General features: G+C 32.0%; 8 protein-coding genes, 2 long non-coding RNA genes and 1 other non-coding gene across 11 annotated transcripts; 6 read left to right on the top strand and 5 right to left on the bottom strand.

The window, feature by feature from the left end:
• Positions 1 to 29,692: 29,692 nt before the first annotated feature.
• LOC132750546 (uncharacterized) lies at positions 29,693 to 32,392 on the bottom strand. Its single transcript, XM_060740540.1, has 3 exons — positions 32,040 to 32,392; positions 30,541 to 30,678; positions 29,693 to 30,002 (listed from the first exon to the last, which is right to left on the bottom strand). Exons 1-3 carry the CDS (start codon positions 32,357 to 32,359, stop codon positions 29,834 to 29,836), a joined length of 627 nt encoding a protein of 208 aa, XP_060596523.1. The 5' UTR covers positions 32,360 to 32,392; the 3' UTR covers positions 29,693 to 29,833.
• A 36,964-nt stretch (positions 32,393 to 69,356) lies between these two features.
• LOC132750543 (uncharacterized) lies at positions 69,357 to 78,451 on the bottom strand. The gene is made up of 3 exons (XR_009628565.1): positions 78,033 to 78,451; positions 72,402 to 72,552; positions 69,357 to 70,234 (listed from the first exon to the last, which is right to left on the bottom strand). It is a non-coding gene; the product is annotated as an uncharacterized LOC132750543 (long non-coding RNA).
• A 56-nt stretch (positions 78,452 to 78,507) lies between these two features.
• Positions 78,508 to 92,006, top strand: LOC132750542 (uncharacterized). Its single transcript, XR_009628564.1, has 4 exons — positions 78,508 to 78,716; positions 82,489 to 82,586; positions 83,901 to 83,950; positions 89,330 to 92,006. It is a non-coding gene; the product is annotated as an uncharacterized LOC132750542 (long non-coding RNA).
• A 15,236-nt stretch (positions 92,007 to 107,242) lies between these two features.
• Positions 107,243 to 113,635, bottom strand: LOC132750540 (surfeit locus protein 4-like). The gene is made up of 4 exons (XM_060740536.1): positions 113,480 to 113,635; positions 110,377 to 110,640; positions 108,614 to 108,657; positions 107,243 to 107,706 (listed from the first exon to the last, which is right to left on the bottom strand). Exons 1-4 carry the CDS (start codon positions 113,528 to 113,530, stop codon positions 107,253 to 107,255), a joined length of 813 nt encoding a protein of 270 aa, XP_060596519.1. The 5' UTR covers positions 113,531 to 113,635; the 3' UTR covers positions 107,243 to 107,252.
• A 3,256-nt stretch (positions 113,636 to 116,891) lies between these two features.
• LOC132750539 (epidermal growth factor-like protein 7) lies at positions 116,892 to 183,541 on the top strand. Its single transcript, XM_060740535.1, has 10 exons — positions 116,892 to 117,447; positions 145,162 to 145,287; positions 173,995 to 174,113; positions 175,367 to 175,462; positions 176,115 to 176,237; positions 176,988 to 177,076; positions 177,712 to 177,807; positions 178,497 to 178,592; positions 181,495 to 181,777; positions 182,021 to 183,541. The coding sequence occupies exons 1-10, from the start codon at positions 117,215 to 117,217 to the stop codon at positions 182,047 to 182,049; spliced, it is 1,290 nt and encodes a 429-aa protein (XP_060596518.1). The 5' UTR covers positions 116,892 to 117,214; the 3' UTR covers positions 182,050 to 183,541.
• Positions 183,542 to 191,293: 7,752 nt separating this feature from the next.
• Positions 191,294 to 201,321, top strand: LOC132750538 (transcriptional adapter 1-like). Its single transcript, XM_060740534.1, has 10 exons — positions 191,294 to 191,399; positions 192,791 to 192,827; positions 193,556 to 193,610; positions 193,889 to 193,954; positions 194,900 to 195,000; positions 196,133 to 196,202; positions 197,211 to 197,341; positions 197,922 to 198,070; positions 199,041 to 199,197; positions 200,159 to 201,321. The coding sequence occupies exons 1-10, from the start codon at positions 191,329 to 191,331 to the stop codon at positions 200,318 to 200,320; spliced, it is 999 nt and encodes a 332-aa protein (XP_060596517.1). The 5' UTR covers positions 191,294 to 191,328; the 3' UTR covers positions 200,321 to 201,321.
• A 1,496-nt stretch (positions 201,322 to 202,817) lies between these two features.
• LOC132750537 (WD repeat-containing protein 5-like) lies at positions 202,818 to 218,954 on the bottom strand. Its single transcript, XM_060740533.1, has 12 exons — positions 218,758 to 218,954; positions 217,253 to 217,467; positions 216,725 to 216,821; positions 215,959 to 216,032; positions 214,837 to 214,926; positions 212,471 to 212,560; positions 209,455 to 209,594; positions 208,663 to 208,785; positions 206,729 to 206,762; positions 205,995 to 206,069; positions 205,562 to 205,649; positions 202,818 to 204,851 (listed from the first exon to the last, which is right to left on the bottom strand). The coding sequence occupies exons 2-12, from the start codon at positions 217,400 to 217,402 to the stop codon at positions 204,751 to 204,753; spliced, it is 1,062 nt and encodes a 353-aa protein (XP_060596516.1). The 5' UTR covers positions 217,403 to 217,467; positions 218,758 to 218,954; the 3' UTR covers positions 202,818 to 204,750.
• Positions 218,955 to 222,713: 3,759 nt separating this feature from the next.
• Positions 222,714 to 258,509, top strand: LOC132750544 (bromodomain-containing protein 3-like). The gene is made up of 22 exons (XM_060740538.1): positions 222,714 to 223,109; positions 227,168 to 227,266; positions 227,573 to 227,726; positions 228,213 to 228,374; positions 228,579 to 228,809; positions 229,291 to 229,593; positions 230,499 to 230,831; positions 231,098 to 231,175; positions 231,549 to 231,848; positions 233,970 to 234,381; positions 238,056 to 238,223; positions 238,622 to 238,747; positions 241,376 to 241,507; positions 247,450 to 247,487; positions 248,199 to 248,451; positions 249,080 to 249,163; positions 249,855 to 250,205; positions 250,807 to 250,931; positions 251,197 to 251,334; positions 251,661 to 251,752; positions 252,210 to 252,357; positions 253,310 to 258,509. The coding sequence occupies exons 2-22, from the start codon at positions 227,262 to 227,264 to the stop codon at positions 253,373 to 253,375; spliced, it is 3,699 nt and encodes a 1,232-aa protein (XP_060596521.1). The 5' UTR covers positions 222,714 to 223,109; positions 227,168 to 227,261; the 3' UTR covers positions 253,376 to 258,509.
• Positions 237,713 to 237,785, top strand: LOC132750547 (small nucleolar RNA U54). The gene has a single exon (XR_009628566.1). It is a non-coding gene; the product is annotated as a small nucleolar RNA U54 (small nucleolar RNA).
• Positions 258,510 to 260,546: 2,037 nt separating the features above from the next.
• On the bottom strand, positions 260,547 to 264,375 carry LOC132750545 (uncharacterized). Its single transcript, XM_060740539.1, has 4 exons — positions 264,250 to 264,375; positions 263,502 to 263,671; positions 262,344 to 262,436; positions 260,547 to 261,389 (listed from the first exon to the last, which is right to left on the bottom strand). The coding sequence occupies exons 1-4, from the start codon at positions 264,254 to 264,256 to the stop codon at positions 260,733 to 260,735; spliced, it is 927 nt and encodes a 308-aa protein (XP_060596522.1). The 5' UTR covers positions 264,257 to 264,375; the 3' UTR covers positions 260,547 to 260,732.
• A 7,653-nt stretch (positions 264,376 to 272,028) lies between these two features.
• LOC132750536 (uncharacterized) lies at positions 272,029 to 282,655 on the top strand. The gene is made up of 12 exons (XM_060740532.1): positions 272,029 to 272,317; positions 272,751 to 272,827; positions 273,340 to 273,422; positions 274,353 to 274,462; positions 274,828 to 274,938; positions 275,241 to 275,414; positions 276,255 to 276,382; positions 278,456 to 278,579; positions 278,874 to 278,899; positions 279,262 to 279,270; positions 279,897 to 280,143; positions 281,787 to 282,655. Exons 1-12 carry the CDS (start codon positions 272,272 to 272,274, stop codon positions 282,335 to 282,337), a joined length of 1,686 nt encoding a protein of 561 aa, XP_060596515.1. The 5' UTR covers positions 272,029 to 272,271; the 3' UTR covers positions 282,338 to 282,655.
• Positions 282,656 to 288,358: the final 5,703 nt, after the last annotated feature.

Below are 288,358 nucleotides of genomic sequence, written 5' to 3'. Positions count from 1 at the left end.
GTAAATGAAATATAATTTGAAGTCGACGGCCTTATCCCGACTCTGCCACTTTTATGTACCTCTATCAGGCTCACTAGAGAAGATATTGTAATTGTCTGACCTTAATTTATACTCTATAACTTTCAATATTATTTTCTTTTTCAGAAACATGAAAACTGCTATACAGAATGTCTGAAATAAGAAAAAAACGACTTTTAATTTAATATAGACAAAATAATCGTAAATTCAAAAAAGAAGCATTCGAATGACGCCATGATGATGATTTGATTTGAATGCTTTATGTTAGAGACGAGAAGGGTCTTTAAACATTGCATATTTTTCAAAATCTATAATTTGGATTTTCGTATCCCCGATTGCAACCGAAAACATTTGAACAACTAATTGGTAGAAAGTCATGTAAATTTCATCACATTTAGTCAAGTAGTTACTGAGCGGATGAGATTGAACACACATGTGTACGACAAACGGACGAATAGCCATCTGGCCAATTAGCTCACAGAGATTTAAAAGTCTATAATATGTAACATTCATACATTTTACATAGTATATATAGAAAATATCGAAGTCTAAACTGTAACCGAAATCTGAGTATAAACTAACAAAATCGGATAAAATCCGCTAGGTCTATGCTGTAACCCTGTACAAATTACCTCGCTCAATACTGTAACATTGTTTATTTTTTCAAACGCATTTAACGAACAGGAAAATAGGTTCAACTGGTCATTTACTTTTATAAACGTTTCCTAACATAAAGGACTAACGTTTTGCAGATTTACTTTTTCTAGGCATGCAAAAATAATGTCGAAATTGGAGAAAAATGCGTTGGTCTCTCGATTCAAATTTTTAAACTGTCAAATCTGCATATTTATGAGACAATATAACGATAAATCTGCGGTGGAGAGTCTGAAGAAATATATGAGTAGATACCGGATTCTGTTCCTTACAAGCAAAGCACAAAACATCTTTTAGAAACTAAACTACTTGTAGTATAGACCGGAAAAAAATCACCTTCCTGTCCTCCCAACAAATAATCCTCCATCTTTAAAATTCTATACTGTAACCGAAAAACGCGATAATGTAACACGTTTCCTACGGTGTAAATAGAAATATAATAGACAAGCTCTTTTAACTAACGTGATATTTTAGAAAGGTTGTGACAATTACTGTTTCAGTAGTTCATCTGATGTTACCATTTGATTATATATTCCCATCTTACATACCACCCATTTGTTCAACGCTTTTCCACGCTAATGTTGTTAATACATGTGTAAAACAATTAAGATTAACTATTTTATACTTTCAAAGCAAGTTGATGTTTCACAATTTGTAAATGTGATCGTCTTTTACTACGTTCATAACTACTGATATTTACATGGATAGTACACTAAAAGGCAATCAAATGCTTGGGATTACCATTAACATTGTTAAGTCCATAGCAAATGGCTAAAAGACATGATTAACATAATATAATAGCATGAATATATTTTCCCCGTTTTCATGAACACATATTTTTAAATTCTGGCAGTCTATGTCCAAAAATGATAATATATGGTTTGTGAACATTTAAATGTCGATAAACTACTTATTTAAGAGATTTGCTTTCCTGTATTTAATGTTAAACTGACGATAAATGTTGTTTATGTCTGTGAATGGATGTGTACAACTGCAATTTTGAACTGTTTATAAATCAATTCATCTTAGCAAACAGTCGTGTTATATAACCATTATGTCCAATGAATAGATAAATGGGTTCTTAGTGTATGACAGAAACGATGCACATTGTCATTATCATTATACTTTGGAAAAGAAGTATATTATTATTATTATTATTATTATTATTGTTTTTATTATTATTATTATTATTATTACAGAATCTGTAATAAGGTACTAAAATTAAAAAAGATTATAAAATTAAAAAAAATGAAAATTTATGACATTTCTAAGGCATAATATGTCTTTAAACATGTAAATATTCATCACTAATGATAACATGAATGTAAAGGAGAAATTGAAATGTCAGTCCGTGTTTCAAATGCATGATTATATGATAAAATGTACATGGACACATGATTATGTGATTAAATGTACATGGACACACGATAATATGATTAAATGTACATGAACACATGATTATATGATTAAATGTACATGGACACATTATTATATGATTAAATGTACATGGACACATGATTATATGATCAAATATACATGGACACATGATAATATGATTAAATGTACATGGACACATGATTATTTGATTAAATGTACATGGACACATGGTTATATGATTAAATGTACATGGACACATGATAATATGATTTAATGTACATGGACACATGATTATATTATTTAATGTACATGGACACATGATAATAATCGGATTTAACTTAACTTTGATGAAATAATTATGAATTTATATATTTGAACAAAGCTTAACAATCATTTCACAATATCGAGATTATATAATTTGCTGAAATTGGATTTCAATACTGTTTGTTCTGAAACGCGGAAGTAAACGAAAAAGTGTAAACGTTCCATAACATTAACAAAAAAAACGGGAAATTTGTACTTAAAATTGTATAGGTACATTAAAGTATTAAAGTTAGACGAAATACAATGGAATAGCTTTAATTTGTTCATTTAGATAAATGAAGTTCAATATCTTCAAAACATGTTCATATTCATTGCAACTAATTCAGTTCAAGTAATATACAAGACAGGCAGGTTGTTAACACTTACCATTTCAAACAAAATCGTAAACTTATACATTCTTTATTCTTAACAAAACATTCACTTTTTATTTAAGAATATAAAATTCCAAATTATGTCTTGACTGAATACCAAACAGTACAGACGATGAGCAAACGGCACCTCAGTGTAAAAAGTGATTTGAATCTAAATGGCTGTTGTAGGCTAATTTTGTTGTCAAATAATGTTCTCATAACTTTTCAAATTAAAGCAGGGCTTTCTGCAAAAATTATCAAATATTTTTCCGGCTTCGGGCAATTGTCAATATCGATAGATGCTACATTAGGAAAGTTCTCTTAAACAATAGAGTGCATCATATAATGAATATAATTGAGCAGAATTAATTCAATTATCTTTTAATATTCCTAAAAGCTGATCATTAACTTTCAACTTGTATGTTTGTAGTTAAATCTAACAAATCTAATTTGAGAATGTCTTTTTTTTCTTTAAAAGTAACATATCAAGCATGCTCCATTAAAGTGAACTATTTTTGTCGGGATGAGATGCAGATTTCTGGTAATATATGACTTTAAAGTATTTCTAAAGTTCAGAATTACAAACATATAATCTAGGTCAGATTAAAGTGAAATTATGCTCATTTTTTCATTCATTTGTCAAATTGACATGGTGATTGACCAATACATGATATTTGAAAATGTTTAGGGTAAAAATAATTCTACATAAATATATCAAAGGACTGCCCTATTGTTTTTATAAATTGAAAGTTACAGATACATTCCGATGGATAATAACACACATTTGACAGGGCCTAGTGAGTTATTTATCGTTCATTTAAAGTAAATTATAAAATTTAAAGGAATTATGAGAAAACATTAACTTATTTTGACTTTCACCTCTTCACTCTATATCTACCCATGGATAGGCATAATTCCACTTTAAAGCTACATTATTAATCAAACCATTATGTATGAAACGTCCCAAAAGTATTTAAACAACAAATAATAAAGCATAGATTTTGCTCAGTAAATGATACTGTTTGAAATAAGGCCTTTCTCATTCTGTTTCCTGCTTTTATCAATCATATAATTATGCTATTAACTATTCTGTTTGAAAAGGCAATCAGTGGAACATATTTAAATATTTGTTTTTAATGCAGAGCAAATCGGTTAATGATTTTAGAGATAAGCACAGAATTTCAAATTACTTTTTATAATATGAACTGTCAGGGATAAATGGATACAGATTTTTTTTTTGCATCATTATATGTCAAAAACAGATAAAACATTATAATATGTCAATTGCAATATTGCAGGTAAAATCAATTTGTAACTTAACTTTTATTTGTATGATAACGGGTCACCCTGTTGAAGGTTAGATATGGAATAATTTTGTATGTATTTATGAAATAATTGTTAATACTTAAGGTATGAAATAAATGTGAACAGCAGGTAACTAAGTTTTATCTGAGTTTAATTTAAACATAAGTATGAATATTTTTTTTCAAATTTCTTTAGTTAGTCATGCCCGTATGTGTGTTTTCGTTATTACAATCTCTCTGAATATATATTACAGGAAAAATTAATGTTCTCTTATATAACAAAAGTAATTGTCTCTCATGACAAACAAAGAATATACATTGTTTCCCCGTTTAAGCACTTGTTAAGTTAAATATATGTTCTGTTCTATGATATCGGATAAGCAAAACGTGAAATAAGCACATCACAGGTGTTTAGCTTATTTAGTCAGTTTTATGTAACAATATAATTAAACATCATTACAGACAGGAAATAATATGATGTCAATACTTCCTGTATTCCAGCTATTCTCTTCTAGATAAGAAATAAATCATTACGAGTGTAATAATTATGATATGAAAACTGCCAGATTGCCTACTTAATTGAATTATTCATAAAGAAATAAATAACAACAACAGAGCTTTACAAACTGGGACACATAATGTCGTTTTTATGGTTAAAGAACGACAATAAACAAATTAAGATTAAATTGAATTCAAGATTGAAGGAAACATTTTCGAGAGAAAGATCTATTTGTAAGAAATGTTAACCACTTTTAGCATGGTTTATTGCTGTGTGTTTCTAATTAATCTCCTAGTCGACGATTGTTTTCATTCAATTCCGTGGGATATTATATCATGCGCATAATAATAGGAAAAAACAAATGTAAAACAAAATGATAACAATTGTATTGAACTAACAAGAACAGCTTTCCTTTTGTTTGGAAGAAACAAATGTAATGTTTTGTAATTTGCGTAGTTGAAATTAAATTTGGTACTTTTGACCTTCTCGTAATTAATCTAGTTAAATCAATCGTTTTAGAAAGACGCTCGAAACAATTTTAACAAGTGTCAACAAAGACCAGATAGCTATGTTCTGTAAAATTGATAACATTGATTACATCTTTCTAGAAGAAATCGGAGTAAAAGGATGTTTTGTGACAGAAAGAAGAATACATTTAAAACTGAATATCTAATCTAACTTCATTCAAGCAGGGGCAAATTTTTAGTACGGTCGACAATGCCTATTGTTCAGATACTATTTTTAGCTAAATACGAGACTATTTTTGAGTATTCATAATAAAAAATCTGCAGATCGACACATAATTCGTAGAGTAAAAGTGTTAAAATAAACATATCACACCAACAAGCGAATTGAACCAAGTTTATTTGTATAATAGTGCTCTTAAAAAAAAATAAACTTAATAATGTTGAACAATTTTAGCCATTTCTATAAAGCAAGAAAAATGATTGCAAATAGGAGATAATTATACGTTACAATCTCGGTTATTGGTTAAACTCAGACGATAAATACGCAATACCAACATATGCATAATTCAAAACCATATTTTTTTTCAGCCAAATAATGTCTTATAAAAAAAAAACATGATTACTTAACATTATCGCTGTAAATGATTTTTAGTGCTAATCAAGACATTTTGTTACAATTTTGTTATTGCACAGGAAATATTGCGTTTATCTGATATCGTAAACAGTTTCTCAGTTACAGTTATAAGTTTTATTTGGAATTGATATGTATTGAGACGTAATTATGATTTAATGAGAATATGCCTGTCTAGAAATTTGGGTTAATTATGTTTGTTAAGACTAGTTATGATTACGCATTTTAATGGTCAGAGCAACTACAATTTAATCGACATATTACAAAATAATTTTACAAATATGCCTGACTGTAAGTACTTTAATAAAATATGATTATTATAATGTGGGAAGTAATAAGATAATATATCCACGTTTTTTTGGTCAATTACTAGTACTTGTAAAATCAATATTTTAGCGAATAGGTCATAAGTACAAAAGTAACCTTTTTAAAAGAAAAAAATATATAACAAAAAGACAAATATCCTCTAGAATTATGTTGTAGTAGCTTTCTGAGGCTATGTATTTTTCTACGAGCAACGTTATAGAAATCTAAAATCGGAACCAACGTCCAAAATAGTCCGACACTTCCATGTATGTTACCGTATAACATAATACGGAAATTTCTATCCGTTGAAGTGTATTTACGCTTCAAGATTTGCGTGTATTTTAGGAAGAAAATTTATAGGTAAATGATGATGAATTATGAATTGTATTCAGATCTCATTGACGAAAGTGAGGATTGAAGCTATTCAAATGATGACGATTCAATGTATATAGCATGGAGCAGATTGAATTTCATGTTTTAGTATTTGTATAGACAATTTATATTCTCTATTGAGAAAAAATGTGATCAATCATGTTTGACATCTTAGTTCTAAAGAATAGAGAAAATAAGAATCCCTAAAAAAGTTCGAAACGGCAATATTGAAAATGTTCATTATATGTTCAGTTTATTGTATGTGTAAGGAAGCATTTTGTAGAATACGCCTTACCAGTTTCTGTATTAAGTTTAAACAATAATGTGTTATACTGCAAGTCCACTGATATTTCTGTTAACGTCCTTCGTGCGTATGCCGTACCTTTTCCTTCAGTAAAGTTCTCATAAAAAAAATCGTTCGATATCATCTTAAATATGAAACGGGAAATTCAAACTAAAGATTCACATCAAAACTACTTGTCAGCAAAGAAATGTTGATTTCAAACAATTTGGTGGGGAGTTTTAGTGCAAATACAAGCTTATGTAATATTCTTTCTTTTTCTACATAGTGGTTCAAGATACTTTCTTTCATCGACACAATATTGTAAATTATAATATTATCGCATTGCCTCACTAATCATAAAAACATGACCTGTAATTTTCATCCGAAGAAACTTTTTTTAATCTACTTGATTTTGAACTTTAAATTACAGAGAAGGCCGTGTAAAAGCAAGGATTTCTTTCAGAAATTAACCACGGTAATGTTTTGTTATTTGTTATCAAAATAATCCCATTTACAAACTATTATTATTGACACTGGAATAAAAGCAGAATTTCATATTGTTCTATTTATCTTGGCAAGCCTTATACCGACGAAGCAGATCTATTATTTAACATCAACGCCATAAACAATATTGTAGACAAATAATAAAAGGCATTGTTTCTTGTTTAGAACTGTTTTAGAATCTTTAATGGAATTTATGTTGAATTTATTGTTGCTGAAGATATTTTATTTCAATTACCATGCTGAAAGCGTCATGTCCAACAGCTTGTAAACTTTATTTTGATTTATTTTCCTGGGAACAGAAGATCTTTGCTAGCCGAGATATCCCATAAAGACATAAAAGAACGTGTGATAAATGGCTTCTATTAGAAATCAGACTTATTCATACATACGGGAATGTGTTTTGGGAATGTCGCCTGTCAGGTGTTTTAAAATATTTAGATGTGGAAAGGAGATCTTTACTATGAATATGTGTCAGTTATTTTAATAACCAAATTGTGTACAGTTACTTGAAAGAAAGAACAATTTTAAATGCATACAATATTGAAGGAAATTCCATAATTGTACACAACTTTTATCATATGATACGTCACACAGTCGTTTGTAAACCAATTAATTATCAGTGAATTTCGTCTGATGTATAATGCAAAACAAAAATGATGCAACATTCCGTTTCAACGAGGAAACAACTGATATATAATCTCGGGTACCGAGGGAAAATAAATCGTTGTATTCAAGCATTGCTTTCAGGTGGCTATTATTGGAGTTGCATTGTTGGAAATTTCAAATTCCCCACTGGACCCAATGATAACAAACAGTTTTGTTATTTTTCACCATCCATTTGTTCTTACTTTATAATTGTCCATGGTATTTATGAAATAAATAAAAATTTTACTCAAAATTTGGCGCTTCATTTCATATTTCAGACTACTGAGTACTTTATCATTCAATTTATAACTCTAACAAATGGGTCTTTATGCTGCATTAAGTGTACATTAGAATGTTAAATGCAATGGGAAAACATGACAGAACATATTTTTCATTGTTACAAATATTACAATTTCTTTAAAACAATTTTTCGAATCTCCCGTTTATCAAATGTTAACATGTGTCAATGACTAGGTATTGATTCTTATTTTACAACGCCGCACCTAAGATTATATTGAGATTCCATAAACCTGATACCCAAGTAATAAAAGGTGTGTGCCCTAAACAAGAACTAAACAAAAATGAAATTTTGAAAGGTGGGACAGAGGAAATGACGCCTTATGTTTTCTTAAGACGGTGCTAAGGGGCCTGGATGGTATATTTCACTTTCACTTGCTATTACCGTTTATGGACAGGATCAATGTAACATAGATTGCAATATTTGTTATCAATTCTATTTTTTATTAACTTATAAATAAACTTTGTCCTGCCCTGTTTTTGGTTGGGGGTCTTTCTGGGCTCCTTACTGCTGGTTCTTGTTGCTGGGTCGTGTAGGGGTTGCGTTCATTGAACGCTGCCTTTCCTTGTTTATATTGTTCATCATGTTTTAAGATAAATACACGAATGCCGATGTTTTATCAAGCCTTTGATTTCGTTATCAAAACCATTCTGTATTCCACTCTTATAAAAGTCATATTTGCTGAATTTAAACGTTCAAAATAAATCTAAAACGTGAGTAAATTTTAAGCAACAAACAAGCTATGAAGCACACCAATATACTTATAATATTAAATTAATTGGCGAACGATATATCTCTGTATATTTCTGTCTTGGTAAATATATATATAGTTTTCTCTTTGTTTTGCTTTTCATTTAAACCTATTTAAAAAGTTTAATCTCATCAGACATTATTGGATATCAACAATTCAAACAATTCAAAATAATGATGTTAATACCTTTGTGAAATGTAGCACAATGTTTGAAAAATTTTTCCGTGCATCTTTTAGCATTTTTTGCATTTTTGAAAATTTATTTTAATCTAAAAAAATTTTGTCAATAAAAAAGTTTATACTAAAAATCATTTGGTTTAATGGGATAAATTTAAAAAATTATAAATTTATATTACTTTAAAAATATAAAAATTTGAAAAACATTCACTGGGAAAATGTGAAAGTTGTTTTTTTTCCCATTTTTTTGGTTTTAATTGGTTTGGAAATTGGTATCATAAAAAACCCCCCTTTTCGAAAACAGTTATAAAAACCAAAACAAAACATGTTTGGGGATTTTAAAGGTTTTTGAGCTTTTTTAAGGGTTTTATTATGATGTATTTTTATCCAAAGGTGAAAAAGTTTTTCCAATAAAAATACAATGTTAACGGTTTGGGATTAGGCTCTTTTTTTTAAAGCTATATCATGATACAGGCACCGGCTTATTAGCAATCTCAGTTTTAAGGTGTCTAGAAATGACCTGATATATTTTGATTATTGTTGTTAATTCCTTGTTAACTTTTTCAGCCCTTCAAAATGTATCACTTACAGCAGTTCCTTAGATACAAATATGCGGAATGTTATTGACTCAGAGGTTGTGGTTGTTTCGGCTTAATCAAAGCTGGTCATGTAAATGAGAATAAAACACCTTTTTCTTGAAAATTTATACATGTATATTTATTTTGAACGCCGTAAACAGCAACATATTTAATTTTGAAAAAAAAAAACACACGCGCACGCACATACACACAAAAAACAACAACAATATAAACAAACATAAACACACACACATACAATAAAAAGCCTATGCATATTTAACAATATTAACATTGTTTAACAATATAATCATTTGGTAAACATTTAATTTCACATGTTTGATCTTTTACAATTCCTATTCTTCTGATATAATTCATGTTTCAAATCTTCATTGATTTATGTTATCAATGCTGTCAATGTCTGCTTAAAACAGGACAAACAGGATTATGAAATAATTATTGTCGGTAATGTGTTTCTTAACATTTATAAAAAGAAGAACATGTATTGTTTATCAAGTTAAATAGACTGGTTAAAATATTCTCAGTTTTTACGTTATTAAGAAAACAAACAGTATCATGTATGAAAACTCTAAGATTTATCAAAATTAATGCCTGAGAAAAACAACGAAGAAAATTGTTAAAAGTGGACTTAAATATTCCCTAAAGGATAGGAACATTGCACGGCTCCATCAAAAAGCAAACGAGCAAGATTGCAATCGTTAACAATCTCAAGCAAAAATGCAGTATAATGACTTCTGATGCATTTTGATGTACGGGATGTTAGGTTGAAATGGCGTCAAATGCAAATATCGCTTGACTGTTTACAAGTAGGAATCATTTTGATCAACTTTGTATTTATATCGTGCCTCATATACATGAAAGCACTGCTGATGCCAAACATTGCTCTTTAAGAACAAGATTCCACACATATATCTAACCATTCATAGTTGGGAATTCAGCTCAGTAAATCTGTTTTGAATAGTTATTTATTGAGATATAAGGAATGAGTTAGTAATCTTAGAGACTTCGATAATTATGAATACCAATCATGAGGAATATAAAGATAATAATCTTCTGTCTCTACGTATAAAACATAGTGGAGAAAGATACAAGGGATTAATAGTAATGGTGAATGCTTCTCTAGCCTATTTGAACTCTATTTATGGTTTGCTATAGATCATTCACAATGTTCTTGTCGCTAATGTGGCAGGAACGCTTCATCTAATGAAGTTGTTTGTATTTCTTAATTGCATACAGAAGAGCGACCGGCAAATCAGAGAAAATCATTTGTTTTCAAATTTTTGAAAACATTGACGACACAATCTCAGTTTGCTTAGACTGATTTGAGGCTACTCACTTCAATAATCTTACAATTGATATATTTTTCTAAGCACACAATAAATTCTTTCATATAATACTGAAATATTTTCAGATAATTTACTATACATACATTTACGAGTACATTCAAAATGCACTTAGTTATTTCAAAATAGGACTATACATATTAATTTTGTTTAAACGTTTTTCCAATTTTGAAAAGGAAAGAATCACAGTCGTACTGTTGTCAATGGAAATTGTTTAAATAAAAAAAAATCATTAGCTTTTTAAGTTTGCTTGCTAAAATGACATACGTTTGAAAACCGATATTTTGCATTTTTATACCATTTCGGAATATTTTAAACAATTCATATAAAAATGAATCATTTGTTAAAGAATCATAGTCATCACTTAGCATTCGCACATTACCGAAATTGGAAAACAAATTGAAATGGCTTTTATAATAAACTTAATGCATGGTCAAAACTGTCTTTAAAAAGCTTAAATTAGCTTACGGTTACTTGCAGGAGACCTTATAAGTGCATCATTTGATTTCATGCGCGATAAGTACTTGCCCTTTCAAAATTTCAAAAAAAAACAACATTTTTTACAGGATAAACAGGATAACATTTGTGTCGTAAACATCGGGATGAGAAACAGAAGGATAAATCGGCGCCCATATACCTAAATCAAGCAGATAACTAGCATTAAATTGTCCGAAAACGTGTTTATACTTCGTGAATTTTGGCCAATTAGATATTAGCAAGCTTATCTTGACATATATTGCTAGCATACATATCATGAATCAGTAATCGGCTTGAAGGATTTATGCAGTTGGAGCAAACGTTAAGGCATTGGCTTTGCCCAACTAACAACAAAATATTACCGAATTTCATTCTAAGAATGTATCGTTAAAGACATACTATGCATATCCTTGAGTAAAATATTTTAATCACAGACATTTATTGAAATCTTTGAAATTCTTACTGAATATATTTAATTTGAATAAAAAAATGAACGAACTATGTATGAGAAGCTGCGTTCCCTATTTCAGGTCAAGTTAAGTCTTTTCTTAAAAAAACTGCCAGTGTTTTTAATGACACTTTATATACATATTATGACCACCTATTGTGTGCAGAATTTTGAACATAACATACCTACTTTGTGTGAAATCAAAACATGATTATTTTATATTTACAAAGAGACTGTGTCGTAATTATGAATATTTTTCAAAAATTTAGAATTAGTAATTCTTTAAACTCAAGAGAAATTTTTACCCGGGAAACCGTTTCCCCGGGTGACATTATGCCATGTTTAAATTGTAATGTGCGCTGAATCGATTTTAATTTCGTAATTTAAAAAAGAGTGATTTTAAAAAATGATTTACTTTCACTTGATTTGGAAAAATAGTTTTAAAAGGGGAAAAAAAAATTGCCCTTTCATAAAATTTTTCAAAAACTTCCTTTTTCAAAAAATTTACCCCTTTTCAGGTTAAAATTTTAATAAAAATTTTAAAAAAGTCCTTGTGCCATTTTTTGTAAAAGAACTCCCAAAGTAATTTTAAAAACTTTTAAGGGGAAATTTTGAACACTTTTCCCTTTTTTGAAAAAAACCCGTTACCCCACTTAATTTTTGAATGGGGATGAGACAAATTTTAAATTTAAAATAAGGATTTTTCGATTTGGTTACAAAAAACTTTCCTTTTGTTTTGTTTTTTAAATTTTTCCATTAAATATGCACATTTTCGAAAATTTTTCCCATGAAAAAAGTCAAAAATTTTTTTTATTTATATATTTAAAAACATTAATTTTCCACATATATAAAATATAATGGGAAAAATTAATTTGTTATCAAAAATGTTTTTGGGAAAAAAGGGCACAGCAAAAAATACTGTAAATTTTAAACCCTCCCAAAAGTGTTTAGTGACATCCCAAATTTTGGTTTTAAAATCAAAAGAATGATTTAGGAAACATGAAAAATTGTATTTAAAATTTGAATGGGTACAGAAAAAAAATAAAATTTAAAATTAGACAGCTCTTTTTATATTTTTTTAACAAAAAAAATATTTGCTGCCCGCTCTATGACTTAAAATTCCCTGCCCAAATTTAATCCAGACAGAGCATGTTTGTTGAAGATATATATAACCTCATCAGAAAAGGTCTTGAATAGGATTTAGATATTATTTTTTCCATGTTGATATATGGCGTATAAAGTTATCAACTTTTGAAGCCAACAGAAGGCGATATAATTGATATGCCACTCAAATACAACAATACGTATTGTCTTGAAAGACACTATTCTGTAAGAATAATTGTTACAGCACTTGTTGATAATACTAAGAAACAAAGATTCTTAAATATTCCTATAGATATCTAAAGTTATAGTATTGCACTAGGGTTACGTGCATTTTAACAAGATGCGCACGATTCTATTTCTAGCATTCAACTATATTGCCTAACCTGTGAGGTAGTTAGAACTTTTGATTTGTATATGGCACGGATATCAGGACCGTAAAGAGAAACTTCAAAATTCTGGAAACAAGTGATCCCTCGGAAGCATTAATCACAACAAAATTACAAGAGAATTGCAGACTCGGTTTGATTGAGTCTGTACATGAGGTATAATGAATATGTGCAACATCCCTCACGCCCCCTAGCACCGGCTTGAGCGGTACTCAATTCTCAACACTTAATAGTGCTGGCATCAATGATCCCGAAGGACCAGAAAATATAACAACACTGAAGTGAAGTACGGGGCAACCTTTTACAGCTGACACACGGCACTTGACACCTGCTGTTGTGAAGTATAAAATTCTGGAAACAAGTGATCCCTCGGAAGCATCAATCACAACAAAATTTCAAGAGTATTGCAGACTCAGTTTGATTGAGTCTGTACATGCCCGATCAAGATTTAAAAAAGCCATGCTCGTTATGTTTAGTTATATTGAATTTGGTTTTCAGTTGAACATAAACCTTTCCTGTTTTCTGTATTTTAGTAAAGCAGTGACATTTTCGTCTTGTTGGAACGTTGTTAAACGATCAGGTCAAATCGCTCAAATAGTTAATACTTGAATTGCTTGTTTTTTCTAGTACACATAAGATGATATTGTACCGTTTGCGTGAATAAGGATGATAAATCAAATATATACCCAAATAAAAACTTTATATATCTATCAATTAAGACTTTAATTTATTAAGACTTTAAAACATTTTTAGTGTCTAACATATTTTGCCTAAGACTTTTGTATTCATTTTTTATACCATATCATTTTACACTTGTGCTATTTCAAAAACAATATAATTATGGATTTTGTATGGTAACGGGTATTGACGGGTATGCACTTAAAAATAATCGAAGCAATCTATATTCCCAACAATGAGCTACGTATAAAGTAATGCTAACATTTGTCTCACATATGCGCTTAATGTTCTTTTACGAATCACTATAACTTGTTCGACGAGAATACTGCAAGGTGCCTATAATTGCACTAACACCTTTAGCTTTGATAAAAAAAATCAATTTCTATTTCCTTTTTTTTTAATTATTTTTTTCTTATTTGCTAAAGACATTTACAATGCTGTTTTATTACATGATAAATAACAAAACAACTATTTTAATTGGTGCAGAGCTCAAGACATTTATACCTAGATAAACAGCAACATTCTAGTAAGTAAGCGTATTTCATACCATTTAAATTGAATTTGTAATCATTAAAAAAAACTCTCGATGTTTCAGTCTAAGTATTTATCTTTGTTATACGAGTCTGGTTAAATCACAAACAAACTTTAAAAGCATTATATAACAGTACGCAACATTAAAAGATCCTCAATTTCGGCGGCAGTTTCCAGTCTTCAGAGATTTGCAGAAATGCATTATTATTATGTAATTCTGACGCATCGTTTAAATATTTCTACTGTGCCAAATAAATGTTTAGCAATACACGTTTTAAGACAAAAATGAACATATGTATAACATATGCCAAATATAAAATAAGTTTTGTTGTTTTTGAATAATCTTTATGATTATCTATAGGAAATATTATCTTTAAGTGATATTGCTTTGTTTTTAAAAAGAAGGCGAGAGTATTCAGTAATAAGTAAACAACAACAACAATTTAAAGCAGCAAATGCAATCAATTAAGTCTCTTGTGGTCGTTAAATAGTCATATAAATAAATACATTGATAAAATTTGAAACATATTAAACTATTTACAAATTAATTATCACCAGTAATGATGAAACACAGTATGTCAGAAATTGTAATTCAAGGACTAATTCTCCTTCGATAATTTTTTTTTTAGAAAATAGGTGATTTCTCAAAGCAGCAACAACAACAACAAAACTACAAATCCATTTAACTGAGTCTGTAAACGAGTTAATATTTGCAAAATAGTTAAATATAAATCCGAACGAAAAATGTTATGTTTGAAGTTTATCGTCTGGAATTAAGCACGTTTTTGTCTCTGTTTTCACGCTGTTTTATCAAAATTAAAACACAAAAAATGGAAAGTTAATAAATCAGAATGATAATATCTTTGGAATCTGTGAAGTGCTTTCGGTGTCATATTGATTTTCTATAACATACAATTTTGTTGTGTATCATATAAAGTTAATTATATATTTTAAATGGCACATATTCTGATTAAAACAGTTCCATGTGCTTTTACTTATCTTGTTTAATTAGAATACTGCAATGTTCCTATATATGAACTGACACAATTAGCTTATAATAAACAAAAAGTAATATCAATTTCTCTTTCCTTTGCTTCTTTATATTTGAGGTCAAAGGTGCTGTTATAATATGTGATAGTTGAGAATACAAATTTTATTGTTAACATTTGCCTACACATTAAAACATTGCCGCAGTCTAGTATGTAAGTGTATTTTACAATATTTCAGATGAATTTATTGGCGTCCGCGCCGAAGCGCGGCGCCCCTTTATGGAATGAAATCAAATTTTGTGAAAGGGCGACAGCAACTTCTCGAGCCTTTTAGTCGGTCATAATAAAAGCCGATCATTCCGATCGGTATGAGGGTGCTTGATTATTATTAATTAAAAATGAAATGTCGCGATATGTACAATGAATAGCGAACTGGAGGATTTCGCAATGCAAACATTTTCAAATGTAATAACCTTTTATTGTCTCTTCGGTTTTTTTATTTATCATTTTGAAGTACACAGTGGGTTATCATGGTATGTTAAAATAGAATGATGAGTTGATGACCTAAATATTCCGAAAATCTATTTATAGAGGGATGTACTCCTATCGGTAATTCCGGTCTCTCCCGGTTTATTTTGACCGGGATACTAGTGACCACACGTTTATTGTCCGGTCTCTCCCGGTTTTGGAGTAGATGTTTGATATCGTTACAGAACAGAACAAATATTTTACAGATAAATAAGCTTTTTTCCAAAATGAATGTTTGTCACTTAGTTTGGTTACAATAATTAATAAACATAGAACAACTCTCAAATTTATTGATTATTATTATACATAAACATACAATTCGAAACAAAACCCAACAAGAACAACAATAGCATGTTTCATTTTATCTATATGAGATAAAAACAATAAATATGTACAATTATTGTGAAAAAGGTACATTTTTATGGTTTTAATATGACACTATCAACTTTGAAACATTTTATTTAATTGTTATTCGTGTTTAGTAAAGATGCCGAGGAATTATTCAAAGTTACAAATTAGATTTTTTTAAATTATTTAATTGATTGATAATTTAAAAAATGATAAAGAAAAATACAAATGTACATGTACATGGTTTAAGAATAAACAATATTATATATTGAAAGATTAACCATAATTTACTGACTATTTCCAGTTAAGTTTTGACTTATAATCGTCGGTCAATATGACAATTGAATTCTTAAAATTTATTTTACAATTTTAATAAAAAAAGAGTAGTAAACGTAAAAAACTCAGTATTAAAATAGCACATAAAAACACAAAAAAGAGAGGAAAACAATATTCATAAAATCTGTATTTTTGTATTATTGTATTATTAAAATAGATATTACAATTATTGTATAATAAACAATAATGCTCAACATGACATGGTAATATAACCAGTGTCATATTTTTACTAAGTGTGAACAGATACCTTAAGAGGGGGTCTTCGCTAATAGCGATTACATAATAAGGGACAATTCCACAAGTGTGGTGTTGATCATGCGTTACACATATGGATTATAAATGATTGTATACATGTATATCCGTTGCTATTAATAATCACGATCATAAAGAAATAACAAATAATATTCTAATCTCTAGCATGCCAATCAAAGTTCATAATGAACAATGTCTTCCGTCCGTTCATTCTGGTAAAAACCAATTAACCATTGAAAAGTTTATAAGAATATCTTGACATCATATGTCTACTAGTTCATCTTCACTTTCTGCATTTCTTGCTTGGACGCCCTTTGATGCTTTGCATCAATGCTTTTCTTGTAATCATTCAAACGATCCTCGGTGGTTCAATCTGATTGCTTATTTATACCATGCGAGTCAGTGTCTGGTTTGTATTATAAACAAAATTTATAAGCAGTACATGTATGTAACAGCACGCAGCCACGCAGCATTAATAGTCACTTTTGGCGGCAGTTTCAAGTCTTCGGAGATTTGTAGCAGTCCATCTTCATCATGTTATCCTAAATCATAGTAAAAATATTTCTACATTTGATGAATAATGACAAATTTAAATTCATATGTAAATGACAAACTCTGTACGAGTAGTAACAATGTTCACAGTCATTCACTGACTTTAAGATAACACCGTAATTAGATAATTCAATATTTGAATCTCTTTTCATTTAAGTTGTATCGAATGACGATCATTATGTATTTACAGTCAATATCATGATTGACATACTAGAATTGTTTTAGTACCTAAAGAATCATTCAAACTTTCTAAGACGAGAGATAATTTTGTTAAAAGCCAACAATGATATAAACAAAAATGTAAACTTACTTCGTGAAATAATTATGTTTAAAGCGCTAAGCCCATTGTGTTTGAAATTGCTTTAACTTGGTTTTCACTGCTAAAACATTACGTTTAAAGAAAGCACAAATAAAACATCTCATTTGATAAAATTTATGCTAAATCCTTTGAAACGTCTATCAAAACATGTAAAAAGATCGTGAAAGCTATATGTCAGTTAAGCTGCAACCCTATTCTTGCAAGCAAATGCTAATTAGGGCGCTTTTGTAAGTAGAAAATATGAGTTGTCAATAAGATTAAAGATAGTAAAATGAACATGCATTATTAATTTACTTTGAGAACGTTTGGAACAAAATCATGTTTTTACTTTTTCTCAAGTGATGTTTTCACAAAGATTATAAAAATTGTTCGATATCAACTTAAATTTCAAATTGAAGGTTAACATTAAACTACTCCACATGGAATTGTTTATTTCAAATAATATGATTTGGATATTTTGTGCAAAGATCTGCTTATGTAAATGATTTGCATCTTTCTGTTACGTAGTGGAACTAAACATTTTTTTATTAACAGATGATTGTAAAATATAATATTATCCCATTGATACACTAAGCATAAAAGTTGCATGTAATTTTCCTTCGGAAAAACTTCTTTGATTTACATAATTAGATATAATCTATTTGATTTTGAACGTAAAATAACAGAGTAAGTCGTTTAAAAAAACGTTATCTATTATAAAAATAACCACATTGACAAATTATGATTATTGACACTGAAATAAAAGCAGAATTTCATATTGTTCTATTTATTTTGGCAAGGCTTATACCAACGAAGCAGATCTATTAGTGAACATAACGCCATAAACAACATAGTAGACAACTAATAAAAGGCATTGTTTCTTTTTTAGAAATGGTCTAGAATTTTTAATGGAATTAACGTTGAATTTGTTGTTGCTGAAGCTATTCAATTTCAATTACCATGATGAAAGCGTCATGTCTGACAGTTTGTAAATTTTAGTTTGATTTATTTTGCTGAGAACAGAAGAATCACTGCAAGTCGGAATTCCCATAAAGACATAATGTTACGTGTGATAAATGACATCTATTAGAAAACAGACTTATTTGTACATACGGGAATGTGTTTTGGGAATGTCGCCCCAAAAAAATAAATATTCAGATGTGAAAAGGGTTCTTTACTAGGTATATATGTCAGATACTTTAATAATCAAATTGTGTACAAAGAAAGTACAATTTGAAATAATAGAAATATTACACAATTTTTATTATATTAACAAATTTAACAAACAGTTTTGTTATTTTTCACCATCCATTTATCCATACTTTATAATTGTTCATGGTGATAGTATTTATTATAATGATAATAATAATTCGACTCAAAATTTGACGCTGCACTTCATATTTCAGAGTGCTGAGAACTTTATCTTTCAATTTATAACTCTAACAAATGGGTATTTTATGTTGCATTAAGTGTACATAAGAATGTTAAATGCAATGGAAAACATGACAGAACAATTTTATTATCATTATTATCATTATTTATTTACTTATTTATCTATTTCTTTAAAATAGTATTTCGAATCTCCCGTTAATCAAATGTCAACACGTGTCAATGACAAGATATTGATTCTGATTTTATAACGCCACACAGAGATTCAATAAAACTAAAACCCAAGTAACAGAAAGCGTGATCCCTAACCGAGAGCACTTTATGCGGGACTCAACAAAATGACATTTTAAAAGGGGAATCTGTGGTTATGAGTCCTTGTTTTTTGTTTGAGGCGGTGCTGGGGGGCATGGACGGTATCTTTTACTTGCTATTATCGTTAATAAACAGGACAAATGTAACATAGATTGCAATATTTGTTATTAATTTTATTTTTGTATTGACTTATTACCTAAACTTTGCCCTGTTCTGTTTTTGTGTTGTGTCCTCCTATGCTCCTCGCCGCTGGTTCTTGTTTTTTGGTCGTGTGGGGGTGACGTTCATTGAACGCCGCCTTTCCTTATTGATATTGTTTATCATATTTAAAGATAAATACACGACTGTCGATTTGAAAACAAATCTTTGATTTTGTTATGGAAAGCATGCTGTATACCACTCTTATAAAAGTCACGCATACTAAATTTAAACATTCAAATTAAATCTAAAACTTGTGATTAAATTTAAAGCAACAAACAGGCTATGAAGCACACATATTTTTATAATATTACATTAATTGTTGAACAGTATATCTCTGTATATTTCTTTCATTGTAAATATATACATTGAAATATATAAAAACATCAAATTGTTTGCTTCCTCATTGCATGCACTGCAGCTGTAAAGATTCAATCAAAATTTAAGGAAGTTATTGTTTGTTTTGATTGTATTGATTTTCTTTGCTTTACTATTCATGTGAACTTATTAAAATAGTTTAATCTCATAAGACATTATTGGATATCAACAATTTAAAATAATGACATTGAAAACCATTGATATTTAGATCGTTTTAATGTAGCACAATTATTGCAATGTTCCGTGCATCAATTGAATAATTACATGTTGATAAATATATTAATCTAAATAAATAGCAATAAACAATAATACTATATATACATGATGTACGTCTTAATGGGATGACTAACACAATTATCACTTTATATTACTTTATAATAATATCTAATTGAACAACATTCACTAGGATGTCTGAATGTTGATTAAATTGAATTTTCAGTTTTATTGTATTTATGTTGTTAATTTGTATCATGAAATATCCGCCTTCAAATCAGTTGTAATACAAAAAGAACATGTGTTTCGACTTTAAAAGTCTTCGAGCATTTTAAATGGTGTATTGGTATGCAACATTGTCAAGTGTTCCAATAAAATAATATCAGTGTTAACGCTTAATTTGGCTCATTTTAATAAAGCTATATCATGATACAGGTATAACACCAGTACAATGTAATTAGCAATCTCAGTTTTTAGGCTTCTACAAATAACCGAATATATTTTGGTCTTCGTTATAAATTTCTTGTTTACAAACAAATCTTTAACTTTTTCAGCCTTTCAAAATGTATTATTTACAGTAGTTCTTTTGATACGAATATGCGGAATTTAATGGATTCAGAGGTTGGCTTAATCAAAGATCGTCCAGTAAATGAGAATAAAACGCCTTTCTCTTGAAAATAAAATTATTATTTCATCAAAACACTTTTAATGATTGCCAATACAAAATATGTGCGGAAAAAGACCTGTCACAGCTATTTATATATTTATTTTAAGCGTCGTTAACAGCAACATTTTTAATTTTGAAAAAAAAAAACAAAAACAAACAAACAAACAAAACAATCATAACAAGAGCCTATGCATATTTTAAATTTATAAACATTGTTTAACAATATAAACATTTGGTAAACATCTTTTTTCATACATATTGTTTGGTCGTTGACAACTCCTATTCTTGTGAAATAAGTCATGCTTCAAATCTTCATTGATTTATGTTATCAATGCTGTCAATGTTTGCTTAAAACACGACAAACAGGATTATGAGATAATTATTGTCAATAGTGTGTTTCTTAACATTTATAAAGGAAAGAACAGAAATTATCTGATATTGTTTATTAAGTTAAATAGACTGGTTAAAATATTCTAAGTTTTAACATAATTGAGAAAACAACTGTATCATGTATAAAAACTCCTTAGATTTATCAAAATAATGCTTGAGGAAGCAGATAAGAAAATTATGAAAAGTGGGACTAAATATTCCCTTAGGAGAAGAATATTGCGCGGCTCCATCAAGAAGCACGATGCAAGATTAACAGTCTCTAGGAAAATGCAGTATGATGACTTCTGATGCAAATGATGTACGGATGTAAGGTTGGAATGGCAAATGCAATATTCGCTTGACTTTTTATTACAAGTTGGAGTATATTTTGATCGATTTGTTTTTCTCGTGCCTCATTTACATGAAAATTCTGGAAACAAGTGATCCCTCGGAAGCATTAATCACAACAAAATATCATAAGAATTGCAGACTCGGTTTGATTGAGGCTGTACATGAGGGATAATGAACAAGTGCAACATCCCTCACGCCCCCTAGCACCGGCTTGAACGGTACTCAATTCTCAACACTTTATAGTGTTTGCATCAATGATCCCGAAGGACCAGAAAATATAACAACACTGAAGTGAAGTACGGGGCAACTTTTTACAGCTGCCACACGGCACTTGACACCTGCTGTTGTGAAGTACAAAATTCTGGAAACAAGTGATCCCTCGGAAGCATTAATCACAACAAAATATCATAAGAATTGTAGACTCGGTTTGATTGAGTTTGTACATGAGGGATAATGAATAAGTACTCTGCTGATGCCAACAATTGCTCTTTTAAGAAAAAGAGTCCACGCATATATCTAACCATAATATTGGGCAATATAGCTCGATAAATCTGTTTTGAATACTTATTTATTGAGATACGGGGAATGAGTAAGTAATCCTAGAGACTTCGATAATCATGAAGACCAATCATGAGGAATATAAAGATAATAATCTTCTGTTTCTACGTATACAGATGCGTGGAATTAAGAGCATTAATAATATATATACTATAAATATAGTTACATTAAAATGCACTCAATTATTTCAAAATAGGACTATACATATTAATTGTATATAAAAGATTTTACCAAATTTGATAAAAAAAGATTCTCAGTCGTAATGTTGTCAATGGAAATTGTTTAATCGCAAAGTTTACAATAAGAAACAATCATTAGCTTTTTAAGTTTGCTTGCAAAAACGTTTGAAAACCGATCATTTTTTATACCAGTTAGGATTATTTTAAACAATATATTTCGGAAAAGAATCATTTGTTAAAGAATCATATTCATCACTTAGCACATTTGAACATATCTAATAAGCGATATTGGAAAAAAATGAAATGGCTTCTATAATAAACTTAATGTATGGTCAAAACTGTCCTTATAAAACTTTACGGTTACTTGCAGGAGACCTTATTAGTGGATCATTTGATTCCATTAAGTACTTGCCCTTTCAAAACTTCAGTTAAACAAGATAACATTTGTGCCGTTAACAACGTAATGAGAACCAGCGTCCATATATCTAAATCACCCAGATAACTAGCATGAAATTGTCCGAAAACGTGTTAATACTTCGTTAATTTTTGCAAATTATATATAAGCAAGATTATCTTGACAGATATATTGCGAGCATACATATCATGAATAAGCAATCGGCTTTGAGTATTGGAACAAACTTTACCGCATTGCCTTGCCAAACTAACAACACAATATTACAAAATTTCATTATAAGAATTAATTGTTAAAGATATACTATACTCATCCTTGAGTAAAACATTTCAATCACAGCCATTTATTGAAATCTATGAAATTCTTACTGAACATGTCTAATTTGATAACAAAAATGAATAAACTATGTATAAGAAACACAGGTCACGTAAAATTGGTCTTTTCTTAAAAAAAACCATCATTTCTAATGACACTATATATTCATTTTATGACCACCTGTAGTGTGCAGAACTTTGAACATAACATATCTACTTTATGTGAAGTCAAAACATGATTATTTTATATTTACAAAGAGAACGTGTAGCAATTATTAATATTGTCATATATCAGAAATTGAGAATAGTATATCTTTCATCATTACCTAGAAATTATACGGACTGTCACACGTGCAAACTTTAAGGTGACGTAATGCTCATGTTTAAATTGTCAAGTTGAGCTGATTCGATTATACGTATATTTCAAATGAGTGATTGTTATAAAGATGATGACCTACACTTGATGTTGAAAATAGTTAAGGATGAAAACGAATTTGCTTGAAATATACACAGACTGTCCCGTTCGATTCGAAAATTTACCGTTACAGGTAAATTACGATGATGATTTAAGAAAGTTCCTTGTGCCACTTTCGTACAGAACATCCGAAGTAATTTAAAAACTTTAAAAAATTATGATAACTTTAAACGTATTTTGACTATAACCTGTTCACTCACTATATACCCTTGAATGGGCATAATGACACTTTAACTTTAGTTAAAAAAGTTAGTGATATCGATTGGTTATAAATAGACTACATATTTTCGTTTCTTTCTTTTTAATTTACGAAATAACGTCAAACGTGTATGAGTGACATATCAATTAGGTTGAACTCAATAACGAATAGCAAAGGAAACATATTTGAAGATATTGAATGAATTCGAATTCTACAGAACAGAATTATTGACATTAGACTGCTATCTTACATTATTGTTAACAAATCAATATGTGCTGCCAGCTCTATGTATTTATTCCATGTAATTACATCCAGAAACAGCATGCTTGTTGAAGATACATATAACCTCATCACAAAAGGTCTTGAATAAGAAGTAGATATTATTATTTCCATGTTGATATATCATCAGGAAAGATATTTCCAGTCTGATTTATGGCGTATAAAGTAATCAACTTTTTGAAGCCAACAGAAGACGATATAATTGATACGCCACTCAAATATAACAATACATATTGTCTTGAAAGACAGTCTTCTGTAAGAATAATTTGATAATACTAAGAAACGAAGATTCTTAAATATTCTTATAGATATCTTAAGTTATAGTGTTGTTCTAGGGTTACGTGCATTTTAACAACATGCGCATGATTCTATTTCTAGCAATCAACTCTACTGCTTAACCTGTGAAGTAGTAAGAATTTCTAATTTGAACATGGCACGGATATCAGGACCGTGAAGTGAAACTTTAAGTCATGCATATAAGCTCGTTATGTTTAGTAATATTAAATTTGATTTTCAATTGAACATACACCTTTGCTGTTTGCTGTATTTTAGTATAGCAGTGCCAATTTCCTCTTGTTGGAAATCTTGTTGTAAAACGATCAGGTCAAATCGCTCAAATCTTTAATACTTGAATTCCTTGTTTTTCTAATACATATAAGATTGTATTGTACCGTTTGCGTGAATAAGGATGATACAATCAAATATATACCCAAAGCAAAACTTTATATATCTATCAATTTAGACTTTAAAACATTTTAAGCATCTAGCATATTTTGCCTAAGATGTTTTCATTTTTTTATACCATATCATTACACACGTGTGCTATTTAAAAACAATATTAAATTATGGATTTTGTATGTTAAAGGGTATTGACGGGTATGCACTTAACAATAATCGGAGCAATCTATATTCCCAACAATGAGCTACGTTACGTACGTATAAAGTAATGCTAACATTTGTCTCACATATGGGCTTAATGTTCTTTTACGTTTTACTTTAACTTGTTTTTACGAGAATACTGCAAGGTGCCTATAATTGAACTGACACCTTTACCTTTGATAAAAAATCAATTTCTATTTCCTTTTTTTTGTATTTTTTTTTTATTTATTTTTTTTTTTTGCTAAAGACATACACAATGCTGTTTTTACTACATGATAAATAACAAAATAACTATTTTTATTGGTGCAGAGCTCAAGACATTTATACCTTGATAAACAGCAACATTCTAGTAAGTAAGCGTATTTCATACCATTCAAATGAATTAGTAATCATTCAGAAAAAAATCCTCGATATTTCAGTCTAAGTGTTTATTTTTGTTATGCGAGTCTGGTTAATATCACAAACAAACTTTAAAAGCATTATATAACATTAAAAGATCATCAATTTCCGCGGCAGCTTCAAGTCTTCAGAGATTGGTAGAAATGCATTATTATGTAATTCTGATGCATCGTTTAAATATTTCTAATGTGCCCAAAACATGTTTAGCAATATACGTTGAACATACATAATTATATATCTTTCATATGCAAAACACAAAATAAGTTGTGTTGTTTAAAGTTGTATTAATTTTATGATTATCTATAGGAAATATTATCTTTAAGTGATATTGCTTTGTTTTTAAAAAGAAGGCGAGAGTATTCAGCAATATGTTAAAAAAAACAACAACAATTTAAGCAGCAAATGCAATCAATTAAGTCTCTTGTGATCGTTAAATAGTCATATAATACATTGATAAAATTTGAAACTATTTTCAAACTAATTATCACCAGTAATGATGAAACACAGTATGTCAGTAATTGTAATTCAAGGACTTATTCTCCTTCAATAACAATAATTTTGAAAATAGGTGATTTCTCGAGGCAGCAACAACAACAACAAAATTACCAATCCATTTATTAATAACTGAGTCTGTACACGAGTTTATATTTGCGAAATAGTTAAATATAAATCTGAACGAAAAGGGTTATGTTTGAAGTTTATCGTTTGGAATTAAGCACGTTTTTTGTCTCCGTTTAAACGCTGTTTTATCAAAATTAAAACACAAAAAAATGGAAAGTTAATTGATCAGAATGATAATATCTTTGGAATCTGTGAAGTGCTTTCGGTTCCATATTGAGTTTCTATAACATACAATTTGTGTTGTGTATCATATACAGTGGATTATATTTTAAATGCCACAATTCTTTTTATAAAAACAGTTGCATGTTCTTTTACTTATTTTGTTTTATTATAATACTGCAAGGTTCCTTTATATGAACTGACACAATTAGCTAATAATAAACAAAAAGTATTATCATTTTTTCCCCTTTGCTTCTAGTTAGTAATTTACCCTCTAACCCAAAACGTTCGTTATACCAAAAATTGTAACGAAACTGTCGTAAAATAACGAATACCTCGGAGTACACGTTAGCCCTTCGTTGAAGGAAAAACAACGGGTGAAGCTCTTTCAAGAAACTTTTTATAAGTATATATTATTTCTTATAGCGTATTTTCTTTCTATTTTCTTGATAATAAGTTTTTGATGTGATGTTACAATCTGTATATGTCTTAATGTGTAAAGTTATTATTATTTAATAATTTATTCATTTATTTATTTATTTATTTATCGATTATTATTGTTATTATTATTATTACTGCATTCATTTTCAAAATAATACGTTAAGGTGACATTATGCCCATCCAATGGTATGTAGTGAGAATAAAGATGCGGATGAAGATCAAAATAAGTTTTCATTCTGTCATAATTCCTTTTAATTTTATAATTTAGTTCACATAAACAATAAATAACCCACAGATCCAAACGAAATTTCTGTAAATATACATTAGAATTTACCTTTAACGCTAAGTTTAACAATAATGATAAATGGCACATACCGTACTCATTAAACTTGAGTGAGCATTTCTTTCGTAAATAATTTTTAGAATAATTCCAAATATCTTTATACAAATGATGTTGTTTTTTCATTCCACAGACAATGGCTAACATGCTGCTAGAGCATTTAGATACTTGACATACTTTGGACTCTCAAATATTTGAATGCTTCTAAGGAGGTTGATGTCATTTCCTCATATTTCCTTATTTCTCTAAACAAGCTAACACTATTTGTATTGCATGTTTAACTACGCATAACATTCCTTCGTGTATGGAATCAAATATATATATAATATTACATTAAAGTTTCAAGTTTTTAATACTTAAAATACTTATACCTTATACTAGTTCTATGTACAAAGTGAAATTAAGGAATTCAGCATAGACACATTCATGTACAATGAAAGAGCGTAACACAGTATATGGAGTATATTAATAAAACCATAATATACGTTTCATATGGTTTAAATAAATGGTTTACCTCTTTTTTCATGAAAAGTAAAGATAATTAATCGAAACTTGCTTTGTTTCCCAATGTAATTTTCAAATTTTCACTAGTGTGTAACAAAGGTTATGTAAAGAACGTTTTACAGAAAAAGCAGTTCATTCATTAACATAAAAAAATTACGTTACTATTTAGCGGCTATATTTTTGAAAGAGTTCTTCGCAAGCATCGATTAAGATAGATATTAGCGAAGTTTTAAACTTTTTTATACCCACCCTGGATGAACAAGTTTTGTCACGTGACCACAAATGCAAACGCCGATTTGTGATTTTGGAATACACGGACCCGATTTCAGGTAATCATTTGCAGATATCTTTTTTTTTCACTGCGAGCACAAAAATAAGACACAGACCGTAGGACCCGGCGTAAATTAAGCATTTATTTTATGTGAGTAGTCATTACTAGACTTTAGTAGTTTTTTAGAACACTTCGACACAAATATTTTTTTCGCAAAGCAAACGCCGATGGGTTTTACCTTTTACAATCATTGTTTTCACTGGAAATACATGTTCAGGTAAGATAATAGAGGATATGTGTTTGTAAATTCCATTCCCGTCCCTAACTCATTTATAATTCCATTAGCAAAGTTATATTTGACATAAACCCATGTTTTTCCCTGCATTGTCTAATTTGCAAACGTCGTTTGAACATGTAAAATATGCAAACGCCAGTTGAACATATTAAATATAAAATTATATATAACCGGTGGTTATTTAATTCAAGTTGCAAATATTTCAGTTTTCCCAAATAAAATGATGTTGTGTTTTCGTTTTTAGACCATGACCTTTATTTGCGAGACTTGTGGCAAAGAGCTGAAAAGCAAATGGGGACATGCACTCCATCAAATACGACATGCAGGCCTCGGGAGCTATTACTGCTGCGGGAAACCATTTCGAAATAAAGATGCTGTTACCAGGCATAGGTATTATATTGAATTTAAAATATTTACTTAGCTTTGAGTGTTTTGAAGACCCTTATTATGTGGGTACATACTTATGTTTACAGTTAATCAACTTTGGTTGATCAATTAGATATTTAATAAGATAATGCCTACTAATATTTTTATGTCAATATGTATTTACATAACTATCGTTTATTTACCCGCGGTGGCGCCATTATTTCTGATAATACTGAGCAATTATCCATACCCTGAGAGAAGCATCCGTGTTTATGCTTAATCGCAATACATAAAATAACATTTTAAACGGAATGGCGCAATAAATTTTCTCAGTAACATTGACCCCTTATGTCATTTACTTTAAATCCTTTAAATATATTATTGTTTCATTCATATTTGTATAATTGTATTGTAGATGTACCGTGCACGGCGACCGAAGAATGTTCAAGTGCGATAAATGTAACACGAGGTTTTCCAACGAAAGACGACCTTCGCAAACACCAGAAGCGTGAAATGACCGAAAAGAGATTCAAATGTGACATCTGCGCGTGTGAAGCTTCGTGAGAAGATCGACTTAAAGGCACACTTGGATACTCATACCGGGGAAAAGCGTTTGTTTTGCGACACCTGTGGGTGGCAGTATAGACACAGGAGCAGTTTATCTAAGCATAAATCGGCAAAACATTAAATGGCCAAGTGAAAACTACTAACATTATGATTCTAAAGATGCAGTATAGATTTCTATTTTTGGTTTTCGTTAAACATTTACTTTAAAGAACATTGTTTTATTACTTTTTATCTGTTTGGTAAATGTTAATTCTATCACCGGGATTTCAACTGATATTCAATACGAAAGACGTTACTTAAGCAGGCAACACACATTTACGGAACTAATTTTCTATTCATTTAGAATGTTAATCACATTTGAGCAATTCCAAATTTCTTATATGGGCTAAACATTGCCATGTTCTTTGTCAATATTTGTGTTCAAGATCAAAAAACGATATACATGTATATGTGTTGCTATGCAAAGCCTTAAACATCATAATTAATAACATTATCTCATTTGATTTGCAGAGCTCCAGATAAGTGCTCAGTTAAAGAGTATTTCACTGCAATCTTAACGAAATCGATTAAAAATTATAATTATATAGTATTTTAAAAATACTAGTAAAAGGCTTAAAAACCATAAGATGTAGATCCGGAGCTTTGTGTGTGTTTCGCTGTTGAAATTTTAATGTTGTCGTTCAATGATTATATTTTAAAAGATTTTTAATTATTTGTGATTTTTCATAATTGTCTGTGATTATACTTGTTGATCTCACTTTTGTTAATCCCAATTATTGTGCAATTATTTACATTAAAGACCAATAAAAATCAAAAATAAAGCGTTCTCTCATATAACTTTCATAACGTTTATAAATCATACAAGACACTCTTTATTCACCAATGCCCATTCTAGAAGTTAACAACATTTTGCTATCATTTCGACGTGCACGTTCGTATCTAACACCGAGCGTTCCTTTCTGGGTTGCATTGCGATTGGTTGAAACAGTCTCTAGCTTGCGTTTGGAGGTCCTAACCTGTCGTTTATCGAACTCGTGATTCCTGAAACGAATCAAACTATTAACAAAGATTCGTAATACAAGTCATTGTGGTTATATTTTCTTAGTAGGCAATATAATATTTATTTCACTCAATGTATTGTGCAGAATTAATTTATGATATTTACCGTTTAATTAAAAAAGAAATATATATAACTAATGCATTATCAAAACTTAATAATCGATCGGCTGCGCCAATCTTGACCATTAAATTTATTATTGCATCGATTTCGACTTTTAACTACACTCTCTTTTTTAAATCGTCATTTAATAAAATCAATACATAGAAATAATATGCATTTATGTTATTATTATTTTATCGATAAAGACCAGACACAACCATAGCTCGACATATGGTTGTGGAGCCTTAAAAACGCAGCTTTTGTTAATTATATTCTGCAACATTTTCGTTTTCCATTATATATAAATTATATTGTTTTTTTCTCATAGGATAATGTGCGAGCATTATCGTATTTTAAATCGTTGAAAAGGTGGTTTATCATAATTATTTTAGTGCTATACGGAAATATTTGACAACTCACTTAAGTGTAATTTTCGAGACTTGAACCATCGGAAGGCATGCACTGCATACATCGTTTTCGAACGAAGAATCGCTTGTGGTGACCTCTGACCCGGACAGTTCATAAACATGTGATTGACCTGTTCTGTACACAAATTTCCTGGAATGGAAAATATTAAAGAATTGAAAATACGCATAATTTAAAACAGTTGTTATTTAACCTTTGTGTATGTTTAAGCTTGTACATGTAATGCACTTTAGAATTCACTGGTATTTAAATATCCTGTATGTTGTAATTGAGGCTGTATAACACACTTAAGTGAATATACAAATACAAATACAAGACATTTATATAGCGCAAAAATGTATTAAATATTCGATTGCGCTGTACATTATTAAGACTATATACACATAATTATGCTTGATCAAGACACTCCCAAACCCAATCTCGATGGCACAGCCAATCTACAACTCTAGTTGAAAAACAGTCCAAACAAGTATGTTTTAAGTTTGGCCTTAAACTGATTTTCAGTGGTAATGTCCTTCAGATAGTCTGGCAATGAATTCCACCATTTAGGTCCCACAATAGCCAAGGATCTATCAGCAAGTTTTGAATTTGTTGCTGGTATATCAAACCGAATGTGGCTAGATGATAAGGATCTCAGTCTTTTCCTGTACTGACTCTGGCATTTAGTGAACAATTTACGAAGATAAAATGGAGCGGTGCCATTTGCAACACGAAACACAGTCACAATAACTTTGTACATGATTCTTGCTCGAATTGGAAGCCAGTGGAGTGATTTAAGAATTTCAGCACTGGATTGATAGTAAGCAGCTCCAGTGACAATTCTAGCAGCATAATTCTGCACACGTTGTAATTTATCAAGTTGATAGGCTGGAATATCAGCGAATAATCCATTGCAGAAGTCTAAATGTGAATGAATCAAACCGTGAACAAGGATTTCTGCAGATTTCTGAGTGAGATGTTTTCTGATTGCTTTCAAATTTCTTAACTGCATGTGTGCAATCTGACACTTCTTTTGGATATGGATGTCAAAACTTAAAGTGCTGGTCATCTGTACTCCAAATCATATATATGTATATAGTTATGCTTATAAAACAATTTTCAAACGCCAAAGAATATGTAAAATATGTACTGCAAATATTTGAACATATAATACTAGTATGTAATCATTAAAATGTATTCATTCATTTTTATTGAAAAAATTGACTTGGACTTTAAAGACATTTTATTTATTTCCTCCCTTTATTTACATAAAATGTTAAATTCGGTAATATCTATATAAAAATGCTTTTTGGAACTTACAAAATTGATGAATCTTAATTTGAGCGTCATATTTATGATATAAAACCATAAAGAAATTGTGTTACAGGATCTTTAACTCGCAGAGGTTAAAATTTATGTTTGATCGCGATGAACTTTACGCTGAACTTTACATTGTTCTGAAAATAGTGCTACAAGAATTGCAATATATGAAGAACTAAGAACCAAACCCTTACTTATTAGGATCATGTCGAACGTGAAGCTGCTCCGATGCAGCCCCGATAAATCGACCAAATTCGGCTGCCGTCACTGTTCCACAACCAGTTTTGTCATGTAAAACCAGTTCGGAGAAAAACGTTTCACCAACAAGACTACTAAATGCCCTGACATTATACGTTCCACCATGGTACAGTGAATACAATAAGGTCTTAGCATCTATATGCGCAATCAGAGCTTCCCAGAGTTGTAAAGGCCAACCGGCTACGTACTTTGTAGGTGGGGGGAACTTGTTGAACTTAACATGTGACAGAAGACGTTGTCTAAGATTTTCCCTCATTGTAAATCGTTCATGGGCAGAGAACCCTGAACAATCCTCAGCCTCCCACCTCAATCTTACATCTTTACATAAATTGGCTGCATCTGTATATCCGAGTTTGTACATTTCTTCTTCAACATCTTCTGAAAAGTGAGTAGCAGCCATAGCAGAAGACATTGGATCGGTTATTTCTTCAACCATAATGGGGGTTAGCAAGGTATTTCCGGTTTTAGCTACAGCTTTCCAAGCCTCATTTGTAATGCCATCAAGACCACCTTTACAACATTTTCTTCTGGTTCGAGTTAGTAAAGGTGTCGCATCAATGCATTTGACTTCCAACTGACTTCTATTAGTGCTATTTTCTGGGTGATAGAACCATTCCCTACTTACATCTATCCCTTCTATGTAACAATTTTGTGATACCCGCGTTTGTAGTTTCCAATCCTCATATTTTTCTGACCATATGATTTCCGCTAGCGCACAGTTTAATACTTGCTTAGACATATTTGAAACAACTTTTGCGGAAAGCTCACGTAAAGACTAAACACTTAACATCTTTTTAATTGTCACTTTGTGTGTTTCCTGTTCACGTGTATGGCCTAAATATGTTGACAAAATATCAATTTTTGCTTGCTTTGTCGCACTTCCATTTATGCGTATAGACAATGTCCTCTTGAAATAACGTGCAATCACCCTTACCTCGACATCGCGCAATGACTTCAGTTGCTTTTGCGACGAAAATTTCTCATGAAGGTCATTTATAACTTGATTGTCCCATTGACCCTTCTTGTTGCTAGCTTTATCGGTTTTAAGTAGAGCTAACAAACAGCCTAAATCTTCGTCTGTTACTTTTATTTGTGAAATTTCTTGTTCTTTCTGAGTGTTAGAAGCTGAATTACTATTCAATTCTAATTCTTTTGATTTTTGTTTCAGAGAATTATTTGAGGTATTTGTTACTGTTTTTTCTATATCACCTGTTTTACCGTTATCAACAGTTATTTTTGGCTTTTTGTGATTTTCCTTTGGGATTGAATGCTTTATTCGTGGGACTTCTTTGATGTAATTGGTCACGTGTATAACAGTTCTATCAGTTTGCTTTCTAAGCTTCCAAATTGGAGTTTTATTCATTTTTAATAGTCGTGATAATATCAATTGCTTCTTGGTTTGTTCAACCTCTTTCCATACATCTTTTTGAAGTTGCAATATTGTTAGTGGGTGGTTATTGACTGTTCTTGTGACAATGTTATGCCACTGTCCATCGAACGATTCACATGGAACGTGTATTCCTGCATTATGACATCTGTTATGTACCTCTTCAGCGATCTTTCTCATTCTATCGTTGTCCAAACTATATCCCTTAGTAAACCAAGCGACCGCTCCATTTAGCGACACAGTTTTATCCCAAGTCCTGTTAAGGTCCGAACAAATAAATACAACAGATTCACTTGCCTTTTCGCGGTTTAACTCGTATCTGTTTTGATGAATGTCTATCACGGAATGAATTGTATTCACTAAATTTTCAACTGTTTTAGCCTCATCATTTTGTATTTCATGGGATTTACTTGATTTGGCAGACGGAAAGAGTCCAATAAAAGGAACGTTATTACAGTACGCTTTAATCTCCTCTCTCATAGATTTTACATTGTCCGTGCAATTCTTTGGTACGACAATTCTATCAGTATCAAATAGGTGTTTTGCCATTTGCATTGCCTCGGTAAACATAGGAGTGTTTCTGTTCAATTCAAATACCGATGTGAAAGATTCGGTCCAAGACAAGTACAATAATTTATCTACATTAAGAGCTTCCATTTCTGCCAAGCACTGCAAAGCATATCTTGAAGGGAATTCAAAGTGTACTCCGCGAACCGGACACTTTATTTCAATGGCGATTTCTGTTGATGTCATCAAACGATCTTTTCTTAAACTTCCATCTGGGGAAACTACAAGAAAGGGTTTTAACATTTCGTTGTAAAAAACCACACAACCTTCCTCACAAAATACATGGTTTGGATACAGAACTGGTAATATTTTCCCTACAAGTGTCGCAACTGCATTCACTTCATTGTCAGTACCATGTTTTATGGCTTGAACAACGAAATCCGATTTAATCCTTTCGGGTACACCACAGAACTTAGTTTCAAAGTAATCCTTTTGGTTCTTCAAACTTTCAAGACCTAGACCTTTGTTAAGGCTACTTCCGGTTATCTTAGCTGTCGATCGTATTTCAAACCATTCATCCGATCTTTGTTTAATTAGGCGAGGGTGTGAGACATCTGCGCCCTCTACGTTCATGAGCTTTTCGATAGGGTTGAAGCGATCATTTGATTCGAGGTCAACGTTCACATCGTCAATATTGCGGCAATTATTCACTTTACCTAAACATATGCACAGTTCTCGAATGACTTTTTCTGATTTCTGAATAAACTGATTGATGTCGTACACGTACGCCATCATAGCACTTATGGCGTAACTAAATCGACTATTTCTCCAATTTGATTCGCCACCCCGTTCAATCAGTTTTTCTTTTGCATACTCCTTTTTCTTCTTGGTCTCTTCCAATTCGCGTTTTCCTAATGAGACAGTCTTAAGTGTACCTACGTGTCGAATTTGTCCTTTCATGTCTTCAGGTAAGTCTACCAAAGGGGTATGGCTATCAAAATGACTCTGAACCTGGCTTATGAATTAATTCAATTCATAAGTTGATTTCTGAAGTTGTGATTTCTTCTCCATTAGGGTTAGACCTTTTTCAAATCCAATGAGATCAACGTCTCCATAATGCTCAGTAAGACCCTGTTTCAGTTTTTTCCCATCGAATGTGAGACAAGACGACACGTGTCCAAGATTTTTGCTCAATGTTGTAATGACATCATCGTAAATACCAGGATTTCGCTGGCTTTCACAATCATAAGGATCGAACGTAGTTAATACTTTTCTGTCTGGAACGGCGAAATTTATTCTTGCTGCTGATGGAGAAAATTTACTATTTGACATTGTGTTATGTGAGTTTTCATATTTGTTTTTAAACCCGGCCATGAAATTCACAAATCTCCCACCAAATATGCGCCATCCCATCTTCCAAAAAAGTTTGGTGTCTTCGCAATAACGCATTCCTTTGGTACTATCTTTATCGAACCATCGCACAACATCGCACCATAGAAGCAACACTATGTTATTTACAGGGAATTTGTCACAGTTAATTTGTAGTTTTTCAACTACAGGTTCAACTAACTTTTTTAACTCACTTACAATTATATTCATCTCATTGTCCGCACTATTTTTATGTTCTTTAGACCCCGTGACATTTTCAAACAATTTATGTTCGCTTTGCAAAATTGTATCCGGTGAACCTTCGTTTGGAACACTTTCGTTAAACGTCTTATCATTTTCATCAATATTGTTCCCTTGATTGTCAAGTTGTGAATTGATTTCTTGAAACCAATCAATTTCAGGTTCATCATCACCTTCAAAAAGAACTCTTTGAGGAAGGCGTTTGGCAATATAAAGTAGAGACCTCAATGATGGCTGCAGTGGTGAAAGTTTACGTTTCGTTCTATTTGAATTTGGTGTTGGCTTTGGCGTGAGTTTTCGTCCGAGGCGTTTACTTTTATATAAAGGTGAACGGTATGTTTGTTCGAACGGTGATTGTCTTGGTAAAAATTTACGCTTTTTCAGTGATGATGACTTGGGGGAAAAATCTTCGCCGGTGTGAAAATGTCCAACTTGATAAAATTTATGTTTGCGTTTTGGGCGATGCAACGCAAGTTTTGACTTCCTCTTCGCCATCTGAAATAAGAAACAAACTAAATTTAATTAAGCAAACACAATATAGTCCAGCGTTCAAAAAGACATCAACGGGCGCTTGCATATATTTCAAATGACCAACCGACGTTTGCATATTTCTCATGATCAAACGACGTTTGCAAAATCGACACTAAGTGGAAAAACATGTGTTTATATCGAATATAACCTTGCCAATGGAATTATTAATAAGTTATGGACGAGAATTGCTTGTAAAAAGATATATCTTCTATTATTTTCCCTCTACATGGGTTTTCAGTGAACAAAAAAGATTACAAAAGATAAAAGCTATCGGCGTTTGCCTTGCAAAAAGAAAATTTGTGTCGAAGTGTTCTAAAAAACAACTAAAGTCTAGTAATGACTACTCACATAAAATAAAAGCTTAATTTACGCCGGGTCCTACGGTCTATGTCTTATTTTTGTGCTCGCAGTGGAAAAAAAGATATCTGCAAATGATTACCTGAGATCGGGTCCGTGTATGCCAAAATCACAAATCGGCGTTTGCATTTATGGTCACGTGACAAAATTTGTTCATCCAGGGTGATACCTTATTCTTAAAAAAGATATTTCACATTTATTTAAAAGTTGACACTTTGCCTTTAAAAGAAAATATAATTAACAATTTCTCTTAAATTGTGTATAAATCTTATTTTATGTACATTTCATCACAAAGAAATATCAAATCATATATTTATATTATTTATTTAGCAGATAAGAGATTATTTTACTTTTTTCTATCATTGTATATTTATCTCGAAAAGTATCCAAGTGTTATTGTTTTTTATTTACTTTGCACTTTAGGATTTACTCTTAAATAGTGTACTCCTCTTTTTCATCACACACATATAACCTGTCAAGACCAAAATATTCTGCATCTTAAAGATGAGGCAATGAACTTATATCTAGTCTCTCTATTTGTATTTTGTTGCAAATCCAAAATGTTCCGTTGTTTCCTGTCTATATATTTTGCTAGAAACGTTGTATAATGTTAAACTTTATTGTATTGTATTGTATTGTATTGTATTGATAAATTTAATTAATCAATACATCTGTATTAAAGAACATACAAATTCCATTAAACATGTTTATGTATATTGCAGATATTTTCTGATGATATATCTGTGATATAAACATGTATATTCAATTACGTTTAAAACAGTTTATCATCAACATTATAATATCAATTTGTTTTTATTTGAAATAACGTTCTAGTATAATTACCCGTCCTCGTACTACAAATGACGTCATTTAAATGTAACGTGACATTGTCTTCAAAGTTTATTTTAATTCATTGAAAATTTGTATTTAAATTGTATTGTTTATGCATTTCTATCAATGTATTATCACACTTAGTATAATGATGTACTATGTACATATCAAAATAAAAAAATGTTCTGTTCTGTTCTATTCTGTACTATATACATACATGCATACAAACAAACAAACATACAAACAAACAAAAAGATTTATAAAGAGTGTCAACTGTTTCTTTGAAGCAGTTGTGCGTTCACAGATATATGGTTGTACAATTTATAAACAAATATTTGTACGTGCAATGTAATCTATGCAGGAAAAGCTAATAACAGGTGGAGCCAAAATGCTGTGTATACCCTTAACGATTACACAACGATTCCGTTAATGAATTTTACTAACGACTGATTAGCGATATGGTAACGATGCTTTCTGGTTATGCAACAAAACCAATCGTAAAAATAACTAACGTATTCGTTACGCGATCGCTAACGCTTCGTTAGCGTGATTTTAACGAAAGCTTCTTCTTCTTCTTCCAGTATAAGAGCCGGGATCCAAAAGGAACGTAATGAGGCTCTGCGAAACTATGTACATGGTGAGATGGAACACTCTTCCGCTCAGCGATAAAAGTTGTAAAAACTGATAAAAACTTTATTTACAGAGACGTTGTGAAGTGAATTTAGACGGAGGCCGGCAGGCGCGCGCGGAAAGCATCCAATGTTTCCGCGGCGGTGACTGTTGATGCCAGGCCATTCCAATCAACAATTGTCCTGGGGAAGAAGGTATTTGTATACATCCTGCCAGTGGTGCGTTCTTAGTAGAAACGTATACGTGTTCTACTGTCACTGGTGTTCTTCTTGGATTGGTTACTCAGTGGTAGGCACTTGTCCTTGGGGATGTCTACTAGGTCATGTTGAATGCGGTAGAGCATGCCTAACATTGCTTCCTTCCTTCTCTGTTGGAGGGTATTCCAATCCAGGCTCCTCAGCATTTCTGTCATACATCCAGGTGTTCTGGATTTATAGTCATTTTGACAAACCTGGCTGCCCTTTTCTGGATTTGCTCAAGTGAATCTATGTGTGTCTGAAGATGAGGATCCCAAACCGTTGCTGCATATTCAAGACCTGGGCGTAGAAAAGTGCAGTAACTTGCTGCTTTCAGTTGTGGTGTACAATCCTTCAAGTTTCTCCTCACAAATCCCAGTGTTCTGTTTCCTTTGGCAGCTACATTCTGTATGTGCTTGTCCCATGAGAGGTTGTTAGAGACAGTTACACCAAGGTATTTGCTGTGGTCCACTGATTGCAGGACTTGGCCATGAAGTATATACTGGTGTTGGTGATCTATCTTTCTGTTTGATGATATGTGTAATACATAGCTTCTGGTTACTCACCCCTGGTTTGTATTATAAACAAAATTTAAAATCAATACATGTATGTAACAGCACGCAGTCACGCAGCATTAAAAGATCGTCAATTTTGGCGGAAGTTTCAAGTCTTCGGAGATTTGTAGGAATCCATCTTCATCATGTTATCCTAAATTATAGTAAAAATTTTCTACATTTGATGAATAATGACAAATTTTAATTCATAAGTAAATGACAAACTCTGTTAGAGTAGTAACAATGTTCACAATCATTCACTGACTATAAGATTACACTGTAATTAGATAATTCAATATTGGAATCTCTTGTCATTGAATTAAGTTGTATCGAATGACGATCATTATGTTTTTACATTCAATAACATGATTGAAATACTAAAATTGTTTAATACCTTAAGAATCATTCAAACTTTCTAAGACGAGAGAAATTTTTATTAAAAGCCAACACTGATATAAACTAAAATGTATACTTACTTCGTGAAATAATTATGTTTAAATCGCGAAGCCCATTGTGTTTTAAATTGCTTTAACTTGGTTTTCACTGCTAAACGGTAACACTTAAAGAAAGCACAAATAAAAAATCTCATTTGATAAAATTTATGCAAAATCCTTTGAAACGTCTATCAAAACTTGTAAAACGATCGTGAAAGTTATATGTCAGTTATGCTGCAATCCTATTCTTGCAAGCAAATGCTTATAAGCTTTTATAAGTAGAAAATATGATTTGTCAATAAGATTAAAGCTAGTAAAAAGAAAATGCATTATTAATTTATTTTGAGAACGTTTGGAACAAAATCATGTTTTAACTTCTTCTCAAGTGATGTTTTCACAAAGATATTAAAATCGTTCGATATCAACTAAAATTTCAAATTGAAGATTAAAATCAAACTGCTCCACAAGGAATTGTTTATTTCAAACAATATGATTTGGAAATTTTGTGCAAAGACCTGCTTATGTAAATGATTTGTTTCTTTCTGTTACATAGTGGAGCAAAACATTTTTTATTATTAACAGATGATTGTAAAATATAATATTATCCCATTGCTACACTAATCATAAAAATTGCATGTAATTTTCCTCCGGAGAAACTTCTTTGATTTACATAATCAGATATAACCTATTTGATTATTAACTTAAAATAACAGATTAAGTCGTGTAAAAAAACGTTATCTATTAGAGATTGAGAACGGTAATGTTGTTTTATATTTGTAATAAAAATAACACCATTGACAAACTTGGATTATTGACACTGAAATAAAAGCAGAATTTCACATTGTTCTATTTATTTTGGCAAACCTTATTCCGACGAAGCAGATCTGTCAGTAAACATAACGCCATAAACAACATTGCAGACAAATAATAAATGATTTTTTTCTCCTTTAGAAATGCTCTAGAATTTTCAATTGAATTAACTTTGAAATTGTTTTTACTGAAACTTTTCAATTTCAATTACCATGCTATAAGCGTCATGGCTGACAGTTTGTAAACTTTATTTTGATTTATTTTACTCAGAACAGAATTATATTTGCAAGCCGGGATATCCAATAAAGACATAAAATAACGTGTGATAAATGCATCTATTATAAAAAACAGACCTATTCATACATAGGGAATGTGTTTTGGGAATTTCGCCTGTAAAGCGCCTCAACTCAAGCTGTCAGGATTTAAAAATATTCAGATGTGAAAAGGAGACATTTATTGTGTCAGTTATTTCATTAATCAACTTGGGCACAGTCACTTGAAAGAAGGCACAATTTGATATAGTAGACGATTAACGTATTACATCCAACATTATAGAATAACTTTACAATTGTACACAATGATTATAATATGTTACGTCACACAGTAGTTTGTTAACCAATGAATGTTATGCAACAAAGTGAACCATTTATTTCAACAAGCAAACAAGTGATTTATTACCTAAGGTACCGAGGGAAAAAAACTTTGTATAATTCAAGCATCGATATATAATCTGCCATGCACTTGCATGTTATTGGCATTGCAATGTTGGTAATTTCATACTCCCTACTGGATACAAAGTTAACAAATAGTATTGACATCTTCACCATCAATTAATTCTTTACTTTATAATTGTCCATGGTGATAGTATTTATTGAATTGATGTTAATAATTCAACTCAAATTTTGACGCTGCACTTCATATTTCATACTATTATTATTATTTATTTCAAATATTAATTCGCATCTACCGTAAACAAATGTTAACACGTGTCAATGATCTTATTTTACAACGTCAAACATAAGATTATATTGAGATTCCATCGATCGGATGCCTAAGTAATAGAAAGCATGTGTCATAAACGAGAAAACAATGGACAGAACTAAACAAAATGAAATTTTGAAAGAGGAGGGTAGAGGTTCAGAAGATATGAAGCCTTAATGTTTGCTTAAGACGGTGCTTGTGGGCGTGGAATGAATCTTTTTGCTGGATCGTGTGGGGGTTGCGTTCATTGAACGCCGCCTTTCCTTATTGATATTGTTTATCATTTTTAAAGATAGATACACGAATGTCGATTTGAATACAAGTCTTTGATTTTGTTATCGAAAGCATTCTGTATACCACTCTGACTTATAAAAGTCGTTCATGCTAAATTTAAACATTCAAATTAAATCTAAAACTTGTGATTAAATTTAAAGCAACAAACAGGCTATGAAGCACACATATTTTTTTTATAATATTACATTAATTGGTGAACAGTATATCTCTGTATATTTCTTTCATTGTAAATATATACATTGAAATATATAAAAACATCAAATTGTTTGCTTCCTCATTGCATGCACTTCAGCTGTTAAGATTCAATCACAATTTAAGGAAGTTATTGTTTGTTTTGATTGTATTGGTTTCTTTTGCTTTACTATTCATGTGAACTTATTAAAATAGTTTAATCTCATAAGACATTATTGGATATCAACAATTTAAAATAATGACATTGAAAACCATTGGTATTTAGATCGTTTTAATGGAGCACAATTATTGCAATGTTCCGTGCATCAATCGAATTATTACATGTTGATAAATATATTAATCAAAATAAATTGTCAATAAATAATAATACTGATATCATGTAGGTCTGAATGGGATGACTAACACAATTATAACTTTATAATATCTAATTGAACAACATTAATTAGAAAATCTGAATGTTTATTAAATTGAATTTTCAGTTTTATTGTATTCATGTTGTTAATTTGTATCTTGAAATATCCGCCTTCAAAATAGTTATAATACGAAAAATACATGTGTTGCGACTTTAAAAGTCTTCGAGCATTTTAAATGGTGTATTAGTATGCCAAATTGTTAAGCGTTCCAATAAAAGAATATCAATGTTAACGCTTAATTTGGCTCATTATAATAAAGCTTTATCATGAAACAGGTATAACACCAGCCAATTAGTAATCTCAGTTTTTAGGCGTCTACAAATAACCGAATATATTTTTGTCTTTGTTATAAATTCCTTGTTTACAAACTTTTTTCGGCCTTTCAAAATGTATTTTTTACAGTAGTTCTTTAGATGCGAATATACGGAATTTCATTGACTCAGATGTTGGCTTAATCAAAGTTTGTCCTGTAAATGACAATAAAACGCCTATTTCTTGAAAATTATTATTTTATCAATACAATTTTAATGATTGTCAATGCAAAATATGTGCGGAAAAAGACCTGTCACCATGGTCACGGCTATTTATATTTTTATTTTGAACGCCGTTACAGCAACATTTTAAATTTTGAAGAAAAAAACAACAACAACTAAAACAAACAAACAAACAAAACAAACATTCATTAAATAACAAGAGCCTATGCATATTTTAAATTTATAAACATTGTTAAACAATACAAAAATTTGGTAAACATCTATTTTCATACATACTGTTTGGTCGTTGACAACTCCTATTCTTGTGAAATAAGTCATGTTTCAAATATTCATTGATTTATGTTATCAATGCTGTCAATGTTTGCTTAAAACAGGACAAACAGGATTATGTAATAATTATTGTCAATAATGTGTTTCTTAACATTTATAAAAGCAAGAACAGAAATTATCTGATATTGTTTATTAAGTTAAATAGACTGGTTAAAATATTCTCAGTTTTTACATAATTGAGAAAACAACAGTATCATGTATAAAAACTCCTTAGTTTTATCAAAATAATGCTTGAGGAAGCAGAGAAGAAAATTATGAAAAGTGGGACTAAATATTCCCTTAGGATAAGAACATTGCGCGGCTCCATCAAGAAGCACGATGCAAGATTTACAGTCTCTAGGAAAATGCAGTATGATGACTTCTGATGCATATGATGTACGGATGTAAGGTTGGAATGGCAAATGCAATATTCGCTTGACTGTTTACAAGTTGGTGTCATTTTGATCGATTTGTATTTCTCGTGCCTCATATACATGCAGGCTCTGCTGACACCAAACATTGCTCTTTAAGAACAAGATTCCACGCATATATCTAACCATCATATTTGGCAATTCAGCTCAGTAAATCTGTTTGAATAGTTATTTATTGAGATATGGGGAATGAGTAAGTAATCCTAGAGACTTCGACCAATCATGAGGAATAAAAAGATAATAATCTTCTGTCTCTACGTATAATATACATAGTGGAGCTAGAAACAAGGGATTAATAGTAATGTTGAATGCTTCTCTAGCCTATTTGAACTGTATTTATGGTTTGCTATAGATCATTCACAATGTTTTTGTCGCTAATGTAGCAAGAACGCTTCGTCCTAATGAAGTTGTTGTATTTCTAAATGCATACAGAAAAGGACCGGCAATTCAGAGAAAATTATTATTTTCAAATTTTTGAAGACATTGACGACACAATCTCAGATTGCTTAGACTGATTTGAGGCTACTAACTTCAATAATCCTTCAATTGATATATTTTTCTAAGCACACAATAAATTCTTTCATATAATACTGAAATATTTTCAGATAATATACTAGTCTATATATACATTTACGAATACATTCAAAATGCACTTATGTAGTTATTTCAAAATAGGACTATACATAATAATTTTGTATAAACGTTTTTCCAATTTTGAAAAGAAAAGAATCACAGTCCTACTGTTGTCAATGGAAATTGTTTAAATAAAAAAATTCATTATCATTTTAAGTTTGCTTGCTAAAATGTCATACGTTTGAAAACCGATTTTTTTTTGCATTTTTATACCATTTAGGATTATTTTAAATAATACATATATAAAAATAAATCATTTGTTAAAAAATCATACTCATCACTTAGCATTCGCATATAACCGATGTTGGAAAACAATTTGAAATGGCTTTTATAATGAACTTAATGCATGGTATAAAGCTTCACGGTTACTTGTAGGAGACCTTATAGGTGCATTATTTGATTCCATGCGCGATAAGTACTTGCCCTTTCAAAACTTCCAAAAAAACAAACATTTTTTACAGGATAACATGTGTGTCGTAAACAACGGTATGAGAACCAGAAGGATTAATCCGGCGTCCATATACCTAAATCAAGCAGATAACTAGCATAGAATTGTCCATGTCCAAAAACGTGTCTATACTTCGTGAATTTTGGCCAATTAGATATTAGGAAGATTAACATAATTATATTGCTAGCATACATATCATGAATCAGTAATCGGCTTGAAGGATTTATGCAGTTGGAACAAACGTTAAGGCATTGGCTTTGCCCAACTAACAACACAATATTACAGAATTTCATTCTAAGAATGTATCGTTAAAGACATACTATGCATATCCTTGAGTAAAATATTTTAATCACAGACATTTATTGAAATCTATGAAAGTCTAAATGAATATGTCTAATTCGATAAACAAAAATGAATAAACTATGTATGGGAAGCTGCGTTCCCTATCACAGGTCAGTAAAGTTAGTCTTTTCTTACAAAAACACCATTTTTAATGACACTATATATTTATATTATGACCAGCTATTGTGTGCAGAATTTTGAACATAACATACCTACTTTGTGTGAAGTCAAAACATAATTAGTTTATATTTACAAAGAGACTGTGTAGCAATTATTAATATTGTTGAAAATTGAAAATAGTATATCTTTAAACATGACCTAGAACCTATACGGACCGTCATAGGTGACATAATGCATGTTTAAATTGTCAAGTTGAGCTGGTTCGATTATACGTATATTTAATAATAATAATAATAATAATAATAATAATAATAAACACTTTATTTCATGAAGGTAACATATTAAGAAATACATATCTTATTTACAATATGGCCTTCAATTAAACAAGATAATGAAATTCACAAATATGTACACACATATCAAAAACATAACCAACAACCATTCAAATTGACAGACACATGCATACATCAGATTCGTTTAAATTGCATATTAAGTAAATATTTTTTCATATTTCTTTTAAAAGCATATAGAGACGAAGACTCTTTAATATATAAAGGTAAATTATTCCATACTTGCATTGCATTATTTCTAAAAGTTCTTTTAACATATTTTGTATTAGATCTTACATGTATTATGTTTCTATTTGTAGTTGATCTAAGTGTATACGTTTCATTTTTCGAGAACACTATGATATCTGAAATGTAGGAAGGAGTCAATCCTTGTATAGATTTAAATACTAGTAATGCTGTATGAAACGTGCATCTATTTTCAAAAGTTAACCAGTTTTATTTAAGGAAAAGCTGTAACGAAGGCGTTTTAACTGGTTTACACAATATTATGCTGCGCGTTTCTGCAAGTTATTAACTTTTTTTTCAAATTCAGTTTTATTACAAGTACTCCATATAATACAACAATAATCAAAGCAAGGTAAAATATAAGCATTGTAAAACATTTCTTTCATTTCAGCGGATAAAATGTGCGATATACGCTTTAAGAGAGCAATTTTTTTTTGTAATTTATTACAGACGCGTGCTTTATTTGAACATTCCATTTTAAGTTTTCATCTAAGTAAATACCTAATAATTTCGTTTGACTTAGGCATGTACCTTCTATATTTATATCTAAAGAAGGTTTTGATTTTAATTTATTTTCTGACCCTATTACCATACAAAAGGTCTTTTTCGGATTTATTGCCATGTTGTTTAATTTACACCATTTGCTTATATTATCAACATCACATTGCAGAGTTCTCTGAATCACTTCAGTTTTTTTTATTTGATGCATGCATAGTAGTATCATCAGCATACATGTCTATGTTAGAGTGTGTTGTACTAAATGGCATATCATTAACGTAGAAAATGAAAAGTAAAAGGCCTAATTTAGACCCTTGAGGGACCCCTGATTCCACTATTCCACTATTTGAATGACTATTTCCATATTTGATAAACTGTGTTCTATTTTCAAGATATGATTTGAAGAGTTTAATTGAGGTGTTTGAAAATTTGTACAATTTTAACTTATGCAACAATATGTTGTGATCTACCAAATCAAATGCATTCTTTAGGTCTAAAAATACTGTGCCTATCTAACAACCCTCATCTAGAGCATTTAGGAAGGATTCTATGAGTCGTATTAGAGCTGTTTGACAAGAATGTTTTTTTTTTTCTGAAACCCGACTGACTTTCATGAATGATATTAGTTTCGTATATTTAACTGTGTAATTGTGATGCAATATGCTTTTCAAAATTTTTTGATATGGTTGGCAAAATTGAAATAAGTCTTTAATTATTTGGATCTTCTTTTGGTCCATTTTTGTAAATTGGAAGTACATATGCTTCTTTAAGTTTAACAAGAAAAATGCCATTTTTAATGGAATTATTTATTTAAGAAGCTATAGCTATGCCTAAATAGTCACCACAGGCTTAAAGAATACGCGGCCCAATTCCATCATTTCCTGTTGACTTGTTTACATTCAGTTTATCAATAAGTAGTTTTACTTGGAATGTGCTGATTTCATCAATAATAAAAGTATGCCCTTGAAGTTTTTTGTTCAGTTGTTCTTCAAGTGATTTGAAAGTTTCTGTTTTGAATTTGGATTTGTTTAGGAAAGCAGAAATATTGATAAAATGATCATTGATTGCATTTAAGATATTATTTTCCCCAGTTATCATATTACCATCTATTGTTATGGAATTAGGCAATCTGATTTCTTATCCTTGACGGCATTATTGAAGTAATTTCTTTTGTGTTGTTTAATTAAATTATTTGTTTTATTCCGCCACAGTTTATATGAATCCCACTGATTAGATTTTTAATAATTATCTCTTTTCAAGCGTGCATTTTTAATTTCTTCATCGTACCAATGTGGCTGTGTGTCCCTTTTTATACGTTTAATTTTAAATGGTGCATGCTTCACTAGAATATTATTTATCATGTTATAAAACAATTATATTGCTTCATTTGGATCATTAAATGTCTCTATACAATCAAAATTAGAATCAATTAGTTCACTTTGAAACGATTTTGTATCAAATTTAGCAAAACTCCTATATTTTATAGTTTTGTGATTACCTGCATGTGTGCTAGTATTTCCTCTAGTGAAACATATTAAATAATGGTCACTGACACAAATTTGTGATACGAAATTTTCATTAATTTTATCAAGATTATTTGTGTAAATGTGATCAATTATTGATGAACTGTTTTTTTTTTGCCACTCTTGTAGGTTTATTAATGATTTGCCTAATATCGTATTTCAGTAAAAATGATGCCAATTTATTGTTTAAAAACCCTTCTTCTGAACTATATTGTATATTAAAATCACCTAGAATGTGCGTTTCTAAATTCATCTGATCAGCCATTTCAAGATGTTTTTCATACAGGTCATCCCAAACCTGCTTTGAATCAGGGGGTCTATATACAAAGTTTAAGAGAAATTGTTTACATTTCACAAAAATAATTTCTATCCATATCGATTCAATTTCGGCTGTTTCTAAATCATATCTTCGTTTATAAGGGACGCTGTCTTTTACATAAACAAGTATACCCCCTCCTTTTTTACCAACTCTGTCTTTTCTCTCAAAAACGTAGCTTGATATTTCAATGTCTTTATCAGATACATTCATAGTTAAAAACGTTTCACATAATCCAAATACATGCGCTTTAAATTCGTTTAGAATTATTCGAATTTCATCGGATTTTGGGAGTAAATGCTGTACATTTAAATTCATGACATGAAAACCCTTTTGTTTAAATTTGACTCTTTCGTTATCAACATACGAATTATCACAATGATTATTTTCACTTAACATTATATTAGAAATTCCATCAGAGTTTCTTGAGTTGTCATTAATGCTAGATAGTTTGTTTAAATAATTACAGCTGCTTAACTTACTATAAATAGTAGATCCTAAATTATTTAATCTTTTACATGTATATGCAAAAATATATCTTAGTTCAGAGGATAATTGCTCCGAATTACGATTGTTTACAAATTTGTAATAATCATAAGTACTTTTTGAATTTACCGAAACTGAATCGGAATTGCTCTGTTCGATAACAAATTTGTTACATATATTACTATAATAAATATCATTATCAATAGTATTTGGTGATTGAACTGATAGGCAATCGCATTTACATTGCTCTAAATTGAATTTGCTACAAAGATTTATAAATAGGCTATCTGTATCAAATTGATTAATTAACACGTGCCTGTCTGCTTTTTCCTACCATTCACGGTATCTACAGTCAACAGTTTTATGATTGTTCCTACCACATATTTTGCACAGAGATCCAAAGATTTTAGGTTCTGTTCGGAATTGCCAATATCCGTTTTTCTGTTGTTCTTGACGATTTGTGTTCTGTGTATCTGTATGATATCTGCCAGTCATTGCTTGATTCGTCTTTACAATAGCCAGCGATTTGTTAATACACCTTACCAACGCACTAGACCCTCTGAATTCCATCACGTTGATACATGTGTTTCACTACATTTCCATCTCCATACACAAATGAACTATATGAATTTATCAGTGTTGCACCTGTTTCATAACAAATTTTTCTAATGGCAATGTTCATCGGAGTTACATCGACGTCTATTCTAGGGCATATTGTACATAAATATACATTAATGCCGTGTTGATATAAGTAGTTGACGGTTAATTCTATATTACTTACAGTTGTTGGTGTGCTTGAAGCAACGTTATTTCCGCCTACATAAATGATTACATTTTTGCAACCAGATATATTCCAGTTACACGACTTATGTGATATATCTCTCACAACAGCTCCTCTTATGCAGCATGTCTCTGTAAAAGTGCGAAGCCCGCGTTCATTTATTTCCTTTATAATTGAATCGCCTATTATCAGCGTTTCCGGGATTGATCTTGAAACTGTTTTTTCTGGTGCTGTACTGTCTGATATGTGTATAAAAGATCTACGTTGTCGTTTTACCATCTCTGTATTATTCGTGACACTTTTAGTGTGACTACCCGCAATATTATTTTGAGCATATCGAATAGTTTTCTGTATTGTTTCTTCCATCGTATGTTTTTCATCATGTTTCGGTAATTTTTCGCTAATGTGGATATTTTGATTTATATCATCCTTAGAGACATTCATTTCCTGCGAAACCAAAAAACTGCACACCTTCATCTTAAGAATATCTGTTACAGATTGTTATTTTTGAAGATATAATAATCTACCGATTTCACTTGTGTTTCGATGGATTTTGCCGCTTCATTGATCACATCAACTTGCTTTATTATTGAATTGGATTCAAGAGATATCTTTTTCTTCACACTTATGATTTCATCTCTAATGTGCACGAATTGTTCCTTTGAAAAATCAATGTGTTGTGATACTTCCTGACGTAATTCATTTACACTACTTTGTAATGCAAGTACAATGTCTTCAAAACCACTAACTCAGAATGTTGATGTCTTTCACTTAAATTTTCATTGTCCTCAGTGATTTCATCTTCATTAGTACTAGTATCATCTTGTGTATCAAGTTCATTGTCACTAACGTCCCTTCCGAAATTATATTTAAATTTGTACCTGTTTCGGGCGCTTTGTCATTATGACAATTGTCTTCAGAATTTAAATTGTTTAATATCCATTGTTTGATATTTTCATTTACTTCTGAGAGGGATAAATCGTTTGATAAAAGACCGGCTTCAATATAATCCAACATTTTCGGCAGATCAGTTTCAAGAAAGTACCTTGTTTGTTTTCCGTTAACAAGGCATGTGCACTTTGAATGATACATATTAAATGTATAAAGATGCGTCTTACCGTTTGCTACTTTATATCTTGTTTCTAACAATCTATCTTTCTTGTCATACACGGGAATTATCTTCCGGTTATTTTGTGGAGAACTCTACGCATAAAAATGTTCTGCAGCCGCCTTCAAAAATTCATAAATTCCAGTATTGAGCGTTATTTTTACTCCTCCACCCGTCTGTTCAATGTTCATCTGAACACGTTCTGTCGCTTGCAATTTCTTTCTCATGGCTGTTTTCCCATTCAAGATGTAGGGTTTTTATTCCGCTGTTTGATCACGCACATTACCATGATTTCTAATAATGATCGTTTCAATCGCTAAATGTTCATCATCCATTATTGTAAAATTTTGTCTCATAACATTCATCAAAATTAATGAAAAATACATGAAAATGATCGTCTTTTAATTTCTCACATTTCTATTCTTTTTTCTTTTGAATTTAACGTTTTTCATACTTTAAATAAATTATTTTTCTTTTTTTACGTCGCAGATTTAAAGTTGTTTACGTCCAATCGGACGTGACGTCATTTTGTGTGAATGTATTTCAAGTTAGTGATTTTTGTAAAAATGATTGACCTACACTTGATGTTGAAAATAGTTATGGTTGAAAACAAATCTGCTTGAAATATACACAGACTGTCCCATTCGATTCAAAAATTAACCGTTACAGGTAAATTACGATGATGATTTAAGAAAGTATCTTGTGCCATTTTCGTACAGAACATCCGAAGTAATTTAAAAACTTTAAGGAATTATGAAAAATTTAAACTTATGTTGACTATAACCTGTTCACTCTCTATATACCCTTGAATGGGCATAATGACACTTTAACTTTAAAGTAAGTGATACCGATTGGTAATAAATATACTGCCTATTTTCTTTTCTTTTTAATTTACGTGAAACGTGTATGAGTGACACATCAATTAGATTGAACTCAATTACGAATGATGAAGGAAACATATTTGATGATATTGTATGAATTCGAATGCTACAGAAAAGAATAATTGACATTAGACAGCTCTTTCATATTATTGTTAACAAATCAATACATTGTATGTGCTGCCAGCTCTATGTACTTTATTCCATGCAATTACATCCAGAAAGAACATGCTTGTTGGAGATAGATATAACCTCATCAGAAAATGTCTTGAATAGGATTTAGATATTATTATTTCCATGTTGATATATCATCAGGAAAGCTATTTCCAGTCTGATTTATGGCGTATAAAGTAATCAACTTTTTGAAGCCATCAGAAGGCGATATAATTGAAATGCCACTCAAATATAACAAAACTTATTGTCTTGAAAGACACTCTTCTGTAAGAATAATTGTTACAGCACTTGTTGATAATACTAAGAAACGAAGATTCTTAAATATTCTTATAGACATCTTAAGTTATAGTGTTGCAATAGGGTTATGTGCATTTAAACGAGATGCGCATGATTCTATTTCTAGCAATAGAAATGTATATGGCACGGATATCCGGACATCAGGACCGTGAAGAGAAACTTTAAGACTGATCAAGATTAGAAAAAGGCCATGCCTATAAGCTCGATATGTTTAGTTATATTAAATTTGGTTTTCAATTGAACATAAACCTTTGCTGTTTGCTGTATTTCAGTATAGCAGTGACATTTTCGACTTGTTGGAACGTAGTTAAACGATCAGGTCAAATCGCTCAAATCGTTAATACTTGAATTGCGTGTTTTTCTAGTAGAGATAAGATGGTATTGTACCATTTGCACGAATAAGGATGATACAATCAAATGTGTAACCAAAGCAAAACTTTATATATCTATCAATTAAGACTTTAAAACATTTTAAGTATCTACCATAATTTACCTTAGAATTTTTTTTTCATTTTTTTTTATACCATATAGTTATACACTTGTGCTATTTAAAACAAACAATATTAAATTATGGATTTTGTATGGTAACGGGTATTGAAGGGTACGCACTTAACAATAATCGAAGCAATCTATATTCCCAACGATGAGCTACGTATGTAGTAATGCTAACATTAATTTTGTCTCACATATGGGCTTAATGTTCTTTTACGTATCACTTTAATTTTGTTTTTACGAGAATACTGCAAGGTGCCTATTATTGAACTAACACCTTTAGCTTTGATAAAAAAACATCAATTTCTATTTCCTTTATTTTTGTACTTTTATTTATTCATTTTTTTATTCTATTTGCTAAGGACATTTACAATGCTGTTTTATTACATGATAAATAACAAAACAACAATTTGTATTGGTGCAGAGATCAAGGCATATACCTTTATGAACAGCAACATTCTAGTAAGAAAGCGTATTTCATATGAATTTGTAATCATTCACAAAAATCCTCGATGTTTCAGTCTTAGTATTTATCTTTGTTATGCGAGTCTGGTTAATATCACAAACAAACTTTAAAAGCATTATATAACAGTACACAACATTAATAGATCATCAATTTCCGCGGCAGCTTCAAGTCTTCAGAGATTTGTAGAAATGCATTATTTATGTAATTCTGACGCATCGTTTAAATATTTCTATCCTGCCGAAAATATGTTTAGCAATGCACGTTTTAAGACAAAAAATGAACATATATCTTTCATATGCCAAATACAAAATAAGTTTTGTTGTTTTTGTATTAATTTAATGATTATCTATAGGAAATATTATCCCTTTAAGTGATATTTTTTTTGTTTTAAAAAAGAAGGCGAGGGTATTCAGCAATAAGTAAAAAACAACAACAATTTAATGCAGCGAATGCAATTAATTTAGTGTATTGTGACCGTTTAATAGTCATATAATACATTGATAAAATTTGAAACATCAAAACTTCTTTTGCAGTTTTGAAAACATTAAATTTACAAATCAATAATGATCAGTAATGATTAAACGCAGTATTTGATAATTCTAGGACATACTTTCTTCTATTATAAAAATTAGCCGTGTCACGACAAAACCAACATAATGGGTTTGCGACCAGCATGGATCAAGACCAGCCTGCGCATCCGCGCAATCTGATCAGGATCCATGCTGTTCGCTTACCAACTCTATAACAAGTAGAGAAACTGATAGCGAGCAGCATGGACCCTGATCAGACTGCGCGGATGCGCAGGCTGGTCTGGATCCATGCTGGTCGCAAACCCATTATGTTGGTTTTGTGATGACGCGGCTCAAATCTGGAATATAGGGTTACCCCTCGGAAGCAGCAACAACAACAAAAATACAGGAAAAGTTGAAGATTCCATTCAGTTGAGTCTGTACATGAGCTAAAATTTACGAAATAGCTTAAATTAAATCAGAACGAAAAATGGTAAGTTTAAAGACAAATCGTCTGGAATTAAGCATGTTTTGGCTGTTTTCATGCTGCTTTATCATAGTTACAACAAAACCACGTTTTACAAAATGAAGAGTTAATTAATCAGATGATAAAATCTTTGGAATCTTCAAAGTGCTTTCAGTCTCATATTGATTTCCTATGACATACAATTTGTGCTGTAGTATATATAAAGTTGATAATGTTTTATAATTCAAATATTTTTCGTACATACACACTGTAATGTTGTTTTTTTTCTTCTTCATCCCTTAATCGTCTTTTATGAGAATACTGCAATGTTCCTATATTTGAACTAAACTTTTGCATAATCATAATAAACAAAATTTATTGTCGATTTCTCTTTCCTTTGCTTCTTCATGTTTAATAAAGGATATTAACAATGCTGTAAAAATGTGTAATAGTTGAAATTACACTATTTTATTGTTTGTGAAACTTTGACGTGCCCTATACACTTACACATTATAGATTGTCACAATGTAGAAAGGAAGTGTATTTTACAATATAATTTCATATGAATTTATACTCATTCAAAAGATAATCGGTGGTTCAATGTAAAACATTTTTAGCATCTAGCATATTTTGCCTAAGATGTTTTCATTTTGTGATACCATATCATTATACACGTGCGCTATTAAAAAAAAATTAAATTATGGATTTTGTAGAGTAACGGGTATTGCGGTTATGCACTTAACAATAATCGAAGCAATCTATATTCCCAACGATGAGCTGCTAAAATTTGTCTCACATATGGGCTTAATGTTCTTTTACGTATCACTTTAACTTATTTTTACGAGAATACTGCAAGGTGCCTATAATTGAACTGACACCTTTAGATTTGATAAAAAATCAGTTTCTATTTCCTTGTTTTGTATATTTATTTATCGAGTCGAGTCTGTACATGAGCTAAAATTTACGAATCAGCTGAATTTAAATCAGAACGAAAAATGGTAAGTTTAAAGACAAATCGTCTGGAATTAAGCATGGTTTGGCTTTTTTCATGCTGCTCTATCATAGTTACAAAAAAAAACACGTTTAAAGAAATGAAGAGATAATTAATCAGATGATAAAATCTTTGGAATCTTCAAAGTGCTTTCGGTCTCATATTGATTTCCTATGACATACCATTTGTGCTGTGGTATATATAAAGTTGATAATGTTTTATAATTCAAATATTTTTCGCACATACACACTGTAATGTTTTTTTTTCTTCTCCATTAATCGTGTTTTATGAGGATACTGCAATGTTCCTATATTTGAACTAAACTTTTGCATATAATAAACAACTTTATTGTCGATTTCTCTTTCCTTTGCTTCTTTATGTTTAATAAAGGATATTAACAATGCTGTAAAAATGTGTAATAGTTGAAATTACACTATTTTATTGTTTGTGAAACTTTGACGTGCCCTATACACTTACACATTATAAATTGTCACAATGTAGAAAGGAAGTGTATTTTACAATATAATTTCATATGAATTTATCTTCATTCAAAAGATCATCGGTGGTTCAATCTAATTGCTTATTCATACTATGCAAGTAAATGTCTGGTTTACATCACAGGCAATATGTAAGAGCACGCCGCGTTCATAGCGGCAGTTTCAAGTCTTCGGAGATTGATATGAATCCATCTATATCATCCTGAAGCATCGTAAAAATATTTCTACATTTGATGAATAATGACAAATTATAATTTATATATGACAAATTCTTAAAGAGTAGTAACTATATTTCATTCACTGACTATAGGATAACACTGTAATTAGATAATTCAATACTGGAATTGCTTGTCATTGAAAGTGCAATAGAAAGTAGATAATCGTGTGTTTACATTCAAAAACATGATTAAAAATACTAGAAATGATTTAGTACATAACGAATCATTCAAACTTATTGAGGAGTATTGCGATGAAGAGTAAAACTCTTTTAAAACCAAACAATAATTACAACAGAAATGTATACTTACTTCTTGATATAGTTATGTTCAGATAGCAGGAACCACTGTGTTTGAAATTGCTTAAAATAAGTTTGCTTTTGAATGTCAGTTTATGCTGAAAGATGACATTTAGAGGAAGCACAAATAAAACATTTCATTTGACAAAATATGTGTTAAATCCTTTGAAACGTTACTTTTTAAAAGCATGTAAAACGATCGTGAAAGCTGTATTAGTTCTGTTGAAATCTTGTTCTTGCAAGCGAACGGTAATTGAGGCACCGTAGTAGATAATACGATTTTGTCAATTGGATTAAAGCTGAATAATTTAACATTTACTTTTAAATGAAATCGCGTATTTATTCAATAGTAATACACAAATAGTATAAAATACAAAATATAGAAATATATGCATAATGTATTAAATTATAAATGAGCCGCGTCATGACAAAAGCAACATAATGGGTTTGCGACCAGCATGGATCCAGACCAGCTTGCGCCTCCGCGCAGTCTGATCAGGATCCATGCAGGATCAATACAAACCCTATAACAAGAAGAGAAACTGATAGCGAACAGCATGGATCCTGATCAGACTGCGCGGAGGCGCAGGCTGGTCTGGATCCATGCTGGTCGCAAACCCACTATGTTGGTTTTGTCATGACGCGGCTCAAATGTACAATATGATATTCATGTGTATTATATAGCAGTGACATTCTATGTCACCACTGTAAACAACACAAATGTATTGTTTGTAAATTTTATAAAATATTTCATTAAAATTATATAGCTTTATACCCTTTAATTGTCTGCAAATAATACGAATAACATTAATTCAGAATGAATTCTGAACAGTTGCTGACTTATATGGATTATTTTGGTCGTCCGTGGCCGAATGGTTAAGGTCGTTGACTTCAAACCACTTGCCCCTCACCGCTGTGGGTTCGAATCCCGACAGGGACTTTGAATTCTTTCATGTGATGAAGCTATCCAGCTAGCTTACGGAACTTCGATGGTTCTACTCAGGTTCCCGTTCGTGCCTGAAATAATGCACGGAAGGGCACCTGAGGTCTTCCTCCACCAGTAAAGCTGGAACGTCACCATATGACCTATAATGTGTCGGTGTGACGTAACACCTAATTAAACAAACAAACAAACATGGATTAATTAGCAACCTGAAATAAACAATGTGTCTTTTAGTGATGTTACGTTTTAAATATGTTCCCTTTTATGTTATTGTACGAATTATTAATCACAAAGTCTTCTACATGCCGTGAGAATATATAATGATTGTCGCTAGAAACAATTAACCCGGTTATATATTCTGAAAGTAATGAAATATATATTTAGACTCACATTCCCAGAGAAACCTCATGCAACAATTATAGGCTCTAATTGACCAGGCAAGCTTTATACATAACGCTATTTTGCTGTCTTGGCTAAGACAGATAGTTACAAAAGACATCATAAACATGCCTGTTGTTTAGAATCAAATGAAAACTAGCATAAAGAGAAAGTAATCGATTATAAGTAGCAAAAAACAACAACACCTTTAACTTGCAATTTTGAAAGTACATCTTTCTTTGCGTGTCGTCGGAACTTGTGTTGGTAACCATTTCCATTTGGTGTAAAGTATGCAAGTTCTACCAGACAATATATGAATTCAAGATGAAAATATATAACAAGATTTGTGTATGTTTTGCATTTCAGGGACTAATTAGAATCTATTCCGCCCTTAACTTGTTTAAGCCATACACATTTACATTTAAAGACAACAAATTGAACATGTTTTTCTTACATATGCAAAATAAAATATAAAATAGATTTCATTGTTTCTTCATTTTTGATTATCTATGGGAAATACTATCTTTGAATGATAAAAACATTTGAAAAAGGTGTCTGATTATTCAGCAATAAACAATAAATTATCATTTAAAATCAGAAAACTCAATTGATGTAGTCTCTTGCGACCGTTAAATATTCATAATACATCAAAGCTTCGTTAGTAGTTTTAAAATACACAATATTTACAAATAAATTGCCATTAGTAATAATTAAACGCAGGATTTGATTAAGGACATTTTCTGATTTGAATATAAGCCAATATTATATGAATAGGTTGAATCTAAATTTGAATGGAAAGGATCATAAATGAGCCGCGTCACGACAAAACCAACATAATGGGTTTGCGACCAGCATGGATCCAGACCAGCCTGCGCATCAGCGCAGTCTGATCAGTATCCATGCTGTTCGCTTACAAACCGTATAACAAGTAGAGAAACGGATAGCGAGCAGCATGGATCCTGATCAGACTGCGCGGAGGCGCAGGCTGGTCTCGATCCATGCTAGTCGCAAACCTATTATGTTGGTTTTATCATGACGCGGCGCATTTATATTCATATGTTCAGTGTTAAATGCACGTTAATGAATGGCAAAAGTGTTTTCCGTCTTATTTGATTTCCTATGATTTACAAGTTTTGCTGTGAATCAAATAAGACATCAATTAAGAATGAGGATTAAAATTGCTGAATACCACAAAGAAAAGTGCAGAACACAAATTATTAAAGGGAGTGCTGATTACATGGTGAAGAGTTAATAGGAAATGAAATGTTTATGATATGAAATTGAATTATTTGCTTTAAAGACATTTATTCTTAAGGAACAAAACTTTTTCAAATAATTAAAAAAATTGTGCCATGACAATATTGATGTCTTCCACTGTAAATATGCCCTGATCCTGTTTTGAGATTAAATAAACAATCTGTAGATTAAGATTTTTTCAACTTATTTTTATAGAGATATTGGCTTGTTTCTCTCTGTTTGTTGAACATTACCTTTAAGCTAAACTATTTCAAAACACGATATATTTGCATGCATCATGTATATACATGTATATGTCTTAAAGTTTTGCATTCAATTTCAAATTTTCTATTTGAATTTGTTTATACATTTTAATAATCTTTAGTATCAAGATTATTTGTGATTATTCTCTTAAGGCATTTATATCATATTTGAATGTTGTGTATAACATCAAACCTGTTTTGTTCGAATTCCTTAACCCTACTCAATTTTATTATAATAGGGTAATACAAATTTATATGAATGTCAAAAAGTGTCCTCATTATCAGTTTTATTCCTAGATTTTGCTATATTCTTTCCTATCTTCTTATCTTTCGTATCTTCTTAGTCACTTCATTTGATATCTCAAACATGTTGACATAAATATTTAAATCAGCTAACGTTTTATAGATTTACAATATTTTCGATATTTCCCTCTTATTTAATTTAAAACAATTCATCAAAATCAATATCGTGTAATTTTATTTATTTCATTAAAACTCCTTTCATGCAAATACGTATGTGGTGAGCAATCCAGCAATGCAATTTACTGCATCTAAAACGTTTAATTTGCTATCCAATAATCTTTTGAAAATATGCTCATATATTATTATTGAGGGAATAGAAATGGCAAGCGTTATGTTCAGAAAATAAGAAAATCATCTTATTACTATACCAATAAAGCAATATTATTCTACGGAAATTGAACGAGACAATGTTTAAGACATGCTTATATGGTTCAGACAGTTCACAACAATGTATCGTTTTTCCTACTGTCAAAATATAGCGCCTTGGTATAAATTACATCAACCAGTTGTCTTTAGTATGTTCATACATGTATGATAAGCACGTGCAACTTAAATGAAACAAATTGACATGCCATGCTACTGATAATGATATTTAATTCTCTATCAGTAAATGACGAGGTAGCTGGTACTTAAAGTTTCAATAAGATCAGATGATTGCTAATTATAGAACAAAACATTCATTGGTTTATATTTGATATTTCGATTACAAATACTTAATCACATTTTCGGACAAACGCGTGCATTGTCATGCATACTCCAGGACGCCTGGTGATATCAGCTGTCCGAAATTTACTACTGTCCCTAGAGTGACAGTGTGATAATGAAACCTTAGCATGTGTCATTGTTAATAACATGTATGGTGTACGAACGGCACGTGAAAGCATGTCTTGGGAGAAAAAACTCGGAAATAGTTCATTTCTATCGGATATCAAAATATTTACATTATTCCATTATTTTATTCATTTGTATGTATTGTAATGATAAGTTAAAAATCAGAATAAAATGCAAAAGTTAATATCATTGTTAAATCCATGTCAAACTTCAATGTCTTCGTTTCATAAATGATAATTGCTATTGACAAATTAAAGCTTAATTCTAACAATATTACAAATTAAACGTTAACATAAAGCATATTCCTTGAATGCTTATAAAACAATAAAAGTTACGTATACATAATTATATCATGAAATTAAATTTATCGTTGTTAGTCATGCGCAAATGCTTTTAAAACAATTCAAAAGTTCAAACGAGGGGGGGGGGTGTAATTCTCAAATCGTAGCGTATTTGACAGATTATCTGGAATTTATTTCACAGGCACAATCGATTATTATTCTACAAAATTAGCGACACCAGGAGGCTACCAGCAAATATTTTGAGCGAATCAATGGACAGCGTCCAGCAACTGTCCGGCCATATCAAAAGTGTCGGATATATTTACTAATGGTGCTAAGATATTAGTCCGTTGGGAGAGAGGATAATGATAATCAAAGTGACATGTCTTGAAGATAATTATTTTTAGACGGCAAGTGTGGTCATGCGCGGTAACCAATAATGAAATAAAAGAACCCCACAAAAGGGGTCGTTTTGAAAAAAAATGGTGTAATTGTTGGCACGTATACATTTTTCAGGCCATCTTTTTCCTTATTGAAAGCGAATTTTAGAAGCTATTAATTTGAATAGCTTGACACTGCTCTTTGTTAAATATTTGTAAACTGGAAAAACATGTAATACTATAAGATTTTTTTTACTCAATTGATGCGTGTATTTACTGTTGCAATTTTGGTTAGTGCAAAAACAATTAACAAACAAACAAACAAAAACACAAATGAAACAACAAAAGAACAACTGTTACAATTATATGTTGAGTCCATAAGCATTTCGATATGTTAACAAAGTTACTCTTGATTCCAGCGTAATTGAAAACAGGACAGCCATTTTCAATAGTTTAGAACATACATTTTAAGAAACAGTGTTAATTAAATAGAATATTGTAGTTAAAACGGATTTTGTAATCAATGATATCACATGCTATCTTTGTCTGGCCTGTAGCTTTATGTACACACCTTGTCTTGTTATTTCTTCTCCTAAATATTTAGGAAGGCGATAATCTTAGAGTATAGTAAATATACGACCAGCAGCACATACCTTTTAAAGACGTAATGTAAAAGATTTATACTACAATTTTAAGCATTAATTTCTCAATCCATCTCATTCAGAACACAATATTTGTTAGAATATTTACTGATGTCTAAGGGAATTTTACCTTCTTTGGAACAGAATGTCAATGATTATCTGAAAACTAAAGATATCGCGATACTTTTGTAATGAAATTATTTGTTTATATGATTGCATAACATATAGTACTTTTGAATAAGTTCTTTTCAATATGACGACGGAAGAAGCTTAACTCTCTGTGTTCCTCAGCTGTATGTCTTGTTTGTTGTTTCATACTATCATGGTGACACATGTGCGTCCCTTCTTGTTGTATTTTTTCTCGCGAAGGTATCTCCCCTTTGCCCCTAGTGTTGTTTTATTTTGTTTTTTAAGTTTTAATTTATTTAGCCTTTTCATATTTCACACATTTTTACCTATAAAAAAGAATTAACAATATTAAGGTTGAAACTGTCAACATCGGGAAAAAAGGAAGCATTACACAAATTATTTAAAAAGCATTTGAACGCTTGAAAATACACTTGGTTATAACTACTTATTTTGTTTTTAGAACAGAAATGAAATGTGCATGGATTGGGAAATGCATGTTTAAAAGTGTGTTTTATTTTTGAATTTATATTTTATGTTATTGTTTTGGACAAGATTGCAGGTTAAAGTTTATTTTATTTAAAACGCATTTGAACGTTTGAAAATACACTTGGTCATAACTACTTATTTTGTTTTTAGAACAGAAATGAAATGTGCATGGTTTGGGAAATGTATGTTATAAAGTGTGTTTTATTTTTGAATTTATATTTCAGGTTATTGTTTTGGACAAGATTACAGGTTAAAGTTATTATAAACATTGAATTGTATGTCGTTTTATCATCCAGTCACATAATACCCTTGTTTACAATAAAGTAAAGCGAACTGAACTGTTGCATGGGTGTTGCAATAGCGATTAATGAAATAATTATTATAATTATACTTTTTCTTCTTCTTTTTTAATATTCAATCAGTACATCTATTCTCAAAAAGTGGGTGTTATGCCGCGTTATATCCTGAACTGTTTCAAACAGTTTATCGCAGAAACCGTAAATTTTTGAATTATACAATCGTAGCAATTCATTTGTTACAAATGTATCAACTGTTCCATGATTTACATATATTTTGCGTTAAAATAATTCAAATTTTATAAATTAAAATAAATGCGCTTGGACATTACACAAAATTAAAACTATCAATGAAATCCCGTTACTGAAATAGAAGTGTAAATCGATAATTAAACATGTCACTCCTCTATACACCGATCGCCTTCAATTTAACATAAAAGTACTCAAGATCAAAAGTACTTATACGGTTTCCACCGCAAAAAGTATTGTATGTAAAGTTTTGTTCGCTTCTCTATTTTGTATTTTGATATTCTTCGTGAAACAGTATCGTATCTTATTTAGAAACATGATTAAGGTTTTTCTATTTAAAATAAGTAACCGACATAGACAAAATCTCCTCTAGATATGAATGTTTAAATATGAGCAATGTTCTCTAAAGTTTAGAAGATTATATTAGATAAGCTTAATAAATCACTTCACATGTTATATTATAAGCTAAAATGTACGTTCTTCTTCACTGTGTGCTTCAAAATGGTATTAAAGATACATAACTTTTTTAAGAATCTGTTGAATCATCGAGATTTCTTTTTTGTTTTGGTTTATTTCTTGTTGTTTTTGTTTTGAAGCCCAACAGGTAACTTCGTTTATTGTCCCCGTCATTGTCAAAATAGGGTCGGGGATCCATCCGCTATTTCACCATATAAGTTTTCTAACAAACAATATATAAATACAAAATATCAAGGACAACATAATTATGTAAATTATAATAATTCATGGGCAATTATGAAATGCTACATATTAATGAACCAATATTAATAGATATAATAAATATAATCAAGTACACATAAGTATTGTTTATTACTTATATATGATAAAATATATTTATTAATATAAATTCACATTGATTGAAAAAACAACAACAAAAATCAACAACATTGTTCGTACAGAGGCCTGTATATATGTTTCTCAAATTTAAGGTTGTTTGATTATATTTTAAAAATCATTTATGTTGCTATAATTTCAATATCGGTATTCTGATATAAAATATAAGGTTACTCATCATCAAGGGATAATTTTTTTAAATAGATTTTGCCACAATTTATTATTATAGCATAAAATCGGCTATTTTCCCCTCTTTTGCCCATGTTATAACGGGGCCAAAACCATGCGTTAACATAGTCACGCGCTCTTGTTATAGCCCGGTTTTACCTATGCGCAATACATACAGGGCCCAGTAAACAAACAAAAAATGACGATTTGGCCTGTTTGCCAGAGTCATGCGCTCTTGTTATATTGGAATTATTAATTCGAGGGCCTCAGTCGCATAACGGCAAGCAGCATTCAAGTAATTATGCCGGCAATACGGCGTATAGACATCGCCGCTTATCTTGGTTGTCGCCCTTTCTTAGAAACGGACAGTTGTCAATGTAAACAAATAGAATCTGTCATTCAGTTTAATCCCCCGATTAACTTACAAAAATGGAAAGCACAAAATGAATATAAGAAAACGTTGTTTTATTGACGTTTATATTGATAAATGTTCTGTATGTTTCTTTGAGAGAATAATGTTTTATGTCTGATTTTTTTTTAAACTTGCGTGCTTAAAAAAAACCGATTCTGAATTTGAATCTGATGTCACTGATCTTTTTCCTACCGCCAATCTGTAATCATTCTAGGAATTCTGAGGCGTCTGTTTTGTCTTGGGTAGAGTAATGTTATGTTTTTCTTAAGTTAATATATCTCCAAAGTTAAAACTTTGTTAAATCAATTAAAATTCGAAATTTCGTTCGGTTCTCAAGTTGTTGGCCCCGGAAAAAATAAAACGCATACGTAAAACATGTAGAGTTGGATAAATACCGTTCAAGCACAAGGATTTAATGTTTGTGTGTTTTATATATAATATACATCATGAATCTGTTTTAAAATTTTATGCTATAATAGCGTCAACGCACGTTTATTTCGTGTTATAAAGTCTGCAGAGTCCCTCGGAACTGTTGGAGCCCTCGCCCTACCGGGCTCGGGCACCAACCGTTCCTCGGGACTCTGCAGACGTTATAACACGGAAATACGTGCGTTAACCCTATAAAAGAAATTATATTTCCATTTATAAAAGCTATATATTTTTGATTTTTTAATTTTCCTTTAAGTATATTAAAAACATATCTTTGTCTAAGTAAGTTTGAAAATTTTCTCTAAATTTTGTTTTATAAAGATAGTGTTTTGCTAATAAAATGTTACAAAATTCAAAATAGATATTTTTCTATAATACGAGAACAGTTTGCTTTTCATATCTGAAATATCAAATTCGACAAAACACTTATCTTTAAGCCAGTCTTTCAATTCTAAAAGAAAAGAATTGGTATACGGACATTGATAGAATGAATGTTCAATTGTTTCTCTATCAATGTTACAACATGAACATAAATCATTATCTCTAATATCTATTCGATATAAAACAAATTGTAACAATATGTGTTTTATTAATCTTATACTGAAAATCTTTCAACTTCATTTCTTTCACAGTATTTAAGCTTGTACAATAATTTAAAAACTCCTTCTGTGATATAGGTCCTACAGAATTTACCCATTTGTTAGGAACAACTAAATTGTCAGCGTCAATCAGGATATCATAAAATAATCTGCAACTCTTACTATTTTGTATAACACATTTAAGATAGGGATTTAATGAAATATTTCATCTCTACTGTTACTGATAATCAGAAGTTTAGAATAGTTTCTTGTCTATCAATTGTTTCGGACACATTCCGGCGTTTTTGTGATCATTTGAGACCTATAAGTCAATATTATCTAGATGAACATTATAACCGCTGATGGAATATATGTCTCTCACACACATTAACTAATGGTGATGAAATGCCACAGACATTTGACAAGAACAAATAACACTAGATATGAGCCGTGTCACGACAAAACCAACATAATGGGTTTGCGACCAGCATGGATCCAGACCAACCTGCGCATCCGCGCAGTCTGATCAGGATCCATGCTGGTCGCAAACCTGCGCAGTCTGATCAGGATCCATGCTGGTCGCAAACCCATTATGTTGGTTTTGTCATGGCGTGGCTCATATATAAAAGGGAAGAAAATTGTTTGAGTTAAAAAATATGTTAATTAGTTGAATATTTGTCTCGCATTACACTAAACCTTTTGAAACTTATATACATGCAAGAAAATATTAATACCTTGCATGACTTCTGAAACTTTAATTTTAAGTGTAGTTCTGGAAACGTGGCGGATCTTCAATACTGACCATGCCAAAACATCAAAGTAAGTTAAGGCTATTTCTTATTACAATATATTTAGCATACAAAATTCATAACAGTCACCTAAATTGAACTTAATATTATGTGGAAGAAAAATATCTTATGTCCCTATTTTTATCAATTATTTTGCTGACGGGTTTTTTGTCGAGTAACAGTTTTTTACAAGGGATGATAATTTTATTGTAACCTACAAATCTATATGTGTTATTCATTTCATAACACAACCATCCACCCCCTTCCTCCGACAAATACGATATTGATTTAGAATCTACAACAAAATCTAACTATAAACATAACTGGACCAAGAGTAGGTCAACAAAGATGTAAGTGTACTTGATAATTTGTTTTTCAAGTGCACTTTTGAGCAAAATGTTGATATCTGCCAGTCATAATGTTTCGTTTAGAAATCAAAACACAAAATTTTATTAATATATTTATACGGTTATAATCTGTAAAATCTGACCCTGGCAAGAATATATTTTTGACAATGTGCAACTACGATATCATGCATCTGAAGAGTGTTGTAGAGTACGACATATCTCATGTTTCACTGATTAAAAACGTTAAATAATCCTTCGTTTCATACTTTAATCGACGTCCGTTTGTTTTGTTTTGACTTAGCATTAATTTCCGATTAAAAATGGATAACTTTACGACTGTTTAACAAAACGACAAATGAGACGCTAAAAGCACTCTATGCTGCAAACAGTTAAATTCTTTGACTGTCATTGTCACTTTGACCCGCATGGAAGATTGGGAAACCGAATGTGCTTGCCTCATTAAATAAAGTCTTTACATACTAACCAACTTACTTACTCACTCTGGTAATGACACTTAATAGTAAACTTAAAAAAACAATAGGCTGAATCGAGCACAAATGGTCACCATTTTATTCCTTAGAGAGAAAAAACAACGCGTGACTATTGAAACTGTTAAAAAGTAATGTTACCTATGTAACAGTACAAAATTCTTAGTCACGTAGCAAACAAAACAGTAAGAATAACTCCCATTGGCATATGGGAAATTAACATAACAAAAAAGTGAGGAGTAATAAAATAATTACATGTAAATAAATACGTGTAGTTTTATGGTTTTGCAAAAACAAAATCTTTTATCAAAAGTCGAGATTGTTTTTATATGAATTATCTATTTCAGCAATAGCAATGCCACAAAACTAATAAATAAATAAATTCAACACACAGTCATTTGCTGGTCGAAAACATAACCAAAGTCAAAATTTAGTTGGTTAGTTATAGAATATGAGCAAAAACATTTAATTTAAAGCGATATCATTTATTTCTATTTGATCTCTTTTGTTCTAGAAAGATACATTGATCAAGATTGCAAATGACGAATGTTTTGAAAACAGTTCCCTTGTTAAAAACTGACAACCATTAGCAATCTGTCATGCTCACTTTAAATTTGATAATTCCTTTAAAACCCTTGGAACTCCATCCATTTTAAAAAGGGATTATCCACAGATTCCCAATTAAAAATGCCATTTTCAGCTATTTTAGTGGATATTTCAAGATGTATTTTAAGGGAAAAACAACAAAAAGTACAACTGAAAAATATATTTAACACAAAATTTATTTCATTTTGTTATAAAAATACAGCATATTATTACAAATAAATCATGATTTGTTCCGCCAGCAGAACATTTAGCAGTTCTTTCTGCGAGATAGCAAGAATCCAAAAATGCTAAAATGTTCTGCCGGCGGAACATTAAATAAAACATATATTAAGTTATTTTACAAAATAGTTCAGTCTTAAATTGTTCCGCCAGCAGAACATAAGTATGAAAACATGTATCAAAACATACTAGGTTATAACCATAAGTGATTCTGTTCTGCCGGCGGAACATTTATTAATTACAACATATCACAATTCTGAACAACCTTTGGAAGATTTTGTAACAAATGCATTTCTTAAAGTAAAAATCAAATAAAAGAACTCATTGGAATTGTTCCGCCAGCAGAACAGAAATATGATTCGAGTTCATATGAATGCAAAAATAAGATAGAATCATAAAAATTCCTAATCAAAATATAATTCTAAAAGAAAATCATTTAACAAAATTGATTTCAAATTGTTCTGCCGGCGGAACAAAAGTATGATAACATCAATTTAAACATAGGATATAACCATAAGTGATTCTGTTCTGCCGGCGGAACATTTATTTACTACAAGATACAATTTTTAACACCTTTGCAAAATTTTGTCAAAAATATATTTCTTAAAGTAAAATCAAATAATGTAACTCATTTGAAATTGTTCCGCCAGCAGAACAGAAATATGATTCACTCTAACGCAAAGAAAAAATAAATTCATAAATAATCCTGTTCCGCCGGCAGAACATTTACATATTACAAAATATCAAAAATCTTAACAACCTTTTAAGGTTTAATCAAAAATATAATTCAGAAAGAATATCATTTAATAAAAATTGATTTGAAATTGTTCTGCTGGCGGAACATAAGTTTGATAACATCAATTTAAACATAGGATATAATCATAAGTGATTCTGTTCTGCCGGCGGAACATTTATTTATTACAAGAAAAATCTTAACAACCTTTTTAGGTTTAATCAAAAATATAATTCAGAAAGAATATCATTTAATAAAATTGATTTGAAATTGTTCTGCCGGCGGAACATAAGTTTGATAACATCAATTTAAACATAGGATATAACCATAAATGATTCCGTTCTGCCGGCGGAACATTTATTTATTACAAGAAAATTCTTAACAACCTTTATAGGTTTAATCAAAAATATAATTCAGAAAGAATATCATTTAATAAAATTGATTCGAAATTGTTCTGCCGGCGGAACATAAGTATGATAACATCAATTTAAACATAGGATATAACCATAAGTGATTCTGTTCTGCCGGCGGAACATTTATTTATTACAAGAAAAATCTTAACAACCTTTTTAGGTTTATTCAGAAAGAATATCATTTAATAAAATTGATTTGAAATTGTTCTGCCGGCGGAACATAAATATGATAACATCAATTTAAACATAGAATATAACCATAAGTGATTCTGTTCTGCCGGCGGAACATTTATTTACTACAAAAAATATTCTTAAACTTTTTAGGTTTAATCAAAAATATAATTCAGAACGAATATCATTTAATAAAAGTGATTTGAAATTGTTCTGCCGGCGGAACATAAGTTTGATAACATCAATAATATTTAAACATAGGATATAACCATAAGTGATTCTGTTCTGCCGGCGGAACATTTATTTATAATTTTATTACAAGAAAAATCTTAACAACCTTTTTAGGTTTATTCAAAAATATAAATCAGAAAGAATATCATTTAATAAAAATTAATTTGGAATTGTTTTGCCGGCGGAACATAAGTATGATAACATCAATTTAAACATAGGATATAACCATAAGTGATTCTGTTCTGCCGGCGGAACATTTATTTATTACAAGAAAAATCTTAAACCTTTTTAGGTTTAATCAAAAATATAAATCAGAAAGAATATCATTTAATAAAATTAATTTGAAATTGTTCTGCCGGCGGAACATAAGTTTGATAACATCAATTTAAACATAGGATATAACCATAAGTGATTCTTTTCTGCAAGAACCAGCAGCTAAAATACCATACTAAATTTTAAGATAAAATTTGTTAAAATATTACATAAAGGAAACAACTTCAGAAGGAAGTCTCAACTAACAACTAACATCTATATATTTACTCACAAAAAAAAAGAAATTTAGTTTGTTAAATTAATACAGAATCCAACTAATTTTCTCCTAAGTAACTACAATCAACTTAAAGGGTCACTCCACTGAGGTTTTTTGACATGATTGGACTGGAAATAATTTTTCCAGTAAAATGTACCAATTGATGTAGGTTTAGACCACTAATCTTTGTGCAAAATTTCCGATCATTCGCGCACTTAGTTTTTCCAGAATAATAACAAAACAAATGTATTCAAATTGTAAAAAATGACCAAAATGAAAAGCGTTTAAACCCTTTTCACTCAATTCGGCCTAAGGAAAGCATAATAATACGATTTTCAATTTATTTCAAAGTATATTTCTTAACTATCTTTGCATATATTTCTGTTTAAAGTGTCCTAGCTCAATTATGTAAGAAATTCAAATGTTATGTTTTTAGGCTTTTAAACCTCAGTCAGGAGTCCCTTTTTAAGACTGCGAAGCTTTAAGTTTCAACTACATTTTTGCAACACAATCATTCTAGGTGAATATGAACACTTTAACCATGCCGTAAAATTGGTCATTGATGATAGATATGATCTGTGGTTAACCAACATTTGAAACATTTTATATGGACAATAACTTGGCATTTTGCCAAGAAAACTCTTTTATATGTCTAGTTATAGTAACATATGTCACATTCTGTTTCCTCTTTTTTAGTACATCAGTATAATCATTTATTATTGAAATTAAATCCTCTGAACAACCTTGCAAGATCTTATCAAGCAATTTTTTCTCTTTAATTAACAACATATAATTCATTTGATATTTTTTTCTCCAAAATACCACTGCATCTTCATTTCCAGATAATAAATAACTCACTGTTTGTTTCCGTTTTTCTATTCTTGAAATATCAACAATCTAAAATCTGCCAAAAAGAGAATCCGCTTTAAATCAGGGCAGGTGTCGCTTACTTTTTCCCAAGTCTGCCTTTGTGAAAACAATATTCAAATAACTTTTTACAAATTTGTAGTGCTAAGTCAGGTTTACTTGTTGAGCTCTGTACATGTTTATAATGTATAATTTTTTGTAAAAAGCACCATTTTCTCCAGCCAATCATTTAAACACTATTTGTCTGAGTCCAGATTTGTTATTGCAATAGTTTGGTAGGTCTTTTTTACAGCAATGTAAGATTAATTTAAGCCCTAACCCAAGCAAAACACCTGGGAGATATGCATGTGGCATGTTCATTTTTAGTCCTTCCATTAGTTCTTTCTTTGTATAAAATGTACACATTTTCTTAAAAAGAACTATTTTCTCTATTAAATAGTTTTAACAACATTTGTGTGTTTCTGTTGCAGATTTGTTTTTGTATTACTATTATTGTTGTAGGTCTTCCCTACATACGCTAAATATAAGGCCCAAAGCCCTAACCCAAGCAAAATGTCCGGTAGAGAAGCCTCAAATGATAAATTTTGTTCATCCATTCTTTTTAGTTGGCCATTGCATCTATCATTTGTGCATCCTTCAATAACTTTTAAAGATCTGGCCTTGTCTCACAATCCAACAAGTGAAGTTTTTTGTTTAAGGAGGTATCTTATCTTCATGCTTATGCCCGACTGGTAAAAATGATAGGTAGATCTGAAAAAAAAAAAAAACACAAATGTTATGAATTAGGTTATCTATCACACTGGCCATAGCTTTCACATAGCTGTGGGTCCATCGGACAAGGAAAAGTAACAAAGGGCAATAATTCTGTAATTAGTGAAGATGGAGTTAAGGTTCTTATGCACTACACTTCCTCTCAATGTGCTTGACAATTATATGAAGTTATATTGAATTCCAACCATAAGTCTTCAAGTTACGGTCCGGACAAAAGAAAGCAATGGAAAAGTAACAAAGGGCAATAACTGTAATAACTTTAGGTAGAGTTATGGTTTTTGTGCACTGCACTTCCCCTTATTGTGCTTGACCATTGTATGAAGTTGTTTTGAATTCCAGCTTGTAGTTTTCAAGTTATGCCCCGGACAAGGAAAAGTAACAAAGGGCAATAACTCTGTTATTAGTGAAGATGGAGTTATGGTTTTTGTGCACTGCGCTTCCCCTTATTGTGCTTGACCATTGTATGAAGTTGTTTTGAATTCCAACCAGTAGTTTTCAAGTTATACTCCGGACAAGAAAAAGTAACAAAGGGCAATAACTCTGAAATTAGTAAAGATGAAGTTATGGTTTTGTGCACTGCACTTCCCCTTATTGTGCTTGACCATTGTATGAAGTTGTTTTGAATTCCAACCAATAGTTTTCAAGTTATGCTCTCGACAAGGAAAAGTAACAAAGGGCAATAACTCTGTAAATAGTGAAGATGGAGTTATGATTTTTGTGCACTGCACTTCCTCTGAATGTTCTTGACCATTGTATAAAGTTGTATTGAATTCCAACCATTAGTCTTCAAGTTATGCTCTGGACAAGGAAAGTGCAATAATTCCAAAATTAGGCATAACAGAGTTACTGTTCTATGCACTGCACTTCTAATCAATGTGATCTATCAACCTACAAAGTTTCTTGATGATATCTCTTATGATTTCCAAGTTATGTCCCGGACAACTTCAAAAAGTAAAAATAAACAAAGGGCAATAATTCTAGAATTAGACAAGGCATAGTTATAATTCTTGTGCACTGCACATCTACCCATTGAGATATATCTACCTACAAAGTTTCATGTTGATATCTCTTATAGTTTTACAGCTATGTCCTGGACAAGATTTTTCTAAAAGGGGAGATAATTCAAAAATGAGGCTTATCAGAGTTATGGTTCTTTTGCACTGCACCTCTACTCAATAAGATCTATCTACCTACAATGTTTCATCTTGATATCTCTTATAGTTTTAGAGTTATGTTCCGGATTCAAAGAGTTAAAATTAACAAAGGTTTTAGGACAAAAAGTTATGCTCTTTATGCAATGCACATCTACCCATTGGACAAGTTGACAACGGAGATAATTTTCAAAAACCGGGCAATATTAGAGTTATGATTTTGACACTGGACAAAAGACGAACAAACGAACGGATGTCCATTCTAACAGGAGAGTAATAATGTGGCTACTCTATTGTTCTCTCTATTGTTCTTTTTAGCCACACAAAAGAAAATAGCCACATAAAAGCATTACGGAATGAATGACATCAAAGAGAAAGAACAGTTACCTATTGTCCCTCTAGCCACATAATTACTCTCCTGTGAGTGCGGACAGACGGACGGACAGACGGACAAGGCGCCAACTATATGCTCCCCCGAAATTTTTCGGGGAGCATAATAATTGATATTGTTTATAACATCAAATAAACATGTTTCTCAGATGTCAAAGTAAGAAAAGGGTTGTACTCAATTGAAAAGTGCGATACGTCAAGTTAAACCCTCAAAATATAAATAAATGGTATCGGGCCCACCACACTGCTTTTTATTTGAATCCACCGCCGTCTGCGTTGAAATCATTTTTGCCATTTCTTTTATAAACAGGCAAAATAGTTTCCGTAAATTTCCAAAATATATGGTTATTTTGTGAAAGTATCATTCATACGATGTGATGCCGTTGTATTATGGGGTCGTTTTGCACACATTTGTACATGTTATAACCAAAATTAGGCAAAAGTGGCGTCCCCACGTCAAACTGTACAGAAGTGTTTGCATAAACGGCAATGTATTGCACCGTGTGCGTGTTATAAGTTGAAAGAGTACACATGTGGGCTCCAGTCGCACTAAGTGTTTCCAGTAGAACACTAAAACATAGAACAAAATTCAGTCCTATACTTACTGACAACAGCAAACGGCCATATTTTATCCACAGCTTCTGCGACGAATACTCCACCACGGCTGAGATGGACTAACCGCTTCTGCAAACACTATGGTCAGTGTGTCTCATAATCATCTCTTCTTATATTTAATTTTGCAGCATTATAAACACGCTGGAAAAAAAAATTTAGTACATACATAATACTCCTAGAAAACGTAACTGTGTTAAACAAAATATAATTCTGACAAATATCATATTTAACATTAGATTCATCGAGAGTTATTACAATTAAGGCAAATTTCAAAGGACTAGGTCATTTTTAAATAATTCAAAATGCTCGTTTTGTCCAAGTACATGTATGAACAAAATCTGTACAAAAAAAAATATGAAAATTAAAGCAAATTTCAATAACTTAACCTTGACAGTCAAGGACAAATTATGATGGTCAAGGTCAAATAAAAATCATGGAAAATATGTGTTTTGTCATAAGATTTTTTTTCCCGGTATAAATCAAATCCTTGAATAAATAAGAGTGATGACAATCTAAGATAAGGTCAATATTTTAACCTTGACATTCATGGTCAAATAAAGATCAAGGTTAAATCTTAAATACTCAACATGTCGGTTTTGTTATGAGAGTTCTTTTGCCCGAGTATAAATCAAATCCATGAATTAATAAAAAAGTTATGTGCCTGCTGCACAGTACTTTCTTATTTTTCAAAAGTACATGTAATGCAGGCTTTTTTCTTTTCAAAAAATATATTGAATTCGCAATTACATTTTTGTGTATTTACAAGAACTTAAAATAAAGCAAATTTGCCCAAAAGTTTTTTTTATGATAGCATTACCCAAAATATAATGTTTCTGGTGCTTGTTGATAGTCTTACTATGAAAATATTACAATAATTGCTATTAAAAATTAATATGTTTTACTTTATGAGGAAAAAATACAATAATGTAAAAGTTGTAGGAAACACAAGTCCCTGTAACAATTATTCCATCAAACTATTTAAGATGCTCACTAAATCTCACATAAACTGTAACTGGAAAGAGAATTTAAAGCTAAGACCAGAGCATTTTTTGTCAAATTTGTGGAGGGGCCTGGGCCTGTTCATTTTGTGAAAAAAAGCGAGATATGTCATTAAATTGTGAAAAAAAATGACATATTTCCTGGCATTTGGCAACATTTTGAAACTGGAAACAGTTGACTGTGTAAAATCTGCTTCAAGTCGGTACTTTAACCCGGTGAACATGCGCAAAAATCATTAAACTTGATTAAAACTATTTCTGTGTTATTGCAATTGGCATAAATCAATTTAATTTTACCGGAAGGTGCAATTTTGAATTGTGAAGGGGCCTTATAATAGCCCCTGTTATAGAAGGAAAAAAGCCCTGAAGATACCAAAGTTACAATGAAAAATGAAGAAATAAGAGAAATTAAGGATTAAAATCATGTATTTATATAAAAAAAATATAACTTATGAACACCAATTCCTTAATTTTGAAAAAAAAACTGTATTTTTCTAATATGAATCAGAAAACAAAATTATTTATTTTGAAATAAAATTAATATGTTAGTTTTTAACATCAAGAGGACCTTTAAGTTTATTAGGATAATATTTATGCTTATAGGAATTTTGAACAAATATAATCTTCTGTTATTCTGTGTTTTCAAAATAAGGGTACAAAAGGTGACGGATGTTACAGAAATAACCAATGATTCTTTTTACAATAATACTAAACTTATCTTGTTCGGGATACGGACAAAAGCCCCCCCCCCCCCCGGACGAAAGCCCCCCCATCTAAAAATGACAAGGTGGACAACAGCCCCCCTATGAAATTTTCACATAGGACAAAAGCCCCCCCATAAAAAAGTAAAGGTAGGACAAAAGCCCCCCCCCCATAGTCAATCAAATTTACATATAGTGTATTAAAGTTGTGTTTTTTATGTGTTTGGACATCACATGTAGGTGACATAGTGCTTAGGATATTAATTTGATCCCTTTACAAAAGTGATTAAACATCACTACTCTTCTGACACTTGTTGTGTATATGAAAAGCTATGAATTCGGTATCGCATGCATACATTATTTAATTTTTTATCATAAACTTTGCTATCACTTCAATATATACATTATAAATAAACATTAAAACAAATTCTTTTCATTTTTATTTAAAAGTTTGTGTGAAATTTGATGAATTTGAGCACTTGTGCAGTGAAAAAAGATGGGGGGGGGGGGGCTTTTGTCCTACCTGTATTTTTGATGGGGGGGGGGGGCTTTTGTCCTATGTGAAAATTTCATGGGGGGGGAAAGCCCCCCTTGTCATTTTTAGACGGGGGGCTTTCGTCCGGGGGGCTTTTGTCCTACACTCATCTTGTTCTTATGATGCATGAAAGAGAAGAAGTATGCTTATGTTTAAATGCTGAATTCTGCTTAAGCCGGGGCATGGACGTTATCTTGCACTTTCCAGTACCGTCCATGAACAGGCACAAAGACAAACCGAGCCTGCAACATTTTCAATTTTGCTGTTTTTGACTTTCTTTAGGGGTTCTTATTTTCTCAATTTGCAACTGTTTAGGAATGTTTCATAACATTAAATACTGATAAAAATATAAGAACTAGAAGAAACAAATACAAAATCCAAAACAGGATAATTATAAAAGAGTTTCATAGGTTAGAGAACTTGAAAGTATCTTTTTAATTAAAATTAGTCAATTGTTAAAAGATACTAGGTAAACTAATCATCTATCCAAGCCCCTCATAAAACAATGGGATATGGATCCATTAAACTATATACACACAGATGGGGCTGGCACTTTATTGGAAGTTAATGAGCTGTTTATTGGGAGCTGTATATTGGGAAGTGTAATATATTACAGAACAGTAGAGGTGCCAATAAAGGGTGTTATACATATATACTTCATTAAAAAATTGAGAAGGACTACCATATCAGTGTTACAGAACGCCTGTAGATCAATTAAGTCACAGGATTTATTGAACTTAAATTTTATTGGCTAAAGATGTAGTCAATTTAAAAAAAGAAGCAAAAAATTTAATTCAACACCCTGAATCAAGTTGTTGTTCTTTTCAAAATTCTTACCATTTGACCCATTTAAACATTATTAATAAAGTGGATGAAAAGGATATGGTTAGGATTCCTGTACTGAAAAAGTTGGAATAATTGTGACAATTTGTCTGTAAATGTTTTTGAATCTATAAGTTTTATTGAATGACAAATGAATTCACAGTTAAGCAGTTCATTTTCACTGAAATATTTACACAGAGAACTATTTAAAGTTAGAAATAATGAGCTTATGACACAGTGAATCATAATGAATCTTTGGATTATGTTGCTGACATTCCACATAAATAAACTTAAAATTTCATCAAATCAATAGAAATTAATTTCAATAATTAAAAATCTTGAATTTTTCATGTAAATTTTTAATTGTTAATAATTAATGTGCATTAAGTAATGAGAAATTCAAGCTTGCATATGTTTCAATCTGAAAAATTCTCATTTACTTCACACTGTATCATATCATTTGCAAAGATAAATCTTATCCTATAACTATAGTATTTTGAAAATGATTTCATGCATAGAAAGGTACCGCTGGTATGACATTCTATCTTTAACACAGTGTAAATGCATTATCTAGGAACAACCATTCTTTTAGCAATTTTGTTCTTATTTTATTCCAAACATTTCTAAGTTCCTTCAAATGTAAGATAACTGGAAGAAAACTAAACATTTTAATGTTCATTCAAATGTAAAATAACGGGAAGAAAACTAAGCCAATACAACTTTTCATTGTGAAACACGAAAAGTAAGAAACTCCTTCGGCTGCAGTCTCACTTACATCCTGGCAGTGCCCGGAAGACGTCCGGGCTGATCCAGGAACGACCGGGGTACAATTTGGAACAACCAGAGTACATCCGTAACTCTGCCAGCAACGTCCGGAATGATCTGGGTACATCAGGCATTCGAGTCCGGATGGAAAAAAAAAATTTAATATCAATGGCAGGGTGTCCGTTTGACCCTTGAAATGACTCTTTGACCCTTCAAATTTCAAGAAGGCCTGATTTGACCCTCAGGATTTTAACTGGAGGGTCAAATTTTGTTTTAATCATAGGGATTTGTCCTTGCAGTCAGTAAAACTTAGTCAAAATGACCCTCAGGATTTCATGGCTAGTGAACACCCTGAATGGGGTGGTCCGGTAGAGCCCTGGTGAATGCCTGCAGAGCCCCAGAGGATAACGATAGATCTATGATTGATCCAAGCAGAGCCCTGGCAATTTTAGCCCGGTTCAATTCAAAAGAAACACAACAAATTGCGAGGATTATAGCACTTGTTTGTATTAAAACCCTTCCCCATTTCCCTTCTGTCCAATCTTGCATATTTAGGACTATTCGAAAATCATCATGAATTACTATTCTGGAACAATAGATATTATATTAAATGAAAATTATATATCAACGTAATCATTTTCACGTGCTTTCAATCCACCGGGGTTCTACCGGGATTGTCATGGGCTCTGTCTGGATTGACCCGGGCTCAGTGCCTAGGTCAACTGGGGCTCTCCCAGCATCATCAGGGAAAGCACCGGCATAAACCGTAGTGTCACCTAGGCTCTGTCTGAACGCATCTTGGGTGGTTAGTTGGAAATTACCGTAGTGCTGCCGGGGTAAGTGTGACCACAACAATAATTTTACCCCCGATCATCCCAGTAACTTACTGGGGTGGTCCTTGGCTCTGCCTGGTGTAAGTGATACCGCAGCTTTAATTGTCGGGTATATTTATACATTTTTCTTATTCTTTGTCCAATTATTTTACATTTATAGTACTGTACAAAGCATATTTATTTACTCTTAGAAATTTTGATATTTTAAAACAAAAAAAACAGGCAAGCATAAACTATGAACTTTGAACGTCTAGTGTAACATCCGTCCCCCCCCCCAATTATCTAACATTCGTCCCCCTGATACAGTTCAGTTCTGTATTATATGACAATAAACATACATTTATAAGAAAGCCCTATAAATTTTACTGTTTTACAAGAAATGTGTTTGCATATTTGATTTAAGTATAATGATTTGATGTACCTATCCTTGTTTTTTTCTCTTCGTTTCTAACATGTTTGAAAATTTCATTTTTGCAAGGGAAAATACTGAAAATTAGAAAGCAAATATTTTTATATCTAAGATGAATTTTCCAAAATTTTCTTTTTGTAACATTTATCAGAATACATATTTTTTTATTTTTTTTTTAAAGAGAAATAATAATTTCCTTATAATAAACTTTAAGATATGCAGACTTTAAGCATAACTTTGAAACATCAATCCCCTACCCCAAAGATCAATGTAATATTTTGAAAATAAAAGTATCCAAAGTTATCCTTTCTTTAAAAAAATAATGTTACAGGCACCTTCCCTAAGGTACATTAAAAAGCAAATATCGTCTTGTTTAACTTGATTATTTGACTTAGATGCTAATATATTTGGCCCATTTATTTACTCATGTGCAGCAGGCATAGACTGCCATTTTATTGCTGAGAAATTCACAAATTTGACCTTTAGTTTCAAATTCAAATTAAGGTCAAATCACATGTACAATAACAACTAGAGTTAAAAGCAAAAAGAAACACTTACCAACAAACTGCCCGCCACATAGATCTACTGCATAAAGGACATCATGCACGAGAATAAACTTCACTAAATGTCTACTAGTATATAAAACAAGCAGATATTTTGAAAATTTGTTGAAAATTAACTGCTGTATGATTGGGTCTCCAAACCGCTTTCATCTCATACAGGCACTAATTACTTGGCACCCGCTAAGAGTTCAAAGCGTTTATGCGGCGACGGACGAATCGACACGATAATTTAGGGGTAGTCACCATACACGGCAAACTCATCAGTAAATTCCCGCCATTTATATCATAATTGAACATTTAAGTATTAAAATAAAAAATTCAAATGTATTCATTCATAAAAATACACTAGATGTTCCTAAAATTGTAATCAAACTGTACAATGATTTAAAAGTTGTAGAGCTAACACCCCAATAAAAACGTAAACATTGAATCGTCCAGTAATCTAGGTCATCGTCTGCTAATGTACTGATCACACTCGCCTCGGATGTGATACGCACACAATAACAGTATGTATAGGTCATATTTTATTTTAAAAATTTTAAAATTAAAACGTGAAGATGATGTGGCGTTTGAAAGAAGATATTGATTCGGATACTTTGTACAATAACGATGAGGAAATCGGCGCTAGTAGGCCCTACAGGTCTGTGTCCGCCCTGAAGAAGATCTTCATTTTTTGAAGGTAAGTGGCTGGTATGTAACTGTCTCTTCATTACATAATATCACGGGAAATTAACATTTAATTGCAATTACTGAAAAGTCTTAAACTACTGAAAAGTCTATCTTTCTATAAAATTCTCATTTTTTTGGCTTCGTTCATGCCTATTTTAGCCTCAAATCAGTATGAAAAAAAATAGTTTTATATAGAAAAGGTTTAGCTTTAAATAAAAACTTTAAGGAATTTGGCAAAGATGAAATATAATGAAAATTAATCTTTAAAGAAAATTATTTCAAACACTAATTTGTATTAAAAAGTATACTTTAATGATTATAATCATACAGATTATTTAGACTGTGCATACAGCAGGAGTGAATTTATTGATCATTAATGGAATGCACACAAAAGAGACAAAAGTTACAGTGATTTTTTCCAGGATTTTAGGAACACGACACATGGTGAAAAAAAGCATGACTGAAATTTTAAAGTGATTAAAATAAATGGATGCAAACAATTTCTGTCTATGGTGGCATCTTCAATTATTTAAGCACTATCATTACAGTGAAGATCGAAGCCCTTATTTGCAAAGATTCAATACTTTAATTTTGTAACTTTCAATTGGGAATTTTTTATGTGGATTGGGAAAATAATATACTATTTTCAATTGGGAATATGACCCAATAACGGCTATAAAATAAGCCAAAAAAATCCCTGCTTGAGTTAACAAGCTGCATTGTATTTATTTTATTTGTATTTGTTGTGAAATGATTTTATAACAGTGGGTGGTCAGTCAGGAAAACTTTATAATCAGTTCCAGATAAGGGCAACTGGTCAAGATACTATTGATTGATTATACTCTAAATCACTCATTTTATTCAATGACATAATCCCAACTTTTCTAGGAAACACATTTAGACCTGTGACAGTATGCTCATTTTTTAATGTCGAAGTTGAGCTGAATTAGCGATATTCAATGTTACAATCTCTAAATGATCAATTAATGAAACATGGATTGACCAATAATTTATAATGACAAACAAAATGATTAGGGTGAAATTAAAATTGCTTAACATAAAAAAGACTGCCCAACTTTTATGTGACATCCGTGCTGTTCTACAGAAATTAGAAACTTCGAGTTTGACGGGAGCAATAGCGACCGTAGAATGTTTCTAATTTCTGTAGAACAGCTACGGATGAATACTAACATATTTAGTGTCAACCTCATTAATGATTATGATCATGATGATTATATCAAAATGATCAATTGAAAACATTGGGACAAAATGTAAAGTTATTATGACTTTTTCCACGTTACAGCACTCGACATTAACATTTATAAGGATTAGCATAATATCACTTTAAATGTAATTTTAAGGCATAACAATAATAATGTCCTGTACTTACTAAGGTATTCTGGTGGAACACTATTTCTTTAATAATTAAATGCCCACGCTGTTATAATAACTACCACATTTTTTCATTCATTCTGACTATTCTGCAGTCTGTACGGAATTGCTTATTCAAGAGTTATAAATTACATTCAATAAGTTTTTTCCAAAGCGATGAGATTTGCAACAATAATGTTACACATGTATATAATGATCCCGGTAACACAGTCATGTGCATACCAAATTAGACACCAAATAAAAATTGTAAATTTTCAAATTTTTCTGGTACACACAGTATATTATCTGCATCTTCTACAGTAGGTATAATACTTACTGGAACACAACATGCAGTTACAGTTCCATTTGCAGTGTTCCCTATATCTACAAATTAACTGCTACAATAAAATTCAAAATAACCTGTTCAGGTAAAAGCTTTTTGACATAGTTCAAGTATCTTTTTAAAGACACTTATGTTTAGGATAAGTATTTAGTTACGCAGCGGGCAAGTCAACTATAACAGTAAAACAGTTATCAAATTGTGATTTTCCATCTTAAGGCATGCAGGCTTGCGATATAAATTAAAATATTGACAAATTAATCACCTGTCAGCGTAACATACTAGGTATGGTTGCCAGTTAATGTTCTAGTTAAATATCAATGCAAGACTGGTCCGAATTGTACTCTTTTTTTTTTTCTCGCGAAAAATAGTTTCTGTAAATAAACATGTTATTTTTTTCTTCACCTAAAGAAATATTTAGTGTTGTGTTAATTTCAAAAGACTATTAAAGGGACTCCACTGAGGTTTTTTTGACATGACGGAACTGGAAATATTTTTTTGAGATTATTACTCCATTTGATGCAGATCTATACTAATTACTTACATGTGCAAAATTTCAGATTCTTAGCTTGCTCCATTTTTCCAGAATAATTATTATAATAGTGAAAAATGACCCAAAATTGAAAAGCGTTTAAACGCTTTACACATAAATCAGACTGAGAATGTCACAAACATATCATTTTTAATGTATTTCTTTAAAAATTTTGGTTATATTTTATAAATATTGATGTTTTAAGTGCTCATGTATATGACTGTGAAAAAATTAAAATTCGAAGAATATGAGAGCTATTGTAGTCGCCCCGGCGTCCGCGTCTATGTTGGTTAAAGTTTTTTGTAAATTCAAATATCTCAATTATTGCTTAAGATATTCAGTTGAAACTTACAATACTTATTTATAGTAACAATGTACATCAGATTGACAAGTTGGATAACTCTGCCTACAATATTGACAAAATTATGCCCCTTTTTAACTTAGAAGTTTTGGTTAAAGTTTTTTGTAAAGTCAAATATCTCAATTATTGCTTGAGATATTCAATTGAAACTTACAATACTTATTTATAGTAACAATGTTCATCAGATTGACAAGTTGGATTACTCTGTCTACAATATTTACAGAATTCTGACCCTTTTTAACTAAGAAATTTTGGTTAAAGTTTTTTGTAAAGTCAAATATCTCAATTATTGCTTGAGATATTCATTTGAAACTTACAATACTTATTTATAGTAACAATGTACATCAGATTGACAAGTTAGATAACTCTGTCTATAATATTTACAGAATTATGCCCCTTTATAACTTAGAAATTTTGGCTAAAGTTTTTTTGTAAAGTCAAATATCTCAATTATTGCTTGAGATATTCATTTGAAATTTACAATCCTTTTTTATAGTAACCATGTACATCAGTTTGCAAAATTGCATAACTCTGCCTGCAATATTTACAGAATTATTTGCCCCTTTGAAACTTAGAAATTTTGGTTAAAGGTTAAAGGTCTTCAAAGATATTTACTTGAAACTTTACACATGTGCTTAGGGTCATAATTGGAGAGTCATAATTGTATGTCACTGACCAAGTTCCATAACTCTACTCGCATTTAGGCTGATTCATCTTCCCTTTTCTACTTAGTCTCTTGGTTAATGTTTACATGCAAGTTTTACATATCTCAATAACTATTAAAGATATTTATTTAAAACTTCACATATATGCATTTAGAATCATAATTGTAGGTCACTGACCAAGATCCATAATTCTATCTTGCATTTAGGCTGATTTTTCTCCCCATTTTCAACGTCAATTTTATGTATTCATAGGTAATTAGCATTATTATACTTAATAAAACACCCTTGTGACAACTTTTTGAATAGTCGAGCCAATACTGTCCTCCGACAGTTCTTGTTTATCTTGTACTATATTTTCTTCTACAGAACCTGTTATACCTATTCAGACAAAGATTGTAAACTTTTGTGTACACAAAAAATGCAACGTCATTCTCACATTCTCATAGCAGCACAGTACTTAAATTATGGTCATGTTTTTTTTTTTCATGAATGAATAATTTTATATTTTTGCAGGTGAAGCTACAATATTTGTCTTGAACTTGACTTTACTAGCTGGGCTTATAAAGACAAGATATCCAGAAGTGATTTCATAGAGAAATGGAAATCAATAAGTAAGTTTTTTTTATCCAAGTCTTTAAATTTTATTTTGGTAAACAATAATGTAACCTTTCTGAATTATTGGAATACATGTACATTATTGTTTTGAAATTAGAACAGTTCATTAAAAATTAATTATACTTTTCCTTTTAATCTTCATTTTTAGCTCTACTTTAAAAAAAAAAAAAGGTAAGTAGAGGTATAGTAACAGTCATGTCGGGTTGCCATTGTCGTTCGCAAATTTACTTGATCATAAATTTTTAAGTTCTTGGTGCATTAATTAAATGTCTTAATACCTGGCCACAATAACCCTTGGGACAAGACCTTCAAGTATACCAGACTTACCTTGACCTTCAATCATAAGTGCACAGTTTAAGATGTAAAATTGAATTTCAATATCAGCTGGCCTAGATCAATTTCTTGGCCTTTGATGTACAGCTATGAAATTTGGACCACAAGCACAGTTTTAGATGTAAAATATCAGCCATCCTTTTTTTTTACATAGTTGCCTACTTTCTTGTCCTTTAATGTACAGCTATGAAATTTGGACCATGTGCACAGTTTAAGATGTAAAATTGAACTTTGTTATCAGCTGACCTATATTTTGACCTAGTCATCTATCTTCTTGTCCTTTGATGACTACAGCTAAGAGATTTGGACCCTGTCAGTGTGCACAGTTTCAGATATATTATTGAATTTCAGTTTTTGTCAAATATCAGATTTCCTAGATTTTGAACTATTGGCATACTTTGGCTTTTTTTTTACTTTTTTCTAAAATTTCTGTTTTAACATTTCTTTAAAACTTTAAATTTTAATTTGTTTGCATTTGGACAAAACAACACATGTTACCAAACATACATGTTCAATGATTTAGATATGATCTTTAGATGACATTGACAGTTGTTTAATTTATATTAAGGGGCAATAAAACATGAAAGCCATTTTTGTTCCCTAAAATGGTGACAGAATATTTGTCTTTTTTTCTCAAAAACTATCAAAAGTTAATCTGACAAACATTAAATATTTCTTGACTAACAAGGAAAGGTTAGTCTGCCAAGCACTTTTCTAGAATTAGGCCTGCTTAGAACTCCTGTGTTGCTTCTAACTATCTAGAACTTGTGAAAAGTGGAGCTTGGTCTCTGACAGAATTTGATTAAATAAACATCTAAACTAATTAATTCAGTATATCTGAAACCACTCTAGGTATTAAGTTGGTAAGGTACAAGAAAGGCGTATCTATACGTCGGGAGATAATGTACAAAAAAGGCATAGCTGTCTGTGAGTCGGTTAAGTTGAATAACTTTAAAATATATTCTTTTTGTTTGCAGTACCTAGAAGCATGTGAAGTGGAGATGAAGTGATGCTGAGAACTTTCAAGGTATATTTTGCTATTTTTGAGTAAACCTTTGACATAAAGTGTAACTCCCTGCATTTTAGAATTCCTTTTTTGCTCGACTATATGAAGTATATGGAGAGCTGTCCTACTCACCCCGGCGTCTGTGTCAAGATTTCAGATTAAAGTTTTGGTGCAGTAAAATATTTTGGACTAACTTTTTATTGTGCCCCCACCATAGGTGGGTGGGGGCATTTAGATTTACCCTTGTCCGTCTATCCGCACTCACAGGACAGTAATTATGTGGCTAGAGGGACAATAGGTAACTGTTCTTTCTCTTTGATGTCATTCATTCCGTAATGCTTTTATGTGGCTATTTTCTTTTGTGTGGCTAAAAAGAGCAATAGAGAGAACAATAAAGTAGCCACATTATTACTCTCCTGTTAGAACGTCCATCCATCCGTCCATTCTCTTTTTGTGTCACACTTAACTCAAAAAGTAATTGATCTAGAGTCATGAAACCTTACAGGAATGTTGATCAGCATGTGAAGTTGTGCACCTGGGTATTTTCATGTGAATATATTATTCAGTATCTTCAGAGTTATGTCCCTTGACTTAGTAAAAATTTGCAAGTTTCAACAGTTACTTGTGTCGCAAGTAACTCAAATAATATTTTACCTAGAGGCATGAAACCTTACTGGAATGTTTATTAGCATGTGTAGTTGTTCACCTGGGTATTTTTGTGTGGATATATTTAGTATTTTTAGAGTTATTGCCCTTGACTTAGTAAAAATATCCAATTTTCAACTTGTGTCGCACATTGCTAAAAAGTATTTGACCTAGAGTCATGAAATCTTACAAGAATGTTGATCAGCATGTGTAGTTGTGCACCTGGGTATTTTTGTGTGGATATTTTTAGTAATTTTATTGTTATTGCCCTTGACTTAGTAACAATTTACACTATTCAATTTGTGTTGCACGTAAATCAAAATTTATTTGACCTGTAGGCCTGAAAGTTTACAAGAATGGTTTTTTTTTTGTGGATTTATTCAGTATTTGTAGTATTTGCCCTTTACTTAATAAAAGATTTTTAGTTTTCAACTTGGGCACATGTAGCCCAAAAAAAAATTTGACCTAGAGACATAAGATTGACAAATCGGTGGAGTGTGCGGGCACCCGTGTCCTATGGACATATTTCTAGTTTCTTCAGGTATCAACTTCAAACTTCAAATATATGTTCCTTATCATCAACCACATGTCATGTGACAAGGTTCATAACTCTAGCACCAATATTTTCAGATTTATCTCCCCTTGAACTTAAAAAACTATTATGTTTTACTACAACTTTTTCATTTCTTAAGGTATCAACTTCAAACTTCAAGTATATGTTCCTTATCAGTAAAGTATTTTTGACTGTTACTTCTTTATTTCATAAGTGATCAACTTCATACTTCAAATGCATGTTCCTTATCATCAACCACAGCTTATGTGACAAGGTTCATAACTCTAGCACCAATATTGCAAGAATTATCTCCCCATTAACTTAGTTTTTTTTCTTGAAAAATGTTATTTTTTACCATAACTTCTTTAGTTTTATAGATATCTACCTCAAACTTCAAAAACATATTCCTTATCATCAACCAAATCTTATGTGACAAGGTTATAACTCTTAAAGCAATATTTTCAGATTTATCTCCCTTTGAACTTAGAATTTCTTTTAAGAAATATCATAACTTCTTGACTTTTTAGCTCACCTGTCACGACATCTTATAAATCACTGAGCCAATTTCGCCCAAACTTCACAGGAATGTTCCTTTGGTGGTCACCTTTAAAAATTCTTCAAAGAACTAAATTCCATGCAGAACTCTGGTTGCAATGGCAACCAAAAGATTTAAATTTCTTCTTCTGAAAAACCCAAAGAGGTAGACCTTAGATATTTGGCACGATTCATCTTCTAGTGCGTGTCTACCAAGTTTGTTCAAATAAAAGCCCTGGGATCAAATTTGGCCCCACCCCAGGGGGTCATTGATTTTCCCTATATGTGTATAGTTAAAAGTTAAAAAATCTTCTATAAAAAAAAAACCGAAAGAGCTAAACCTTATATGTTTAGCATGAAACATCTTCTAATGGGTGTCTACCAAGTTAGTTCAAATAAGAGGCCTTGGATTTAAATTGGCCCGCCCTGGGGGTCATTAATTTTCCTTATATATGTATAGCAAAAGCTTAAAAAATCTTCTTTTAAAAAAAATGAAGAGGTAGAGCTAGGGTATTAAGAATGAACCATCTTCTAGTGAGTGTCTACCAAGTTTGTTCAAATAAAAGCCCTCAGGGGTAAAAATTTTGCCAGCCCCAGGGGTTCATTGTTTTTCCCTACATGTGTATAGTAAAAACTTCTTTAATAAACCCAAGGAGCTAGAGCTAAGATATTGTAATATTGTAATGGGTGTCTACCAAGTTTGTTGAAATAAGGGCTCTGGGGTTACGGGTCATTGATTTTCCTAATATGTGTAAAAAATCTTATAAAAACCCCAAAGAGCTAGAGTTTAGATACTAAGCATGAAATATCTTCTAGTGAGTGTCTATACCAATTTTGTTCAAATAAAAGCCGTGTGGTACAAAATTATCCCTGCCCCGATGGGGGGGGGGTCATTGTTTTTCCCTATATGGGTATATTAAAAATTTAAAATTTCTTCTTTTAATAAACTCAAAGGGCTAGGGCTTAGATATTTAGCATGAAACATCTTCTAATGGGTGTCTTATTGTAACCAAGTTTGTTCAAATAAAATCCCTTGGGTTAAAATTTGCCTGGCCCGTGAGGCCTATATACAGGTGAGCGATTTCAGGGCTATCATTGCCCTCTTGTTAAGGTATCTTCTTCAAACTTCAAATATGTTTTTCTTATCACACATGTTGTGGCAAGGTCAATAACTCTAGTGTGACTATTTCAAGAATTATTTCCCCTTGAACTTGGAATTTATGTAAACAAATATAACTGCTTGTCATAAGAAGAAATAATTTTATATTATAATTGATTTTCCTATCATAGTTTTGTCTTCCTTACTGCATCCAGTATTTAATTAGTCGAGCTTCTCTGTCTCCTGTGACAGATCTTGTTGTTGTACATATTCAGTGTCAATTTTACCAATCTATTACTATAGCATAATAATATACATGTATAATTACTTATCATTATATAATAAAGATGTACATGTACCTGCACTGTTTGAAAATTGCATCTATTTTGACATCAAGCATACTTGACTCCTAGCATACTTGACTCCTGGCATCAGTGTTTGCTCAAAATTTCCTATATTTTTGTGTGAAAGGGTCGTAACTGAAACTTTATCAATAATCTTTTTTTGCATACAAATAGAATTACCTTACCAATCAAAGATAAATCAATAACTGAATGAATTTTAGCCCAATTCCAAAATCAAATTAGAACTTCGTAGGATGATAGATCTTATTAAGAAAAATTGCAGTGCACAAGAACCAGTACTTTGCCTTTCTTTTATTTTGAGTTAGTGCACTTTGTTAATTTTCATTTGTTAAATACTTAATTTTTGTCCAGGCCATTTCTCATATATAACAAAAGCTATGGACTTGAAACTTCAGAGGATGATAAATCTCATTAAGAAAAATTGTATTGCACAAGAACCAGTACACTGCACCTCTTTTATTTTCAGTTATTGCCCTTTGTTAACAATAATACTTAAGTTTTTACAGGCCATTTCTCATAAATATAAAAACATAAAAAAATAAAGCTATTGACTTGAAACTTCATAGGATGATAGATCTCATTAAGAAGAAGTGCAGTGCAAAAGCACCGGTACTTACCACTTTATAATTTTTCAGTTAATGCCCTTAGTTAATTTTCATTCTTTGTTTTTGTCTAAACCATTTCACAGACACTTGGGGTGTGGAGCTCAAAACGCCTTTAAAATCCAAATAAAAAGCATATTTGTCAATCCCAGCACATGAACTGATCATATATATATCAATAAGTCGTTATTATTATAGTCGTTGAAATATAAATTTTTTTTCAAAACGGCTTATATTAAATTTCTTTGATATATATGATCAGTACATGTGCTGGGATTGACAAATATGTTTTTTATTTGGATGTTAAAGGTGTTTTGAGCTCCACACCCCAAGTGTCTGTGGACCATTTCTCATATATAATAAAAGGTATGGACTTGAAACTTCTGTGGACCATTTCTCATATATAATAAAAGGTATGGACTTGAAACTTCTGAGGATGATAGCTCTCATTAAGAAGAAGTGCAGTGCACAAAAACCTGTACTCATCACTTCCTATTGTTTAGTAATTGCCCTTTGTCAATTTTCATACTTTATTTTTGTCCTGGCCATTTCTCCTAATTAAGCTGTAAAAGTTATGGACTTGAAACTTCATAGGATGATAGATCTTATAGTAAAGAAGTAAAGTGCAAAAAAAAACCGGTACTCTGCACTTCTTATTTTTTCAGTTATTGAGTTATTGCCCTTTATTGATTTTCAGGTTATTTCTCCTAAACTGTAAAAGCTTTGGACATGAAAATTTTGTAATTTCAAGGCCTTGAACTTAATTGCATCTTCACATTGAGTAGTTTAAGGGCCTTTAACTTAGAATGAAAAATAATCATGTATGCAAACAAAATTGGAACTATTACATGTATTAGAATGAAAATTAATGGTTTGTGTAAACAAATTTGGAACTAGATATTAATATTATTATCAACATTACAATTTTGTCTGCATGCGTGAGCATCCATGGGGTGATGACACATTTCTAGTTTTATCTTTTTAAAATGCAATTTCAGAAATAGTATAATCAATTATCACTCTTATCTTTAAAAGTGACCTATATACCATGTACTTGTTTCATTGGAATAAGTCAGTACTTACCTATGCATTTATATTATTAGTTATAAAGATTTTTTTGACAAGTTATATGGCCCTATATAAATGGTTATATTGCAAACAACAGTTTATATATGGCCATATAACCAGTGTCTGAAATATTTATAACAAATTTATGATACAGCAAGCATCTTTTTCAAGAGTAAAAAGATTTCGTCATAAATTTACAGCAGCCGTGTATATAAAATTGTATATATGTCACAATTGTCCAATGAAAAGCAATGTTACAACGTTCAGTATTATAAGTATATTTATTAACCAATGTCAGCAGGTTGGGGAAGAGTGTTTTAAGAGACTGTCTTATGTGACCATTTTTCTTGATTCCCAGAGTCGATCACTTTAAACAGTCTTGACTGTACTGAGTAACAAACCTTTAGCACAAAGGCATCAATTTGCACTTACTCTTAAGAGTGTTAATATTGAATTTGATATTTATAACATACTTTGTCAAAGAAGCAATTATTATGTACATATCGTATATTTACTCACTGACTTACTTTGCAGGAAACTTCTCAGTGAAATACGATGATGGCACACAAGAGTACCTTCTTCATGTTCTTCATGGGATAAAGCACAGGATCATTATAATCAGGAGTTACTCACAGGATCATTATAATCAGGAGTTACTCACAGGATCATTATAATCAGGAGTTACTCACAGGATCATTATAATCAGGAGTTACTAGTACTCAGTCAACATAGACTCAATTTTAGAAAAGAATTTAATGGATATTAATGTTAGCTTAAAAATATTTGACCTAGAGTCTTTAGTTTGTGTTGGGGCCCCCATGTCCTTTGGATACTTTTCTAGTTACAATTTATTTAGACATTAGTGTAAATACAACAAAATTAATTATTTAATGCTGTTCATGTTTGAACTATGTTTTAATCTTACCTACATGTATAAAAATCAAACATTTTTAGCTCGATTATTTGATAAGAATAAGTATAGCTATTGTAGTCACCCGAGTGGCGGCGTAACCTCCTATGTTAAAGTTTTTGTAATACCACAAATATTTTCAAAGTCCGTTATTAAGATTTTTCTTGTTATAAATAAATGTTCCGCCGGCAGAACAGAATCACTTATGATTATCTCCTATGTTTAAATTGATGTTATCATATTTATGATCCGTCAGCAGAACAATTTCAAATCAATTTTATTAAATGATATTCTTTCTGAATTATATTTTTAATTAAACCTAAAAAGGTTGTTAAGAATTTTCTTGTTATAAATAAATGTTCCGCCGGCAGAACAGAATCACTTATGGTTATATCCTATGTTTAAATTGATGTTATCAAACTTATGTTCCGCCGGCAGAACAATTTCAAATCAATTTTATTAAATGATATTCTTTCTGAATTATATTTTTGATTAAACCTAAAAAGGTTATTAAGATTTTTCTTGTTATAAATAAATGTTCCGCCGGCAGAACAGAATCACTTATGGTTATTTCCTATGTTTAAATTGATGTTATCAAACTTATGTTCCGCCGGCAGAACAATTTCAAATCAATTTTATTAAATGATATTCTTTCTGAATTATATTTTTGATTAAACCTAAAAAGGTTATTAAGATTTTTCTTGTTATAAATAAATGTTCCGCCGGCAGAACAGAATCACTTATGCTTATATCCTATGTTTAAATTGATGTTATCATATTTATGTTCCGCCAGCAGAACAATTTCAAATCAATTTTATTAAATGATATTCTTTCTGAATTATATTTTTAATTAAACCTAAAAAGGTTGTTAAGAATTTTCTTGTTATAAATAAATGTTCCGCCGGCAGAACAGAATCACTTATGGTTATATCCTATGTTTAAATTGATGTTATCAAACTTATGTTCCGCCGGCAGAACAATTTCAAATCAATTTTATTAAATGATATTCTTTCTGAATTATATTTTTGATTAAACCTAAAAAGGTTATTAAGATTTTTCTTGTTATAAATAAATGTTCCGCCGGCAGAACAGAATCACTTATGGTTATATCCTATGTTTAAATTGATGTTATCAAACTTATGTTCCGCCGGCAGAACAATTTCAAATCAATTTTATTAAATGATATTCTTTCTGAATTATATTTTTGATTAAACCTAAAAAGGTTATTAAGATTTTTCTTGTTAGAAATAAATGTTCCGCCCGCAGAACAGAATCACTTATGGTTATATCCTATGTTTAAATTGATGTTATCAAACTTATGTTCCGCCCGCAGAACAATTTCAAATCAATTTTTATTAAATGATATTCTTTCTGAATTATATTTTTGTTTAAACCTAAAAAGGTTGTTAAGAATTTTAATATATTGTAATAAGTAAATGTTCTGCCGGCGGAACAGGATTTTTTATGAATTTATAAATTTTTCCTTTGCGTTAGAGTGAATCATATTTCTGTTCTGCTGGCGGAACAATTTCAAATGATTACATTATTTGATTTTAATTTAAGAAATATATTTTTGACAAAATTTTGCAAAGGTGTTAAAAATTGTATCTTGTAGTAAATAAATGTTCCGCCGGCAGAACAGAATCACCTACGGTTTTATCCTATAGATGTTTAAATTGATGTTATCATACTTTTGTTCCGCCGGCAGAACAATTTCAAATCAATTTTATTAAATGATATTCTTTCTGAGTAAAAGTTATATTTTTGATTAAACCTTTAAAGGTTGTTAAGAATTTTGATATGTTGTTATAAGTAAATGTTCCGGAGGCGGAACAGGAATTTTTATGATTCTATCTTATTTTTGCATTCATATGGACTGGAATCATATATCTGTTCTGCTGGCGGAACAATTCCAATGAGTTCTTTTATTTGATTTTTACTTTAAGAAATGCATTTGTTACAAAATCTTGCAAAGGTTGTTCAGAATTGTGATATGTTGTAATTAATAAATGTTCCGCCGGCAGAACAGAATCACTTATGGTTATAACCTAGTATGTTTTGATACATGTTTTCATACTTATGTTCCGCTGGCGGAACAATTTAAGACTGAACTATTTTGTAAAATAACTTCATATATGTTTTATTTAATGTTCCGCCGGCAGAACATTTTAGCATTTTTGGATTCTTGCTATCTCGCAGAAAGAACTGCTAAATGTTCTGCTGGCGGAACAAATCATGATTTATTTGTGATAATATGCTGTATTTTTATAACAAAATGAAATAAATTTTGTGTTAAATATATTTTCAGATGTACTTTTTGTTGTTTTTCCCTTAAAATACATCTTAAAATATCCACTAAAATAGCTGAAAATGGCATTTTTAATTGGGAATCTGTGGATAATCCCTTTTTAAAATGGATGGAGTTATATAAAGATAACCATTTAACATAATCTACCATGAAATATGATGATGAAGATTTATCTTTAATGAAAAAAATATTATATTTGATATGCAATTTATATTTTTGCACCTGTGAAACTGAGACAGTGTATAACAAGATCATGAAAAGATTTCTTGGACAGAAAAATTTCCTGAGAGGAAAATATTTATCTAGGTTTTTTGTGTGTGTGTTTCAAACTATTATTTTTTCGGCGCATTAACAAATTTAATTGTTTATTTTACCTTCACTCCGTTCTGCCATAGGGTGTCAAGTGCTATTTTGCAGCTGTAAAAGTTGCCCCGTACTTCACTTCAGTGTTGTTATATTTTTCTGGTCCTTCGGGATCAGTGATGCCAGGACTTTTAAGTGTTGATCATTGAGTACCGCTCAAGCCGGTGCTAAGGGCGTGAGGGATGTTGCACTTATTCATTATCCATCATGTACATACTCAATCAAACCGAGTCTGCAATTTTCATGTAATTTTGTTGTGATTAATGCTTCCTAGGGTTCCACATTGTTTCCAGATTTTTGTAAACGTTTCAATGGCTAAAGTGTTTTGTTAAATAAGTCTGTCTTTTTAAAGCAAATCAATGAAAAATGATACTAATATTCTAAAATGTTCATATAACAATCTTTGCATAATCGTTTACTCTATTTACCAATTTTACACTGAAACTGTGCGGGGAAGTTCAAAATGGACAAAATTCAAGAATTTTTTAAAACAGGTTTTATGATAAATATGGATCAAGTTTATTTATTTGAGTCTTATCTTTTAAGCACGTGGTGAATTATTTAATAAAGATATAAGATGTAGTTTGTGTATTTAATATTTTATACTTCACGCCAATACTATCTTAAAGACGTGAGCTTAATGAGGTTGGCAGATATGTCTTAATAACCAGTGAGCTACATATAACCTTATTTAGTGATTTAGTGATAAATAGAAGTGATATAACACAGTACAATCAAACATGTAAAAATGGTTAGAGCCATGAAATAAATAAATGCATTGTATATATCTTGTTTTACTTTTGTTTGTTTTTTTTTGTTTATTGTTGTTTTTGTTTTGTTTTGTTTTGTTTTTTTTTTGTTGTTTTTCCGTCATCACTGAAGTAATTGTTTCTATATAAAGTGATTGGCGACGTTTTTGTCAAGCTGTTGAATAAATGTATAACATAGGTGATGGTTTTGACGGTCATCAAAAAGTGTTTCTTTCTTTTTGTCTTCTTTAATACGTTATTTGTTTTTTTTTCTGTACAATTTATACTCATAGTATCTGAATTATGTGATACGTTTATATGTTGTTGCTGAAAAAGATAAATGTGCGTTTTAACACGTACACTTTTATTAATTAATGTCCCAAGTGTCTCAGCTTGTCTATGACTTTTCATGAAAGATAAAGCTGCTATCAAAACACATTGAATGTCTCGCAACATGAAATCTATATACAAAAATGTAATATGTTTTATTCACAAAACTATTTTTGAGGCTTAATGGGCTTTAAACTATTTTTATAGTAATGCTATATAGTTTAACTTATGACGCTGTGTGTTAACTGTTTATTTTGTTTGATTCCCAGAAGAAATTATTTCTTCAACAGAATTCAACTTTCTTCTTCATTCGCAGTCGTTTTTTATCAATGTTGTACCAAACATTATAATGCATTGTTACACCTGTGTTATACCAGCTGGAGTATTTGATAAGCTTTCCCTGGCTGGATTATAACATTTCTGTGCCATTTGCGTAATTTGATATAGGAAATGTATACCTTTAGCACAATTTTTCGTGGAACTGGTTTAAATTTTTTGCCGTCTTTTTACGCTAAATGACTTCAAGTCATTAAACTGATTGCATAAATCATCATTTTAGCTAAAAGTACATCTACTGTACTTTAAATTTCACATCCTATACTTACGCGATAAGATAAACACCAATCATTTTAATCTTAGAATCGGTTTGTGTTTGGCAAGATAATGAAGATAAATGATGAATAAGATAAATATTGACGCAAATTTGTCATCATTCATAAAAATGATTTATACTTTTCACTTAAATTCATTCAAAAATAAATACGAGGCATCGTCCTGTCATAATACTATCAACAATTACATTCAAAAGAAGCCGCATTCAAAACGACATTTTTATAGAAAATAGTTATACGCGATTCACATTTAATTTTCTTTTGTAAATATACTAGATTCAATTTATTATTAATTGCTGTTGTATGTAAAATAAGTATTTTTGATATTTGTAAATAAATTTCTGAAATAACGTTCATTTGATTTAAAAGTTAAATGTCCTTTAACGTATATGTTAGGTTGTCTTTTTTATCCAGCGAAGAATTTGAGGTTGGATTTAAATGAGGTATTTTCGTTCTGATCAGGTGAATGAATATCGAAAGTATGCAAAAAATTAAATAAAAATCTATTCTGAATGTAACAGTTAAGTTTAGTATATTTTGTATGTAATTAATGCAAAAGATACCGAGTTGCGATAGAATAGTATATATACTTGAAATAAATTGTCAATAAGTAAATTTGATTCCTTGAGAAGAAATTTCATCTGCATAAGCACGTTCCAAAACGAGGTGTGGTCCATTTGCCTGCAACACCTGTACGTTGATACAAGTGCCGAAACTTCCTATTTGATATTTGTGACAAATTACCGATCAAAGTGAATATTTTGATGGTGTTTGTTCGTTCGTTCATTCGTTTGTTTGTTTGTTTTCTATTTTAGCTTCACTTTTTAACAAATGAATATTATGCTCTGTGTTATGGAAGATGTCATTTGCAGTAAAAGCTTCCTGTAACAGTGGTACGTGATGTTGTAAGAGAGATGTCTTGTGGTAAATCATTACAGTTTACTTAGTGCTGATAAATTACCATTGAACTTGTCAAACGTATCATTTCTCTTATCAAAACATACTTGTACCATTTGATATCAAATATTAACCCTCCTACTTATATCCCCTATAGATATTTGCTGACATTGACATATCTCAGAGAAATATTCAGGTAAATGTTCAGCAACGGCAGGGGTATCATCACATGTGCAATTCATCAGACGGATTGTTGAGGTCAAATATCTAAGATTGTTCAGTTGATATTTTAACAACATTATTTATTGGAAGGAAGAAATAAAGATGTCTTTAATGATTTCAGGTGAAACATTGACACACATTCACAGTATGTAAAGTGCGAGGAGGGCTAAAAAGAGATTTTAAAAAATCCGAATACGATCTTGTTATAATATGACTTCAGAACATTGGATGCAACAATGAAAAACAGGGGAGTATGTTTCTGTACTTGATATTAATTTTTTGCGTGTGGTCCTTTTACTAATCTGAAATTTACAGCTGGAATATTAATGATATATACTTTCAGAATAATTTGTTTAGAGTAAAAATAAACGTACGTGATCCTTTTATTTACACAATGTAACATATATGTTAGATTTTATAAGTTACGCAAGTCTTTTTCAAAACATTTCTATCAGTAACATAAACACTATTTGACTTTTATGTAATATTATACATAATCAATTGCTTTTCTTTTGTTTAATACAGAAAATGCAATTCCATCTTATCTACAGATCAAGAGAATCTTAAATCAAGACTATAAAAATTGTGTACTCACAAGAGGTATTTGTAACTTATAAATGCACACATGAATTATCTGGGGATAAAAATGAAGAAAAAATGGTTATGCATTAAACCGATGGATTAATGCTAACATAGACTAGGTTCTGGCAATCCGATATTAAAGTACATCTTTCATTTCAAGGTAAGTGCTGGTGAAAAATATTCGAAAACTAATTCTAAATTTACTCTGTTGGAGATGGAAAATATTATGTACACATGAATGTTTACTGTACATTTAAATGGTTAGAATATGCTTAAATTTTTCTTGAATTTATATTAAAGGGGCATTATGTCAATTAAATTATAATTGGCGATTGTACACTCAGGTACATTTTGTCACAACTCTTTTCAATTTAGTACTTTTTTGCATAAATAATCACTAATAAAATTATTTTTTATACATACGAACATGTAGTGAACTATATGTTTATTTATGTTTAAGTTATAACAAATTTTATGTTTTGCAATTGGGTCTGTTCTATTTTGTTAATTAACCAATTTATTTTCCGTTTATTTAGTTTTTGCTAATTTTCGATAACAAGAGCTGAGCATTCTGCAATAATTCAGATAGTTGTAACTGCAATCTATGCTTTTGTAATTATCAATTATTATCAATCACCATGATTATAGTAGACAATCGTTAGAAATATAGCAAATTCAGCTCAACTTGGCAGCGAAAATGAGAAAAATATCACCAAACAAAGCCACCTTATCAAACTACTAATTATATTTTCCTTATTTATAATGCATTGACTTCGCATATAAAAGTTTTTGAAAGCCTTCATGTAATGTTCTATTAACTTTATAAGAATAAAGTAAAAAGAAGCTGTTTTGGGTCATTTATGTGCACACAATTTTCCAAGAATGTCCTTTGTAGTACGTACTTTTTGCAAAATAAATACAATAACATCGTTTATGCTTCAGCCGTACGGATAAAAAATTCATGTAGAAAAACACTGGCTTTGCTTATTTTTCGAATCAAATTGTTCCTTCGTGATACTACCAAGTTTTCGTATCTTATTTTCTAATTTGTTTGTTTGTTTCTATTTCTTTCCATCCTATTCATGTGTAATTAGTACAAAACGAAGTTTTCAGTTTCCTTCCATTTTAATTTTTTCAGTATATAAGTAACGAATTTGCGGGGGGGGGATTCCGATATAGTTACACGAAAATTTATTTGGCAAACGTTCTGGAAAGAAATGTCTATCAATTATGGAAACTGCTACAAATAGTTTTTCTTACTTTTCATAAAGAAAATACACCACGATTCTCCGAACGGTCCTTGATTATTTTGAAATAAGAAGAAAAAATACTTATATCTTTTTTTTCGATTTAATGCTTTTTAACCTGTATCGGAACAACTATATAAACTGGAATTATTTGGATCGAGTCGAATGATGACTTTTTCTTTAGAACCTTTGAGCTTGTATTGTGCCTTTTGTTCTGAGACAACATCGTTTCAAAGAAACAGTGTTATATACCATTTAGATGTCAAAGAAGAAATTGCCACTTTATCTTGTTTAAATAATTCATTTTAATATGCATTATTCATAGATTATTTTTCTCCATTAAAGGTATAGCCTTAAAAGTAATGTGGACAGAATACAGAAAAATTTTCAACTTATCTTCAAAATGTGTATTTGTCAGAATCGTTATTGAGCCATTTAAGACTTGGTTTTTAAACATAAATACGAAAATGAATTTGAAATAAAGTACATTTTAAACGCAGATTTTTTTTCTCTGGACAAGAGAGATGTTGAACTTTTATGAATAGACTCATTAAAACAGAGTCTGCAATGTTCACCTTTTCTTATCGTGATTTGGTTGTCCTCGAAGGATCACCACATTTCCATATTTTGTTTGTTTGTTTTACATGTAATATACAAATGACTGATCAACCTTAACTTTGTAACAAAATGTGTTTTGTTCTCTGCTATGTACGGCTCAAGATCTTTTGATAAAGTGCCTGTCTGAGCACGCCTGCTATTTTGTTCAGAAAAATGTAGTATGTTTTTTCTCTTTCTGTTGACATATATTTTGACGTTTATTGTTAATGATTGTCTGTTTTAACACTGAAACTGTGCTTGTCTGTAGATATATGACAAGACCTCCCGTCGGAAATATTACATTTCCAGAATAAATGTCAATCTAAGATAAACTGGCAGCAATCGTTTTCTCTTTTTTATTCTTTTTTTTTTTTTTTTTTTTTTTTTTCGTGCTTTTTTTTCGTGCTTTTTTTCGTGCTTTTTTTCCAGTTATCTGTTGGGGTTTTTTTGTTGTTGTAGTTGTTTGTGTGTGTTCTTGCGTGCGCGTGTGTGTGTGTATGTGTGGTGTTGTTTTTTTTCTATTCGCAAGTTACTTTTGTTGATTGTACTCAAAATTCAGTTCATACGTAGATATTCTTTCCTAGTCTTTATGTACAGCTTATCATTACACTTAATATCTCCTCTAAAAATGCATTTTGTTATTTTGTTTTTAAAGATTAAAGAGTTGCATATGTTCAAACCCCGTCAGGAGCAGGCCGTTGTTTCCCTGAATATGAAACTTTTCATCCGTGGCTCAGTATAACTAGTTCCAGGATCGGATTAGAGAATTTGTATATAAGCTTATAGCTTCAAACAATCGAACTAAAATAAATTATGTATAAACTAAACTAATACTTATTTCATTTGAATTACAGTTGCTTTCAAAGTCTTATATCATTAGATGTTATTAACTTTTACAAGTTGTCTTAAACGTTTAGTTTATACTAATTTATTTTAGGTCGATTGTGTTGGAAGCTATAAGCTTATTGAAACATTCTTTAATCTGTTCCTGGAACCAACCAGTTCTAAGCAATGAATGCTAAGTATCTTGCTCACGGAAACAAAGGCTTATCCCTGACAGGAATTGAACATATGCGGCTCTTCAAATATTTTAGTAGGGGTATTGTTACGTACATTTAGAATAGGACAAAATACCTACGTAACTGAATTTTGAGTATAATCAGAGGCCTTTAACGTTTACTTGTTCTTTGAATTCACTTGAAAAGCTGTATATAGTATCTAGTAGCAACTGATTTAGATTAAGGGTTATATGATTAAAATGTAATCGTATAGAACATAAAATATTAGTAGCGTCTACATTTGTGTGCTGTTCAATCTCTAAGGCATTTTTGTTTATGATGTCTGCTTTGTAATTTTGTATGATAAAGTCAAGATATCAATTCTTCTCAAACGATGCCAATTCTGAATTTAAGTTATGATAAAGGTCATGTTGTTAAGAAACGCAAAAGTCTTAACATAGAGGTCATTTTTTCTGGCAACACTTACAATACTAAATATCTTAATTTGACTTGTTTATCCTTCAATCTGGACAAAATATTTTATCATTCTTTGGGAACATTTCAAAATATTTACTGACCGAATAAAGAACTGTGCAGACGATAATCAGACAGCAAAGATGTGTCGGCTGATCTTGGTCTGCATTGGTCGCATTGGTATAATAGTTATGTTGACGCAAGCAGGTTAAGGGTTAAACTATTTCCTTTTTTGTTGGGGAGTTTTTTAAATTTAAAGATCCTGGTATGATTTAAATTTTGAGGTTTGTTTCCACCTTAAATGAAAATTTTTTTATTTATATTTTTATAAAACATTTTAAATGAAAAAGTAAAATTGTATTTTAAAAAAATTTAAAATTTATATGTTTTTTAAAAATTATTTTATTATTTTTTTTTTTTAAAAAATTTTGCTTATTTTATAAAAATTTTTTTCATTAAAAATTTTTATTTTATAAATTTAAACCCAATTTTTAAAATAATCCCTTTTGGACTTAGAGAAAATTGATAAATCTTAATTTGAGCATCATATCTATGATATAAAACCATAAAAAATGTGTTACAGGATCTTTAAAGTCACAAGGCTTAGGCCGCCCCTGCTTATCTCGCAGGGTAGCTGGACATTGTGGACGGACTGCGTTAAGTTAACATTGCAATCCCTTTCTGATCTTTCATGTGCATATTTTATTGGCTTGAATAGCTATGTATGTAGTTATTTGACAAATAAAATAAATTGTTATACTTTAATTCAAACTCTCATAACACTACACGTTTGTAAAATTGATTTTCATTGAACAATCGAGATTTTTGTATTATCTATATACACAGCTGCTGCAATTTTATAATTACTTTACATTTTCATCATAGGAAACTTTTGTGCAGTATCATAAATATATCATAAAAACAATATAAACTTTGACAATCAATTGGCCGTGTATAAACGGTCATGACGTCATTTCCGGCATCATTTATTTCCAAGAGAGAAAAAATACCTCACTTTTAAAACTGTTTACCTTTGGAGGTCTTATCATATACCCGCATATACTTAACAATAGTAGCTATGTTAAAATAGACAGACGATATAAATAAACGTCAGCAACATGAATGTGAAAAGAGTGAATGAAAATAGTAAGATTTGCATTTAATTGAAATATCAGGCATGCTCAGACAGGCACAATTTGAAAAGGTCTATTGTTCTGTGTAAAAAACAGTACATTACTGCAACAAAGCTACTGGGGGTCGCATCAATCTAAATATATCATGAAGACGTGCATCAAATGTTTATTCTGGTTATTATTACAACAGTTGTGAGAATTATTGTTTAAAAATAGTTATGCCCGATTTATGCCCTATGTGCAAACCGTAAATGATATGTGTGTTTTTATATTTTTATTTATTTTATTTTTTCATTCCAAATTTTTTACATGTTTTGTGTCATTTTCTGGCATATTGAAATTGAACTTGTCCTCTTTAAATACATTGTACCGACTGTTAAGTACAAATGTAATTCATTTCCCATTCAATAACAAAGGATACTAGTATTTTGATTACAATTATATGGAAACGCGCAAATGACTCGAAAGCAGAATAACAAAATTACATGTATAAGATTTAATGCGAACCCAAAAGAAGGGATTGCTAAAAAAACGGCGAAGGCTTTTTCGTATACATTTCACAAGACCAATTTTACAAGACACATTTTAGAATTAAGAAATACAAAGATATTAATCTTTAAACTTTTGCTACCAATCTCCTATATAAAAAATACATATTTTTCCTTCATTGGTTTCAACTATAACTGTGATTTTCACAACATTTTCTGAATTTAAGGTAAATCTTTTCAAGCGGTCTGTAATTCAACCACATCCTAAATATTTCAAAATTTTTGCTTAGAATTAAAAATACATTTCTTTGATGATATGAGGAAAGAGGAATGGACCAGAAAGTTATTTAAAGAATATCGTTTTTATATATTCGTTTTTCCCGCTCTTTTTTCATGTCTTCGAAACCGAGATAACGTAAGATACACCCAACCATTCCATCGATTAACAACAATGCTTTTGTGTTTTTTGTTTGTTTTTTTGGAAAGTCATGGGTTTTCTTGACTGGTTTCATAGATAAGATTTTTCCCATCTTTTTCCCACTTTGATGTATGTTTTTGCAACACTTTATTTTATAAAGTTTTGTACCAATCTAAGTATTTCCTCTTCAAATCCAAGTTTTTGTCTTCCAAAAACTTTTATTATGTTATAAAAAATAACATGAAATGAATAAATGAGTTATTTTATTTTAAAAAATATTTTTTTTTATCTTTTTGCATGGGTTGTTTTGCAATGGTTGTTTTTTTTAACCTGTATTTCATTTTTTCCATATTTTCATATGACTTAACAAATCGAATTTTCTTCAAAGAGAGAGAATTTATTTAGGGAGGAGCGGAACAAATTCTTTCAAAAACTAGAAATGCGTCCATAGGGCATTCTGGCATCGGCATTCCAATGTTTTGTTGAGACTATGAATAAACAGCGCGGCGAATGACAGCGTGGCATGGACATGCCAGCGTGGTATGGACGGACAAGGGTAAATCTATATCCCAAAACCCTTAGAAACGGGTACGGGGTGGGTGGAGGCATAAAATCCGTAGTAACATCACAAAAGTATTTATATCTTTATTTACTGTATGCAAATTCACTGGTTTTTACAATAACAAAGTCGTTCATGCAATGATTGGACAAATGAAGATCAAATATTAATCAAGGGAAAACAAAAATATAGCATATTTAATAGCATATTAAAGACACAATACAGATTCAAGCCATAAGTTTATACAACAACTGTCCAAACCGTTCGCTTTTACAAACTAGTAAATATAAGAAGCAATGTATTTAGAACATAACATCTGTATTATAGCTATAAATAATGATCTAAGACAAATACAACGTACCTTTTTTAGGGATTAGAAATGATTGTAACAATGGAAATATGATGGTACTCTAAAATGGTTAAAGAGTAAGTCTTTGCAAATAATTAGTAATTACCAATACTGACAGGAGTGTGTTATCCTATTAATAAAAATCTTCTCTACTTGGATATACAAAAAGTGAAATCTCACCAAAAATAAACATATATTCTCTTTCTCTTTTAATACCTCACTGACAGAAAATAATCAATTTATGGCTTGACTTGTCTTCCAAGGCCAGGCTTAAAACATCTTTGTTTCCCCTCCAGCTACCCAGGCTAATTAAGGTGATGTAGGTTGAATCTTTCTAATCAAAACTGTTTTTAATAAACATATTTATTCATACAAATTTTTTATAGATTTAATAAAAAAATGTAAATAATTATCATAAAGTGAAAGCTTTATTCAAGACACATACCATTTTGTAAACTTACAATACAAAACACATGATAAATAGAAATATGCCATTGTCATTGACAGACTGCCTCAATGTATTAAGGGGGAAAAAACATTTGGAAGGGTAGCATATGATTTTAGAAGAGGAGAAACAATTTTTAGGCCCAAATATAGGACAACAGAAATAAGCAAAAATCAATACATATACAAAATTTCATATCTTGTAAAAAGAATCACTTAGAATCATTTAAAACAATATCTAATATTTTTGCAAACACAACATTGCTCAACCAAAAAGAAAATGAACCAACCCAATCAGCAAAGGTTACCAACAACAAAATTACACAATAACAAATGTCTAGGATAACAGATACTTGCTCATTTGCGTTTTATCCACAAATAAACATTGACCCTATACGGACATGGGGTAAAACAGTGTCCTCTGTAATGAAAAGCCAGTCCTAAATATTACCTTCTCTTCAGCAAGTCCTAAATATTACCTTTTTTATCTAAAGAAAGTCCTAAATATAACTTTCTCTACTGGAAGTCCATTTTATCTACAGCAAGTCCTAAATATTACGGTTTTATTGCAATCAACCTAATAAAGTCTAGCTGCACTTTGTGTAACAATATCCTTGCCTAAGTCAAAAGCATAGATAAAGGCTAGACTGCCCATATCTGACTGTACACTACCGTCTGCTTAATCTAGCAATGTTGGTTTCCAATTCAAAACATAACTTGTCAAGTAATTAAATTAGCATGGATTAATATATAAACAATTTTGTTGAGGGTTTTACATTACATTGACACAGTATAGGTCATATCCTGACGTTCCAGCTTTACTGGTGGAGGAAGACCTCAGGTGCCCTTCTGTGCATTATTTCAGGCATGAACGGGCACCTGAGTAGAACCACCGACATTCCTTAAGCTAGCTGGATAGCTTCCTCACATGAAAGAATCCAAAGATCCTGTCGGGATTCGAATCCACAGCAGTGAGGGGCAAGTGGTTTGAAGTCAACGACCTTAACCACTCGGCCACGGAGGCCCCTATAAATGACTGATGTTTCAAAATGTTATGAATATATTAAATATAACTGTTGCTTTTCTGATGTTATGTGAAAACTTCAAGCTTTGACTAACATTATCATTATTCATTCTATCCTTTAATTAAGTAAAACATGTTATGAAATTAGAATGAAAACCAGGCCTGGAGGTTATAAAACATTTTTTGCCCTCCATCACAGATTTTGGGATTTTCATTGGACAGTGCTCATTTTGTGCTAAATTCTGACCAATCAAAACCTGAGATCTAAGTTCAAACTGTGAAAATTTCTTTATAACCCCAGACAAAGGTTTCCATGAAGGCAATAACATTTACTCATAGAAATAAGAAAATTTCTTATATACATTCCATGAACACAAAAAATTACTAAACAAAATTTTTTTTAGGTACATAAGTAACTGATAAACAAAATCATGTCCAGCAAATGAATACGAATAACTGATTTGGTACAAATTTATTATTTAATACTTCTATACAATACAGTCAAGATGAACACTTGTTTTTTGTGTAGCTAAAAACATCACAAAAATTATTTTCAATGAAGTCTCAGACTTCGAATTTATATCAATAGGACAATAATACTCAAAAACAAAACACCTCATCATAACTTATCATATCTCATAGCATATCATATCTCATAGCATATATTCCAACATTGGTGAAATTAACTGTAAAATGATACTCAATTAGAATCACTGACAATTGATGAAAACATTGCATTAACCTTTTTAAAGATGAAAGACAAAAAATAAGGTCTTTCTTTCTTCTTTTCTATTCCTGAAAATTGGTACGGTACCCGGTAATTTGTACAGTATTTATTTAAGCTTTAAGAAAAAAATTGACGGTGAAGAAAGCGTGTGGCTTATGTGAACCACTGTCAAGTTTACTTCAGGGAAAACACCAGTACTGGTGTCATATGATGAAACAGGTGTTGTGATACCACTAGGACTCAAACCCACAGTCCATGGTTGAGAGGTAGACACCTTTACCATAAGTCACAGCCCTGTACTTTGTATATATCAATTCTTTTTTAATTTAAATGACTTGCTTAATGTAAGCAAAGCAACTTAAAAACACCACAAAATATTTCGGAAAACATAAAGAAAATCACTATACAAATTTTCTCCAGAAGTTCATTTCTTTCCCCCAATTATTTATGTGTTATAAAAGATCAAGCTTCAAAATTGGTTTCCTTTACATCTTTAAATACAACAATGCTTTGTGCTTCATAATGAAAAACTCATTTTCCTTGATTCAAACAGACAACCATTTATACATGAACCATTTGTAAACATACCAAATAGGTAATTTTGATGTTATCATTTTACAGTAAACTTCTTAAAATATTCACCTGCATACTTATCATTTATAATTTCTGAATTTTTTTATTTGTCTTTCTACCACACATAAATATCCTAAAGCTGCATGCCTCCATGGATTTTATGAAAAGTAAAATTGCTCCAGATACAAATAGTAATGACATGTTACGAGTGATCTAAGGACTGATTCAGCTATATTTATCACCATATTTCTACTGCATGACTAATTAAGTAAGGGATATTATGGCATATTTTGTCCTCATTTTGGTGATTTATGTGTGTTTTAAAGTGCTGTTTACAAAATGTAAAATTACTTTCTTTGTTCACTTCACAACATTTTACATTTACATACATTTTCAACATATCCATGAAAGAAGGCACGAATCTGGAGGCATGCTGCTTTAAAACAAGTAACATCTCAATATCATTCAACAGAAGAAAATTTCTCCATCTAACAAATAACAGAAGCTACAAGTAATAGATTCTGATTCACAGATAGATATAAAATCGAGAAAATATAAACAAGAACATTTGTGGAATAAGAGTAATCCCAAACCGACAAAAGATAGATTAACAAAACACCTACAAATGAAACACTACATTAAAACAGTAGCACAAACACTCTTACAGAAATAATTTAGAATGAAGTTCAGGAGGTTACAAGTAAGGGTAATAGTCATGGTGATACAATTTAGCAAGAAGGTCAAGGGGACATAACTTAGCTTCAGAAAATATCTTTACATGTTAACCCAGGGCCTGCCTATTCTATTCCTGCGATCAGTGGAGACCAAGGTCAGTCAAATCTTTGCCGTCAGATCATGGTCTGCACTGTTCACTATACAGTCAGTACATCAGGCTTCGCGAAAGTTGCCGGACCGTCGGACATGTCCGGCAAAAATCAGGCCGGTCTGATATTTTTTTTCGGAGTTCCGGACCTTATGTCCGGTACGAATACCGGGGTATATCCAAGACCGATCAAGACCAAGTTTTCTCCCTTGAATAAAAAAATGTAAAACGAGTTTTGATTCGCCGTTTCATTATAAGTGTCCGATACATACGACTGTCAATAACCAAAATGTTGGTGTTACTACATTATTACGCTGGCGCTACGCCCGGCAAAAATCGTAAACTATCCAATGAAGAAAAAAAAGCGAAACAAAAGGAATACGAGTCCAGGCGCCCGCAAAGAAAATTTGTGGGTAAATGGAAAAATGGCCGCTTTGATCATGAATGTTTTGATTTCCAAACAGAGTCCATCCACAGGTGCTTGGAACAAACTTTTTAAAGTTTTATATGGGCTATATACTATATATCTTTATATACATATATAGACTGGTTATGTAAAATATTTACCTGTCCTATTACATTCACTGATTCAGTGGAGACAAGGTCAGTAAATCCTCCGTCAGACAATGGTCACATGTTCACTATTGCAGTCAGTACAGAATTTGAAATTTTCTACGTAATGGGTCAGCGACAAAACATACATAATGGTTTCGCGAACCTGGTACATAGATTCATGAAATCCTGCGCATACCGGTAAATCAGGACCAGCGTTCACATCAGAATTTCACTAACTGTAATAGGTTTAGTTTAGCGACAGCATGGATATACCTGATCTCAAATGGCATTGCTCAATACTGTAGGTGACATAGTCCATGTTATTAAATATTAATAGATGGCAAGGGAAATGAACAAAGGTCTGTCAAAATGTTGGACAAGCATTTATAATTTGCGTTAAATAAATTTGACATATTAAATATTACAGAAATAATTTCAACATATCACTGTATATCATCATATATATATATATAAATATATAATTATATGTAAATTTTATATATCGCTGTTGTGACTAGTTTTAATAAATCAAAAATAAATGGCACCAAACGTGAAATTGAAAAAGGATAGCACTGATAGCAAATTATATGATTTGAAATCTCATCACTATTTCAAAATGAACTATTTCTTACGTAAAAATTACATTCATATAAAGCAATTTCAATATAAATAGCATGTAAAATCTGCTCAATTCCGGTATCACTTAAATCCAATAATCAAAAAAAAAAACAATTCCTTTCATAAAAACATGTTTTCCTGGTACAGTACTTAAAATTTTTATTAGAAAACTGGTCAAATTCTAAAATTCCTAATAAAATTTACCAATATCGTTTGGTGCCAATGCCCTACAACATATTTCAAAATTGTGACCCCACCTGTTCTAGTTTTTAAATACAGCCTTAGGTTATCATTTCTTAACCAAATACATCAATACAACATCTATAAGTCTTCAAGCTCACTCATGCATGCATGCCACTAAAATACCATACTTTACAAACAAAATAATGTCAATTTATTTGGCTAAAACAATATCTTTCTTAACAATGTTATATTTTTCCTAAAGGGAGATAATTCTTCTACCATTTCTTCTTATGTTCATCCATGCTTACTCCCCCTGGTCCAAATGCAACTACTAGTAAAAGACCTCCTACTACAGAGAGGGTCTGAAAGAAGTCATATTTTAGGAAATCTCTCATTGGCTTGTATGAGGGGATATTCCAAAACGCGTTAAAGTACAGGTTCAGACACGTAAGCCAGACAACTAGAACAAGGGCAGATAACTTTGTCTTGTAACCTATGGCGATGAGAATGATTAATGCTGTGCCGACCAAGTTCTGCACGATTTGTAGAAAGTCCATTTCAAAACGAAGAAGTGTGAGGAACATGAGGACCAGCAATATACGACCACTGAGCTGCATGTACTGTTTAGGGTTGTTTTCTCCGAGGGATGGTAGTCCGGCAAATAGACTGCGGCCTTCAGCCTTGTTTTCTGCTAGTAATAACAACACTCCTCCCGCCAAAGCAAGATTTCTAACAGAGAAGATAGAAAATAAGGGTTACATTAGGCAAATTTATATTTTTGCAAGCAGTCATGAATATTTTCTTTCTCATGCTCTCTCATATAACTTTCTTTATCAGTCATTTTGGTAAATACAATATCAGTTCTTCAAAATGTTTTTTCTTTAAATTCCAGCAGGCACATATATTTGGTAGGGAAACATTGTTCGTTTTTATTGGATTTTAGGTCAAACCAACATTGTAAAGGGTTAAGGTCATATGGCTACATATTTGAAGGATATGCCACTGATATGACACCAGTTTTGAAAGCATAGAGTACCGTTTTAAAAAAAAAAATGAGATGTCAATGAGCAAAAAAGCTTTACTTCTCTTTTAACCTTTCCCAATACATAATGAGTCTGAGACAAGAAGACTAGAAAATGCTGGAAATTTTTAACCTTAATTTTATTCACAACCTAAAAACAGGGGAAAACAATTCAGTGAAAATCATTCCTAGAGTTATGGGTCTTGGTGAGTGACATAAAATTCAAACCAAAAAGGTGTGTGTGAAATTCATAGGATATAACTTTAACAACAAAATATGAAATTGCACGAAAACTATAAAAGAGTTTTAGGCAAATGTCATCAATAGTATAGCCCTACTATTCTTAAGGAGTCAAACTAAGAGAATGTCAGGCATCAAAAACTATTTTCAGTGTCACTCGTCCTGTAGGAAGTGTAGCTTCTAAATCCAATGTGCAGGTAACATTTTTCTACTTGTCCTGCATCAAGTTCTCTTAAATCATACTCGTAAATACGAGGGGACGAGTGGAATATCCTATCTCTGAATGTCATATTTACAATGCCTCACATCTTCCATCAGTATTTGTTTATTCTTAAGATTTGAAAAAAATTAATTATTTTCAAGATGAAAACTTACCTCATCAAGAATTTCAAATCCCACAATATGCTGTATGCAATGGTCTGTAAGAAATCAGAAAAGTAATTAATAAATTATCAAAGTAGTACTGTACTACATGTAAATAATGACTTAATCTTATACTCTCAAACTTTGTACAAAGTATATATAATTACATCTAAATAGTATTTTAAGCCCCTTTGATCAAACATAAAGATATATATCATGAAAAAACAAGAGCTGTCAATAGGGCAGTGTGCTCAAACTACTCTCAGTGCTTGCTTGTACAAAAGAGCCAGGACATTGTAGAATTTTTCATGTTCAAGAAGGCCCACCCTGGGACCATAATTCTGTCAAAATCAATCTTAGAGTTATGGGCCTTGAAAAATTGAACTCCTATTAAACAAATGCGTAAAGTTTCAACACACTCCCTTCCTTCAGTAGTATAAGAGATACTAACTTCACACAAAACCTTAACCAAAGTGTGACGGCAACACCTGGGAGAGTACAATAGCTCTCCTTATTCTTCTTAATCTAATCCGTACTGAAAATTACAAAGTAAAAAATATCCCAGACTCGAACTGACTTAAATAACATATATGTATAGCCACGCAAATGTTCAATACAAAAATTCATATGATACCGTATAAGTACTTATTTCTGCGGGCTTAATATTCTGCGATTTTTGTTAAAACAAGGGGTTTTAAATTTCTGCGTATCTTATTTCTGCGGCGTCATCATTCTCGCATAGATGTTTTTATTTCTGCGTTTTAATTTAGATAATTAAACATAACTAACCGATACAAACAGACAACATTTCAAGATTTGTTGATGTAACATGTATATTACTTCCGGTAAACATGCAGACGACTTATATTGTGTTTCATCGTAATCATCATGTAATGGTATATTAACGTTTATAAACAAAAATCAACAACGTGAAATGACAATAATTAATTGTAATACTGCATGTGTATAAAATATGAAGTGTGAAAAATAAACAACGGTAAAATCGCACATAGACACAAGATATTGTGCAAATACAAAAGGTTATGTTTATTGCACCTGTCAAACTATAACAGTTTTATTTTACAAAAAAAGAAGCAAGCATATGGTGAGCGAAAATCATACAAACATGATATTTTTTTTAAACAAAAAGAACAAGTTAAGTAACTGTTTTCTATTTTATTCATGACGGATACATAAAGAAAAATTCCCATCTACAAAAGCCAATAACAGTACATGGTAATGTAAGTATACAATACCGGTAGTTGACATATTCCGAGATAGACATAGGGAAAGGCTTAATTTTCTGCGGTTTTTAAATCTGCGGTGTCGTTATGAATCGCAGAAATAGCAGAAATAAAATTCCTGCAGAAAAAAGTACTTATACGATATTTTATAATGTCATAAAATCATTTGATTCTATATAATTTTGCTGTTAGAAGGGTTCATTATCTGTGCTACAGGAAAGTGATTACCTTCTCACATGGCAAAAAGAACTTGCTTAAATTTGGTTGTGGAGAAATCTAATAAAAAAACTTTTAAAATCATTCCTAGAACTAACCAGTACTATTCAATGCATATTAAGTCTCTACCTTTAATAGCTTGCCTCTGACAAAAGCTTAAACACTGTCTACCTAGAACCCTTAGATTTTATGTCTGACATATCAACCAATTTGCAATGCTGCTGCTAATAATTTCAACCAATCCAATTAAGTATACCATTTAGAGTGTTATACCTTGTAAAAAATATAAACTGGTAAATGTTTTGTAGGAAATACCTGTAAAGCTATGATAAAGAATAGGATTCCACATCCAATGGGAACTTTTTGCCGACTCAAAATCATCATGCATCCACCAAGCTGACCTATAAGATTGATTATAACAAACAATGTTCCGAGGAAGTACCCGCATCCCCACGATATATTCATATAATCTCGCTGTTCGCCCCACTGCGTCCACATTCGAATGCCATCCTCTAAGAAAGTACTGATCAGGCAAAATCTTGCAACATGTGGTAAAACGTGTTTAGAATGCCGTAAAACCTAAAAAATATTTGTAAATATTTGCATGATGTGTAAACATTATTTCAAAATATAGTATCTTGAAAGCTAAAATACTATTCTAAATGATACATTTAAAAAAGTTCAATGATATATATTAATTATTAATTAAAACAAAATTGCTTCAGAAGCCAATATAAACTCAAAGGTAAAAAATAGTTCATAAGTTACTGACAGTGCTGAAATCAAATAAATGAACATTTTGTTATTAAAGGGGGCATAGTCATAGCACATTCAATCATGTACATGATGTACAAAAAAATATATATAACAAAATATATATATTACTGAAATGTAGTTATTTGAACTGATCTTCTATACAATTTTATTTTCTAGACTGAACTGATCAGGTGTGTGAAGTGAAAACATGGTTGTGACCAGGATTGTCATTAAAAGTCCAGATGGTCCTATTTTATATATGAGGAAGTCAAAGGCATTATTAATCCTGTTTAACAGATACATGTATTTTTCTTTATATACTATCTCTAAATCAAATGCTATCAAATAATCTCTAGAAATATACCGAATATAATGCTTATTATACCCAAACCGTATATTTTTCAATCGAAATGAATGAAAAACAGTTAATATAAAGTTGGACGAATTATCATTAAAATGGGGTGAATCTTCACTTTTTAAAGTGAGGCGACTCATAATCATTATGGGGTAAATCATCAGTGGGGCGAACCAGTATAATACAGTACACCTTTTGATCTGATTTGTGGATTGCACTACATGTCAAATGACATATGTGGCCTTTTAAGATAAACTACATAGAAGGTGTTTGCTGACCAGTGAGCTATTCAGTTTCAAAAAAAATCTGGAAAATGTTAAAGGGACATTTCTTTATTTACAATTTGACAGGTTAAGAGTTTCGTATTACATGTATCAAGATGAAATGAAGTTGGGAGAAGTTTATTCGTATTTATTTGGAAAGTACTGTAATGTTCAGCAAATGTTCCGAAACAAACACTTATATTTCTTCAAATTTATATTTAATAATAATCTTTACATTTTCACAGTTAACTTCTTGTATAACACATTTCTGCACCTGCTTTGTTTAATTTACAATTTCATTTGCACTCTTCAAAACGTGACTCTGTTATTGTCAGGGAAAAATATGAGTGTGCAAAACCACATACTGTGTAGACCAGGTACACCAACTCTAATAGACCTGCATCAGTTTATATTATTGTGATCTGTTGCACTTCAATTAGTGTTGCATAGTTAGTTTTTGATTGTATGTGGAAAGTTCAAGGCAAGGGTTGTAGCGCTCTTAAAAAATGTGTATAATGTGTAAATTAAATTGAATTTTGATATTTTCAGCAATTAGTTTTGTCACAATTTCAAATGCAATTAGTTTTGTTTGGTTTTTTTTCAAATTTTCATTGTTTTTTGGGGTTTTTTCTACCGGAGGGTCATAATTATTAAATGGGGGTATTTCATGTATTATATAAACCATAGGCAATAAGAGACTAAGTTTTCCATGTCTGAAGTAACTTTTCTTTTAAAGTGTTATGTTTAATCCAGTATCATGTATGTTTCATGTTTTTTTTAATGCAAACGATAACATTCGCTATAAACTCTGATGCCTTTCCACATGCTATTTCCTCATTGATTTCTCCTTCCTTTTCCAAAATTTAGCATAAAAAGAAATATGCTGTTGTATTCGGACAACATTTTCCATTTTTAACAGATTTTGAAACGACTGAAATTGAAAATCAAAATGTTTTGAACAGCATCTGAAAATTATTTAATTTGTTTCCTGGTTTAACTCATTTCATTATAACGACAAACTGTTGCTAATCTGGAGCTCTGAAAAATATGTTTCAAGAACTCCATTCTAAGATTCGAAATTGAGGTGTATCTGCGCTTGATACCCAAGCTCGAGATGGTCCAGAGGAGAGCTGCAAGATATGTGACGAACCGTTACCACAACACAAGCAGCGTATCCTCAATGATCCAACACTTGGAGTGGGAGACATTAGAGTCACGACGGACCAAAGCCCAGCTGACCATGATGTTCAAGATCACCAATGACCTTGTGGACATACCAGTCAGCGATTATCTCACCCCTGCCCCGAAGCGCACTAGAAGTGACCACTCCAAGAAGTTCCATCTACCATCAACATCTACATCATACTACAAGAACTCCTTCTTCCCTCGTACAGCCACGATATGGAACAGCTTACCTGCCTCCGTTGCAGAGGCCCCTGACTTGGTATCCTTCAAGCAGGGGCTATCAGCCCTCACATTCTAATTGGCCTTAGGGGCCCAGCTACAAGTACCCACTAGTGATATCCAAGGCTGTGCCGGCAGCGGCCACCGTAACCGGAGAGGTTTGGGTTGAAGAGGCGAAATATAGCTGGCCATACTTTTTGTCTATATCTCTATCTTTGTACTATCCAACCTCTTCTTACTTTCTATCATTTCTTGTATATTTCTTTTTCTTGACCTAGCACCATCCGTCGCGTCATAATCAAGTGTGATTGCGCCGACGTACAATGTAGATGTAGATGATTGACAATAAGTTGTTTTATTAACATATGTTCTCAAAATAGATAAAGCATTTCAACAGTGTTTGAGGTATGTAAATCATAGATTATATTGATGCACTATACAACATTAGGTGAACCAAATACACTAACCATTCATTATCATGCCACACTGATTAGTTACGCATTACATCAATAGTGTTGAAAACTTAAAGACATGTAAGAGAAAAAGTGAAATGAAAATTACACGAGAGTACACAGGTTTTGTAAAGATTCAGGGAATGTATGCTCATTTTTTTGTCAATCAGCGTCCAAATAACGTATACCTGGTCTGCTACATCCTCTGCTTTATCCATAAGCTCATTCTGCTTAGCCATTATGGCTATTTTCTCTTTAATATCACCCGGCTGATAGCCACGTACAAAATTTTTACCCGGAACCGGAAATTTATGTGGCCTAAGAATGACTGGTTTTCATTTTCGGCGTTTTTTATGAACCTAAATAAAAGGAAGTGCTTGAAAGAGAAAAATACCGCAAAGTTAGAATGGTTGATTAAATTACTTAACCTCAAGTAAAGTACCCATAATTGTATGTTATATGGTGAACTTGGAGTTACTCCGATATCTTTGCAAATAAAAAGTAAAATTATTATCTACTGGTGTAAGCTTTTGAATGGTGCAGATAATAAGATTTGTAATATTTTATAGAAGACTGCGTATACTCTGTATGTATATATGTTAGATACAGTTATTTTATTCCATAATAACACACACTTTCGGTCCTTCTATATTCAATAGGGGAAATGCGGGCCGTGTTAGAATAAATCGTATTAATATTTATAGGCGATTCACATATCAGCATTCTGTCTTATCATGATTATATCTAAGAAACTTGAAATTCGATCAATTGGTCTAAAATATTAACAACAATATCCATAAATACAGTATTTCCGTTTTTTGTATTATATTATACTGGTTGAAGAGATAAACTCGAGCCATAGATAACCTCGATATTTAGTTAAAATTGATTGTATTCAGTAAACCTAATTGTTTTAATCTTTTTTTCCAACGGTCAACCACATGATAATCTAATATAATATAATAGAGGACCTTAACTTTTTGTTAAAAAGTTCTTTCAGTCAAACTTCTGTGGGGTATTTAGTATTGTCCTATAGGTCATCAGCTTGGTTATTACTTTAGAAAAATGTGTAAAATATCAAGAAAATATATAAAGCATAATATAAAATGTAGTAACAAATTAATGATCGTTTCTAATTTTCAGCTATTTTTATACTCACAACTTGAAGTGTTGATTTTGGCATCGTGTAAGAGCATCAGGTTTTGGGTACCTCATTCAAGCTTCATAAGAGTGCCGGTTTCTATCGCCATATTTTGTAGTGTTGCGTGAAGTCTTTTAAGCAAAGTTATAAATATACTGTACATTCAGTTACTTAAGAAACTCTGAAAAAGTGTAAAAGTTATTTTTCCAACCAGAATCAATAAATGCAGTTTTGGTCATGATATTGTTAAGGTAGTCTTACTGTAATGCTTTCCGCCAAAAAATTCTAACACTGGCCAATATCGTAATAAATCGGTCATTACATACAGTAAGACTACCTTAATTAATTAATATTATTGGTTATTGAAAAGAATTTAAGTTCCTGACTACACACGTACATATGCATTTACTTGGGTTTCTATTATCTATTTAAAATAGTGTTTCTTAGGGCAGCAAGTCAATCGGCTTCAAGTCAAGCATGATCGATCAAGTCGGTCCTAAAATCAATTAAACCAGCCGATTACAAACGATGCAAAATAGCTGAAAAAGTTCACAATTTTTTATCAAATGCATGTGCATAAGCGTATAGACTGGTCAACTTATAAGGCAAAACATATGTTTTGGTCTGAAATCAAAAATAGTGCAGAAAAAAAGATTAAATGATTCTACGTAACATTGCCAATTATATCAATATAGAATAAACAATTACTACCATCTTCTAATGCTAGCAGATCTTTTGCTTATAATTGTATGTTTTAGTGAGTATTTATTTCTCTTTCATTCTTGCTTTGACAATCCCTAGTCCATTGATGGCGATTTAGCTGGGTTTTCCTTATCAGTAGGGATAACTCTTACGAAAATGTACATCTGTATAATCTAAACTGCGTTACCTTTCTTTGATCTCTTTAATCAGGGGTGTGACTAAAAAAAATTAGAAACAACATTAAAATACATTTTCCTAATTAGCAGATTAATTTTGCTTATAATTTGTATGTTTTATGAAGTATTTAACTCTTTCATTCTTTTTGACATCCCTAATCCATTGATCGATCTAGGGGTTTTCGCGAAAAACGTTTGGGATAACTTTTTGAAATGTACATCTGCAATTCTAAACTTGCTCCATCCTGTCTTTATCCCCTTTTTAAACAGTTGATCACGCATACAGAAAAGTTCATATTTTCGTATTGTAAAATGAAAGAAAATCTAATAAAGTGATTATGCATTTCTGACACTATTTACTGATATATTCTCTTATAAACATTTTCATATCACATCCAGTATTGTATAAATATTTCAATTTTATAGTTTACTATACTATTTAAAGGCTTAATTTGTTAAGACACAAGTTATGGCCAAAGAAAAAAAACTCTGTCTTTTCCTTAATTTTGGCTTTTTAATGACCCCCCCGCCCCCCGCCCCCGAGATTTCAAAACATTCACGAATGTGTATCAGTTAACAAAATTAACTTCATCTTAAGAAGGCATCTTAATAATGAAACAACGCCTGCAACAGGTGACACTCATAATCAGTCGAAATTATAGGCAATTTTGTTACTATATGTGTAACAAGTGTATTAAAAGACATTAATTAATACACGTCTTAGTCGTGCTAGAAGGTGATAATCGGCCCTGAAATGAATAATGCCCTCGGGCTGAAGCCCTCGGGGCCATTATTCATTTTGCGGGCTTATTATCACATTCCGGCCCTACTCTGTCGTGTATTAATCTCTTATTATACTATAGTACCTTTTTTATAGAGAAGTGTTTATAAAATAATCTTCATTTCCACACGTTATGTTTAAAAACCCAAACTTCATAATAATGCTTACACAGTCAGTGCAAAATTCATTTGATCACATACCTGTGCCGATTTCGCGACTCCGTAAAAAACGGTATTGCACGCCTGTGTATATATTTTGACATGACGTTATTTGCGCCATACAAACAACATTAATACGCGCTAAATTTTAGCGATACACTATTAGAGGCGCGTTAATGAAAAACGTAAATATCTTTCACGGTAACGTAAACAGTTATAATTTTGGGTATGTGATAAATTGAATATTATATTCGTGTAGATATAGATCTAATACTAAATTTATTGAACTCGTTGAATATAACAATATTTCACTCGTTCAATAGATTAAGTATTGAACCCACACTTATTCAATACCCTCTATAAGTCCTATAAGATTTAGACTGACATATACAACTTGTAACTGCACTTAGGTGACGACATCAGATTACTAACAAAGTGAATTGTTGTAAAACAAAGGTACATAGACGCTTGAACGTCAGCATTGAAAACTAATTCTCAGTTTACAATGATGATTTAAATTATTGTTTTATTTACTCTTAAATACAGGAAATAGTATGTTTGTTAATGTAAGTAATATAGTTATCATTAAACGTTTATAGAAAACACTTGAAATAGAAAGGAAAGAGAAAAAACAACAGCAACCAAACATTCAACACTGTAAAAGTACAAAAATAATGCTACCATTGTATAGGACGCTTATAAATACATTCGTTTTTAATAATCAACAGTAGCCACACTTGTAAAGACTGTACATGCGATCGTTCTAGAAGCGTTTTGGCTCATATGATGCTCAATAAACTCACTAAGTATAACTCGCGACGCAAGTGTCTTCAAATAATTCACATGTACGCACTATAGTATCATATTATATGAGGTGGATTACAGTTAATAAATATAAACTTGTAAAATACTTGAAACGTTTTATTTTGACTGGATAATTATATATTTTTTATCTTTATGCTAACATGTATTTTTTATTAGAAATTCTTGCACTGGCATTAGTTTTCGTCGCAGGAAGCGAAACACGATTGAAAAATGATAACGAAAATGGAAGAATTTTAAAAATTGTGACCACCGGAAGTGACCGTAACTTAAAAAACGTAACCACCGGAAATGGCCATGATCGTAGAATTGAAAACACCGAAAGTGACCAATATATACATTCAGTTCTTGGAACGAAAATAATCGTTAGACCAGGGTAAGAAAAAAACATTTTTTTCCACCTGAAGTCATTTTATATCATTGTAAAAATTCGTTGTTATATTTTCTTCTTTGACTTTTTATAATGTAATTGTTTTATTTTTCAAATTATATGAAGAAACGTTTTTAAAGGCACCAAATTTGTCGAAGCTGCTGTATAAATTAAATTTAAGTAAATTGAATATGTTGACAAGTGCCCATTTCGGTTAGTTGAGGATTAAGGATTTAATGGCCGGCTGGTGGGGACTCGGACTTGGTGCCGTTAAGAAGTACGTTAAACCGAAAAAACTTAAATCTAATGACATTTCCAAATGCTTTATATTGTATTTAATGTCTTATGAATTCTACCATGGACAATAAGTTGCAAAATTGGTTTTTATCATTGGCAGAGAATAGAATACCTTTATCCTTAACCTTGCCATGGACCAATAAACTATGATATTGTAAATTCAAATGGTTTTAAGCTCTGAGTCAAATGGAATGAAACTATAAGTATCACTAAAAGTGCAAAAAAACATATTATATAATATCAATTATGCCAGCATAAAAAAACAGCTATTTAACATCAGTGATAACGAGTTTTGAGTGGTACTTCACATGTTTCAAGTGACAAAATAAAGGACTCAGTATTAGAGGCAATCACTGCGTGCGCAAATATTAGTAAAAAAGCCATTAACGACCGTTAAATGACAGATAACCAAATTTACATTTAAGTAGAATCTGTCAATATTTTCACTTTTTTATCTCAAGTTTATTAGATGTTATATTTATAGCAATAAAAAAACAACAACATGCAGGGACTCTGTGGGTAGTCTCGACACTTTCTCAAATGTGAAAATCAAGGTTTCATATCAGACATAAAACAGTCAGTTGTGGGAGGAAAGTTAATTTTCCGGCGCGGTTTGACCTTTCTTGTGAAATAAATGAACTACCGGAAAGCTTTGTGATTCGTTAACTCAAAATATCGAAAAGTGCTACTAAACACGAAAATGTATACGATTTAGATTAATGAGCATTCAGTATTGGTTATTTGATTTTTAATTATTATGAATGTGTATATCAAAGAGAAAAACAAAGTTATGTACATTTACTATAATTAAATGTATTTTGTCGTATGTTCATATATGTCACATGACATAATAAAGTGTTTTGCTCTGGCTTTGATCTGTTGTACATGATACTAGACGATACACTGCAGAAATATTTCTGTGGCTCAGCGAATGAATAAACTAATAACTTTACATCTACTGAAAATAATCTAACATTTTATCTTTCCAAAAATATTTTTTACCTCTTTTAATAAAAAGGATTTATGCACACAGCTGGATTTTGAAAATAATTAATTTATGCAACTAATTTTTATTAAATTTGATACGGAAAACACTTGATATAAGATCTTTTATTTTCTTCTTAAGTGCCAATAATGCTATGAAAATTGGAAACTGAAATTGGACTTCCATCGCTATCACAGTAATGTCTCGTAACAATCTCTCGTGCAGCTTACAATCTCACGTGCTGAACTTGTATATATTAATCATATTATGGAGGGAATTTATCATGGCTGATTGATGGAGATACGTGAGGTTATGTTGGACTGATAAGCCACCGCTCAAATATACATTTTCATGGCAATGAGTGATTTATGAAAAACGCCGCACTAAAATGTAATTTAATGTTTAGTTAGATAAAATATTATACAACTTGATATCATAGAATTTGAATATTTTTCATTATGGATGTGATTTTTTAAATGGTAATATATAGAGGTGAATATCCGCCAAAAGTATATGTATCGTGATGACATGTTTATATCTGAATGTTATTAATCAATGTATGTTGATTGCATTCTTATTTATACATATTAGATTTGTCCTCCTTCCGTATATTGATTTACATACAAGAATGCAAAATTTCAAATGCATGTATAATGTAAGGAATAGTAATGAAGATTTTTAATGCAGAAAATGTATCATTGCTTTTGATTTAAGTCATGTGCAAAATGACAAACTATTGTGTTGCAGTACTAATAAATATTCAATACATGCTTTATAATAGTGTCAAATTATTACTCGTTTATTTTTTTTTATGAAATATACAAAGTGAACACTGTTTGTATATTTTGTTAATATAATATGTTTTGTGTGGTGATTAAAATCCAACGCTTACGAATGTTGTTATCTAAAAAAAAAGAGACAGGTGAAAATATTACAGGTTTATCTTGGAAAATGGCAAATGTTTTCTAGTAATCATAATATATTCATTTGCATTTTATGTCAAAACACATAAAATATTCATGTTTGCTTGCTGTGTCCATTTGTTTAACTGAAGAACGATAACTCTAGCCTTATTGACGAATAACAACTGATCCCAAAAGAATATTCTTATAAAAAGATACAGGGGCGGGGGGGGGGATCCCGGGATCCAGGAAGGTATTTGAGATACTTGGGATAAGTAGCAAAGACACATCGTAGATTATGCCGTATGCAATGACCGGTATATTTATTAAATCTTAAGATTGAAATATATTTAGAGCTATTTATTATCAAAGTTAAAATAAGATGCTTAAATCACAATACCTATCAAGGAGCTATGCCTAAACAGAAAAAGAAATGCACAGTTTAGCTTAAGTTTATGTTCATGAACTTAATTATTTATTTTTCTTTAGAAAAGATCGTAAGTTATAATTAATAAAAAAAAAAACACTTTTGACATTTATGAGAGGTAGCCATTAAAGTGGCATTATGCTCATATAATTCAAAGTCAAGCTGTTCTGAATTGACTTTATATTTCAAAAAATTGACTGTTAAAATGGCGTTTGACCAAGAGTTGATATTGGAAAACGTTCAGGATAGAATTATAAATCTGCCTAAAATATAAAAAGACTGCCCCACTCTTTTTATAAACTGAGCGTTAGAGGTAAATTCTAATACATATTTAAAGAATTTTATTTGGATCTGTGCATTATTCATTGTTTATGGGAAGTAAATTATTAAATTAAAGGGAATTATGGTAAAATTAAAACTTATTTTGATATTCACCTGTTCACTCACTTTATACCCTTGGATATAATGTCACTTTAAGCTTCGAGTTATTAACTTCATGAGTTCGTTCTTATTAGTTATCTAAAGTTATATTTGTATGTTTTTCTCCGTTTAATTTGTTAGTTTGATTCCATTAAACTTCTTGTGTGTCTTTAGTTTTTATTGTCTGTTGTCTGCTTACGTGATTTGTTTTTGTATGTTACGTTAAACAGTGTGGCCATACCACGTGACATTGACGTCATTTTCGGCATCATTTCCAAGACAAATATTGCTCGATTTGGACAAGAAAATAGTCAAAAATATTTTATTTTTGTACCAATTTCTTTAGGATATGCACCAGTCTACGGGGAAAAATATAAGCTTTCCACAGAATATTGGATAATCGTCAGTTTATAAGCCATTTTATCAAACACTTTGCATAACCTTGAAAGTTGCTTGTATTACAGCGGGCTTCAGTTGCAAGCTATTTCGTTTTCTGGCGTTATCTGGTCTACGCCATGAATAAAAAGTCAGGTTTACATCAACCAGGAGTACGGAAGGCAAAACTCTACCTAAATATGTTCATATTTTTATTATGAATGATATAAATCTTACATTTTTCTTCAATTGTCAATTCTGGCACCAGTTCCAAGTCGAAAAAAAGGACTACAGTTTAAAGCAGATTTTAGAATCCGTTGCAAATGCGAAGCAACATGCCTACCTTTCTCTTTCTACAATTTAGGTTATCATTGTTGATCTTTCACAGAGAGATTGTGAAAAAACTGATTGTTCCTTAAAGCAATAACACTTATACTTGTATCGCAATAGTGCACGTCAAATCACTTAGATTTAGTCCTGTCGGAAAATAATATTTTGGTTTCGTTTTGAAGATGTTTTAAGTATTGCTCATCTTATCCTATGTAGTAAAATGTGTTTTATTCTATTTCACAATGGCGAAATTGATAAGAAATATATGTGCTCTCATTAAGAGAAAGAGTTAAAATAAAAAAACACGTTTGTATGCTATGGAAAGGGTTACACTTTAACGCGAGTGTTGTAAAGCTAAAGGTATTTTTTCACTTTATTTTTGTCAAGAGTTACTGACAAACACTGACACTATTGAATGTGACAAATAGGTTTTTCTGTCCTCAAAAGAGAGACTTTTAAAGGTTTATATTTTTTCTGGAATTGTCGTATAATAAATTTCTATAGAGTTTGATAAACGAAATCACAATTTGAACTTGGAACTTTGCCGTGTAAATCTGATAGTATTGTTACTTAGTTGCATTACTTATGATTCTCTATTTATCAAAAATACCCAAAATAGCCATGAATAAGAACGAGAATGGACGCCATGTGGAGTAAACAAAGTAGAAAATAGTAAACAGATAATTGATTTTACAAACCAATAGCCATCGATCACAGTCAAATTTCTTGAAAACAAAACATTCAAAAAGACGGAAATAACAATGATTATCAATAATTATATAAATATTTACATTAACATCTGTAATAGCAACATCGGCAAGATCTAAGACTAGGGTCCATATGACACTGATGCGTCCATTGAATAATTGATAGCTAACAATTGCGATTACATTTGAAGAGTATATTCAAATTTTATCCTTCAACTGTCAAATGACTTACTGCTTTATTTACATATCAGATAATTCACTTATTTAGTATATGCGTCATGTTTATCTTGTGTTAGATTTTAATGTGTGGTCCGTTTTTAAATCGTAAAATGCTACAAAAAGCCAGTTGAGGACATCTGCAGGTCATGCCGCGTGTAATAATCCATGCATTTACAGCCAATGACCACATCGATAAGAAATAGTCCCAAATAGCCCTATCGTTTTTATTCAGTTGAAAGAGACATTATTGTTAAAAAGGTTCTACTCGATTTAAATGTTTTCAAACCATAAATATTCCGTTCCCTTCCTCTCTTTACAATGTATATTGGTGAGCTCTCTGATAAAGCTGAGTTGACTGATATAATTAACTAAATTTGTCAGATATGCAGTTTATCAACAGAAATAAATGCAATTATAAAATAGATAGTATTTAATAGTGTTCTTAAGTTAACGAAGTTATATCCAGTTCACGAAAAACGTTTACCGTGGGTATGAAAACAGGATGTAAAAATATTTTTTATCAACGAGTGCCACTGTGTTAAAAAGCTGAATCTATCATACTAAAACATTGCTACAGGTTCTTTATATATACATGTATATGGTTATACGTATAACTAGCTCTTTTTTTTTGCTTTAAAATTGCAGTGTTGAGGCGTAACCCTTTTTCACAGTGATCCTGAATGTGCACGTTCATTGGACAGGCTAGCTAAGTCAATCAACATTTTCAATTTTGCCGTTTTGGGCGATATTTAGGGTTTCTGTTTTCTATTTTCCACGTTTAATATTGCTACATGACACAAATAGATTTTTCATAATCATTACCGTGAAAGAACAATGATTAAAGAGCAAATCAATTTCTTTACAAATACAGACAACAATTTTACGACTTTTAAAATCACTTATAGCGCAGCGAGTAAAAATCATTTAAATATTCATTTGTGTTTATGTAAATCGTATAGTAAATAAAATGTTTTTCATGGTTAACATAATTATAGAAAGAGAACGGTAGTCATGTTGCTTCGCATTTGCAACGGATTCTAAAATCTGCTTTAAACTGTAGTCCTTTTTTCGACTTGGAACTGGTGCCAGAATTGACAATTGAAGAAAAATATGAGATTTATGTCATTCATAATAAAAATATGAACATATTAAGGTAGAGTTTTGCCTTCCGTACTCCCGGTTGATGTAAACCTGACTTTTTATTCATGGCGTAGACCAGATAACGCCAGAAAACGAAATAGCTTGCAACTGAAGCCCGCTCTGATACAAGCAACTTTCAAGGTTATGCAAAGTGTTTGATAAAACGTCTTATAAACGGACAAATATCCAATATTCTGTGGAAAGCTTATATTTTTCCCCGTAGACTGGTGCATATCCCAAAGAAATTGGTACAGGAATAAAATATTTATGACTATTTTCTTGCAATATCGAGCAATATTTGTCTTGGAAATGATGCCGAAAATGACGTCAATGTCACGTGGTATGGCCACACTGTTAAATGTCTTGTCATGTACTGTGTTATGTTTTGTAGATCGGTGCTCGTTTCCTATTCCGTTTAAGTGTTCTTTTGTCTGGGTCGTTGATGTTCTTTTCTCTTATTCCATATTAAGGCACATTTGTCTGTTCGGTTTCGTGTCTTGTCGCCTGTTTTCCATTCAGTGTATTGTGGAATGCTCCGCTCCGTTAAGTATTTGTTGGTATCTGCCGTATGTATTTTGTTATTTGTTGTCGTCTGTACCGTTGTGTCTCTTTTCTTCTTTTCCGTTAGATGCTTTTGAATTGAATTACGCCAGTTTAGTCTGTATATGTTGGTCTCGGTTTTCGTCAGACTCGTAGTCATTTCATTCTTTTAGTGGAGTAGCGGGGGATCGAACTCACGACTCCTTGATTGGTAGGCAGACAGTGTTACCACTGCACCATAGCGCCCGCTCTGAATAATAACTGTTTTTGAAAGTCCTATATACATAATTACTTCAATGGCTAACAAAAATGTATTGCAATTAAATTTTAACACCTTTACTTAGGTAGCCAACCTGACTTTCTACATATGTCAAAGAGAATATAACTCGATTTAAGTAATATTAAGTAGATAACTGTGCTGTTACTTTAAGATACCATGAACATGTAGTGGAGGGTACCCGGAATCTTTAGGTATATCAGATGGTGTGATAATCTTCCCGTAGAAATTTCCTTAAACCGAGACTGAATTCCGAAATTTTCAAGAACCGCTATGATATCGCAAGCACACATACCAATCGCCCGATTTCAGATGTTTAAAGCAAATACACGGGCTATTTTCCATAAAGAAACGTTTTACGTTCCATGAGAAACTTGTCTTTGAATTCAATTTGATGATAAAAGAAAATGATATGATTGTTATAACTGCAATATAGATCAAAGCGCTTTAAGCACTGAATGCGACGGCTTGACTTAGGCTATTATAATGCAAATTAACAAATAAAAAATGCGACATGTCATTGCGCCTTATTTAATTAGTTTCTTGTACATCTCTGCAGAATTAACCTTTTCATTCACAAATTTTCATTTTAACTTCAAATTTTGTTTAACATGAATGTTTACATTGTGCAACTTTATGATCCAACACTTTCCATTCCCTAAATTTAAATACTGTGCTCGTGGACATGCTGCTAGCTTTAAAAAATGGCGCATGCCACTAATTATTATTATCTTTTACTCTGTTCAATTAACTTCTAGAGTGATTTAGCATTTGTTTATGATATGAAGATGCTTTTACACATTTTAAAGTTACGCAATAAACATTAAAATAAAAAAACAGTAAAAATATCAGTTTTATATTTTACTGATATATTTCTACAAACCACCTAAAAGCATGTAATAAATTGATTTATTTCAATCTCATGATATGTAACTTATAAACTTCCGGCGAGCGTTTGCACCACTATCACTATTGCTCTTAATCAAGCCTCTTTTGCATTTCCTGCGTCCATGTATCCCGTTTAGCCTCGTTTTCATTTTCAGAGCCCAAAACAAATCCAAGATGAATCACTATTGTACTATCAGTACGAGACGTTACAAAACTTCTGTCAATTCGTTAAAATAATCGTGGTGTGAAATTTATAGGTCATTATACGTACATCGTTTACTCTTAGTACAAAATAATTTCATATGTTATAAGACCATTATCCTGACTTGTAATAGACTATGGTTCTTTTCCTTTTCCTGTCATCAAGTTTATAGCAATGCTTTCACAGAGGAGATTTCTTACATATATAACAGATCGTGTCTATTTTGAAAGCGTTTCCTCGTCGTGAGCTAAGACAAAGACAATAACTGAGCAAGTAAGACACTTTGACACTATGGTTTTTTTACTCCTTAGGTTCTTTAGATGACTTTTCATGCCCCTGCCTATCCGACCCCTAATGGATAAGACATTTCAATTACTGGTTTAATTACATTCAAGGAGATGAACTTTTTAATTGTAAGATTAAAATAATAATGATAATAATAATAATAACATACTTTAATAATAGCATACATTATATGCATTTGAAAGATTGAATAACTAAAACGATCAGAGATTTTTATGAGTCATTGAAATGGGAAAAGTGCCATACAATACCAAATTAAGATAACTTTGTATATAAAATGTATTATGTGAACGAAATGCAGCATGATTAATTATTTTGCGGTTTTGAGCCATGGTTTATCGGTATATAAAACATAAAACCGTCAATGGTTTCTTTATATGAATTAACTTTCTGTCTAATATCAGTGATTAAATAAAACAATGAAAACTTTAATATTATGTTAAGCAGCCACTTTGTCATTAGTTTTTGCCATTTTTGCTTTTAGATTTCTAAAACTATTGACTCTTTGTTTGTTTACGACTTGTCATGATTCAATTGAATCTCGAAAATGTTATCTTTTTAGCAGCTGCTTGTAATAAATGGTAGATTTATTATCTGTAGAACATTTTATGTAGTAAATCATAGAGAATGTTTATGCAATTTTCAAGATTTTATGACTACTTGTCATCATTTGTCTGCACAACATGGCGGTTTTTGTATGACAGGAATATTATTGATATTAATTTGTATTGCATCATGTCAAGTTAGTATATTCTAATAAACTATGTAATACATGTAATAAGATCAATGCATTAACCACTTTATTGTCCCGACCAGCGATTTTTTTTATCATTCTCTTATAGTTTGCCTCTAAAATCTTCATTTATTAGTACTAGCCTTTCATATGTAACTAGATATCTTAAAAAAATTATGAGGGGACGGGGCGGAAGGGTTGATGATGTATCTTTACTCTTACATGAGCAGCGTGACTAGTCATTTATAGTTATTTTTTCTGTTTTATATACATATGTCATATATGAAAACTTCTATATTTATAGATGATGTTGTCATTTTTATATTGGAATAACAATTTAAACTACGTCATTTATAAAAACGCAAATAACTCTTGCTTACAGTTAAAAAAAACAACATTTATTAAACTCTTGAAAGATAACATTTAAATACTTCAATTCACTTATGTATCCGAATATTGGCGTATCCGATATATCTACATGTAATTCATTGGAATATTTGAATTTACTTGTATTCACAGCGTTTTCGTACATCTTAGTCCTTGATGATTATTTTAGATTGTATTAAACATTACCATATCATGTTGAATACCTTCCATCAAAGATTATTTTCCCTTTTTTTTTTTTTTTTTTTTTTGAATCATGATATATTATTGTGCAAATGTGTTGCGTTATGTATCAAGATAATTGGCTCAGTTTGTGTTTATGGATATTTACATATTATACATGCAAATCTATTCCATTTTTACGCATAATTATAAAGATATCAATAATGTTGTCAAATAAATCTTGAATAGTGAGATAACACTTGTTATAGATACATTGTATGTAATATATTTCCTATCAAAATCTTCATTCTTTTTATCGGATCTTTTTTTTAAACATATAACCCGATTAAGTATCTGATAACAGGTGATTTTACTCGCTGAAATAATTATAAACATCTCAAAAGAAAACTTCATTTTATAATAAAAGAGTGAACTTTCGTAAGTTTTTTTTCCTGAAGATATTACACATTTTATAAATACGTATTTCAATGGTATAATAATGTTGGAATTCTTATAGAAAATTTATATACTGAACTGAAAGTTTAACTTTAAAACTTGAAAACTGCTCCGAGCTTGTAAAGAATCTATTAGAATCTGAATTGAAAATAGACAATGCCAAAAGCATCACATTCGACCGTGCTCATCGATTAGGTCCAAAAAGTGGTGGGAAAGTTCGTCCCATAGTGGTGAAATTTCACGACTATAACTCACGAGAAATGGTACGCCTTAAGTCCTTACAAACTGACATTAAACAATCAATAAAAAACAATGGACATGGAGTGGGAATTTAATCGCCCCAAGAATATCGTGACACACGTTAAGCCTACAAACCATTGATAGACGATGCAGAACAACACAACCAGACCACGCGCATATCCGGGAATAAACTTTTCATTAACAAGAAATTAGTGAAGTGTTTTGTTGATGGCAAGATATGTGAACCACCGCACAAACGTGATTAGGATTGTCACGAGAATTCGGACATAAGATTATTAACATGGAACATTAATGGTTTATGTAGAAAACTTTCAGATACAGACTTTTTAGAAATTATTCATCAATATGATATAGTTCTTTTGTCCGAAACATGGGTTTCTAAGCAAACATATTTAAACTTAGATTTAAGTGGATATTGTAGTGAACACCTATATGGCAATAAGACTATTAACACGAAGAAAGGTCGAAACAGCGGTGGTCTATCACTATACTATTGACAAAATCTTAGTAAACATATAGAAATTATTGAAAGAATACAAAATGGAATGTTATGGCTTAAACTATCTAAATGTTTATTTGATTTTAAGGAAGATGTATACATTTGTCTTGCTTATATACCACCAATTACCTCAAAGCTTGTTAATACAGATAATTTTGATTTTTTTTAAGAAATAGAGACAGGGTTTGAAAAATACTCATCAATGGGGAAATGTTTCTTATTAGGGGACTTAAACAGTAGAATTTCAAACAAAGTTGATTATCTCGATTTCGACAGATATATTGATAATGATGACCAGTTGTCATCTGTTTTCATTCCGCCACGTGTATCAAAAGATCACGTGCTCGATACTTTCGGTAAACGGCTCATAGAATTATGCCAGTCTACATCGTATATAATAGGCAATGGCCGTCTAGGTAAAGATCAAGGCGTAGGAGAGTTTACATTTCATTCTCTAAATGGGTCTAGTGTAGTAGATTATTTTTTATTAAAACCAAACGATATTTGTCATGTAAAACACTTTGAAATACTAAGCCCTAACGAATTTTCTGATCACTCGGGAATATCTATAAGTTTCAATAAAAAAACGTTACAAACTACATTAAATAATAATAACGACAAACAACAGAATATTCGTATTGCTTGGGATAACTCAAAGATTGATGAACTTAATTATAATTTATCATTAAAGAGTAATGAAATACAAAATCTGACAGATATGATTAACACAACAAATAATATAAATGATATAACAGAACGCTTCATAAACATTCTAAAAGAGTCGGCATCTTGTATGCTAAAATGTTCAATAAATAAAAAGCCGACCAAACATTTTAAAAATAACAAACAACCTTGGTTTAATTCGGAGTGTTATGATGCAAGATCTATGTTCAAAAGAAAAAGAAATATATTCTTACGTAACAAACACTGTGCTAATTCACGACAAGAATATATTCAGGCCAAAACAGCATATAATAAAGCCAAACGTTTCAATAAAACGAAATATAAAAACGATGAAAAACAAAGGCTGGCAAAACTAAGTAAAGCTAACCCAAAAGAATTCTGGAGAAAAATAAAAAATCAATATACAAAAAATAAAGGAACTGCCGAAAATCTTGATATTCAGGACATACATGAACATTTTATATTTATTGCTTTTTGCCGATGATGCTTTCATTTTTGCAGAAACACCACATGCATTACAATCAATACTTAATGACTAACAATTATACTGCGGTCTGTGGGATTTAAGAGTAAATACATCTAAAACAAAAATAGTTATTTTCGAAAAAGGACGAAAAATAACGCATTCTTTCATTTTTAATAACGTAGTGTTAGAAATCGTGGATTCGTTCAAATACTTAGGAATAACTCTATTTAAAAACGGCAACTGGAATAGAACACAAAAACACAGCAAAACACTCTCTATATGCACTTCATAATTTATTTATTATTTATAACCAATTAAATCTCAATACAAAAGAAAAATGTAACTTATTCGATAGTCTTGTAGGATCTTGTAGGATCAATTTTTAATTATGGCTCAGAAATATTTGGATACCATAGTGCAAACGATATAGAAGTGATTCATAATAAATTCATGCGAAAAATATTACACGTTCGTAAAAGTACAAATCTTCTTGCATTATATGATGAACTAGGAAGGTATCCTATGATGATACAGCGTAAAATAAATTTAATTAGATTTTGGATACGAATAGTAAAATCAGATGATAATAAATTACTTAAAATGACATACAATATGCTTAGAGATGATTTTAATGATGGTCATAACTATAATGGTCTTAATTGGGTCGGACATGTTCAACAAATTTCCGATGAAATAGGTATGTCAAACATTTGGCTTTCCCAAAATGCTGACATCGCATCTTTACAAACTATTAAACAAAGAATAATTGATATATATAAACAATCATGGGATGCTGAAATTAGAACTTCAAATAGATTACAGTCATATAGCTGGTATAAGAAAGAATTAAAGGTAGAACGATGTTTAGATGTAATACCTAATAGTAAATTTAAAATAGCACTGACAAGATTCCGACTATCATCTCATGATTTAATGATTGAAAAAGGTACACATTTAAATATTCCCAAAAATGAAAGAATATGTTCAAATTGTAATATGAATGTTATAGAAAACGAGTACCACTTTCTTTTAGTATGCCCAAAATATACTAACTTAAGAAAAACCTACTTCAATCCATATTTTGCCATTGGCCTACTAAGCAAAAATTTATCTCACTTATGAATTTAGACTCTGTTAAAAGTATTTTGAATGTCAGCAAATTTATATACAAAGCTTTCCATTTGCAATAATTCTTCTTTATTCCTAAACGAATTTCATTATCATAACCTGATGTTCACTGCTTTGTTTTCTTTTTATCTTTTGTAAGTATTTTAAGTTAATGTAAACACAATGAAATGGATCTCCATATTTGAATTGTTTTACAAAAATGTATTCAATAAACATAAATGTTGCTCGTAACAAGAAAAAAAATATTCTTTGTAATATGTTTTACTATAGAAATAACACAACAGATAAATGGTAATAATGATGAAAAATATTGTTAAAAAATACTTTACAATTAATTATGTTCACTCTGTTAAAAAATAATAATTTAATATTAATTTGTATAAATCATTTGTATATAATTCTCTGTTAACCATGTACTTGCCCTTATATGTTAGTATTATATATTGAAATGGCTATAAATGTTGTAACATTTAATGCTGAATAAATATTATGTTATGTTATGTTTAGAAGATGTTTTAAAATTGAGTTTATTATCACGCTCTTTTAGGCCATATCGATGTTTATACACTTCCCGCGACATTTCGTACGATTTCGGCAGACAATTTTGCGGATTTGTAATTTACCTGCGACATTTTAGGAAGCAACACTTTCCAGGACACATGACCGTAATTTGTTGCGGCTTTGCGTATTTCCCTGATTACGAAAAATGTTAAATTCACAAAAATGTTTGTTTTATTCAATACGTTTTTATACATTCGACAAAATGTAATTGTTATTCTGTGTTTTTCCACGGCACTGCTGTTTATTCAAGACATTTTTTTACATACAATGTATGTTTTTTCTAATTCTGTGTTTTTGCACAGTATTGTACAATGTGTCGATATGTAAGGGGATAAGATGCGATAAAAGACAAGAGAAAATACTTTTTTATCAGCAAAAAAACGGGATTTAGATGATAATATTTTAAACGCTAATGCAAACTGTCAAGGAATCTAAATAAAGCAATACACATCAAGAATGGTCTGTTAGGACATTAAACATATGCTTTTTTTATTTCATCATCATTTTTATCATAATTATTTTATCATTGTGGGAGTATGGGTTTTTGGAGTTTTTAGGAATTTGTCAGCAAAAAAGGAAGTTCCTAAAAAAACTGACAGTGACATTATAGTTAATCTTAAAAGAAGCACAAATGCAATAGTGAAATTTGGTTGCTTTTAGGTGAAAATGATTACATTTTTCAGTTATCAAATGACGTTTTTGTAAGTGAAAATACACGCTTATTTTTCACTATTAATGTAGATATTTTGTTCAATATAATACTAGCTTTCTGATTGTGTTCAGTATCTTTAAGGGTGTCACGGTTAGAAAAAATGCTCACCGTTTGAACGGCTAACCTGTTAAACGGTTAACCGACCGTACCAGTAAGATTCAGCATGCTTCTTTATGACAAGATGTGACATTTTGTTTGTATTTTGTTGTACTCAAAATGATTACAATACATATCCGAATATATATTTCCGTTAGGGTCGTACCGTACACGATCAGACCGGAAAAATACATTGTTGACAAATAAACTGTCATATCTTTTTTTTTATAAAAAAAAACTAAGGTAAAATGTAAAATCAATTTAAAACATTATCGCCTCTTTGTCAAATTCTAACATCGGTTACCTGCTATTGAATTTTCTACCTGTAAAACGGGTTTATAGTATGACCGTTGCTTCGGGATATGATATGATTTTTATGTAACCATTTGCGTGGATGCAATGAAAATAAACTAACATTCTTATCTCTCTGAAGTAAATCTATTTACAAAACAATGTGATTTTTTTATTTATTTTTTTTATTTATTACGTAATTACCTTTTTTTTTTAGATATTCAGTTTACTTCGTAAGTGCCAATAACACTTTGAAAATTAGGAACTGTAATTGGACATCCATACTATCGCTGAAATGTCTCGCAACAATCTCTCGTGCAGCTTACAATCTCACGTGCCAAACATGAATAAATTAATCATATGATGGAGGGAATTTATCATGACTGATCAAAGAGGATACGTGAGGTTATGTTGGACTGATAAGCCAACTTTCAGATATACATTTTCATGGCAATGAATGATTTATGAAAATACCGCACTAAAAGAGCATTTAAATGTAATTTTATGCTAAGTTAGTTAAAATATCTTAACTTGATACTCTAGACATTTTAGTATTTTTTAATAATAACGATATGATTCACAAAGCATGTTGCTAAAACTTCTAGACCGTAGTTGCTATAATAAGTGAATTTTCAAATATATTGTATAATTATTTTGGCCCAGCAATTATTCTTATAAACAAATATTAGTCTTAGGTACAATAATGATAAATGCTCTCTATTGCATGATTGGTTAATTTTTTGTCAACTATGATTTGAAATTTGTTGAATATAAAGCTGTTATTTTTTACACAAAAATATCTGAGCAATAATTGAATAAAATAATAGCTTATCGGTAACATTCGACATAATAGAAAAATGCAAAAATATATGCTTCTTCAAAACTATCAATTTATTTTTTTACGAGATTTAAATTAACTAAAGGCATTTTGCAATTGCAATTTTTAGTAGGTTACGTTCAGACGATAACACGACTGATTTTTTAATCGTAGTTTTGGAAAGGAAGATTGTAACAAAGGCGATTATGTCGTGCCAATAGAATGAGCTAAGACCATCATGAAATTTTTGTTAAGGGGTGCGACCTGGATTTTAAGAAAATTTCTATGTACAAAAGATATGTGCATCATGATGCGATAAATTCGCGTGCAAAACATGCGGTGCTTTTAAAAAGCAGAGTTATATGTTTTGGTAATAATAGTATTTGAACTACTCGTACAAATAAAGAAATAAAGAGTTACATTAAGATCGTTACTTAACTGTTCATACAGAGAGTAAATGAGGATTTAGACAACATACAATGCTCTGCCATAACCAGTTGTTGCCAGCTTGCCAGCTTGAAGAAAGAGAAGAAAAAAAACAGGCAAAAGCGACCCACGTTCAGTACGTACGTTTACGTTACGGCTTTTGCGAATGTGCGGCGAATACGACAATATCCCTTAACACAAGTCAGCTATCGAGCCTATCGTAACAAATTATTTGAAAGCTTATCAACTCTTTGACACTTCTTTATTTGAGACTCAACTCATGCATCAAACAGAGCTGGGGGAAGGCAAATGGCAAATGGACATTTGATTTTTATTCGGATTATTCTCGTCAGTGGCATATCATCTACTTTTTCACACACGATGAAATCTAAAATATCTGCCAGTGCACATATGTTTTTGCAACTTTGTTCATCATTTCTTTGATTTCCAAACCTTGATATACCTGTCAAACATTTGACTGATTAGCTACATGAATTATACTCTATACTACTACACGGCGCAGCAGCACGGTTTGATGCAATAGGTAATGGGTTTATGGTCTTTCACCTTTATCTTTGATTTCTCACGTGATTGGAAAAAAATAATCTTCATAGGTGTATGAAAAAATTGCGCAAGTAACTTACTTAGTCATTCTGAAAGAGGTTGAAAACAGCGCGTGTCAAATTGTAAGGAAGATGTTTATCAGTGCAGGAAAATATGTGAATTATTTGTTAATGAAGCCGTTTAAACATTCCGAATTTTATATAGTGGGTATAAAACTATACATTTATATAACGCTATTAAGATTTCAGTCAATACTACAGATTTTTTTTGCATCGTTGGGGGTAAAAAATAACAAATAGTGATTTGTCCTAGACAATAAGGGTTTTTGTTTGTTTGTTTTTTGTTTGTTTGTGTTTTTTGTTGTTTTTGCTGTTTCTTTTATTTTATTTTGTTGTTATTGTTGTTTTTTGGTGCTTTTGTTGCTGTTTTTATCAACCTTTGACTAGAAAATGATGCAATGCAATACCATAATCCGTCTTCATGATACATGCTCATGAATTATGTAAAATACTTAATAGTATACAAAATTCAATATTATACAACATATATCATAATACATATAATTATATGCAATTTAACTCGAAATCGAGGTCGGTGGCCCACAAATCACTTTCGCCTGAAATATTTCTGTTACCAGATTCTAAGATCAATCAAAGTTTAAATTAGTTCTATTACACAGTTCAGTTTCCATTCTGCTATATGTTTTTATATGTTACCTTGTCATTCACTTTTAATATAAACATATATTTTACTTATGTTTTAAGTTCTCTGACGGTTCTTTCACTCTCTTTACGACCTTTAAAACTAAATTTTAAAATGCCTTTTAAATGTCAGTTAAGTAACTACAGACTTTTCTAATTGGAAATTTCTTTCACGTTTAATGAATAATTTCTTGAGTATCCTGGTGAACGTTTACCTGTCAGTTACATGCAGAGGTTAGCTTATACCGATTCATACCGACCTTTGGCGTAATATATCTAATGCAATCTCGCTGGTATCTTATCTAAAACAATAAACACCAGTGTGGTTAGTGAAAGTCAATCGTAAATGTCAATTTTAATACAAGTTTTTTTTTTAAAAATACATGTACTTGTTTCATTTGGTCCACACTGGTCAAAATATAAAACTTTTGCCCGTTTTATTTTTAATTCATACTCTCGCATTTACCATGACTAAGAATACATTGTATGTTTAGTTTGAAGGCGTCACTGTATGTTGATTTAGGTCGACAATGCAAGCCACAACGTTTGTCTTCTTCATTATCGTTTAACAAGGACATTTGTCAATTTTGGGGAAAATTAAATAGTCCTAGGGTGCTTGATCTGGAGAAAACGTCCCTGTAATAGAATTACCAATTTTTACTGGCTCTTACGTTGCAATTCCTTCAACTAAAAAGATTGCGTACAAAACCTTCTTTGTACTCAACGCACGTTCTGCATAATGGATCTCCTGCAGGCTTTGGCTATTCATATCTATTACTGTCAATAGGTACGCGTTTCAGGGAATTTGCTCTCGAGACATAAGAATAAGAATTATGTTTATGGATACCCTTGTTCCTTTTGGTATACGGAAATTCTCTTCTGAAGTTGAAGTACAAACAAGAGACTTCAAATTCTCCATAATTCGTTTATTCAAAAACATGTTCAGTTTGTTTAGTACAATTGATAAACAATCAATTGCACTTCTTATTATAGTGTCCAGGTACGCCATTCAATTTCCGATGACTTCTTGTGTTCTTCAATTGCTGTTGATTGGCGTTTATTAGAAATTATATTAAAACGTCAAACATTGAAATTAAATCTAAGATCCGCTGTATTTAATAAATATTTATCATTTTTTTATTAGAATGAACTCTTGAAATCTGGAAACATTCTTAAAAATTTTAAACACTGTTTTACAGTTTAACATTTGACAATCAGTAAAGTTCAGAAACCTCTGATATCTTAACTTAATACAAATCTTACTGTTTTCCACTTAAACAAGACATAAAATCTAGTTCCGTGTCATATTTATTACCTAAATTAGATAAAAATGAATTGAAATGAAGGATTGGACTTACAAAGAGATCAAGTGACTTTTTTATGTGCGAAATGATAGCTTACAAAGAATTGATAATGTTTTCCTCTCGACTTAATCAGACATATATTTTCATCTGTTTGATACTTCGCAATAAAAAAACAGCAGTATATATTTGTTAAAAAATATGGATGGTGACCGTGATCAAGTGCTTTTTCTATCTTGCTACAAAACATTCTAGTTTTGAAATTTAACTCGCTTTAGCTTTTGCAGGTGTTTTCACATACAAGCACTTACCATGGGCTTAGGCATTGCTCGTGTATCTGAAAAAAATGTTTACTTTGTGCAAAATCATCGGTGCATTTCATAATTTTTACTTTACTTCTTGCTTTTACTTTAGTAATATGTAGAGATATTTCATTGTATATTATGATGGAAAAGTAAAGAGATGATCGACACATGTCTGTTTTTTCAAATGATTGTTTTGCAACCAATTACTCTTTTGTTATCTTATTGAAATCTAAATTACACTACAGCTAATTTATTAACAAGTATTCATATGAGTGTCAACACATTTGATTTTAAGATTTGCTTAAAATATTTTGATAATATTTAAGTTGCTTGGCCATGTGTTTCCGTCGCGAGGGGTAAAGCACTTGATCAACCCTTCAAACCACTTTTCTTACATGATGTTTTGTTTTACCTAAAATTTGACTTTACTCATCAACACATGGCGCAAACATTTTGAACGTGATATGTGTTATTAAACTTATCAAGGGTAATTAAATCGCTCAATTTTAAACTTTATGGCAATGATACAAAAAATTAATTCTACTGACCAAAGCTTTATGGCTCGGCTATTTGGTGAAGTCCTCGAAATGTTATGAAGACACAATCACAACGTAGTATTTTAATAATAATAATTGTGGAGTATCTATTAAGAAAATTAAGAAATAATACACGTTTTTAAAACACTTGAAAATATAAAATTGTCTTGTTGTTTTGGTTTTGTTCTTTATTTGATACATTTAGATGCGCTGCAGAATACTTTCTATGAGATATTAGCGTAGGTAAACGTACGTCGTTCATAGTGCACGGAAACAAATTTGTTGCCATGTCCAAGTCATTATAACTTGTACAGACTATTGACAAACACAGAACTTTTTAATGTGGCCTTTCTTAGATTTGAAACATACAATGTATATTCGTTTTCATGTGAACCATATGATACCCGTCTTCTATGGCAATGAATTATGTTTTTACCCAGTGTTGTACAATGTGTCGATATATAAGGCGATAAGTCGCGATAAAGACAAGATAAAATACTTTTTTATCTGCAGAAGATTAGAAATGAGATAAAATGCTATTCTAACGCACGGGATCAAACTATCAGGAAATGTAAAGAAAGTAATAAACCTAAAGATTGGTCCAAAAATACATGCGACTGATAATGTTTTTACTCTTATGACAATATGTTTTTAAAATTTGTAATACAACATATTTCAAATGGTAAAGTAAGCTGAGCAACTCTCAAGCGATTCACAATTTAAGTTAATATTACGGTTTTCTAATAGAAACGGTACATTTCGTCCGGTCATTGCGGACCTTCTATGTGTCGGATTTTCTAGTCTCTTCGCTGATGCAGCAATATGTTTGTTCAATACAAATGATTTTGTGAATTTTGAAACGGTAAACATTCTATAAATAAAGCTGACAAAATGATTTCATATATCTGCAGTCAAGTCTGCCGAGAGAGTTGTGTATTTTTGTATTTTCAAAGGTGACGATGTAATCTTGTTATCTGCTGGTATACATATGTTTTTGTAACATTGTTTATTCTTTAACTTGTTAGACCTATCAGATGTTTGACTGATAATTGACATGTATTGTTATCTATAACTACAAACGAATGCAATTGATAATGAGATTCAGATCTATAACAAATGTCACTGATTTCTCACTTCATTGGAAAAATTAATCCCTATAGGTGAAAATAGCAATAAGAGAAAAAAATCCACGAGCAAATTAGTAGAAAAAGTTGGGTCTTTTATGGTTTTTTTTTTTTTTTTTTGGTTTTTTGTAGAAACAGTTTTTTTTTTTTTTTTTTTTTTTTTTCATTTTGTTGCTATTGTTGTTGTTGTTAAATGAACGCGACAAATTGTGTATAAGATGTACATGTATGTCGATATATGAACGAAGCCGCAAAATATTTCAAGTTGAATGTTTATATACATTGTGTATATATAAGATTTCACTCACCACTATAGAAGTAATATATAATACTTTCTGACATCTTTGAGTACAACACTGAATCCTATTGGACGAGTACCAGCTGTTGAAGGGATCCCGCTGAGGTTCTTGACATTACGGGTCTGGAAGTATTTTCCCGAGATTTATGTACCATTTGATGTAGATATGGACCAAAACCTTGTATGCAAAAATACAGATCATTCCCTCCTCACCACGTTTTTGCAAAATCATTTTTTTTCATTTTGCAAAATGACCCAAATATGTTAAGTGTTGCAACGGTTTTAACTCGAAATGGGTTGAGAAACATACAAAAATTAGACTTTCAATTTAATTCTGAACATATTTTGTTTTCTTCATCTTCTTCTTCTTGTTCTGTTTCTTCTTCTTCTTCTTCATATTCTTTTTTTTCCTGTGCAGATTTTTTTTTTCATTTTAAGCGTTTAACTTGATATATGTAAGAAATCAAATTTTATGCTTGTATAATTCTTGACTCAATGGTGCTCCTTTGAATTTTTATTTATTTGATTGATTGATTGATTGATTGATTGATTGATTGATTGATTGATTGATTGATTGATTGATTGATTGATTGCTTGCTTGCTTGATTGATTGATTGATTGATTGATTGATTGGACGACAAAATGAAAAACGTGACGTAATTGATAAGATAGAATCGAATTATCATTGATATAGGCCGATCGCATGGCTGCAAAACTTGTGACTCAATGATTATATTTGATATTACCTCAAAAATGTTTATTAAGGATACATAAATATTATTCATTATTTTAAGCAGCAGATGATTTATTTTAAATATGATTTATTGCTCCATAAGTGTCCGTAGATATTTTTCTACATGTTTCCGTAAAATATTATGCAAGTTTTTCAATCAGCGATTATTTTAGCGTGTAAATTTGCAAAAAAAAACCAAACAATGATCTTTTATTGGTGAGTATATTTTTTTAAACAACATTGCATTTACATGTTTTTTTGATGCTCTGCTTTCTACTGACCGACGAGATTTTAAAAGTAGCGAACAGGACACCGTACATAAAATACAAAACAAATAGAAACAACGCTTCATCTATACATGTTTTTTTTTCAAAACATACTTTCAACATTAGCATATGACTTTCTGCATGCAGCAGTCAAGAAAACGTTAACTACAAAAATGTAAGAAAGTATCAATTAAACTCATTCAATTGAAGGATTTTCCATGCAAAAGGAAGAGTCTGTAATAACTCAAAAGTTATATAATTTTATGTTTAACAACCTGTCAAAATTTAACATTTAAAATTCCACATTTTTTGTTGTTACACATACTCTGGTATATTTAACGTTAAACATGCAGTCAAATTTTCGTAGAAAGATAAAAGCGCATTTTTGAAATAGGGTTATTTCATTTCTATATATACAAATTCTACTCACATTTTTTTTTGTTGCAATGCATCAAACGGAATAAATAGACAGGAACTTTAGACTTTAAATCATTATACAAATTATCAATCACGTAATTCAAAGCTGACCTTTATTAGGAAAAAATATTAAAAAGGAAATGTCCTTTCAGAGTAATGAAAAGCAAAGTTATGTTTTAACTATTCTGACTAATATGTATACGGTACCATATCTGTATTAAAATGGATATTTAATCGCTGAATGACATATTTTAAGTACTGAAAAATATTTCGTCGTCGCATGATAACTTTGAATAAATGAGGTATACGTCACCGGCCTAGAACACGTTTGAAGTTATGTTGTAAACGTCATCTTCCTACACCACGTTCACGGTAAATATTAAATGAGATTTTTTTTTAAATCACGTTTGATATATAGAGAATATTCAAGCAATTAAACTTACTTCAACAATACATTGACTTAACAATCATGCTTAAAGGTCCATTAGTGTCCAACTTTATTTGTCATCCAATGAAAACGCTGTATTTCTTCAAAATAATGAGTGTTACTTTTCATAGAAGAACAGATATCGATACTATATCAAATTCTGTTTATAGTCACCTTCTATTTTCATAGTGCTCAATAGAACCGCGTTTGTTAAAATAGTCATTTGCATAAATTTGCACATGCGCTTTCATGGGCCGCTTTTGAATATTAATTAAGTAAAAATGCATTGTGCCATGTCATAATGTAAGTAGTAGTGGACTGTGTGTAAGGTCAGTGAGAAGTGTCCTGTCTGCAAGTGTGTGAGTAGTCTCGTGTGTTATTGTGTAAGTCCATGTATGTGTTTGAATAATAGACGGGGTGCTAGTAGCACCCTATGTGTTAGTGTGTACGTTATGTAAGTGGGCACATGTGTGCTTTTGATGTCTGTATGTTATTGTTTGAATTGTGTCCAGTGTGTCAGTGCGTGTCATTTCTTATGTAGTGCTATGTGTGTCAGTCGTATGCTGTGTATCAGTTGTGCCATATGTGTCAGTGTGTGAATGGTGTCATGTGTGTTATTAGTATGTCTGTGTTTGAATAGTGTACAGTGTTTGTCAGGAGCTCCCTATGTGTTAGTGTGTAAGTACAGTTTTGTGTGTGACAGTGTGTGCGTTCTATGCTGTGTGTGTTATTGTGATATTCGTTTACTGTGTGTCTGAAGCGTCCAGTGTGTCGTGTAGTGTAGTGTGTGACTATTGTCCTGTTGGTAGGTGTTAGACTACTGTCGTCCTTTGTGTTATTGTGTGAGTAGTGTGTCCTGTGATATTGTGTCAGACGTCCTGTCTGTCAGTCTATGAGTAGTGTCCTGTCTGTCAGTGTGTGAGTCGTTTCCTGTCTGACAGTGTGTGCGTAGTGTCTTGTCTCTCAATGTGTGTGTAGTGCTCTGTCAGTGTGTGCGTAGTGTCTTGTCTGTCAGTGTGTGCGTAGTGTCATGTCTGTCAGTGTGTGAGCAGTGCCCTGTCTGACAGTGTGTGAGTAGTGTCCTGTCTGTCAGTGTGTGCGTAGTGTCCTGTCTATCAGTGTGTGAGCAGTGCCCTGTCTGTCAGTGTATGCGTAGTGTCTTGTCTGTCAGTGTGTGCGTAGTGTCATGTCCGTCAGTGTGTGAGCAGTGCCCTGTCTGTCAGTGTGTGAGTAGTGTCCTGTCTGTCAGTGTGTGCGTAGTGTCCTGTCTGTCAGTGTGTGAGTAGTGTCGTGTCTGACAGTGTGTGCGTAGTGTCCTGTCTGACAGTGTGTGCGTAGTGTCCTGTATGTCAGTGTGTGAGCAGTGCCCTGTCTGACAGTGTGTGCGTAGTGTCCTGTCTGTCAGTGTGTGACTAGTGTCCTGTCTGTCAGTGTGTGCGTAGTGTCCTGTCTGTCAGTGTGTGAGTAGTGTCCTGTCTGTCAGTGTGTGAGTAGTGTCCTGTCTGTCAGTGTGTGCGTAGTGTCATGTCCGTCAGTGTGTGCGTAGTGTCTTGTCTCTCAATGTATGAGTAGTGTCCTGTCTGTGAGTGTGTGAGTCGTTTCCTGTCTGACAGTGTGTGAGTTATGTCCTGTCTGTCAGTGTGTGAGTAGTGTCCCTGTCTGTCAGTGTGTGAGTCGTTTCCAGTCTGACAGTGTGTGAGTCGTTTCCTGTCTGTCAGTATGTGTTTTCGTAGTGTCTTGTCTCTCAATGTGTGAGTAGTGTTCTGTCAGTGTGTGAGTCATTTCCTGTCTGTCAGTATGTGAGTTGTGTCCTGTTTATCAATGTATGATTAGTGCACTGTCTGTCGGTGTGTGTGAGTAGTTTTCTGTCTGTCAGTGTGTGAGTAGTGTCCTGTCTGTCAGTGTGTGAGTAGTTTTCTGTCTGTGGGTGTGTGAGAAGTGTTCTTTCTGTCAGTGTTAGTGTCCTGTCTGTCAGTGTGTGAGAAGTGTCCTGTCTGTCAGTGTGCGCGTAGTGTCCTGTCTGTTCCTGTCTGTCAGTGTAAGAAGTGTCATGTCTGTCAGTGTGCGAGTAGTGTTCTGTCTGTTAGTGTGTGAGTGGTTGCCTGTGTGTCAGTATGTGAGTAGTGTCCTGTCTGTCAGTGTGTGAGTAGTGTCCTGTCTGTCAGTGTGTGAGAAGTGTTCTGTCTGTCAGTGCGTGAATGGTGCTCCGTTAGTTCCGTTCATTGTGAAAGCTATGAATTGTGTGAATTACGTTTTATACTGAAATCGCCATTACAAGAGTCGTTTTTATTATTGTTGTTAGTATTTTAGTGGAGTAGCGGGGGATCGAACTCGCAACCCCTAGACTTGTAGTCAGACAGTGTTACCACTGCACCACAGCACCCGCTCTGATTTATAACTATTTTGTAGTCCCTATATACATTATCACATTAGTAAACAAGAAATTGAGTAATACAATTGAATTTTCACACCAAAATAGTTAATGTAGCTTTAAGGTCTATAGTGTTTTACAATGGCTGACATTCGTGTCCTTGCTCGAGGGGCTATAATAAAGGAGTACACACAAAAGAGTACTGAAAGTAAATAAATAGTATTGTTAATAGGCAATAAAACATATTAGAAAAATCATGTTTTTTTTTAAGAACCGCAGTCCTGATATTGCTGTAACCAACTCTGTTAATGGAAGATAATCGCTGCCAAAATTACATCCTGCATTCTTACATTGTAAATTGCAGCCTCTACATGTCTGCAAGTAAATTCGTTTAAATTCTTTGCTCATTTTGAAACAATTAATTGAATATTGTCATTTTGATGTGATTATGTGATAAGATGTTGTAATTAAATACCTATTTATTATGTTGTTCTTGTATCTACCATTTCAAAACATGTGTTAATCAATTATTTTAGAAATGTACTGCACAGCCGTTAATGGTTACCTCGAAATAACATTTTCTATATCGCAAATCGGCCCTTTCCATCAGTCTTCGGATAAGGACTAATAACCTAACCGAGGATGTTCCGATTGTCATCACGGATATCCACGAAACCTATCGCTCCCGTCGAAGTTTCTAATTTCTGTAGAACAGCACGGATGACTTAAGCTTGAATTGTAATTATCTTTATTTCTCAAAAACTGTTTATCTTTAGTATATTGCTACAGTTACCAAAAATACTCTTTTTGTTGTTTTGTTTTGCTATATATACCAACTATCTTTTCTTTCTTTGGTTTTGTTGGCAGTCGCTGTAACAATAGTAAATTAGTATTTTGTATGGAAGTCAAAATATAACTTTGTTTACATTTTGCTACCTTTACTACACATTATTGCATGTTCAGCGCTACTTGTTTTCAGTTTCATCTAACATGCACTTAATCCTTATTTAAACATTATTAAACACATGTTTGATTTTTCTAAAGAATTAGAAAAATATGGATTTCTGAGGCGTAATGTGCCTTTAAAGATATCATTTTGTTGAAGACGTAGTTTGAGAAGAATCCTTTGCTTGTTAATTTGCCTAATCTTTCGAGGAATAAATGTGCTTTGTATTGTTTAGCATCGCTGGAATTTATCAAAAAAGATATCAAACCATCAAAATTTGAAATTAAACATAAAAAACAATTACATTTAATAATCATTTATCATGGTTTTGTTGAAATAAACACTTGAAATCAAGAAGCACATAAGTGTATAATTATCCGATATTCTACACATGACCTGTGACAATCAGCCGAATCCAGAAACTTTCGATATCTTATCTACATGCAAATCTTAATGTTTTCCACTTAAACGAGCGATAAAATTTAGATGAGCGTCATTTCCATAGCCTAAATGAGATAAAATACGAATTGAAATGAAGGGTGAAATATTGCCGAGCAGACGTTGTGAGATTTTTTTTATTTGTGGATTAATATTTGAATTTTATAAAGAGCATTTTCCCCTATGAATAGGCCAAGTTATACTTAGAAATATTATTTCATTTGCGTGTATGCTACTGTACTAAATTAATAACATATAATAACAATGTAAAATTGTTTTCCTGATGGTCTAATGGTGTCCGTAAAACTACGCTTTCAATTTCACCACATAGATGTTGCCAATTTTTTCAGTTGTTGCTGGTTATTGATTTCTGATTTCAGTATTGAACAAAAATGACTTATCTATTTCTAGATGTGGAATGAACTTTTTGAAATTGCAAAGGATGATAGATAGATGTAGATCTATATTGATTTGATATTTATAATTATCTTTATGAACAGAGTCAAAAATAGTGTCTTTTTGAATTTGTTTTGTTTTGTCAATGACTTTGAAATTTAAGTGGACTTACTCATTCTTGGTATCATGTAATTTACATTGTACCTACATTTTGTCAAACCATACATAGATTGAATTATAAAATCAGCGTAACATGTTTAAGAGATAGCTGACAGATTTATTCTTTTAAATTGCTCATATGTAATGACGTACTTTTGGTTTTTATAAAAATTGCACACAAGTCATACTCATCAGGTCCTGAGTACTTTTATAAGTGGTTTAAGTGGTTTCACTTATTATAAGTAATCACAGTTTTTTTAAGATAATCTAATAGAAATAAAACAATAGCATAATAAATGTTTTTGCAATGTGTATCCGGATCATGCGGAAATATTTTCTTAATTACCATCTTGAAACAGTATTTCTTTGTATATGAACAATATTCTTAGTTTTAAATGGTAATTTTGAAGAAAAAACTCTTCTATATTTCCCTATCGTTATTAATGGTTATATACATATGTGTGTCAAGACAACTTTGACTATTGACATTCATATGATAATTCACACCAGTGCACAGTCTGTTTGTTATTAAATATCATGTATGTTGTGATTAAGGATGTAGAACAAGTATAATTAAACGAAATTATAAACACATATATCAGTTTCCCTCCAACACAATTTTAACCATTCAAGACACAGAAATTTTTCAAAAATGTTTTTTAAAAAAATGATACATACGTTTTGAATGTATAAAAAACAAGACGTTATCAGAAATATATTTCAAATTCTGTTATTCAGTATTTTACCTATTTGCTGTATAAGCGTAAGATTTATTCAGGTTTTTGACAAGTTTTTTCAATGATATATTTCTTGGCCATGGCAAAAGGAATAAAAGTTATTTTCCATGGGATAATTTGACATACTTTAAGAATGTTTTGTATCAATATTTAGAATTGGCAACTAAATTCATGATCAGTTGTAGAGGAAAGACAGTGTGTATAAGATATACGCCCATTATACATATCACTTGTGTGACATTTGATCAATGACAGAGAAAAGCCTTCTCCTTTTAACTATTATCTAATATTCAGATAACTTATATATTTACAGACGCCATGTTTGCACGGCGGAGAAGGTGATATCGAGGCCGGTCAAGGTCACACAGACTTACAAGAAGCCCATCTATACAAATCATCCGAGAGATTGTGCAGACTTCAATAATTGTCCACAATTCGAGTGAGTAATTCGAGTAAATGTAATACTTCCTTTTTATAACGTACATTGGGGTGTCAAGAATACCTTTTAATGGTATGAAGCTTTATCTTATGAAATATATTTAAAAGAAAAACCAGCTAACAATTAAATAACATTGTTTCCATAATTTTGGTTTTAACATACATAAGAACATATTTACATGCATGACATTTGCAATCAATACAAAAAGGATTAGACTGGAAGCAATCTTGTGCTTATTGAAGTCTTCGTTTTTCTCATAATACTTAATTCAATTTTGAAAAGATTTGTAACATAGAATACCTCTGTTTTTAACACACATACATTATGTCCGTAAATAAAGTGGTTAGAACAAAATATTATATTATAAGTAGGGTTTTATCCGCTAGGCAATGCTTTCGTGTATGCGCGATTTGCCTTTAGGGCAATTTACTACCCTACATTTTTCATGCCTGCATTTTCGAAGTGTCTTTTTTCTAATTCAAATAATAATTATTGTAGTATATTTACAGTTTACTTTAAGTAGTTGAGTAACTTTCGTTTTGAATAAAAAAAATATTATTTAGTATATTTTAGGATAATTGAAAAATAAGTTTGCGGGCAGAAGTAAACAATGAAGTACGTAAAAATCATTACAAAGCTACAAAGCGTTTTGTACATTTGAACCAGCACATACCTCTTTCTTTAAATAAATGTTGTTCTAGATACGTAATATGTTTTTATTTTAAAGAAATACACGGAAAGAGCATAGCGTGATTCTGTAATAAGATATCTATATTTTATCTACACGCATGATAATGTTACGTATGTATCATGATAACACTATCAGCGCATTATCACACTATATGGCATAAAATTTCATTATAAATAATCCCAAGAGATTTGATTCGCAGCTTTATTTCTGATTGAAATTACATGAGTGTTAAAATCATATCTAGTTTTGTTATTAAATTCTTTGAAAGTATAATTTAACTTATCGCCGAAATAATGAAATAATTCTAGAATGATAATTTTACGAATTATTTTTTTTTATTCATTATTTCTTACAACAGAATATATATAAAAATCCCATTTTGTCGCCATGTACATTAAATTTCCCACAGCTAACTAGGGATGTTTGTTGAAGATGGAAGTCTTATTACTTGTTCCTCTTGATGTTTGTTTCTCATAGAATAAGTCATATTGTATATTCCATAACTATGGAAGTTTGTTGTACATTGTCTGTAACTACTTATTTAAGCCGGCTGACTAAAATAGGGTTGATTCCATTTATAGGGTTGTTTGTTATAGCCATAAGTCTAAATTTATGGTGCATTTGCCAGCTGTTGTGGTATTTCTTACTACACTCTCAATTATTTGAGTTGATTCTAAAGATGCAAATATTATAATATTTTCAAACGTCTTAACAATCTGCTGATATTACTGTTGTTTATTGATGAGGGAAGTTGCTTATATCTATTAAAACCTTAGATACATATGGTTTGTACATATGGCTAAAGAAAAAAATACATTCAGTACATTAATTTTTTACCATGTCTTGATCATGAATTATCCAATGTGTTGATAATTATAGCAAGTTGATCACCTGCAAATATGGGTAGGTCTACATATCTAATCCAATAATTTATATATACACCACGTTATGCAAAAAAAAACAGAAACCGTCCAAAGTAATCATGGAATTCTTTCACTCGTCATATTTCAATTATCAAATTTATTTTGGTCCGTTGAAAATCAGTTGATAAACATCTGTTAAACAAATATTACAAAACAGCTTTAAATATTTATAAATATCAGCAGGGTCATAATAAGTTATCTTTGGTTATCAGCGAGATTGTAGCGTTTCTGATATGAACTCGGATATTTGCAATCTTTCTTATGTAAGTGCTGTAGTCACATTGGGGATGCAAGAGCAAGATTCAAAGAACACAGCTCTCTAAAGGTTATGAAATAGCTTAGTTGGTATAATCTTTGTTCGTCAATGTTAGAAAATACAGTTCCGATCAGAACATAAAGAATCGACGATATCCTGCACGTAAAATACAAGCTATGGCCCAGAACGGACTTTCATTGAAACAGCATTGGTGCAATGAAACAAATAAATAGCACCAAATAATAATGTGAATAGCGAACTTAGACAAGAAAAGGAAACTTGCACAAAAAAAAGAGATCTTAATACATGTATTAGGACATAATATAAACATCACATCCGCAATTTTCAAAACGGATGGTTTACACTCAAAACAACATTGATATTGTTTATCTTCGGATAAGATATTTTATTGCATTGAGCTAATGTATGAGCATATTCTTGCTTAAATCAGCAGAATGTTTGTTGTTATTTCAATGACATATTTTATTGTCCGTGCACTTTTTTAATGACTGAGCTTTCTGCCAACTTGTCATTGATATATGTAATAAAAATAAGTCTCCCATAGAAGAATAAAGATTTGGTTGGTATTACACCTGTCTGTCCTGACATTTCAAGGAAAATATATTACAAAAACATCACAACAAATGTCATGAAATGCTATACGACTTACAACATCATTCTTGATTTGACTTTTTAATGCAACGACGCATACGATGTTTTATAGCTTACTTTCGTTTGCTGAGGAAACTCAAAGGTCTTAAAGATGTATTGCGTATAGTCTAAAGTCTGAAGATACTATTCTAAATCTTCCTACATTTTAATAAATGTATAACGTCAGTGTTAACAATTCCTCTTGACGTTATATATGTTTGACAGTATTTTAAGAACTGTTCATATCATTACGTCTTATTTCATTTTAGCAAGTTTTTTGCATTATTCCTCGGATGGATACTTGAATTCAAATGTAAAAAAAGAATGTTACCCTGAAAGTATAACAAATTGTTACAATTGTAGGAATGGTTTAAAAATGAAACATGAGTATGACTTTTTCCATATTTTGTATTTTCATTTGTATTTCATTTGTATGCATCTATAAAATATTTGTAAGAAGGAAGTTGAAATGTATGTTTATTTATATATTTCTTATATGAGTGTAATAATTTTGCCAAAGGGATGACACATTGTCCAATATCGGAGACAGATGCCGAGCATTTATCATGATGTCTCTTTGATTCGCGGTTCCATAACATTCTTGTTAAATGTTATAAAGTAATTGAAATGTAAGATGTTATGAAACATATTTATTTCAATGATTTACACATTTGAAGAAAATATTGTAGTCTTCTTTTCAACAACAACATGATGTTCTGACAGAGAATGGCGCTGATGAAAAAGTGCATACTGTGCAATTTAGCACTTTTATTTTGACATAATGCATTTAGACAGTAATTACGATGTTTTGACTGGTAAGTAGACAAATGCTGTTTTGATAAATGTTTACAAAAAAAATCTGTACTTCCGGAGATAAACAGTTCCCATAGATTTTTTTGAGATATTTTTATTTTTCAACAAAACAAGTTTAAGGTCGCATTCGTGCTCTTTTATGACACGAGAAATTTTCTAATGTCTGTCGCAACTAGAGTGAAATTAAAAGAAGTAACTGACTTTTCCTAAAATATATTTAGTTTGTGTTCAAACAAGCCTGGTAACTGGTTCAATCACATTTAATACTAAACTTTGCAAGACTTGTAGTAATTATGCATTTCTTAAACTTTTCATTTTTATTATATTTCTCGTTTCTGAATATTTTGAACATTTGTTTAATATGTAGAAAAAGCATGAAGAAATAAGGTTTAAAAGTATTAAAGGTTTAGCGTTACAAAGGCTAAAGCATTATACTTGTAATGTCTGACAAGACATGTGTCACATATAATATTTCGATGTAATATAAAACGTCTTGAAAATTCAGATCGCCCAGATCAATGAAAACAGATCTAAAAAGGTGAAAGCTGCAGACTCAGAGTTTGATTAAGTCTGTTGATAAAATATAAGGATAGAGAAGTTACAGCTTTATACCTGATATACTGATATCACTTTAGTAATTCTTACCATCTACATATGATTTTCATTTCTAATGAACACGTATTAAAATCGAAACTAGTAGAATATGTCGTCTTGATTTTTTTAAATCATTAGTATCAGCATAGGCAATTCTAAACAAAACTTTTAGCAACCGTCCACGTAATCCCAAGTTAACCACACTGTAACAAAAAATGTACAAATTATTTTTTATTATTGTATCTTATTATATCATTTTCAAATAATTCAGAAAAAGACCGAAGACAGATATAGCTCAATCTATTCTTTATCTAGTATATTTGATTGAATTTAAACAGTGTTTCAGTCTAACTCCCTTTTGTCACGTTTTCATAAAGACTTGCTAGTTATTTGATAATTGAATTCCAATTAAACCGGTGCTAAAATATGAAGCACTTTACATTATTTCTCATAAGCACCTGCCATTCAATTTTGAATTGGTAACTTAATAACCCGGATGTTGGTAAAAGTGCATAATTGAATGATACTATGACGACATCAATTCAACTTGTTAACAATTCTACAATTTCGTATACAACTTTTTATAACACGTGCACAACGTGCATTACTGCTCCTCAATTCAATTCAGCATATGCACCAGTAGGTTTTTGTTTTCATGTGGATCTTTTCTTCTTTTTTTGTGTAAAAAGTGTGTGCAGTAAACTGTATGCTATAAAGATGCTAAACAGTTTTTTATTCTTTTCAGACGCTTAAGCAATAACACCAATGAGTTTTTATAGACTTATAGACGATAGAAATATACTTTATGTTTGCAAATTGTATTTAATGGTCCTTCTGGTACGGTTTAATTGACTGTAGTGCTAAACTTTTATTACCTAACACACAGTGTGCTTTATCTTGTTACATAAAAACAAAATCACATAAAAAAACAAAATCTTAGAATGGCATACATGATTGCTTTAACGTATGGGCCTCTCAAATACACCAATCTGTCTGTATGTAAAAAAGAAAAAAATGAAGATCTTGCAAAGCGTAGGAAATCATCAAGAATTGCCAAATCAAAATATGAGTAATCTACTGGTTTCATTTTACTTTCCTCCGAAAAGTAAGAATTTGGACTCAGGCACCATGGATTTGATATAAAAGTGAATATTGTTCAATGTATAGTTATCATTTTCTGAAAACGTACCAGAAAACATTGATAATATACCTATTGAGTTTATAAGATACTAGATGTTATCGCCAAGGACGTATTTCACTTTAACCTTATTTCTTCAATATCAATTAAATTTGGCAAAAGCCATATTTTCATTTTTTGGTAAAGTTTAAGTCTGGTGAAATGTCTAATGTCTGTGTGATACCTACATGAGGACAAAAAGTGTAATAGTGTATGATATGTGATTTTGATGGATTATGAAAAAAAACTCTTTAAAGTCATATGCTATAATTACAACAATGACCAACAAAAGTCAATAGAACCATAGCCGATTCTTTTCTGCTTTGGCCAAATACAATTATGGAATGTTCATCAAACAATATCCAAATATTTCGGCAGAACTAAAACTGTATTATAGATTTATATCTTAGGATATATAAACAGAAACATATCAAGATAGAAAATTCGAAAGATGAGGGGGGTCAACGAGATCGTTTTCGAATTATCTGCCCTTTAATTTCAATTATTTGCTGTTTGAAGAGTAGATAAGTTATACATAATTCTGACAAACCTTACTTTTTATCACTGGTTTATGTTTTCCATATTTTCCTCGGTCACAATACAAAAATTCACGAAATTATATTAGTGTTCCTTTTATTCAGTATCCGTAAAAATACTTAACATTATTTTTAAAATATGTAATTTCTTTTTGTTTTAAAAGAAAATTGGAATAGGTTTAGGTAAAGAAAAAACTACTCTTTACCAATTATGGAAATTTGCACAAGACTTAAAATGAAGTAAGCTGCATAACAAGCAGAAAAAACAAGGCCCTGCTGACCTTGAAAGTAAATTATTTTCCCTTGAAATAAGCAAAAATTTTCATATTCAAGGACAGATAACTCGGGAACAAGATAGGCGACTCCTTTTTACCGCTTATTTTGTTCGTGTTCTTATTTTTTTAATAATGCAAAGTGTTACACACTTAACAGAATGCCTAAATGTCCATTTGTATTTACCATAATTATATTGAATCTATAACCTTCTTCCACCCAATAACATATATTTTAGAGTGTTGCACATATGTTTCAACTCGTTTATTTATTTTGGAAGCTTTTTAGCGTGCAGGCAACATTGCAAACTGCATAATCTGCATTTTACTTTTCACCATAATTATTGCTGACATTTTGATAGAGAATATGTATTCCTGTCAAATTAATGTTACATTGACATACGTTACAGTGATACAATATCTTGTTGTTTTTTTGTACAAAGTATCAATGTTTCAAACTTACACTTAAAGATATATGTTTTTTTCTTATGTGATGAAGGAGTATCAATCCATAAAGTAAAACATGCATTGCTGACATTCAAACCCGTTTTGCAATTTTAATATATCACGTGAAATAATCTACAGCTATAACGTGCATTTACCATGTTGCATTTCGTTAACGAATCTGGAAAAGGGAAATCCCACGGGAGCAATGAAGATTAAAAGAAATACATGCAGATGTAAATCTCAGACAGCTTGCGTTTTGCTTTTTCATAATTAGAAGTTGAGTAGGAGGAGAATAAACAAAAATGTAAAAATTCTTTGTTGATTTTCATCATTTTGATATGTAAGTTTCCAAGCAAGCACTCTAAATGCTTTTAGATTTCTTGTTTTACTATCGAGCACTGAGAATAGCCCAGCATACTGTCCTATTGGCAGCTTGTGTTATGAAGCATTTATTGTCAAGAACCAAAATTACAAACTGTGTTTGCATTCATCAACTTAAATTTACATTGATAAACGAATCGTAATTCAAATGTATGTACATAAAGTAGCATCAAACAATAGTTTAACATCAAAACGATGCTTAATTATGTTGTAGTTACTAAAATACCTAAAAGGTTTATCACCAATTCCTTGGTGCTCAACCAAAATAAAAGTGATATGTCAAAGTGCTATTTTTTTCAGCTGGTAATTGAAATGACGATTGCCAATTATAGCAGCTGCAACCTAGCTGTGGTTCGCCACTAGCGTAAAATTTGTATAACTCAGTCATACAAGGTTAGAATGCCGGAGAAAAATAATTTCACCTGTCGATAGTGAGAAAATTTGGTTTAATTAAAATGTTTAAAAGAGTTAAGCTAACTCAAAATAGTGTTATGAGGAGAGCATAACATTCTACGCATTTAATGAATACTTTGTAGCACATACCGTATCAAAAAAGCATATTATTATATTGCTTTAGGAAAGGTTTTTTTTTTTATAAATCAACAGGTTCAATTTCATATATATTTATAAAGATAATGGCTGATCGAATTAAATGGAAAACACACACGTGGAAATGTTTTAACAGCTTTAAAGGTATACATTGATTCACTTCTTTAAATAAATGAAATAACTTTATTTTTTAAAATTTATAAGTTTCATTTTTTTTCCAAAGTTTATTTCAGAAAGAAAACAATCATTTTTGACTGTTATTTGATAGTTTTGATGTTTAAGGGGCAGTTTAGTATTCCACGCGATGCAGCTCTACAAAAGTCTTTTTTGTATTCAAATAATAGAATATATATCTTTTTATAGTATTTGCTCTATCTTGCGGAATTTTCTTTAATTCTTTTATTCAAAAGAAGATAAGTTAACCTTTTAATCATAATAAACCGCCTAAATTAAGCGAATTAAGGTTCCAAATAAATGGCATGTATATACTCTTTGCATGTATTCAGGGTTTCCACAATGTACATATGTTCTTGTGTTGCATATACTCTATGGTATTGAGAAATTGAAAACAAATATATTTATAAATATACAATAACAGATATAATAATATTGCAATTTTTAAATGCAAGCACATCCAAATATGCTAATGAAATCAAATATGTTTAAGCCTTCTGGTAAAGTCAGTTATAAGGTGTTATCAATTCAATGAGATGATATTCTCTAATCTGTTCGTATTTCACATAGGCAAGATTTACATACTTTTGTAACCATATAAATAAAGTCATTATTACATAAACATCAGAACTTGTTATTTATCAAATGTTTTATTCAGTTTGATTTCTGATATATAAATAATTCGAATAAAATTCTGTTTTGTCTGCTACGAACAACGATAAGGCTTATTGCCCAGCTTGTCATGTTTCACATCATAAAATAAATTTCCACAGTTAACTTACACTTTAACAAAAAAGCGGCTGCATTATTTTGGTGTTCTTATACAGATGTATTCGAATTATGAATATACTGTTAAAGTGACAAGTTTAAATGATGGCGTTATGGGCAAACTTTACTTTTTTTGTGAATTCACGTATAGATTTCATCAAAAGGGTCTATCTAATAGACAATTAAATGATCTTACAATTTCATTATATTAATAAGATCTGCATAATATATTATAGCATTTTCATCTTTTAATATTGAAATCCACTGTAGGCGGTGCTAGGCGGCATGCATCGGCCAATATAATAATTGACCGTTATTGTTCATGAGTAGACTCGTCCAAGCCAAACCCGCTATAATTTTCAAGTTTTCAAAGAATTCCTACACAATTTGGATGGAAAAGTATTATGTCTAGAAGATAGTGAAAAAACAGTCACTAAAAATGTTCAAAACGACAAAAATTGAAAATGTTGCAGCCAGCCTCGGCTTAAACTTTGCGTTATAGATTAATGGTTAAGAATTTAGAAACAGTATTCGACTTCATGTTCTTTACCTATCTTAGTTAATAATGTATTTTGTATAATGTATTTTGTTCTTCAATACATTTCAACGACAATTGATTTTAAAACAGTCAGATTACATACTAATCTTCAATATGTAACCAAACTTCAAATATGAAACTGTGATATTTGAATTCATCACTGAATCGTCATATGTTATAATGATAGATTTCACAATAATATTTCATATTTAAGAATACATACAAAATATTAAAATATTTGGTCCTTAAAATGAACAATGATATCGCAATATGATTACAGTAATATGGACACATTTTGTTCATAAATACCTGGCAATTGGCATTGGTAACACCCTGACATTTAAATTATACATAAACCTACATAAATTTTGTAAGCAAAAACATTCATTTTGATTAAGAACCAACGAGTGTAACCTTACCCAATAAAACAACTGAAAAAATAAACAATATCAATACAATTGAATACTGTTCTACTACAGGTTTATTGTTGTTGGGTGTTACAGTTTTTAATCGAATTATGACATCATGCCTATCAACTAACTGTAACTATTCAAATAGAAAAAAGAGTTGGTGTTTCAAAAATTCATTTATCAATTACGTAAAACAAAACAAAAATTGTTTTGCAGCTTAACCCGCCTACCGCATTTCATGTTCACTTGCTAATAAAAACTCCAACTTGCAAATCGCATTCAATTGTTGCACGTGTGTCCCGAATACAGTATAAATGCACGTGCTTTCACAGTTGCTTGCAAAACAGCCATGGACAATATGTTTGTATTTACACAAGTTGCATTTTATCATTCAATCATGCAATACGTGCATATTGTATAAATGTCTAGTGCTATACGATTTTATTCGCGAAATATAAATTACGATATATTTCAAATTAATCTGATTAGAATACATCAAACTATATAAAAGATTATGAATGTCACTTTATCACAATCATGTGAGGAAGTAGCGATGAAAAGATGTACACGTGGAGAATAATTTTGTTTTGTTTTTCTATATGTCTGCCTATGCTTGACAACAAAAATAGCGAAAGAAAGTCTTTTATCATGCAATATTACCTCTCTTTCCCGTCGATCATGTTGTCTTACTGAAAACTGTTGTCTTCTTTTAAACAGATAAAGAGTGTTATGTAATAGTTGAGACATGCCTAATATAATGATAACATCTATAACGATATGTTTTTGGCACCGCAAAACGTAGTTTGTGTCGCGTATTAGGCGACGCAAAATGAGATCAAAGGATCCAGCTCCGTATTATTGTATGTAATTACTTACAAAATAAACAGTGATTGTTATCAGATATTTATTAGCTAATAGCAGCTGCAATATTCAACAATAACCACTGCAAGACTATGAAGATAAAATAAACAACAGCGTAGAGCAGAATATTAGAGAAATGAATATAGTTCAAATGTTTTGCCTACATAACTTGTGATAAAATGATATAAAGGGGAAGTGATTTTTGTGAAAAAAGTGAAGTCCCTGAATGATCTTAAACGGCAACAAACACGGCAAAAATTGAAAATGTTGCAGACTCGGTTAAATTGAGCCTGTTTAAAGTCGGCAATGACGAGTGATAGCTACCTTGACTCTTTACTGTTTTGTATATGAAATGGTATTAATATGTGATAACGAATCCTTTCATAACAAAGTATCAGATTCTTTCTAAACACATTGATAATAAATTTTATTCTATTCCTATTTCTATGTTAAACATGACATAAGGAGGCAAACATCAATACAAATACACAGTGAGACATGCAAATTGAAAGCACATATACAATTTCAAATAAGTACAATGCGAGAGAGGTTTCCTAGTCCGAGGATACATAATATTACAGAAAACTAAAATTTTATATCAACAACACTGTTATAAACGTCACAAGTTAAAATTACATATTGAACCTTGTTTTTTCTTCTTCTTTTTTAAATTTTTATTGTTGTTGTTGTTGCTGCTGTTTCTTTTGTTCTTGAAACGCTAGGATGTGATTTTTTTACAATCGCTTTAACAAATATACAATATTTTCTATTTTCAATATGATTTTTAGTTTTAATATTTATATATGATATTTGGGTTGCGGATAAATATGACTTGAACACATTTTCTTCTCGATCCATTTAGCACAGAGCATTTAAGTATGTTATGGTTTTCTTCACCAATATTTCATATTTCAATTACATAACGTACATAGCATCTAGCAAGGTGGTTTAGCAATAGTTGTGATCCAGAACTCAGCACATGTGGGTTTTTCCAAGATTATTTCCCAGCACAAACGAATTTTATCGTTAAAGCTTCACGGTGCTCTGCCGGTCACAATAGATAAGTCAACCTGCTGCGCTTGTTTTCGAAGCTGTAACTGCAGCAGTTTGACGGGAAACGGACAAAAGCCCTCCCGGACAAAAGCCCTCCCATCCAAAAATGACAAGGCGGACAAAAGCCCTCCCGTGAAAATGACAAGGCGGACAAAAGCCCTCCCGTGAAATTGACAGGGCGGACAAAAGCCCTCCCAAGAAATTAACAAGGCGGGCAAAAGCCCAACTGTAACAAAATATATATGGGTTTTTTTTTCAAAGCACTTAAGATATTAAATTTGTCACATGTATATATCTATTTGTTGTTGTTTTCTTTTGATCTAAGTATTTTTATGAACAAGAACCACCTTTCATTCAGAATATACCTTTCAGAAATGTTTAACGAGGTAATATTTTCACACGAATGTCGTTTAAAACAGAGTCACTTTCTAAAGTAATTGACTCATTACAAGGCACTTGGACTTTTAATTTTAGTAAATTTTAGCTTCTTTTCATCATTAAATACTCTATTAATCTAAATTTCTCATGTGAGTAATTCTTCATTTTTATGTGAATAAATATGCACTTACAGATTTTAGTACTTATTATTCAGATGTCAGTCAGGAATGTACTCAAGCTCATACAAACACGCTTATGCCAATGGAAAACAAAAATATTCATGATTACAATTTTAATATGTGGAGTGCATTGAATTGAAAATACAAACTATTTAATGTACAGATGTGTATTTGCTGCGGGAGGGCTTTTGTCCGCCCTGTCATTTTCACGGGAGGGCTTTTGTCCGCCCTGTCAATTTCATGGGAGGGCTCCTGTCCGCCTTGTCATTTTCACGGGAGGGCTTTTATCTACCTTGTCAATTTTGGACGGGAGGGCCTTTGTCCGGGAGCGCTTTTGTCCTACACTCCAGTTTGACTGTACCCCCCGGATTAGCTGTGGAAACCCAAATATTCTTAATTCCTATTGTTTATTCATTTTTCTTTTTATTTATGTGTAAATATTTAAAAATACCATCTAAATATTTGAAGGTTACTCTCATTTCACAGAATTAGACGATAAAGAATATATGTACCTGAATAACAACATCTATCAAACAAATTTAAAGACCAGAAAGATCTGGGCTGCTACCTACTAATTATTCACCATCTATTAACATTTCACGTGTTAAGACAATTTCAAAATTAAAGAAAAATACTACATCACCTGTCGGTCTTTATTTATTATCAAGATAAAAAATAGGATCATATTTCAAGGAATAAATCTAGCTTGAAAGTTAAGGTTGGTATGAATACGTAATATTTAATTAACAAATTCTCAACATTCCAGGAAACTTTAATTGCAAAAGAAACTTTCCTCTAGTGCTTTTGGATGTCGATTTTGTGTGGTGTTTTGTGTAGGTTTTGTGTGGTGTTTTTGTTTTGTTTTGTTTGTTTGTTTGGTTTGGTTTGTTGTTGTTGTTGTTGTTTTTGTTTGTTGGTGTGTGGTGATTTTTATGATTTAATATATTTATACTGAGTAATATTAATAGTATCCTAAATAAAGAATATTGAAAATCGGAGCACATTGAAAAAAAACATACACATCAAAATGCATTGCTAGATGCCTCATAATCCTTAAATATAGTCATATACGAAACAGATAATTGCTTGTTTGCATTGCCTGAATAAATAATTATACAAGCTTTGGCTTTTAGAACCAAGTTTAAGGACTGATTTCATTCCAAAATGAAGCATTAACTATTTCCTTATGCGATGAGGTTTATTCATTTTTTTTGTCCCTAAAGTTCTGTTAAAGCGAATATTTCAATTAATTGTATAAAATGGCAAGCACAGTTCAATGTTAATGACTCAAAATGGTTAAGCATGTTCATCTGTAACTACGTATATGGCCTTGATATTCTACAGAAAAGAACTACTTTGATATAATCCTGTCATATTACTGACCGAATCATTTACACTGCAGAAAGTGGTGAGTAGGTGAGAGGGGGCTGTTCTTGCTGCTGCGTGTGGTAAACACTCGATCCTATTACACCAGACGTGAAAGCAAGAATTTTAACAAGGATAACCAGACATATGATATGTTCTTTATATGTGCACTTTTGTGCTTCTGGTATGAAAAATAATTAACTTTAATGATCGAATTTTATGACTTGAAACAGCAAGTGCGTTACTTGAATACATACATACCCTACTTAAAGATGACATATGTGACATAAATGTTTCAACAGATGGACCCCCAAAAGACAAGCAACATACAATGTTGTATCTGTAAATGAGAAACAAAGAATTTAGCAAGATGAATGAAACATGTAGATAGTATCTGCAAATAAGAAACAAAGATTTCAGCAAGACGTATGTCTTGACATGCCCTTAAGATTGTATCTGCATTAGTTCTGTGGTAAATTTCAAAATATGGAGACTCTTTGTAATAAATTAGAAATAAAAAAATCACAAAATTCGCGTTTATTTTTTTATTTGGACTGTTCAAAAGGGGTCAGATAAAGTGCTTCATCTTGGATACTTCAATGTCATTCTTGTATCCCATACATTATCTTAATGTAGTTTTCATTAATAATACACTTCTGCACTTGTGTTATATTGTGAGATATAAGTGTTGTTTTTTATTTTGCAAAAATGTTCAAAGTTAAAAAATGGCTAAACATAATTCATTTTCCTTTACTATAGGGGGGAAACGGTTACTAAATATATTCTTTCAGATTTAGTGTTCAGTCATAAGATTAGTGTCACCGTTCAAAACTGTTCCTTATTTAGGGGAGAATGTGTGTAAGCGACCGGTTAGCTTAGTCGATAGAGCCGCAGTACGATATTCAGAAGGTCCCGGGTTCGAGTTTTTCTCAGCCTGTGACATTGGGGAAAAAAGAAACACTTTTTATAAAACAAAAAGTGGATTTATATGAAATGGAAACACCAACGAGGATTTACATAAATATATTGGATACTGTATATTGTTAAATTCTTACCATTAAATTAATAAAATGTAATGTTAACTTTTGTTGAAATTTTAGCCATTGCTTTATTATATGAAGGTTAAGCATACGGTTCTTATTATAGTTGACTCAGAAATCTCTGCATCAAGTACAACAGACTGCACTATTTATTTTTTTAAATTTTGACATAATTGATTAAGACATTTTAGAAAAGAAAATACATCTGCATGCTTTTTACATAATAGTTTTACATACATCTGTTTCCATCAACCGTCAGCATATTATTGCACCTTTAGTTTTTTTACATTCTTAATAAACACCAGGTACTATTTCAAACGTTGAATTTTTGCGAAAGCCGGTGCTAGTTTCTAATGACAACACGAGCGCCCATAAACAGCCTAAATCAAAGCAAGACTGCATCAATTTTCTTTGTTGAGTGACCTTCGAGCAATTCTAAAATTCACATATATTTTCAAAATCAGTTGTATGGTTAGATTCTTTATTTTTGCTTTGTATATATTTTATACATATATCAATTTGATTAATTATATGATCCCTAAGATTTTTAAGAAATGGCATTTATTGCTTGAAAATGAATTGTAGAAACAATAGTTCATTCATTTTTGCGTTTCGTTTCCTGTTCAAACTAATTTATATCATATTTTTTTCTTCCAATATATGACTACTTCAAATTGACTAAACGAAAAAAATTATGGAAACAATGGAGCATAACCATACGTTATCGTCTGTTCGGAAAAATTAACATGTAATCAGTAATGTTTTGTATATTTGCATTTATATGTCATTAATATCAATCAAATATCTGTATTTGCCAAACCTTGATAGAAAAATATTACAATTACATTTTTGTGAACGAAATTTCTTTTTATTTCCGAACAGAAACACCAATTGTTTTATCGATTCAGAAAAAAATGATGTGTTTTGCATATTGTTTTCTTATTCTACTCAATATTCGTTATCTGACAAAGTGACTGAATTACTTCTACTAATCATACTTTACGAGTATAATTTTCATATCTAAACTTTGAACAAAGCTTCACTTGATGTTTGAAGATGGTGCCTTGCTCTTATTACTGCTGCCAAGGAATAGAGTATTTTAATCCGATTGAGAAACTTTTTTCTTTCAATTTCTCCATGAAGAGTTCCCATTTTTTATCTGGTTTGTTTGTTTTGGAATCATTGATTTGATTAATTTAAAACAAAATCAAAGCATATAAAAGATATAACCAACGTTGCAAATGAATTTCGGACGTTTTAGGATAAGTTTTCCCTTAATTTTTTGTATGTTTCAAAAATTATATTTTAATTCTTCTACATAGATAGTATTCCGACATTTGTGTTTATTAAATGTTTGGTAGTTGTCAATATCTTTTTATTGCAATAAAATATGACACAAAGAGCAATAAACCGAATTTTCTTAAATCAACAGTAGGTTAACAAACAAATCATCATTGTTTTTAAACACCAGTCTTTTGCTTGAGATTCGTTTTAACATCAAAAAAATAATTATAAAATGTTGATACGTAACACATGTCAGTAAGGGTGCAACTATTATAAAAATGTAATCAATATATCGGTCAACCTTGTATGTAAAGCAATCATTTAGAAAATGTGGCCGTAGAAGACTTCCACCTTGTCTTACGTATATCAATGTTTCACATACATCAATGGTTCTATCATATATTTGCATTCTTTTAACTCAATTTGATATTATGAACAACTCAATCTTTCAAAGGTTATACCAAGTAAATGTATAGTATCATAATACCTGGCAATGGCAATAAAAAAAACATAAGTCATCTGTTAAAAAAGAATTTCAACAATAAATAGTAGCACATTACGTCTGTACTGTGCAATTATTACTGTATTATCTAATTATCATTGCACATTTTGACATAAATAATTTATACAAGCATACGCAGCTCATATTTTCAATCATCGTGATAAAAATCTTATCATAAAATCTAACAAAAGTTTATCATCTCTCTGATCATAAAAGACTGGATTTTTTTTTCCTTTTTAAAAAGTGAAAAACAGTGAAGAATATCGGATCTTACCATACGTATACTGTATTTATTGATTGCAGTCGGTAACCTTTTATCTACCTGTGCGTGTATATGTTTCAAATTGCAAGTGTGCACTTTTGTGTGCACGTGGTACGTGTTATTTTCAGCGTTGCATTCACATATGGTTTTGTTTATCACACAGACAAACACTGCGGCTAAATGTGTCGTCATTTGTACCGACATTTGCGGCTTTAGAATCTGACACATAATTGATCAGACGCTATCATGAAACATCTTAAGATTGGAGACAGGATGTTTATCATGTAACTTTGACAAATGATTTCAATAGAAATGTTATACTTGTTGAAGATTTATTTTAATCCATGAATTTTCCACTCTGTTCTTTGTGGTTCAAATGCATTTATCCTTGATGGTTCTGATATGCAATCACGTGATAGATGTGGTTTAATTGGTGCTTGTGTTGAAATACGATAGTAATATTTTAAAGTGTTGGATGACAATAAAGTGTACTGTATTGGTGCAATGAAAAAAGTAGCATATTTGAATATGATGATAAATCGTGTCTTTAACAAGATTTTATACAATTATTGTTTTCTTCTATTGTGTAAATCCAACACACAGTTTACGTTCATAAATTTGTTGAGTGCATGCATCAATTGTTTTATATAAATGTTTGATTATTACATTTTATCAAGATTGGCATCCCACTTCTGCATTGTTAGTGTTGAACTTCTTTAAAGGCCCATTTTTGCCTCCAAAAATGCATTCATTTTTATTTTTCAAATGCCTTTTATTTTTCGTATCCTGTTATTGTTTCGAAAATATACTCATTGGCTATTTACATAAACTATCTTTTTTCTGTTGCCTTTTTGCAATTACAATATAGTAGTTATTGAGTGATTAAGTATTTTGTACGGTAGTCAAAATACTACTTTGTTTACATATTATTACTTTGATTACAAATAATTTCACGCTCGGCGCTAATTTCTTCATGTGTTAAGTATCTAACATGCTCTGAAAGCTTTATCATAATGTTATAAATGTTATAAAACTAATGTTTGCATTTCTAAAGATTTCTAAAGGTTGAAATGGCTCTAATGTCAAGCATGCAACACCATTGATATACACATTGTTTTATTTATTATTATTTAAGGGAAACATCATTACAGAATATGTTGTAAGTTGCAGGATATACGAGGTTTAAACACGATGATTTATCAGTTTGACAAATTAGTACATGTCATTTATTATGTTATTAAGGTCAACCGATTTTTAAATCGTACGATTTCTCATAATCTTTGATTTATTGTATACGTATTTTATTAGAATAGTATAGTTTGACAAGTCAATAATATATATAGTCAGTATAATTTCATGACTACTTCAAATTGACTAAAAGACAAAAAATATGGAAATAATGGAAACAATGGAGCATAACCATACGTTATCGTCTGTTCGGAAAAATTAACATGTAATCAGTACTGTTTTGTATATTTGCATTTATATGTCATTAATATCAATAAAATGTCTGTATTTGCCAAACCTTGAAAGAAAAATGTTACAATTACATGTTTGTGAACGAAATTTCTTTTTAATTTCCGAACAGAAACACCAATTGTTTTATCGATTCAGAAAAAAATGATGTGTTTTGCATATTGTTTCTTATTCTACTCAGTATTTGTTATCTGACAAAGTGACAGAATTACTTCTACTAATCATACGATACGAGTATAATTTTCATATCTAAACTTTGAACAAAGCTTCAGCTGATGTAAGGAGAAGAGTATTAGATGGTACCTTGCTTTTATTACTGTTGCTAACGAATACCGACTGAGAAACATTTGTTTCAATTTTACTATGTAGAATTTCCATTTTTTAATCTAGTTTGTCTTATTCCTGAATCATCAATATAATGAATTTAAAACCAAATCAAAACACATAATAGGACTGTTTTTATTTCAATTTCATATAACTAACGTTGCAAATGAATCACAGACGTTTTGGGATAAGGTTTCCCTAATTTTTTTACATGTTTCAAAAATTATCTTTTAGTTCTTTTACATAGATAATATTCCGACATTTGTGTTTTATTTAATGTTTGGAAATTGTCAATATCTTTTCTATTGCAATAAAATATGACACAAAGAGCAATAAACCGAATTTTCTGAAATCACCAATATGTCAACAAACAAAATATAATTGTTTTTTTAACACCAGTTTTTTTGCTTGAGATTCATTGTAACATCACAAAGATAATTGTAGAATGTTGATACGTAACACATGTAAGTAAGGGTGCAACTATTATAAAAATGTAATCAATATATTGGTGAACCTTGTCTGGAAAGCAATCATTTAGAAAATGTGGCTGTGGAAGACATCCACCTTGTCTTACGTATACATCAATGATTCACATTCATCTATAGTTCTATCATATATTTGAATTCTTTTAACTCAAGCATTCTTGCATTCTTTTGATATTATGAACAACTCAATCTTTGAAAGGTTATACCCAGTAAATGTATAATATCATAATACCTTACAATGGCAATCAAAAAAAGCATAAGTCATCTGTTAAAAAAGAATTTCAACACTAAATAGTAGCACATTTCGTCTGTACTGTGCAATTATTACTGTATTCTATAACTATCATTGCACATTTTGACATGAATATTTTATACAAGCATACGCAGCTCATATTTTCAATCATTATGATAAAAATAACTTATCATTAAATCTCTCTGATCATAAAATACTAATTTCTTTTCTATTTCATTTTTTAAAAAGTGAAGAATACCGAATCTTATCATACTTATCTATCTATTTATTGGTGTGTCGTCATTTATACCGACATTTGCGGCTTTAGAATCTAAGACATAATTGATTAGACGCTATCATGAAACATCTTATCATGTAACTTTGACAAATGATTTCAATAGAAATGTTATGTTTATCATGTAACATTGACATATGAGCCGCGTAACGACAAAACCAACATAGTGGGTTTGCAACCAGCATGGATCCAGAGCAGCCTGCGCATCCACGCAGTCTGATCAGGATCCATGCTGTTCGCTGTCAGTTTCTCTATTTGTTACAGGGTTTGTAAGCGAACAGCATGTATCCTGATCAGACTGCGCGGATGCGCTGGCTGGTCTGGATCGATGCTGGTCGCAAACCCATTATGTTGGTTTTGTCGTGACGCGGCTTAAATGATTTCAATAGAAATGTTATACTTGTTGAAGATTTATTTTTATCCATGAATTTTCCACTCTGTTCCTTGTGGTTCAAATGCATCAATCCTTGATGGTTCTGACACCATGCTGTATTACATATGCAGTCACGTGATAGCTGTGACTTGGTGCCGATGTTTAAAATACGAAAGTTATAATTAAAATTGTGCGACGACAATCAATGAAAAAATAGCACATTTGAATATGATGATAAATCGTGTCTTTAACAAGATTTTATACAATTATTGTTTTCTTCTATTGTGTAAATCAAACACACATTTTACGTTTATAAATTTGTTGAGTGCATGCATGAATTGTTTTATATAAATATTTGATTAGTTTATTTTATCAAGATTGGCATCCCACTTCTGCATTGTTAGTAAACTTCTTTATAGGGCCCATTTTTTGCCCCCCAAAAAAATCATTTTAATTTTTATTTCTCAAACACCTTTTATCTTTGTACCCTGTTACAGTTTCCAAAATAAACTTATTGGCCATTTACCTAAACTATCTTTTTCTTCTGTTGCCTTTTTTGCAGTTACAATATGGTTATTGTGATTTAGTTTTATGTACGGAAGTCAAAATACTACTTTGTTTACATTTTTATCCTTTGATAACCGATAATTTCACGTTCGGCGCTAATTTCTTCATGTGTAAAGCATCTAACATGCTCTGTTCCATTATCTAAATGTTATAAATGTTATAAAACTAATGTTTGCATTTCTAAAGGTTGAAATGGCTCTAATGTCAAGCATGCGACATCAAAATTATCGGCGATTTTGAAATAACAGTCTCTCAAATTAGGAACTTAGATATTTTATTAAAAGCAAAACCAATATTACTTTTAATATTTTGTTTTAATCTTATCTGTTTGTTTAAAATCATGATATTGGATATTTGATAAGAAATGTTTCACAGTTATCAGCATTTAATATATAATCATTAGCAGTGTGCACTTCCTTCTAAATTCTGTTGTATATAAAATATATCATCAACAAGCATTGATATACACATTGTTTTATTTATCATTATTTAAGGGAAACATCATTACAGAATATGTTGTAAGTTGCAGGATATACGAGGTTTAAACACGATGATTTATCAGTTTGACAAATTACTACATGTCATTTATTATGTTTTTGAGGTCAACCGATTTTTAAATCGTACTATTTCTCATGATCTTTGCTTTATTGTATACGTATTTTATTAGAATAGTATAGTAATACAAGTCGTTGAAGCATCGTTTCATTTTCTTTCATCCATCGGTCTTGCAAAAAACACTAACACACGATATTTATATGATAATGATATGATATGATATAATATGATATAATTGATATGACATGACATGATTTGGTATGATATGACATGATAAGATTAAATATGATATGGTACGATATGATATGATACGAAACGACATGATATGGTATGATAATGAAACTATATTATGTTATATGAAAAGATAGATATGATATGATTATGATATGATATACAATGTAATATGATACGATACGATATGATAATGATATGATATGATATGGTAACGATATGATGTGATATGGTAATGATATGATATAATACGATGTGATATGATATGATACGGTGCGATATGATACGAAATGATAATGATATGATACGATACGATTTGATATGATACGATATATGATAATGATATGATATGATATGATACGATATGCTAATGATACGACACAATATGATATGATATGATACAATACGATTTAATACGATACGATAGAAATATGATATGATTTGATATGATATGATATAGCTAAAGATAAACTAACTGTAAGCATATTGCTAAGAAGCATCAAATAGGATAAGGGTTAATGGTGTTGAGAAAAGTGCCTTTGTAGAAGATCATTATCATGAACAATTGGATTTACTTATCTTTAATTGGCATCATTGATATACAAACATAATATTTAATATAGGGCAGTATTATGTGTTATAATGGGTATTTGTAATGGGTATTTAACCGGTGCCGATATATATAATCTCTTAGTAACGAATTCTGTCTCATGCAAAAGCATTGTCTGAGACACGTTGCCTCAACTTTGGAACCATACTTATAAAATATAATCATTTAAGCTTCTATAATATTACGGCGGATTTCAGTTAATAGAATGTTAAATCATTAAGAAATATATTAAAGATTTTTGAAAAAAATAGATGGAATATTGTTACTGCTACATACAGAATGTTGGAAGCTTGACTGGAAAAAAATATCACTGATTAGAACAGAAGGTTTGCTTATATTGATTTTCGCGAAATACATAAGAAAATGGCGACATGGTCGAGTGGTTAACGCGTCGGTCTTGTAATCTAATGATCGTTAGCTGTATGTGTTCAAACACTGTCAGAGGCAAGGCGCTGTTTCCTTGAGCAGAAACGTTACACTTATTCCTCAGTACTAGTTGGTTTCAGGAACGAATTTGAAAGTGTGTCTATAAGCTTCTAGCTTCCTACTAAAATACCAAATACATAAGGATGTACAAGGTATAACAATTCCAAAGCAACAATAAGAAAACAAGCCTATATGATATATTTTAAATCGTTAAAAGAATAACATTTTATTACTGGTATTTAATTGAAAGTTAAACGTAATTAAAATCAGCTTCTTCTTAAAGCCGCCCATCTAAGAAAGTAATCTTGAAAATTGCTCAGAAGTGTGATCATTATACTGTAATAATATTATTAACAGGAGATTTGTAAGAAACTATTATCTAATTGATACTAATGAGATCATTATTTGCCTCAATCTCTTAAAAATCATATCCTATAAGACGATCATCAACCTTTGGCGAGGTAGTGTTACTAGAGTAACCGAGCAAAAACGATGACCTGATTTTAATGAGATTACATTTAACTATTCATATCAGAAATAATCACATCTTTCAAAAAAGGCAAATATTAGAATTTTGAATGTGAGTTTTAATGTTTTTTTTTTGTAATAACAGGATTGCTTATAGGCTTTTTTGAGCACCAATGTGCTTTGTTAGGCCACATGTGTCACAAATCACATTCGTCACAAGTTTTTATGAATTTGTGACGAATGTGATCACATTCGTCACAAATGACTTTTGTGACGAATGTGATTGACCAAAATCGGGTAAAAATGCCAATCACAAACGTCACAAGCAAAATTGAGAATTTTTAAACAGGCGAATCACAAATGTCACAAGTTTATTTTTCAATATGTGATACACGGAATATCATAAGGACAATCGTGGTTATATCAGTGTGATAGTACAAGGGCGACAATGCAATAAATCGATATTGTGATGTCGACATCACGATACCAATATCTTTTCACCACCATTGCATTATCGCCATCGTACTAACTTGTTGCAATATCGTATCGTCGGCATTGTATTGTCTTCATAGAACTGTCGCATTGTCGTAATGGTATTGCTATCAAGTCGTCTTACGTTCTCGAAACCTTCAAAAAAATTTGGTGACAATGCACGGCATAGTATCAGACTTCAACTGGAAGTGATCTTTTACCTCTGTGAACCCTCAAATTTCTTCCCACCATACAGCGACAGTCTAAAGGAATCTCACAGACTTAATCTTAGTTTCAGTACAAATTATGACCATATTTACACCAATGAGACCATATAAGACTAAGAAAACTTCAGACGCAAATTCCAATGATTTGTCTGAAAATGTTAAGGTTTTGAAAAACCAGATTTTCAGTCAAAGGCAAGAAATGCGTAAGAGACGACAAAATTTTCCATTTTTTCATTTACCTTTACACATACAGGCAAAAATAATCAGCATGTGTTTATTTGGCGATCCCTCGTTTAGATATGTTCTTGAGCATGCCGGCAGCCGTTTTCGTAGACTATTTCAAGACATTGGCTTAGAAAAACCACAACTACACATAGGACCTTCGGTATTGGAGAGCGTACCTAATGTAGTAAGTGTTCGTCTGCTCTCTCGAAAAGCTGGTCGAGGAAGCGGACTTTTAATGGAAATCCGACGAATAATAAATAACAAAAGATGGTTCAATGCGTGGTTGCGATTAAAAATATCTGGAATAGGTTGGTATGAAATCGTCGACATATTTTACCGTTAAAGCAACAACTTACAAAGACCTCGCCAAATAAACACTTGTCTTGATTAAGAATGATGGCTTATTGAAAGAAACTTTATTGAGATACACGGACATATTTTTTTGTTTTTCTATAGTTATCTAGAACATATAATTGTGTCGTGCCACGCAAAAACCAAACTTTGTTGACTTTCGCTGGACATGACTCAATAATGATTTACTTTTGAAATATTGCTGAAGTAAAATAAATGCCAGTTTTATTTTGTTTTATTTTCTTAATAAATGTTAGAATTAGATCCTCACAAAAATGGCCGATTTAAAATATTACGCACTTTTCACAAATTAGTAAAAACATGACTATAACCGAAGATAAATTGAAGCTCATGTATGCAAAGGTGGAAAATCGAACTTTATTAATTTTGATGTCAAACATGTTAAAATAAATTTCGGAAATAGATGCAGTACGCAATTTTGAGACACTTTAATGTATGGAATAATGACGGGGAGTTGTGTCGTGAAGTCCATAAAGAAGGGATAAAAAGTTGGCCGCTTTCTATTGAACAAAATCTATTAATGATATTCAGTCTTTTCATATACTGCACCTTGGTTTAATGTGTTGGTTGATCACGCGGGAAGCTAGAACTACTAGTAAGCCAAGACAGAAAAAAACCTATATAAGGAGCGAGTGAAGCTGTTTTAGTATTCATTCTATTTTTACGATGTTCCGTTTCAAACAAAAGTATTTTTAGTTCGACTTTTCCAAGAAAAGGAGAGCTTACCTACTCATTGTCGTTAATATAAGCTAAACGGAATGTTCAGATTTATTTTCGTTTCACTTGTTTCTCCACAACTGAAGCTGTTCACTTAAAACTTCACATATGTGTATGAGGTGAACGTGAAGGTCACATCCCAAGTTCCATAACTCTGTCATGTATTTTGACTGAATAGTGTCTCTTTTTCGACTTAGAAAGTCAGTGTTTAGTTTTTGCGTGTAACTTTTATCTCTACAACAACAGAAGATATTGACTTGAAGTCACACACCAAGATTCATAATCTTCCATTTTGACTGAATTATTTCCCTTGTTCTGCGTTTAGTTTTTCTTGTAACTAGTACAACCACAAAAGATATTAACACATGTGTTCGGGATGAAAATGTTAGCTAACATACCAATACCCATAACATTACCCAATTTTTCCAATTATTAACCTCTGTGTTGAGTTTTTTCTGTAACTAGTATCTAAAGATATTCACATGAAACTCGGTATTATGTGTCTCGTATTTGGATGTTATAACACGAAAAAACATGCGTTATCCCTATATTGAAAATGAAAAGCAAAAACATAAATTAGCAATAAAAAGGTTATAGAACAGGTCTGGTGTGCCTAAATGCGATTTATCACATGTTTGACGTCGCGGGAGTGTAATAAAGCCATTACATATTTTCCATATTACTTAGAGGTTATTATACAGGGCAAGTGTGCCTGAAGGAAGATATCGGCACACTTGGTTAGGTATTGGCCCGAGGGCTTTAGCCCGAGGGCCAATGCGGACCAAGTGTGCCGATATCTTCCTTCAGGCACACTTGCCCTGTATCATAACCTTTTTATTGCATATGTAGACACTCAATTATGTTATTCTTCTAAACAAAGTTTAATGTTTTATCTCCATACTGTTTTCTAACAAATCGTGTCTATTTTCTTCACATTTTCCGTTCGCCACAAACATTTGTATTTTAAATATCTGCTCATTAAATTTCTATAAAATCATATAAAAATGTGCAGAAATTTAATCTTTATCTATCCTGTTGCGTGTTATGCTGATAAGTTAACTATAAGTTATATCTTGAGCGCTCCAACGTCAAAACTTGTTTACGTCAACCGGACGTGACGTCATGATATGGATTTTTGGCACACTAGCAAGTGTGCCGATATCTGGCACACTTGCTCAATGCATGCTTATATCGGCACTCTTTGGGCAATATCAGCACACTTCCTTAGCATTTTTGTTACTATTTATAGTAACAAATGCAATAAACTAGTATAATATCGTTTTGACGTCGACGTCATTTAACGTTAGCGGACGTCGCTTGATTTTACCGCGTTTATAAGGCAAAATAACAACAATTTTTCGGTTTATCGGCTCCAAAATTTAACCTGTGATATGAATAAAATAATAAAATGCTCGGCAGAGCCTCGCAATTTATTATTTTATCCAACTCGTTTAATAAATTCAATATGAAAAGACACTCATGTAATATCCTCTATATTGGCCTACGAGACCGCTAAAGCCCTCGGGCCAATACCTCTTCTTGGCCAATATTGCATTCAGACACACTAGACCTGTGTAATAACCTATAAATACGCAACGGCAAACACTATAAATAGAAAAAAAATGTGAATTTAAACGTATATGAGTTTTGTCCATGTAATATGACTGTGGTCAGGTGACGTGATGCGCCAAATATCGATATCGGTCCGACTTCCGGTTGGGCCGATATCGATTTCCCACTTCGGGTTGCTAAAAAAACGCGGAAAGATTGACAATTTTATAAGAAAAAATACGTTTAACTGAAATATATCTTGATAAAAAAGCAAAATTGAAGAAACACTTGAAAAACAATCTCCAAACAGTTAAATAACGCCAAAATATATTAAAAACAAATGTTTGTGAGGAAATGACGTCAACGTCATTAGACGACGTCAAAAGTCCCTCGCTTTTTAAAATAAATTATACATTGTCGCTGAACAATGTTTTCAAACGATTTTTTTAATTCTATAATGAAAACCAAAACATAAATGAGCACATGCAATAAAAAGGTTATAGAACAGGTCTGGTGTGCCTTAATGCGATATGGGTCTACAAGATCGGTATTAGCCCTCGGGCTCTTTTAGTGGGCCAAAATCGAATAAAGGCACATCAGACCTCTGTAATAACCTATAAATATATCCCGCCTCTAAACCAATGAAAATTCGTGAACTTTATTAGCAGTATTATAATTGCGGCTAGTATTGTGCAATGTGAGTTTGCTTTTAGTCTTCTTGGAATCCATGTTGTTATTCATTACTTTATATTCTAGCATAAAACTGCCGTTATAACCATGATTTCGGGGTGTTTTAACAGGACCAAAAAGGTCTTTTAACAAGGAGATTCTAGCGCTCATGCGCTGTTAAAACACCTTTTTGATATACGTTTTCCGTGGCACAGCGTCAATACATTGTGGCCCGGACGCTGCTTAACTAAAACGGAAATGACGTCACGGTCACATACAACGCTGACGTTCCCGTGCAATCCGAGGAAAATCAGTGATGTTGCTTGATTGTGTATGGATTGTGTTAGATTTATGCATGCTTTATGCTAGAATAGCGTTAACGAATGATTGTTCCGTGTCATAACAACTGCTGAAACCCTCGGGATACGTTGGGTCGGGTACCAACTAATCCCTTGGGTTTCTACAGATATTTTAACACGAAAAAAGAAACATGCGTTATTCCTATATTATATCAGAGTTCTTTAGTACTGACGGCTCATCTAGGGTTCAATATGGCGCGGTTCATATAGTTATTTTACCAGTAATATCTATAAAGGAAAGGGTTAAATGAGAATCATGAAGGAAGTTGAATAAATAAACTTAAAGAAAACTTAACATTTCTTGTAGAATATGATTGGTCTTGCGAAGCTATAATTACACGAGGTCATTCAAATATCTTGCAAGCAAATTCGCTGAATTAATGTTTACCGCCGACAGCATCATATACTGATTGAAAATTAAACAATTGCAGGATACATTTCGAATAAAGACTCCGGGGAAATAGTCGGTTAAAGCATAAATTATCAGGGCCCATATCACTCAAGGTCACGGCGATAATGCACATGCCCTTTTTGTATTGAAGGTTCCCACACAATTAAAATTAGATATATTTAACATTTGAAGACATGAAATACTTAAGTTATCTGACTGAATATTAAGCAACCAGGGGTCTTAACTTCGGGTAAGTGCCGTCAATATACACATCTCCGCTTGGTATTAGATGTACCCACATAGTTTTGTTTAAATTATTCAGCAGATTTGTTGAAGAATAGGGTTGAATTAATGCTTTTCTATGAACAATAAATGATAATAAATTATGGATCATAACTCTGTATTAAACGGCCAAACGGGAAATACTGATGATGATGATGATGATGATGATGATATGCACATCTTGTTTGTTTGTTTATGTGTTTATCTAAAGTCGCCGCCGGAAAGCCCATATAAGCGACCGTACCCTCAAGTCGGACCAAATCCTTTAGTGTCCCGTCGAGATTTTTCGAGATGCGCATCTCCTCTTTATATTAAACTAAATTTCGTTGAAATTCCTAGAGCGCAGAAAAGCAATAGTTCTATATACAGTGTTTTATAAATAACAACAACAACAAGGGGCAATAAGTCTGTTTTTAAAAAGAAATGGAGATATGCTGGTTATATGTGCAACTGGTTTGTGAATGAAGGTTCCTACAAAGTTGCAGCATCGATATCCATCCAGAAGTTGCTGAAAAATAGCGTGGAAACGAAATGATTCCATATACAGTGTATAATAACTAATCAATGGCCGGATAGTGCGGAAACTAAATCTGGACTGACAGGCGGACGAACACGCTAAAACAGTCCCATCACTCCCGATTTCATCAGCGGGGGAGGGGATAAAAATGTCTGTAGTTTTAGTTCCAATAATTGATTTCAGTCCTAAAAATTTGTGACGTTTGTGACTCAGTGAAAAGCATTGAAGAAAACAATATTTATCTCAAATTTGTGACATTTGTGATTTTAAACTCGTGACGAATGTGATTGTCTAAAACATTGGATCACATGCATCACAAAATTTGTGACGAATGTGATCTCATTCTTCACAATTGTGACGAATGTGATTTGTGACACATGTGGCCTTACAGTGCTTACTTATAAACTATATAGACACACTGACTGTCTGATTTGACCAGACTTGTCGTTGGACTTATTATTAGTTTTACAATTCTGATAGTTGGACCTCTCAATTCATGAAATTGTGTATAGTACAAAACAAAATCAAACACTCTCAACAACCAGTCGAATGGCTTACATAACACTATAGTGACCCAACACTTGAATAATCCGGGTTCTGACTTTTATCAAATCTAATATACTGTTTACAGATGATTGTCAATGCATTATATCACATATTGATTCTTTTTTTCTTTTTTCTTTTTTTTGAGTATTAAGTAAAAAAAACCAGCACAAAGTATGCCTTCAATGAATAACATACTTAAACATTTATTATTATGAATTTATGATACCTTTACAGTGTCAGGTATGAAGAAAAGAACAGGACGGTTTTTCTATTACAAAAGTCTTCTTCATTTCGGCATAGTTGTTGTCCTGGATGGACTAAAGGGAGCAAAAGAACCAAGGGGTGCATGGCACGTAAGTGTTTTCTGTTGTTGTTGTTGTTGTTTTGTTGTTGTTTTTTTTTGCGAATTCAGTTTGACTTTCTGTAAAATTAACAGGGAAAGACTAAACATAAGAAGAATTTCCATTGGTCGTTTTAAAAGTACAACCTGAAATCGGAGAATCTCATTGTCATTCTAAAATAAAATGCAAAGGATAGTTCTCCCCAATCTTAATTAGATTGTTAAGGATAGTTCTCACCATTCTAAAATAAAATTTTCAGGATAGTTGTTACCATTCTTAACTTAGAAGTAACCAGTTTTACATTGGACGAGTATCCTTTTAAAGATACTTCTCTTAGTTTAACAAAACCTACAGCAATAATACCAAATTCTGTTTTGGAATAAGTGAGCTTTACTAATGTCAAACCAAGATGGTGGACATGGTGCCTTAAGCTCATGTCACGGTTCAGAACTGTTTACTATTTAGGGGAGATGATGCGTAAGCGGCCGGATAGCTCAGTCGGTAGCGCAGTGTTACGGTATTCCGAGGGTCCCGGGTTCGAGTCTCGTCAGGCTGCACATTTTTCTCATCCTGTGAACAGAAAGCTTTGCATTCTATCCAATAAATGATTTTAGTATCTAACAATCTTGGTACATTAATTTTAGCATTAACACAGCTGACAGAGTATGTATTTACTCATAGCTGTTGCGAAAGTTTGTCAACGACTGGCACCACTTACATTACATTCTTCAGTCTGTATCCAAGAATGACATAAGCTTAATTGGCGCCATTTATTAACACATGGTGTGATATTCTTGTAAACCTAAAACTCAAGGACAATTCCCATGACCGATCGTTATGTAAGTTATTTAAAAGCAAAAGACGATTATATCTGGTTTTTTTATCCTTGAAATTCATTGAAATCTGTTAACATGTGCTAGTCGCTAATCTGTTGCGTGTTGAAAATATAGTCAGCTATTATCATCAGACTTTGTCACTTGTTTATTGAAAGATTTCATTTTTGTACAGATGCGTTGATACCATAATGTATCCTTACTTCTTGCAGAAGTTCTCTCACGAAATGTCGGCAAATAGTAAAAGTGAATTGAAAGAATTCACATCGACTCAAATGAATTGGTTGTTTTGCTAGTGAAGCATTATTTCTATAGCAGACCTCATGATTAAGTTTCTTTTCTCATTCACATTTGGAAGTTTTCAAAGCTTGATTTGCATAGAGTCATGAATAGTTAATAAAATACTTTAACAAATATCATTTTCTATTTCAGCCATTTGCACCAGCGGTTGCGGAGACTTCGGAGTTTGTGTTAAACCAGAAACATGTCAATGTCCTCGTGGTTTCGAAGGGGAGATGTGTGATACCGGTAATAGATATGTATTTCCAGTCCAAACAAACAATAAATAGAAATAGAACCATACAAAAATTGGTATAAATTAATTCTGAATACGTAATAAGAGGCTAACTAGCTTTCTCTTTACTGTTTTAGATGCAATCACTAATATTTAAGCGCAATATAATAAAGTTTGTTCCAAAACAACCATTCTGAGTTTTATCAGTATATTCAGCAATATTGCTTGGAAAGATAAACAATGCTTGAAAAAATAGTTATCAGTTTCATTGGGAGTATTTAATCACCTTATTGCTTTACAGTCGATCTTTATTTGGTGTATCAACCAGAACTGACTGAGCGCATCTCATATTTGAGGCACATTTACAAAATTATAAGTTTTACTTCGCATTAATCGCATCTTACCATTTACTATTGTTCGATTATGTTTTAATTACGTAGCGCAATATCAGGTACTTAAAATTTTAAAATCTCAAATTTATTATTTTGTTTTTAAGAATTATTTTGATATATATTACGAAATGTGCTTTTGGAAGACAAACGGTGAAGTCATCCGAAGCTAAGAAGCATATGTTATAATATAAATGAAAACTATTGTACTAAATACGTATGACCTTTTAGATTTAAAGCATTGAATTTCAATCAAACCAGTTTTCTTTTCCTCAAGACATCGACGAATGTAGAAATACTGAACATGGTTGTCAACAGATGTGCAAGAATACCGCCGGAAGTTATATGTGCGCATGTCATACCGGATTTACTTTAGCAGAGGACGGTAAAACGTGCGTTTGTAAGTACATCATTCAGTCAATCTTATTAAAATCAGCTCTTAAATAACGTTACGCATTAGGAAGAAATAAGTAGTTCTGAACTTGAATTAGATTGGTCATTCAGTATAATATTAGCAAAGATATATATTGTCCAGATTTAACAAAAAATGATGAAAAACTTTGGAATTACCCAAAATCTAGTTTATCCATGTTAACATGCGGTCTTTCATTAAATTTTGGTGAAAAATTGTTGTTTTGTAACATTTTTCATTTTTTTTTAGTTAATATACATTCATATTTATAATATTAAAATTTGAAGAGAATGACAAAGATTTCAAACAACTTACAATTAATTGTATACCTTACTTGTTTATATAACTTAAAACACAGTCTGTGACATAGATCCAACCATAACGCATTTTGCATCTGTAGCGTTTCGGGGGCATATAGCGTTTTGAGTGCATAGAGCGTTTCGAGGGCATATAGCGTTTTGAGTGCATAGAGCGTTTCAAGGGCATATACTTCTGAAACAGAAGTGTCTCACAAGCCACAAATCACAATAGAATTTTGCATTTTATTTTGAAATTAAAATAATAACGTTGGTTATAGAAGACAGCTTTTGCTGCTCTTTGAAGAAAAAAGGTATTATCCCTCAAAACCGTAAAGACAAACAAGGGTAATAATAAAATGGGTTTTTTTCCCTTCTTGTATTATTTGAATAATTCATATCATCAATAATCATATACAATTGAATCATGTACTTATTTCAGATTGCTACCCTTGTCAGAAGGAGTACACGGACATGGTTCTTTCTGTAGAGAACGTGAAAAAACAATTGTCAGAAAGTATTTCTTTACAGGTTAACATTCCACATTATCATCATTGTTCTTAATTTTCGTCATTGAAAACCAAAACAATTTAAGGAATGCACTTCTTTTCTTTCAATATATATATATATAAGAATTATAGTGTGCATGTGTAAAAATGAATTTGAAAGAACTACGTTTTTCATTTCAAATGGTGAACAGGTCATTTCCTTTCCTGAATATTCATTATGAAATGTTTAGAATTAATTTGAAATAGCATTACATGAAATGCTGGTGTCTTTTGAAACCAAATAAAATACAATGATTAATATTAAACCATTAAAGGGATATCACTCCTAAGGTTCCGGGTTCGATCCTGGGTAACACCCTTGGGATTTTTCAGAGACACTTTCAGTGTTTCCCACCTACCTAGAGGTTTACTGGTAAGAAACCCAGGTAATCCTCGCATGTATCAGTGCTATACACTGGGCATGTACAAGAACCAAGGGGTATTTTCAATAAGAGCTAGGGACTGGTTCCCGGACTCCCTTGTATCTCATAGCTGTCTCTAGAGTCTGGTGAGGAAAGGACCCTACTGAAAATAAGTGCTTGCACATTCGTAGGTTATCCTTGACCGCCAGGTCTAAAGAAAATCAATCAATCAATTCATGCCAATTATCTTTTACAGTCACAGCATACGCAGTTACTCAAAACAGAAGAAAATGTTTTAACAAATAGGATAAAATCTTTGGAAGAGAACATTCGTAATTTAACAGACAAAAATGTAAGTACATGTAAAAACGTAATTATCATTAGAAAAAAATAGTTCTAGAAGCGGACCAAAAACAGAATGTTATTTTTGTATCCCAATCTCATATCTGAAAATAACTCAGTTATCAGACTGAGTGAACTTGAGGTCATTTTAGAGATGATAATATGTTCAACGATTGAATATTTGAATATATCAGGTGCACTAAAGTTCTATTCGTTCGCATAGCAAAGGTGAAGATTGTTTATTTTATTCTAATCAATTTGAAAACTGTTTGTAGATCAGTGGTTGATGTTTCCGATAAATTCTACATTCAAATGTCTCAACAATTACAGAATTACAGTGATAGTGAAAGATACGTTCAAAGGAAATCTTGATATACTTTTTCATCAGAAGATTTTTGTAATCCTGCATTTGAAGATAAAGTTAACGGATTGGTAGTCTCCAAGCATGATATCTTGTTGGGAAAAGTTGAAAAAAACTGATATTTAGAATGACTAATTTGATTTTTTTTCTTCATAGATTTTATAAATGCAGCTGTCTGTGTAGTATGAGTGTTGTTGTTGTTGTTGTTGTTGGGTTTTCATATGATTATAAAACAGGCTTAATCTATTCGAATATTAAAAAAAAACCTTGAAATTCATCAGGTTAATTGAGAGAGGGAGATAAAGATAATTTTGCTGTTATGTTATTATATTTTATAGACGGAACAAGAGCTGTTAAACAAATCGGAGGAAAATGCCTTGACAGAAAGATTAAACACATTAGAAGAGGCCATTCGTGATCTAACTGATAGAAATGTAAGTATAATTGAGAATGAATTTTTACAAGGGTATTAAAACAGATGAGTTGTTTGTCTTTAGCAGCATACTCTAATGCTCAAGCGCCTTGTCCAGTATAGACCGGAATTTGGTACGTGGTGCTCCAATCCTGTATTTAGTCTCACTCATGATCATTTGAAGGTAAAGAAAACGTATTATCTTTCAGCGATTGAATTATCTGAATTTCTGCGGTAAAAATTCAGGTTCTCTTTTTTGTCTGAAAGTACATATTGTGACTTTTTCTTCAAATTTGTTTGAAAACTGTTTGTAGTTGTTTCCGATAAATTCAGCATTCAAATATCTTAGCAATCACAGAAATACAATGATAGAGAAGATAAGTTCAAAGTAGCGTCTGATATACATTTTTATCAGGAAATTTTGAATCCTGCAGTCGAAGATAACAAGATAGGTGACTCCTAGTATATAGCATAGCTGATTTATCGGATCTCTCTGTTTTTTTATTTTAATTTGTTTTTTTTACTTTTTGCATTGATAATGTAATCGACCTGTATATGCTGTAAAGTAATAGGAAATTTTACGGGTATATTTTGAAAAACTATTAATAATATAACGCCTTATATATTCTATAAATTCTTTTTCAGAATAAATGTCTTCTATTTTTCTTACTAACGCGGAAAGTCGATGGTTCTAATAAGGGTTTCGAGTCTGATAACTAAAATAATGCACGGAGATCTTCCTACATCAGGAAAACGTGTAGTCTCAATATTTCGACCGACCGATTTTATAATCTGATATTTCATAGAAGGGCGACTATCGTCTATATAATCAAAAGCCCTAAAGCGCACATTTTTTAGGCTAGAAAAGGTGGAATGCCAGCAAAAATCCCTAACAGGGTCAGCATTGTAACTTTAATGCCAATCAATATAAAATTATTTACAAAACAATGTTATTGCGTAGTTTTTTAGCTCACCTGTCACAAAGTGACAGGGTGAGCTTTTGTGATCGCTTTTCGTCCGGCGTCCGTCCGTCGTCCGTCGTCCGTCGTCCGTAAACTTTTACTTTAAATGACATCTCCTCATAAACTACTGAGCCAATTTCATCCAAACTTCACAGGAATGTTCCTTTGGTGGTCACCTTTGGAAATTGTTCAAAGAATTTAATTCCATGCAGAACTCTGGTTGTCATGGCAACCAAAAGAAAAAACTTTAAATATCTTCTTCTAGAAAACCCAAAGAGCTAGAGCTTAGATATTTGGCATGAAACATCTTCTAGTGAGTGTCTACCAAGTTTGTTCAAATAAAAGCCCTGGGGTCAAAATTGGCCCCGCCCCACGGGGTCATTGATTTTCCCTATATGCATATAGTAAAAACTTTAAAAAATCTTCTTTTGAAGAACCAAAAGAGCTAGAGCTAAGATATTTAGCATGAAACATGTTCTAATGGATGTCTACCAAGTTTGTTCAAATAAAAGCTCTGGGGTCAAAATTGACCCCGCCCCAGGGGGTCATTGATTTTCCCTATATGCATATAGTAAAAACTTAAAAAATCTTCTTTTAAAGAACCCAAAGAGCTAGAGCTAAGATATTTAGCATGAAACATGTTCTAATGGATTTCTACCAAGTTTGATCAAATGAGAGCCCTGGGGTCAAAATTGGCCCCGCCCCGGGGGTCATTGATTTTCCTTATATGTGTATAGCAAAAACTTAAAAAAACTTTTTGAAAAAAACCAAATAGCTAGAGTTTAAATACTAAGCATGAAACATCTTCTAGTGAGTGTCTACCAAGTTTGTTCAAATAAAAGCCCTGCGGTCAAAATTGGCCCTGCCCTGGGGGTCATTCATTTTCCTTATATGTGTATAACAAAAACATAAAAAATCTTCTTTGAAAAAACTCAAATAGCTAGATTTTAGATATTAAGCACGAAGCATCTTCTAGTGAGTGTCTACAAAGTTTGTTCAAATAAAAGCCCTGGGGTCAAAATTGGCCGGCTTCGGGGGACATTGAATTTCCTTATATGTGTATAGCAGAAACTTAAAAATCTTCTTTGAAAAAAACCCGAATAGCTAGAGTTTAGATATTAAGCATGAGACGATTTATAGTAAGTGTCTACAAAGATTGTTCAAATAAAAGCCCTGTGGTCAAAACTGGCCCTGCCCCAGTTGTGTCATTGTTTTTAACTATATGTGTAAAGAAAAAACTTGAAAAAATCTTCTTTTAAAAAACCCAAGGAGCTAGACCTTAGATGTTAAGCATGAAACATATTCTAATGGGTGTCTACCAAGTTTGTTCAAATAAAAGCCCTTGGGTTTAAACTTGCCCTGTTCCGGGGGCCTATATACAGGTAAGCGACTTCAGGGCCATCATGGCCCTCTTGTTTTTATTTCTGTTATTTTTCATTCATATATTTTTTGATTATTTTCAGTGGATTCTGATTTGGATTGTAATAGTTTTCTAAATGTTTTATTCTATTTCTGTGATATCGGGTTTTTGCTGCATTATTAGTATTTAGTTTATTTTCCGTCCGGTTGGTTTTGCAAGTAAAATGATGTGTCTTCTTATAATGTATATCTTTCCACAGTTCTACTTTTCCATCAAATGAGCGTTCAATCTTTGAAGATTGTTTACTTGTTTCATTTGTATCTTGTATAACTCTCATTAATATTATCATATGCATTCAACTCTTAGAAAATTCAAGTTTTGTTGTTTCTGTCTTTTAATTCACAAATTACCGTTCGATAATTTCAGCACACTTTTCCGATATTGCCAAACATGTTTAATGCATTGACATCTAAAAGATTATTTCCTTTCTTTCATGATCACTCCTTTAATTGAAATTTAAAAAAATAACTATAAACAGGATTCGATCTCGACAAAATCAACATCGATATTCGTATTCAGTAGTACTTTTTATTTTTCATTAGAGTCGATTAGAAGAAGATATGATAGAAATTCGTGAAAAATACGAAAAAGCCAATCAGGAAATAGAACGGCTGCAGAATTTATCCATGGCGACACAAGCGCCGCCTATTATTCAAATGCCTAGCCAGTCAACTACTACAAGGCCCACAACCACGGAGAGTACAACGACAGCAACAACGTCATCGCAAGGGGGCAATTATGGCGGCGGATTGCAATTTAGTACAGACGATATGCTTTATTCCCTAAGTAACCAAATTGGGATGATGGAAGAGAAACTAGAACTTTGTGAGAAACGATTTTATGAACACTAACTACACTTTGTTTTAAAGCTGTGACTGATAGAATCCGTTTTAAATGAACATGGTGCTTTAAAAGTAAATGATTTGGCAAGATGCTGCAAGACTATCGTAATTGCACATGTTCTCATTTTATAACGTATGAATAAGTAATCAAATTCAATTAAGTAATTAGCTACTAATTTTATTATGTTGAAATATGAAATTAAATCATTTTATGTTGATATTTCAGGTAATTGCCATGCTCGAAGAAGACCTTGAATTACTAGAGTGAAGTTTTCGAGCTTTAGAAAGTGATGCTGAATGTTAACTATGGTGTTGGGCCAACTTCAAAGAATAAAAGCTATACTTACATTATCTTCAAGGTGTATACATGTATATGATTTATATGAACATTCAGTGGTGTTATATATTTTTGTTAGTCCTTCGGGATAATTGATTCCAGCACTCTAGTGTTGAAGATTGAATACCGCTTAAGCCGGTGCTAGGGGGGGGGGGGGCGTGAGAGATACTGCACTTTTTCATTATCCCTCATGAACAGATTCAATTAAAGACAGACTGCAATTTTCATATTATATTTTTGCTTCTGAGGGATCATCCTCTTTTCCAGAATTATTGGGTTTTTTTATATTATGAAAATCACGTAAATTTGCCAATATAATTAGTATTGCATCATATAAAATCTGCCCGAGCAGTAAAGCTGATATCAGACATCTTATTTTAAAATTTTGATAAGAAAAAAACAAGTTTAAATAATATGTCGTTTAAGTAACAATTTGTCTAGTTTTTTTTTCAGTTTGAAGAAATTTGTTTATGAGTTTTTATAGAAACTGTGAACAGCTTTTAGTTTAATTCGTCACAGGCGACATACCATTTCAGAATGTATTCTCATTTTATGTACATAGCTGCGAAAAACACTAGGGCGTATAACCATACCAATTTTCTGCTGTTGAAATAATCTGAATAATAACTTTTTTTCATCAGAATGCACATATCTTATGACTGTGTTGACCCAAAATGTATTTGTACTTAAATACCAGTGACAATTAAGTTTTCTTATTTATTTATGAGCGATGCTGGAACATATGTCATAGTTTTGTCAATAGCCATTTTTATTTTCATGCTTGAGCTATGATCACACATACAACGTCATGCCGCTAACATATTTTGAGAAGTAAAGAATATAATCATGACAACGGACATTCCTTGTCCATCTTCCATGTTTGTGATACGTTCCAAACATTTTCTCACGTGCCAATATACGTGTACTATATGTATATATGTTGACAGTAAGCTTCGTTGTTTTTTAAGTTTATAAAAACATAGCTTGCAGTTAATAGGTACATTTGTAATTAATAGAAACGTATTTGTTTGAGCTTTTTGAATGAGATATTGCTTTTTGTTTATTTTTGTATAATAATCTCATGGCGGACTATGCTTCATGCAAACGGTCCTGCTATGGTCGCCGGGAACATAGCATAAGAGAAAAAGACTGTGTTTTGTTTTAGTTAATAATTATGAACTTTTTTGTATACATGTACATGTATATGTGAATATTCTCCGTTTTTTCATGCAGTTAAAACTTGAAATTTATTTCACGTTGTATGTGAAAACTACTGCAACCAGACTAATATAAATCCATGCTTAATTTCGTTTTTGTCTTATATGCATTAGTGAATATGTATCACGTGTAAATATTTTTAGCATTATTTTGTTAATAAACTACATGCATTTACTTGCAAACAAAAATTTGGAGTTCACTTTCTTCTTCCTTAAGTATTACATGACTTTCATCATCAATTGCATTTTGTTGTTTTGTGACTTCTACGTTTCTGCTAAGAGCTTTTACCTTTAATAACAGCTCCTACCTTTGATATGACTTTCTACCTTTATTTAAAGCTTCAGTCTACCTTTATTTAAAGCTTCTGTCTTTACTTAAAACTTTTACCTTTAATAAAATCTTCTACCTGTATTACCACCTTCTACCTTTATTAAGTCTTTCTACCTTTAATAAGACATTTTACCTTTAATAAGACCTTCTACCTTAAGGATAAGAGCTTCTATCATTAATAAGACCTTCTACCTTTAATAAGACCTTTTACCTTAATGGTAAGAGCTTCTACCTGTATTAACACCTTCTACTTTTATTAAGAGCTTCTACCTTTAATAAGAGCTTCTATCTTTAATAAGGCCTTCTACTTTTAATAAGATCTTCTACCTGTATTAACACCTACGTTTATTAAGAGTTCCTTCCTTTAATAAGACTTTCTACCTTTAATAAGACATTTGACCTTTAATCAGACCTTCCACCTTAATTATATGAGCTACTACCTTAAATAAAACCTTCTTCCTTCAATAAGAACTTCTTCCTTTATTAAGAGATTCTACTTGAATGTGTGTGTATATGTGCGTGCATGCGTGCGTTTGTGTGTCAATATTCCAACTTTTTGGCAGAGGAAAGACCATACCTATATTACACTGTTTTGTATTATTTTGATGTAATTTTTAAACATTAAATGGACTCCATTGAGGTTTGTTGGCATGAAGGGACTGAAAATATTGTTAAGAGATGTGTAGAGATTTGATTTGCTGTGTTTTCTAAGAATAATTATTTTTATTATGCAAAGTGACCAAAAATTAAAAATCGTTGTAACTCTTGTCACTCAAATTAGGGTAAAAATCGTGCAAAATAAACGATTCTAAATTGATTATTAGTATATATCTTTACCATCTTTTATACATGTTTCCTTATTAAGTACATCACTTGATATGAGCAACAATTTCAAATTTTATACATTAAGGCTCTTTGACCTCCGTGTAGCTTCTTCAATTCTGTTAGTACACATTTTCTTACTCTGTAAAAAGTAAATATTGTATGCATACATCTACTAACACTTGGACTGCTGAATTTATGGAATAGGCTTGCCATGCTTGTAATTTGAAACAGTCCGTTTGAAGTCTAAAGAATTTCAATATCGAAATACCAATAAGGTACCACCAGCTTGGACCCTGATAAGACCGCACAAATGTACAGGCTGGCATGGATCTTTACTGGTGCCAGAAGCTAATCACTTATGGTTTCAAAGGGTTAGCGGCTTTTTAATACTTCAGATGGTTTTAGTTTTTACTGAGTGCTTAATTAAAACAAATTTTTATTCAAGTTTTAAGAAACTATTAATGTATATTGTAATAAGAGGCGACATATTGTTAAACTTGTTGATTTTGCATTTTATTTAGTTTAACCTTAATTCTGCATGCTATTAGCAAATATTTTAAGTGTTAATAGTAACTTTTGATATGATTAATAACAATCAATAGAGATACATATTTGTATTATTATTTTACATAAAAAAAATAAAATGTATCTTACACTGGATATGAGCATTCACTATTGTTATATGACTGTAGTAAGTCAGTAAATGATCCACTATTGTCCCGCAAGAATAAAATGGCTGCCATTCAACACAAATTGTCTTTTTGGCAATCATTTTCCTCTTCAAAATTACAAATTTACAAGTTTATAACCTATTGTTTGGGAATGTTGTACTGAGACATTTGAATATTCGATGACCTTTTGTCGGTAATTATCGGATCCCGAAGTTAATGATACGGATTTTAATGTATGGTATTAGTGGTATAACTTGCCACACTTGTCTCGGTGAAAAGGTGTTAGACCTTCAGTTAGTTTCAAATTGAAGATTGTATGTTCGAATCAAATGAGTTTTTAAGTTTTCTTACACTAATTTTATTATATTTTGTAAAACTTGACCATTATATGTATTAATGCATGAGAACCACTATGTTAAGTCGTACATATTTGAATTAATTAATGAAAGGAAAAAACATGTATTGACCAAAATTACGAAAGTAAAAAAAGTAAATAAAAACAACCAAAAAACACTATCAATGAAACACACAATTGATCAACTCAAGCTTCAAAGAATTTACAAACAATGTATCATTGACTTCGGCCTTAAAAGGTTAATTTTGAAGCATTAGTGGTGATAATTTACCTCCATGCAACTTCCACGGAGCATTAGCCAAAGATAAGTATGATAGATACAGTAACCTGGGACAATATGAAAAAGGTACCCGTAAAAAGGGCTGGTATGCCAACAAAGGGCTTTCCTTTCAAGCCGTCATCACTGTCTGTGATATGGGCTTACTCTAGCACACTTTCCTCGTCGCCCCTGCCCACTCCCATCGGCATTAGTCAACAGTGTGGCAATACCACGTGACATTGACGTCATTTTCGGCATCATTTCCAAGACAAATGTTGCTCGATTCGGAAAAGAAAATAGCCGTAAATATTTTATTTCTGTACCAATTTCTTTGGGATATGCACCAGTCTACGGGGGAAAATATAAGCTTTCCACAGAATATTGGATCTTCGTCAGTTTATAAGCCGTTTTATCAAACACTTTGCATAACCTTGGAAGTTGCTTGTATTAGAGCGGGCTTCAGCTGCAAGCTCTTTCGTTTTCTGGCGTTATCTGGTCTACGTCATGATTAAAAAGTCAGGTTTACATCAACCGGGAGTACGGAAGGCAAAACTCTACCTAAATATGTTCATATTTTTATTATGAATGACATAAATCTTACATTTTTCTTCAATTGTCAATTCTGGCACCAGTTCCAAGTCGAAAAAAAGGACTACAGTTTAAAGCAGATTTTAGAATCCGTTGCAAATGCAAAGCAATATGCCTACTGTTCTCTTTCTACAATTTAGTTTTTAATTGTTGATCTTTCACAGAGAGATTGTGAAAAAAATGATTGTTCCTTAAAGCAATAACACATACTTGTATCGCAATAGTGCACGTCAAATCACGTAGATTTAGTCCTGTCGGAAAATAATATGTTGGTTTCGTTTTGAAGATGTTTAAAGTATTGCTCATTTTATCCTATGTTGTAAAATGTGTTTTATTCTATTTCACAATGGCGAAATTGATAAGAAATATATGTGCTCTCAGTGAGAGAAAGAGTTAAAATTAAAAAAAAAACACTTTTGTATGCTATGGAAAGGGTTACACTTTAACGCGAGTTTTAACACAGTGGCACTCGTTGATAAAAAATATTTTTACATCCTGTTTTCATACCCACGGTAACCGTTTTTCTTGAACTGGATATAACTTCGTTCACTTAAGAACACTATTAAACACTATCTATTTTATAATTGCATTTATTTCTGTTGATAAACTGCATATCTGACAAATTTAGTTAAGAGAATGGGTAGTTTATTATAACGGTTTCACTCCGCCAAGCCGCAAATAAATCTCCTGCTGACACCCTGAGCCTTCTCTGTGACGTGCATGCGCCGAGGGGAAGAGAGACGTGATTTTCACAGATTTGTCTAAAATGGTATGTATACAACTATAGTTTAGCAAAACAAGCAGAAATCAGTTTCCTTCCTTTTTGAGTTCGATATGAAACACAGGCGTTCGGCACATTTGCCGTGACAATAATGGTCAAATTATCAGAAAATAATCACTTCTTGATCACCAAGAATAAATTACTATCCAGCATCCGTTTACTATATAAAATATATACAATATATATCGCCGTAGCGTATTCCCAAGACACGGTCAACATTTTTAAATAAAACATATTTTCATTTTCATTCATAAAATATATTCTATATTGGGACCGAATTTAACAATTTTGGGGCCGTATTGATCGACTTTGGTCAGCTCGAAATAATGTAGGACCGGATTGTCTAATTTTGAAGCCGAAAACCAAGCCCAATTCTAGCCTCAGGGACCAAACCCACGGCGATAGTCCTACTTAGATTTTCTTATCAAAAATCCAAGCCAGGTTCGATCCTCAGGGAATACAGTCGAGCTGACCAAACTCACAGTGATGGGCTTTTTTATGTGTTCTAAATGGAAAACCATTCCCGATTCTAGCCTGAGGGAATACAGTGACCAAACCCACGGTTATAGGCCTTTTTAGATGTTCTATAAAAAAAACCAGGCCCGGTTCTAGCCTAAGGGAGTACAGTCAAGTTGACCAAACCCACGATGAAAGGCCATTTTAGAGGTTCTAAATGGAAAACACGCAGCCTTCTAGTCTCAGGGAATACAGTCAAACTGACCAAATTCACGGTGATAGGTCATTTTAGATGATCTCAATGGAAAAACAAGCAACATTCTAGTATCATGGTATACAGTCAAACTGACCAAACCCACGATGAAAGGTCATTTTAGATGTTCTTAATGGAAAACAAGCAGCCTTCTAGTCTCAGGGAATACAGTCAAACTGACCAAATCCATGGTGATACACCTTTTTAGATGTTCTTAACAGAAAACAAAGCACGGTTCTACCCTAAGGGAATACAGTCAAGATGACCAAACCCACGGTGATAGGTCATTTTAGATGTTCTTAATGAAAAAACAAGCAACATTCTAGTCTCATGGTATACAGTCAAGATGACCAAACCCACGGTGATAGACCTTTTTAGATGTTCTTAACGGAAAACCATTCCCGGTTCTAGCCTCAAGGAATACAGTCAAGATTACCACACCCACGGTGATAGGCCTTTTTAGATGCTCTTTACAGAAAACCCGGCCCAGTTCAAGCCTCAGGTTAAACAGTTGTGACCCCGATGTCTTTCTGCCTTGTATAAATAAAGAACAAAACTGAGGGTAATACTGGTTCGTCGATTAAATAGGTAGTGGACACTATATATAACAGGTTACACAGTACATCTCCACATCAAACATCATATGTCATACATCATACAACATACACATCACATCACATTTACATCACATCTACCAAGCCCTGAAAGTATAGATACCAAACATCCCATACTATCATGAAATATATAGTTTTATACATTTGTATACACTACAGTACCTTAAATATACTTAATCTAATATTCTATCAACAGATCAGTCTATATGAATAGTCCATTAATTGTATCTCATCAAAATAAATCATGTACACATAAAATACATCTTTAAATGTATTACATCATATTGTACCTGCATCTAGTGACCACTTAATCATTTACCTATAAAACAATATACAATTATGCTCAACTTAAAAATATACACATAGCTCCAAAAATATATAAACAATGACATATAAATATAATATAACATACCAATTGTGGATCAGACTCTGTAACTTATACATGTACCTCTGTCACTCACACCTGTCTCACTGTGCTGTTAATTATGCTGTGAACTGTAATTTACAATATCAGTGCAATACAAATAGAAACAGTGATTTCTATGAATAACTATAAGATAAGAACATATGCTGCCATCTTGAATTCTAACACTCAAGAACAATACAAATTTATCAAAATAACTTTTATCAAATCCACAACTGTATTTAATTACTATAAGTCTTCATTTAGTTGACATTAGAATACCAATTGACACAATGTTTGAAAATGCCAGAGAACAGACGTCTTCAAATAAGAATGCAAAAGAATACATAGATGATTTAAAAGAGAGAATTGAACGAACAAGACAAATAGTACAAGAACAACACTGATAAAGCTAAGAACAAACAAAAGCAATATGATAAGAAGATAAGAGGTGCAAAAATAGAAATAGGAGATAAAGTTTTAGTTAAGATATTGGCTCATGGTGAAGGAAAGCATAAGTTATCTGACAAATTTGAAGAACCAGTATTACCCTCAGTTTTGTTCTTTATTTATACAAGACAAAAAGACATCGGGGTCACACAGTCAAGCCGATGAAACCCACAGTTATAGTCTTTTTTCTTCATGTTCTTAACAGAAAAAACGAGCATGGTTCTAGCCTCAGGGAATATAGTCTAACTGCCTTAGCCCACGGCATTTTTTTAGATGTTCTTAACGGAAAACTAAGCCCGGCTCCAGTCTCGGGATAGGCAGGATGATTAAACCACGGTAATATAGGGCCTTTTAGATGTTCTTTACGGAAAACCAAACCCGATTCTAGCCTCGGCGAATACAGTCAAGCTGACCAAACCCATGGTTATAGGTATTTTTAGATGTTCTTAACGGAAAACCAAACCCGGTTCTAACCTAAGGGAATACAGTCGAACTGACCCAACCCACGGTGATGTGCCTTTTAAGATGTTCTTAATGGAAAACCAAGCAGCCTTCTAGTCTCAGGGAAAACAGTCAAGCTGACCAATCCCACGGTGATCGGCTGTGTCTTTCCTCCGGGAATACAGTCAAGCTGACTATATCCGGGGTGATGGGCCTTTCTAGTTGTTCTTATTGGATAACTATGCCCGGTTCTTACCTCATGAAATACAGTCATGCTGACCAAACCAACGGTGATAAGCCTTTTAAGATGTTTTCAACGGAAAACCAAACCCGGTTTTAGTCTCAGGGAATACAGTAGAGCTCATCAAACCCATGGTGATAAGCCTTTTTAGATGTTCTTAAAAGTAAACGAAGCCCGTTTCTAGCCTCAGAGAATACAGTCAAGTTGACCAAATCCGCGGTGATAGGCCTTTTTAGATGTTCTTTACAGTAAACCAAGACCAGGTCTAGCTACGGGGAATACAGTCAAGATGACAACACCCACGTTGATAGGCTTTTCTAGCAGTTCTTTACGGAAAACCAAGCCCGGTTCTAGCCTCAGGGAATACAGTCAAGCTGGTCAAGACCACGGTGATATGCCTTTTAGATGTTCTTTACAGTAAAACAAGACTAGGTCTAGCTTTAGGAAATATTGCCAAGATGACCAAACCCTCGGTGATAGGTTTTTCTAGTAGTTCTTAACGGATCTCTAGCGTCAGGTAAAACAGTCAAGCTGATGAAAACCACGGTTATAAGCTTTTTTCATGTTCTTAACAGAAAGCCAAGAACGCTTCCATCCTCGGGGAATTCAATCAAACTGACCCCGCATTCGGTGATAGACATTTATATATGTTCTAAACGGAAAACGAAGCCCGGTTCTAGTCTAAAGGTATACCGTGAAGCTGACAAAACGCACTGTGAAAGTCCTTTTTATATGTTCTTAACAGAAAACGAAGGCCGTTTCTAGCCTCGGAGAAGAGAGTTAAGCTGACCAAACCTAAGACCTTTTAAGATGTTCTTAACGGAAAACCAAGCCTAGTTTTATCCTCAGGGAATACAGTCAAGCTGACCATATCCGGGCTGAAAGGCCTTTTTAGCTGTTCTAAATGGAAAATTATGCCCGTTTCTAACTTCAAGAAATACAATCATTCTGACCAATTTACGGAAAACCAAACCCGGGTTTAGCATGAGGGAATACAGTCAGGATGACCAAACACACGGTGAGAGGCTTTTTTAAATGTTCTAAACGGAAAACCAAGCATAATTGTAATCTTAGGAATACAGTCAAGCTGACAATTCTCGCGGTGATTGGCCTTTAAGATGTTCTTAAAAGAAAACCAAGCCCGGTTTAGCCTCAGGTAATACAGTCAAGCTGACCAAATCCACGTTGATAGACATTTTTAGATGTTTTAACAGAAATAATGTCAAGATGACGAGACGCACGGACTGTAATTCAGTACGGATTACGGTACAGTGCGTTACGTTACGGTATTTATCAAAACGAAAGTAACAAAATGGCGGCCCCCATCGATTTAAACGCAGCAAAAAATAATTTATCTGATGCTCTTGGCAGTGACATGAAAAGGTAAACTACTTTGTGTGGATCAGTATGTTCTATTGTTATTTGCACTACCCGTAAGCGTATTTTTTTAATTGTGAAATGTATCCTGTTTGTTAAATACTCTTTTCTATCTTGAATAATTTTGAATCTGTTGAAGTTGAATCTGAATGATTTACAGGCAGTTCACTCCTCAGACACTTCACTCCGGCCATTTTTTTTTGCAGACACTTTAACCCTCAGACACTTCACCACACTTTTGGTTAAATCTGATTGAGACACTTCAGCGCTGATTTTTTTAGTGTTTCAACTTTCACATACATGAATTACCTAGTCAAAATATATTTGTGTGCCAAAGCTAGATAATTTCTGAGATATGTTTTGTTCTGGGTCTGAATCTCGCTTCTACTGGGGAGATATTGCCCATACTCAAAATACCATAATATCTTATCGTTCAGTATAATTAATTGGACTAATAAATGAAGTTGAGATAGGCAAGATGTAATCATTGATGTTGAAATTCAGGGATCGGAAATATCCAATCATCCGCTCGTATTTATGAGTAGAAATAGATGCAGGACGAGTACGAAATTGTAGTGCCAAGCAAGCTGAAATATGTGTGTAATTAATGAAACCTAGCTAAATGCTGTTTTCCGATACTTTCTGTACATGTACATAGGTCTGAGGAATTCTCTAGTCCAACTAATTGTACTCCGCGAGGAGATATTGTGCTATTTTCGTGTCTGGGCAATATCTCGCCTTTAAAGCGAGATTCTGCCCCAGAACGAAAATATCTCAGAATCAAGCTTTGGCACGTCAATATATTTTGACTAAGGAATTCTCCTAATGGAGTTTAATAATGAACTCTATGTTTTTGGTCTTTTTTTTAATTAAAGTGAAATAAAACAGTTATTACATTGTAAGAAAATAATTGAGTATCTATCTATCTATCTCTGGATACTGCCAACCCCTCTTACGAGTGTTACAGGCAGGTATACATTGTATACATTTAAGAAACAGCTTTAAGATACAAGGGAATCCGGGAACCAGTCCCTAGCTCTTATTGAATAGACCCCTTGGTTCTTTTACATGCCCAGTGTATAGCACTGATACATGCGAGGATTTCCTGGATTTCTTACCAGTACACCTCTATGTAGGTGGGAAACACTGAAAGTGTCTCTGAAAAATCCCAAGGGTGTAACCCAGGATCGAACCCGGGACCTCAGGAGTGATAGTCAGTGGTTTAACCAACTGAGCTATCGCGCCACCTCAATATATGAATAATTCCATACAAAAAATAAAGTAAATACACAAGTTAACGCCGAAAATATCTCTCAATTATTATGGAAGATGCCTCTACGACTGTTTTAATTTTATTGATTTTCATTATAAACAATTTTATTCCTGTTTGTTTTCAGTTACCTGCATCATCTTAAGTCCTGGTTTAGACAAAAGGTAATTCTGTTATATGTTTTGTTTATATATTTATTATAAATAATATTAAAATGTATTTCATGAGCTATCACAAAACTTTTATGATGTTGGTGTGATATACTAGGTCTTAATTTAAATTTCAACTTTAATGTTGATAAGCTAATAAGGAAATTATAAATGCCTTTATTTAAAAGGTAGATAAAGATGAAGAAAAATATATGCATGTGTATATAAATCATTTATAGCAGGACACATCTAAAGCCAGAGTCTGCAGGGCAATGGTTTTAAAAAAAAGTCTGATGGCATCTGCAGATGTTAATGCATGAAAAAAGTTGCATTAGCACTAATTGTACATAGAATGCATCTGATTTAGTAATATGACTATTTGTGTAAAAGTACTGGTTACATAATGTTTTTATTTCGCAAGTGTGATGTCATTTAATAGTTATTTTACTGTACTGAGTCATCATTGCAGTCAGCATTTTTAAATGACCCTTAGTCATGCTTATAAGAAATATGCCACAGTGGCACATGCTTGTATGACTTTATCCATTTAATACATGTTTTCTTCTCTGTTGATACAAACCTATTTGTGAAGTTTTTACACAAGAATATTCTTGAAAGACTGCATAATTTCACAACATTTTAATATGGCAGCTCAGAGGCATTGTAAGTCACATACACTGTATATATATTTAATCGAAATGTAAACAATATGCAGTTTTCTGGGATCTTTCTTTCTTTTTTAGATTGCTAAAGAAGAGTTTGATATGGAGGCAAGGAAGCTTCTTAAATCTGAAACAGGTTGGTTGGTGGTTTTTGTTGTTTGAGGCATATAAAAGTGAAATGGAAAAAAGTGGTTGTTTACCAAATTGCATTAACATTAAAACCTTTAATTGTTCTGTTGCCAAAAAATGATTTAAGATTTTTGCTCTATACCACTACATCTTATCGACGTGTTTTAATACCCAGATTATTTGATGTTTTTCAAATTTAACTTTACATTTTTAAGTACATCAAGCTGTATGTTTTAATATTGAAAAATATATGACATGAGTTAAGTATATCTTTTTTTTTTTCAGTACATCTACACAATGAGTTCCTACTAGCAATATTTTCCAAGTGCCATACATTTACATCTTCAATAGGTAAGATACAGAACTATTTTAATGATTGTGTACATGTAAATAATTATATACTGTACAACCTCTGTAATGCAACACCCTTTGGAAGATTTCAGATGTTGCTGAGAGATGTTGCTCAAGAAAGGTTTTGTTTATGAAATCTTACTTTGGGAAATTAAAGTCTTATCTAAAAGACTATGAGTAATTATACCCCCACAAACAAAGTTTAGCAGGGGTTATAGAGGAGTCAGTTTGTCGATCGGTCCATCTGTCGGTCTCCTTGGTTTCTGGGCAGGCAATAACATGAGTTATTGTAAATCAAGTTTAGTATATAGCAACCTCATGAAAAATCTGGTTGGGATTGCTTTTGGACCCCCTTTGGTCAAAGTCACTGTTACTAAAAATAGAAAAATGGATTGAACTTTCCAAACAATAACTAGAGTTATGAATGAGATATTGTAATCCAACTTGGTACATGTATACAGCAAGCTTAAATGAAGACCCAAGTTGGGATTGCTTTTGGACCCCCTTTGGTCAAGGTCACTGTTACTAAAATAGGAAAATGGTTTCCGGACAGTAACCAGAGTTAGGAATGAGATATTGTACATGTATAGCAAGCTTATATGAAGACCCGGTTGGAATTGTATTTGGACCTCCTGGGATCAAGGTCACTGTTACTAAAAACAGAAAAATGGTTTCTGGAAGATAGACTATCAATTGTAATAATAACAGAATGATGAATCATCATAAATTGTAGGTAGAGTCCAATTTTTGCTTTAGACCACTCATTTTTAAAAAAAGTTACGGTGGCTTGTGGTGGTATTAATCAGCGATAGCCGTAGTTTTAAAAGATTATTAGTGGTTTTAGTTGAAGAAGACAGAGATCTCCCTAAAATAATTCTTTTCATTAGATTTAGATACATGAACTTTTAAGTGTACTTAAATATATATGCATTTCTACTGTAACAGGACCAAAGTCACCTCCTGGTCGAAGTCACTCAGGGCATGGAAAATTGCTCAAGAAAGGCAAATTAAAAAGAAGGCCTCCCACTACCAGAAGTTCATTCCAGGTAGCTTAGAGATATTTTTCTTCAATTAGATCATAAGAAAAACTTGATGTAATCTAACAGAATGTTGATTCCATCTAAATTCTATCATTTTCTTAATATTAATAAGTTCAATATTTTGATGCCATCTTAAATGTAGATATTATAATGAGATTGGCTGTGTTTGCATATTGTGCTTATCAAGAACATAAAATGCTACTTCATGATATTTTTTAAATGTGGGATTACTTGTGTATCTACAGTAGACATTCTAGATGGCATATACCATACTTATAAAGATCCTGTAACTCTATTTTTTTATGGTTTTATATCATAAATATGATGCTCAAATGAAGATTCATCAATATTGTAAGTTTCCAAAAGCAATATTTGTAAAGATATTACCAAATTTACATTTCATGTAAATAAAGGGAGGTAATTAGAAATTTATTTTCTATAAAATCTAAGTCATACTTAAGTGTGGTTACTTCTAAAATTATAACATACAGGATCTTTAAAATAGTTTGATTTCTGTTACTTGATATACATGTTTACTAATACTTGTAAATTTGGTACTAGATCTGTATAGCACTCTGGTACTACACCATGTCATGTTTGTAATGTATATGTTTGTTTTATTGATATGGGCCGTAGGCCAAAATCAAATAAATCTTTTTTGTCATTGTCATTTCTTACATAATAATATTAATAATTTCATCTAATGATGAACATTTGTATATACCACAAGTCCGCAAGCCAGATGTTCACAATGGAAAATTTAAGTTAATGCAACATGCCTAACATCTTCAGTCCTCCATTGTCTTCTCAAGTAGTTTAGACAGAATTGGGACAGAGACATGAGGTTCGTACATGAGGCATGGACTTTGGACATACTTATGAAGAATGGACTAGGGATATAGACAAGAGGAATGAACTTTGGACTTGGACATTAGTTTTGAACTTGTGACATAGACATGAGGCTTGGCTTTTGGACAGTGACTTTAGATGTGGACTTGGACATAGGCATGAGGTGCAGACATAGACTGTGACATGAGGTATGGACTTTGGACATCAACATTAGGTGTGGATTTTGAGTATAGAAGTCATTATTGCTGCAAGGTACTCTTAGATTTGTTTGCTTTTGTTAAAATTACAGCAAAGATTTGTGCCAGTCAATCCAATGTCTTGTGCAGTGCAGGCCACTTACAAAGGTACAGAGGAATCTAGTAAGTAGTTATCATTAATTGATCTTAATTCTATGATGAGGTTATAAAAAATTATATTGAAACAAAAACTTCAGCTCAGTTGTTATTGGTATTTAAAATGATCACTTTACTGTTCATTGTTGAAAGTCAACTGTAGGTCAAAATCACAGGGACCTGTAATAACAAAAAAGATACACTGGCCATTAAGTCAAAGTTCATTGGCATAAGGAAATAAAATGTAAATTATAACTTTTATCTTGAATCTCTTTACTTTCCTTAGAATCTCAGTATTTATTTCTTGAAATATTTTGGCTCATCTGGAGGCATGCAGCTTTAAAGCTTAATGTCATAGTGACCTTTTATAAAGTTTTTGATATGGTTGATACTTTTAATCATGACTTAGAAACTTGATATGTGGGTGCACAAGTTCTGCTTGTCACACCCATTAGTGGATCCAAAGGTCAAGGTCGGTCTCTGTGATCTTTATTTCAAATTATCTTTTTACTTAGAAAATGTGCAGTTTACTATCCAGCACTGAGAAAAGTAGAGCGGGCTGCTTTTTGGACAGCTCTTGTTTTACCAGATTTAGTAGAAAGCTTGTCAAAATTAATATCATCTTAACCCTGGAGTCAAAACTAATTCAATCTTGAGGGTGACTTTAAATTTACCAAACAAAACCAGATTTTTTATCATTCAACCTTGTTTATTCATTTCATAACATTTTAAAGTTGATTTCCATTTGGGATGGAAAAGACTTTAGGCTACATGGGTTGCAATCTTTATCATATGTTGTTCATGGTCTGTTTCAATAATTGTAGGCTAATAGTTTTGGAAATATCTAGGCTGCCTTGGTTTCTTTTATTAACAACTATGGTCTGTTTCAATTATTGAAGGAACAAGATTTTCTGAAAATATCTAGACAGCACATTAACTATGGTATGTTTTAATAATGGCAGGAATAACATTTTCTGAAAATATCAAGGCTACATGTCTTTCTTTTGTGATATCACCATCTATGGTCTGTTTCAGTATTTGCTGGTCGAGAATTAACATTACCTGACATATCAATGATACATGGTCGTCTGTTAGTATGTGCCTGGGAAATAGGCCTAGTCAGTGTAGATGATGCTGTCGTTAAATTTCTGATGCAGGCACTGGAGGTACATGTATTTTATTTCTTTTCCTTTTACTTTCATAATAGTCCTATTTTTATTTTTATTATTATTTTTACATTGCTGTATATTTAGATAACAATTTGTTCAAGTTTTATTTGTTATGTGGTCCACTCACTTAGCACAATACAGACAGCATCGTATAAGTCTAAATCAATCTTCTCAATAACATTGAAGGTGTTCTCTTGAAACATGTAATTTGATGGTATTGATTTGATAAGAAACAAACTGTTAAAAATCACAAAAAAAACTATTTTAAAAAGTACAGTAAATTCTGCTTATAACAATATTCAGGGGACAACCAAATTTATATATTTATATTGATAATCATAAAGGCAACCAATTTAAAAACAAGAGTCGGACAACAGCAACTGCATCGTTATAAGAGATATCGTTATAAGTGGAGTTTACTGTATTCCCAATAGAAATACATATATGTAATTATAGACATATGTCAACTTGTCCAGAAAATACAACTGTTTTAACTAATCTCTAAGGTGTTATTTAAAATATTAAAAATGTAAATCTTAAACTCACTTGACAATGAAATATTTCAATTGCTATGCAGATACAATTAAAGAATATCATCACACAAGTGTTATGCCGTCGAAATGGTTACAAAGTAAGAGAAGGGAAGTTTAGATATGCAATAGGAACTCAAGTACCAAATCCATACACTCGCCATAGCTTGATGCTCCATGACAGAACACTGGAAAGGTATATTTTATATTATGATAAATTTAATTGTCTTCTCCACATTTTATTTTGTACATCCTGTGTATCGGAATGTCACAAGTCGTATTCCTGCCATATCTTTGTCTTTTGTTAATAGATATGACATAATTTGGTGCAAATTTTCAATGTTATTTAAGAAATAATATATCTCAAACTGTGATTTTATCGCTCAATAACATCACTGTTTGGAGTTAGGATGCGAGGAATTATATCACAAGGGCGTAGCCCGAGTGATATAATGATGCGCATCCGAATGACAGTCTTGTTATCCAGCGATAAAATCACTGATTTGGACATATTATTTCGATTCTAACACCAAATAAACAAATAAATGCTGCCGTACCAGCTATTAAGCAAAATTGCGCCTGATTTGTTTCCGTACTTATTGTCAGCACGTCGGATTTTATAGTGGTTACTTCACATGTATAATGATTACGTCACATGTCTAAATATAGGACGTCAAACAGTGATTTTATAGCATAATAACACACACTTGCGGTTCTTCTATGTTCAATAGGAAAAAGTGCGGGTCGTGTTAGAATATACTTTTTGTTGAACAAGACCCACTTCTTGTTCGAATGTCAAGGTCACATTAAAGTGTCAAAGGTCAAAACTGGCCTATTATTTGTTCTGTTACCTTCTGTTAACTTCTTTATTATGGATTGTAAAGTAACTTGGTAAATATTTTCGCCATGATAACATGATGTGTTATATGATAGAGACAGCTTGGGGTCAAGGATATACTTTACCCTTTGCCTGCCGACAGCATCTGATTCCACCTTGGAATCTGATCATGATCTGCATTATCTGTCGGTACATATTTTGAAATTTTCCCCTGATAAATGATGACTTGTTTTGTCGTGAATAGGAGGTTAATTGACATGTCCATTTTTGATATTTAGTGATAAAATGGGTCAGTAGGTCAAATGTTATCTCAGCTTGTAATTTTCAGTGAAGCAACAATAATCTCAGATGGTCAGCATGTACCAAACAAGCGTCTGCCACAGGATTGTAACGAGGGCTACATGGCACAAATACTCTCAGCAAATACACAGGAACCTGTAGACAGGGAGCCAGTCACATTATATAACCTTCTAGAAACACTTCAGGTAATTTATGGCACTGTGCAATAATACAACTCTTGTCACATACCCATTTGCAACAATGTTGGATGAAATTTTTGCTCAAAGAAATGACATACAATGGGTTTTTATACTCCTCGGTAATATTTGGGGAGGGAACAGTTGCTGATTTGATCATTGGTAGTTTTGTGTATAGGTTATTAGGGTCAAGGTCATAATACATTGGTACTGAAACTTACTTTTTACACTTGCTGATACATTGACAAACTTACAGATTCAGGGAGTATCCATTGCCATTTGCAATATGTCTTGTTTTTCACTTTCTGGGGATGGGTTCGACCCCATTGGAGGGGATAAAAGGACTTGAACAAGATGAAAGGGCAAATTTTGACTTCTTTACATAATATAGGTTGTTTTAAATTGTATTATACTCTTAACTTCAATTAAATGATAATCTATTGCATAAAAGAATATATAACAATAAGATTATATGCTTTAAGTTTTATTTACAATTTAAAGATAAGTGAAAATTAATGTTGTCATATAGGGGAACAAATGAGTGGGGGAAAAGGCGGGAAAACAGCCTAAAGTTGCCCAATATTTTGACAAACAGAAAAACACTGAATTAGTAGTGTCCTCAAACCTGCAACTTTTTTATTCTAAAGTTTATGTCCTGCCAATGTAAAAATGCTTCATATTGACCCACTACTACTGTTTATGTCATCAATTTAATACCAGACAAAACAAAAACCAGGTATTTTCCTCGATGATTTGCACAAAAAAAAATCCAAGGCCTCATACAAATACAAGATATTTTCCTTGATAATTGCAAAAAAAATAATCCAAGGTCTCTTGTACCATATTTCTTTGCGTTTATTTAATTCCAGTAACTTTGTAATAAATAGCTGTTAATACTGAAATATCGTTTCAAATAGGCACTATCTGATAAACAAAACAAATTGACAATGTCATTTCTCTATTATTTCAGACATACAAGAACACTATACCTTCTCATTCAGTATATGCTCCAGCCATTGAGAGAATAATACATAAATTATGGCATCCAAGTCACGAAGAGCTTGGTTATTCAGTTACACAGGAAGTCTCCTCAGTGAACCAGAGTACTTCTTCAAGTCAACCAGTCAGATAGTCTAGGTCACTAGATACACTTTTTGATTGTTGAAGAAAAAATGGAATAAATGGGGGAAAGAATTTCACATCCTTGACTTCTGTTCAGAGGATTTTTTATCAAAAATGCAAAGCTGTGGATGTCATGTTGAAAAAAAATGAATAAAATATATGGCAACCTTGATTTACTCATTTGGAATAGCATTTGGCACAAAAGCATTAACTTTTGATAATAGCATGGTTCAAACCTTTTTGTGTGAAAGTCCCCTACCACCAAAAACAAGTGATATTAAACATTGCCAATTCACTTACATGGATGGATCAAGCTCTTTTAAATGTGAAGAAGCTTTTCAGCTAGCTTGCGGAATGTTGGTGGTTCTACCCAGGTGTCTGTTTGTGCCTGAAATGATGCACGGAAGGGCACCAGAGGTCTTCCTCCACCATTAAAGCTGGAAAGTTGCCATATGACCAACACCCTGTTTGTGTGACGTAATACAAAACCAAAAGAATTAAAGTAAACAATCAAACAACTCAAGTAGCTTTATTTTTAGAACTTGTGGTATAAGCATAGATCCTTGACCTGTCTTATTCTAATTATCAGATTAGTGAATACAATTTAAAATTTTCACATCATATTTGTTAACAGAATGGCACATGTCAATGTTTGTAGTTAAATCTATCGTTATTCAAATTAAAGGTCAGAGTAGGGATCTATCAGTCCTGTGAAAAGTGTTTAAGCCTGAAAACAAATAGTTTTGGCAGTTCATGAGGACTTCAGGCCATGCTAAGAGTGTTAATGATAAAATATGTTGTTATTTCTTTAGAAAAGTAAAGTTGTTTGCTGATTACTGTTGATATAATTACACACAGGTTTTGAAGGAAGTGTTTCAACAGTAAAATATTTACAGTGAATTGTATTAAAAGTACTTATTTACAAGTATATACATTTATATATGTGTTGCATGTTATTGATGGAAGAATATTGGAATAAGTTTTATAATAAAGTATGCATAAAGATTAAAATGTTTGAAATCTTCTGTTTCAGAGAAGATGATAATTAATTTGATATCATTGTATTGAATTTTTAAAGATACTAGTTGGAAAAAAGCTAGAATCTGTTTGTTGCAAGGTGTAACACTTCTATTGTATAAACCCGTTTGGTGCATGAATGACAGGTATACGTGTTTCACTCATAACACCACCTAAAGAATGAGCAGGCTGGTCTGGCTCTAGACTGATGAAAATCCTAATATAGCTTTCAAATTCTGCAGAGCTCCAGATAGCATGCGTATAAGCGTAAAATACGCATAGAAAATCTAAAATACGCATCACTTTCAAAATTCGTGCGTCAAAGTTACGCACAACAAAATGAAAATACGCGTGTATGTCAAAATTTAAGCGTAAAAGAATAGAAGTGTAAACATTTGATATTCAGATAGGGGATGTTTTGAGCATAACAATACAATATATTTCCATTTTATTGCATTGAAAACTAAAAGTTCTGTTGTCAACAACGCATGTTAAAAACGAAAGTAGAAGGAAGTACAGAAGGGAGGTAACTCCCGTAGATCAACCTGTGAAATTATTGATATAATTTTTTGCCAGATAATCATCGTAGGAGTTAACATAGTATTAAGTTTGTTTAGGCATCTATTGACATGCTTATGTCTCAATATAAACAAAAATATATTTTAATTTCTTTCACTTTTGTTATTGGAACAAAATAACATGTTTTTCACCTGCAGTTTTGTACTCAATATTTTCGTACCCAGTCTACAGTTACGGACAATTTTCTCTCAGACCAATACTTTTTTTAAGGAAAGATAAAAAAATCTTGTTTATTTTTCTTTAATTCTAATTTCAACTATAATTGTTCAAACTGGAGCACATGATAAGCTACATGCCAACATAAATAAAGAAAGAAAAATATTGACTCCTAGAAAATATATTAATTTCAGGGCTTCCACTAGTGGAAGTTTGGGAGTCATTTACTCCTTCATTTTGGCATGTGACTTCCGAAAATCTAATACCTTTCCTTCTTTACCAATATAATGTGACTTTCAATATCAGAGAAATTGGAAGCCCTAATAATTTTGCTGTGTATCCTAAACTTGAGTTCCAGTATACTCTGGAAGTCTGACTTTACAGGGCACGTTTTGTATTGCTTCACATTGAATCAGTATTTTATTTTTAAAGGTTTTTCTAAAAAAAAGAAAAAATAAACAAACAAACAAAAACAATAAGTTTAAAAATGCAAACTGCTTTTTTGACAGATTTTACCCCTTAAGTTTTTCAGATTTTACATTTTACCCCTCACTCTAAATTTTGAGGGGTAAAAACCCCTTGGCCAAAAAAATTATCTGGAGCTCTGATTATTCTGTAGGTTTAGAGTTCAAGTATCAGCAACTTATTGTCTATGCAATCACAAAAGATTGTATTCTTTTTTTTCAAACCGAGATATGTTTTCTAGGTCATGTACCTACAATTCAATTTGTGTATCAAAAACCATCAAGTCAAAATTGCAGTTTAAAGTTTATTGTTATCTAGATAAAAGGGTTGACATCTACATCATGTAGTAAAAAAATATGCACAGCCCAAAATGAAAAATGAGAATCATGTACAAATGTCATTTTATGTTTATTATTTTATTACAAAAATGATTTACAGTAAACAAAATTGTTCAACATTCAACAACAAAACATACATCGAAGAAATAAAAGAAGAGAAAATCTCGAGTCTTTAACAAACCTTCTATCATTTCAACAAAAAATGAGTTTAAAATATTTATTTCTGTTTAAATCACTTGGTAGTCCACAACACACTTGACTTAATAAATATACCATAACTCGGAATGAAAATATTAATCATGATTCTGGTTCCGTACAAATATATATCAAATGCGATTGACAGTTACCATTTAAATTGAATATATATATTACAATGAATAATAAAGGAAATTACATAAAATAAGAAATATCTGATTTAATAAATTTGGCTGTATTTAAAATCTGGAATTAATTTTTTCAACATGATTTGTTCCGTCACATTTTTCAAAGTACATACATGTGTATATCAGACACTTATTCTTAACTATTTTTATTTTTTTTGCATTGATAACCTTTACGAAATTTTATTACTAGTATTTAAAGGTTATTATGATGTAAGTAAATCTGGCCTATAATTTATTCTATGAATCTCAATTTTACAAATTATCCTGCAAATTCACAATCTTTTAACCGATTGAGGGGAGATAATTCATGAGGAAAATATCAATATAACGAACAATTATTGGCCAAATAAGCCCCCAAAACATCTTTTGCTTCTTTCAAATTTTTGAATTCACACTTGAAGTAATTTCGTATGAAAGTCTTAACCTTACAAATGTGAGGTCAGGAACAATATAAGGACAATTTGAATACTTCCACTTTTTTTTAACAGTCATTACTCAACAAAAGAAAGTTTACGAAAACAGACATTTAAACAGAAACATGTATGACTAATACTACAAAATTATAGAAGTGTAGACATAACATAATGTAAGTAATGACTAATGAGTAAAGTCTTACAAGCTTGTATCGCCTTGTAAAAAATGTGTATTTTCTTCGTCTCCTTGTCACAAGAAAATGATCTGTACAAAATAATACTATTACACAACATTTAACCTACTTATCTTGTCAATCACTGTATCTATCATACGTAATGACCTATGACCTTAATAAATGAATACATTACAGAAAGTTCTAAAGTAATCTGGTGTTTTTCAAAATATTTGCCACACAGCAGACATAAGGTTGATTACTTCTAAATCATAAAATGTAATCAATTACATTACGATTACACCATGAAAATTTTAATTTGATTACAATTACTTTAAAACGTTTTTTTTTTTTTTTAAACCAGACTAATACAGTGATAGTTTTCAGTAACTAACTATAGAGCTTTAACAATGTCAGAACAAAGTAATCTGTAATGGTGACCTGATGCAATCCTTTAGGAAATTTACTTACTACTTTATTTCATTCGCTGTACAAATACATGATTTTATGTAGAAAAACAAAAACTTCAAGAATTCTGAATTTCAATTTAGACTTCATTTCACAAATAAAGTAACTCCAGTTCAGTGAAATTCCATCCTGTATCATAAATATTATTCACAAAAACTGCATTTTTAACAATTAAAGCTACACCATTCACACTCAAGTTACTTTAGACTCTTTTTTGGGGTGATTCTCATGACGATACAAAAAAATTCACGAGTACATCTTGAGGCGTGAACAATTTTGAGCATGTTTAATCCGGTTTGATCGCAGCTTGACATTTATAATTTCACGATGATGCTTTGCCCAGGGCAACAACAATTCCACAATAATGACGATGGTAATGTAACGGGTGCTATGTGAACAGCTGCCCCAGTTATAAGTTATGACACTATGAGATATATGCGTTTGAATGCTATACGTCACTTTTCCACAGTTTTATAGTTTTGTCATTCTCTAGAGCTGCTGATGCGATGATGTTCTCTGTGGGATGGCAGGCACAACATAAAACCACATCTGTATATATATAATATTACAATACTTAAAGGATGCTTACATCAAACTTTTAACAAATATTTATCAGTATAAAAAAGGGACTCCACTGAGGTTTTTTGACGCGGCGGGACAAAGAATAATTTTTCGGGATTTATATTTAATTTCATGTAGATCAAGACAAATAACTTGTGTGCAAAATTTCAGATTGTTCGCTCATTCCGTTCTTCCAGAATAATTATTCTTATTGTGAAAAATGATCCAAAATTGAAAAGCTTTGCAACGCTTCTCAGTCAAAACGGGCTAAGAAGGGCACAAAAATACAATTTTCAATTTATTTCTGGGTATATTTCCTAAAATCTTTGCATGTTTTTCTGTTTTAAGTGTCCCAGTTGGTCTATATAAGAAATGAAAATTTTATGTTTTTGTACCTTTAAAATAAGCCCACAAACATCAATATTTGGTAAACACATTTCTCATGAATCACACACTAACTGTCTGATTAGTGAATATCTACTGTATTAATGATAGTGACTTAACCTTAACTCTGCACTGTTGTTACAAATAAATTTTAAATGGTTTTTTTTTGCTGTTTTTTTTATACTTCCATGAAGATTGAAAACCTTTACTTCATAAAGGTTGAAAACTGTTATTACTGTTATGTCAAAATGAAGATTTAAGTTTGCACGTGAAAACAGACAATAATATGTTGATAAAATCTGGGTTTTTTTTACCTGTATGTCCTTGTAATTTTTGCACAATTTCTTTCGTTTGTAAATTCCAGATATACACCATGTTGTCTTCTGATCCGGATACTATCCACTGTAGGAATGTAAACAGTCGATTACAATTACACCTTAAATCACTACTACCATTACATTACAACAATTACAAATTTACAATTGCTTTCACATTTTAATATTACAATGAAAATTGCACCTTATTCAGATAAGTTATATTACAAAGAATAGAATGATGTTGTGTTTTAATCTTTTGATCTGTAGTAAAGTATTATTTATCAGAATGATTTTAAACAAGTACTGAAACATTTTGCTTTAAGCTTAGAGTATGGTCAATATATCGCCCAACCTTTTTAATTGAATACTCGAGCTTACAAAGTTCGGTTCCTTCAAAGGTATAGGGTAAAGAAGACAGAGAATTACATACCTTTCCACCAGTGACTGAGAAATTGGCGAAAATGCAATACTTTTCATTCTTGTGACCAGTGTAGGTTTTTAAACACTGAAACAGAGTAATGGACACAGATAAGCAGTTATCACATACATGAGGTTGTACATGTATCAAATATATTCTTACATATCAATTTAGTTGGGTTTTAAGTTATACTGTCATGATTTGGCATCTTTCTAGCTTTTCAACAGTTAGAAAGATTTCAGGTGCACTCTATGCTTTATTTCACCTGGTTAGAACCACCGACGCTCTGTATGACAGCTGGACAACTTCCTCACATTAAAGAATCCAAGGTACATGACAGACTGAACTCACAGCGATGAGGGGCATGTTATTTGAAGTCAAGAGACTTTAACCACTTAGCCATGAAAGCACCTCTTACATTTAAATTTCACGACCAAGTACCTCATCACATTCATTAAAACCAGGAAAGCTGAGTAAACTAAGACATTGTGAGAGAATTTCCATACCACTCTTAAAAAATATAAATTATAATATAAATCTTAACTCCTATACTTATTGATATATTTGTGACCGACACATTTTTTAACCGACACATTTTTGTAACTAATTTATCAAAATTCAGTTCTAAAGCCTGCTTTTTATCAATTACTTATAGAATAAAGTTTTTATAATCTCTTCACAAACTCAAATATCATTAATTGAACAAACAATTTTCAATGACATAAAAAAAACAATCCTATACAAACCTTCCCCTTACTGTAATCCCATAACTTTAATGTGCTGAAAATGAAAGAAAAACAGGAGATGCAATATTGCATAAATACAATTGATACACTGCAATTCATACTCCTTCAATACACAAGTAGAACTATCACTAAATGTGATTAATACCCCCCCGCAAGACTGCTTCAGAAATGAGGAAGTTACAAGTAACAGAATACCTTGTAAAAGAATTGAAATTTAAAAGTTATGGTTGTGGGCAATTAAAGATAGTTGTGGTTTTTGTATGTTGCATTTCCTTACAATATGGTTTACCATCAATGAAGTTTTATTGAATTACTCTGTAATAAATCCAGAAAGAATTACGCTTCTTGAGCACTGCACTTCCTCTCATTGCGCTTGACCATTGTATGAAGTTGCATTGAATTCTAAACATTAGTTTAAAGTTATGCACCGGACAAGGGAAAGGAACAAAGGGCAATAACTCTACAAATACTGAAGATGGAGCTATGGTTATTGTACACGGCACTTCCTCTCATTTGGCTTGACCATTGTATGAAGTTGTATTGAATTCCAACTACTAGTTTTCAAGTTATGCACTGGACAAAAAAGTAACAAAGGGCAATAACTGTAATGAGTCAAAATAGAGTTATGCTTCTTCTGCACTGCACTTCATCCCACTGCCCTTGACCATTGTATGAAGTTTCATCAATTCTAAACATTAATTTTCAAGTTATGGCTCCAGACAAGGAAAAATAACAAAGGGCAATAACTCTGTAGTTAGTCAAGATGGAGTTATGATTCTTGTGCACTGGACTTCCTCTCAATGTGCTTGATCATTGTATTGAGTTGTATTGAATTCGAACCATTAATCTTCCAGTTATGCTCCGGACAAAAATAAGCAATGGGAAAGTAACAAAGGGAAATATCTCTGTAATTACTTTAGATAGAGTTATGGTTCTTGTGTTATGCACTTCCTCTTACTGTGCTTGACCATTGTATGAGGTTGATTTGAATTCCAACCAGTAGTTTTCAAGTTATGCCCCGGACAAGGAAAAATAACAAGGGCAATAACTCTATATTGAGTCATGATGGAGTTATGGTTCTTGTGCACTGCACTTCCTCCCATTGTATGAAGTTATATTGAATTCCGACCATTAGTCTTTAAGAGATTGTCCAGACAAAAGAAAGCAATGGAAAAGTAAACAAAGGGCAAGAACTCTGAAATTACTTTAGATAGAGTTATGATTATTGTGCACTGCACTTCCCCTTATTGTGCTTGACCATTGTATGAAGTTGTTTTAAATTCCAACCAGTAGTTTTCAAGTTATGCCCCGGACAAGGAAAAGTAACAAAGGGCAATAACTCTTTATTGAGTCATGATGGAGTTATGGTTCTTGTGCACTGCACTTTCTCTCAATGTGTTTGACCATTGTATGAATTTATATTGAATTCCAACCATTAGTTTCAAGTTATGGTCCGGACAAAAGACAGCAATGGAAAAGTAACAAAGGGCAAGAACTCTGAAATTACTTTAGATAGAGTTATTTCTTGTGCTCTGCACTTTCCCTTATTGTGCTCGACCATTGTATGAAGTTGTATTGAATTCCAACCATTAGTCTTCAAGTTATGCTCCGGACAAGGAAAATGCAACAGACGTCTGGACCGACCCACCACCTAGTGACTCCTATATACCCAAACAAACTTCGTTTTTGGGGGTAAAATGAGGGAGAGGAATGGTAAGTACCAATAACAAGAGCACAGACTTTTCTGATTTTACACTACCGTGTATCCAAGTACCATCTCAACATTAAAATGGTAGCATGCCAAATTTTTTTCTAAAATACTGTAATAATAATTAACAACCAAACACCATTTCTTTTACTTCCTACATAGCTCACTAAAGATAAGACAACTTTAAATAACATATAGCAGGTCTCTAGTAAAACATACTACTTACTTGTCTAGAGTGGCAGCTAATATGTATTTTCCATTAGGAGAAAACTTAACAAATGATACTGGTGGATTATCGTCATCTATCAACGTTTTTAAACACTGACCAGAAGCTGTATCCCATATACGGCTGAAATTGAATTGTATACATGTTGAGGAATATTAAAATCATCAATCATTACTCTAATTTTTTTCAACACAACATTTTGGTTTCTATAATTCGAAAACTTCTACATATTATCTTTGTTAGGCATTCTTCCCTGACAGAAACATACTATCAGTTTTACAAATTGTGTTGTTTTAATTATTTAGTTTAGTTTATACAATTTTATTTCAGTTTGATTGTGTTGAAAGCTATGAGCTTATTTAAACACACTTGAATCTTTTCCTGGAACCAACCAGTGCTAAGCAATGAATGTAAAGTTTCTTGCTAAAGGAAACAACAGCTTGCCCCTGACAGGGTTTGAACCCAAGCGGTCAGCAATCCTTAGATTACTAGTCTGAAGCATTAACTCCTCAGCTACTCCGCCACTCTTAATTATTTAAAGATGGGTCCTACAGCACTGCTATTTTTTTGTGAGGAAAAAGAAAGGAAAATGTAAATTAGTGCAGAGATTTTTCTTAAACTTTGCATGATTAAAATAATTCATAACTATTTACAAAGTGATGGGGAAAAAAGGGAGTCACAAGACTTCTTTTTGAGTTATCTGACCCTTAAGGTGAAGTTACTTTTTTTGCTCTTTTTCTATTTTTAGATTTTCAACTTTGAAAAATCATAACAGAAAGAAGGAAACTTTACCATAAACCATCGTAACTACTAGATACAATAAGGGAACCATCTCTGTTAAAATGAACTGCTGTAACTGGGTCAGAGTGGGCTGGTAGAGTCTTTAAACATTTTCCAGTCTTTACATCCCATATACGTACACTCTCATCAAACTGAAAATGAAACAAATATATGATGAACAGGCTTCGCGAAAGTTGCCGGACCGTCGGACATGTCCGACAAAAATCAGGCCGGTCCGATATTTTTTTCCGAGTTCCAGACCTTATGTCCGGTACGAATACCGGGATATATCCAAGACGATCAAGACCGAGTTTTCTCCCTTGAATAAAAAAATGTAAAACGAGTTTTGATTCGCCGTTTCATTTTTAGTGTCCAATCAAATTCTAGATACATACAACTTTCGATGATCTTGTACTCGGAAGAAAATGTCGGTGTTACTGCATTATTAAATTATTACGTTGGCGCTACGCCAGGCAAAAAACGTAAATTATCTAATGAAGGAAAAAAGCGAAACAAAAGAAATACGAGTCCAGGCGCCTGCCGAGAAAATTTGTGGGTAAATGGAAAAATGGCCGCTCGTGGTTGGTTTTTAACGAGGAAGAAAATAAGATGAAATGTACATTGTGTCATAAATTTTATAAAGATCATATGATGATGATGATTTTGATCATGAATGTTTAAATTTCCAGACAGAGTCCATCAATCTGGATAAACTGATGTTTTATTTAAGAGAATAAAATTGTGTTGCAAACCTTTAAAAGTTCCTATGTCTTTAAAACAAGAGGGCCATGATGGCCCTGAGGTCGCTCACCTGTATATAGGCCCCCCACCCCCCCAACGTTGCAAGGCCAATTTAACCCAAGGGCTTTTATTTGCACAATCTTGGTAGACACCCATAAGAAGATGTTTCATGCTAAACATCTAAGCTCTAGCTCATTGGGCTTTTTAAAAGAAGACTTTTTTTAAGTTTTTACTATACACATATAGCTAAAAACAATGACACCCCTGGGGCCAGCTGGCCAGTTTTGACCCCAGGGCTTTTATTTGAACAAACTTTGTAGACACTTACTAGAAGATGTTTCATGCTTAATATCTAAACTCTAGCTATTTGGGTTTTTTCAAAGAAGATTTTTAGTTTTTGCTCATAATACACATATAAAAAAATCAATGACCCCCGGGGCGGGGCCAATTTTGACCCCAGGTCTTTTATTTGAACAAACTTTGTAGACACTCACTAAAATATGTTTCATGCTTAATATCTTAACTCTAGCTATTTGGGTTTTTTCAAAGAAGATTTTTTAAGTTTTTGCTATACACATATAAGGAAAATCAATGACCCCCGGGGTGGTGCCAATTTTGACCCCAGGGCTTTTATTTGAACAAACTTGGTAGACACCTATTAGAACATGTTTGATGCTAAATATCTTAGCCATAGCTCTTTGATTTCTTTAAAAGAAGATTTTTTAAGTTTTTACTATATGCATATAGGGAAAATCAATGACCCCCCGGGGCGGGGCCAATTTTAACCCCAGGGCTTTTATTTGAACAAACTTGGTAGACACCTATTAGAACATGTTTGATGCTCAATATCTTAGCCATAGCTCTTTGAGTTCTTTAAAAAAAGATTTTTTAAGTTTTTACTATATGCATATAGGGAAAATCAATGACCCCCCGGGGCGGGGCCAATTTTGACCCCAGGACTTTTATTTGAACAAACTTGGTAGACACCCATTAGCACATGTTTCATGCTAAATATCTTAGCTCTAGCTCTTTGGGTTCTTTAAAAGAAGATTTTTTAAGTTTTTACTATATGCATATAGGGAAAATCTATGACCCCCTGGGGCGGGGCCAATTTTGACCCCAGGGCTTTTATTTGAACAAACTTGGTAGACACTCACTAGAAGATGTTTCATGCCAAATATCTAAGCTCTACCTTTTATGGTTTTTGAAAAGAAGATATTTAAAGTTTTTTCTTTCGGTTGCCATGGCAACCAGAGTTCTGCATGGAATTAAATTCTTTGAACAATTTTTAAAGGTGACCACCAAAGGAACATTCCTGTGAAGATTGGATGAAATTGGCTTAGTGGTTTATGAGGAGATGTCATTTAAAGTAAAAGTTTACGGACGGACGACGGACGAACGGACGGACGCCGGACGAAAAGCGATCACAAAAGCTCACCCTGTCACTTTGTGACAGGTGAGCTAAAAACACAAAGGTATTACCATATACATATATTTGGAAAAAAAATTCGGTTAGACAAAAGTTCTTTCGGTCAGACAAGAATTGAAAGTTTGTCTGACCGAATGTCAGGCAAATGTTTCAGCAGTTTCGCGAAGCCTGGATGAAAACAATATCTTGTGTTTGATACAGCCATGTGCCCACCAAAGCAAGTAACAAAATTTAAGCTAAAACATTAAGTCAGAACACACTTTCTCGCCATCAAGGCAATTTCAAAGTTGGCTTAAATGAGAACTTTAACCCTTAACCTAAATGGACTTGTCCGCTTTTCAATTTTGGGACTGTCCATTATCAATTTTAGGGATAACAAATATGAAAATTTAACAATGTAGTTTTGTCGGACTTCACAGATTTAAAGGTAACATAGTATGCATTATGACCTCTGACAAATCTGGAACACAATTTACAAGTATTATTCAAAATTGTTGAAATAAATTATAAATATATAAGTTCTTAAGATGCCATGATTTGATATATTTAAACCAAAATTCAAGGATAAGACAAAAACAAGAGTACCACAGAGTAACCACATGTTTGATAACACTCATCTGTTAAAAAGTCTAAGTTAAAAAGGGCCATAACTCCAAAAATACTGATTTCAGAATTATGTCCCTTGTCTTACAACTGCATCTTGTCAAGATAAACAAGTTTTTCAAATACATGTTTGAATAATAGGCTACACAAGTTTTTGCATGAAAACAACGAAAAGCTGCAGCAATCATAATAGCTTGACTCTTTCTTCGAAACACACAAGCCAAAAATCTATTAAATATTATATATAAAACTTACTGATCCTGAGACAATAAGGTTAGATTGTGGATTGAAGTTACAACAGAACACATAGTTACTATGACCTTTCAGGGTCTTCATACACTTGCCCTGTAAATAATAAGCATGAAAACATGTTTTATACTGGCAAAATAGAAATAAAAACAGTTTAATCCAATATATCAAGGTTTTTATTACTCAGTTATTTGGTAATTTTTCAGTAATTAGACTATTTTTTAGTAATTAGGTAAATTTTCAGTAACAATATAATTTTTTTCAGTAAAAACGTTATTTTCCATTAATTTGGTAATTTTTCAGTAATTCGGTAATTTATCAGTAATTTTGTAATCAGCCATCACATTTTTTAACAATTAACATCTCTGATGAAACTTATTTATTAGGAAAAAAAGATTCTGTTTTCTTTAGGCCTTGTGTTGACTTTTAAGTTGATGTTGCTCCCATCAAGAATATTTCAAAGAAACTCTGCAATGGATGACTTCCCTTTGTTACCCTTAACTTATCAAGAACTAACTCCATATTCAGTGATTTTAGGGCCAAAAGACCTATTTTTTTATACCGATTATGTTTTTAAAATTCTATATATATCAAATCTTTAGAAAGATGATATTGTAACACAATTAACATACAAGGAACATCACAATGCGATGCAACCAGGTTTTCAGCAAAATATTTCACAGAAGCTTTGTCATGAAGGGGCATTTGTTTTTAATTGAACTTTTAGGAGGAATTATGGCTTTTTTAATATTCCTCAAACAAAAATGATTGAGAAATTTTATGTTGTCTATTCGCCTTTTTTTCCCAAATATTTTAGAAAGGTAAACAGTACTTTATTTTTGCTTAATTTTTGCATTTTTGCGTCTCTTGTCATTTTCTTTTGTCAACAATATTGGCGTGTGGTGTTTTGTGCGATATCAAGAAAAGTATGTTCACAATTTTAAAAAAATACTTGAATAATGTCTTGGAAGAAACATGGGAATTTAGTGAGCGCCAAAGCTTCTGTGAAAGTTTGGTCAAAATCCATTGAGAAATGTAGGAGAAGTTGCGCACTGTAGAAATTTTTCACTATATATTCTGTATAAGGAAAAAATATACAAAGGGCCATAATTCGGTCAAATATTATCCAATCACAAAACCCCGACAATATGTGCCAGGCACTTGATAACAAAGCTTCTAAGAAAGTTTGGTCAAAATCCGTTGAGAAATGTAGGAGGAGTTGAGCACAGAAGAAATTGTTCTCTATATATTCTGTATAAGGAAAAAATATACAAAGGGCCATAATTCGGTCAAATATTATCCAATCACAAAACCCCGACAATATGTGCCAGGCACTTGATAACAAAGCTTCTAAGAAAGTTTGGTCAAAATCCGTTGAGAAATGTAGGAGTTGCGCACAGAAGAAATTGTTCACTATATATTCTATATAAGGAAAAAAAACAAAGGGCCATAATTAGGTCAAATATATACAAATTGCAAAACCCTAAAACCCTGGCAATATGTGACAGGGCACTTGATGACAAAGCTTCTGAGAAAGTTTGGTCAAAATCCGTTGAGAAATGTAGGAGGAGTTGCGCACAGAAGAAATTGTTCACTATATATTTTATAAAAGGAAAAAAAACAAAGGGCCATAATTAGGTCAAATATTATCTAATCGCAAAACCCCGACAATATGCGCCAGGGCACTTGATGACAAAGCTTCTGTGAAAGTTTGGTCAAAATCCGTTGAGAAATGTAGGAGGAGTTGCGCACAGAAGAAATTGTTTACGCCCGCCCGTCGGCCCGCCCGCCGACATACCTCAATCTAATAACCAGTTTTTTCCTTCGGAAAACCTGGTTAAAAATGAACTGCTTTCCTCATTTCTCAACTTTATGTTATTATCCCTATGTAATGCAACTTGTTCTCTACATAGGCCTTGCCACCATTCTCCTATAATTTGAAATAAATCACTGATATTCCTATACCTTATCACTTATTTAAACATATTCAAGTTATTTAAAATAGAAATAAAACAATTCTTCATCTTAGTGCAATAACTGATTAACTGCTATCTTATTTATGACTTATTCCGTTATTGCACTAAGGCGACAAATTACTTGTGTTTACATATCCAAACTCTTCATATATGAGCCGCGTCAAGACAAAAACAACGTAATGTGTTTGCGACCAGCATGGATCCAGACAAGCCTGCGCATCCGCGCAGTCTGATCAGGATCCATGCTGTTCGCTTACAAACTCTATTACAAGTAGAAAAACTGATAGCGAACAGCATGAATCCTGATCTGGATCCATGCTGGTCGCAAACCCACTATGTTGATTTTGTCGTGACACGGCTCAAATTTAGAAATTTCTTACTACATCATTGACTTACCGTGGCAAAATCCCAAATTTTTAATGTTTTGTCATCAGAAGCACTACACAATAATTTACTATCAGTGGACCACGCCACATCAGATATACCCTGTAAAAAAAACAAATAAAAGTCAACAATATCTACATGAAATGACTGAATAAAAACCACCAGTCTGACAGCAAACTCAAATACTCTCAATGCTCAACAGTAAAACTCTGGATGTGACCCAACCTCAAGGCTATGACACTTTCTCAGCACTTTCTCTAATCTCTTAAGATTTTCATTGGTCAGTGTACATTCTGTGACAGTTTCTGAACAAATACCCCAAGATTTGAGGAAATTACTTTATAACCTGGAACCCATTGTCCAGCATCATTCATTCAAATAGCATTAATTTCATAACAATTTTAATGTATTTACATTCCTTATCAGTCTGACAATTCCTTGATAATGACATTTCGTTAAAAAAAAATTCAGGTTTGCCCAAGTCAGGCAAAAATAATATTAATTTTACATTAATTTTAAATCCCAGGGCTTTTTTTCTCCTATAGCAGGGGGCCATTAACAAGGGTCTTCCCCCATGAAAACTCTTTAAAATCATGCAGTTTCCACTAAAATTCAACCTAAATCAAGTATTCTCTTCCCATTTTGCAAAAATACTGTGACTGTGTTATTATACCCAAAATTTAGTAGAAAAATGCCTGCCCAGACTTGAAAAAAAGCACTGAAATCCTGCCCCTAAAGCTATTCTAGGAGGGAGGGTTCACTTATATTTTTGACATTTCTCCCCCTATTTTTTCAGAGGCAGGGGAAAAAATTTACATAGAGAAAGAAGAGAAAAAATCTACAAATTTATGTAATAAATTCTCACTTCTCAATAAAAATCCTGTTTTTTCAAATCCTAGGATAGACACTGCTAACCTTCATCAAAATACTCAAAATGTTTCACATTTTTAACAAAACCAGATTAATACTATAGTAGACTTAAGTATTTTGTAAAGTAGACTAAGTATTTTGTAATACTACAGTAAACTAAATATTTTGTTGACACCTATAACTTTGATCCCATTCCAACAATCTCTAAGATGGTTTAGCAGGTAGCATTCATCGAAATTTTAAATCACATAAATAGTTTCTCACCAGTTTATGACCACTGATAGTTTTTTCAAACTTGCCGTCAAATGCACCCCAAATCTTGATCAGTTTGTCAGCAGCTATAAATAGAAAATAAAAATTTGTTTGTCAATAACTCGTCACCTAGATGAATTCTTTAAATGTACTTGTTACACAGATTATATTATTTGAAACTTTCCATTATCAATTCCAGCAGAGTCTTTTCAATAGAATTCTATGTAAAAGACCCTAATATTGGGGACATAAAGATGAGATTTTGATGTTGGTCAGCCAACAGTATATAGCCAGGTCAGACTGCACTGATGTATATGCGTCTCAGGTTACTATACATTTAGGTTCTCATTGGCCGCTGTACAGTGACCTACTTTTAGCACAAAATTATTATCTTTAGCTAATACTTTATTATTATACACCAGAACTTCCATAAGTTTCAAACTTTGGAACAAAATGTCTGACATTTGAAGTCACATTATATAGGTAAAGAAGGAAAAGCATTATATTTTGGAAGTCACAAGCCAGAATCTAGGAGTAAATGCCTCCCAAACTTTCATTAATGGAAGCCCTGATACACTTTATCATCTGCTATATAAATATATATCGGATCATGTATCCCACTTGCGAACAACATACATATATAACTCCTTCATGGTTTATTGTTATTGTTATGTCTGATACTAAATACTATCAATGTAATTATTTATTGTATACCAGACCTTCCATTATTCATGTTAAAATTTATTTCATTATATTGGACTATAAATTGTAAACTTACATGAGCTTGCTAGCCATTCTCCACTAGGACTGAACTTCACAGATGACACTGCTTTTGTATGACCAGCTAATGTGAACTTGAGAGAGTAGTTTGGTTTCTGAAAAAAATAAAAGTATCAATTGAAATTAAACAACAATTATAGTAAATTTACTGAATGTTTAAAATTATTTAATTACATCAATTATGAACATTATAATAATTATAATTAAATTATGACTAATATTAGACATTATTATTTTTATAAACATAATAATAGTAATGATAATTAAAAACTCTAATGACATTATCCTTTATTTACTTTTGAATGAAAATATTTTTCTTTCTTTTCAGTTTTTGCTGCAAATGACTCAAGACGGAGTCAAGTGGCAAATGGCAGACACTAATAAATAAAAGATGCCCCCACATTCCACTGTTTTGTCACAGCCGGCAAAACAACTACAGCATATCTAGCTGCAAATAGAGTGCATAAAAAGCAGGAGTGCTAAATCAATACTCCACAAGATATTAGGCTACATCTAAATATATTACCAGAGGTTGTGACTGAGACTTAGATGCGCTAGATGCTGGTGCTCCAGATGGTAGACTACTTGGTACAGAGCTCACTTCAGATTGAGATGTCAAAGGCGGTTTAATATCCAATGTTTCAGACGTTGGTTTACCTGGGGTCTCAGAAGACATACTGGCTAAATACCTCTCAGATATGTTGAACTAAACTACGATAAGTGATAAAAGCCCCAAATATACTGAAAAATTGAAACATGTAAAATATTAATTTTATGCTGATACATTAAACTGTCAAATAGTGACAAATATACAAATGACGTACCGATATAATAATTTCTGTAAACATCATTCAAAATGACTCGTAACAGTAAATACTACATTAAAAAAGCTATATGTTCTTAATGCTTAATAAGATATTCACAATCATAAGTAAAAAAATTCACAATTTGTTAAGAAACGATGCTTTTTTTCACAATTTTTTAGTACTGGACCCATTCACAATTCAGGGGAAAAAAATCGCTGAAAATATAGTAGAATAAATTCAAATAAATAATTATTCTAGGGACGAATCAATATCGAAACAAAGTAAATATCAATATTATTGTTCCGGTATTGATTCGTCCCTAGAATTTTTGTATTTAAACAGTACGAAAATTTAAAGAGCGATTGCACCGGAAATCATGGTCGGCTAAACGCATTTTAAGATAAACAAAGCTCAACAGCATCATTTTGCAAAGAGAGGAAATAATACGTTATTAAAGGCTCAATTAATCGGAATTGTGAAATTTCATCAGAATCGTGAACGGGTCCATCGGACCCAGTCTGAAAATTGTGAAGGTCCGTTCGTGATTGTGAATTGGTCTGTTATTCAGAACCACTTATATAGGGAAAAAAATCCCTGATTCTTAACTAAATTTTCTTGAAATTTACACTGGCCCTTATTAATTTTCACTGGCCATGGGCCATCAGGCCAGTGCTAAATTTGATGACTGTTTTAAAACGATTAATTTTGTACTGTTTAAGCATTAGTAATATCAATTTTACTTGAAGATAAGAGAAACAACTTGCATTTTTATCACTTCGGTTATTTACGAAGTTCATATAGAGACTGTCAATGGGTGTATAATGTCTGTCTTAATAGTCAACATGTTAAAAAATATACTTGCCTCGAGTTAAATTTTTATAAAAAAAGTTACTAAAACACAGAAAATTAACAAATAAATGGTGTGTTGGTTATCCATTATTTGAATGGAGAGTTAAGGTGTCTTAGTTTAGTACTGTTATTTGAGGGTTGAAGTTTCTTGGATGAGTGAAGCGTCTTAAAAATTTGAGGGATGAAGTGTCTTGTTCCCGTTTAATAACTTTTAAAATGTACCCACCTATTTAAACTTATTTAGAAGTATACATTTGTGGTTGGATGAATAACAGACAATATCAGAGTGAGATAGTTGAAAGGGGCTGATCATAAAAGTAGCCTAAAACATGCTTCAGAAAAAATACCCCACCCACTAAAAAACTTAAGAAATTACGTGATTCTCAACAGCTAAATAACTTGTAGCAGATATGCAGTCAATGAAGAATTTTGTAAAAAAATGGGAAAATTATCAGATGTATCAAAGATCTGTTTCTGTTTTCATGTACTTCACAAAACGAAACTATTTTTGTAAACACAACACAATGCTTCCCGCAAACAATACATGCGGACTGCGCATGCTTACACAGCTAATCGAATCCAAGTCTTTTAATTACGAAAAAGTTTTGAAGCAGATAAGGGATGTGGGTTTTAGGTAAAAATGAGCAGTCATGTATTACTAAAGTAAATTTATTTTTAGCACATAACAATTGTTAGTAAATCTATAATCGGGCTCGGGGCCTACTTAGATGTCTAGCATTGTTGAAGTGATAGAATAAAAATTATATTTGTTTGCTTACTGTATTTGAATTTTTGACAGGCACCAGAATTTTGCCGAGGGTGCTTAAGTTTGAAAAAAAATGTGGGTCTTCCATCAGATTTAAAAGGAAATCTGCATGTTAAATGGCGACCTCTGGTGCATTTATTTGCATATTTTGAAATACACGTGTCTACAATTTTTACGCATAATTTCTGACATAAGACATGCTAGGGTTTTAAAATATAGTTGATCTCTGGAAAAAAAGCTACATATACATGTATATATAAATTGGAGGCTTCTGATGCATTCTCCCGAACTTAACTGAATGCATAGTTCTACATTTTCCAAGAAAATTACACTCTTTAATATATGTGCTTTCATTACTAAATGATGGCTTCTGGTGCATTTTCGTGTGCATATTTTAAAATACACGTCTCTTCATTTCCGAGAAATTTTGATGTGTTAATTAAATACTAATTAACTTACAAATGTAGCATAGTAATCTTTCTTCGGAACATTCACATCATAAATAAGAATAAGGATAAGAATAAGGACTTTTTCCCCTTACAGCGGGGGGGTCCTCTCCCTCTACTTATGAAGAAGAAAAAAACAAGGTATTTTACAAATTGGAAAGCGAAAACTGTATTGTATGTAAAACTGAATTTTTGAGGGGAAAACTGTATGATTTTAACGAATTTTCCAGAGGAGAAGAGACAGAAAGATAACCTCTGTATGGTAAGGAAAAGGCTTTAATAAAGCACTGACCTACATTATCTCAAACAACTTTATGCTGATATGCTACTTTACTTTTTTTCATAAAAATATCAACAGGCCAGTGCGTCAGTGGTGGTGTCAGTCCATTAACCCCCTCCAGGGTTGATTCGTGCCTGATTTGAATTATCAAAGATTCAGAACAATGTCTGCGGTAAATGTGATTGATAGAAAGACAGAAAAGGCCGGGATGCATATGTAAACAAAATATCATGAGCTAGGCTGTGATGTTACTTAAATTTTCTACCACTAACCATTGATGTTGAAAATTTAACTAAGTCGGTAAACCAGAAGTTGATGAGCAACAGACCTGAAATGGAATCCCACATGTCATTGCTGTGAACCACATATCAAGAGGCTGTGGTAAGTATAGTTGCTGAGAAAATTTCAGTGAAGGACTACTATTGATCATAAATTATGTCGAAAATTTAACTAAGTCAGCAAACAGGAAGTGGGTGAGCTACAGATCTGAAATCGAATCCCAAGGTATGGGACCACGTGGTAATGCTGTATACCAAATATCAATAGGTTGTGATAAGTAGTTGCTGAGTAAACTGTTACGATAATTTCCCACCATTAACCATTAATGTCAAAAAATTAACTAAGTCTGCAAACAGGATGTGAATGAGCGACAGACCTGAAATCAAATTCCACGGTACGGGACCATGTGGTGATGCTGTACACCAAATATCAAAAGGCTGTGATAAGTATAGTTGCTAGGAAAACCGTTACGAAAATTTCCTACCATTGACCATTAATGTCGAAAATTTAACTAAGTCGGCAAACAGGAAGTGGATGACAACAGACCTGAAATAAAATCCCACGGTATGGGATCATGTGTTAATGCTGTATACCAAATATCAATAAGTAGTTGCTGAGAAAACTGTTACAAAAATTTCCTACCTTTGACCATTAATGTCGAAAATTTAACTAAGTGGACAAACAGGAAGTGGATGAGCGACAGACCTGTAAAAGAAACTGTGATAAGTAGCTGCTGAGAAAACTGTTACTAAAGTGTTTTCCCCGACCGCCCGCCAACCGCTCGGCCGCCCACCCACCGCCCAACATTCACCATAATCCGGGCTTGCACTTGTGCAACCCGGCCAAAAATATTCAATTGTAGCAGTAAATATATTTTGTAATTGTTATATTGTATGTCATTGTCACTGGGTTGTACCACATACTTTAAGGGAAGTTGCTCTTATTTATTTTCCCTCATGTACAGACTTAATCAAACTGAGTCTGCAAGTATCTTGTAATTTTGTTGTGATTAACTTAATGCTTCCGAGGGATCCCTCTGTTTCCAGATTTTTAATTGTCAATTTAAGTCCGTGGTTGTACATATATAGAAATAAAACGCAAAATCAATATATTTTATTGTATTATAAATAAAAATACATATACCAGAATATATATGGTTAATTTAAAATTTGTTTAAACAGAAAATAAATTGCTCTGTAGTAAAAGCAATATAAGTACCTATATGCATGTTAAGAATGGGCAGTCTGCCCATTATACGGTGCTATGTTGCCGTAGGGTAATCCAGAGGAAATGTCTTGGAGAGAGATATGGTATCTTCATAAGTACTAGTGTTTTTTTCCTTGCAGAAATCATGATCACAAAATAGACAAATATCGATTCTTCGCCGATTATTACATTTTTCATTCATTGTCTCACATAAATCGGTGTAAAAAGATGAATTAGACCTTTTAAAATTCATTCCAGTATGTATAAGGCAAGGATTTAGCATTTTATCATTCAAACTCCTTGTCCGGTATATACCGGAATACGGTATTAAATGTGGTGCTCCAATCTTTTTTTAGTCTCACTCAAACTACTATACCGTATTTTTGGTCAGAGTATTTTCAGATCCAAGAGTCTGCATGTTATGAAGTTAATAAGTCTGGGACAATTTTTCTGTTAAATTATAAATAGCCCCTTGGATGTGCGTAGTCGTACAGTTTGTGCAGTGCCTTACTTTTATTTACATAAAATATAGAAGCATAAATCTACAAAATTAGGGTTTTTTATGTTATGCTTTTCAGTGGATTACTGATTTATCCGTGAAAATTATATTTGATAATTTCACAGTGAAAATTATCAAAATATAATTTTACACTTCAATGACGAAACCTACTTTTTTGTTGTACAAGAAAAAGCATAACAGTTAAGGTAACATTTGGGCATTTTACAGTGTTTAAAGTGCTTAATGTCGAAATGAGAACTTTCTGCTGTGTGTGCGTGCGTGTGTGCTTGCCCACTTTGCTCTAGGGTTTAATAACAGTTAGTTCTATCAAAAATTCTTGAAATCCGAATTCAAATCGAAATATGACTATGTACGATTATCAGTGTCTGAAAAATATTTTGTATTGTAAAAAATGAATAACAACAACAAACAAAACAACTTAAACAATAATTATTCTGATTTACCACCGTAATTAAAATTTCAACTTAAAACTTATTATTCGATGACTTTAACCTGTTGTATTGTTTTCACTTTCTTTTTTATGTTCTTGTAGGTTTCCTACCTTTAACAGATTTTAAGATGTTGTACACCAGTCTTTTAGATATTGTTTATATGTGTAAATTCTGGACCCCAGATAAACACATTTTCTATATTTTTTATGTCTTTGGGTTCATTAAATCGATAACTATTTTTCCAAAAATAATTTATTTTTCCCATAAGTATTTCTTTCCGATCAGTTTTTTAACATGAACTGAAGCTGATTAGTGGAAATTATTTTATTTTGTTATATTTTTTATATTATCATTAAATTTATTTTTAATGCATGTAGGTCATGTGACTAGATCGACCAATGAAATGTTAGTACATTAAAAGAAAGACGCGACATATGCGTCTGTCGACAAAATCATGAAAATAAGATATAACCATCGCGATTTTTGTTATTATTTCACTTCACGAGGATGTATGAATGCTTTTTGAAACATATGGGAAACTTAATTTTGAAAACTGATCGGCCTGTTTATTGAAAATTCTGAAAATTTTGATTTCAATTGATTGTCATGTGACTGTCTCGGCCAATCAAAACGCTCCGTTTCAAAGCATCTTATATAGGGAATAATCGGCTCTGGGCTCTGATTGCTGAGTAGGTGAAGGAAGGCATAGGTGTTCTGACGAATCCGTTCAAAGTTATGGACACAAAGAGCCATCCAACACTTAAACGGTATCAGGAGCATACCCAAGAGAGCAACTAATGGTACTATATGTTCATTTTTTGCCTTAGATGCTTTTTTAGGTCACAATTTGTGATATTGTCACGAAAGTAATGTTTAGAAATCCGCCATTATTTCGGCACGTCGGCGGTCATTTCGGCTCCGTGAAATTTTGCAAATTACATGACAAAATCACAATTTGAACTTTGAATGTATATGACATCTTTTGCAGGAACTGATCTGCTTCATTTTTGATAAGTAAGGGTTTAGTTTCCATGTTTCATTACAGCTAAATACGTGTGAATGTGATTCAATCAATGTCGGTCATTTGCAGACATAATTTGAAAATAAATGAGCAAAAATGAAGCTTGATTTTGTACTTATTGACCATTGTTGTTGTTTACTTGTTGTTCATGTATATTGTAGAATATAATCAAATGTTTTGAATATATTTACAACTGTTAATGTGAAAGTGGAGGTTAATTATGCCGGTGACTCATTGTCATTTGCTTAATTCTTTTTCTGAGGAAGCAATATAACGGGAAGCTGCCTATTTGCATATATATTTTAACCATATGATATTTGTTAGACAGGTCAAATTATATGTCTGGTTAACATTTGTAATGAATGTTCATTTCTGTTGATTTTGTGGATTAATTTTTGAAAAATTGCATAAAAATTTAAGTGCCAGGGAAGGTATAATTTCCATTTAGGGTGGTATTCTGGACCTAAACTACGAGTATATTGTAAGGTTCATTCTGTTTTCTTCAGTCTGTTAGGTATAAGTTTTACTACTGAAATATACACGGGGATCTAATCCAGGGGATTGATTCAAATAGACAAATATTTTTGAAATTCTAGTGGTCAATGAACCTAAGTGAAAATGAATTGTTGTTCAACTGTCAATTTGAAAAATGCGTAAAATATTTTTCTCCAACCTTAAGTCAGTTTAAGGGAAAATTTAAATAATGTACTAACTGAAATGCAAACAGTACTTGCCCTGTGTAGGCTGCTGTTGATCTATGCTGGTCGCATCTATAAGCAAGATTGGTTTTTTTTTTATAATTTCTACTTGTTGTACGAGAGATGTGGTTTAAAAATTAACTAGTTCAAACCAGCACATCTCAACATTTGTATTGGGCTTGCTGCAGTCATTGAATTTAGCACTGGCCTGGTGGCCAATGGCCAGTGACGATTAGTTTGGGCCATTGTTAATTTTAAGAAAATTTAGTTAAATATATTGTAGAAGTTCAAAACTGGAATTCAGGCCAGTAAATTCAAAATTTTAAATCTGCGCTTCCGTTAATGGAAGTCTGTGAGTCATTTACTCCTTGAATTTTGCTTGTGACTTCCAAAATGTCATTCTTATTCTTTTTTATCTATATAGTGTGACTTCCAAATTTAGAGATTTTGTTGTCTCTGACTTCCACATTTTGGAACTTAGTGGAAGCCCTGTTAAATTCAATAACTGCTTGCTGGTGAAAACTGCAAATATGTGCCGTTTCAATTTCTATAATAAATGAAAAGGGCCAGATAACTCTGGTATTATCCCCCTAATATATTAGCTCCGCTTGAATGAGTATTCAAATAGTCTGGCACTACTGTCCACAGCATTGAAACTGAGTATGTGGGTTTCAACCACAGAAGATATATTTTCTTTTAACATTTTTGTATCGCGCCAATCCCTCGTGGAAGGAAATTCTTTCATTTTAAGTAATTAATTAATAAAGTTATAAATTGCCCAAGTAATTACAAATTTAATTATAAATTACTTGATTATAAGTTGATATCTTCAAAGTCTAATAAAAACAAATCTACTTGGTACATTAACTCTGAAAAAAAAATCTTGTGGGAAATAGTATTCTTTTCAATAGGAGCAAAATGTCCATCAGTAAAATGACCTTGTAAAAACAAAACATAGAAAAATTTGAATAATGTGATGTTACTTTTGACCTCATTCAAGTGACATGAACAGAAACCTAACAATGTGCTGCATATATAGCCACTATTCCAACCAAAGGAGAAAAACAATCTGTCTGGCTAGTTACACAACAGAAGTCTAGGCGCGACAAATTCATTTCTGTATTGGTCAAGGTGTCCCAAAGCCTATACTGACAAGTGAAAAGTTTCAATAATTTACATAAATAGATATCATACAGACAAGATGAGAAATGCTTCAGATAAAAATGGACAAGTCAAAATCAGATTTCGTCGACCCAGAGTACTCTTAGATGGGATGTTGTAATTTTTGCAATTTGACTTCTTGCTGTTTAACTGTATCTAAAATATATGTGGTAGGTTCTTCAAGCGGTAGGCCGTTAAAATTTAATAAATCACTAATTCATTAGACGATACAATTAATAACACAAAATTTAACAAATAACACTTAAAGCCCCGTGTTATAAAAAACAACTTTATATATGTTCAATTGGTTAATTTCATTTAGAGTAAAATAATGTTTGTTTCTAAAAATTTGACTTCGAAACTAAGTTATTTGCATAAGAACATTGACCTACAAATGAGTTGAAATGACAGGGCCCTCAATCCAATTTGGGGGAAGCGGGTCGCTACCCTCAGCAGGGGGAATTTTGGTGTATGGGGGGAATTTTCCTCTTTTTCTTTTATGGTCAAATATCAAATAAACTTATTTAAATATCAGCTGTTTTTTATTTACATGCATATTATTTTAAAAAAAAAAATCCCAAATAGGTAACACTAAACTGTTCAGAAGTGATTGATAAGATTTGAAGCAAAATTTTTAACACCTTAAACCATCAGATCTTTATGCTGCTTATCTTTCTTTATGATTCAACCCCCCCCCCCCACCCCCCCCCCCCCCCCCCCCCAAAAAAAATAAAAAAAATAAGCATTTAGAAACACATTCAGACAAATGTCTCCATTTCCAGTAATATGAACAATACATGGACCTAAAGTAAATTCTATTCATAAACTACATTTCTAGTGTTCTAACACCCCTTTTATAAGACAAAGCTTCCTTTTCTTGACTTTGTAAAACATTCGTAAAAATCGGCATCGCGAAAATATGTGACAAATGAAAATTTGTTTGTTTTCTGTTTACACATCCACAATTCTAGTTGTTTCTGATGTAAATTATATAAAATTAAATTGATTGTTTATTATAAGATCATTTTTCATCAGTTATTTAATAAAGTATCATGAAAACAAAACTTACAAGTTTGTAATTTACGGCAAAATTTACCGTGGTTGATGTAACATTTGAAGACAAAAAAAAAAATGATTTCATGAATAAACAAATTGAAATCAAATTGTTGATAGGAATTGTGATTTTTTCTGCATATTTCTGTTGAAATTTTAGCATTTTTACAGGAAAGGCCAATATGTGACGGTAGATTTTGGGGGAAAAAACAAACGGAAACGTGCAGACATGTACTGTACGATATTCCATTTACAAAATAAACGTCAAATAGATGGATTTTTATTTAAAAAACAACATTAGTTTTCATTTTTTCTCTTTAACACTTTATATGTTTTGAGGGGGAATTTTTACCTCTGTTAGGGGGAAAAAAACATACTATTTTGGTGGGGGACTTCGGCCGAATATCGGCCGCAGATTTGGTTGATCGAGGGCCCTGAATGACAAACAGTTTATAAATAGCAGAAAAGAGTTTTTAGTAAAGCTAAAAAATAAAGTGGGGTTATGAATTTATTCGAGATTAAGTAAAAATGTGTGAAAAGAGTGATTTGTTTTTTATAGTCTTTGTTAGAAGTATAAGAATATTTTGTTTTTCTAACTGTTAATCATGAGTAGCACATCACAGGGAATGCAAATCGACTGTGCAAATGTATGTAAACATTTATATGCACACAAAGATTTAGCAGGATTAGTTCTATATTTTTGTTATTGACAGTTGAAGAGATCGCATAAAGATGCCCAGGTCCAGCAAAATCCGATTTGGACTTCATTGTCTGTATGATATTTATATAGTAAATTCTGGAAAATTTTCACTTGTCTGTACAGGCTGTGTGACAACAACCTGGGCAATATGGACAATTGATTTTGCCAACCCAGTATAAAATTTTCTTAAAAAAAGATTAAACATTATATACTTTGTTTCCACAGATTCCTTGTGTTTGATCTAGAATATAGTCTCCTATTCAAGGAGCAACAAGTGCAATAATGTATAAGGCATGATTGTTCAAGCAAGATAATCTTGATGCGGTAAGTTGATTTGATGTAACTGTTTCAGATGCTATGAAACTTGTAGGACGTTCACCGGTCTCGGCTAAATAAATTTGTTGCGTCTTTAATCAGTAAAAGTTAAGCTACAAATGTTGCTCTTCTAGTAAAAATTGCTTCCAAAATAATTGTTTGGTAAAATTTAGTTATCGTTACCATACATTGAAAATTAAGTTTTCCTAGTAATTTTAAATATTGAAGTATGTGAAGAACAAAGAATTGAGTAGAAAGGATTTTTTTAACAGTTTATTTGTGTGTTAGTATGCAGTAATGTTTTGATTTTTCAAGTGGTGACTCGATGACCAGTCCTGTGAGAAGAGACTCGACTAGTGAATACAGCAACATGAGTGAGCCTGGTAAACTAGAGATTGACACCGGGGCAGGGGGACCTGCATCAAAGATGGACTCTGCAAAACTAGATGGTGATAATGAAGTAAGCAATGTATGTATTGTGAAGCAAGATTTTGCCTCTTGTTTTCTGCTTGTATGATTTCTTTTTGATGTTTTCATTTAGTTCATTTTTGTTCCTCCTGATTAATGAATTTAAGTACTTAAATACATTTAATTAAAATGCCTTAAGTTGAAGTGACATAATTATGCAATGTTTTGATGATTTCACAAGTCTTGACAGAACTATTTGGAAGAAAATTTCGAGACCAAAGGTATTTAATTAATGGTATTCTCATGGCTTTTATATTTTCCGATGGTAAAGTTAAATATCAAAATTGCCCATCGTTTAATAGATATAATAGAAAAATTTAAAGACGGCATGGGAGACTGATGATGACTGATTTTCTTGTTATTTTGCAAAGTCTGAGATGCCCAATAAGACTTCTTGTTTTGTTATAGTGCAACTTGGTCAATAAAAAGGAAAGTAATACATTAGATGCATAAATTTGTTAAATAAAGGGACTTTTGTATATTTCAGTCTATGCAGAATCATGTTGATGGTACACCTAGTGGCAAACGAGGTCGTCAGACCAATCAGTTACAGTATCTTCATAAAGTGGTTTTGATGAAAGGTGTTTGGAAGCATCATTTTGCATGGCCATTCCACTGTCCTGTTGATCCTGCTAAGCTTGGCTTGCCGGTATAAATTATTAATTTTCATGACAAGTTGATATTTAGCAGTTCTTGCCAAGTACTTTAACTTGAAAAATTATTAGAGAGATACTGATTGGTCCTTGGAGGACATGTTCTTTTCTTAATTTGATGCAAGTAATTTTAGTGTACATTTATTGCATATAATTTTATTGCATGTTTTTCAAGTTTTACTTTTTGTGATATTTTGTAGGATTACTTTGACATCATAAAGCATCCAATGGATCTAGGGACCATTAAACAACGTCTTGAATCTCAGTACTACACTTCAGCCAAAGAATGTATACAGGACTTTAATCAAATGTTCACAAATTGTTACATCTATAATAAGCCTGGTGAAGATATAGTCCTCATGGCACAGACATTGGAAAAGGTCTTTCTCTCCAAAGTGGCTCAAATGCCAGCTGAGGTGAGCACACCACTGGTATGATTGATTTTCTGTAGATTATAGTAAGTTCTTGATCAGTAAGGTGAATAGAATGCTGTCTCTCCTATGTAATCAGTAATGTTAAATTCCTTTTTATGCTGTTTTAGTTATTTATTACAATGAAAATTTAAGTTTGTTTTTATTATTGGCGCTTTGTGGATCTTCTCAACAGACTACTGAAGTATTTATGTTGCACTTAATATCTGTTTTACCGCCTCCGTGGTCGAGAAGTAAGAGTCGATGACTTCTTATCCAGTTACCTCTCTGGCGTGGGTTCGATCCCCAGGAGATGCTTTGGTAGTTTAGCACGGAGGAAGGTAGTCTAGTACTGGTGTAACTCTCCAGGAATGATGGTTCGGAATCTACCCGCCTATATGACTGAAATACTGTTGGGAAAAGGCGTAAGTTGAAAAAATCTGTTTTTTTCTATTAAGTAATAATACTGTTCTGATGTAAGTCTTTTGTGTTGTATTAACAGGAAGTAGACTTGACCCCTGCCAGTAAAAAGCCTCCACCAAAGAAAAAAATTCTTGGTCCAAGAACCCCATCTGTACCTTCACACACTATGAATTCTGCCGAGTCCTCAATGGTAACTACTACATCTCAGTCAAAAGACACGGCATCAGTTGCCTCGAATGCTTCATCAACCGACACAGTTAATGCATCTACACCAGCTGCTAGCAGCTCTGCAGCATCTGTAAAGACAGAGGTGAACGATTATCCCAGCAGAATAAATTCTGGAGTTCAGTCCTCTGTCATGCCGCCTTCACAACCAACAAAGGTCAGCACAAAGGTGTATTATTTAATAACACTATTTCATTTACCTATTGCACTGCATTTTAAATGATTACATTGAACTACTTAATTTTGAAGGGGAAGATGCAACAATTAGCAAATAAATATTTAATGGCTATTTTTACTTCACTGTTCAGGGTTTATATGTAGCACTTTGAGTCTGACTTGACAATAAGTTGTGGTTCTACATTGATGCACTCCCATTAGCAATAAAAAGTCTTTAGACTCCTAACGTTCTAACGACTTAAACTCCAAAATGATGTTGATTTTTAAATCAGATTGTGACTGTGAAATAGGGCTGGGGCGAGTATCTGATTACTTGGATAATCATGATGCAAAATGAAAAAATGAGTGTCCAGAGATCCTTGATAGTGATTTTATTTGTTTATATACATTCACTGTTTCTCACATTCTAAAAGTCAAAATAAAATTACAATTTGAGTATGAATTATGCAACATTTACTTCAATACAATTTGCCAATTAAAGAAGGAAGTAAACAAATACCATGTTGCTGAGCTAGGAGGTCATTAGTTTCGTAAAAGGAATCACTTTATCTTTATTGATCCCTATGTTTTGACATGAAAATAAATATTTTTAGTTGCTATATATATATTTATAACAACGTGACATGTATCGAAGACGGTTTTATTTTAAATGATCTGAATTTTGCGAAACTCAAGACAAGTTAATAATTTCTATGTGTCATCACACATCCTGTCTGCAACAATAGCTGAAAGGAGTTGCGCCGATTTAAAATTTAGCAAAATTTACTTCCAATGTTTGGAAATACCTTTGTATTTCAACTGAAAATCAGAAAAATGTGAAAATCTGCTGGGCTGTTTTGTTTTATTCAATTTTTGCCAGTAACTTGAACTTTTTATGTCCTACAGACTAAAAAAGGTGTAAAACGAAAGGCTGATACTACAACTCCGATTACACCATTGGCAGCTGATCCATATGAGCCAGATTTTGATGACGGTATAAAGGAAGAAAAACTTCCAAAAATGGGTTCAGTTAAAAAACTTACAAACTCTAGTGTAAAAGTGACTCCAAATAAAATGTTACCAAATAAAGTTGTGACTCCTGTTGGAGGAAGTGTTAATATTGTTTCAACACCTGTTGGATCTGCTGCTAAAATAACACCAGCACGGAGGGAGAGTAATAGACAAATTAAAAAGCCAAAGCGAGATCTACCTGAGGAGACGAGGGTAGAGGGTGAATCTGTAAGTTTGTACTTGTCTTTTTGAATGTTATGTCAAAAACATTAAGGATCAAATAAATATTGAACCATTTATTCATCATGAGGGATTTTAATTGATATATGTTCACTATCATTTGACTGAGCAAGTATTTGGCATATTTTGCGAAAATGACATTCGTATTTATATCCCAGTTGATTGTTACTTTGCAAAGTGAATTAATGTGGCAGTTTTGATAAAGTGTTGCATTGTCATCATATGAAGCTATTTTATGCATTTTTAATTTTCAGTCAAAAAAAAGTAAAATGACGGAACAGCTCAAATTTTGTCTTAATCTGGTGAAAGAATTCTTTACAAAGAAACATTCAGTAAGTACTAAGTAATAAGGTGTTCAAAAGTACTTTTAAAGATTTTGATGCACAGTAGAAAAAGGAACGGTTGGTCCTTTGATAATAAGAGATATATATATATATCTGCATGAACATGTACATTTTGTCTTATCTGTCTTGTAATCTGCAAATATTTTCCTCTTTCCTGGAATTGGAATTTGCTGCAACAATAACAACTTAATAACAAGTGGTTCGTTGAAAGTAAAACAAAATTTCCAAAATCAAATTTAGATATTTTTTCTATGTCTTTGTTAAATTCATATTCATAATATTAACAAATACCTGTTTTTTATAAAGAGAAAAAGCTAGCTTATTATGCATGACAATAGTAAGTTCCTTCTTTCGGTTTCAGAACAAGTTGGAAAACAGACAATATTGTTCAGCGCAAGAGTTTGCAGAGGATATTCGTTTAATATTCACAAACTGTTATAGATATAATCCACCTGATAGTGATGTTGTTATGATGGCTAAAAAATTACAAGATGTGTTTGAAATAAGATTCTCCAGAATGCCAGATGAGCCGACTGGCTTAGAACTGGAAAAGTTAAACGCAAAAGACGATTCGGCTAGTTCTATAGGAGAGTCAGACTCTGATAGTGGTAATGAAAGTGAAGAAGAACGCGAAAAAAAATTAAAGGAATTGCAAGATCAGGTATGAAAAAAATTGGAGTGTTATGTATACAAATAGGGAGGGGAGGTAAAAATGAATTAGGATCATTTTGATGTATATCCATTGTAAAAAAATTTGCAAGAGTCATAGTGTGATAAAATTTCTTTGAATTTGGTGCCAGTGTGCAAGTTTGACTTTTACATGATGTATGGGTTTCTTAGAGGCATGACAGCTTTGAGTAAAATGATGACCACTATCATGCGCTTCATCTGATTTGCCAAGGCCTGCATAACTCATTTGCCTTTCAATGTTTTATTGTAGGTGAATTGTTTTGTGCAATTGCTGAGGCAAAGTATGAACCAAGAATCGCTCTGATTACTCTATACAAGGATTATATAGTTATTATCACAAACAAATCCTTTAAGTTTCAACACTTTAAGAAATGATTTGGTACAGAATTAAGAAGTATAATAACAGGCAGATTTAGTAACTGAAGTTACATTTCATGAGGGCTTGTAGTAATATGATGACCACTATCATGCGCTTCATCTGATTTGCCGAGACTTAAATGAGAATCATTTGCATTGCAATGTTTTATTGTAGGCGAGTTGTTTCTTGCAATTGCCAAGGCAAAGTATGAACCAAGATTCGCTCTGATTACTCTATACATGGATTATATAGTTATTATCACAAACAAATCCTTTAAGTTTCAACACTTTAAGAAATGATTTGGTACAGAATTAAGAAGTATAATAACGGGCAGATTTAGTAACTGAATTTTCATTTCATGAGGGCTAGTAGTAATATGATGACCACTATCATGCGCTTCATCTGATTTGCCGAGACTTAAATGAGAATCATTCGCATTGCAATGTTTTATTGTAGGCGAGTTGTTTCTTGCAATTGCCGAGGCAAAATATGAACCAAGAATCGCTCTGATTACTCTAGTTATAACATGAAGAACAGATCCTTAAGAGAATTATGATAGTAGGTTAGCTCAACTTATATGATGTTAAGGATATCCCCTAATTTCCATGTAAATGTAGACTGATGATCCTATGCGTGTCATCTGACTAGGTATGACTTGCTGGCTGTGTTGTACAGTCGGAATGAATGTCTGCCTAGAATGACTTTGATCTGGGCTGACTGCATTTTGATGTTAAAGTTAGCACTGGTCTTTCTTTTGACTTTAAAGTTCTAACTAGACCGCTAAGTTTTTGAGGAATAATGAAATGTAGTGTTTAAGTAGGTATTAAATATGGTATTTAATATTCAAATATTGATAATATTGATCTATACCTAAAAGTTGCAAGTCTAGTAAGTTCTTGTAAAATTTGATTGCACATGGTGGAAATTTATAGTCTTGTGAATGGTACGTAGGTCTGTTTCATACCTTGCCAAAAATTCATTTGACTGACTTTGTTCCAATCCGACTGGTTGCAACATTCTAATGGAGAATTGACACCCTATTACTAAGATTGCATTTGCAACTGGGAAGTCAAATGCACAGTATGTTAAAGAGAAAGTATTTACCAGTCTGATTTTCACATTATTCAGGGTTCTCGGATGAATCTCTTACACACTGTGTGAAGCTGTACACGATTTTCCTATTCATTCCGCTAAACGCTGCCTATATACATTTACGTTTTTTTTTACAAATATAAACTTTTTGTCTTTAGAGTGGACTTATTTAACCAGAATAAAATTTGGTTTGGTATAAAAGTGAAAAAAACAAAGCGATTTCCATATGTTGATGCATTATAATGAAATAATTTCATAATAAATGCTAACAACAAAACAATAATTATACAATGTAGTTCAGAGTTTCTTTTGAATAACTATAAACTTCGGAAGTCTCTTGAAGATTCAAAATATCAGCAATGCTATTGTGAGCATTGAATGACTAATCTGTAAACATATTAATTGCGACACGCTTTTGGACTCCAACTTTTTCAGGGTTGGGAGTCCATGGACTCCATGTTTTAAAGTCCTAGTGAGAACCCTGATCATTGAATGCTTTGTTAATTTCTCTTTCCGTTTTTGATGTGAAATATACCACCACATGAATTATGATTTTTATACAAATTTCAAAAGGTCTAGTTTGAAACTTATGTTGTGTTTTATTGTCATTGTAATTAAAATATGTTTAAATAAACCTTGCAGGTGAAAGAGCTTCAGGACCAGTTACAAAGACTTACACAAGAACATATGAATAGATTAAAAGAAAAGACTGAACGTAAAAAGAAAAGAAAGAAAAATCGTGAGCGTGATAAAGAAAGAATTGATAAAATAATTGACGTTCCCACTGCTTCTGTTATTCCCGTACCAGTGGCAACCACCACTAGTACAGACTTGAACAGTGCAAAAAAAATTACTAATAAATCCAACAAAAAAGTGACTAAAACTCCGAGTGAGAAAAGAAAACGGGCGGGTAGTAAGGGTAGTGGTGGTAAAAAAGCTCTAAAAACTCCTTCTAGTTATCCTGTTCCATTTGATAGTGACGATGAGGATAATGCAAAACCAATGACTTACGATGAAAAAAGACAATTAAGTTTGGATATAAACAAATTGCCGGGTAAGTTAAGAGTAATGAAGCTTGTGAAGTATGATAGTGATAATTGGATTTTTATATCATTTCATGGATTTAATATTAAATGCAGGTAGGTATTTAGTGGGAGTCATTGATAAAGGTATTCATCATTTTAAAAAGAAATACTTGTACAATGAAAATGTCTACAGTATAGTATATTCTTGCTTTGTGCAAAATAATTTTGTGCTAAACTGGCAAATTCAATGATAAATATACACCAGTTTTTGCACTAACTTGACTAAGCAGTAGAATTAGTTTTGGTTTAAACTATAAAAGAAAGGTGTCAAAGTATTAGTTTCTGTTTTTATATCTGTGAATAGACAAATGTAGGATATTATAAAATTCCCTTTTCGTTTAATTCCTTGAGCATTTCAATGAGGACATAATATCATTGAGTAACTTCAACAAGTTTTGTCTGGTTCTGTAAGCTATTATGAGAAGTAGGATAAACTTGAATGAAAGTGTTAAGCATCTTAGCTATTTGAGATCTAATAACATGTCATTGATATAACCTTAGATAAGATGGAGATTTTGTATTCTGTGAAAGTAATTGCCATATTTTGCATTAAATCTGTGGAGTACAGATTTTTTTTTTCTTCACAATTTTTGGTGACCAGTGTTTACCCTAGAGTGTGATTCTTTATTGAGACATGACACAACGTAAGAAACCTGCATTTTTCAGGTCACAACTTTTACTACTTTCACTTTCAATGGTCGAGTATAAAAGAAGATTCCATACCATTCCATACAATTAGCATAGTACGAATTTCTGATGCTTTAAAGTTGCTAGTAGCTTGAATGTCTGCTATTGCCAACAAGCCAAAGTTAAAGTTGAAAATGGCTTTCAGACTTCCTTTATATCAGAGTCGTAACATTTCAAAAATTGATGGACCTTAAAAATTTGATAACCCCCATAAACTTAAGCTAGCAGAAACACTTCACCGTTTATTTATCAAAATGGCGGGTATCCAATTTATACTCTGTTCTTTAATAATAAAAAAAAATGAACAAATACAGCTTGAGCAATTGAGACTTATCACAAATATATTGAGAATATGACTTACCGACTTAGTCTTTGGACTGAGAAAACCCTTTAAATTGTTACAAAAGCACACCAATGAGGACAAACCTGCAATTAGGAACTATATTGTATTGACTGCTACTATACGCTATTCTGAGATGTGCTTTTACAATATAAATCTGTATTCAAAGATTTTATAACATACCACAAGCTTAACTTGTACAATTATGAGTAAGATAAATGATAAAATCATCATAGAAATTACAATTTGTAAGGGCAATGCTTTTCTTCTCTTTTAGGGTAGTTATGGTATGGCCAATACATAGAGCAAAACTAGTGTTGTTGAGCAATTTTAGAAATTTAGAAAACAGAAATTTAGAAAACAGAAAAACAATAAATAAAGAAAACGGAACCATTTTATGTAAAACTTAAAATATTAGAAGACTATCTAGAGTCTTCTGATAAAATGGAGATATAAGCTGTAGGAGAACTTAATTTTTTGGAGAGAATAAAGTCATTAAAGCACACCAATGAGGACAAACCTGCAATTAGGAACTATATTGTACTGACTGTTACTATACGCTATTCTGAGATGTGCTTTTTCAATCAGTGTTTGTAGATTAATGTTTTCTAAATTATTAATATACCACTGTATTACCACAAGGTTAACTTGTACAATTTCCAGTAAGATAAATTGTCTTAGAAATATGGCAGTTCTTCACTTTTAGTGTATTAGAGGCAAGGCCAATAGATAGGAAAAAATTGCATTGTGGAGAATATTTAGAAATATAGAAAACAGACCATTCTATGTTCATTTGTGATAAAAGTTATTGTTAAAATTGATCACCAATGGGAAAAGTATAAGCTGTATGAGAACTTAATACCTTAATTGTAGTTTGGGAGTCATTTACTCCTTGATGTTGGCTTGTGACTTCCAAAAATTTAATACTTTTTCTTCTTTACCTATATAATTTGACTTCAAAAATCAAAGATTTTAACAGTCTGACTTCCAAATTTTGAAACTTAATGAAGCCCTGACCTTTAAGAGAATAATGATTAAATTGTAACAAAAGCACACCAATGAGGACAAACCTGCAATTAGGAACTATATTGTACTGACTGCTACTATACGCTATTCTGAGATGTGCTTTTTCAATCAGTTTTTCGATTTCATTACTTTACTTACAATAAGGTTAAAGGGTATAAAGCCAGCGATTTTTTCCTTAAATTGTGAATGGGTCAGGTACCGTAACAATTATGAAGAAAATATCCAAATTGTGAATTTGTTTCTTAACCAAAATGACCCTTTTTTCAGATATTTCACAAAGAATTTACCATTTTTTGAGCGGACCCTTCTTTGAGGGCATTTTTCGTCTGTTTCACTATAACCGGATTAACACCTTGTATTTATATCAGATATATTTGCAATGTACAACTTGATTAAAATAAATATGTTCTAAAACTTACTATTTTGCTGAAAAATGTCATCATTCGTTAACCTTACAACTGAAAGACTAAGCTAAATTCATTCAGATTGAAAAATCTTTGTCCACTAAGTTTAGATTCTCAAATTCCCATTAATTCTGGTTTTATCTAAATAAAAGACCCTTGTTTAACATATAGTTTTACCATTTTGTACATTTACTTGATTAAACTGTAATAGAAAAAAATTTGTGACATAAATTGGAAGCAATTCAACTTTCGGTTTCAATATCGGCAATAAGATTGCATTTTAAGTTAAACAATACATCAACACAAAGACGACCGTTCGTGATTGTGAATGGGTTCGTTATTTGGTACATCTTATATAAGGAAAAAAATCGCTTAAAGCTATATCTAATGAAATATTTCTATAAAATTTAAAAATGTTAAAATTATGCCCTTTTCATAATCTTATGTGTCTGGCAATCAGAGATCTATGCTGTTCTTAAATGTGTTTTATACTCAGGGTTGTCATTAAGAGGCGGCAGGAGGCCAAAATGCCTGTCTCAAATGCATTATGGGCCGTCTCAAAATTAAGAAAACACTCTTTGTTATGCATGATAAAGACAGAAATGACCGCCTCAAGTTCAAAACAAACCTTCTGCAAAAAATGTTAATGACAACCCTGTATACTTGACAAAAGTATATTCCCTTACATTTGGGGAAAAATAACAGTAATTTTGTTCAAGGGGAAGAAAAGATTTTATGTAAATTAAATTTTAGGGGATTTGCATGGTTTTAAAAGAACTGAGGGTTTGGGGAATGAGAATGTGATGTTCTTGGGATAACTAATAATTCAAATAGCTATTTTTACATCAATGAGGACAAACCTGCAATTAGGAACAATTATGTGATGACTGATCCTATACGCTATTCTGAGATGTAATCCTGAAAATTGATGACTGGTTATGTCCACATATTGCACCCCCCTGTCAGGTTTATTTGTTTATTCCAAGTTCTGTTGGAAATCTTATATATATGTAGACCTGTATAAGTATGAGAGACAAAAGTAGAAAAATGATTTTTGATCAAAATCAATTAATTTGCATTGTTGGGAATTTGCTATAATCAATTTTTTTCTTTTGATCATTAATTTTTCATTTGATCATTGTGTGTCCCTTTTAAATTTTGTACATTCATGTTTATATTCTTGCAGGTGATAAGCTTGGTAGAGTGGTGCATATTATACAGTCCAGAGAACCGTCCTTGAGAGATTCTAACCCAGACGAGATTGAGATAGACTTTGAAACACTCAAACCATCAACTTTGAGAGAGTTGGAGTCCTATGTTATGTCTTGTTTGAAAAAGAGGCCAAGAAGTTACAGTAAGTAATGGTTTTGTTCAAGTTGTTTTGTTTAACTCTGCTTATTTTTTCTATAAAAATTTTGATAAGCTAGTTATGTGGACTTAGTTTTCAATAGCCTAGTGACTGGCAAGACTCATAGAGGTAATTGACCTCAGACTATCAGTAAAGTAAGATTTTTATCGGTCAATGAGGTCCTTGACGCGAAGTTTGTACACGGAGAGGTATTTGGCAACCATCAATGCAGGATTTTTTTTGACAAAAACCTAGCACTGTATTTGTTTAACTTTTAAGTCGTAATAATCACCAATTAATTTCATATGTAAGTTTATTATCGTCTTGATCCACAGCAATTACTGGGTGTTAAAATTCCATTAATTAATTCATCTAAAATGTCATTATTAATTTTATTTTTGCAGCAAAGCGAACACCTGGAAAATCAAAACAGCAGGTGCAGCAGGAAAAACGGCAAGAGTTAGAAAAACGTTTGCAGGATGTAACGGGTCAACTTGGTGGAAGTGCAGCAAAGAAAAGTTCTAAAAAAGGTACATGTATACCGATGAAAGAAATGTATTGTTGTAACATGAAGGTGCATTGTATTTAGTCACAAAATAGTTGGTATCGGTTTATGAAGAAGCACATTTCAAAGTATAGTTGAGGTTGGTGACTTGAATACAGTTTCAGTTGAGTCTAGGGCTGTGGAAATATACTTGTGATAGGTAGATGGTTCTATGCAGAGAGATTGGATCCAGTATCTCCACAAGGAAAGATCAATGTGTCTGTGACATTAATCCCAACCTAAAAGAAGCCTAGGACTGTATGCAATGGATAATTACATGTATGTTTGCCTTCCCTGGGCAGAGTAGATGTTCTAATTGACATTTGACTCAATCAGGGTTGGCTAGAGAAAAATACATTGATTAATCCCAGTCTGCTAGTTTTTATAACACAGATTGTTTCATGACCTTGTGACATTATCAGAATTTATAAAATTGTTAAATTTTTTTTTATTCTAAATTTAAAGTGCTGTTTAAAGCCTTCCCTGGGCAGAGTAGGTGTTCTAATTGACATTTGACTCAATCAGGGTTGGCTAGAGAAAAATACATTGATTAATCCCAGTCTGCTAGTTTTTATAACACAGATTGTTTCATGACCTTGTGACATTATCAGAATTTATAAAATTTGAAATGCTGTTTAAAGCCTTCCCTGGGCAGAGTAGGTGTTCTTATTGACATTTGACTCAATCAGGGTTGGCTAGAGAAAAAAACATTGATTAATCCCAGTCTGCTAGTTTTTATAACACAGATTGTTTCATGACCTTGTGACATTATCAGAATTTATAAAATTGTTAAATTTTGTTTTTATTATGCTCCCACAATGTGGGAGCATATAGCGTTGCACTTGTCCGTCTGTCAGTCCGTCCGTACGTCCCGAAATCTTGTGAACGCAACTCCTCTTAAACCGGATGGCAGATTTTGCTTAAACTTACAGGGATGAACAACCTTAATATGTAGATGGTAGTAAAGGAAGGAATTTTTGCTGCGACCAAATTTTACAGAATTATGGCCCTTTGTTGATTTTTTCATTATATACTATGTAGAAATTTTGTGAACGCAACTCCTCTTAAACCGGATGGCAGATTTTGCTTAAACTTCCAGGGATTAACAACCTTAATGTGTAGATGGCAGTAAAGGAAGGAATTTTTGCTGCGACCAAATTTAACAGAATTATGGCCCTTTGTTGATTTTTAGTTTTCAACTTGTGGCACATGTAGTCCAAAAAATATTTGACCTAGAGTCATAAGATTGACAGAACAGTGGCGTGTGGGGGCATCCGTGTCCTATGGACACATTTCTAGTTCAAAATATGAAGTGCTGTTTAAAGCCTTCCCTGGGCAGAGTAGATTTCTTATTAACATTTGACTCAATCAGGGTTGGCTAGAGAAAAAAACATTGATTAATCCCAGTCTGCCGGTTTTTATAACACAGATTGTTTCATGACCTTGTGACATTATCTGAATTTATAAAATTTGAAATGCTGTTTAAAGCCTTCCCTGGGCAGAGTAGGTGTTTTAATTAACATTTGACTCAATCAGGGTTGGCTAGAGAAAAATACATTGATTAATCCCAGTCTGCTAGTTTTTATAACACAGATTGTTTCATGACCTTGTGACATTATAAGAATTTATAAAATTGTTAAATTTTGTTTTTATTATGCCCCCACAATGTGGGAGCATATAGCGTTGCACTTGTCCGTCCGTAAGTCCGTCCGTCCGTACGTCCCGAAATCTTGTGAACGCAACTCCTCTTAAACCGGATGGCAGATTTTGCTTAAACTTACAGGGATGAACAACCTTAATGTGTAGATGGTAGTAAAGGAAGGAATTTTTGCTGCGACCAAATTTAACAGAATTATGGCCCTTTGTTGATTTTTTCACTATATACTATGTAGAAATTTTGTGAACGCAACTCCTCTTAAACCGGATGGCAGATTTTGCTTAAACTTCCAGGGATTAACAACCTTAATGTGTAGATGGCAGTAAAGGAAGGAATTTTTGCTGCGACCAAATTTAACAGAATTATGGCCCTTTGTTGATTTTTAGTTTTCAACTTGTGGCACATGTAGTCCAAAAAATATTTGACCTAGAGTCATAAGATTGACAGAACAGTGGCATGTGGGGGCATCCGTGTCCTATGGACACATTTCTAGTTCAAAATATGAAGTGCTGTGTAAAGCCTTCCCTGGGCAGAGTAGATGTTCTTATTGACATTTGACTCAATCAGGGTTGGCTAGAGAAAAATACATTGATTAATCCCAGTCTGCTAGTTTTTATAACACAGATTGTTTCATGACCTTGTGACATTATCAGAATTTATAAAATTTGAAATGCTGTTTAAAGCCTTCCCTGGGCAGAGTAGGTGTTCTAATTGACATTTGACTCAATCAGGGTTGGCTAGAGAAAAATACATTGATTAATCCCAGTCTGCTAGTTTTTATAACACAGATTGTTTCATGACCTTGTGACATGAAAATTTACAATAAGAAACATACTTTAGCATTATGATTTTTGAAAATCCCTCGCTTTCTTAACTAGAATATTTATAATCAGACTGAGGGTAGAAACGATTTAATTGTACAAAAACATATTTAACATTTGACATTAATTGTTTCAGAAGGTGATAAAGGTGATATGGATGTCTCTGGAGGTGCAAGTCGTCTCAGTTCCAGCAGTAGTAGTGGCTCAGAGAGCGAGTCCTCCTCTAACTCAAGCTCATCAAGTTCAGACTCGAGCGACTCTGAGTCAGGTTAGACATCACTTCATCTAACCTTTTTTACATGTCTGTCTTATTCAGTGTTTGAACAAACTTTCTATGTAATTGAACAAGAGTGAAAATATTTTCCAAAAGATTTAAAACTGGCTTTGTTAAATGCAGTCCATGCCAATCGATAAAGTGGTAATATTTCAAGCACTTGTTGCTCGCATTATCATTTTAGTGTGAAATATTGGGCACTTGTTATTTTGATTCTTAAACAAATTAAAAGTTGCTCAAGTGAATAATTAAATTATTTCTTCCTGTTTTGGCTATTTAACTTCCTTACATTTCATATTTATCTTCGGTAACACATATTTTTTATCAAACCACTTTCTTAAGTTTGAAATTTCATGTAGAAATTATTTTTGGAAACACATTATTAATTTTTTTTATATTTGGCAGAAGTTTGATTGGCTGGCCCATAGTAAAATGAATGAAAATTGTTAATTCTTGGTTGGGTATACATCACCTACTTTGATGAGTTGCTTTAAACAAGTACTTAAGATCTGATGTATGAACTGTTAAAACTGTTTCCACCCTTTGTTATAATTCATGCAAATTGAAAGCTTAAAAACCTTTGTATTAAGATGTAATCGGGTTTATTGGCTAGACATAAACAATTTTGAGTTTAATCTCTAAAGGAATAAGGTTGCGTTGAAATGTTCCTTATAAAAGTTAGGCACCTTGTTAAAATTAGATCAGTTTGCATGCGTTATATCAATGGTAATATAATGCAGACGTTGTTACAATTGCTGTCAACAGTTAATGTAAGGGCTGCTTGTAAGGTTTAACAAATCTGTATTATTAACTCTGAAATCCTTATATTGTATTTGATGTCTTTGCTTGTTTTCATATATCATGTAATTCATTAATTACTACAACTGTGCCATTTAAAAAAATTTCTAATCGTAACATTTCCTAGTTCTCAGTGAAACCTGTCTAGCATATGAATAAAATGAAATGCACTGATAAGTTTCTTGATGATCTACGGATTATTTATGTAAAAGCGTTTAATTACTAACAGTATTGTAAAAGTGACTGCCCAGAAATGTTTGTTGTAAATTTATATGATAGTTTCTTTTTGTTAAAAAGGATTTTATTATGTGCTAAAGATATAGTTTCCTGATTCCTAACAATCTAAATTTCAATTGATAGTGGGGGGATTAAAAACGGAAAATTTTTAACGCTGCTATTAACTATATGATTATTTCCTGAATTAATAAATATTGTAAATTTGTTTAACCTAAAAGTTTTTTTCCTAGCACTGAAAAAGTAGATAAATGTTACAGAAATGAAAATGGCATATGTTAAAATTTTATTTGATATTGTTAAATATAAATATTTATACCACCAATTGAAAATGTTTGCATTTCTTTGGAAAAAAGGAAATAGCAGCATATATTTTTGGTCAGATATTTCATGTTAATTTTGTAACAGTAAATCTTTAATTTACAGAGAGTGTGGTTGTAAAAAAATATTTGGACTGACAATTGGAAATTATTAGAAAATGATACTCTAGATTTGTAAGTGTGCAAAGGAAGTTGACTGCTAATATCGGTATTCAGGGTTTCTTTGAATTCAGTGTTGTTACATTGACTACAATGAAGTATCTGACCAAACCAATTATGTATTGAAAATGTGATTGGCACACAAAGTGTGTGTTGTGTTATTATAACAGCCTGAGTGCAGAAATGTGTTCATCCTTTGAGGCTAGCCAAAATCTTGGGCTGGTTTTTGTATCTTATCATTTTAGAGACGAAACCATTGGTTGTAGATAATGTCATTTTTGATAAGTTTTTTGTTACCTGGCTCATTTATTCTGTATATGTGACCATAGATTGTTAAGATTATTTTTCCCCCCTTTTTTTGTTGTTTTTCAACAAAGATGTACTTTTCTGTGCAACTCAAATTGTGTAACTTTTACACTGCTGTCTGTCGTGATACTATTTAAAGACTTGTCAAGGATATCAAAATGTGTTTCGCATGTATAAATTAAACTTGTACTAATGAGCTAGAAAGAAAAAAATGTTGTGATCCAAGACAGATACTTAAAAGAAAGTAGGGAGTAGAATGGATTTGGCTGGTCTCAATTTGAAACATTGTGCACTCTGAAAGGCTTTACACTAAAAGGTTTCTCTGCGATATGTACATTGTTCGGATCACATTCGACAGATATATTTTGTCAACAATTATTTCTGTTTCTTTTGAACTGATAAACATTTGTAAATTTTCAGACATTGAATTTTTTATACTCTGCATTTTTTTTTTGTATCAGAGATCTGCATACTCTAGAGATGGCTTTAAACAGCTTTACCTGATTGCATAAATTTACAGCAAAAGTTTGTCCAATTTGTGTTCTTTGTAGTCTTAAGTTTTGTTTGTACTTGTTAAAGGAAAATGTGTAAATGTAGTTTTTAAAAAAAATCATGTATCATTAATTTTTTTGTATAACTAGTGTTTAAAATATGAGTTGTACAGAAAAAAATCTTTATGTCATAAGTCATTTATTTGTTAGAATTATTTTTTCCTCTATTTTGTACTGTTTTATGATGAAAAAATCATTCATTTTGCAATTGTAAATAAGTCATTTTATAGATATACATAGTAAATGAGTCATCAGCATTTTTATTCGTAAATCACAATAAACTATTGAAATATATACTTTGTACTTTGTTTGTACTTTACCTCATTTCTCAAAGGATGAACACATTTCCCCTAGTTATTATGCAGCTCAGGTGTATAGGTGGCATTTGGTGTTTAGGCACTGGCAGATTTTGAGAGCTATGATGTATAAAAACACGATGAAAGTTGATATAAATGAATGTACTGTTATAAGTTAAAAATCTGTTTAGGACTGAACCTGAATTTTATTTTTGTAGTTTTTGAACTCTGAAAATGTATCAATGATCTTGATTCCAAATGTCACCTCATCTGTGTAAAAGAGCTGTGGAAATACTGGCTTTTGGCGGAAGTTATGAAATTGTTTGTTTATTAATGGACAAAAAGAGCATAATGTAGAATCCTATAGACAGACCTTTAAGAAAAATCACAGGATGAAGATAATACTTCCAGGTCATTAAAGCATACCTTTACTTCAAAGACAGATGTATTGGGGCCAGACAATTGCCATCGTTGTGCTCAATATTTATTGTCCATTTAAAAATTTACATTTTTAAAGGCAAGCGACTTACTGTAGTTGGACTTGAAATGATGAAAAATATGCAGCTGAATTTCAGTCGGCCATTACATTAAATGAGTCGGGCATTAAAATTACAGAGATCAAAAAATTTGTTTAAACAGTTAAGGCCACTACAAGTTACTAGTAAGATTGGGTAACTACTTATTTGTCCCTCCGTCCCTGGTTATATTTTCATAAGATTATGAAAACTCCTGTTCAACCCCAATAGACCATTAGATATGTTGTGGCACACAGGTGCATGTCTTACTTTATACACCAAACTATTAAACCAGTAGTGTCATATTTCGATGATTACAGTTTGCTTTAAGAAATTTAACCTTCCAAGTCTGTCCCTGGTGTAGAAATGAGTAGACTAAAGAAAGGTCATATATTCTGATATAAATTAGACGTAATGAAAAGGTAACTGCATCAAACCATGTGGAATAACCAATTAATAGATTGATCTCATTATAACTTCTCACATATATACTTTTAGTAAGTTCATCCAATTTTGTTTGGAGCATATTTCCTACACACATGGAGGACTTTAATGAAACTCCATAAAAATGTTCACCACTATGAGAAGCTACACCTGTCAAAAGATGAACCAGGTCAAGGTCACGCTGAGGTCATTTACAAACACTTGTCCGGACAAAAACTTCTACATGCATAGAGGGATTTCAATATAACTTTGCATGAATGTTCACCATTGTGAGGTTGAGCTTCATGTGCAAAATTCAGGTCCCTTGGGTCAAGGTGACACATAGGGGTCAAAGTTCAGATGAAATTTATATTTGGACCATTGAGTCAGGTGTGAAAATGTAATCTAGGTTAATATATGCAAGGTCAAAGTCACTAAAGATGATAAAAATACAGAGGTTTTGTCCAAAGCATATCTCTCACAATCATGGAGGGATTCTAATGAAACTTCATAGAAATGTGAAGCAGTGTCGTGAGCATGAACCAGGTCAAAGGTCAAGGTCACACTTGGAGGTCATGGAAAAACCCTTGTCGGGAGCAAAACTTCTTCAATCATGCATACAGGGATTTCAATTTAACATGGCACAAATGTTCACCATTGTGAGGCAGTGTCAGGAGCAATATTTAGGTCCCTGGGGTCAAGGTCACACATAGGGGTCAAAGTTCAGATTAATATATGAAAATGTGTATTTGAACATTAAGTTATTATTTATTGAGGGATTGAAACACAAATGGTCATTATCATGATTTAGGCTTTGATATATGTAATAAGGTCAATATATGCAAGGCTAAAAGATAATGAAATAGAGATATTGTCCAGAGCATATCTCCTACACCCATGGCGGGATTCTAATGAAACTTAATAGAATGTTTTTCCACTATTTGAAGCAGTATCACGTGCATGAACCAGATCTGTAGGTTAAAGGTCACACTTAGAGATCATTGAAATATGCTTGCTAGGAGCAAAACTTTCATCGGGGGGTTTTAATGCAACTTGGCACAAATGTTCACCATTGTGAGGCTAAGTATTGCGCGCAAAATCCAGGTCCCTGCTACCAAAGACCTAGAGAGGTCAAAGTTAAGATAAAAAACAGAAGATGTGTACAAGGACCAATTAGTCATCATTTATAGATGGATTGTAACAGAAATAATAAATATGATGACTACATGATTGTGTGACACATGTAATTTTGGTGATATTTGAAAGGTCAAGGTCACGAGAGTTGATAAAATATCCAAATATTGCTGAGAGCTTATCTCCTATATGCTTATCTATAATGCCTACATCTCTGTCAAAAGCTTTTGTGAAGGGTGTATTTTGCGACACTGTTGCCCTTGTCCTCTGATCCTGATTTTATTTTCATTGTTCTATGTTACTAAAATCAATCCTGTTTTGCTAGAATTAAATGGTAAATATTCAAAACGTAAAAAATTGCTGATATGCAAAGAAACCAAACTATTTTCGGATAAAATCAACAAATAACAAAACAAATACTAACATATTCGGATCAAAATAAAGATCATTTTAAGGATCAGGATCAATATTTGGATCAACTGTAAAATATCTTGCAAAAATAATAAATTTATTCCAAAATTTCATAAACTTGCTATTGGAAGTCCAGTTTTATCAAATTAATATTAGATATTTAATCTATGAGAATAAATAATGAAGAATATTAGAGGTTTTAAATTTGATCCTGATCCTTAAATTTTTGTGAACACGGGGCCAGGTGCCCCACTTGACGATGAAGGTATCAGCTGAATGCTTATTGTTAAAGCCACCAATTTCTTGTCCACTTAAACTTTCGAACCATATGGATGTAATGATATCTCAAGGAGATAATGCAGAATCCATTTGGCTGGGTAGTTTGTCCCTACTCACAGCATCCTGTCTGTCATTCTGTTAGCATTTGTTGAGCTGTCTTAATTTTGTAACTACACCAGAGGTTTCATTATGGTGTCCACTATAATTACTGAACTGCTACAGAGATATTAAATAAGATACACTGTCACCTGGTAGCACTCTGCCCTGTTATAACGCTATCTTCTTTATAATCATCGATGATCAAGGGCTTAGCTCCACTAGTTCACCAAGGCAAATTTCATCTTAAAACAAGATATCTTGAAAGAGAATCAGTTTAGTAACTTTGGAATAAAGTTGATAAAATGTAAAAGTTCCATGACATTTGTCTGAAGAGCTCTGTGTACTAATATAACTTGAGAGTATTGTAATTAGAAGTATACATTTTGAAAGGAGTAAATCTACTGTTCACAGGGTCTCCAAAGAAAAAGAAGAAGCACAAGATGTTGAAGGTAAGTCTGTAAAAAATAGTATGAACATTGAGTTGCTCAAATGGGATATTAATTTAGCATTATCTACATTTACCAATCACATTTGATCAAACATACAGTCTGTGAAACAGTATACTAGTAAAGCCTTGGCATTGCATTAGGAGGATGTAATGTTTTGGGTCTGTTTGTTAGATCCTATTGAAGAAGGAAAACTTATAACCTTGAACATTAATAACAAGGAAGTCCTTACACCTGTAGTATCCAAAACAAACAGGAATGTACCATGATGAGTTCTACCTGCCAAGACCCCAAGGGTCATGGATTTCATACCGGACATTTGTTTGTCCTGCAATACTTTCGAGCAATTTAACCATTTTTGCTTTTTAAGTCCCTGCTCCTACTGTAAAACTAGCGTTATAAATTTATAAAATTAATAGATACGATCAACTATATACAAATGTACAGTGTATATTAAAGAATTAAGTCTAAAACTTGCAAAAAGTTGTTGGATCTACTGTCCTGACATGTTGCGCTTGGAATAAAAACAAAAAAGATTGTTTGAGGTATTCCACTTGTAAAAATGCACAATTGACATCTTGTTCAACTAAAATGTGGTACAATACATCAATTGATATCTCGTTTGTGTTGGTTCAGACTGTTAAATTGTGATCCTAGTAATAGTGGGCAATTTACATATGGCCAAAATTTTAAACTTTGGCCTAAAATTTATAGGAAAATGGCATGATGTCCCCGAACATGAAACTCACTATAGGTGGTAACAACACAGTAATGGTTTCACCGGAGGGCAAAATGAGAAATGGTTCAGCACAAAGTTTCTCTAATAAACAACCAAACAGACCTCAGACAAGTGAACAGAAGAAAGCAGCAAATATCATCCCAGCAAAAGTTCCTACTGTGTCGGTTCAGTCAGTCGATGTGACGGCAGCTACAAACAGTACGCTGATGGAACCAAAGCCTGAAATAGGTTAGTATGTGATATATAATATCTTGTTGGAGTGAGTTGAGTGGTTAAGATTCATGACTTTAATTTACTTGGCCACTATGGGTTTAAATCCCACCAAATATGAAGAGGTTAATACACGGTAGAGTAGCCTAGGGTTGGTAGGTGATAATTGGCCAGCTAAATAAATAATAACCCCAAGGTCATAAGTGTTTGAGACATTGTTCATTTAGCGGTGATTATCACACTTGAAACCAGTCTCTGATATGTATTAATGTCTTAAATACTTGAGCTGAAAAATGAAATAGTATTTTCAATGACTTTAATATTTCTGTGAAACTGTAATATTAAACAAGTTGCACTTAAATTTTAATAATAATCGAGGAATCATTACCAAGAAATCCGTGGGCCGGTTTGGATTGATGTTTTGGCATAGAGCTGCAAACTCTATAATTTGCCACATGACACTCGTTACCAGCTGATATCAATTTCATGGTTAAATTTGTTTGTATTAAGTAATTGTACAATTTTACAAGTGTTTTAAATTGAATTCATGAATGCTTATCTTGAAAATTACACTACAGTTGAAAATTACACTACAGTTCAATGACTGAATGCACATATGAAATATGATAAATAATATTTATTTCAGTACATCCTGCAGTGCATACATTACCGCAGCAACCTGATAAACCCATCACTGTACCTGCCAATAAACCTCAAAATAAAACAGCAGGTATTCATTTATTTTTATGAAAAATATATGAAAAACATCACAAATAACAAAGTATAATACTGAGAACTGTAGTTCTAAGTCACATTATTATAAATATTATTTGATATGGCCATCTAGAAGTAGGTTTGCAAAAATATCTAAATTAATTAGTCATGCAAAATGCATGATTCAAGTGAAGAGACCTTATTTTGTTTTATGCATTTGTTTTGGTATCAGCATATACATTTACTCTTTATTTTAGCAAATTGGTAAAATTTTTAAAGATTTATATTTAATTCATTAGCTTATTAGGTGATTTTCATCTGGCATGTTTAAGAACATAACTGTGTATTTGTTAGAGATGGCAACAAAACATTGACTGAATGTCATTGGGGACTGAATATTTCTTAATAAATAGATGATAATAAGGCTGAATAATGCTTTATTTACATTACATATATGAATGTACTTGTTTAAACCATATTTGCCATTGGCCCCCTAATGCTTTTGACTGGGCCAATTCAGTGTCATGCCTAAATTAATGGTCAAAATAAATTGATAAATGTAAGGGTGAATATGTGTTTCTTCATGTTTACTTTTATTTTGTGTATTAATTTAACTGGTATTTATTTCATTGTTGTTTAGTTTTAAGTTTTGTTTTGTCAGCTTTTTCGTAACTGCATGCTATTTCTGTGTTTGTTATTTTGTTTAGTTCCTTTAACTCTTCATGAACGTACCTTAGAAGGTCTCTTAACTTCATCAGCTCCTGTGAATACAACACACACACCTCGCCAGCCTGCTTTGAATGCACAGCCTTCAATACCGCAACCAACCGCTCCAAAATCTATGGCCACGATCCAGGCCCCGCCTCTGTCAGCTTCTCCACCAATCATTGTCAGCTCTCCGATCAAAATACAGCAGGATAAAGAGTTTATGCCGGCAGCAGTGACTAAACCATCTCAGGAGAGGATAGCCGAGCCATTGGCGACGTTCTCGATCGGAGATGATTTACCTAATTCTAGTCCGAAACATGTAAAGCCACCGCCACCAGGGGCTACTCATTGTAAGTAAACCAGTGTCATGGGTAAAAAGTTTCATCATTTTTTATGTTTTATCATTGATAGTTTATTGGCAGTTTATTTAATCATTATGCATATATCTGTATAATAATTATGTTGGTTTGGATTTATATTGTATAATTGTTGAAATAACTAAGATGAAATTAATGCTATTTTGAACAAAAGTTGGTCTGTATTCTTTTTTTTAAAAACATCTTTTGAGTTAAAAAAAAGAAGAAGAAAAAACAAGTAACAAATCTACTTACTACTACTGTAAGTTTTGGTTTCATAATTACAAACCAAAATTTTACAACCTGGTCTATTTACAATTCCGAGTTTAATTTCTGGTGATATGCCATTGAAAAATCTAACCGAAAACTTTAAAATAAGGGAATATTAGGCAATTAATATAAGACAATCATGTTGAAATATTTTAACAGAGTTGGGGTGAAGGGTAGTTATTATGCGTAATCATGTACTAGTCATATTTGGTAAACACAGATTACACAGCTGAGAGATAACAACAATATAATTACAAGTAAAACACACAAAGCTTTTGGCTGAATAAGATATTATATTTTGTGAAACAAATCTATACTATTTCAGTGGCAAGTGGTGTTGGTGTAATGTTGAGTCATGGGGGAGGGTCTGCTGGCTCACTTGAACAAAAAAAGTCAGAATTAGCAAAGACACCAGTTACTGCTCCAAAAAAGCCAGCTCAGGATTCCAAGGTATATAATATAAAAACAAAAAATGTTTTCTTTCAGTGTTGTGCAGAAATGAACTGTCAGACATGGCATGTAGATTTTCAAGTATTGATTTTATCAAAGACTCTTAATTTGTATTAATTTACATAAGCATTAGCTGGCGTGTTGAAACTTTCTAGTATTGGATATTTTACTTTTAAGGAAGAAAATTCAAATTTTAAGGAAGAAAAGTACGATGGAAAGGTAGAAATGACAATAAGATAGTAATAACAATGTTATTTATTTTTAGGATATTAAGCTAAAGAACACCGGATCTTGGGCAAGTCTTGCAAAACTGAATGATTCTACCCCACAATCAGCCAAAAAGCAGGAGTCTGCGAAGAGTTTTGAGTTGTTCAGGAAGCAGGCTCAGGAAAAGGAGAAAAGGGTAAGTGAGGAATTAAAGAATCTTATTCCTTAGCTGAAATTTTTGTGTCCAGTTGTTGTCATTATTTTAGAGTCTCAACTCTTTTATAATTGCCAAGTGTTTGCCCATAAATTTTTTTCAATAACTCTTTTTTCCAGTAAAACAGATCTGATTGTATAATGGTTAAATAATTCTTATGGGTACAATAGGTAATCAGTAACTAGACTTGGGAGTTTTTAGCTATTGGAAAGAAGTTACACTTTTAATAATTATTTCAAATAGTAAGTGTAAGCTGGTATTCTTAACTTTTAACTGTAGAATGGAGTAAAAATTGATTTATTTACCAGGAGAAAGCCATCAAACAACAGGAAGAATATCGAAGATTGCAGAAAGAGAAAGAAGAGAAAGAAAGAATAAGACAAGAAACAGAAAGAAAGCGGTATGTACCTTCGAAATACAAAGCAAGGCTATGTAGATAATTTATATTTCACAGCGGATTGCTAGGAATGTAGCAGTATTTTTCTTGTGAGAAAGCTGGCCTGCTAGCTTTTAAAAGGTTGAAGGTTGTGCTCAGGTTCCTTACATATTGCCACTATACAAGTATATTTAAGCTTTAAAGTTGCAATAGCGCATTTTGTGTAACTTAATACCAAGATCATTATCAGTGGTAATTGCAGTCTATGCCACTAGTTGGTACTGTTGGCTGACATAACGTTAAAATTATATCTTGATCTCTTATATCTTGGTTATAAATTAATGATGGACAGTTAGAAAAAATGGAACATGGAAAAAATCCCTTTGTTAAGGATTAATTATAAGACAAGAATGTTTGTTTGTTGAAAGCATTGTTTAAACATTTGGTATATTTAATGAACTGTGGTTGATAATGATTTCAGAGAAAGAGAAGAGGAGGATGCCCTAGAGATGGCACGTACAGCCCAGATACAACAGACAGAGAAAGATCAACAACGTGACGCAGACAAGCTGAAAGCCGAGAGGGAGAAGGAACGAAGAAGAGAGCAGGAGAGGAGACGAAGACAGGCAGTATGTTTATTGTATATTATATTGATGTTTACAACAGCTTAACTGTGTAATATAAGATTTTACAAGAGCTTGCTTACATACATGCATTCGCGATGTCCTGTTGAGTTTTAGGTATAAGACTGCATAGGAAATGAAAACTGTCCTGTTTCTGTAAATAGAATTATCCTGATCTCCGTGATCAGGATAATCTGGAGATTGATACACCATTGTCGCTTGATATAAATACAACAATTAGTTTATATTGAGACATTAGTAAGATTTTTAAATAAGACTATTTTGTATTGAGTGTCAGGCCAGATGATAATTATTGAAGAAATTATTCCAGTTGCAAATATTTTGTGTGAGAAATTGGTCAAATCTTGGGATATAAAAAATGTGAGAAATTGCTTAAAATTGTGAACTGGTACCACTAGAGTTCATCAAATCATTCTTGACAAGAATCCTGTACTTTTACAGTCAACCTCTTGAATTTTTGCAAAGGTCAGTTTTGAAATTGGTACAGTCTATATAAAGTTAAAGGGCTTCTATTAACAAAATACAAAAATGGAGCAGCCAACAGTATAGAGCCTGGTCAGATTGCATGTATTGCAAAGGCCAATCACGTGATTCTAGCAAGGTAAGGTTTAATGTCAGAAGGGGAGCGGTGGCCTAGTGGTTAAGGTGTCTGCCTCTCAACCCGTGGATCATGAGTTCGGGCCCTTATTGGGTCACAACCATGTTTTTCATATGACACCAGTACTGTTTGGTTCCAGGAAGCGGACTGGAAGTGATTAATATAAGTTGCAAGAACTTTTTTGCGATCAAGCTTAGTTTTATGATCGAGCTTAAATAAATATGTTTAAACCAATGTCAGAATTCTGCTAGCAGTATAGTGTGAGCCAGACTATTAAACTGTTGACTGGTTATTGATATTGCAGAGAATAATGAGTTCATGTTCACACTTGTTTTTCAGATGTCCAATCAGATTGATATGAACGAGCAGAGTGCGCTGATGGCAAAGTTTGAGGATGGTTTGTGATGCAAAGTTACAAAAAAAGGACAAACTTTGGGAACCTATACAAATATGTGCTGGTCGCTAGAAAATACTTTCAGGTTGAGTGCGGGAACATAATCTGAAGAAAGTGCTGCATTTGAGTGAAATATGTCATTATTTATTATAGTGTGTTTTACATAAGCCTTACGAGAATCCATTTTAGAAAATAAATAATAGAATAACACATTGTCTGAAATAAAAGCCAAGGCAGGCTTACAGTGTATATGATTATAATTAACATTTTAAAGTTATTCTTTGAATTGGTATGATGAAATTTTCTTATATGTGGAAACAGTTATAAGTGATGCTGTATTACTCTATAACTAAGACATTCACTAGAGTAAGTGATGTTAAAGAAATTAAAACAAAAAAGCAATCTCTCCAAGGAATGCTCAAGGCAGGAAAGATTTTTTCCGGGTGCTTTATTTATCGTCGTCACCATAGCAGGCATAGCCATCAAACTGGCGTTACACAAGATTGAAACATGGAGACACGGATAGGCGGCTTTATTATGAATTCATTGTGATTAATTTATAAAATTATTCATAACAAAGTGCAAGACTGGTCAGATATTGATCAGGAATTTTCAGCTTCTATGAAGACTTAGTCTTTTGCATAGATTTTGTTTACAAATTTTCATTGAATTTCTTAGCATGAAAAATCTCTGTGTGTGGAAATGTTTTCCAACTATAGACAGTGCTTCTTTCTATCAAATAGCTTGCAGTTGCTACTTATGGAAGCAATTGGTTTGTTCGAAATGTATATATAAATTTATAACATGTGTATCAAATTCATCCTTTCTTTACAGTATTAATATTAAATAAGGAATATCAATGTTAATAAACAGATTTCTTAACTTCGGTTATACTGGTAAATATATTTATATATTTAATGAGATGTACATGTATATATATCACTAGGATGCTACATGATGCCTCATAAAAAGTATAATTTGAAGGCTTAGATTTGCTCAAAATTTGAATCCAACAAGTAGTTTTCTTAGAATATTTTATTCATACACATGATTGAACCACTCCCCTTTTTCTGGCATTCACCAGCTTTGGAATATTGTTCATTAATGATTATCAATATAGACTGCTTAAGAAATGCTTTGTACATTTTCCCCTATTTTCTGATCTCTTGATATCTGTATTTCAGGTGGAAATTTAATGCAAGAGGAACGTTTAAAGTTCTATGTTGATAAAAAAATCAATGCTTGATATTTGTGAATATAAATTTTCAAGTTTTAACATTTTTATAAGTACAAGCTTTTTCATCATCACTTTTTTTTTCAAAGGGAGTTTACTCTGTACCATGTCCATAGTGTATAGAATTATGTCCCTTAGATTACAAATTATCCCAACCTTATACAGGTATAACATGCATGCTATTCTGTAAATTAGTTGTTTCATATATGAATATGTTTCTTGAGAACAGAATATGATATTTTATTATTTTGTAAACAATTCCGGTTTTGTGCATTTGTTAAGGGGAAAACACTGGCTTGTGTTTTTTTCCATATTGCATATGTTGTGTTCATTTCTCCAGTGTGTTGTAAATCATGTGTAAATGAAAAAACGAAAACAAAGCAAAATTTCTGTAAACTTAAAAGTTGTTGTTAATTCACTTCTCATCTGTAAATGACCATTTAGTTGATCATCTTGTATGTTGTATTAGTACTTGTCAAAGAAAAAGACGATAAAAACAAATGTATACCTATCATTATTATATACCTAGCATTATATAGTGTCATTAGTGATTCAGACTTAATGTCTTACAGAATGTTCTTTTGCAAATGTACTGTTGCTGTGAAATTAAATTGGTTTTAATGTGATAAGAAACTAGAATTTCTTACCTATATGTCTTTTGAAGGAATGTTCACATAGCTGGCAAGTGATTTTCTTCTTTTACCTCGGTTTAGGAAAAAAAGTAATCGGCAGTAACTTCTACAGTAGCTAGTGATGTCAGCTGGTACTGGAGTATACACTGTATTTTGTACTGAACAGTTAAAACCTTCTCCTCCCCAATGCCTTAGAATTTGGAATCCAACTCGGAACAGTGTTTTACGAATTGTTGAAAATGTTTCAAAAGTCCGATTTGAAAGAAAGTATGAAAAAAATTAGTTCACATGATATTCAGTAAATTCTCACTTTCATCTATTGTCATTTTTATAATTTTTGTTTTTCATTGTAGTGAATTTGTCACAGGTATTAATTACGTGTATGTTCTGCATATATTTTTTTTCCTTTTCTTTTTTTTTAAAAAAATATTTCTATCATTTATCGATATTTGATTATAAGTTGTTGTTTTTCTTTTCTAACTTTGCTGTATATAATTCTGAAGCGTAATATATACTTTGTACATATACAAACACACCTCACTTCAGTGAGTCCATTTCACTGTTACTTTAATGCAGGAAGACTACATTTGTTGTAAATTGTACATATATATCTCTCTTTTTTGTCTAGACTGCTTATTTGAAAAAAAATTATGCGAACTTTAATAATAATGATTAAAAAAAAAGATACCTACATAACTTTTTTTTTATAAATTGTGTAATTTGCTTTTATTGCTTTCTACAACATAAACTGTAATGGTGTTTGTTATTTAAAGGATTAAGCCATGATTATTTATTGAAATAAAGGGAAATTATGATTTAGTCATGCAGACAGACTGCGGCCAAATTATCACAGAATATTCAATCATGCCAGCCTCAGTTGATGAAGAAACCTTCTAGGCTTTATATTGTTAGCTGACTTAATTTTTACATTCCGGTCTTGATATCCCCAAAAGTAATAAGACATTTTCCAAGAAGGACAAGTCCACTAACCTTTACCTTGCTGAAGGCTAAAGTGATAAGTCTTTGCCGCCAGTATAAAGCCAGGCTGCACATCCGTGAATTTCAAATTCTGACCTTGATATACCCTAAAATTGATAATGAACTGTTCCAAAATGAAATTGGAAAAGTCCCATTTGAGAAACTAGGAATGTTAGGTGTTTATCATTAATAATGTGGCCAACATAGTCATTATATAAAGTTATGCTCTCTTGTTTATGTTACATTTTGTTCCAATAATTTCTATTATACTTTCATTATTACTTAATATGTTTTTCTGCTGTTGTTGTGTAACTTAAAATAAATAATTAAAACTAAACAGTGATTTGTAGATATGGTAGTCAAGTGATGTTGTTACTCATTTACAAATATTCTATTGTGTTTGTATTTACTTGTTTATTTTCAGAGAATATTATGTTGTTTTATTTATTAAAATACAATAGATAAATTGCTTGCAAAATGATAAGTTGAACTGTATACTTTAAAACGTGTTCTTTATTATTTTTTTTATATCTGTATAATTATGTTCCCATGTATTTCACTCTTTTTTACCTTTATCCAATTTACAATTTTACAGTTACCGGACAACAATTCTTAAGGTAATCTTTTGTACAAATCGCCTTATAAATTTTCAAATGAAATCAAGTGTTTTTTTTACAAAGATGATGAACTGAAAAAGCATTTTTTTAACTAAAAGATTAAAATTTTATTTTGGAAACTGCATTTAAAAGGATAAGCGTTACATGGAATATATTGTTCATTGAATTAAGGTAATAAAACATTGGATATGATACTGGATTTTACCAGTCATTTTTAAAAATATTGGAAACATTTGTCGATAGTGATTTTTGATTCTTTATCAAAATCATAGTGTCTTAGCAAAAAAGTTCTTTGAATGTTGGAGCATTTGTGGATCTATCAGCAGATCCGATCTTAGTCACCAGTGAAAAGGCATGGTCAGACTTATTACACATTTGTTTAACCTGATAAGGCTGTATTCTGTGAAGTGGCTTAATTTTAGTATTTTTATACTGACCTACTGGAAGTAGAATGAAATGTTCCAATTCAAAGCTGGACAAATTTTATCAAACAAAATCCAACAAGGAAAGGGGTAAAAAGGGAATCTTAACAGTTCTTTCTTAATTGTTTTTATTCTAGTCTTAATAAAGGGCCTTCAAGGTCAAGTTAAAGGTCAAGGTTACTCACTCAATCACTTTATAGTTGCCATTGATCGAAGTTGTCATTACACTTGTTTTTATTAAAAAAGATACATTGCTTAAATTTTCATGACTAACATCTTTTTGATGTGGCCTTAAATGTACATGTACATAAAATTCAAATGGATAAATTATAAGAAAATGACAAGGCATCTGTTTTTTGTTTTCATGAAGTACATGGTTTATTTTTTTAAAAAAAAAGGTGTCTAGACAATATTGCGTTAAATTTTGTATAATTTTATGACACTGTTGCGATTAATTTCAATTATCTCAAAATGTTACATTTTTGGTCTTTCTTTTCAGGTTTTTGTTTTATGTTAATTGAATTGTCTTGATTTACATTTGATAGTAATAAACTACATGTAGTTAACATTTCCATTAAAGTCAAATTTCCATTTGAACATTCTCATTGCAGATATCAACTTTATATTGTTGTGTTATTTCTTGACTTCTGTAAATACCGACAGATTTTTGTATGTGTGTGTGTGTTTGCGTTTAATACAGTCATTTCTTTGATTGAAGGTACCATTGCTAGAATTCTGCATTATTTGAACAGATGTTAATATTCCAGATCAATGTTCATCCAGTTTCGGAACCGAAAAGGAATCAAAACTTTATTTTACAGTACTAATTTATTCTTTCAGAGAAAAAAATGAAAATTTTCAAAATCATTTTGATTTCTGTAAAAACAAGTAGTTGAATTGAAGGCTGCTATCTTCTGTATGGATAGATAAGTCATGTTTATTTTTGCAAGTGTATTCAGAACAGATTGACATACCTTATTCAAAGATAGATTATTGTTACTGTCATTTTAGATTTTATTTATTTTTGAGCTACTTTAGCAAGAAATACCTTTATAAAGCAACCATTTAAGTAACTGTGCATTATTTGCCTTCTTAAAAATCATACATACATATCACATGGACGGTACAAGTGATTTTGTGTAAGTTCTGTTTTGAGTAGAAGTGATTATTTGTATATTTATATGCATAAATGTCTGAAAACATCATTTTTTGGAATACAAATGAACACATATGAAAAATAAAAATGTGAGAAAAACAGAAAATACCAGTATGTCTTTTATTTTGAACTCCCATTTAATGTTGGACATTGTGACCAAAGTGTAGATTTTATATAAACAATTATTTATAATGCCGAGAATATAGATAATCAGCCACTTGTGGTGCTCTATAAAAGTTATGTATGATATCATGACTTGGGGGTCATTATTAGCCCCGACCTTTGGGTCACTTAGTTTATAAGACTATAGTAAAACGATGCTTTTTTGTAAAAAAACTACTTCATTGTTCAGGGCTTACATTCATGTATTTGGCTTTTAGCATTGCCCAGTTATATGAAACGTGCACCTAAAGTTAAAAATGCACTTGCCCATCAGAAAAATAATTCTTGTAAAGCATGTTTTATGGATATATTCCTTCTCTTATTGAAAGATTAAATTTTAATTACGCTTGCACTCTAGCGAATACTGCCCCACTTTATGGCGCTCTTGTTGGCTCACAGATCTAAAATTGCGGCACCTCTGTAACCACTTTGCAAACACAGTTGTTCAATGTATATCTGGGTCACAAAAGCTATAATGAACTTTAAAAGTGAAAATAATTCTCCAAAATCACAATGCCTGGAGATGGAAGATATTTAGTGGGTAGCACTGTATAGTAGACTGCAATCAAGTTTGTTGAAATCCTGAACTAGGGGTCAAAATTGATCCTCACCAATGGGTGACTAGATATTGACATGAAAAAATATCAAAGGCCCTCTATGGTGTGTTGCAATGTCTGGATAACTGCTATTTCATTTGCAGGTATTGTATCTCTGGATGATCGGTCTAGATAGGGCCATGATGTATATAATATAGTTAATCTCATAGGTTAAATGATCATAGTTGACCTCGTTTGCTAGAAATGTTTCTTCTTTGTTGCAGGAAAGATTAAATGACACATTCGTCATTTCGAGTATTTGAAAGCATTTTCCTATCCTTTCATTTCGGACATATACAACCGTATAAGCTGACCTGGGAACATGACAAAATGTATGGAAATGAAGTGTTTAGATAATGCATAACATTGTGCATCTAGCATGTAACTGTCCCCTATGGGAAACTTTAAAGGGCATAAGGTATGAAAATGTGATGAGTGAAAAAGGTGTGCACTGTACAAGTTTGCCTTTCAAAAATAAAGTGGGGAGAAGTGTAGTGATTCTATGCCATTTCCAACAGTCTTGCTGTTGGGTTAACCCTTCAGCGACGTGTTTGAGTGTCCGCCTTGTAATCGAGATGTCTGTAGTTCAAAACCCGGTCAACATCTGAGAATTTTTCAGGTTTACAATTACATTAATTGAATCATCATGTTTATTTTTATTTCTCTATATGAGCCGCGTCACGACAAAACCAACAAAGTGCGTTTGCGACCAGCATGGATCCTGATCAGACTGCGCAGGCATGACGCGGCTCATATATATTCTAAATGGCAAATAAACATGTTTTATTTTATTCCCATTCCACGTGTCAAGACTGGTAACAGTTTGTGACGGACGGAAACAATACATTTCATCTACGTGACTAGGGGCGACAAATCTTGATAAACATTAAAATGGTTTTATTTGATTTATTTGTAAAAAGATATATAAAACGTAAAGAAATAAATGACTGAAAAAAAAACAACAAATACAGTGTAAAATATCTGTCTGTGAACATAATAAAATGAGCACATCAATGTCATAATACATATGGAATGAGGTAGATAATTTAACATCGGCACCAGTGTCAAAAGAAACTTGTAAATACCACATAAGCCTATACAGGGACAACATTTTCAAAGCAAATTATCTCTTACTATAACGTCTCAAAGTCGACCCCCCCTCTATGCTTTACCACTTAAAATATTGACACCTCCTCTCTTTATCAGTTCTCTATATCTTAATTCTGAAGTCTACCATCCCAATCGTCCAAGGTATACTCTGAAAATCTTTATTATGGTAATTATGACAGGCAAAAGAAATTTCAATTGATCGAATCAAATTGGTTTTATATAACATTAAATTTTCTAATTGCCTCTTTAATTTGGTTGTATGGACATTTGCAACACTATTGCAATACCTCACCCTAGATAACTGTTTGTAGTCTGACTGTCTATAACAAAAGATTGTTTTCCCCGGATTCAAAACAGCCCGGATGAAAGTTATAAACAGGACAAAAAATTTGGTCCCGAGACCTTTTGTTTTCGACACTGTTGTGTCCGTTTTTTGTGTGGGGAAAATGCAAAGGACATCCTCAAACATAACTAACTTTAAATCCACCTTCCTTCAGGACTTCGTTGTATGACGGGGGTGGTTCTTCTACACCATGGTCATACGAAGGCGGTTGTCCTTCACCTTCGTTATCATTTAGACTTGTATGACCTGTTTCAAGGTCATTTAACTGTGACGATCTGTCACGTGATGGTGCTGAAGGAACTTGTCTATGATTATCCCCATATGTTGGTATATTCACACGAAGTCCTCTGCTGCCGTGGTCAATATCCGGTGAGTGCCCGGACTGTGTGTTATTGTGGTTGAGTCTTGAATTTATTTCAAGATTCAATGAGGAGGAGGTAATATTTGGGCGTGGTCGGTATCGCCGATATAAACTGGTTCCATGTCGTCGGGAATACCCGGTGTTTTCAGTAAATCCATAAGTATCTGTGTAAGATAGACACGTGCACCAAAGCACAGTTTGAACGATGGCTAAGATAAGAACTAGAACGAACGACGAAACTGCGTATGGTAAATTGGCTTTCGCGTATGGTACGGATGCCTTTGAGGTCATGTTGAATGTCTTTTCGAAGTTTATAACATCAGTGGCCTTCACCATTCCCCATATACCAGATACACCTATACCAATAGCTAAGGAGATGAATGTTAATGCAATTACAACAATCTGTCTACAAACCTACAAAAAACAAGAGAAACAGTTAAAAGAGAAAGGTTGGCAATACATGTGTAATAATATATAAACGGAATCTTATTTGCACCATATTTTTTATCTTATGTCAAAAAAATATGTGCAAGTTTTTTAATTCTTCAATGAATTCCCTTCCATGGCTGGTTAAAAACAGCTAGCACTGACAAAAATGAATGACAGACGAAAAGACCCACGGACATGCCAACACATTTGGCCTTTTCATGAATATTTATCCACGTAAACCAGTGAAAAATTCCAAATAATTAAACCGACGGTGCATGTGGTCTCCTCTTCTTTTAATTGAGATTATGGACGAAACGAAGCTCGTTAACCATTGGATGCTAGCGCGGACGGACGAATGGACTCTCACGCAATGTAATTTATTCGTCGAAGGAGCATAGCTCCTATATACACATTGACAATTATTTAACTGTTGCAAATAAATACCGACAGGATGCTACCGATGCCATGGTCCCTGCCTGTACCAGCGACGGAATAGAATGTGGTTTAAATCTTTTATTATTTTAATCTTTAATATCGCTGCAAAAACGATAATAGTGTTTATGGAAAAGAAAAAAATATTGTTTTGTTTTATGAAAGCTCAACGCCGAAACACAACTACTTGGAAATTAAATCCAATGTGTGTACTTAATATGGCAGCATTTGGAGATAAAATGAGCCGCGTCACGACAAAACCAACATAGTGGGTTTGCGACCAGCATATGGATCCAGACCAGCCTGCGCATCCGTGCAGTCTGATCAGGATCCATGCTGTTCGCTTACCAAGTCTATTACAAGTAGAGAAACAGATAGCGAACAGCATGGATCCTGATCAGACTGCGCGGAGGCGCAGGCTGGGATGGATCCATGCTGGTCGCAAACCCATTATGTTGGTTTTGTCATGACGCGGCTCAAATGTATTATTGTACAGATTTCTTTTACCCAAACTTTTATTTCATATTCCTCCTCATGTTCACGTCCATGTTTGACATAGTTACAGTAAAGTTTTAAGTTACACACCGCTAAGGAAATGACCTGAAATAATAATAATAATAATAATAATATAGAGGATATTTGTTTAGTTCAGTGTAAGATCGGAATATGAGCCGTGTCATGACAAAACCAACGTATTGCGTTTGCGACCAGCATGGATCCAGACCAGTCTGCGCATCCGCGCAGTCTGATCAGGATCCCATGCTGTTCGCTTACAAACCCTATAACAAGTAGAGAAACTGATAGCGACCAGCATGGATCCTGATCAGACTGCGCGGATGCGCAGGCTGGTCTGGATCCATATGCTTGTCGCAAATGCATTACGTTGGTTTTGTCAAGACACGGCTCATATATTTAACCGAGTGAGCACCAAAAGGCATATGAATGTTTGGTGTTCATGAGGTGAAATATATAAATATATTTTGATCTTACACTCAACTACACAAATTTTCTTTTTATTTCAGATTTATTTTTATTTTTCAAAATAGTCTTGGTTTTAATCATTGATGTAATATAAGCAAATATTTAATATTTCTATACAGAACAACCTCTGTAGAGCAATACGCTTTGGGAGACAATACAAAGATTTTGGTTGCTGCTGAGAGGTGGTTGCTCTACAGGGGTTAAATGTATTGAGAAGTTAAACTTCTGTGAAATATGATACTGCTGTTGTACAAAGGTGATTGCATCACACAAAGGGCCATTCTGCTTAGGTTGTGCCGTAAATAATTTGTTTCGAAACAAACAAGAGAGGAAAATACATTTACGTATATAATAATAAGTGTACTCTGAAGTATTTATACCAGCTTGGTTTCGTTTATATACAGATAAAACCAAACTATATTAGAAATAATGATTTGAGTATATGCCACGTTTGTTTTCTTTTATTTTTGGTTCAATAAAATGCATAGCTATACGAATAACCTAGCTATATTGACCACTGCAAATAAATCAATTTTTAACTGAGCTATATCATCACCACAAAGTTGACGTCAATGCATCTTTATTTCTGTTATTTATGTGAAAATATAAACAAACTGTGACAAGTTTCTAAGTCATATATGGGAACGCTTCGAAATCACGAACATGTAAGCATTAGGTACTTACGAATAATCCTGCAATCATTGACCCACCAAGACAATACGGAAATAGAAATTTTGGCGCTGACTGTACAATGCTGAGGATACCGACAATCACGCATGCAACTGACACCACAATTATGACCGCAGAAATACGACACATCCGTCGAATATACGTATCTCGTTTCTCCGCATTATCTAAATAACAGAATTCCAAAATTATTTCATAGCAAATAGCCAAATATGCAAAACAAAAATAAAGTTCTTTCAAAAGTATTCAAACAAATTAAAGTTTTGATCAAAGCAAGGAATGAATTATATTATGGATAAATGTGAGGCATGTCAATTCGGCTTGTGTACCACTTCTCTCATATTCCGTCCAAGAGTTTCGAGGGCTGCGTCCTGTGAACGTTGCCTTTGCCTTGTTGATCTTTATTCTCGTTTTCCCCCCGATATTCGGAACATTCGGCGATTAGTAAAAAATGCCAAAGCTAGATTCCTCAGGGTCAGATTTTCGCTTGTAGAGTATGAATATTGCCTATTATTGCGGAAACATTTATTACAATCATCGCACACCGGAAAAATAGTTCTATCAACAAATAAGAAAGTGAGTAAATAATTGATGTTGGTGGTTATTTTCAGGCTGAAATAAAGTACAGAGTTACACTTGGCGTCTTGACTGGGAAGTTGTAATATGACCGTAACAGTGCCGGTTTGACTTAATATACTTTAATAGCTTAAGATGTTAAAAACTCATAGAATTTAAGTAATTGTACCTGTCATATTTTAAGGTATTGACTCTAATGATCCTTTACCACGTGGCTCTGAAAAAGTAAGGCAAATAAAGATGGTTTACAAGTTAAAACTTGTGATTTATCATGGTAATGCACATACTCGTCGCATAAAACCTTAAAATAAATTTCTACGCTCTACATGTAACTTGGCGACAACCGTAAAATTTAAGGTATGAAGGTGGTCCTGAGCACTTGTCTGACTGTAATGGAGCAAATGAACATTTCGTTGTGAACTTAATATTGGCATTAACCTTTGACCTTTGTTCGGAAAAAAATTAACACGCTACCCCAAACTTAAAGCTGCACGCTCCCAGATGACCCAAACTATTTCAAGAAAATCAATATTGATAAAAATGCACTAAAATTTTAAGAAAGGTAAAACATTCAAGATCCAAGTTATATTTTACATGTTATGTGCGGTTTAAGACTGATTCAGCAGTTTTTTTACAGCGTTACTAATTATCGCAGTAAATATATTAACCACTTTTTGTTAAATTTCTTAGATTGTAAGTACTGATTACAATATGTAAATTAATTTATTTGATCACATCATAATATTTAAATTTTAAATAAATTTTCAAAATTTTCATGATCTGGTGCTGCTTTAACCATAAACACACCTGGTACATTTGTCATAGATTATCTATCAATACCTGTAGTAGCCATCTTTCATTTCCAATGCTATAAATAGAGAAAAAGAATACGTACCTTAAATTAATGATGTCCAATATATTGAATTTTACAACAATGCATATACTATGATGTGTGTTTCGGCATAAATATTTTATAGAAATAATTCGGAAAAAAAATCATACGGTATATTACCTTTGACATAAACTCTTGCTGATTAAAACACGTTTAATCCCTTCATCGTTTTTTTTTCAATGCATGCCGCTTTAATTAATGATCATGTATTAATTAGGAATTAATTTGAATATATTAAAGTCCAGTTTATGCACAATATCATTATGAATAACGGAGAAAAAAAAACGTACAAATGTATTCATTTAATATCATTTTTACAGGTGTATACACTGTTCAGGTGTTACGGGGTCATCCGCAGGTAAACACTGTTGACCTTTTTTACCGTCACTATATTTATTTCTGACACGAGAGAACCAGAGTTATTATTTTACTTTTGAAGCCAAAATTTAATTCAATATGAATAAAACGAGAAAAATCTAGATAAATGTCACTAACTAACATTGTACAAACATTTTACCTGTCCTATTTCAATATAAAAAATATTGGCATCGGTAAATATTTTTTCTTATCATAGCATCCTACCCTTTTCGAGATTTGATTGCATGATAAAGTGTTTGAAACTAATTCTCTTGCCAAATGAAACTATCCACTCCAATTGAATTGCATTATTTCAAACGAATCGTAACACCTTTAGTTTAAGTTCGTGTTTATTAGCATTTATAGAATTAAATTGGCCAGCCACTCGACCAATTTAGAATAATGAACACATTAGAGCAGCATGTCTCCAGATTCATGCTAATTTTCATGGAAATTTGAAAATGTATTTGAATATATAATATTATGAAATCATCAAAAAGAAGCAATTTACACATAATCAATAGCACTTACAACCCACGTGAATTACCAAAAAGTGGTCCAAATATGCATTAATAGCCCTCACTCCGTTAGTCACGCAAGTTGAAATATGGTTGTTAATACTGAAAAAATCATTAATCGCATATAACATGTAAAATATAACTCGAATGTTGAATCATTTCACTTTTCCTAAAATCTTAGAATCTTAGTACATGTTTCTCAAGTTTGATTTTATTAAAATAGTATGACTCATCAGGATGCATGCAGCTTTAATACTAGCATTGACACATTCGCAATTTCTTGACCCTTTGATATCTGTCGAAGTATTCCGAATATGTGTTATCAGAAAATTGCAGAATTATGTTGAATTTAAAAAAAAAGTTTGATATATAGTCAATAATAATAATAATAATAATAATAATAATGATAATAATAATAATAATAATATCTTTATTACCTCCAAAAGAAGAGCATATTTTTACAATTATACAACTATAATGGAACAAGTAAAACATTCAATTACAATGCAAATAATTACAGAAGATCTATGGTTACAGTATGAAAATCATAGATATTTAAATATAATGTATTTATCTATGTTTTTACACAAATGTAAATCATTATATTGGTAAATAGTAGGAAGTCAAGATAAATATTATTATATAATCTATCAATTGAATAGTTTATCAATGAATTTTATAAAAGAGATATAAGATTGAATTCTTGTTTCGTCTGTCACATTAAATGAAATAAAACCGCTGAACATTTCAAGTAATTGATTGTCTGCGCTATATGTACAGAACTCCAAATAGTTATCCATTCCAAGTAATTCATACAGTTTCTGCCATAACTGGCATCTTTCATTCTGATTGCTCCATAGTAAAATACGGCATGGATCGCGAAGTTCTTAACGACGAGCTTGCACTTAAAGCATGTTTTGTCGTATTGCCCCGCGTAATTTAAAAGCCGAGCAACACTGTACTTTAGATTTCAATTTGTCAAGTCACTGTCAAATTATTAGTTACAATTTTTATTGATTCTTGCAAGTAGTACTTCTTCAATCTGGACATCCGGAGTTTCTGCAGAAAACACTACAAAATAATAACTTTTAAATTCGTCAAAAACGATACCCAATGTACACTGTTACAATAAATAAACTAAAAATGTTTACCGTCACACCAGGGACGTCTTGAAATGGGGACACTTCATAATATTTAACATATTCTTCCTAGACTACAGATGGCAAATACCGTGGAAAATGGCAAAAAATAAATACATTTACCGGAAGTCAAGATGATTACAAACAGACTTCGGTCGAAAATTATTATCATTATTATTTTTTTTTTTTTTGCAAGACAAAACTTGAATTTTCTGTTTATTACATACATTTTTTTCCTGTTTTTGACATGAAAATTTGAAAGACTCCGCCTTAACATTGGCTGAATTTAGAAGAAAGGAGATCGGCTAGAAACCAGTGAAAATACGGAAAATATGTTTCACTAAAGTGAAAAATATTTTTACAGTGAAAAACGGAAAATGAAAATTCATTGTACGCATTTTATTTCATCAATATTTCATTTATAAGTATACAATAAAAAGCATTATTTACATTGAAAATTCCCTTATTTAATTTTGTAAGAACATGGTAAATTTATTCTTATGACATAAACATAACCCCGCACATGTAATAATTAACACATATTCGTTACTAATGTTATTTACCATGTTTATTATTATTATTATTTTATTATTATTATAATTTATCAAGTCAAGTTTTATTTTCATATTCTCAGTTTGCATACATACAAATACAAGAGATAATACATGTCAATTACTGGACGCGCACAGCAGAGAGCAACACAAAGTTCTAGTACAGTTCATACATAATATTAAGCAATACATTATTAACGAAAAATTCTACTCGCGTTAACACACCGTATTACCGGCGGCAGTGATGGCAGATCACTGCAGTGATGGCAGATATCTGAAAATTACCGATCGGTACAGGTAGGTTATAAATTTGGTTGGTTTAATTATATTAAACAAATACGGCCCATATCATTGCTATAAAACTATTGTCCATTGAATGGAGATACTGTAAGGTAATTTTGGACTCGTTTTTTCCTGTTTTAAGACTATTTTGAGCAGGTTAAAAGTGACAGCCTCGGAAAAATCCGTGAAATTGTCTGTTTTCTGTTCAAAATATCTCAAGTTTTAAGTAAATGGCAGGATTTCCTGTTATCAATATAGACGTTCATCCATTGGGGTCACGCAAGCCAAATATCTACCCCGTGAGTCTTTTCTTGAAAGTTTTACAGACGCTCAATCTTGTCCGGTCGAAGAAAAAATGCTGCCGTTGTAGGCAGATACATATTATAAATGCTGCCGTCGATGGCAGAAATACCATGAAAGTGGCTAACATTCTGACAGAAAATCAAGTTCAATCTTTTATCAATTCCTCTTTTCTTTGCGTCCTTTTAGTCGGAATTGAGACGTTAAACTATCATTTCTAATATTTTCTCAAGATAGAAAAGTTATTAATGCGGTATGTGCATCGAAAAAAGCTTTTTAGCAACATGCAGTTACAATACAAAAAGTGATGATTTAGTACGACAAAATTGCACTATAAATAGAGAAATGAACATGAAAAACTTCATTTTTCTATATTCATGCATGTGTGCTTGATCTGTTGTGTCTGTCAGTTACATGCATACAATACTATATGTATCTTAAGTTTAGCAGCGCACTCCCTTTTTAAGACATAACGCCAATTGCATATTACAGCAAGTAACTTCTGTAAGTGGATATTCATTTGCTAGCATATGACATTATTTTCTCGAGGTAATAATGTTCATCGCTTTATGACAAATAAAGGCTGAAATTTACTTAATCGGCGCAGATTATAAGTTATTAAATTGATGTAATAAAGGGGAGACTATTAACCTCGCAACTGGCATCAGTGTATCATAAAACAATATTTGTTAATGTAAATTGGAAGGTTAATATTATTGACAGTTCAAATATTTTTCTATATTATCAAGTTCTTGAAAAACACGACAACGTGGATTCATTTCTTTAAATTTTCATGTTTGTAATAGCGTTGTAGTTTGCCTTTGAATTACATTTACTATGCTAAACTATTAACAACAGTTCTAACATCACGTGCTCCCATTTAAATATATATTTTTTCATTCATTTTAGTTGTAACTATGACAACTTATAAAGATGAACCCTTCGATGATTAAGACGAGATAATGGCTCCATTAGTTGGCTCGTTTCTTGATCTATCTTTAAAGGAGACTGTTAATAGTGAGATATTTGACTGTGACATTTGTGGCAGAGGTTACAAGACCAAAGTCTTACTGAAAAGACATCTAAGAAAACATTCCAGCGAGGAAACATTTGAATGCACAAGATGTACACAGTATTGGAGCCATTGCCTCACTGTAGATTTATTTTTCACTGCAGCGAAACATATTTTCCGTATTTTGAATGGTGTCTTGCCGGACTACTTTCATTCTTAATTCAGGCAATATACAAAATTAAAGGAGAAGTCTTATGAATTGAAAGGTCAAAAAAGAGAAAAAGTATATAACAAATAAAAAAATTCTAGTTTTTTTCCTATAAATACAGGATTTATTTTCATCTTGTGATATGAATCATCGAAAGGTTCATCTTTATAAGTTGTCATGGTTACAACTAAAATGAATGAAAAAATATATATTTAAATGGGAGCACGTGATGTTAGAACTGTTGTTAATAGTTTAGCATAGTAAATGTAATTCAAAGGCAAACTACAACGCTATTACAAACATGAAAATTTAAAGAAATGAATCCACGTTGTCGTGTTTTTCAAGAACTTGATAATATAGGAAAATATTTGAACTGTCAATAATATTATCTTTCCAATTTACATTAACATATATTGTTTTTTATTACATGCTTTTCGGTGGTTTATAGAAATATATCAGTGATATAAAACTGGTAATTTCACTGTTTGAAACAGTGAAATTACCACTTTGATAATTTCACTGTTTTGAAATTTAAGCCCCTTACGTTGTTTCAGTGTAATACAAGCATGCACAGAACTGGGTACCAACTTAATGACGTGACGTCGTAAATGACGTCACGTTGTATTATTATTTGGCTCGCTTTTCTTTCAGTATTAGGTTTAATGTCTTTTTAAAACGTTTCTTTGCATATAATAAAAAGAAAATTTGTTAAGTTCAGTGTAAGATCGAAATATATTTCACCTTGTGAACACCAAAAGTTCATATTTCACTCGTGTCTGCGCCACTCGTGAAATATACATTTTGGTGCTCACTCGGTGAAATATATTCCGATCTTACACTGAACTAAACAAATATCCTCTATATGATACACTGATGCCAGTTGCGAGGTTAATAGTCTCCCCCTTTATTACATCAATTTAATAACTTATAATCTGCGCCGATTAAGTAAATTTCAGCCTTTATTTGTCATAAAGCGATGAACATTATTACCTCGAGAAAATAATTTCATATGCTAGCAAATGAATATCCACTTACAGAAGTTACTTGCTGTAATATGCAATTGGCTTATGTCTTAAAAAGGGAGTGCGCTGCTAAACTTAAGATACATATAGTATTGTATGCATGTTACTGACAGACACAACAGATCAAGCACACATGTATGAATATAGAAAAATGAAGTTTTTCATGTTCATTTCTCTATTTATAGTGCAATTTTGTCGTACTAAATCATCACTTTTTGTATTGTAACTGCATGTTGCTAAAAAAGCTTTTTTCGATGCACATACCGCATTAATAACTTTTCTATCTTGAGAAAATATAAGAAATGATAGTTTAACGTCTCAATTCCGACTAATAGGACGCAAAGAAAAGAGGAATTGATAAAAGATTGAACTTGATTTTCTGTCAGAATGTTAGCCACTTTCATGGTATTTCTGCCATAGACGGCAGCATTTATAATATGTATCTGCCTACAACGGCAGCATTTTTTCTTCGACCGGTCAAGATTGAGCGTCTGTAAAACTTTCAAGAAAAGACTCACGGGGTAGATATTTGGCTTGCGTGACCCCAATGGATAAACGTCTATATTGATAACAGGAAATCCTGCCATTTACTTAAAACTTGAGATATTTGAACAGAAAACAAACAATTTCACGGATTTTTCCGAGGCTGTCACTTTTAACCTGCTCAAAATAGTCTTAAAACAGGAAAAAACGAGTCCAAAATTACATTACAGTATCTCCATTCAATGGACAATAGTTTTATAGCAATGATATGGGCCGTATTTATGTAATATAATTAAACCAACCAAATTTATAACCTACCTGTACCGATCGGTAATTTTCATATATCTGCCATCACTGCAGTGATCTGCCATCACTGTCGCCGGTAATACGGTGTGTTAACTCTTTCGCTCTATCGCCTCTTATGTAAGGGGCCAGTTACACAGACGGTCGGTCCCCAATCGGTCATTTAATTCTAAATTTACTCGCTGTTATGATCGGTTGTCATGCGTGATTTTATTTCTGGTTTTCTGTGTAAACGGCCATCGGTGACAGAAAGCAAACTCAAACGGGGTTGGACCGGTTTTTATCGTTTGTATATCGGAGTTAAATCGGGTGTAACGCTGATTAATCGGCTTTTGATAGCTAGCCGTCAGTAGTTAAACACTTTCCGTCAGATATGGCCGGTGATTCATATTTGGTTATCTTTGTCCGATCGGCGATATCGGTGATTAAGAGCTTGCATATCTCGTGATATAGGTTGCTGTCGGTTATTTGTAAACTATTTTCACCGATCGAGAATTTTAAACATGTTTAAAAATCCCAATCGGTAATTTTCCACCGATAAAACTTATCTTTCCCCGGTGGAAAACAGGTGACCAATAGGTGATATCGGTGTTAAATACGTTGTCATCGGTTCACTCCATAATTTGGCTAAAAAACTACCGATCAATCACCGATGGCTCTGTGTAACTGGGGTGTTAAATGACTGCGTAATCCGTACATTTCAATATAATTTTAAAAGTTCAATATTAGGCAATATCATATTACATGTATACACCTAGGGTACGTCACCGTCTTATTATTAAAACTTTAGAACACGTTTTAAAAACAAAAGTTTCGTAATTAATGAAGCGTATGTAAATCTATTGTTGTTGAAATGTGTCGTTTACTATTTCAATAACTTCAAACATTCCCTTCGTTATTCACAATTCATTCTCTGACTAACGAACACTATTTTGAATTCATGTTTTGGATTTCCCCGACAACTTGTATTATGGTTGTTCATTGTGTATTTAAATAGGCATCGAAGTGATTTAAATTGCATTGCGAATAAATATTAAATGAATACAATACATTTAGTGGAATACATTTAAATGATGTGTCTCGTTATAAACAGATAATTAGATAAACAAAAGCAAGCAAGAAATATGATTGTTTTATTGTTTGTAATATTAGGTTGTTTTCAACTCTCAGGTAATACATATTTTATTATATTAAAGTAAATATTGAATACTTACTGGCTGTTTGATTATATACATGAATTATGAAATATTGTTTTGTCTAAAAAGAGATGTCTGAACGACAAGCTGTGTCATAAGAAATTTACTAGTGATGTTGATATTTTATTTCATTTCCAACAACATCACATCTCTAATTAACTTAAAGATATCTTTTCAGTTTCCAGATATACAGTTAACATATTAAGTGTCGGTTGTTCTACTCAGAGACCCTGCTGTGTCTGAAATATTGCATAGAAGGGTGTCACCGGATGCCTTCCTCCACAAAAGCTCATTTATTATATCTCTTTAACGCTATATATTTGAATAAACTGTTTAGGAAACATATCTTAAAACGACGTTTTTCATTTGTCATAAGGCTAAATCGTTATTCTGTTTTTTCTTCTCAGCTGGTCAGTGTACGTTTCCCTCCGGATTCAGCAGCAGCGTATGGACGAGTACCGAATTTGGTGACATTACTTTTGGAGTAAGAACATTCCTGATGCCTTACTAAAGAAAAAATAAAGTGGCCTATTATTGCAATTTATTTCTACCTCAAAAATATATGTGAACAAGTATATCTGACGATGGCTTCAAACAGCACAGATCGCTTACTTTAATTTTGCACATAGTTTCAAGCAAGCCACCGGTGTCATAAAATAAATTACCTCCCTGCTTATGCATGTATGTTCGGTTGTTTCATATATCGTGTTTTGATAAACCTGTAAAAAAATAATGTTCAAGAAGTATAATCATATTGTATCAATTTTTAAAAAAATTATTTTGTATGGAACTATTTCATGTACTTTGTATATTACGAAAAAGTTAATGCGATCTTACTGTTAATTCATCTCCTTTCACAGCCTTTGTGTCCTCTCCCCATGTTTAGTTCGGTGCTTTCTAGGTGTCCTGCTGGTGTGACTTGATTGTGCCGGGGCTGCGTTCTTGTGAACGTCGCCTTGCCTTGTTGATTTTTATTCTCATTTTTTTTACTTACAGACAAACGTGGCTGAGTTCTCAGAAGATGGTACATCAGCCAATTGGACATGCGAGGTGTCGTCTGGCAGTAAATATGTTCTCCGGTAAGTAAACGTATATCTTTATACTGTTTATGATTAAGTAACAACATAAAAGAAATGAGGTCATCAATTGTGGCAAAGTTTGCAAATTACATGTCCTTGTCTATGTCCTGGCTAGTCTAAAGTTCGTGCAGGATGACCGGACTAAGCATGACATTATTGTTGCGTTTGTTCCAGTATTCATGAATACTGTATAATCGACTTTAGGATATGTTGTCTGCTTTATTAAATATATCTTATAATTAAAGGCTGTTTGTGATATGATGACATCATAACATGCTTTTCATTTTAAAATCCCATTTTATATACATGTAGCTCTATTCACTGTTTTCTAGATTAAAGGACGCTCATTTTTTTCTTGGGGACCACAAGTCCCTTTTTCATAGGATGGCACAAACGGGTCAAATTGAAGTATGAGCATATCTGCGGACGTTTCTCAATTTAAAATTTTTTCATTTTCATTTTTTTTAAATGCTTAAGTCGGTCCAAAGGGGCGTAGACCATAACCTTCACTTATCACCAACCTTCACTTATCACCAAGTCCATGAACAAGCGTCAAACCGAGCCTGCAACATTTACATTTTTTTTTTTGGTTTTTGGCGTTGTTTAATGTTGCCATTGTTTAAAAAATATTTTAACATTTAATTATATAAATTAAAATCCGAGTACTTATATATTGATATTGATTTTCATATAAAACAAAAGGGACTAATATTCATATAATCAGATAGAAGGAATACAATACTTTAATGTTGATGATTAAAAGGTATTTTGGTCGGCGCTAGGTGTCGTAAGAGATATTGCATTTTCCATCTCTCATAACGAAGGCGAAACAAAACCAGCTCCTATTTTGCATGTTTTATTTCCTGATTTTATTACTTTTACAATGTAACAAGTTGATTCTATAATTATGCACATAATTCAATATTTCAGGTCATTTAACACAGATTTTTCAGATTCACTAAACGCAAACATCTATTTTTACTACTGTTTTGAATTTCATCAGCAAGGGTCAGATTCCTACATTTATTACCACCCTACAGGTATTTCTTTGAATTGATTTTGCACTTTTATATATAATGTTGAAATCTTGATCAGGTGATATAATCTCGATTCTTATCTTGACTATATTTTGTTCCTAAATAGTGTTATGTTAACCGTTTTGATTGTTCTATGCTTTAATATGTATATCTCTACTGGAAAACTGGCCATTTTATAAAAAGTTATCGTCTGCCCAATGAATTAAAATACTAGTTTTTGACTTCATCCGACTGTATATCTTTACCATGACAGAAAGGAGACAAAACGACTGGGAAATGTGTTTCATTTATGCATGTATTTTTTATACTCACCACTGGGAAATGGTTCATATGAGCGAGCAAACACTACAAAGTAGTTTTTATTTCAGCATTGGCGGGTGATAAGAGAAGACTGATGTTGGCTAGTGATACAACAACGGTTGATGCAGCGTGTTCTGAAGCAGTGGACACTGCTGAATATCACGTGATGGTTAGAAAAGGTAAATGTTTAGATTATACTTTACTTATAACTGAACACCGAATGTGTTCTTTAACAAGTTCTCTCTATAACAATTAAAAAAAATTGATTGAAAAAAGGCAATTTGAATATAGAAGATAGATTTTAAGATTTTTCTTCTTTTCAACTGATCAAGACAAAGAAAACATTATTGTAATAAGAAATAGAAATGATCACAGATGTTTTCCATGGGGCACTGGACAAAAATAATATCGTATTTTTTATGAAGAAATATGCATTATCCCCCAAAATTGTTTGAACCAGCAATGATCCTTTTTGTTTCAGATTCCGCCAGCACTGTAAAATATTACTGTGCAAGCCCGTTGCTTGGTGACTTTTTATACTCATGTCCATCTAGTTCGGAAAATGGTACATTAAATGTGTGTGACTCATATTCTCAACAGACGCTAGCTTTCAACCATTCACAGTGCTCGCCATCGTCTCCAGTTCTATTTTCTAGTAAGTTGTCTTGATTAAAAGTGTATAACTTTTCTTTATCAAAAATTTTGTATTTATTTTCATATATGAAGATTTCATGTATCTCATTTTGGGCGTCATTTATGTAAAACAAAAAGCCTATACTTAAGCAAGTTTTTCATTTCTCAATTCAAATATATTGAATTAATTAATGAGTTATTAACTTTTCGCTTATATTAAAATTGTAAAAATGCACTTGAAGTACATATACAAAAATATATACAAAATTACAAATGTAAATTGAATTTTACCTTTAACAACTGTGACATTCGACTATCGTATTGGTAAAAACTTCAAAAATGGTTTTATTTCTTTATATGAATGATCCTTTGTAGTATTTTTTTTTTACATATTCTAGACCTGTTTGAATGAAATAGATACAAGTATTAAACGATATTTTGCTGCTTTGTTTACATATTGTACTGATTTTTTTTATTTGGTAGTTTTTAGATAAAAATTTAAATTGCGACAAAAGCTGTTTTGTATCGAAGTTTTTTCATACAAATTGTATCATTAATTGTATTTTTTATTTGCTACAAAGAATGTAAAATGTTGGGAAGAAAAAAATTGAGGCAATTATTCCAAATAAGGTTTGTTAAGATTTTAGGGTCATATCCTAATTGATGTTACATGTATTTTGTTCAATATCCCGGGAGTCGATCTTCTACCGATACCTTTAAAACTCTTTAAAATTCAATAATATCTGAAACAGTGCTTAATCATAGTTTTCGATGCCAAAGACAACGTATAGACATTTTTGTTTCAATTTATTGTTAAGTTATTATTAAGTCATATACTACATGTATAGCATTATTTTTTCAGCGGGAGGAGTTTTAAACTGTGTCGCGAAGACTTCAGCAACAGTTTCGTCGGCTACGGTTTATTATCAAACCTTGTTTAACACAGATGCCAGTGTTGATGGTCTAACTACATTTCAATTCGTATGTCTGGTTAGTAAAAGTCAATATTTGGTACAACTTGTTACATCAACCGATCCTGTTCGTTCGTCATTAATCTTTAAGCACTCTGCAGTCTATATAGCATGTTTCTGCCGGGCTTTGAAGAGATGCGAGCATTTATGTTCGCAACATTTTGTGCCATGCGTGGGTACTAAAAAGTGATAGTACATGTAGTTATGTATCCTTCGAGCAATTATGTTCGGTTTGTTAGAAAAAAAAATTGAAAAACTTGACAGTTTCAATTAAATTGATATATGATTATCATGTATTGAGTATTTTTATTCTTTTTTTTTCGCGTTGTTTATTTTTTGCATTGTCTTTATTCGTTAATGTATACATACCATAGTTTTGTATAATTTGGAGTAATGGTTTCACATTTTTTCAATAAATTTCCAATTTCTATATTTTTGGCGTCCGCGCCGAAGCGCGGCGCCTATTGGAATGAAATGAGATTTTGTGAAAGGGCGACAGCAACTTCTCGAGCCTTTTATAGCTGCCAATAATAAAAGCCGATCATTCCGATCGGTATGAGGGTGCTTGATTATTAATAAGTCGCGATATGTACAATGAATGGCGAACTGGAGAATTTCGCAATGCAAACATTTTCAAATTAAATAACCTTTTCCGTCAATAAATCGCGCTCTTCGGGGTATTTTTGCTTATCATTTTGTAGTACACAGCTGGGTTATTATGGTATGTTATTCCGAAAGCTGTTAATAGAATGATGAGTTGATGACCTAAATATTCCGAAAATCTATTTATAGAGGGATGTACTCCTATTGGTAATTCCCGGTCTCTCCCGGGATTTACTAATGACCGGCGAATAGTACTACACGTTTATTGTCCGGTCTCTCCCGGTTTTGGAGTAGATGTTTGATATCGTTACAGAACAGAACAAATATTTTACAGATAAATAAGCTTTTTTTCAAAATGAATGTTTGTCACTTAGTTTGGTTACAATAATTAATAAACACAGATCAACTCTCGAATTGGTTGATTATTGTTATACATAAACATACAATTCGAAAAAAAAACCAACAACACAAATCGCATGTTATATTTTATCTATATGAGATAAAAACAATAAATATGTACAATAATTGAGAAAAAATGTACATTTTTATGGCATTAATATGACACTATCAACTTTAAAACATTTTATTTCATTTGTTATTCGTGTTTAGTAAATATTCCGAGGAATTATTCAAAGTTACAAATCAAATTTTATGAATTATTCAATTGATTGATAATTTAAAAAATGATAAAGAAAAATACAAATGTACATGTATATGGTTTAAGAATAAACAATATTATATATTGAAAGATTAACCATGATTTACTGACTTTTTCCAGTTAAGTTTTGACTTATAATCGTCGATCATTATGACAATTGAATTCTTAAAATAGTAGTAAACGTAAAAACTCAGTATTAAAATAGCGCATAAAACACACACAAAAAAAAAAAGAAAAGAAAACAATATTCATAAAATCTGTATTTTTTATTAAAATAGAAATTACATTTATTGAATAATAAACAATTATGCTCAACATGATCAACATGGTAATATAACAAGTGTCATATTGTTACTTAGTGTGAACAGATACCTTAAGAGGGGGTCCTCGCTAATAGCGATAACATAATAAGGGACAATTACACAAGTATGGTGTTGATCATGCGTTACACATCTGGATTATGAATGATTGTATACATGTATATCCGTTGCTATTAATAACCACGATCATAAAGAAATAACAAGTAATATTCTAATTTCTAGCATGCCGATCAAAGTTATAAATAATGAACAATGTCTTTCGTCCGTTCATTCAAAAGTGATATACAATTCTGGTAAAACCCAATGAACCATTGAAAAGTTTATAAGAATATCTTGTCATCATATATCTACTAGTTCATCTGCACCTGCTGTTTGGACGCCCTTTGATGCTTTGCATCAATGCTTTTCTTGTTCTTTTACTGGAATGAAATCTTCTGTATTTCTGTGTGTATGGTTATGTTTTTTTTTCGTTTACATTAATCTTATAAAAGTATTCTATTTGCTGTAACAGGCAGTAACAGAGGAATCCAACGGACAGGTGTCGTTCTCCTATAGCCACACCTCATGTATCGCAGGACAAACCTCTTCTACCGCAGCTGCTAATGTGGCAACATTCGAACCTCTTACATCAACTAGTAAGACCTAATACTTGTAAATCATTATAATTTAAATTTGTTTTTATTAGAATTTGACTTACGTCGATAAATGATAGGTTATATAGCACTGTTCAAGTTCAAAGGCACTTCATGGCAAAAAAAAAAATCTGATCGACTAACCGTTGTGACCGACTTCCCGCCGTGATTTTTATAAACACACTTATCAAATCATTAAAAAATCTACCAAAACGCCTCTTTTAAAAAAAGATGTATCAACTGTGAATATAAATTACTATAAGTCATTTATTGATTTGATAAATGTGTGTGCTATAGATAAAAGTTTATGGAAATCACGGCGGGTAGTCGGTCACAACGGGTAGTCGATTAAAAATTACTTTTTTGCCATCAAATGTCTCTGGTTTTGTTGGGTGCTGTTTCGTAGATCTCATTTCTGATATTTCCTCTTTTGAAAGCAAACTGTCATTAAAAAAATTCTATGCTTAGAGGTAATCAGTTACTTTCTTATATCAATGTTGAAATACTGTTGGGAAAAGGCGTAAAATAAAACAAACAAACAGACAAACAAACAAAATTTAATATCAATGTATGTATATCAATAAGATACATTTGTATCATTGCTAACCATTTTGAGTGAATTGTAATTGCATTTCCTGTTATCAGAATTGTATGATTTAATTGTGTTTTTCTTTTTTTATTTTAGCCCTTTGCCGTAAGTATCCAAACATTTCATTTTGTTTAAAGGCACATCATGCCTTACAAACAAATAACCTTTACCTTTTATTCACATATATAATTCCTTAAACTTTAATTATTAAATGATGAAATTATTCATTATTCAACTGATTAAGCTAAAAGCAAAGAATGTAATTCATCATTTTTTATGAATGTTATGGTTTCTTTCAAGACATGTTTTCACAAAAATATATGAATAAAAGGGTTGTAAGAGCTAAGAAAAGTAACGATAAACTGCCTTAATTGTAATCGACTCGGTTTTCTTAATCCACACTACCTTGTAATTTTCAGGGTTCCCAATATCAATAACTTGAATATCCAACAGTTTTGGCAAAATACCTCCGTTGCAATTGACATTGTGCTTAATGTTCATTTATCTCTCTCCGATGGTTCAGAAATCATGTACGATAAACATTCGGTCACTTGCAGCGAAATTAGTAAATTAATTACTGGTTAGTCAACCAGGAAAGCCAATTAGGTGGACTGGCCGCCAAGGTCATGGTGTACAGAGTTGCAGATGGACATGGCTTCTTTACTGCTGATACACATGCATGTAAGGCCTTTTTTGTCACCTTAATGAAGTAACGGGCTAACTCCTGTGAGTTAAACCGTTACTGCATTGATGAAAACGAATTCAACTATCACTGTAGGGCTAATTACTGTTCACATTTTCCAGCCATAACAGAATCAAGTAGCAGCGGCGCCAACATCGCGTTGATCGTCGGACTGGTTGTCGGTTTCCTCGTTCTAGCTATCATCATTGGACTTCTGATCTTCTATTTCTGTTACTACAAGAGAGACCCGAACGCTGGCAAACCTATTATAGAGAATACAAAACCAAAATTTGAAGGTAAATATCATTCTATTAAACTAATCTAAATCGAATCAATTTAAAGTCTTTGGGATTTCCATATCGTCCAAAAATTAAGCTTCCAAAAGCATGGGACAAGATAAGACTACACAGCATTGCAGATAGACCTGGATCTATATTGGTGGCAAAGGTATGTCACCGGTTAAAAAGTTAGCGGGAAAATTCAGTAAGGGAAATGGACCTAGAAATCACCCGATTCGAGTTATCGAGGCATCGAGATTGAGACAACTAAAAATGTTCGCAAGGTTTTTGAATACAAAATTTGGTAACATTATCTAAACTTGTTAACTTGTAGATTTACAGCGGACTAATAGTTATGTGATTTTGGTTTCTCGGCTTGATATTCTTTCTATCAAGTACTTGCGTCAATTCAATGTTTTTTTTCACGTTCTTGTTTCTACATTTTAGAAGAGCCTTTAGAAATTATAGATTTGGATTATGCCACTTTGACGAAACGGAGAGTAGAATCAGCACTTGATATTGACGGAAATAGCAATTTGTCAGCCCGATCAAGTCCTGTTTCGTTAAAGGAATTTTAAGTTAACAGTGCACTCTGCTTTGGATTTGTTTTTTTTATTTTGGTCAACGCTAACACGTAGTGCTTGCACAGATACAATACATCAATTTTATAATTATAAACCGCTCGGTTTTGACATATTTAACATAATTTGACTTTGTCAGACGTAAATAAAACACTGAAAAGAAATATTAAATAATGATTGTTATAAGTTGCTCTTTATTGTGACATATACCTATCAGCAAGACACATTTAACTAGGTACACATTCCTCTATAAAATAAAATAAAAGATTCATACAGATGCCGGAGAAAGAAAAAAACAACGTTTTAATGTAGATTGAAACATAATTAATATCTTATACACCGGATAAGTTCTCACTGATTCTTCACAGAGTCTATGTTTTTACATGTCGCAAAAAGAATTTCAACTGGTCCACATACTAAATAGATAATGTGAAAGTGTTTGAAGACTTATGGTTAACCCAATAGTTTTAGACCCCTTGCTTTTCACATTTAGCTAATTAAGGCAGTTGTTGCATTAATTCATATGAAATTAAAAAAAGGAAAGGTGTAGAAACATTGTGTAATCTTTGCGTTTGTGGTGTGCAGGTGTGCGGCCTATGATTAATTTAATTTGCATTTAACAATTGAATGGGTTCATGTGTTTGTCTTCTGTTTTCTGATAACCAATTATTCTATGGGAGCTATTAGTTTGGTAACAATTGTGGCCGCACACATGCTTGTTAATCTACAATACGCATACTAGTTCTGTTTATCTGAGAAAAACATGACTTTGACCTATGTCAGAGTCACAGAAAAAACTAAAAAGGAACATCCTTTAAAAGGTAAAAGTTACAATTTGAATATTTTTATATTCAAGTCATCTCAGATTTCTTTCATTATAGATATAATACATGTTGTATGAGATAATATGGAGCGATAATCTTAAACTATAGTTTATACTGCTTTCTAGGAAATAGGACTATGAAGTTTGCTTTCAAATGGCGAATCACGACGAAATTATGTTAAAAAAGTCCAACACTTTTTATATCTACATTATTTAAATGCATTCTAATTTGACAATGTTTTTTTATTCATTTCAAGACCCTGAAAAAGATGATATCATAGAAGACTTGGAGCTTGTGGACACATCCTCTACACCAGTGACACGTGACGAGATTACATTCGAAGCGATGAGTCCCAACATACTCGCTAACGGCAAATGGCCGAACGGAAATAGGCTATCAATGAGTCCGAATGGCATTGTACCAAGTGGCATGACAAATGGTTCCGTGCGCAGAGACTCCGGTATTGACATGTCCGAAAGGTCAAGTGAAAGACCCATGCCTAGAATAGGAATAAACGCTGCAAAGGAGTCGATGGTGATTTTCAACGGCGATGAAAAAGTGATATCTGGGAATGACACCAGAATAGTTCCGAATGAGAATCCGAATGCACGGACATTACGAATGGATAACTCAATGGCCGGAGAAGGGCCGCTAACTCTGCAAGGACTTGATAATGAAGAATATGATGAGTTAGGGGAATTGACTCATAGAGAAAGCATGCCCTATCCATCATTGCCAAGAGAAAAATCTAACCTGATGCCACCAATTGAAACAACAGACCCTGAAAAAGAAAAGGAGGAAATGTAAATCATTATAAATAATGTAAATACAATTATTGTTTGTAAATAAAGATCGGCATTTTGCTAATTACAATACATTTCTGGCTACTACTAGTGATAACTTTTTTTTCTATTTTTGTTCAAGTAATATGTAAATTAGCTATATTTTATAAGTACATGTTATAAGTAGAAATGTGTCCTTATCTACGTAGAAATATATACGGATATGTGTTTTAAGTACATAATTATATGCTTATAAAATGAATGGATAGATTGTTTTAAACTTTTAAAGCGTATGTATAATATATTATTGTAAATATGTTTAAAATACATTTATCAAACTTTGTTTGTTAAGTTGTTAGCAAATGCGATAGGAACTGGGTGACATGTCTAGTTCAACTTAATCCTTAACTTACCGATATAGTGTTATGGATTTGCCCATCTTTTAAACAATCCATTTGGCCTGGCTTCATACTGGTGCAAAGACAAATTATTTTCATTACAACGCACGCACGCACGCACATACACACACATACACACATTATCAACAACAACAACAATAACAACAACAACAACAACAACAACAGCATTACTGCTGTTCAAAAAATGAAACAGCAAGCAGCGCATTGTGTTTATATGTTTGGACATTTGTCTTTAAAAGGTCAACACTAAACTTGTAAGTCAGGGAATGAAAAAGGCATACCTTCAAAGATCTCGTTGAAAACCAGAAATATTAGAAAATGTTGTTTTCTTTGTAAACTTGTTTTACATGTATAATAGAACATAATTTTTATGAGAGTTTGATTATTTATTAGTCGATGAATTGAAACATATATTTACAGTTATGAATTTACGTTATGTTTATAAAAGATATTCCTATTGTGTACAGTAAAATCTCTGCAGAGTAACACCCCTTAGAAGACAAAACGAAAGACCAGTAGGGTCATTTCAACTTCATGAATTCCCGATTTCAACTTCATGAATTCTCGATTTCATCTTCATGAATTCACAATTTTCACTCCATGAATTCCCGTTTCCAACATACGGAATTCACGAATTCATGGTGTTTGTTTCATGAATTCCCAATTTCAACTTCACATTTTCCCGATTTCAACTTCATAAATTCACGATCTTAACTTCACGAATGTACGATTTGAACTTCATGTATTCAACTTCGTAATTCACGATTTCAACTTTCATGAAGTTGAAATCGTAATATTATGAAGTTGACATCGTGAATTCATGAAGTTGAAATCGTGAATTCATAAAGCTGAAAACGTGATTTCGTGAAGTTGAAATCGGGAATTCATGAAGATGAAATAAAAAAAATTCATGAAAATGAAATGTCCCCACCGGTCTTTCGTAAGACAAATATTTTGCTCGTTGCTTAGAGGTGTTGCTCTAAAGAGGCTAAGTTAATATTGAGTGACTTGGAGTCTTAGTTTGCAAAAAAAGAAGAGATTAACACTCTACAGAGGACGCTTTTCAGAAGTAAAACTTAATTAGTTTTTGTTTCAAAGTAAAAGCAGTATTTGTTGATATTTATTTCATTTGTTGATCAGCTATATTACTTTTGTCAAAAGAAGGAAAGGAAAAAAGATGAATAAATTTGTTGATAAATAATTCTACTATATACAACCTTTTCATATAGTTTAAGTGTGTGAGCCGGATAAAACTTTTATCTTCCACCTCCGGAATACCATAGGCATCTTTCTTTGTTCGTTGATTCAAGCGTCTGAAGTCGATACAGAATCTGATGGTTCCGTCTTTCTTTCGAAAAAACATTTCCAGGAAAATTCCGCGTGGCATGGCCATTTGTTGAACTGGCGATTTCTTCTTTGTCTATATAAAGTATCGTAAACTACATCATTTTATATAGCCAAGATCGACAACACCATTTCTCTGATTCCGTTGCAAATTCGTTTTTGTACAATTTTTGAGGGTCTTCTTTGCGCAAAATGAGCGCCATAGCCCTAATCGAAACACTAGTTCCAGGAGATTTCCGCGTGACATGACCATTTTTGGACCGGCGACCTGATTTCTCTCCACTATGTAAAGTGCATATTAAATTTTCGTAAAAAACACCATATTCTATGGCCAATTGTTTAAACACCATTTGTCTGATTCCATTTAAAATTCGTTTTTGTACAAATATGGAACGTTTTCTTTGCACATAATGAAGATCAAAGCCCTAATCAGAACAATATGTCCGGGAGGTTTCCGCATGGCATGGCCATTTTTTGGACCGTCGTTTCGTTCTATATAAAATCCATAAAAAACACCATATTCAAAAGACAAAAATTAAGACACCATTCATCTGATTCCGTTCAAGATTCGTTTTTGTACAAATTTGGAGGATCATCTTTGCACAAATTGAGAACCAAAGCTGTAACCTAACAACCTCGTCCGTGAGATTTCCGCATGGCATGGTCATTTTTTGAACCAGAGTTTTGTTCTTTGTCTATATAAAGTGCGTACATTTTCGTAAAAAAACACCATATTCTACATCCAACCGTTTAAACATCATTTGTCTAATTCCGTTTGAAATTCAATTTTGTACAACTAGGGAACGTCTTCTTTACACACAATGAAGACCAAAGCCCTATCCCAAGAAATATGCCCGGGAGGTCTCCGCATGGCTTGCTCGTTTTTGGACCGAATATTGGCTGTTTTCGATATAATCAACTAAAAATGTGCAAAGTCAAATCATGGAGACAAAATTTTACCCCGAAATAGTGTTTAACAATATTTTTGATAGATAACAATTTGATTAAAATGAAATTCAGTGAGGTAAGACTGCATAGCTTGCCATTGTAAAATGAACGTTACGTACTTAAAAAAAAATAAAAAAATAAACACAAACAAAAACACACAAATTTCTACCGTCTACCGCTTAAACACCATGTGTCTGAATCCGTTGCAGATTCGTTTTTGTACAACTTTGGATTTTGAATAATGCACAAAATGAGGAACAAAGCCGTAACACAAGCGATATGTCCAGGAGATTTCCGCGTGGCATGTTCAATTTTGGGATCGGCAATTTGTTCTTTCCCTATATAAAATGCATAAAAATCACCATGTTCTTGAGCGAACCGTTAAGACACCATTTGTTTCATTCCGTTGCAAATTCGTTTTTGTACAACTTTGGAGGGTCTTCTTTGCACAAAATGAGCACCAAAGCCGTAACCCAAATAATATTCCTAGGAGATTTCTGCGTGGCATGACCATTTTTGGACCGGCGACCTGTTTTCTCTCCACTATGTAAAGTGCATATTAAATTTTCGTAAAAAACACCATATTCTATGGCCAATCGTTTTAACACCATTTGTCTGATTCCATTTAAAATTCATTTTGGTACAAATATGGAACGTTTTCTTTGCACATAATGAAGATCAAAGCCCTAATCAGAACAATATGTCCGGGAAGTTTCAGCATGGCATGGTCATTTTTTGGACCGTTGTTTCGTTGTATATAAAATCCATAAAAAACACCATATACCAAAGACAAAAATTAAGACACCATTCATCTGATTCCGTTCCAGATTCGTTTTTGTACAAATTTGGAGGATCATCTTTGCACAAATTGAGAACCAAAGATGTAACCTAACAACCTCGTCCGTGAGATTTCCGCATGGCATGGTCATTTTTTGAACCAGAGTTTTGTTCTTTGTCTATATAAAGTGCGTACATTTTCGTAAAAAAACACCATATTCTACATCCAACCGTTTAAACATCATTTGTCTAATTCCGTTTGAAATTCAATTTTGTACAACTAGGCAACGTCTTCTTTACACACACTGAAGACCAAAGCCCTATCCCAAGAAATATGCCCGGGAGGTCTCCGCATGGCTTGCTCGTTTTTGGACCGGATATTGGCTGTTTTCGATATAATCAACTAAAAATGTGCAAAGTCAAATCATGGAGATAAAATTTTACCTGAAATAGTGTTTAACAATATTTTTGATAGATAACAATTTGATAAAAATGAAATTCAGTGAGGTAAGACTGCATAGCTTGCCATTGTAAAATGAACGCTACGTACTTAAAAAAAAAAAAAAAAAAAACAAAAAAAACACACACAAATTTCTACCGTCTACCGCTTAAACACCATGTGTCTGAATCCGTTGCAGATTCGTTTTTGTACAACTTTGGAGGGTGAATAATGCACAAAATGAGGAACAAAGCCGTAACACAAGCGATATGTCCAGGAGATTTCCGCGTGGCATGTTCAATTTTGGGATCGGCGATTTGTTCTTTCCCTATATAAAATGCATAAAAATCACCATATTCTAGAGCGAACCGTTAAGACACCATTTGTTTGATTCCGTTGCAAATTCGTTTTTGTACAACTTTGGAGGGTCTTCTTTGCACAAAATGAGCACCAAAGCCGTAACCCAAATAATATTTCCAGGAGATTTCCGCGTGGCATGGCCATTTTTTGGACCGGCGATTTGTTCTTTGTCTATATAAAGTATCGTAAAATACACCATATTCTATAGCCAACCGCTACAACACCATTTGTCTGATTCCGTTGCAAATTCGTTTTTGTACAACTTTGGAGGGTCTTCTTTGCACAAAATGAGCACCAAAGCCGTAACCCAAATAATATTTCCAGGAGATTTCCGCGTGGCATGACCATTTTTTGGACCGGCGACCTGTTTTCTCCACTATGTAAAGTGCATATTAAATTTTCGTAAAAAACACCATATTCTATGGCCAATTGGTTTTAAACACCATTTGTCTGATTCCATTTAAAATTCGTTTTTGTACAAATATGGAACGTCTTTCTTTGTACATAATGAAGATCAAAGCCCTAATCAGAACAATATGTCCGGGAGGTTTCCGCATGGCATGGCCAATTTTTGGACCTTCGTTTCGTTCTATATGAAATCCATAAAAAAACACCATATTCAAAAGACAAAAATTAAGACACCATTCATCTGATTCCGTTCAAGATTCGTTTTTGTACAAATTTGGAGGATCATCTTTGCACAAATTGAGAACCAAAGCTGTAACCTAACAACCTCGTCCGTGAGATTTCCGCATGGCATGGTCATTTTTGGAACCAGAGTTTTGTTCTTTGTCTATATAAAGTGCGTACATTTTCGTAAAAAAACACCATATTCTACATCCAACCGTTTAAACATCATTTGTCTAATTCCGTTTGAAATTCAATTTTGTACAACTAGGGAACGTCTTCTTTACACACAATGAAGACCAAAGCCCTATCCCAAGAAATATGAACGGGAGGTCTCCGCATGGCTTGCTCGTTTTTGGACCGAATATTGGCTGTTTTCGATATAATCAACTAAAATTGTGCAAAGTCAAATCATGGAGATAAAATTTTACCTGAAATAGTGTTTAACAATATTTTTGATGGATAACAATTTGATAAAAATGAAATTCAGTGAGGTAAGACTGCATAGCCTGACATTGTAAAATGAACGCTACGTATTTAAAAAAAAAAGCACAAATTTCTACCGTCTACCGCTTAAACACCATGTGTCTGAATCCGTTGCAGATTCGTTTTTGTACAACTTTGGAGGGTGAATAATGCACAAAATGAGGAACAAAGCCGTAACACAAGCGATATGTCCAGGAGATTTCCGCGTGGCATGTTCAATTTTGGGATCGGCGATTTGTTCTTTCCCTATATAAAATGCATAAAAATCACCATATTCTAGAGCGAACCGTTAAGACACCATTTGTCTGATTCCGTTGCAAATTCGTTTTGTACAACTTTGGAGGGTCTTCTTTGCACAAAATGAGCACTAAATGCGTAACCCAAAAATATTTCCAGGAGATTTCCGCGTGGCATGGCCATTTTTTGGACCGGCGATTTGTTCTTTGTCTATATAAAGTATCGTAAAATACACCATATTCTATAGCCAACCGCTACAACACCATTTGTCTGATTCCGTTGCAAATTCGTTTTTGTACAACTTTGGAGGGTCTTCTTTGCACAAAATGAGCACCAAAGCCGTAACCCAAATAATATTTCCAGGAGATTTCCGCGTGGCATGACCATTTTTTGGACCGGCGACCTGTTT

This window comes from Ruditapes philippinarum, unplaced genomic scaffold (genome assembly GCF_026571515.1).
Source record: "Ruditapes philippinarum isolate M1 unplaced genomic scaffold, ASM2657151v2 ctg1658_1_1_1_1, whole genome shotgun sequence".
In the NCBI taxonomy this organism is placed as follows: Eukaryota; Metazoa; Mollusca; class Bivalvia; order Venerida; family Veneridae; genus Ruditapes; species Ruditapes philippinarum.
The sequence above is the reverse complement of the archived record's forward strand: the minus strand, read 5'-3'. Positions and strand labels throughout refer to the sequence as shown.

Excerpts from the sequence above, each read along its gene's own strand:
- LOC132750537 (XM_060740533.1), bottom strand. The coding sequence starts at position 217,402 with ATGTCTTCTGAGACCCCAGGTAAACCAACGTCTGAAACATTGGATATT. Across the intron at positions 216,822-217,252 it reads AGTCTCAGTCACAACCTCTG|AAACCAAACTACTCTCTCAA; the intron begins GTAATATATTTA and ends TATTTTTTTCAG. Across the intron at positions 206,763-208,662 it reads TTAGCTGCCACTCTAGACAA|CACATTAAAGTTATGGGATT; the intron begins GTAAGTAGTATG and ends TTTCATTTTCAG.
- LOC132750540 (XM_060740536.1), bottom strand. The coding sequence starts at position 113,530 with ATGGCTAAGCAGAATGAGCTTATGGATAAAGCAGAGGATGTAGCAGAC. Across the intron at positions 110,641-113,479 it reads CAGAGGATGTAGCAGACCAG|GTTTTACGGCATTCTAAACA; the intron begins GTATACGTTATT and ends AATATTTTTTAG. Across the intron at positions 107,707-108,613 it reads GATTTGAAATTCTTGATGAG|AAATCTTGCTTTGGCGGGAG; the intron begins GTAAGTTTTCAT and ends CTTCTCTGTTAG.
- LOC132750539 (XM_060740535.1), top strand. The coding sequence starts at position 117,215 with ATGTATTTTTTATTAGAAATTCTTGCACTGGCATTAGTTTTCGTCGCA. Across the intron at positions 174,114-175,366 it reads AACCAAGGGGTGCATGGCAC|CCATTTGCACCAGCGGTTGC; the intron begins GTAAGTGTTTTC and ends TTTCTATTTCAG. Across the intron at positions 175,463-176,114 it reads AGGGGAGATGTGTGATACCG|ACATCGACGAATGTAGAAAT; the intron begins GTAATAGATATG and ends CTTTTCCTCAAG.
- LOC132750544 (XM_060740538.1), top strand. Across the intron at positions 228,375-228,578 it reads CTGCTAAGCTTGGCTTGCCG|GATTACTTTGACATCATAAA; the intron begins GTATAAATTATT and ends GATATTTTGTAG. Across the intron at positions 251,335-251,660 it reads CTCAGGAAAAGGAGAAAAGG|GAGAAAGCCATCAAACAACA; the intron begins GTAAGTGAGGAA and ends TTTATTTACCAG.
- LOC132750536 (XM_060740532.1), top strand. The coding sequence starts at position 272,272 with ATGATTGTTTTATTGTTTGTAATATTAGGTTGTTTTCAACTCTCAG. Across the intron at positions 273,423-274,352 it reads GGCAGTAAATATGTTCTCCG|GTCATTTAACACAGATTTTT; the intron begins GTAAGTAAACGT and ends TCAATATTTCAG. Across the intron at positions 276,383-278,455 it reads CATTTCAATTCGTATGTCTG|GCAGTAACAGAGGAATCCAA; the intron begins GTTAGTAAAAGT and ends TTGCTGTAACAG.
- LOC132750538 (XM_060740534.1), top strand. The coding sequence starts at position 191,329 with ATGGCGGCCCCCATCGATTTAAACGCAGCAAAAAATAATTTATCTGAT. Across the intron at positions 191,400-192,790 it reads CTTGGCAGTGACATGAAAAG|TTACCTGCATCATCTTAAGT; the intron begins GTAAACTACTTT and ends GTTTGTTTTCAG. Across the intron at positions 196,203-197,210 it reads CAAAGGTACAGAGGAATCTA|TATTTGCTGGTCGAGAATTA; the intron begins GTAAGTAGTTAT and ends GGTCTGTTTCAG.
- LOC132750545 (XM_060740539.1), bottom strand. Across the intron at positions 262,437-263,501 it reads CAATGATTGCAGGATTATTC|GTCATTTCCTTAGCGGTGTG; the intron begins GTAAGTACCTAA and ends TTATTATTTCAG. Across the intron at positions 261,390-262,343 it reads AATATGAAATAAAAGTTTGG|GTTTGTAGACAGATTGTTGT; the intron begins GTAAAAGAAATC and ends TGTTTTTTGTAG.
- LOC132750546 (XM_060740540.1), bottom strand. The coding sequence starts at position 32,359 with ATGAGGGAAAATCTTAGACAACGTCTTCTGTCACATGTTAAGTTCAAC. Across the intron at positions 30,679-32,039 it reads GTTCGACATGATCCTAATAA|GAAATTTGTGTACAGAACAG; the intron begins GTAAGGGTTTGG and ends TTTCCATTCCAG. Across the intron at positions 30,003-30,540 it reads GTCTCGAAAATTACACTTAA|GAATCACGAGTTCGATAAAC; the intron begins GTGAGTTGTCAA and ends GATTCGTTTCAG.